Raw genomic sequence first — 255774 nt, 5'->3', positions numbered from 1 at the left:
AGACTTTTAAAAAATCTGGCAGACACTTTGTGCCTTTGGCACCTGGAAAACATTAACAAATCAGCTGGTAAAACTTTTCCCAGCAAGGAGATGCAATAACTGGGGGGAAGGGGGGATTTCTATTGACTTTGTTCAGGGGAGGGACTGTGGCTCAGTGGTAGAGCCTATCCTTCGCATGCAGAAGGTCCCAGGTTCAATCCCGGCATCTCCAGTTAAAGGGAATAAGCTAGAAGGTGATGTGAAAGACCTCTGCCTGAGACCCTGGAGAGCCGCTGCCGGTCAGAATAGACAGGGTCTGATTCAGTATAAAGCAGCTTCATATGTGTTTACTCTGTTGCCATTAGAAGAAAAGAGAACATCAGTCCATAAAGATAATAGCAAGCTTAATTAATTATGATGAATTAAAATAGGAGCACTGAGTCTGCAATGCATACACTTTCCCTTCTTTATTCTCTTGCTAGCTCCTTGGTTCACAATGGCCTAGGGATCTCGCACTCGCCTCCTCTGTGGCCTTGTTTCTGGAAACAAAGCCCTGCAGAATTAATTATATCACCACTCCAACCAGAACAGTCTCTGATGTAGCCCGACTGAAACCTAGCCCCAAAGTGACAGGTCTAAAGGTAAAGGTACAGGTCCCCTGTGCAAGCACCGGGTCATTCCTGACCCATGGGGTGACGTCACATCCCGACGTTTTCTAGGCAGACTTTCGTTTATGGGGTGGTTTGCCAGTGCCTTCCCCAGTCATCTTACCTTTACCCCCAGCAAGCTGGATACTCATTTGACTGACCTCGGAAGGATGGAAGGCTGAGTCAACCTTGAGCCGGCTACCTGAAACCGACTTCCATCAGGATTGAACTCAGGTTGTGAGCAGAGCTTGGACTGCAGTACTGCAACTTACCACTCTGTGCCACGGGGCTCTTCAGGTGCTTAAATTGACATTTAATTAATATTGTCATATATTGTGGGCGTGAGGAGGGAAGGCGGCATGGTATAGCCCGATCTCTTCAGACCTCAGGAGCTAAGCAGAGCCAGTACTTGGAAGAGGAGGAAGACTCTGCAGAGGAAGGCACTGGCAAACTACCTCTGCTTCTCATATGCCTTGAAAGTTTCGGTTCTCTGCTTTTTTTTGCTCTTGGCTCGGTGGATTGTTTGCACCGTGCATGCACATCCTGAATTTATAGGGCATTATCTATGTGCACACAACCTACATCATTTAGAGGTAAAATTGATCCATAATGCATACCGGCTGTTTATCGATGCACAAGTACATCCATTTTTATGGGGGAAATTTGGGGAGAGAAAAAAGGAAATGGGGCAGAAATAAAGAGTCATGGGTTCAGTTACACACAATGCGGAAAGGGAAATGAAAGCAGGGGGGTTTGGGGGTTGAAGCTGCAGGATGCAAAACTCCAAATCATCCCAACTTCCAACCTAGTTCAGGGCCACACTATCAATCCTTCCGCCACGACTTTAACTTCAGGCCAAAGAATCCACCAATCTCCACCCCGCTCACACACAAACACGTAGCAGCACAATCTCTTTGCCAGTTAGATATGCATGAATCATGCATGCTCCTAAAAAAAAAAAAAAGCAGGGGAAACAACGTGCCCTCCTACCTTCTCGCAGCCTCCGGTGGTTTGGGTTCCCCTCCAAGAGAGGCCTACGCCGCGCTACTTAATTGTACTACCAACCGAAGTAGCGTCCCAGTCACCAAGGCGATGACATTGGATCTCTTGGAAGCTATGTGCAAAGTATGGCACAGGCCCACACACACCCCTTTCTGGAACACCAAGCGTGGCGGAGAGGGGAGGAGAGATTGGAGAGCGTTTGCTCGCCGGTTTGACAGCGTCTGCCTCGGACAACTGAAGAGGGTGGCCTCCGAGAGCCAGTCGTTTTCTGCTAGGTGCCAAATTCCAGAGCGGTAGCTGGGCTGGTTGGGTGCAGCAGAAAGAAAGGGAAGGGGGGAACTCGGCCAATAAAGCTGTAGTCCCATAAAGAAGAGCAGATATAGTCCAGCAGAAGTCCACCAAGGCTTCTGCCACAACGGCATTTTTTAAAATTCTGTTATGTCTCGGGGTCCTTGCCTGGAGTCTGAGCAGAAGTTGGCCCTCTGAATGAGTTCAACAGTTGCCCTAGCATCACTTTTAACCATGGTGTAATAGAGATACAATCCTTCACACTTCCAGGAGCAAAAGTGAAACCAAACTCCCAGAAAGTAGGTTGTAGCTGTTTAAGGTGTCGGGCCAAGATTAGAGAGGAGAGGCGGCAAATCCTCGCACAGCCATGAAAATATATGGGGGATTATGGGTCAGTCTCTTTTTCTCTCTCTCCATCTAATCTACCCTACAAGAGTGTTGTGAGGATAAAAAAGTCGCAAACACCTCATGGCAACTCCAGGACCATAGAGTTGCCAGCTCTAGGTTGGGAAATTCCTAGAGATTTGGGAAATGGGCATGTAGGGAGGCCTAGGTTTGTGGAGGGGAAAGAATATAACGCCATAGAGTCCACTTTCCAAAGCAGCTATTTTCTCCAGGGGAACTGATCTCTGTCACCTGGAGATCAGTTGTAATTCCAGATCTCCACCCACTACCTGGAGGCTGGCAACCATGGGATTTTCAAGGCAAGAGATGAGCAGAGGTGGTTTGCCATTGCCTTCCTCTGCATAACAACTCCAGTCTTCCTTGGCGGTCTCCCATACCAAGTACTAACCATAGTCAACCCTGCTTAGCTTCTGAGCTCTGGTGACATGAGGCTAGTCAGGGGAAGAAAAAGAAGAGTGGTTTTTAGACTCCAATTTTTTCTACCTTTAAAGAATCTCAAACCGGTTTACAGTCACCTTCCCTTCCTCTCCCCACAACAGGCACCTTGTGAGGTAGGTGGGGCCAAGAGAGTTCTGAGAGAACTATGATTGTCCCAAGGTCACCCACAGGTTTCATGTGTAGGAATGGGGAAACCAACCCAGTTCACCAGATTAGAGTCTGCTGCTCAACTGGAAGAGTGGGGAATCAAACCCAGTTCTCCAGTTTAGAGTCCGCCGCTCTTAACCACTACACCATGCTGGCTTTCCTGTTAATGCACATCACTGCAGTATCTTGGGCATTTATCATTGCAAGCGGACATTGTTGTTATTAATAGGGGGACCACAAGGAGACATGAGCACCGGGAAGAGAATCAACAACTGATAGATTTCTCTCCCCATCGGTAGTTTCACCCCATTACACATACACATGAACACATGAAGCTTCCTTATACTGGATCAGACCATTGGTCCATCGAAGTCTATTGTCTACTCAGACTGGCAGTGGCTCTCCAGGGTCTTTCATATCACCTACTTGCCTAGTCCCTTTAACTGGAGATGCCGGGGATTGAAAATGGGACCTTCTGCATGCCAAGCAGATGCTCTACCTTGAGCCACGGCCCCTCCAAGGCCAGGTAAGACACCCTGCTCACCCATCCCCAGATTCGAGCCACTTATAGAACCTGTTGTGATTGGCTAATCAACATCCATCTTTTTGTTGATTGGACCCCAAAACTGAGTCAGCCTAACATAAAGAAAGGATCAGCATTCCTTGAACGCAGGTAATTTCCAGATTATGCTTTCTCCCCATTCCCCTGCCGTTATTAGCCAACAAAAATGCATGTTCGTTGGGCTTTCTATACTGTGAAGGTAAACCTACTTTTTTTTTTTAGGCGGGCGTACCTGATCTTGCGCTTTGAGGAGAGCAAACTGTGCAGCCGCAAAAACACAACTTTGCTTCCTCATCGTCAGGCGTAGCCACTAGGCAAACATCAGCGGTGTGTCCGGGGCTACTGGGAGCGTGGAAGCTGTTGAAATGTCAGGACAGTAGAGTCAACAACTTCCATTTCGAAGGCTGATCCGCAAAGGGATGTCAACTCTGAATGAAGCTGTTCTGGGAGATACTTTCCCCCAGTGCCACATCAGGCCATACCAAACCATACCACCTCTCCCTCTCCCTCTTCCACCATCACACCTACCCCTGACGGCCCCATGACAGAGGCAGCCCTCTTGAACAAGCAAACAACCAGTTGCTCTTTACTGAACACTTGCAATTGTTCAAAATTGTGTCACAAATGTTTTGTGTGTACATAGTGTCCCTGTCCACAGTCTGGCCAACACAGCAAGAAGAGAAGAAGAAGAAGAGTTGGTTTTTTATATGCCGACTTTCTCTCCCACTTAAGGAAGAATCAAACTGGCTTACAATCACCTTCCCTTCCCCACAACAGACACCCTATGATGTTGGTGGGGCTGAGAGAGTGTGACTAGCCCAAGGTCACCCAGCTGGCTTCATGTGGAGGAGCGGGGAATCAAACCTGGTTCTCCAGATCAGAGTCCACTGCTCCAAACCACCACTCTTAACCACTACACCACACTGACTTACAAAAGAGATGCTTTCTTTGGTTGTCGCCATCCTGCTAGTGTTCGGGGGGGGGGGGGTGCTACTCTGACTGCCTCTTAGTATTCCAGACTGGCACATTTTGTCTGCCTGAAACTCCAAGCTGAGCATGGTAACATTCACAAGATCACAGATGCGCTGCCTGTTATTGTGCTGACATCTGAAAATTTTGAGCATGCACCAAAAGGGCAAATGCTACTAGGTGGGTAGGTGCAACAGCAGCAGCAGCAGAAGAGTTGGTTTTTATATGCCGACTTTCTCAACCACTTAAGGAAGAATCAAACCGGCTTACAATCCCTTCCTCTCCCCACAACAGACACCCTGTGAGGTAGGTGGGGGCTGAGAGAGTTCAGAGAGAGCTGTGACTAGCCCAAGGTCACCAGCTGGCTTCATGTGGAGGAGCGGGGAAACAAATCCAGTTCACCAGATTAGAACCCGCCATTCATGTGGAGGAGTGGGGAATCAAACCCGGTTCTCCAGATCAGAGTCCACCGCTCCAAACCACCGCTCTTAGCCACTACACCACGCTGGCTCTCTAGACAATAGTTCGAATTTAAACCAGCTGCTTCTTGCATTTTCACGTAACACAGTGTATGAACACAATCCTACTTTAAAAAAAAAAGATGTTAAAGGGCAAAGACCTGCCTCCACGTCTCTTGTGAAGGCAACCTCCGTCTCCGCCATTTTCCCTTTTAACCCAATTAGCAACTTGTTTACCGACGTCTGCTTTGTAATTTGCAGCCTCTCCTTAAAAGCTGGGGGGAAACTTTTCACAAGCTGTTGTGATCCGTTCCTCTCATTACGGCTCCGTCATTAGCCCAGATGCTGGCCGCGATCAGAAATTAAGAAGCAAGAAGCGAGTCGAGACATGCTTCACGTACACGAAAAAGAGAGGAAGAAATATTGTAGAACGCTCTTCTAATTATGAGAGGGTGGGCTTTGGTGGCGTTGCTAGACTTTAGGGAATGGAGGATGGGGTGGGGAAATGGATGGTTAATCACCTGGAGGCGTGCATCCTATGTAATTAAGTGAGACACTGGTTGCCTGCCCTTCTTATATAAAAATATTCAGCTCGGTGTTCCGCTATTGATTGCTGTGAAGTGATCAGACGTTGTTCTTCGGTCGTCAAAGCGACTCCCTGCCTCTCATCTCAACCCTCTCCGTTAAATTCTTGATTCTGCCGCTCGTGTGATCTTCACTGCTCATGTTGTGATGTTGTTTCTCTTCTCTTTCACTCCTTTTCTAGCTCCAGCCTCCTTTTATGCACTGGAACTGGAATGCTTAAACAATGCTTAAGCAATGCTGATTCCTAACCTTAAGCAGATGATGAGAGGGAACGCACTTTGGCCATCTTCTGGGCATGTAGTGGGAATCACTGGGGGTGGAGGTAGTTGTAAATTTCCTGCATTGTGCAGGGGGTTGGACTAGATGACCCTGGTGATCCCTTCCAACTCTATGATTCTATGATCTTGTGCTTACTTGTTAAACCTTCGCTGACTTGTGCGTAATTATGTATAACTTTTCTTTTTCTTTTTTCTTTTGGTCTCTCTTCAAATTTCTTATTGTATTATTCATCAGTGCAGTATAATCATTGCAGTCCTATAGAGAATTACTCCAGTCTGAGTCACTCTACATAGGATTGTAGTGTTAGGCCATTCATGCTTGGTAATTAGCAGCACGTTCCAGGCTGAAGTGCCCCGCATATTTATTTTTTTAATTTTTCATGCTGAACTGTCGTTCAGGAAGTGTCTGCGAAGCCGGCGCACATCCACTTCACATTTCTTAACGCGACATTTAACGCGACCTTTTGTATTTGCTCAATCGCAAACGTGGCTTAGCTATGCAAACGACCATTGTCAATGGCTATGCAAACGAAGAAGCAGGCGAATGGAGGTGGTGGAATTTCTCCTTTTGCATTGGGACCGTGAATAGACATTTTAAAGATCGCATTAAAAAAAAAGAGCTTTGAGCGAGCATCAAAACTGCACAAATGGCCAGAGTCTTTTTGTAAATCAGATAATTGCTACTCCTGGTAGTTAGCTATGGAAACCTGGCCAGATAAAAGGTTACTTTTAAAAGGTCCTGCGCCATATCTTTTTTTTCTGGGCTTTGAATATGCATATTGGATCAGTCCCACAGCCTGGTTACAAGGCTGACAATGGCCTTGGGCATGTGCAGAATATTTCCCTACTGATTATTTGTGGTGATGATGTTAACAACAATAACAATAATAGTGAACCGTCAAGGGCATGGCATTGAAAAGACTTGTAGATTCCCAAGAAGTACACAGTCTAAATTTTGCCATAGGGAAGACCACTAAAGAATGGATGTTCGGGGGCAGGAGGAGGTGGGGAGTTTCACAAGCTTAGACTTTTGTTCCAGTTGGGGAGGGAGAAACTAAGCTGTAATCGAAACGTGAGTTTTGAAGAAGGGATTTGAAAGCAATGAATGAGGTAACATCATGTGCACGTTTTGGGAGGCATTAGGAGCTTTGCAATGCCTTCCTAAGCAACATTACTCCTTTCCAAGTCCATTGAAGTCAGTGGGTGTGGAAGGACGTAACTCTGTTTAGGATTGCATTGTTCGGCTTCCGCGTTGGACAGCTCCAGCTTTGGAGAAGGAGTGAAGCCTGATTGGTTTGCGCTTCAGAAGTCAAGGGCTGTGTGTCTGTCTCTTTTACAAAACTCCCAAGCCGCATTTTAGAGAAACCATTACCATTCCTTTTCCAACATACAAAGAAGTTTTTTTGCAAATTATTTTTTTCTACAAAACAATGGTTATAGTCTCTACGACAAAAGGGTTTCCCCCTTAATAATAACAATAACAATGTAAAAAGTAGAACGTCATCCTAAGAACATAAGAAAGGCCCTGCTGGATCAGACCAAGGCCCATCGAGTCCAGCAGTCTGTTCATACAGCGGGCAACCAGGTGCCTCTAGGAAGCTCACAAGCAAGACCACTGCAGCAGCATTGTCCCGCCTGTGTTCCACAGCACCTAATAGAATAGGCATGCTCTTCTGATACTGGAGAGAATAGGTATGCATCATGACTAGTATTCATTTTGACTAGTAGCACTGCATATCCCTATCCCGAAATCTCATATTTGGATAGTCAATCAGTAGAACGAAATTGCTACAAAGCGGTCAGCGGATTCATGCTTTCCTGATCTTTCGAAGCGAGAAACAGCAGCTCATTTCGTCTCGTGTTGGCCCTGCCGTTTTGAGAAATTTGCTTTGCCAAGGCTGGCGTCGGAGACAGAGCGGCATCCTACAGGACTGATACAGTGGCACGGCGACTCTGAATGTACACACACCTGCCCAATTAGGTAGGAAGGTCTCCACCCACCTCCTGAGAGGGGCTCCTTGGAGAGCCCTGTAACTGCACAGAACAACAGGTGAGCAATTAAGAACCCGCGCAACTGGCAAAGGCAGCACAAGCGAATTGATTCTCCAGCTGGTACCAGGCTGGCAGAGAAGGAGGTGTTCCCTGACATCTCTGGGAGACCGCATTCATTGGCAGCCCTCCTGTTCTATCTTCACAACCACCCTGCGAGGTAACAAGAAGACAAGATGCTCCTCTGCTGGGTCACACCAATCTAGTCCGGCATCTTTCCCCCCCACCACTGTGGCCAATTAAATACTCCCAGAAGGGCTACAAATAGGGCTGAGTTTCCCCCTGTTGTAGCTCGCCCAGTAGTATACATACAGGTATATTGCTCCTAAACATGGAGGTTCAGTTTAGCCATCATCGCTAACAGCCTTGACAGACTGATCCTCTGTGAATGTGTCGAAAAGCCGTCTGAATGGGCATCACTTCCTTCTGTGTCAGGGAGTTCCACAAGCTTTGTTTCCTCGGTCCTGAATCTATTACCCATGAATCTCACTGGGTGCCTCCAAGTTTCACTATTTGGGGAGAGGGGGAATTTTCTCTCTCTTTCTATCCACTTCCTCCACCCTGTACAGAATATAATAAACCTCTTAACACGAACCCTCTCTTAGTCAAACTGAAAAGCCGGAACTCTTTAGCCCTTTCCCAGCAGGAAAGGAACTGCAAAGGGAGAATGACTGTGAAGGATGACCCAGCATTCTTCATGGTCTGGTGAGGATTTGAACACACGTCTCCCTGATCCCACACACTGATTGCTACACCACCGTGACACTTAGCCTAAACCCATTAAACGACACCAAACACACCACCAAAGAGTGATCATTTTCTTTAAGGCAGATTCCCCCGCCCCCCAAAAATGGCTCAAATCTCACTTCATGCTCTGGCCTGGCCTACCTTATAGGGCTGTTGTAAGGGTTTCTGAGCCAATGTATATTACTGTATATTGTACTCTTGTGTAAGCTGCTCTGAGCCCTGCCTAGGCCTGGGAGACCAGGATAGAAATTTAATAAAATAAGAATAATGTATACATGTTGTAGTGCTGGTTCTACCCCAATATGTTAAGCTTTTGTGCGCTTCCAACTTTTTTCTTGCTTTCTTAACCCCCTAAAGGAAATAAAGCAGGTTATTTGGAATCAAGGAATAAGGTCTTAGAGACTTGTGAGCAGAAACTCAGAGATCCTGGAGATTATTCGCAGACTAATTAACTGAGGATTTAAAAGGGTGATATTATTGGAGGCCCTCCTCCAAGCTTGCATTCAGGGGTGGGGGAGAGGCGTGCGGGGGGCGGGGGCGAATGCTCCACCACAAAGTGTAGTCTGAAACAGATGCAAGACCATTGTCCCCTTTGGAAAGTGCTTATTTTCTCCGGGTTCTCCCGGGAGCCGTCCTCAGACTGGCTCTGTTACATTCTGTACCTGTGCCGTATTCCTGGTTGGTTACAATTGCCTCTATGGCAACCGCCATAGAAACCCGGGGCACCATGCAAACAGGGTCACCGGGCTCACTCGGGCGCACGGGCTCCTGTGGGCCGACCCTGGCTGCGACTCTCCCGTCTGGTGTGATCTGGGAAACGCTTGTGCACGTTTCCGTTGCCCCGTCTTTTGCATCGCACACAGTCCTTTAGAATATGAGAGCCAGCGTGGTGTAGTGCTTAAAGGTAGACTGCCTCTGAAAATGGAGGCTCCTTTTCACTGTCATGGCTAACAGACATCGACAGGTGGACAAAGCTTTGTTTAAACCTCTCTTTAAAAGCCATATCTGGTTAGTGTCGTTTCTTTGGGCGGTAAATCCCATGTGAATCATACATTATGTGGAAAGCAGGAGGGGGGTATTTCCCCCCTAAATTTCTACTGCCCATTGATTTCATCGAGAGACCCTGTGGTCCAAGAGGTGACTATCTCAGAAGAGTCCAAGCCAGAGCCAGCAAATCCATCGCGCTGTTTCCAGCCAGCCAGAAGCTGATCCCGAAGATGCCAATGGCAGTCCTACACCTGTTCCAAGCATCCGCTATTCAGAGAGGTAGACTGCCTCTAACCATGATGGATCTATTTCACCACCATGCCTGATAACCAGCCAGAGACATTATCAGCCCATTAATTTCTCCAATACCACCACCCATTTTTTTTAAATGCTACCTATGGAGCACCCCCACACCTAGTGATTAAGAAGCCAGTCAGCGAACCAATGCCTGAAAAATCCATTAATCTGGAGGAACTGAATGGTGACTATTCTATGCATATTCACTTGGAAAGAATGAATTCAGTGGCATTGAATTCTGAGTCGGATGTCGGATTGGGGTGCATAAAAATCCTGGGGTTCCTTCCAGCTTGGAGATGGAGGAAGAAGAGGAGGAAGAAGAAGAGTTCGTTTTTATATGCCGACTTTCTCTACCACTTAAGGAAGAATCCAATTCTGAGTCAAATGTTGGATTGGGGTGCATAAAAATCCTGGGGTTCCTTCCAGCTTGGAGGTGGAGAAGGAAGAGGAAGAAGAAGAGGAATAGGAGGAAGAAGAAGAGGAAGAAGAAGAGTTGGTTTTTATAGGCCGACTTTCTCTACCACTTAAGGAAGAATCCAACCGACTTACAGTTACCTTCCCTTCCTCTGCCTACAACAGACACCCTGTGAGGTAGGTGGGGCTGAGAGAGCTCTAAGAGAACTGTGCCTAGCCCAAGGTCACCCAGCGGGCTTCATGTATAGGAGCGGGGAAACCAACCCAGTTCTCCAGATCAGAGTCCCACGCTCCAACCCCGGCTCTTCACCACCTCTCCAAATAGGCTCCCTTCTCCCCGCTGGAGTTGGTCCCTCCCCAGAGGCTGGCCTGTGGGGCGCCCTGGGCACCTGGGCACCCCCTTCCCTCTCCCCCCTTCCCCTCCCTACCTGGCCGGCTCGGGAGTGCCTGTGCGCGGCTGCCAACGGAGTCGAGGCATGGGTACCCAGTGGCAGGGGCAGCGCAGGGTGGCTGCGCTCTCGGCCCCCCTTCCCCCAGTAAGTTGCCAGGGCTGGGTTAGGAGGAAGGGCAGAGGGATCGCAGCGGCTTCCTCCTTCCCCTCCCCATCCGAAGGCAGGGGCTGCCCCCCCCCTCCCCACACCTCGTGCGATGCCTTTTTTTAACCCTTCCCTGTCGGCTTTGGGAAAAGGCGCCTTTTGGCTGCGAGCGGGCGGGAAAGGGGGGAGGGGGGAGGAACGAATAAGGGGGGGTTTTTCCAGAAGTCCTCCACCCAACCCTCCCCCACGCCAAGCCCCCCTCCAACTAGCGCACCCTGAGCACCCTCCTTACCCCCCCCCACCCCCAGTTTGCAATCCCTTGCCAAACACACACGCGTTTCTCGGGGGGTTTAGGAAGGCGTAACTCCGTTTAGGATGGCGCGGCTGATCCTCCTCGCTAGGCTCCAACGCTAGGCTACTGCAAGAGCATCGGGGTTTTTTTTTGGAGGGGGGGGAAGAGAATTCGGAGCGCTTCAAAAACTCCAAGAATCCAGGTTCCCCCCCCCCCACCCCCAAGTTCCCTATTAGCCTCTCCTCGAACTGAACTCCGTCTTTGCAATTGCTGATTCTACGATTTTAGGCAGATTATGAGAGGGAGGGCATCTTGGCCATCTTCTGGGCACGGAGTAGGGGTCACTGGGGGTGTGGGAGGGGGGTAGTTGGGAATGTCCTGCATTGTGCAGGGGGTTGGACTAGATGACCCTGGGGGTCCCTTCCAACTCTAGGATTCTATGAATTCCGACGTTTCATCCCGACCCGATGCAACACCGCCCCTCCCCCCCACAAAGACCCCTTTCTAGGATTTTTTTAAATTAAAAAACCCCGTTTTCTTAGCAGTTGCGTCAAAACCGACCTTTTATTTTTCCAAAGAACCAGAAAATAAAACAAAACACTAAAATTTCAGGGAGGGAAGGCATTGTCAGCAGGAAAACCCACCCACCTACCCAGGACCCCCAAAGATCAACGCAAATTATGACAATCTATTTAGAGAAGGTCGAGATACCTTCCTTTCTTTCTTTCTTTCTTTCTTTCTTTCTTTCTTTCTTTCTTTCTTTCTTTCTTTCTTTCTTTCTTTCTTTCTTTCTTTCTTTCTAGCACGAAAGGTGAAATTCACTTCGGTCGTCCTGCCTCGCAATTTGGCCGCCTGATGCCGGTTCTTGGCTTTTCCCGTAGGGCTTTTTTCTTTCCTGGGTGCCTGGTGGGGGGTTCCTTTGGTCTTTAACGAACTCTCTTTCCAGGCAGAGGGCAGAGATTTTTTGCCGAACCCCACCGATCCGCCAGCATCCGGACTAATTGGTCTGTCAAATTAAACCCTGAACGGAAGAGCGCAGAAGGAAGTGGTGGGGGGCAAAGAAATAACGGAAGGACCACCGTCATAATAACTAATAATAATGATTACTAATAATCATATTTCTCAATCGCTGTTAGTGCTGGCGATTCGACTGCGCGCTTGCTTTGTAAAAATCAACTGAAAACAAAGCAGCTCAATAAAATCATTCCTCAAGTGATAAGAGCATAAGAAAAACCCTGCTGGATCAGACCAAGGTCCATCAAGTCCAGCAGTCTGTTCCCACAAACCATTTATGCACCGGAGGTTTTGCCTTGGATTTGCTGCTCTCTAGATGCACGTTTTCCCCATCCGAATTCTCACAACTTTGCATGCTTACTGTTGAGTTTTGAGAATTTGGATGGGGGGAAATGTGCATCGAAAGAGTGGCAAATCCAAGGCAAAATCTCCCATGCGTAAATGGCGGCAGTGGCCAGCCAGGTGATGCACCTGTCAGAGGTAAACATGCTCCCTCCGACAACGAATCGCTCCATCTGAATGGAGGGGTAACCCAGATGTAAACAGTGCTCTCAACTCCTGCTGGAATCTGGCAGCCCAAATGTCGTGATCGACCTGCCCCATTCCTCCTTATCTAGAGTTAAAAGGGACACTTGAATCTTGGCTGAGGCCATTCATGCATGGGAGGTTTTGTCTTGGATTTACTGCTCTCTAGATGCACATTTCCCCCATCTGAATGCTCAGAACTGCATGGGGGCCTATTTTTGAGTGTTGAGAATTTGGATGGGGGAAATGTGCATCTAGAGAGAGGCAAATCCGAGGCAAAACCTCCCGGGCATAAATGGCCTTTGTCTCTCTATCTGAATCTAGTCTAACTAAAGATTTGGGAAGAGCATCAGGAAGGAATTGCCTGCCTTGTTTCGGACACGGCCTGTCCTCAAATGGCATCTAGCGCCCCATCACGTTTTCACCGGACACCTCTCCTACACGGGGTGAAGCCATTTAATTTCAATGGAAGCACCAATCCCCTTTAGATTTACAACCGCTTCATTCTGGCCTCTTACAGTTCCATGCATTCACACCGCAATCCTAAACCATTCCTAAACCAAATCTGTTCAAGCCAGTGTGGTGTAGTGGTGAGAGAGTAAGCCTAGGGATCTGGAAGACCCCGGTTTGAATCTCTGCTGTAGAAGCTTGCTCGGTGACCTTAGGCCTATCATACACTCCTACCTTACAGGGTTGTCGTGAGGCTAAAATGGAGGAGAACCATAGAAACAGCTCTGGGTCTACACTGGAGAGAAAGGCGGCATACAAATGAAGTCAAATAATAAATACTCCCATCAATTTGAAGGGGAATATGGTTTGCATTAATTGGAACTCATCTCCCCTCATATCACACAGGCCTGTGAGTCTTGGCGTGTGCAACCGGAGTACATTCTTACCTGTTTCATTTATTTATTTTAAAGGTTTTTATCCAGCTTTTTTCTAAAAAAGGACATCAGAGGGGTTTACTTCAGAACACAAATTAGAGAGGGGGGTTCAGGTGTAGAGCATATGCTTGGAGTGCAGAAGGTCCCAGGTTCAATCCCCAGCATCTCCAGTTAAAGGGACTAGGCAAGTAGGTGATGGGAAAGACCCTGGAGAGCCGCTGCCGGTCTGAGTAGACAATACTGACTTTGATGGACCAAGGGTCTGATTTGGTATAAGGCAGCTTCACACATCCATGTGTGCATGTTATAAATCTCCAGGCAGCAAAAGATGCCTCGCATCCTTAACTCATGTGTCCTCATACAATAAGGGACAGTGTTCTGCTGAAAAGGGGCCAGTAGTGAAAAAAGGCAAATGCAATCTTGGGCTGTATCAACAGAAATATAATGTCCAGATCACACAAAGTGATGGTATCACTTTACTCTGCTCTGGTTAGACCTCACCTAGAATATTGTGTTCAGTTTTGTTCACCGCAATTTAAGAAAGATGTAGACAAGCTGGAATGTGTCCAGAGGAGGGCAACAAAGATGGTGAGGGGTCTGGAGACCAAGTCCTATGAGGAAAGGTTGAAGGAGCTGGGTATGTTTAGCCTGCAGAGGAGAAGACTGAGAGGGGATATACAACCATCTTCAAGTACTTGAAGGGCTGCCATAGAGAGGAGGGTGCCGAGTTGTTTTCTGTGGCCCCAGAAGGTTGGGCTAGAACCAATGGGTTGAAATTAAATCAAAAGAGTTTCCGTCTAGACATTAGGAAGAATTTTCTAACAGAGCGGTTCCTCAGTGGAACAGGCTTCCTTGGGAGGTGGTGAGCTCTCCTTCCCTGGAGGTTTTTGAGCAGAGGCTAGATGGCCATCTGTCAGCAATGCTGATTCTATGACCTTAAGCAGAAAAGTTGAAGGCAGAAGGAAAAGAGGAAGAGCCAACAAGAGATAATCCTTAAAGGAAGCCACAGCCGGCCCTCAGTTTGCAAGATCTGAGCAAGGCTGTTAAGGATAGGACACTCTATAAAGGAAGCCACAACCCTCAATTTGCAAGATCTGAGCAAGGCTGTTAAGGATAGGACACTTTGGAGGGCACTGATTCATAGAGTCGCCATGAGTCGGAAGTGACTTGAGGGCACTTAACACACACACACACACACAAGCAGATGATGAGAGGGAGAGCATCTTGGCCATCTTCTGGGCATGGAGAAGGGATCACTGGGTGTGTGTGTGGGAGGGGGGAGGAGGTAGTTGGGAATTTCCTGCATTGTGCAGGGGGTTGGACTAGATGACCCTGGTGGTCCCTTCCAATTCTACGATTCTATGATTCTGGGAGGACCCAACACGAGATGGACTGGCTCTATAAAGGGAGCCACAGCCCTCCGTTTGCAAGACCTGAGCAAGGCTGTGACTGATAGTGGTGGTGAATGGTTCTTAAAGGCAACGCTCAAGCCTCTGTTCCCCGTAGAAACGCAACCTCCCGCCCCAGCAGCCGGGCGAGAAATTCCCGGGGAAGCGCCCGCCACCTTCCCAGCCATCATCTGGACAGACACACTCGCCCCGCCCACCTACTCCCTTAACCCCTTCATCTCCAGCTAGGAAAACAGATAATTCACAGTGGGTAGCCGTGTTAGTCTGTCTGCAGTAATAGAAAAGTGCAAGAGTCCAGTAGCACCTGAAAGACTAACAAAAATATTTTCTGGTAGGATATGAGCTTTCTGAAGAAGTGAGCTGTGGCTCACGAAAGCTCATACCCTGCCAGAAAATATTTTTGTTAGTCTTTCAGGTGCTACTGGACTCTCGCCCTTTTCTACTTTTCTCCAAGGGAACTGATCTGTGTAGTCTGGAGATATAACTCCAGGGGATCCCCAGGTCCCACCTGGAGGGTGGCATCCCTAGAAGGAAGGGACCTCAGCATGGACCAACATCATAAAGCCCACCCTCCAAAGCATCCCTTTTCTCCAAGGGAACTGATCTGTGTAGTCTGGAGATGAGCTATAACTCCAGGGGATCCCCAGGTCCCACCTGGAGGCTGGCATCCCTAGAAGGAAGGGACCTCCGCATGGACCAACATCATAAAGCCCACCCTCCAAAGCATCCCTTTTCTCCAAGATAATTCACAGTGGGTAGCCGTGTTAGTCTGTCTGCAGTAGTAGAAAAGGGCGAAAGTCCAGTAGCCCCTTAAAGACTAACAAAAATATTTTCTGGTAGGGTATGAGCTTTCGTGAGCCACAGCTCACTTCTTCAGATACCCTACCAGAAAATACCCTACCATACCAAGCTCATACCCTACCAGAAAATATTTTTGTTAGTCTTTAAGGTGCTACTGGACTCTTGCCCTTTTCTGCTACTTGAAAAGAAAATAATGCTAGGGAAAGTGGAAAGCACTGCATGGCTCAGAGGTAGAGCATCTGCTTGGCATGCGGAAGGTCCCAGGTTCGTTCCCCGGCATCTCCAGTTAAAGGGACTGGGCAGGTAGGTGATGTGAAAGATCTCTGCATGAGACCCTGGAGAGCCGCTGCCGGTCTGAGTAGAAAATACTGACTTTGATGGACAAAGGGTCTGATTCAGCACGAGGCAGCTTCACGTGTGTTCGGCCCCCTTATATGATATCAATTTACTAGAGAAACAATATGTATTAAATGAGTGTTAGGGAGAAATGGAGGACTTACAAAATAATTAATTTTTAATGGAAATAATCAAATGCTTTTTATTACACTAATCCATTTATTATTAGTGAGATTTATTATTTCTCTTCTTTTTCCTTTTATTTTTATTTCCTTTTTTCTTTCCTTTATATGATATTACTAACTATTAATCTTTTCTTTTCTTTTTTCTTGAAAAATACAAATGTTAAACACACCAATAAATATTAACAATAGTATTAGGATTAGAATTTTGTGCAAAGGAGATTACTAATTTATCACAAGTTGAAGGGAGGTGTAGGGGAAGTCAATGCTTCTTGATTATATATAGATTTTTTTTAACAATGTTATTTGTTTTTACTTTATATTCTTTATGTTATTGTTAAACTGTGGTTAATAATTTTAAAAAAATAATAAAAAAAATTATTAAAAAAAGAAGAAGAAGAAACCCCGGCCCTCCATCTGCTAAGACCCGAGCGAGGCCGTTAAGGATGTAGGACAATTTGGAGGGCGTTGATTCACAGGGTCGCGACTTCACGGCTCCGGACACATGCTTAGACCAGCTCCTTCCAGGGAACTACATCTCCCAAGATGCCTCCCGGCTCTCCCCCGCCTTTTCCGGCACAGGCGCTTCCGGTCCGGGAAAGAGGCGGTTGATTGGCGGGCGGCTTCGAAGCCGGCGGGAGGGAGGCGGGAGGGAGGCGGCAGCTCGACCCGCCGCTTCTTCCCGCCCGACTGAGGCCTGTTGTGGGGGCTGGGCGGGCCTTCGTTGGCCCTACGGGGGTGGGGAGAGACAGAAAGGGGGCAAATAGCTTCGCTTCACTGGTAAAGGAGGGAAGGGTGGGTCCCAGTCCCCCCCCAATTGGGTCAATTCTCCCCCCAGTTGGGTCAGCTCCCCCCCCCAGTTGGGTCAACCCCTCCAATTGGGTCAGTTCTCCCCATTGGGTTAATCCCGCCCCCAATTGGGTTGATTCCCCTCCCCAGTTGGGTCAGCTCCCCCCCCAGTTGGGTCAACCCTTCCAATTGGGTCAGTTCTCCCCATTGGGTTAGCCCCCTCCCCAATTGGGTTGATTCCCCTCCCCAGTTGGGTCAGCTCCCCCCCCCAGTTGGGTCAACCCTTCCAATTGGGTCAATTCCCCCCATTGGGTTAACCCCCTCCCCGATTGGGTTGATTCCCCTCCCCAGTTGGGTCAGTTCCCCCCCAATTGGGTCAGCTCCCCCCCCCAGTTGGGTCAACCCTTCCAATTGGGTCAATTCCCCCCATTGGGTTAACCCCTTCCCCAATTGGGTTGATTCCCCTCCCCAGTTGGGTCAGCTCCCCCCCCCAGTTGGGTCAGCCCCCCCCGTTGGGTCAGCTCCCCCCATTGGGTTAATCCCCCCCAATTGGGTTGATTCCCCTCCCCAGTTGGGAAAATTCCCCCCCCCCCAATTGGGTCAGCTCCCCCCCAAATTGGGTCAGCTCCCCCCCAATTGGGTCAATTCCCCCCATTGGGTTAATCCCCCCCCAATTGGGTTGATTCCCCTCCCCAGTTGGGTCAATTCTTCCCCCCAATTGGGAAAATTCCCCTCCATTGGGTCTATTCCCCCCCCCCCATTGTGTCAACCCCCCCATTAGACTCCTAGGCCTGTAAGGGGCAGCATCTCATCTTTGGAGGTGGGGGTGTTCAGGCTCTGAAACTGGCTCTCTCCATCCTTCTTAGAACTCCACTTGGTCTTCTGAATATCTTTTTCTTCTAATTGGGGACAGAGTTATACGTTTTCCAAGAAGGGGAGGAATCACTACCCCCCCCTCTTAAAAGTAGTGCACGCAATAAGCTCCCATATATATATATTAATTGGAGGAGGGGTGTTTCTAAAAGTTTCTGGCAGGCTTCTTCCCTTGTGCTTTCTCAGCTGGGTCTTGCTTTTGGGTAGGGTGACTTTGAATGCATCTTGCCACACCTGTTACCTCCTCCCCTACTTGAAAAGTATAAGGTTATGGGCTGGGCAGCAAGAAGACCATGCGCACCTGCATGCTTGTGAGAACGGCTTTGGCCCTGCTGTCTGATTGAACTCGGCAGCCCTGTTACTCTTCTCCCCTACCCCGGTCGTTTGGGCAGCATGAATTTTTCAGAGTGTTTTAAACTCTCCGGCCAGTTGTGCAAGTTTTCTCCTGATGGAAAGTATTTGGTGAGCAATGGCAGGCTGGTTGTTGCAATTTTATATGTGTGTTGGGGGTGGGGAGGATGTACAAGCGGGAAATTAGATAAGAGTTTGTGGTCGAGAGAGGAGTTGAACCTTGATTTTGGCTGTAAAGTATTTTAGCCTTGCGACAGTGACTTCAAAAACCTTTTAAGAGTCCTATGCTGTGTATGGTAGCTGAGGTAGATATGGCTGTGTTGTCTAGAAGTATAATGCAGATTCTGGTTTTTGTTCGGTGTTTTTTGCAGGACTGTTAGCCAAGCAGAACCTCATTTGGTCCCATGGGAGAACAAAATCTGCCAAAAACACGCACAGGCAAACAGCATCTCTTAAGAGGTGGACCTGGTAGTTTTTTAAAACTTTGTTTAAACTTTAAAAGTATTAATCTGTTGCCCCTTTGCATTTTTTAAAAATAGATATTTCTAAATATAGTGGTTTTCATCAGTGATGCGTTTGGTGATGTGAAATCTCTGCCTTGTAATACATAAGAAGAGGCTAGATGGCCATCTGTCAGCAATGCTGATTCTATGACTGTAGGCAGTTCATGAGAGGGAGGGCATCTTCTGGGCATGGAATAGGGGTCACTGGGGTGTGTGTGTGGGGGAGGTAGTTGTTAAATTCCTGCGTTGTGCAGGGGGTTGGACTAGATGACCCTGGTGGTCCCTTCCAATTCTATGATTATTTTAAAGATTTCACCCCAACTGAGTAAACTGATCTCCAAGATAGTTTTACAACAGATTAAAATGGTATCTCTCCCCCAAATCCTTTTATTTGTCGATGGTATATATTTTTGCTTGAAGTTTAGTGTGCAGAATCGTTCTAGTCTATGTAGCTGCTAGTTGGTTCCATCTACATCAATGGAGCTTCGGAGTAAATAAAGTTGGTCCATAGAGCTGATTGTTTATTGGAAGGGAAAAGTTTGTAATGGTTTGCATTTGGATTAGCCGCGCACTGGGAAATGCTGGACAGGGTAATTCTTGGGTCATGACTGATGGTCAGTAAATCTAAACCGCTGAGGTCAGAGACTTAGCATTCAAGTGCACCCCTTCTCCACTGTGGTGGGCTTTTAACCTTCACTCGGCAGGGAGGTCTCTGCCTTGATGCAGGATGAAGGGTGGACTGTTATACAAGAGAGAGTTGGATGAAGGGCCAGTGTGTTGTACTAGAAAAAGTGCTGAGTGGAAGTAGAGGCTATAGAAATACAGGTTCAAATCCTTGCTCCACCACGAAACTTGCTGGGTGACACTGGTCCAGCCCTTGTCTCTCAGCCTAACCTCATGGCAAAGGTTTGTTGATTTGAGGATTAAGAAAAGGGGGAGACTATGTACGCCACCTTGAGCTTCTTGTAGGAAACGCAGGATAAAAACCCATCGTTGTTTACAATGTGTTTATATACGTCTAAAATAATTTCCACTCCACCTTTGTTATATCCATACCTCCATAAAGTAGGCTTCTAAAAATAGTGTGTCTGTCTATAGCATCTTGCAGATGCTGTAACTGCCCCTCATTTTTTTAAAATGTTGTGTTGCTTTATCTGTTTGTGTGCTTATATTAATTATATTTTAATTTTTGTGAAGCCTGATAGGAGCCTGAAGACTGTATCACTGAAAGGTGTGGAAGGAATATTTTAATTAATTAATTCACAGTGGGTAGCCGTGTTAGTCTGTTTGCAGTAGTCAAAAAGGGCAAGAGTCCAGTAGCACCTTAAAGACTAACAAAAATATTTTCTGGTAGGGTATGAGCTTTCGTGAGCCACAGCTCACTTCTTCAGATCATCTGATGTGTGGCTCACGAAAGCTCATACCCTACCAGAAAATATTTTTGTTAGTCTTTAAGGTGCTACTGGACTCTTGCCCTTTTTAATTAATTAGTTTGCCAAAGATCTGTGTATCTTAGGTAAACATCAATAAATTTTACATCTTCGTGTGGAACTTGTTACATACATTTCAAATGATTCCTTTCTGTTCTGTACCATACGTCGTAAGCATAAGCAAGCTGTTAATTTTTTGTTTCGGTACAGGCCTCAGGTGTGCAGTACCGTTTGGTGGTCCGCAGCACAAACACCCTTCAAATTCTGCAGCTCTTCACCTGCCTGGATCAAATCCAGCACATTGAATGGTCTTCAGATTCGCTGTTTATATTATGCGCAATGTACAAACGAGGGATTGTGCAGGTGGGCAACAGTACAGTGTGATTTCTTTCATGGAACTTTTAAGCAACAAGTATTTAGTTCTGTGTTTATTGCTGAGGAAGCTAATGCGTTCATTTGGGCTAGGGTGAAGGAGAAATATGGGGCACATTTCAAAAAACATTGATCTCCCCCTATTCCCTTTGTTACTGCTGCCTGTTCCACTGTGATTTTCGTCCTCAGGAGACCCACAATCTCCAGAAAGGCTATGCTGAAGGTCAGAAGAGACCCCTTTTTTCCTCTAGCATGAGTAGAAATATTAGAAAGGTCCAACCAACAGTATCACTTAACATCAGTCCCTTTACAAGCATACTGTGAAGATATTGCAAGTTTGGTTCCAATAAAGCGAGTCACACAATTTTTGTTTTGTTTCCCAGTGCATGTAAAAGTTTTGTTTATACTGTAGTTTAGTAAATGTTCAGTAACATGTCTAAAAATGTTCTTTTAATAATAATGAAAAAGTTTGAAAAATTGTGAGAATTAATCAGAATGTGACACAGAGACACGAAGTGAGCACATGCGGTTGGGAAAATGGGGCCAATACACTTGCACGAAAACCCAATATCTGTGAAACGCAATAAAGCAAAGCACAATAAAACGAGATATGCATGAATATGTAAGTTGGGAATCCAAGGTCAGCGTTGAGGTCCATCAAAGTAGTAGTTGTAAAGCAGTCTTGAAAACAAGACTGTGGAAGTTACTAGCCCACAGCGCCTACCTCAGTCAATCGTTTTTGGTCCCAAATCATCCTAAAGCTGCTCTGCTGGGTTACCTGGAAGCAGGATTTACGCTCCATAGATAAGAATGCAGCTGTTTAAAAACTTGTTATAAACACCTGTTTTCCAGGTGAGAAAACTGTTGTGTAAATGACTAACAAACCCTTTCAAGTTTCACTTTTAAAGTTCATTAGGGGTTTAGTAAGAAAAGAGCACTGTAGCACCCTTAAAAGGAGCCCCGTGGCGCAGAGTGGTAAGCTGCAGTACTGCAGTCAAAGCTCTGCTCACGACCTGAGTTCGATCCTGACGGAAGTAGGTTTTAGGTAGCCAGCTCAAGGTTGACTCAGCCTTCCATCCTTCCGAGGTCGGTGAAATGAGTCCCCACTTGCTGGGGCAAAGGGAAGAGGACTGGGGAAGGCACTGGCAAACCACCCCATAAACAAAGTCTGCCTAGTAAAAGTCGGGATGTGACGTCATTCCATGGGTCAGGCTAACAAATTAGTTGTGGGCATCAGCTCCTTCCCCCCCACCCTTAGGCCTTCTTTATCTGAGACTTCTGATGAAGGCCTAGGGAAGTTTGTGCCACAGCAAATTGCTTGGCCTTCAAAGGTGCCACAGGACTCCATTGACTTTGCGAAAGCTGAAAGTGGCTTACCGCTGTAAAGGGATCCAGCGCCAGTCTTTCATGGTCTTCGGTGATTTCCTTAGTTTTTTCCCCCCCTGAGCTGCGAAGTGATGCGGGGAGAGGACAGAGGTGGGACTTTTATCAGTTCCATTCTGTGATGTGCGTTCCTTCTATCTTGGCTCAGGTTTGGTCCTTAGAGCAGCCCGGCTGGCACTGCAAGATCGACGAAGGCTCAGCGGGACTGGTGGCTTCTTGCTGGAGTCCGGATGGCCGTCACATTCTCAACACCACTGAATTCCACGTAAGTGTAAAGTTGGGGCTGCTCCTTCAAGATATCAAATGTTACTGTCTGTGCCCTCGTCCCTAAAATAGCCCGAAGCACTCAAAGCTGCAGTGTGGTGTACTTGCGGGGCTTTCTTTCTTTTGTTAATCAGAAACGCTGCATTTGTTATTTCTTTGTAGTTGGTTTTGCAGGTTTTGGTGCAGAAACAGAACTTGGTTTAAACATGGGCATGCAAGTTTAAAGGGAGGCTGATTTTAAGTTAGCAAATTTAGGCAAGCCGCTGTCATTCTCCCCCTCTAGTGTGGGGTTGATCATTCTGATTTACATAAGGGTTATTGAGGCGTGATATATATGATTAGTCCAAAGCACCATATAACATCATGTACACTAGGGAAGGTATCTACCCCTGCCTTGCCAAAAATACAGACTCACCTCCTTCCCTTGTTTGGGGTGGGGGACCTTACCTCCACCAGATATGCAGTCTGTTAGAGAGAGAGCCAGCATGCAGTAGTGGTTAAGAACGGTGGACTCCAATCTGGAGAACCGGGTTAAATTCCTCCACATGAAGCCTGCTGGATGACCTTGGGGCCAGTCACAGTTCTCTCAAACCTCTTCTGAATGCCCCTTGCCTTGAAAACCCTGTGGGGTTGCAATAAGCCAGCTGTGACTTGATGGGGCGCGCAGACACACACACACAGACATTGCAAAGCAGAACTCAGCCATGGCATCTCTTGCACCGCTGCTGTTCGCCTTTCTTGAACTTGGAGAATAAACTTCGGCCACTCGGAACATCTGTCTGTATTGCAAAGTGAGTGGAGCAGCTTCCACATTTCTGTGGCTCGGATGATGCATCCTCTAGAATTCTTCATTCAACTAGTAACAAACCTGTGTGTGTGTAAAGTGCCGTCAAGTCGCAGCCGACTTATGGTGACCCCTTTTTTGGGGTTTTCATGGCAAGAGACTAACAGAGGTGGTTTGCCAGTGCCTTCCTCTGCACAGCAACCCTGGTATTCCTTGATGGTCTCCCATCCAAATACTAACCAGGGCTGACCCTGCTTACCTTCTGAGAGCTGACGAGATCAGGCTAGCCTGGGCCATCCAGGTCAGGGCTAGGTAGAACTATATTTTTGCTGTGAAGATGAGGGCAAACTGTAAACTAGCCTTCTCACTTCTATGGCAGAGAGATTTAGAAAGTAGCCCATTTGATTTAACAGTTGCTGAATAACTGAAATGGTTGAAGGTTTCATGCTTTTTTATAGTGTCAGTTCTGTCTAGCTTCTTATTACCTGAGTTGATCGGTAGTAACTTCCCAGGCTCTCAGACAAAGAAGGGTCTTCATGCCTACAGGCTGTAAAAGGTAAAGGTAGTCCACTGTGCAAGCACCGAGGTGTTACTGACCCATGGGGTGACGTCACAACACGACAATTTTTAGTCAGTGTGTACCAGGTGGTTTGCCATTGCCTTCCCCTGTTGTCTACGCTTGACCCCCACCCTCCTTAAGTTGGGTACTCATTTTACCAACCTAGGAAGGATTGAAGGTTGAGTCTTATACTGCCTTCTACTGAATCAGACCCTAGGTCCATCAAAGTCAGTATTATCTACTCAGACTGGCAGCAGTTCTCCAGGGACCTTCTGCATGGCAAACAGAGGCTCTACCACTGAGCCATAGCCCAACCTTGAGCCGGCTACCTGAACCCGACTTCCATTGGGATCGAACTCAGGTCGTGAGCAGAGCTTGGATTGCAGTACTGCAGCTTAGCGCTCTGCGCCACAGGGCTCCTGGGTAGTTGTAGCAAAGTGAAAACTACTCCCTTTATTCATCCTCATTGTGCTAGTAAAATACCTGCCAGATCACCAGCCCCGATGCAGCTTAAGGAACCGACATGGAGGGCTGCTGCCTCTGTGTACCACGTGCTGCTTCCAAATGGCACATGTACGTGGGGGCGGGAGGATGAGCATTTTTTTACCAGCCGGCAGAACTCCATTTGACCCTTCCGGATTTTCATTAAGCCTTGGCCAAGTTGGCATGTGTGTTTCGGATAGACTTTCTCTCCAGCTGTAAACGGGGTTACTAAATTAACTCGTGGCAGACAGCTGGCCGGGATATTCTGGTGTCTGTTTTGCGTTCGCTCTCAGGTCCTCTAAATCCACCAACTACCAGAGCAGACAGCGGACTGCTGTTTTGGAACAGGCACTTCCAGGATACTTAATATCGCTGCAGTAGGTGCCTCATCCGGTTCAAGGATCGTTTTAAAAAAGGGTTTAAAGATTCTCTCCCAACTCTACACAGATCTAGAAGTTTGACTCTTTACAAAGCACCCCCTAATTATTTCTCATGCTTGTGATCCTGTTGTTGTTGCTTTGCGAATGCTGAAATAGGTTTCTCACTAGCTTTGAGGTGGTGGGAATGGGATGGGCCGCATCCTATGGTTCTGCACTCGTGTGCGAGTTTTGCCATCGAGTCACACAGTATTTATACTGAACAAAACTCAAGACTTTTACTCAATGGAAGACTTACAGACGCTCTCCAGACTGAAAAAGGTACGAGACCAGACTGCCCACTATCCCCTCTATTGTTCAATATTGCCATGGAAGTTTTAGCAAATAAAATAAGAACAGATCCACGTGTCATTGGCGTGAAATACGAGGATCAAGTATACAAGATCAGGATCTATGCAGACAGTGCGGTCCTGATTTGCCAAGATCCATTGAAATCAACCCAAGTCATCAAACTACAGCTTGAGCAACTCAGTTATTACTCTGTGTACCAACTAAACAAGCAGGTGCGACAGCAGCGTGGTTGGAGAACTGGGTGGATTTTTTTTTCATCCGATGCTCTAATCTTTACTAACTGCAAACGTCTATATTGGTTGAGAAATACTTTCTGTCGAGGAATGTGCCTTCGTAATCCTCCGAAATCCCTTGCTGACAGACACAGCTATGCCAGGAGGCCCAGTGACCTAGCCAAGTCTGGGACAAAAGTTGAGAGTCACTTGAGAGGCGAGGTTGCTCAGGCGCGGGGTTTTGCTCGTCACAAAACTGCCAGTCTTGCCATCTGCCCGGGGATGTCAACAAGTTTTGGGGTGAAGTTTCTCAGCTGGGCCCTTCAGACTTGTTGATCACGTTCCTGTCTAAATGCTTTCTTATTTCTCAGCTGTTTGTAGACTATTCCAAAAATGCTCCCGCTTCTGAGTCGCCTCCCGCCCGGCCTCGCACCTCACTGCAAAACAACAGCTGTACGCTCTTTGGTCGGATGTGGGTCTGAATTTTTTTAATTAAGCCAATATCTTGCACTGGGCATCGAGATCTGTTACAGGAAGGTTGGTAGGAAGGAAAGCTCCTGCAGTTGAAAAATATTACTGTGTTTTTATTGTTTCAATCTAAACAAAAACACCTTGCTATGCTCTGTATTATCAACAATTCAAGTGAGTGTGGAGACAATATGTACAACAGAGTGGAATAACAATAACAGTGTACTTTTTTGAGAGAAGATGCAGCCTTGTAGGCCGCCTAGAAGGACAAGAAGCTTATATCTTTATCTCAAGGCTGAAGAAGCAAATTTATTGTGAAAAACGTAATTCCGGAAGGCGTTTTCCTTCTCATTATTCCTGTCGCATTGGGGGACGTTCTTCTCCCCTGCTTACAACTTCAGTTACCACCATTCTATACACACGTGGACCTTTTGGGGGTTTGACTTGTCTCCCCTTCCTTGTGCAACCTAGTGGAAGTCTCTTTAGACATTGAACTAAGTTCTTTTGAACTACATTCCTTGTTATTGTTATTCCACTCTCTGTTGTATATATTGTCTCCACACTCGTTTCTTTCCTTTTCTTGTTACATATTTGATTACTTGAATAATTTTTGCACTTGAGCTGTGTGCTGGTCTTTATTGTGTATGCTCTGTATTATAGCAAACCAACTCACGTCATATGGCCACTCTGTAGTATATAAATCACTCAACTTTAATATTAAAACAACATGTATTCTCCTAACATAAATCACTCTAACATGGAAAGTAAAGCAAAAGCACCCGTGTTTCTCCATACCCAGTGTACTTATATCTGTATAATCTATTAGACCTATTTCAAATTATCAATACAATATTTATACAATGTTAAAAAGACAATATATATATTTTCATAGATGGCTTGTCGCCTATATGGAGTGAAGTCTCATAGATCATTAATGGCTTTTAGCCTATATGGAGTATTGTATATCATCTCATAAATCAGTCTTGTGTGTAGAGTCCAGAACATGCCAACAAGACGGACACTCTCCTCCAGAGGCACATCAGACTGTTTCGTGTGATACACTTCCTCAGTTGTATTCCAAATCCTTGATTTCGTGTTTCAGGCATATACTTTCTTGCCCAGATCTTTTTACAATTCTTTAACAGTAGCTACTGCTTTCAATGTTCTCTGTTTCTGCTGGATAACAGTTTAAACTATTTTTCTTGTCCTCAGTAATACTGTTGCATAAACTGCATACAGCAGTTATTCCTCCTGCTCATTATGGCTGCTGGTTGTTTTTATTGTTTCAGGCAGGTACTTGCGTTGGTCTGCTGTAAAAGAGTGAGATTCGAGCCCGGTACCACCTTGAATACCAACAAGATTTCTAGGGTGTACACATTAACACAGGAAGCTGCCTTGTACTGAATCAGATCCGTGGCCCATCAAAGTCAGCATTGTCTACTCAGACCTGCAGCGGCTCTCCAGGGTCTCAGGCAGAGAGGTCTTTCAAATCACCTACTTGCCTAGTCCCTTTCACTGGAGATGCCGGGGATTGAACCTGGGACCTTCTGCATGCTGAGCAGATTCTCTACCACTGAGCCACGGCCCCTCCCCAGTAAGCTTTTGAGAGCCAACACTCGCTTCATCAGATGCAAGTAGGAATCTTTGACTCTCAAAAATTGTAACCCTGGAAATCTTGTTGGTCTTCAAGGTGCGACTGGACTCGAATCTAGCTCTCTGTGATTTTATTGTAATTCTTTGTGTGAATGTTCTCTTTGTGCACAATCCTAATGGGGCGGGACTTACCCCAAGCTCGGGAACGGCACAGCCATGCCGCCTCCTGAACGGCTTGCTGCCGAGCGCAGCGAGCCAAAAATGCCATTTGAAAGATAACGCCGTGGAAATCTCCGCCGAGTTCCACGGGGCTACACTTGCCTTTCTTGCAGGCGTAACTGGGGTGTTCCCAGGCTGAAAAGTCAGCTCTGTCCCCGGGAACGACTCTTCTGATGCCGGCGCAAGCCCCTGCTCTGGGAAAATGCTCCCGCCCATGAGTGCCCCCGCACCAGCATTAGTGCCACTTTAGCTGGCACTGGGATCATGCTGGCTCCTTTTCTCTCCCCCCCAGTTAAGATTGCTCTGCCCGTCTGCCCGTCCCTTCCTCATGTCTGTAACATGGAACAAAAGTTAACTTAATTTAAATTCCGTGAAGCATTCTCATTTTTTGTTTTACATGTTTAAAAAACAAAGGCCTGATGCCCCATGCTGCTAATGAAGTGGATTTTAGTTTTCTAAAGCTTATGCCACGATGAATCTGCTACTCTCTTATATGCTGCAAGTCTAGATGCCTTGTGGTAGGAGGCGACAAATGCCTAGTAGTGCATCAGTCATTCTGCAGCGCTCATCTAGTGCACTGGAAAATGGAAATGGATTAGTTCACTGCTGAACAGCTAAATAAAATGCTGCCTGCTTTTAGGAGGTGATCTTGGATGCCCCTGAAGTAGCCAGCCTTGTTCCAAAACTGCTTATTTTGATGGACTCTTTTTCCCCCACAGGGAGGAGGTGTTTGAAGCAAAACTTGAGTTGTATTTGAGACTCTGTTGCAACATATATACATTATTTCCAAGGATTTTTATCTTTATCAAAACCATGCCACGTGCAGCCCAGGGGAGTTTCAACTAGGACTCCCACTCCTGCATTTCATCTGCAAAGACAAACAAATGGCTTCCTGTGTCTCTTTTCTCTCTTTCCAACAGCTGCGGATAACTGTCTGGTCCTTGTGTACCAAATCTGTGTCTTATATCAAATATCCGAAGGCCTGTCAGCAGGGTAAGTGGAGCCCCCCAAATTCACGAAGGGAATTTTTTCCCCACTGTTGCCATTTTCTGTGTACGTCGAAGTCCTTTTTAACTGAGGCCTATGCAAAAGGGTCACCGTAGTACAAATCTGATCCAGGGAGTCTTGGTGGGGAAGATGGTAACAAATCCGTCCTGTTCAGTCTCAGTGAGTTCTGTTGTCTGAGATTCAGGCACCTGTCCAAGCGGTAAGTATGTTTAAAATAAAATAAAACTACAGCTCCCGTGATTGCTGGGGAGGGGCTGTGGCTCAGTGGTGGAGCATCTGCTTGGCATGCAGAAGGTCCCAGGTTCAATCCCCGGCATCTCCAGTTAAAGGGACTAGGCCAGTAGGTGACGTGAAAGACCTCCGCCTGGGGCCCTGGAGAGCCGCTGCCGGTCTGCGTAGACAATACTGACTTCGATGGACGAAGGGTCTGATTCAGTATAAGGCCATGTGCCTGTTCAGTTGGTAAATGGAGATACAGGATGTCTTTTGAACCTTACCTCAACCCTGGATTCTGCTGCTGAAAAACACTGTTTCAGGAATATTTCCTATGTATGTTTAAGAACTGTACCTGTTAGTCTGCTTTGCAAAAGATCAGCAAATGTTTAAAAAAATAATAGTATTAATGAGGTAAGTGGTAGAATAGTTTTATTTACTTTGGCATGGTAGTCATCGCTGATATCTGGTTTCACAAAACCAAGTTTCCATACGATGGTGGAAGGTACTGTGTAATAAGCACATTTCTCTGAATCCACTGTTAAGGGTTGCTCTACACACGAACACTTTAAGCTGCCTTATACTGAACCAGACCCTTGGTCCCTCAAAGTCAGTACTGTCTACTCAGACTGGCAGCGGCTCTCCAGAGTCTCCGGCAGAGGTCTTTCACATCACCTACCTGCCTAGTCCCTTTAACTGGAGATGCCGGGGATTGAACCTCTGTGTCCAGAGGAGGGCAACAAAAATGGTGAGGGGTCTGGAGACCAAGTCCTATGAGGAAAGGTTGAAGGAGCTGGGTATGTTTAGCCTGAAGAGGAGAAGACTGAGAGGGGATATGATAACCATCTTCAAGTATTTTAGGGGCTGTCGTATAGAGGATGGTGCTGAGTTGTTTTCTGTTGCCCAAGAAGGCCGGACCAGAACCAACGGGTTGAAATTAAATCAAAGGAGTTTCCGTCTAGACATTAGGAAGAATTTTCTAACAGTTAGAGTGGTTCCTCAGTGGAACAGGTTTCCTTGGGAGGTGGTGGGCTCTCCTTCCCTGGAGGTTTTTAAGAAGAGGCTAGATGGCCATCTGTCAGCAATGCTGATTCTGTGACCTTAGATGATGAGAGGGAGGGCATCTTGGCCATCTTCTGGTCACTAGGGGTGTGGTGGGGGGGAGGTAGTTGTGAATTTCCTGCATTGTGCTTGGGGTTGGACCTGATGACCCTGGTGGTCCCTTTGAACTCTATGATTCTATTCTATGACCTTCTGCATGCCAAACGTGCTCTACCACTGAGCCACGGCCCCTTCCCCTTCTACTTTGAGACAGTTTGGTCCTTGATTTGTAAGTACCTGGATTGGTCAATCAGTAGTACTTCAGCCATGAGCCAATGGGCAATTATTCTCACCTGTAATTTACAAACGGAAACGTCACTGTTTAGGCAGGTGCATCCCCACCCCTCCTCATTGGAAAGGTCTTGCCAGAATGGGAATTAAAACAAAGTTGTGGTTTTTGTGGCCTTCCAAAAAAGCATTTTATACTACTTACCTATGACTAGAGAAGCTGGAAATGGAGTGTCCTGAATCATGGTTTTGTTTTCCTTTCTCACACCCGGGCTTTCTGCTCTTGAAAACTTGACAGGGCTGGAGTTACAATGGTGGCACTTAGAGCCTCGAAGAGTTGGGCAAGCCTCTTGGCTGCCACTTGAGAGCAACCATAGAGGGCTCTTTATGCAAGATCACTCGAGATAAACGCGAGCCAAGGAATAACAAAAACCGTGTTTTGAATGGCACCCAAGAAACAATGTCTTTTTCTGTCCCGGTTTTGTTTTCCTTCTCTTTGCCCTTTTACTGTTTTTCCTTTCCACGAAAAGCTGGGCTCGTGGTATCGGTTGTCCTGCTTTCGCTTCACTTCTCTGAACACTTTCTCCTCTCCCCATTTTTGGCAGCAATAGCGTTCACGAAAGATGGCCGCTACATGGCTTTGGCAGAGCGGAGAGACTGTAAGGATTACGTCAGCCTCTTTGTCTGCAACGACTGGCAGCTTCTGAGGGTAAACAAAAAAAACCCACTCTGAATTTTCTATGCTGGGCTCTGGCGCACCTTTTGCCATAAATTACAGCCAGTGCAAATGTAATACTCCCAGGATATTGGGAGCAGGTGACTGCGAAGGGCCCTCTCTTTCCACCCCACCCCCACCTCTCTCCTTGTATTTTCAGCATTGAGCCTTTAACTCTGGGTAACGCTAACTACGCTTTACTGATTGCCTTCAAACTCCTGGCTGAGCATTAATAAATAATGAAAATATCTTTTTTTTCCTTGTCTTTGTTCTGGCAGCATTTTGACACAGAGACACAGGACATAGCCGGAATTGAATGGGCCCCTAACGGTTGTGTGTTGGCAGTGTGGGACACCTGCCTTGAGGTGAGGGAAATGTATGGGTGAACCTTGTGACCAAACTAGTTACACCTTTTCAAGGACGGATGTATAAAACTGGTGGGGGAAAGTGCCGTCAAGTCACAGCTGACTTATGGTGACCCCAAAGAGTTTTCAAGGCAAGAGATGTTCAGAGGTGGTTTGCCATTGCCTGCCTCTGCACTGAAGAAAAACTGGTTTTTATATGCTGACTTTCTCTCCCTTTTAAGGAGAATCAAACCAGCTTACAATCTCCTTCCTCTCCCCACAACAAACAACCTGTGAGATAGGTGGGGCTGAGAGAGCTCTAAAGAGAACTGTGACTAGCCCAAGGTCACCCAGCTGGCTTCACCTGGAGGAGTGGGGAAACCAACCCTGCTCACCAGATTAGAGTCCGCCGCTCACGTGGAGGAGTGTGGACTCAAACCCGGTTCTCCAGATTAAAGGCCGCCGCTCTTAACCACTGCACCTCTACAACCTTGGCCTTCCTTGGTGGTCTCCCATCCAAGTACTAACCAGGGCCCACCCTGGTGTGATGAGATCGGGCTAGCCTTGGCCATCCAGGTCAGGGCTAAAAATGGGCTTGCCAACTCAAGAACTCTGTTGCTTAAATTTAAATCTCGCTCTGAAAATTTGGGGATGCATTTCTTTGTCCAAAACTTTGCGGAGTGACGAAACGCTTTGGGTTGAGGACAGTCTAAGTGTGTTAATGGTTTCCTGCTTTGTGCCGAGAAATGGAACAGCCTTAAAATCTAAATAATTGTCAGTTGAAAGATTTAAACTTCTGTTTCAGTATAAAATCTTGCTGTATTCCCTCGATGGCCGTCTGCTGTCCACGTACTGTGCCTACGAATGGTCCCTCGGTATTAAATCTGTCTCTTGGAGCCCCAGCAGCCAGTTCTTGGCAATCGGCAGTTATGACGAAAAGGTAAAAACACCGTAATCCTGCACCCTGATGTAAAGGTGAGGGAGGGAGAGAGAAAGAATGGTGTGTGTTTACCATTGGCTTGTTGCTCTTCCCATCAGGTGCGCATTCTGAACCACGTGACTTGGAAAAAAATCTCAGAATTTGAGCACCCTATAACTGTTGCTAGCCCAAAGACAGTAAGTAGAGAGATGGGAAATCTGTCTGTGTGGCTGGGGAACATGTGAGAAGATCAGAGGCTGGTTACGATGCTTGCATTGGTGTATCACTTGGGAATGTACCAAATGCTCCATGAGAGCCAGCTTGGTGTATAATTTTTTATTGTTTTATTGTTTTAAATGGAATGAATTATTGTTATGCCTGTGGGTTGCTTTTAAATGGTGTTTCCTACCCTGAGCCGGGCTTCGGCTGGGGAGGACAGGATATATAAATCTACTAAATAAAAAAAAATAGAATGACTTGCCAGCCAGAGATTAGAAGTGTTTGAAGCAGGCAATGTTACTTCACCCGTTGTGGCTTGCATGGGCCCCGTTTCAAAAATATGGATACCCTGCTCTCTTCACATATGAGTAGTGTGTTTTTGACTGGCGAGTACTATTTCCCTTTAGATCACACAAACTGATTCTGATTTTCTGGTGGGACAATAGGTTAGGGATCTGAAACTCACTCTCCGCCCCCGCCCCCCCAATCGACAGCAGGCTGGCTTAAGTCATAGCCTCTGTCTTCACCAGCCCCTGTTGCTGTCTATAGGTCTGTTTTTATTTCTCTTCACACAACGCATAGTTAAATTGTGGAACTCCCTGCCTTGGATGTGGGGATGGCTGCCAACTTGGAAGGCTTTAAGAGGGGAAATGGACATGTTCATGGAGGAGAGGGCTATCTGTGGCTACTAGTCACGGATAGTCATGATGCATACTAGTCATGAATACTAGTCATGATACATACCTGTTCTCTACCATCTCAGAGGAGCAGGCCTATTAAATTAGGTGCTTTGGAACACAGGCAGGGCAATGCTGCTGCAGTTGTCTTGTTTGTGGGCTTCATAGAAGCACTTGGTTGGCCACTGTGTGAACATACTGCTGGTCTTGGTCTGATCCAGCGTGGCTTTTCTTATGTTCACATCCCCTATCCAGCCTATTAATGCTCTTACATTAAAAGTCTGGCTTGTTTTTTCTTCTCTAGGTTGTCTATAAAGAAACAGAGAAGTCGCCAGTGGTGAAAATGGACAAACTTCCTTTCCCTCCTTCCAAGAAAGCGGCAAGCTCTCTGTTCAGCACAAAGAGTAAATGTAAGTAAAAGCAGCGTGGCAGGGTGCCCACTTTTTCCTTAGGGTATGGTTTAATTCAGTCTGCTAGCGGATCATGAGTTATGCTTTAAGCAGACTGTAGAGCGGGCCTTACTTTTGTTAAATCCAGTTTTCATTGTGAACCAAGTTAGTTTGGGAAGTGACGCTGAACAGAACACAATTCGTGATCTGTTTTTATTGCCCTGTCGCGTTTATGCATCTTTAATCTTTAAACAAACAGGTCCTGCAGCTGTTTCACAGTTCCTAATCGTGCAGGTGTAACTATCCAACTATGTGGAAGTGCAGAGGTGTGACTATTAGGAGAAATACTCCATCTTTTCAGCAGAAGGGATCCTTAAAACACTAACAGCAATATACAAATTTAGATCAGAGCAATGACACAAGACAGCAGCGGTGCAATCCTGTGCAGAATAACCCCATCCTAAAACCATGAGTTTGCCCAGACCTGGATGGCCCAGGCTAGCCTGATCTCGTCAGATTTCAGAAGCCAGCAGCAGCTCTCCAGGGTCTCAGGCAGGGGTCTTTCACATCACCTACCTGCCTGGCCCCTTTAACTGGAGATGCTGGGGACTGAACTTGGGACCTTCTGCATACCAAGCAGATGCTCTGCCACTGAGCCACAACCCCTCCCCAAGTCTTCCCCTTTCAGTCTCTAGATGAAGAGTGTTATATGAAGAAGAGCTGTTTTTAATACCCCACTTTCCCTCTACCATAAGGAGTCTCAGACCGGCTTACAATCTTCTTCCCTTCCTCTCCCTACAGCAGACACCTTGTGAGGTAGGTGGGGCCGAGAGAGTTCAGAGAGAACTATATTACTAGCCCAAGGTCACCCAGCAGGCTTCATGTGGAGTGACTTGTTGATGTTTTAATGCTTATGTTGTCCTATGCCCCTTCATAGGGGTTTTATCAAAAATGTTAGATGGTTTTTGTCTCTAACACTCCTTTTTTATTTTGTTAGTTGCCTCAAGCAGGTCTTCACGGGGGGCAGCCAGAGAATTAACCTAAATAAATAAACCAAGGTGCAAAATTCCTATTTATTGATCGAGAGACTGGAATTGTTCAGTGTTTCAACTGACTACATTTCGCCTCACCCCCTTACATTTTAGATGAAATCGCTGAACTCCCCATTTCTTTGCATCATGTCAAACCTGCAGTTGATCGAGCAAATCCTAGAATTGGAGTCGGAATGTTGGCTTTCAGCTCGGATAACTGTTTCCTGGCAACCAGAAATGGTTAGTTTCTAGGGGCCAGACTAGAGGTGGTTAGGACGGCTTCACGTGTCTCATTCGGGGGGGGGAGCATGCTTATGTTTTTAAAACATCTTGGGGGTGGAGAAATGAAAGGGTTGCAGGATTGGTCCTTTGGCCTCCATCGCTGTGGATTGACGCGGGATACAGAACACTGCCTCATAGCCTACACTTGTTGGGGGGGGGGACGGGACCTAGAGACCAAGCCCTACGAGGCTGAGGGACTTGGGAATGTTTAGTCTGAAGAAGAGGAGGTTGAGGGTGGACCTGATTGCTCTCTTTAAGTATTTGAAGGGCTGTAGCTTAGAGAAGGGCAGGGAGCTGTTCCTGTTGGGATCAGAGGATACGACTCACAATTAAATTGCGGGCAGAAAGGTACCAGCTGGATATCAGGGGAAATGTTTTTACAGTAAGAGTTGTTCAACAGTGGAATCAGCTACCTAGGGAGGTGGTGAGCTCCCCCTCGCAGTCTTCAAGCAGTGGCTGGAAAAACACTTGTCAGGGATGCTCTAGGCTGATCCTGCATTGAGCAGGGGGTTGGACTAGATGGCCTGTATGGCCCCTTCCAACTCTATGATTCTATTACCAAGTTTACGCTTCGAAAGCTGCTTGGGTCCTTCTGTAATTTCCCCCAAAGATGATTAGAATTGTCTGCTTGTAAAAGCTGAGTATATTACTGATTCTCTTAACACACGCACAGGATTGTCTTCTATCAGTTAGGGACCACCTGGTGGAAATAAGAACATCAGAAAAGCCATGCTGGATCAGACCAAGGCCCATCAAGTCCAGCAGTCTGTTCACACAGTGGCCAACCAGGTGCCTCTAGGAAGCCCACAGATAAGATGACTGCAGCAGCATTATCGTGCCTGTGTTCCAAAGCACCTAATATAATAGGCATGCTCCTCTGATACTAGAGAGAATAGTGGAAATGCACAAGGTTTTCGCCGCTGGTGGTGCAGGTCCTCTCTGCCTCAGTGCTGCAGACGGCCTTCTGACTTGGTCCACTTGTATGCTGGGAATCTGAAATGCTCTTGCTGTGTTCCATTTCTAACAGATAACATTCCTAATGCTGTCTGGATCTGGGACATGCAAAAGATGAAACTGTTTGTGGTCTTGGAGCAGCTGTGTCCCGTTCAACTGTTTCAGTGGGATCCCTGTCGGTCCCGACTTGCCGTATGCACTGCAAATAGCAGAATATACCTGTGGTCCCCGGCGGGATGTGTGTCCGTACAGGTACCGGTGGAAGGTAAAGGATCCTGTAGTTGCTGCCGCAGAGTCAGACCTAGTGGCAGTTTGCACAGATAATTGTTTAGCTCTTCTTTTATTATTGGGGGAAATCAACCTGACCTTTTTTTAGTAAAACGTTCCAACGTATGTTGGATCCAAAGGTGCCGTGAGTTGGAGAATGAGTGCTGTTAAGTGCAGCCACAAAAGAAAAGAAGTTCATGCAGTGATACAGGAGGTGGGTTTCCTTAGCAGTTCTCATATTTCCAATCATACAGAAGCACGTTCTATTTGGATTCAATTTTCTATTTGCAAGCAGCACGTTCTATTTGGATTCAGTTTTGCACAGCGGTCTAGCCCAAAGTGTTAAAATAGCCCTTCTGTGACTGAAGATGGCTTGTGCAGAATATTACTTTTGGATTAAAAGCTATGAGTTGGACCCTGTGCACTGGCAGAACGGAACTTTCCCACCTCTGCCTTCCTGCTCTTCTTTTCAAAATACCGTTCTTCGTTCGGGGGAGGTCTCTGAGAATAGCAGGAAGGGGAACTAGTGGAAGCGAGAACTAGTGGAAATCCCATGGGAGCAAAGCAAGGCATAGGATCCAGACCTGTGTCTCGGGAAGACGTCGTAGCACTTGGCCATATGGAGGTATGTTGAAATGACGGCAGGTGTGGGTCAACGTGTGGAGTGATTTCACCGTTCAGAAAGCGGGCATGCTAGTCGGTCCTTATTTGATTCATGATAGCTAGGCACATTCCAGCACATATTGTACCCTCCATACTTTGGATGCTTAAGAAAACATGCAAGTAACCCTAAACTCTATTACGAAAAGAAGCCAACATACATGGTTCTCCTAATTTTAATGCAGTTTAGGAAGAAGCCCTGAATGCCATATGCTTCATATTCCGGTGTATTGTAGAAGTGTCTCTTGTATGAAGATTAAGGGCATAAGGAGATGACTCAGTAGGATTCGGGAGAGTTGTTAATGAAACCGTTTTGTACGTGCAGGTGACTTCCAGGTGGTTTCTCTGTGCTGGCACTCCAGTGGGGATTCGATGGCTCTCATGAGTAAGGAAAACTTCTGCATGTGTTACTTAGAAAGAGAGGCGGAAGAGGTGAAATAGCAGCGCCCGGAGAAAGCTCAAAGCGAAAACGGAAACTCGGCTAATGTTTTCTGCGACATTCTGTGGGGGAAAGCCCCTGCTGGATTTGCAATGAACTCCATTTAGCATGGGGGAAATGGTGTAATTTAAGCCTGTATATAGATGTGGCAGCACTAATCTGTTGCTTGTGTGATAGACTTTCTGTAAATTATATGTGGACCATGACGAATTGATCTTCAGCTTTTTGGCCACTTAGGGTCTATTTTTAACATAGGGTCTATTTTTCGAGTGTGTAAATTATTTAGTTTTCTTGAAACGTCAATAAACAGTTTGATTCTATAAACACCGCTTGTTTGACCCAAAGACCAAAGTGCCGCAACACGAGGTGTTCCTGCTTGCCTGTTTCGCATTCTTTTGAACCTGAGAAGCAGGCACAGTTGCACTCCTGTAGAAACTGCAGAGTGCTAAATTCTGGGGAATGAAGCAAGGTCACTGAGGCGCAAGGCTCTTGAGGCAAGTCGTTTGTGGAGTGCTTTCGCGCCCCAGGCCCTCTTTTCAGTCTTTTCCGTCACAGGATCATGCACACTCTCTAGATCTAGCCTAATAAGCCACGGCTTCTTGCATGGAATAATGAGCACCGTGGCGTAGAGTGGTAAGCTGCAGTACTGCAGTCAAAATCTCTGCTCACAACCTAAGTTTGATCCCGATGACAGTTGGTTTCCGGTAGCCGTTTCAAGGTTGACTCAGCCTTCCATCCTTCCGAGGTTGGGAAAATGAGTTACCCAGCTCGCTGGTGGTAAAGTGTAGACAACTGGGGAAGGCAGTCGAAAACTACCCCGTAAACATAGTCTGCCTAGTAAATGTCGGGATGTGACGTCACCCATGGATCAGTAATGACCCGGTGCTTGCATAGGGGACTATGTTTACCTTTTCTTGCATGGAAGAACTTGGTTTTTGACATGCAAAGCTGCCTGGGTAAAGCACCCCATACACTTGCCATTTAACCCTGAATGTGATTTTTGGGGTGCAGCTACTGCTCAGTGATAGAAAGCGCCTGCTTTTGCACACAGAAGGTCCTACCCCTTGTTTGGGTCTCCAGTGGAACATATCAGGGGAGGTAATGTGAAGGACTTGCGCGTGAAACCCTGTGGAGTCAGAATAGACAATGTAGGTTTGATAAATGGATTGACTCTGTAAGGCAGATTAATGCATTCATCTCAGGTTACAATGATCAAGAGTGTTTTTAACTCTTTTATTGTTTCCACATATATATACGTCACAAAACAATTGTTATGTCTGCAAAGGCAGACTCCGATTACAGGCAGCCTAAAGGAGGTTTGGAATGGTGCTGGTCTTAACTGTAGTAAATGGTGTTTCAGGGATAAAGAGGAAGCAATTCCCTTCCCTTATTCTTGATACACTTTAAAAAGTATGTTTCTTTACACACAGCTGTAGAAAAGGGTGTGTTTAGATCCACCTCCCCTCTGTGTTTGATCATTCTTTAAACACTGAGAGGGAACCAGCAGTTGCGTGGATGGAGGGGGGTTGTGGTCAAAAACTGTAAACTTTCTTGATGTAAATGTCAAATTCCTGTAACAGGTATGTAGAACCATCTACAATGTGAGCCATGAGGGAAATCCATGTTAGCGGTACTATTGCCCATCTCATGTGGCTGGGAAATGGCTATTAGATTTAGTACTGGTTTGATTATTGAGCGTTGCATTGCTTACTGTTACCATTGCCTGCTGCTGTAGGTTTTGCCAGATTCAATCTCTGACTATCACGGGCAGATGTGTTGGGCTGGGCAGGCCACCTTTCTCTTGTCCCCTTAAGCTAAGTCTGGACCACATGCCCTCCAACACTTGTTCATGGACCATTCCAGTGGGCCTATGGAAACAATTGCAACCTGACAGGCCTGGTTGCAAATTAATGTCACTTCTTCCCGGATTTAGAGGTGAGCAGTGGACTTTAGGAACCTTATTCTATCTGGTTGTACTGCACAGGCCAGCCACATCTAAGGCTGGTTTCTTGGCATGTGAACTGTTGGGAGGATGGAACTTGGGAGGTAAGACATTTTCTTCCAGTGGGTCTTTGCCAGCTGTTAAGGGTGAAATTATTAAATTTGGACCCCTTTGCTTCTCCCCCCCAAGTGCTTTTAATTATTTGTTCATTTGACTAGGTCGAAGTCTGCTTTTAATACTGTATTGGGGGGGGAGAATTCTGTTTTTGCGCACTTGCTGATTATGCTGAGGTTTCTGTATGGGTTTTACATTTTCGCTAACTGCCTTGAATACCTGTGGGCAAAAAAGCAACCGAGATGCAAAGACGGAAGAGAACAGGGAAATTTCAGAGATCTGCTTCTGTAGGAAAATGGAAAAATACAAGCGCCAGATGGAATGATGAAATATGCAATGAAGTGACTGTTGTGGGTGCAGAAGGAAAACGGGCAGCTGCAGAAGCAAGACATTATGGGATGGAAAGAACATATGACAGAGAGGCCCAGATACAAAGTATTAAAATCCTTTTCCTTAGTTTCACCTTGAGTGAACATAAAAATCAGCCATGCCTTAAAAACTAATCCCCATTTAAACCAGTAGTCCCTTCCTCACTTTCAAACACACATGAATCAATACAATTTAAGATTCACATTTACTAACGAGTTTAATAAGCTTAAACATACATGGCTTAAAACAACAGGACATGGGATCCATTACATTCCGGCATTATCATTCTGCAGCGTTTCAGAGTCTAACATCATAAAATATGTGTTTACCAGAACCACTGTTAGCAGTATTTCACCATTACACATATTTTCAATAAAGTGACAACCTGATTGTAGAAAGATTTAGCGAGCGGACTCAAGGTACAGGCAGGGATCGAAAGCAACTCATGCAGGCAAAGTGGGAAGATGCGTTCCCCCACCCCCTGGCAGTACCCTGCATGGAATGCTCCCCTAGAGAGGCTCCTAACACTTGCGGCAGGTTTTTGGAGGTTGTGGGAGCTGCTCCTGGCAGGAAGAGCTTGAAAACGCGCGAGCACAAGTCTCATTTGGCCTTGTGTATCCCAGCTATAAAGCGTTCATTTGGTACAGCACACTGTCACTTTATTTACTTCACATTGTTCAACTTTGAGTAACTATATAGGCTCTCCCATGGCCATCTGTTAAGCATGTGCTTTGGTGGTATTAATTTAGGTTAAAAAAAATAAAGCTAATCAAAAATTCCCTTTCCTATAGATAGAAAAACTTGATCCCGTGTGGCAAAAATTCTTACGAAAGCAGACCACGTTGCACATGTGTTTGCAGTGAGTATTTCCAGATGTTGTCCAGTAACGAGAAGCCATAATTAGACGAGTCTGCACTGGACCTGTGTAGAGTACTTAAAGGCAAAATACAATCACTCAACCTCATTTCAATTCACCACAAACATGCAGCGTCAAATTTAAAGGTTAATTTGGATGCAATCAAAATGGGTTGTTTGGCTAAATAGTTCATAACCCTTTCACACTGACCAGAATCATCCCTTTAATTGGAGAGCAGCAATTTACTCTACAAAAAAAAAAAAAAAGATCTCAAATATATAGAAGTGAGACTTGCAATGGCAGTGTCTTCACAGAAGGGGGGAAAAACATCATGAACATGCTTCCAGGCATAAGACATACTTAAGAGGGAAAGATCTTAGCTACAATAGTGTAGGGTGTTGATATCATTCATTGGATTAATGAGAGGGTCGGTGGTGTGCAGCAGGAAAGAAGAGGTCTGGTCATGACATAAAACTGATACACCTGAGAAAGTGACCAACATAATACGTGAATTTTACAACAAGCGAGATTTCTGTCGAGCGAACCTAAAACTAACCAAACCCATCAACGTGCTTCTCCCACGTTTTTCTTCCGAGAAGCTGCTAGGCAGTGACGTCTCCCCTGCTCTTCCTTGGGTGAGCGAGAAGCCTTCTTTATTGTCTGTTAAAATCCGATTTTCCCTCTTGTCATTGAATAGCCGAGTTTGGCCTCGTTGTTGATGAAAGACATCAATCCCAGGTAGGTCTCAATGAGAAGAGGCCGTTCCAGCACCAGGACTCCATTTGCCCTCCCGGGCAGGGGACAGTCCTTGTGGGCCTTCTTCACGGCTTGGATCAGTTGCGTCTTGAAGTTCTCTAACTTTAAGGGGGTGGGGGAGAGAGGGAAAGTTTATACGTACCTGTAAACTATGAGTCACATCAGTTTTTTTAGATTACTGAGCTTAAGTCACTCTGCCTTAGTAAAAGCATCGGCCCAATATTGCCCCCACTGATGGTGAAACTGGTGTTAAATTTAGTTTCATAGCCTTCAGCTGGGGGACGCTGAAAGGAGATTTAAAGAGTCATGCAGCTACCTCCTTGTTACCAAGGGGGCTCAGGCCTAGACTTGTTTGTCCCCCCCCCCCCCACGTTACAAATAATTTTTGCAACAGACCGAGCTTTCAAAAAGTGAGAAATACGTAACTCGGAGGTCTAAGCTGGAGCCCACTGTTGTAAATGAATTCTGGGATGGGTTTGAAGGAACTGTTTATCTTAGAAAGACTTGAGTTTGTACTAAGATGTCTTTCAAAGGACAATTAAAGCCAGGGAAATTTCAACACTGTATGAATGCTTAGGGCTGTACGAAGCTTGTGTAAAAGGAAGTCCTTGATTGGTTCTTGTAGGTTATCCGGGCTGTGTAACCGTGGTCTTGGAATTTTCTTTCCTGACGTTTCGCCAGCAACTGTGGCAGGCATCTTCAGAGTAGTAACACTGAAGGACAGTGTCTCTCAGTGTCAAGGGTGTAGAAAGAGTAATATATAGTCAGAAAGGGGTTGGGTTTCAGCTCAAACCCAACCCCTTTCTGACTATATATTACTCTTTCTACACCCTTGACACTGAGAGACACTGTCCTTCAGTGTTACTACTCTGAAGATGCCTGCCACAGTTGCTGGCGAAACGTCAGGAAAGAAAATTCCAAGACCACGGTTACACAGCCCGGATAACCTACAAGAACCAATGAACTCTGACCGTGAAAGCCTTCGACAATATTTTAAGTCCTTGATTGTGGCTAAAAGTTTTATTTTTTATTTTTACAGAAGTAGAGGATGGAGGCTGGGTGGAAAAGGCTGGGAGATTAATTTAAGACTAGACTTGTTCTACTATATAGTTTCCAGTTTCCTCCTACAATCTTGAGGAGAAAATTGAAGGCTGCTGGATCCTCCCCTACCCCGGTAAAAAATGAAGCATAAAGAGTGATTATGTTTAGGGTGTCTATACATACACACACCCTAAACATAATGTAATAATTTACACATGATTTCCTATCTTGAAATGCCCTGAATTGGCTTTAAAATTCCCTGCATTACCAAGTAAGAAATAGTTCAGCTTCAGCCCAAGCCACCCAAAGATTCTATATACAATGACAACTGACTTGGCAAAGAGAGGCAATCTTCTCATCTGCATCGGCCATTGGATGTTCTGTAAAAGTAGCATATGGCACGTTCGAGGACCACGGGTTCCATCTATTGATGAAGGAAGCACGGCTTTGCTTATCCCACTGAACTCTAATTCCAATGCCTTCCCGCCTAAAAAAGGGAAAGATTTCATGTGGTGCTTGCTCAAACTGGTTGCTTTAAGTTTTACTACTCGACCTGTATGTTGGCAACAGATTTCATGCAGTTTGAAAGTGAAAGTTAGAACAGCCACAATTGTATTATGCAAAACCTTTAGCAAACCGGTAACAGGCAAGTTTCATGTGGCACTATAACTAAAACATAGGTAAGCTGGTGGCAGGAGGCTGAGCTGAACTTGGAAAACACTGGCAATCAGAACTGTAGAAAGCAAACAATTTATATTGTTACTATCCCCTAAAGGGTAGACACGATTGTGTCTCACTATTAAGGATGACAAGTCTTATTCTTTGTCCAAGACGTTCTCTCCCACCCCACCCCAAGAACATACTTATTCAGTGACTTCGGAGGAAACTCAAATTCTCCTATGGAAATCGTGTCAACTGCATTAAGTGATATTCTGGTCACTTGCTGGCACTGCAGGCTGATGAAGTCATATTTACAGATCAGCAGGGACCAATCTGTGATAAGAACCAAACGTTCCTTCTCATTGTTCCAGTGATCAATTCTGAAGAAGAAAAAGAACAGTAAGCCATGACATATTCCTTCTGTCATAATATTGATACAGCAGGTAAATTTGCTGCTACTGGGATAGAAAATTACTTGCTTTAATGAGGTCTGACAATACTACCCACCCCCACCCCAATTTTAGACACACCCTTATTTTGATAATTGCACATTGTCAGCTTTAGGATACGTACATAGTAAACTGTTTGTGGCTCAGTTATAATGCTAAAAAGTTAAGATCCTGAAAAATAATTTAACGAAGGATAAGATTATAATCTGTACCTTACTATTCACTTGCCTCCCTGATCTGGATGGCCCAGGCTAGCCTGATCTCGTCAGATCTCAGAAGCTAAGCAGGGTCAGCCCTGGTTAGTATTTGGATGGGAGACCACCAAGGAATACCAGGGTTGCTGTGCAGAGGAAAGCACTGGCAAACCACCTCTGTTAATCTCTTGCCATGAAAACCCCAAAAGGGGTTGCCATAAGTTGGCTGCGACTTGACGGCACTTTACACACACACACACACACACATTCACTGGCCTGAAGTCATTAAGGGGTGCCCTGTACAAGAACCCTGGAGGAAACAGCTGTTATAGCAGTGCTTGATAAATCTCCAAGGTATTTGAGTCAGCATGAGCAACCCTGCACACCAGTCGTGTAAAAAAATTAAGCACAACAGGGCTAGGACAAACTGGCCACGGTGGCGCTTTGCAGTAAGCAAAAGTGATTTTGTAGGTTGAATCAAAAGTGACCACTGCTGAGCTTGTTCAAACCCCAAACAAGTCGATCTGGTTCTTAAAGTGGCCATTCAACAAAAGCAGAATGCTTACATAGCAACTGTTCACATCTTGCAGACTATGTTTTGATAGATGGGTCAGCTGACACAGAATTTTCTTAGAGTCTCATGACAATTGACAATTCCATGTATGCTTATTAACTATCAATGCACCGCATGCAATTCTGAAATACCAACGTCCTTGTTCTGTTGGGGGTGGGGGGAAACGAAGCAGGGAAAAAAAAACGTGCATGGAATCGGGCCACCAGGTCGGTTACTTACTCAGTCAGTAGCCATACACTTTGCACTTCTCCATCTTCGGTAGGCATTACAACTACGCGGATCTCGTTGACAGCCTGCTCTATTGTCCCTGGCTACATTAAAATGAAAACAAAAGAAATGCATTTCCCAGAATCTTGCTGGGGGTGGGGGAAGAGTGTGGAAATGTGATGAATACTTTTTCAGCTTCATATTTCAAAGATAAGAGACGAGGCAGAAAACTGTAGAGAGAATTAGAGTGCCTAAGTGGAACGGTATTAAAAACCAGCCTCTTTAACAAGGGTAGCATTAACAACCTGAACCTTAAACATTTATTCTTTCTGTGCTGGCTGTGGCAGGCCAACAGGCCTACTTCCTGACATCTGTTCATCTGCTACTGAGTTTGCAATTAAGCTTTCTAAGAATCCTGGGGCCTTCGTGTCAAAAAGCTAGTTCTTAGCTCCCCTCTGTCCTAGAAAGTGAGCAAGCAGGTGTAATTTGGCACGCTCCAAAATTCAGCTTTGGAGGGGCGTTTTTTTTAAAAATAGCACACACAGTGACCCTAAACTAGTTTGCACAGAAGCCTGATATATGCCATCAAGCACCAAAAGCCTGAATGGATCAGAGCATTCGTTGCTCCAGATGCCACCAGCAGCACCCCAAAGAGCAGCACATGAAGATGACGACTCTCTTCTGATATTTCTACCTTATTAGTTGGTATCCTGGGCTAGACTACTATCGACCATGGAAGCTCCACTTAGGCATCTTGGTGACCAGCCAGTGATCGATCCCACAATGGTAAGTGCTCCTTCCCTGGAGGTTTTTAAGCAGAGGCTCAAAGGCCATCTGTCAGCAATGCTGATTCTATGATCTTGGGCAGATGATGAGAGGGAAGGCATGTTGGCCATCTTCTGGGCATGGAGTAGGGGTCACTGGGGGTTTGTGGGGGGGAGGTAGTTGTGAGTTTCCTGCATTGTGCAGGGGGTTGGACTAGATGACCCTGGTGGTCCCTTCCAATTCTATGATCCATAAGGATTTGAAAGCGCTCTGCGGGATCAGGGCTAAATAATCCACCCCCAATCCTTCCCCATAGTGGCCACTCAGATAAGGCACATGAACACATGAAGCTGCCTTATACTGAATCAGACCCTCGGTCCATCAAAGTCAGTATCGTCTACTCAGACTGGCAGCGGCTCTCCAGGGTCTTTCACATCACCTACTTGCCTAGTCCCTTTAACTGGAGATGCCAGAGATTGAGCCTGGGACCACCGGCACGCCAAGCAGGGGCTCTACCACTGAGCCACAGCCCCTCCCTCCCCACAAAAAAGGCCGCACTCCTCCCCTGCCGTTGCCTCTCTCCCAGGTAGAATACCCCCACGCATGGAGGCTTTAGTTCCCTTAGATCCCCTCCAGCTCTCATGCTTGCAAGGCAGGGGTCTTTCTAGAGATGCTGGGGATTGAACCTGGGACCTTCTGCCTGCCAAGCAGATGCTCTGCCGCTGAGCCAGAGGTAGAGTGCCCCCACGCATGGAGGCTCTAGTTCCCTTAGATCCCCTCCGGCTCTCATGCTTGCGCGGAAGGATGTGTTTGCAAGGCAGAGGGTCTTTCCCATCACCTACTTGCCTAGTCCCTTTAACTAGAGATGCCGGGGATTGAACCTGGGACCTTCTGCCTGCCAAGCAGATGCTCTGCCGCTGAGCCACGGCCCCTCCCTCCCCCAAAAAAGGCCGCACTCCCCCCCTGCCGTTGCCTCCCTCCCAGAGGTAGATTGCCCCTGCGCATGGAGGCTCTATCTCCCCGAGATCCCCTCCGGTTCTCATGCTTGCGAGGAAGGGTGTGTTTGCAAGGCAGGGGTAGATTGCCCCTGCGCGTGGAGGCTCTATCTCCCCGAGATCCCCTCCGGCTCTCATGCAAGCGAGGAAGGGTGTGTGTGTTTGGGGGTGGTTGGGGGGTGTCAAGAGCTACCCGGGGGTCTGGTCCGTACCCGGAAGACGAAGTACTCCTTGAGGCGTCCTCCGCGGGTGGGGTTGCGCACGCTGAGGGGCCGCAGGGTCTGCCTGGGCAGGAGGGACGAGGAGGAGGCCCGGTCCCCCGGGGGCGTGAAGGGGACGTCGGCCTCGGCCGCCGGCACCATCAGCGCCGCCTCGCCGGAGCCTTCCACCGAGTCCCGCAGCTGCAGCATCGCGGCCGGGAGACGCGACGACCCCGCCGCCGCCGCCCGGTTTTGTGTCCCCTCCGGCCGGCCCGCCGCCTCGCCAGCCCCGCCCCGCCCCCCGGGCCGCTCTCGCCCCCTCAGCGCTCGCCAGGCCCAGCCTAGGCCGCGCCGACGCCCAACCGTCCCGCCTCGGGGCGGGGCCAGAGGCAGGGGGCGGAGCCCGGGAAGAAGCCGCCCAACAGGGCCGCCTTGAGGGCCGATGACGCAAGCCGGGGGCGGGGCCAGAGGCAGGGGGCGGAGCCCTGGGAAGAAGCCGCCCAACAGGGCCGCCTTGAGGACCGATGACGCAAGCAGGGGCGGGGCCAGAGGCAGGGGGCGGAGCCCTGGGAAGAAGCCGCCCAACAGGGCCGCCTTGAGGGCCGATGACGCAAACAGGGGGAGGGGTCAAGGGAAGGAGCGGGGACGGAAAGCCGGGAAGCAGCCCAACAGGGCCGCCTTGAGGGCCGATGACGCAGAAAGGGGGAGGAGCCTGGGGAAGACACCGCCCCACAGGGCCGCCTTGAGGGCCGATGACGCAAGCAGGGGGAGGAGCCTGGGGAAGGAGGCGGGACGGACAGCCGGGAAGCCGCCCAACAGGGCCGCCTTGAGGGCCGATGACGCAAACAGGGGGAGGAGTCGAGGAAAGGAGGCGGGACAGACAGCCGGGAAGCCGCCCAACAGGGCCGAGTGACGCCGGCAGGGGGCAGGGCCAAAGACGGGGGGAGGGGAGGAGGGAGGGAGTCCTCGCGCGCGGCCCAATGGCTCCTCGTTGAGGGGCGGGGCGAGAGGGAAGGGGCGGAGCAAAAACGGAAGGCGGGGCGGGAACTTGAGGCGGAATGGCGGGAGGGTGTCTGTATACGGCTGTGCTTTGATGCGTGTCTTTAAGGGCCGTCCAATCGCTTCCGACTCGTGGCGACGCAGTGAATGTGACCTCCAATACGTCCTCTCGTAAGCATCTTGCTGACTGAGGGGCGGGGCTTCCTTTGTGGAGCCAATCAAACTCAAGCAGCCTTGTGGCAATTCACGGGTCCCCCCCCCTTCGCTACACATTCCAGTGCAGGTGCGCTTCGTTTTATTGCGCTTCGCAGATATTGCTTTTCCGGGCAAGTCTATTGGCGCCATTTCCCCAGCAGCAAGAGCTCGCTTCGTCTCACGTTTTGGTAATTCTTGCAATATTTGTTACACGACATTTTAAAGATATAATGCTATTGCACATCTAATAAATAGACTGTACGCGCCTCGTTTTATTGCGCTTCGCAGATATTGCGTTTCCGGGCAAGTCAATTGGCGCCATTTCCCCTGCGGCACGTGCTCACTTTGTCTCACGTTTTGGTAATTCTTGCAATATTTCAAACTTTTTCAATATTGTTACAGGACATTTTTAAAGATATAATGCTGTTGCACATTTAATAGACTGTATGCAGAGGCTCCCAAACTGTGCTCCAAGGGGGGGGGGCGTAGTAGTGCTTTTGCTTGGCATGCAGAAGGTCCCAGGTTCAATCCCCGGCATCTCCAGCTAAAGGAACTAGGCAAGTAGGTGGATGTGAAAGACCTCTGCCTGAGACTCTGGAGAGCCGCTGCCGGTCAGAGTAGACAATACTGACCTCGATGGACCAAGGGTCTGATTCAGTAGAAGGCTGCATCATGTGTTCATGGTGCTCCACGTAGTGCTCCGTGACGAATTTCTCTCATGAAAAGTGCTCCATGACTCAGAAAGTTTGGGAAATTTCTGCCAGTTTAGTGTAAACATAACTTTTCTATGCACTGGGCTACCAAAAAATTGCAAGCGAACATTGCAACCTCTCCTAGGCGAGGTGTGCTTGCATAAGCTTTCTTAGCCTCAGGACTTTTTTGTGGTGGTACTGACTTGCACCTCTTTTGAAGGGGGGCTTTCCCAGGTCCTGCGGGGGCAATTGGTGGAAATTGGTGCAGCCATAAATATCACTGACACTTTTTAGAAAACATTTTAAAAAGTCTGGTTAGACTCCAGCCGCCTTCTTCTGGCACTTCAGATGACCATGAAATCCTCTTTGCACTCTGAGCAACCTAAAAAAAGGAAATTAAAGACGTCGGCTGAAGATGGATTAAGATGTGTACCCATGAAAGAAAGCTTGATCTTGGAGACTCTTACAAAGGAAAAACAAGAATATGTTAGTCTATGAATTACATTTGTATAGACTGATTGTTTGGATAGGGAGGCTACACACATTCGACACAAACAATAGCAAAAGACAAAATAAAAACACGTCTTTGCTCAGCTTCCAAATAATCAATAAAAGACTAAAAACAATAAATTGATAAACAAATGGGACAGAGAGACCAGTGGGACTGCATTTATTATAAGAGTTATATCCCACCTTTCCTGCTCGTTGAAAGCCCTGGGGTAGAATAAAAACAATAACTGAAGAAGTCGAAGCATGTAAATTCAGTGGAAGGGCAACAGAAGGAAGGCAGAAAAGACCTTGGCATCTACTGACCCTGCTTCCTTTCCTTTTCCCCTGTTCTACAATTGTCAGAATTCTAACCATAAGATTTCAACATTTCAGGCAAGACAAAAGCTCCATAAAACAACATTTACAGTGTGATCTGAAAGCTGTAGGTGATATCTTGCAGTGCAAACATGTTTAAAACATTGGGGGTAGACATTGGAACTACACGTTTTCAGCCCCAGCATTGTCTTACTGTTTTCCAGGATTATTTGCTGGGGCACACAAATACAGAAAGAGGGTTCTGGGTGGACTTGCTGTTGGGTGAATCAGAGATGGGTGCCCCCTTTAAATCTGGAACATGTTATGCCTCTTTTGATTGACTGTCTGACTATTCTAGATACACAAGAGGGAGCTAGCTGCTAAATAGTTTCATGGAAGGAAGCCGAGGAAACACCTTTGTTCTAGATTTGCACCGTAAGGTAATTTATTTCCCTGATAACTTTTTAAAATTCTTCCACTATCAAAATATTTGTAATTCACAGTGGGTAGCCGTGTTAGTCTGTTTGCAGTAGTCAAAAAGGGCAAGAGTCCAGTAGCACCTTAAAGACTAACAAAAATATTTTCTGGTAGGGTATGAGCTTTCGTGAGCCACAGCTCACTTCTTCAGATACAGCTAGAATGTGAATCCATCAGTCTTTAAGTAGAGGAACAGTATGTAAATGTGAATAGCCGGCTTGATTGGATTAGGTGTGATATGCACTTTTGATATACAAAAAAATATTTGTAGCATTTGTTTAAATGCTGTCATGTTTAAAAGATGCATTGCGTTTCTTTTAGCCTCAAAAGCATACCCATGGGGCCATGGCTAGAAAAGACTGGCATGCTTCTATGTGTCCAGTCACTTCGGGAGTCAAAGTCTGCCTAGTAAACGTTGGGATGTGACGTCACCCCGTGGGTCAGGAATGACCTGGTGCTTGCACAGGGGACCTTTACCTTTAGTGCTGCGTTTAGCTGGCAGAATGGCTAAATGGTATTTCTGTTCGTTCCAGCATTGTCCCTCATAGTCCTTGAGCTGGCTGGCTTTCCGTTGGCTGGAACTGTTTTGAGAACCACGCTGATGATAGCTTCTTATCTTGCACACATGTGTTAGAAGTTGGAGCCATTTTACCCCCCCAAAATGTGGAATACAATGGATTAAAAATGGCTTTTAGCTGGGCAGAAAAGTATTTCCCAAATTTTGTAAGATTACTTTTCAACTACGGTTGCCAACCGCCAGGTAGTAGCTGGAGACCTCCCGCTATTACAACGGATCTCCAGCCGATAGAGATCAGTTCACCTGGAGAAAATAGCCTCTTTGGCAATTGGAATCTATGGCATTGAAGTCCCTCCCCAAACCCCGCCTTCCTCAGGCTCCGCCCCAAAAACCTCCTGCCAGTTACGAAGAGGGACCTGGCAACCCTATTTTCAACAGAGGGCGACTTCCTATCTCTCCCCCCTCCCCCGTTCTTGAAGCATATGTTTTATTACCATGAATTGTTAAAAGACGTAATTGGGATGACGTAACAGAGCAATGGCAGTACAATCAAGGAAAAGTTTTCCCTGCTTCGTTCCTGCTGATTAGATAAATTGGGCCTTCGTTTTGATCATCTGTTACCGGGTTCTTTAGTAAGACTGCAGGAAACTGTTCCCAGAAGAAGAGGCCTCCCTTCCCCAGCAGTGGGCCGAAATGGCTCTTACTCATTTCATAAAGCATTAATCCTCGTTCAGAAACAGATCGGTCCCGCTTTGTACTCGCTCACTTAACAGACGTTGGACGGCCTCGGCTTTTCGTCCCTGGTGTCTTGAATTCTAACGAAAGCCTCTCAATTCCACTTCCTGAACCCGGTGCTCTTTCTTGCAAAAAACGGCTCCAAAGTAAATAAATAAGAACTGCTTATAGCTTTGGCTGCAGTTTCCCCTTTCTAGCCAAACTCTTAATGTCTGTTGCAGGTGGAGAATGTTTTGTGCTTTCCAAGTAAGATTTTTTCTCTCTCGTCTAAGGAGTCATGTTTATGAAGAATTTAGGTAATAAGCACCAGCTTCTACAGAGACAATGGGTGACTATTATTGCTAAATTTACTAATTTGTATCACTCCATCGCTATACTGTAGCACTGCATTGCGAGGGGGGGTGATTTGGGACAACGGGAACGCAAATAATCCGCCTTCAGCATCTTTCCACTGATTGCCGGCTCAGACGAAATTGTTTTTCATTTCCACTCAGCCGTAAACCAAACCATACTTGATTTTCCTTTGATTGGTATCCTTTTTCGTCATTCCTTACCCAAACACGAGCCCTCTTTGCGGTCTTATTCAGCAATCTTTTGTTGAGGCACTTTAGATGTGGATTTATCTACTGCATTATTTCTCACAAGTGCAAATACATATCCACAGGAAATCCTGGGTTTCCAATTGCATATACCGAAGTGGGAAAATAGGCATGTTGACCAATTTGCACAAAGTGGCAACTGCGTACGGAGAGAATCATGTGTAGTGTGCGCACTTGGCATGTGAACACATGAAGCTGCCTTATACTGAATCAGACCCTTGGTCCATCAAAGTCAGTATTTCCTACTCAGACCGGCAGCGGCTCTCCAGGGTCTCAGGCAGGGTTCTTTCCCATCACCTATTTGCCTATTCCCTTTAACTGGAGATGCCGGGGATTGAGCCTGGGACCTTCTGTATGCCAAGCAGATGCTTTACCACTGAGCCACAGTGGTAGGGGAGGGGCTCTAGCTCAGTGGTAGAGCATCTGCTTGGCATGCAGAAGGTCCCAGGTTCAATCCCCGCCATCTCCAGTTAAAAGGACTAGGCAAGGAGGTGATGTGAAAGACCCCCGCCCGAGACCCTGGAGAGCCATGAAGAGGGGCCGTGGCTCAGTGGTAGAGCCTCTGCTTGGCATGCAGAAGGTCCCAGGTTCAAACCCTGGCATCTCTAGTTAAAGGGACTAGGCAAGTAGGTGATGTGAAAGACCGCTGCCTGAAACCCTGGAGAGCTGCTGCCGGTCTGAGTAGGCAATACTGACTTTGATGGACCAAGGGTCTGATTCAGTATAAGGCAGCTTCATGTGTTCACATGCCAAGAGCGCACACTACACATGATTCTCTCTCTCCGTACGCAGAGTTGCCACTTTGTGCGAATTGGTCAACATCCTGCCCTGTGCAAACTACAAAGCCCCTTTCTGTTTCTTGCTGGTCCTTTTCAGGCCGAACTTCTCCTGAGTCCTTTTAAATCAAAACAGCTATAGGCCGCTGACTGAAAAATAGTGTGTCTCTTGCTGCAATATGGCTGTTAAATGGCTGTAAAGCATCCTGCTAGAAAATGCAGAAGACACAAAAGAATGCACCCAAATTCCTCAGCTATCTTAGAAAGGCTAGGATGTATGGTATGTTTTTGCAGCATCTTGGAGAAGTCGCCTTTATTGGGACGGAGGAGACAAAGAGACTCTTCAGGAAACATTTCTTTGAAACTCTCTTACCAAGGATTTATCACCCTGACCTGGATGGCCAGGGCTTAGGGTTGCCAACCTCCAGGTGGTGGCTGGAGATCGCCCACTCTTACAACTGATCTCCAGGCGACAGAAATCAGTTCACCAGGAGAAAATGGCTACTTTGGAAGGTGGACTCTGGCATTACTCCCCATTGAAAACCCTTCTCTCCCCAAACCCTGCCCTCCCCAGGCTCCACCCCCAAAATCTCCAGGTGTTTCCCAAGCCGGAACTGGCAACCCTACCAGGGCTAGCTTTGCCTCATCAGATTCTGGAAGCGAAATAGGACCAGCCCTGGTTAGCACTTACACCAGCAAGGATTCTTAGGCTTTTGATTTTTAGAAGGGGGGCAAAAAAAGGGTTGCCAACCTCCTGGAGATCTCCTGCTATTACAACTGATCTGCTATTACAACTAAGTAGCCCAAAGCTACTTAAACTGTGGGTAACCAAATGTGGGGGTTGTGAAACAAGCACATCCATCTCATTAGTATGCAAACTTGCTTTCGTCTTTAATAAATGGTAAAATTATATGTAAACCAAAGAATTGTTTTAAAATAAATTTCTTTATGATTTATTATCAGTAAATGTTTGATTTGTATACCTATTTTATATACCTACATGCCCGGGGTCATATAAAAATTTCTCGGGTGAAAAGGGGTTGCGAGTGGCAAAAGTTTAAGAAGCCCTGCTCTAGCCATAGAGGCCAGTTCCCCTGGAGAAAATGGCTGCTTTGGCAATTGGACTCTATGGCATTGAAGCCCCTCCCCTCTCCAAACCCTGCCCTCCTCAGGCTCCACCCCCAAAATCACCAGGTATTTCCCAACCTGGAGCTGGCAACCCTAGGCAAAAACCTTTTAAATGTGTCTTTCATAAGGCAAAACTGGCATATTAAAATTAAAAATCCCCCCCCACCATACTTTCATTGTAACTTTTCTATCATCAGCTCTAAAGGTACATATTAGAATTTCTCTTGGGACAGTTTCTGAGTTAACACATGCATAGGATGAAGCTACAAACATTCAGATGAAGCTGGATCTTTTGTCTGAGTCAAATTTCTCCAAACCTGAGAGGTGGTGGAAGGGATTTCTGACTGTCAGCAGGAGAAGAAACGGGAGAGCATGCGAGTGGGAGGAACAGGAGGGAAGTTTTGTCACCGTCCTGAGATTCCAGCTGCTTGGTTGAGAAAGGGTTGGGGAAGCCAGAGAGAGCGCGTGTAAGAGAGAAGATACTCCTGCAGGGTTGTGCAGAGAGAGGGTTAATGGAAACCTCTCCCCATTGTGCAAAGGAGCGGTGGAATTCATTGTGTCCTACTGGAGGTGGGGTTTCCCTTCTGCTGGGAGGGTCCGATGGGCAGCTACCTTGAAAAAGTGGAGCCGAGTTTTGGAGACCCCCAGATGGGGCTGCTTCTGGGACGGAGCCTGCTTTTTGCAAACTGCCGGCCCTCCAGGCGTTCTCGGACCCCCTTGCGAGAGCCAGAGGGGAAAGCTGCTGTGCCAAACGTTGACCTAGTCCTGGCTTGGGGTCCATCTCTGTGACACCCACCCCCATCCCACCTTTTCCACGAACGTGAGAACCCAGAGGGGGATTTGCCTGTACTGAATGCCGGGAGGAAGTATCCCGGAGTGACCAATACTTCTCTCAGCAAGGGGGGAAAACTGTGTGACTTCCAAAATGTGTCCTCTGTAAAGGGAGGGGTGAAAAAAACCCTGGCTGGGTCAAAAAGTAGCGATGAGATTCTTTCCTCTCTCTCTTTCTCTGAAGAGCAACGATTTGCCAGAATAGTCACTTCTTTGGAAAAACAGGGATACTTTGTGGGGGCTTGCAGGCACCACCCTGGGTAGCCCTGGATGCGATGGAGTTCCACATTCTCACCTTATCTTTCATCTTTGCCCTGAAGCTGCCGTTAGCCGCCTATGGGAACAAGCTGCTACCGCACATGTGAGTATTTAAACTTCTCTTTGCTTTGGGATGGTTGTGTTAACTCAGCAGAAGATTCGAGTTGCTCTTTGGGGATGGTAACGGAGAGTTTTACTGGTTAAGAGACCGAGGGGTGGACTCCACAAGTCCTGGATCTAGCCTAGGCTGCAATCTTAAGCACATTTGCTAAAGGTTCCCGCGAATCCAGAGGGACTGTGAGTAGAGGATCGTGTTGTAGGTGGCCTTAGGTAAGGTCAAATCTTGCCCTTGCAGTACCTCGTCCCTGCCCCCAAAACGTGGCGATAATTACAATACTAGCTTCATAGAATCGTAGAGTTGGAAGGGACCACCAGGCACCAGGGCCATCTAGTCCAACCCCCTGCACAATGCAGGAAATTCCAAACTATTTCCCCCCCACATCCCCAGTGACCCATACTCCATGCCCAGAAGATGGCAAAGGTGCCCTTCCTCTCATGATCTGCTTCCCTGACAAGGTTGTTGTAAAAGACCTGGGATAATGTATGTAGGGTGCTTTGATTGTTCTAACATGCGTATGGTGTGTATTGTTCTAACGTGTATTATGTGTATTGTTTATTAATGCCAGTAGCATATCTTCTTGTCATACAGTTAGTAAGATTACAGGAATCTGGGAGGGAGGCAAGGCTGTTCTGCTGACAACATGAAGATAGATCACAATGGGTAGCTGTGTTAGTCCATCACTAGCAGTAGAAAAGAGCAGGAGTCCAGCAGCACCTTAAAGACTAACAAAATTTCTGGCAGGGTCTGAGCAGCTCACTTCTTCAGATACAGCTAGAACGTGATTCCATGTATCCTTAAGTAGAGTCGAGCGAATTAGGCACGCAATGGCAATGTAAATGTAAAAAGCAAGTAAATGACATTAGCAGGCCTGATTGGGTTAGGTGTGATATGCAGAGGGGTAGTAGGCATGGAGAAATCAGCATTGGTAATGAGACAGGAATCCCAGATCTCTATTCAGTCCAGGAGAATGCATCGTCTTGAGCTTCATTATTAGTTGTAATTCAGCAGTCTCTCTAATCTCCCTTGGAAATCCCTTTGTAAGAGAACTGCTACTCTTAAATGAGCAACTGAATGTTGCTGATCACATGTTCCTGTCCTGTTATCTACAAGCAGCTATTTAGCTGATGAAACTTTTCCAAAGGGGGTGGGGGAGAAAAACGGCTCCACCTGGTTTAACATCTGCCACAGACATGGCATCTAGATGGCTAAACGTGCCCACAAGAGCATGGCATCCTTCACCTCGTTCTCCATTTTATCCTCACAACAACCCTGAGAGGTAGGTTAGGCTGAGCGGGCGTGACTAGCCTGAGGCCCCCCAGTAGGCTTCCATGGCAGAGTGGGATTTGAATCTGAGTCTCCCGGATCCTAGTCCAACATTCTAACCACTACACCACTCTGTGTGTGTTAAGTGCCGTCAAGTTGCTTCCAACTCATGGCGACCCTATGAATCAAAGTCCTCCAAAATGTCCTATCGTTGACAGCCTTGCTCAGATCTTGCAAATTGAGGGCTGTGGCTTCCTTTATGGAGTCAATCCATCTCTTATTGGGTCTTCTGTTCCTGTGGCCTTCAACTTTTCCTAGCAGGATTGTCTTTCCAAGTGACTTTTGTCATATAATGTGACCAAAATACAATAGCCTCAGTTTAGTCATTTTAGCTTCTAGTCAGTTCAGGCTTGATTTGATCTATAACCCACTGATTTGGTTTTTTTTTTTTTTTTTGGCAGTCCACAGTAGCTCTCAATATGTGGTTATTGTGATGTTTTAGTTGTCTGTAAGCCGCTTTGAGTGTCTCAGCTGGAAAGTGTGGGTAGAAATTATGAAGGTGCGTAAAAAGTAGTCCCTTTAATTTCCTTTAGATCGGAATGGATTCTTGAAAATCTCTAACAATAACCATTCTGGTGCCTCAGCGTTTCGCCTTTGTTTTGCTGCACCATTCTGTGTTATTGCCATTTGACAGATGGGAAAACTGAGGCTGAGCGTTACATAAGACAATGACCACCTGCTGGCACATTACAAATGCAAACTAGTTTGAAACCCTTTTTGAACTTTCTCAAAGTGTTCTAGAAACAGTTGTTTATAAGGGTGCTGAAAATTCTTTTGTCAAGACGGGCAACATCTCCCAGGGCTGCAGTTCTGCGATTTCCTCAGCTGGAAACAATGAAAGCCAAGTTGCAAACTGGTTTACATTGGTGAGGGAGAAACATGCTGCCAAAAATGGGATTTGAATCCCATTTCTGGTCCAAATTAAACACACTTCCATTGAGAATCAAACCAGGGTAGATGCTGGTAGATTCGGGAATGAATGTCGTTTGTTGTTTTATTGCTAAACATCAGTAGAGGGGCTATAATTCAGACTGGGGAAGAGGAAGGTTTCTAAAAAGCTTTTCCATTGTCATTATCAAATCTCCCCCCCACACACACACACACATGCATGTCTTCTATTAGGTAAAATGTGCAGTCCAACTGAAACCAGGGATATGTCAAAGGAGAAAGAGTTATACCTCACCCCCTACTTGAAGTCCCAATCCAATTCCCCCCTGAGCTTCATGTTTATCACTAAAAAATATCCATGCTGGAGATCTGATCATATCTTATTTGGTTTGACGCTCAATTACACTGAATTATGGGGTATAACATCAGATGTTCTGCTGGCCTAGGGGTAGAATAGGGGTTAATGAAAAAAACAACCTTGAAAATAAATTACACTTGGGGAAAAAACGGAATTATCTTTGCACCTTCTCTTATTCAGCTTGTGACAGAATTTAATGGCCAACATTTCCCCACTGGTCAAGCTCCTGTGCACTTAAAACTTTCCGACCAGCAGAAATTCAGCAGCTAAAACTCTGTGTGTATTTTTTATTTTCCCACATGGAAACAAACAGAGGCGGGAAGCTAGTGACTCTCTAATTGAAAAGACTGTTAATTTTTATGAGAGCTGTATTCACTTCCTGCCTCTTCCTCCTTTTCCTTTTTTCTTGTTAGCTTTAGAAGCGTTTTGTATTGTAATTAAAGGTTATGGGTTTAGCCTGGCATACTGTGCAGATCTTTGGAAGGATTCCGTACAAGTCTTAGTTCCAGCCAAGACAGGCGTCCTCCTCTACTCAGCGATTTTCTTTTTCTGTTTTCTTTTGTAAACCCAACTAGCGTTGAACAGCGCGCTAAATGCAAAACCATCATTTCCATATGTTGTTATGGCAGCCGGGGCATCTGCTCGTGTGGGAGCTTTGAAAAACTCTCCCAGAATTTCCCTGTTCCTGGAAAACTCATTTGCTTTATAAGCCTAGAGGTTTAAGGCGAGGATTGTTTGGAATTGCTGAATCCTAGTATCTTCTGAGAATGCCAAGGGCTGGATGTATGAGTCTTACAACCCAGTCGAAAGCCAGAACGCTTGGTTTGAAGCTTGTTCTGACCTAATGAAATTGACTGGCCAGTGAGACGTGTTCCAGGTTAATGGGATTGTGGAGGGGCGGGGTGGTGCATATAGAAATTGACAATGTCAGTTTCATTCAGGTCCCCCCCCCCCCCCGTCCATTAGCTTTTCTTGGTGTGGGTAGCCCAAAGCCCAAACGTTATGCGAGAACCTCGATCTGATCTCCTAACTTGCATGTAACTTTTTAAAAAGCAGACACCGGAATATGGGAATGGAATTTGGATCGAGGCCACGGTGCTGAAGAGGAGAGGGTTACCCTTCTGGCTATTTCCTTGATAGCACCCCCAGCACACACACACACACAACACTGTTAGGTCAGTCGGGGAAAAAGACAGTCACCCGTATTACACCTATCTTTTTTCCCCTTACTGGATTTAATCGAAGCCCTGAGGATCTGAGAAGAAATGAGTTAATACCCCCCCACGCGCACATATACAGAACTCTGTTAGCTCAGTCTGGGAAAAGACAGTCACCTGTATTTAGTCACCTGTTGCCAGGTCCCTCTTCTCCACCAGCAGGAGGTTTTTGGGGTGGAGCCTGAGGAGGGCGGGGTTTGGGGTGGGGAGGGACTTCACTGCTACAGAGTCCGATTGTCAAAGCAGCCATTTTCTCCAGGGGAACTGATCTCTGTCGGCTGGAGATCAGTTGTAATAGCAGGAGATCTCCAGCTAGTACCTGAGTTACTTGCAGTATCCTGGTGGGAACAGTTGAAATGTTGAATTTGTCTGTACATTCTGTGTATTGATAATGTTGTATCCTGTATTGGAACCTTAATTTGAAAGACCACACACAGCTTGATCTCCTATCAGTTTGAGAAAGAGACTGTATTTAAATTGGATAACCTTATGTGCATATAAGAGAAACTTGAACTAAATGGAACTGATGAAGAATACAGAAACGATCGTCTTCCTAGCAATTTCTATATGAAGAATTCCTTGATGCTTGGCTCTTAAACTAGCATTTTGTACCTTGGACATTGAAAGAGTTTTGTATTATATTGTGTGTTTGTTATATGTTAATTTGTACACTTGATACACTTTGATACACTTTGTCACACTTGTGTGTTGTCCGTTATATCTCAGTAATTCCAGCAATTCCTGCACTTTTCTTCCTTACCTGTGGTATCAGTGCAGTGGTGTTTATTTTGGTTGTTTACTACCTGGAGGTTGGCAACCCTACCCGTATTACACTTGTCTTCCCCACCCCCCTTACTGGGTCTAAAAAAGGTGGGGGATAGAAAACCAAGCACCGGGAGGTGTGACCTAGTGATGAACAAGCCAGAGGTCCAAGCCATGTTGAACGAGAGAGGTGAGGACAGGAAGCACAACTCGAGGGCCAGGGGGCATGTTGTACGAAGGAAAGGGACACAAAGGAACCTTCCCCGTCTTGGAGTCGTCTCGTCTTGCCATTCTGCTGTTCTTCTCTGAATGTGTGCAGAGAAGAGGCAGGAAATAGGGTGGCCTTGCTTATCCCGCACGTGAACCGTCAGCAGGGCTTTCCAAGAAACAGCAAAACGGAGACCATATAGGGGCGGAGGACCCAGTGGGCAGGACTCCGCAAACCCGCTAGAGTCGCCCAACCCAGAGGTCGAAGACCAGGGCAACTGAGAACGAAAGAGATGAAGTTCTCTGCTTCTCCCAGCACAGAAAGACAAAGTCTTTCCTCGTCCAAGATGCTTCTTGTGTCCATTTCTGTAGCACACACATGAAGCTAATAGAAGACTGAAAAATTGTTTAATGCGGGAATAAAAGGAGCTCCCATGTTTTCACCCCCTGACCTGGATAGCTCCAGGCTAGCCTGATCTCGTCAGATCTCAGAAGCTAAGCAGGGTCAGCCCTGGTTAGTATTTGGATGGGAGACCACCAGGGAATACCAGGGTTGCTGTGCAGAGGGAGGCACTGGCAAACAACCTCCGCTAGTCTCTTGCCATGAAAACCCAAAAAATGGGTCGCCATAAGTCGGCTGCGACTTGACCGCACTTTACACACACACACATGTTTTCACCATATTTTCTTCCCCTTGAATATCTGACAATCCAGATTTCAAAATTGTCTTGGCTTTCAGCGGACCTTGATATTCAGCAGAACTCTTCTTTTTTTGGTATGCGCAGATATCAGTTGTTTGGCTCTGTAAATTGAAGAGTTTGTCAGTTGGCGCTAGCCAGGAGCTGTAAATTCCCGTAGACACCCTATCTCTTAAACAAAAAGCTCGGGCAGATGGATGTTCATAATCCACAAACTGTAGCCAATTGTGGATTGTCAAATATACAATTTTTGGAACCGCTCGACAGCGTATCCATTTGGCAGCCCTACGCACCGTCCGTGATCATGCGTGTCTGTGTATCATGGTAAAGAAGAGACGTGTAAGGCCTCAGCTGCCGTACGGGTTTGTTCCAAAACTGCCTTGTGCCCTTTTAATCTGTTAACTTTCATCATCGTCAATTAATGGAGCTGCTTCCTTGACAGACCCTTTGCTTGATTTATTTTGGCACGTCTCGCCTCCGTGACCCCTCCCTTTCCTTACTTTCCAAAGACAATGGATGTCGCCCACCAGACAGGTTTCGCTTAATGAAAAAATTAACTTGACAATAAACAAACAATTCTGTTTTCATGCAGAGGTGCTGTGAGCCAACTTGCCGTCAGACGTGATCAGCGCAACGTTGAGTGTCCTTCGTCTACTCTAGAACATTGTGTAGATCTGAGTGGTGCATCCCAGAATCCTTTGCCACGTGCGCAAAGGGTGTTCGGTGCAACTCCTTAGATTGTGCATGGTGTCATGAACACCCCTAAAAATATAGTGTTACTCTAGCTGGTCAATTGGGCTACTATATTAGGATTGTTACCTTATCAGGGAGCAGGAATCAAAAAGCCATCTGGCCGTTAAAAATACCTATGGGTCAGTTTGCAAAAACTGAGGCTGTTTTCTTCTCCACTGGTACATCATCCAGTTTAATAAATGCCATCATGTGCAAACAGTGGCCTTCTACTATCTACACTGAAGAATTCTTGAGAGAATCAATGAACACAAATCTAGCATAACAAATCTAGCATAAGAAACTCAGAAACCAATAGATGAATGTTTTAATCTTCCTGGACACACTTTTGCATATCTGGAAGGCACTGGTTTACAAACAAGCTTCAAAAGGAAAGGTGTGAAAGTACTAGATTAGAACTCATCATAAAATTGAACACTTTCTGTCATCCTGGCTTAAACTAAAACTTGGCTTCCCTCACTCATTATAATTTCTAATAATCCAACAGGACCATCTTTTTAGAAATGTAGGCCTTTAATGCACGGGTTATTTCCATCACCGTACTTTGGGACCTTGTTTTCATTATGCATGTATTTGGGGCCTTGTTGAAGAAGAAGAAGAAGAAGAAGAGTTGGTTTTTATATGCCGACTTTCTCTACCACTTAAGGGAGACTCAAACCGGCTTACAATCACCTTCCCTTTCCCACAACAGACACCCTATGAGGTAGGTGGGGCTGAGAGAGCTCTAACAGAGCTGTGACTTGCCCAAGGTCACCCAGCTGGCTTTGTGTGTAGGAGCGGGGAAAGAAATCCAGTTCACCAGGCTAGCCTCCGCCACTCATGTGGAGGAGTGGGGAATCAAACCCGGTTCTCCAGATCAGACTCCACTGCTGCAAACCACCACTCTTAACCACTACACCATGCTGTTTTCATTATTCATTTCCCGACCTTTAGAAGTCGCCTCACTCTCCCCTCGCATTTTTACGCATTTTGTGGATGCTGTTTTACCCCAGGTTTAATGTCTGCATAGCAACCCTGGACTTCTTTGGTGGTCTCCCACCCAAGTCCTAATGGACCCTGCTTAGCTTCTAGGGTTGCCGGCTCTGGGATGGAAAATACCCATGTACCCATGTGTTTTCTTTCTTCCAACCCCCTCTTTACAGGCCAAATGTCTGTGCTGAGCAGGAGCTTGCGATGGTGGGACGGTGGCAGCCGCGTGTCCAAGCCTATTCGCGATTGGTCAAAGTGTGGAAGCCGGGATGTGGAGGGCAGCCCTGGTGCGTGGCCTACGAGCGGAGGTAGGTGCTGACGCTTCCATGAATTTGTGATTGATTTAGATCACCAGGTCACCTCGTCCCCAAGGCTCTTGGGGCTGGGAAACTTAGCAAACCTGCTGCAGGCACACCTTGGCCATTTATGCTTGATAATTAGCAGTACGTTCCAGGCTGAAGTGCCCCATGTATTTATTTTTTTTAGTTTTTCACGCTGAACTGTCATTCAGGAAGTGACTGCGAAGCTGGCGCATACCTGCTTCGCATTTCTGAAGAGTCCCTTTAACGTGCCCTTTTGTGTTTGCTCCACCCCTGCCTCGAAGAATCCCCTCAAGGAAGCATGCCAAATCACAGCCGTGAGTTAGCTATGCAAACGGCGGTTGGCTAATGGAAGGAACGAAGGAGCAGGCGAGTGGGGCGGTGGTGAAATTTCTCATTTTGCTTCGGGACTGTGAATAGGCATTTGAAAAGTTACGTTTGAAAAAAGAGCTTTGAGCGAGCATCAAAATTGACCCTGCAAAAATGGCGTAACAGAGGTGTTTTGCCAGTGCCTTTCTCTGCATAGCGACCCTGGTATTCCTTGGTGGTCTCCCATCCAAGTGCTAGCCCCTGCTTAGCTTCTGAGATCTAAAGAGATCGGGCTACACCACGTTGCCTCCCCAGAGTAACTGCAGCTTGTCTAATAGCTCCTTGGCCAGAAGACTCGAAGGCAGGAGCAGATTTACTTCTTCTTAAGGAGTTGTGGGCGGGGAGAGAAACACTGCCTTTGCAAATAAAAGTGCTCCAGACGCTGTTGTTGAGACCCCCGCTGTTGTGGCATTAGTATCTTATATGCGTGTGTTATATAAAATGATTTCCGTTTTATGATCTTATTAGCCTCCTTGAGGGCCTACATTGGCGGAAAGGAAGCTTAGAAGTCCCCTAAAGAAATGACTTATGGTTTTGGAAATCTCTAAGGACGGAGGGTTAATGCCAGATCAGGGTTGGCCACGCTGATGATAGTGCACCGGTCCCTTTTTCTCCAGACCGAGGGGCAGGTCTTTGTCCAAACAACTGAGGTATTGCTGGGGTGAGCAGTGTGGAAGAAGGCAGTAGGCATGGCTTATATGGACTCTGATCTGGAGAACCGGGTTGGATTCCCCACTCCTCCACATGAGCGGCGGAGGCTAATCTGGTGAATTGGATTTGTTTCCCCACTTCTACACATGAAGCCAGTTGCGTGACCTTGGGGTAGTCACAGTTCTCTCAGGACTCTCTCAGCCCCACCTACTTCACAGGGTGTCTGTTGTGGGGAGAAGAAGGTGATTGTAAGCCGGTTTGATTATTCTTTTAAGTGGTAGAAAAAGTTGGCATATAAAAACCAACTCTTGTTCTTGTTGTTGTTCTTCTTGTTGTTGTTCTTCTTCTGCCACCTTGCACTGAATCAGACCCTCGGTCCATCAAAGTCAGTATTGTCTACTCAGATTGGCAGTGGTTCTCCAGGGTCTCAGGCAGAGGTCTTTCCCATCACCTCCTGCCAGATCCCTTAACTGGAGATGCCGGGATTGAACCTGGGACCTTCTGCATGTTAAGCAGATGCTCTGCGTTGAGCCCATGCCTTCCAGATCTGCACAACCACCAGCCAAATCCCTGAGATGCTGCCAGCAGCACTGCTGGAGCTTGGCCTGCTCCAAGCATATTTGGCAGGTGCAACCCTTGCCTCCCTCCCTCCACCGTTTCACTTGCTGGCACGCACCCTCTTTCCAGGTAGGCACTGCATTCTTTGTGGAGGCACTTGGGCCAAAAAAAAAAGATCGCCTATCCCTGTATTTGATAAATCTAGGTCTGCTCTGCACATGACATTTCCTACATGAAAGTAATCTGTGTTTGTGTGTGCGGCTGATGAGGAACGAGCGCATTCTGCCCTCCCCCCCCCCTTCAAACCGTGCTCGGGCCGCGTTTCAGATTAAAGCGGGGTGCTGTCGACAGCCCGACTGCTCGGTTTCAGCGGCCGCTGACTCTCTGATGGGGAGTTTGTTAACAGCAGATACGCTCCAGTGATCTTTTGGGGGCGCCTGGGATCACGGGTGGAGGAGGCGGGCAGTGTGCTGGGTGGTGGATATAAACAGCGAAGCACGATGAATGTAAGAAGATCGTGCCAAAGGTCCACCTAGTCTTCATCTTCCGTTTTTAGCAATAACTGACCAGAGGCTTCTTATGTGTTCCCAGCATATGGTAGTCAGAGGTGTGTTAACCTCTGCACATGGAAAGTCCCTTTAGCTATCGTGGCTTAAAGACTTATCCTAAGAACATAAGAACATAAGAAAGGCCAGGCTGGATCAGATCAACGCCCATCAAGTCCAGCAGTCTGTTCATACAGTGGTCTGATTCAAATTAAGGCAGCTTCATGTGTGTTCATGCATGTGTTTAACAGCATGTACATGCAGGCAGAGTCTGTGCATATGTCCACTGCATGCGCACAGGCCTGCTTGCATGATTAGGTGCTAATTGTGTGCACAAAACCTATGAGCATATAGTTTTGTATCGCCTCTTGTTTACACACACTTTTAAATGAGGAGTGTAGCCTAGCCTAGAAAAGATTCTGAAGTGTAAGGTTGTGTCACTGGCCACCAAGATCAAGTTAATTCATGCCAGCGCATTCCCTATTACTATGTATGGGTGTGAAAGCTGGACATTGAAGAAAGCTGACAGGAAGAAAGTAGATTCCTTTGAAATGTGGTGTTGGAGGAGAGTGTTACGGATACCATGGACGGCCAAAGAACCAAACTAGTGGGTTCTTGATCAAATCAAGCTGAACTGACCCTAGAAGCTAAAATGACTAAACTGAGGCTGTCGTATTTTGGTCACATTATGAGAGTCACTGGAAAAGACAATCGTGCTAGGAAAAGTTGAAGGCAGCAGGAAAAGAGGAAGACCCAACAAGAGATGGATGGACTCTATAAAGGAAGCCACAGCCCTCAGTTTGCAAGATCTTAGCAAGGCTGTCAAAGATAGGAAATTTTGGAGGACTTTGATTCATAAGGTCGCCATGAGTTGGAAGCGACTAGACAACACTACACAGACACACACAGAGAGAGCCTAGTATCTGTTTTCTGAAAGGGTGCCTTGGCCAAGCAGTTAGGGAATCTGCTCCTCTTGTTGGCTACACAATTCTTTAGCTTGGCTTCATTTCAGCCTTAACCTGTCCCAAACTTTGTAAGACAGTCAGGTCTGATTAAAATGGTAAAACGCGGCTTTTAAGTCCAGCCTTGTGTTTAAGGAATCCCGAGCGCCCTGTAATTGTCGACAGTTAGCCTGTCCATGAGCTCTGCCCACCGGTAAGAATCGGTAGCGAACGGGAACCTCTGCTACATGTCAGCATATTTTGTCTTGAAGTCTGGGTCTTTGTCTAGCAGGGGAAGCGCTTTGAAACGTAACGGGCCTCGCCTGCCGTCTCAGGAACTTCAAAGGCTCTGAATTCTCCAGTCGCAAAGGGCTTGTTCAGTTCTCTCTTGCAGTGTGACTTTTCCTTTGTGGGTTGTAAATCAAGGAGCAAAAATGTAACAGTTCTCTTCTCTATTAGGAAGTAGTTGCTCTTTTCCTGTTCAAAAAAGGCTGAATTTTTTTTGTGATAAGAAAATGGGGTTTTTGCACTAAGAGCAGATTATTGTTAAAACTCCCCTTGTGCGCTGGGGTGTCTGTAAGCATCTTCAGACGACTGTACTACCACACTTTCCAAATTCAAACTTTCCAAAAGGCAGCAAGTAAATCTGTTCTTAAATCTTCCCAACCACCTCAATGTAACAAGGTGCTCAGACAGGTCTGTTGTCAAATTCTGGCCAGTTATGCATGGCTGTTTCCTCGTGGTCACCCTGCCAGCGTGGTGTAGTGGTTAAGAGCAGTAGTTTGGAGTGGTGGACTGGAGAACCGGGTTTCATACCCCACTCCTCCACATGAGCGGCGGAGGCTAAGCTGGTGAACTGGATTTGTTTCCCTTCTCCTACACATAAGGCCAGCTGGGTGACCTTGGGCCAGTCACAGCTCTCTTAGAGCTCTCTCAGCCCCACCTACCTCACAGGGTGTCTGGTGTGGGGAAGGGGACAGAAGGTGAATGTAAGCCAGTTTGATTCTCCTTAAAAGGTAGAGAGAATGGGCGTATAAAAACCAACTCTTCTTTTTCTTCTTCTTCATGGGGTCTTTGCTTTGATTATGCTTGCATTTTCTGACCATCAGAGATTGCATTGCTCTCCCCCCCCCACACGTTTCTGTGCATTTTGCTCGTGTTTTCAGGATTTGTGTTTAGCCAGCATCCAGAAAATGTGGGGAAACCTTGGGGAAACACAGGGGGAGAACGAGGCAACCTCTGACGGCCGGAAAATGCAAGCATAATCCAAGCAAAGCCCCCAAGTAGTCGGCGGGGTGACCGCGAGGAAACAGCCATGCATCAACAACCTCTGTGTGAGCCAGCGTGGTGTAGTGGTTAAGAGCGGTGGTTTGGAGCAGTGGAGTCTGATCTGGAGAATCGGGTTTGATTCCCCCACTCCTCCACATGATTCTTATCTGGTGAACTGGATTTCCCCACTCCTACACATGAAGCCAGCTGGATGACCTTGGGCAAGCTACAGCTCTGTTAGAGCTCTCTCAGTCCCACCTACCTCACAGGGTGCACATAACCTGATGGGGCTGGGGGAGCTTTTCTCTGAGAAGTACTGTAGGGTGGATTGTTTTTTTTTCCCGTGGTCAATACCTACAGTTATGTGCTATTTTCAGACTGGCCTTTTCAGCTCAGACCAGAGTAACTAGGGTCACATTAGAACTTGTACAAGACAACCCAGCTGTTCCGTCGTCCCGCACTCCTCTGCTCTCCTTTCTACTCCTCTGGGCCTTGTTAAGCAGGCTATTTTGTCCGGCTTAGTTTTCAGCTTTTGGTACAGATGGAATATTGAGCAGTTTGTCTTTTTATGGGTCATTATTGCAGACCACGGTATAATGAGATCCCCCTCTTCTTTTATACGCTTTTATTGGAAGTCCTATTTGGTGTTAGCGTAGCACGGTAGTTTTCCAACTACTAGACTGCTGTGTCTTGCCACGGAACCTTGCTGCATTGCAGAAGATTTTGGGACATGGTCTGTGGTTAGGGTAGCCAACCTCCAGGTGCTGAATAACGTTAGTTAGGAACAATAAACAGCACCAAAGCTCAGTTTTCATCTTTGGTTTAACATTATTAATAATTCTTTATATTAAAACTGAGCTTTGGTGCTGCTTATTGTTCCTAACCTCCAGGTAGTGGCTAGAGATCTCGCGCTGTTGCACCTGGTCTCCAGGCGACAGAGATCAGTTCCCCTGGAGAAATAGTTGCCAACCGCCAGGAACTAGCTGGAGATCTGCTGTTACAACTGATCTCCAGCCGATAGAGATCAGTTCACCTGGAGAAAATGGCCGCTTTGACAATTGGACTCTATGGCATTGAAGTCCCTCCCATTCCCAAACCCCGCTCTTCTCAGGCTCCGCCCCAAAAACCTCCCGCTGGTGGCGAAGAGGGACCTGGCAACCCTACCTGGAGAAAATGGCCATTTTGGAAGGTAACTCTATGTCATTATACTCAATTGAAGTCCCTCCCCAAACTCCACCCCCAAAATCTCCAGGTATTTCCCAACCGGGAGCTGGCAACTCTGTCCACGATGCACCCATTTCATATGGGCCAGTGGCTCGGATCCTTCAATCTTATTAGAGATATGCAAAATGTATCCTTTTACTTATGCAGGGTTTTCCATTTTCTGACCTGTTACCTCTGAGAGCTGTTGAAATGCCACAGTGGGACCCAGATAACCTTTGTGTTTTAGGAGCAAAGCGATTACCAAGTGGAACCACGGCATTTGGAAACCTCTATCATTTTGTTGTCTTATTCCTGGATTTTGCACAGAGTGGTGTGCGTGTGTAGTTTGCTGCGCGGGGCAGATTGGCCATTATGGCCACAGGGAAGCATCCCAGCTAGGGCTGCCAACCTCCACATACTAGCTGGAGATCTCCTGCTATTACAGCTGATCTCCAGCTGACAGAGATCAGTTCCCCTGGAGAAAATGGCCGCTTTGGCCATTGGACTCTATGGCATTGAAGTCCCTCCCCTCCCCAAACCCTGACCTCAGGCTCCGCCTCAAAAACCTCCCGCCGATGGCAAAGAGGGACCTGGCAACCCTAATCCCAGTGGGCCGATGGCCGGGGGGGAGGGGTTGTGGCTTGGTGGCAGAGCATCTGCTTAGCATGCAGAAGGTCCCAGGTTCAATTCCCAGCATCTCCAGTTAAAGGAACCAGGCAAGTAGGTGATGCGAAAGACCCCTCCCCGAGACCCTGGAGAGCCGCTGCCCGTCTGAGTAGACAAGACTGACTTTGATGGACCGAGGGTCTGATTCAGTAGAAGGCAGCTTCATGTTTTCATGTGTTCATTTGGAGGGGCTGTGTCTCAGTAGTAGAGCATCTGCTTGGCATGCAGAAGGTCTCAGGTTCAATCCCCAGCATCTCCAGTTAAAGGGACTAGGCAGGTAGGTGATGCGAAAGACCCCTGCCTGAGACCCTGGAGAGCCGCTGAAGATCTGAGTAGACAATACTGACTTTGATGGATCAAGGGTCTGATTCAGTAGAAGGCAGCTTCATGTGTTCATGTGTTCATTTGGAGGGGCTGTGTCTCAGTAGTAGAGAGTCTGCTTGGCATGCAGAAGGTCTCAGGTTCAATCCCTGGGATCTCCAGGTAAAGGGACTAGGCAAGCAGGTGATGTGAAAGACCTCAAAATCTCCTGCTGGTGCTGAAGAGGGACCCGGCAACCCTATCCAGGGAAGATTTAAAACAATCAGTTAGGGTTGGGAACTGACTTCCCTGTCCTATGAATATGAGATCCAGTGGGTTGTAGTGGTTAAGAACGGTGGACACTAATCTGGAGAACTGGATTGGATTCTCCACTCCTCCATATGAAGCCTGCTGGGTGACCTTGGGCTAGTCACAGTTCTCTTCAAACTCTCTCAGCCCCACCTATCTCACTAGGTGTCTGTTGTGTAAAGGGGAATGGAAGGTGATTATAAGCCGGTTTGATTCTTCCTTAAGTAGGAGAGAAAGGCGGCATATAAAAACCAACTCTTCTTCTTCTCCTTACTGAGCCATGGAAACTTGCTGGGTGACCTTGAGCCAATCACTCTGTCTCAGCCTGGAGCCTACGGAGTAGTGGTGGGTTATAATAAAATGGAAGTATGTTCTCTTAGAGCTCTCTCAGCCCCACCTACCTCACAAGGGTGCCTGTTGTGGGGAGAGGAAGCTGGTTTGATTCTCCTTAAAAGGTAGAAAAAAATCTGCATATAAAAACCAACCTCCTCCTCCTCCTTCCTCTTTGGCATTACTTTACTTCTGCCTCCCGTGTTCCAAGTGTATCTTGGGATTCACTGCTGCATGCATCTGCACACAGTGAAGGAAGACCGCAGAAAGGTATTAGAGCCTTCTGTCCATTCCTATTGGTCATCTCCAGGCTACCCACCAAATGAGAGTATCAAAGGCAGAAAGTGTGGAAACCAAACATTTGGAGTTCCCTTTGCAACAGGGGGAAGAACGGATCAGATAGCACAGATGTGTTCGATCTAGCCAGCAAACTTTTCCTCTCCGAGGCATCTTTCGGGTTCCTCACATTAACATGCACATTTTAAAGCGGATTCCGTGATGTTAAAAACAGGCTTCGTTGAACTTAGAGCAGAGCGGTGCGGAGGGAGATTTCAACAGCGGGAGATGCAGATGGGTTTTCCCTACTTTACTAGCTGTTTTGCAGTTTGATGACTAGATATTGCTTTTCCAGACGTGTCTTTCTCTCTCTTCATGTTTTAACTGCTTGTAATCAAAAGTGTAAAATACTTCTTATTTTCCGTAGTTGAGACACATCTCTTCTCTTTTTCTTTTCCTTACAAAGGGGCTTGAATGAAACCAAATGATACGTTATCATCCGTTGCCAGGGCTTCATAGATTGATGGAACAGTTCAAACTTTATTTATGGGGGTGCAGTTATCATTGGTGTGGCTGGAAGTTATGTGCACATAATTTGATGGGGCTGGGGGAGCTGCTCTCTGAGAAGTATTGTAGGGTGGATTTTTTTGTGGTCAATAGCTACAGTTAAGCCCAGATGTGTCTGTGACTGAGCTGTGCGCACAACATAATAGTCTGCATGCTTTCTATTTCAGGACGGTGTATTATGTGGAAAACAAGCAAGTGTACAGCATGCAGTACCAGACTGTGTACAGATGTTGTTCGGGATGGTCTCAGCTTGGCGGAGACTCCGGCTGCCGTTACCGTAAGTGACCATGGACAGTTGAAGAGGTTCTTAGCCTTTAAGTAACTCATGTGCTTGTTTACTTGTGTATGAACACGTGAAGCTGCCTTATACTGAATCGGATCCTTGGTCCATCAAAGTCAGTATTGTCTCTCCAGGGTCTCAGGCAGAAGTCTTCCACATCACCTACTTGCCTGGTCCATTTAACTGGAGATGCTGGGGATTGAACCTGGGACCTTCTGCATGCCAAGCAGATGCTCTACAAACTGAGCCACAGCCCCTCCACGGCAAAATCAAATTTATTTTCATGAGTGACTTCGGTTGAAAATTGGGGAGGGGGTGTGGCTCAGTGGTAGAGCATCTGCTTGGCATGCAGAAGGTCCCAGGTTCAATCCCCAGCATCTCCAGTTAAAGGGACTAGGCAAGTAGGAGATGGGAAAGACTTCTGCCTGAGACCCTGGAGAGCCTCTGCCGGTCTGAGTAGACAATACTGACTTTGACGGACCAAGGATCTGATTCATTATAAGGCAGCTTCATGTGTTCATGAGAATACAAAGTCTGGACTCTACAGAACCAGATCAACCCCAGTGGTTTCTTTCAGCTGGCCACAGCTTTCCTGTAAACATCTGATTCTTTTCACTGGAAACGCTAAGGATTAAACCTGAGATCTTCTGCCTGCAAAGCAGGTGCTCTAGTATCAAGCCACTCTCTAGCATCCTTGCTTGTAATGTTCTATTTTTTGCATAAGACCACAGGAAGAGAATAAAAGAGACCTTACGCTGATCAAAATACGACTGCTTTCTCATTCAAATGCCCCTAAAATAAGGAGGCAATCCTATGGAGCTAAAGGAAACTCTTCCTTAGCCGAATGCCGAAAGGGCAATTGGCAGAAAAAGGCCTTCTCTCAACTCAAAAAAACAAATTGACGGCTGTGACAGTTTTCCTGCAGAGGAAGTGCATAATAGCATTCAGGAAAGCTACAGGAGGAGTAGCGAAAGAGCCGGCCTAAAGAAACATCTGAACTGGGTCGTTTGAACCACCAAAGTTGGAAGGAGGAAACGTATCGTTTGTAGAAGGAAAAGCCGTACGCAGATAATTAGTAGGGACACCGATAGGAAAGCGTTCTGTGGACAGCAGCAATTATCTCTGTTCGTGAAAAGAAGGAATTGTATAATTTTGTAGGCAGAACAAAGCTAGGGATGTGCCTGAGAACTGACAGGGGCCAATCGGGATGAGATCCTGTCTCTTTAAGCTTTTACAAACCAGAGTCCTTTGTTTTCCCTACCAGGGCAAAGTATGGCTTCAGGGGAGTGATTTATGTTGGGAAAGGTCACAGGAGGAAGGATTGAATCCTCCCTCTCAGATGAAACTGCTTTTTACTGAGTCAGATTGTTGGTCTGCCCAGTTCAGTATTGGCTGTGGCTTTCCAACAGCCTTTCCCACCACTTGCTGTAGAGTTGCCAACTCCAAGCCGGAAAATTCCTGGAGATCTGGAGCTGATGCCTGAGGAGGGAGGGGTTTGGGGAGGAGAGAGACCTCAGTGGGGTACAATGCCATAAAGTCCACCCTCCAAAGCAGCCATTTTCTCCAGAGGAACTGATCTCTGTTGTCTGGAGATCAGTTGTAATTCTGGGAGACCTCCAGGTACCACCTGAAGATAGGCAATTTGAACCTTCGACCCAATAAACCTTTGTGGGGGGGATTTTCAACCCGGGTCTCCCATATCCTACTCTTAGGCCATTTATGCATGGGAGTTTTACCTGCACCAGCAGTCTCCAAGCTCAAATCAGGAAGTATTTGAATCCCCACCCCTTGAAATGCTGCTTCATAATTGGCTGTAGTGAGAGAAAAGTATCCCCCCAACCCAATTGCCGCATAAAAAAGCATTTTAAGGACATAAAACAGAAAATGGAGCAATCTGAAAAGGTGTGTGTGTGTGTGTGTGTGTGTGTGTGTGTGTGAGAGAGAGAGAGAGAGAGAGAGAGAGAGAGAGAAATCCATGTCTTGGTTTTAATAAGCCTTTATTTTGCTCAGAAAGAGTTCTGAGGAAGCAGGATCCCTGCCTCTTTACACCCTGCTTTGTAACTCTGCAACTGCTTTGTTCTCTGTGAGAGAAAGCAAGCTTCCGTGTCCTGCACTTTGTGCTATGCACGGGGATTTCCCCCGGGCTGAGCTCAGGGGAGAGGGAAGAATCGGGTTAACAGAGGAATGGGAAGTCCCAGGATTTGTGAGGGCTGGGAGCGAGGTCATCTCTAATGGACGGAAAACTCATGCATAACTCCAAGGAGCAACCAAGACAGACTGGGGGCGAACGTGAGTGAAAGTACCATGCATAAGCGACCTTACACTCTTAGCTGCTACACCATACTGTATCTCCTTGGAGGGCCTCCCTCTTCTGCTACAGCAAGAGGGCTCATGCATGACAAATGCTGGAGAAAAAATAAGAGCCTTCCAGAGAGAAGTCTGCTGCAGCAAAAATAAAAAAAGGAGCCTTTTGGCACCCTAAAGACCAAACTGATGCATTATAAGCTAAGCTGTCACCACGCAAGCAGGTATAGCCTGCCACGCTTCTGTCCTAGGCTCGGCTGGACGCTAGATAAGCACATTCACAACGCTGGTGATAAGCAATACATAATCTTTGTTCTGCTTAGCTAATCTACCGGCAATGAATAGGAAGCCATTCTCCTTATTAAGGCCAGATGAGATGGTGCCAAGCTTTCTGGATGGACTCTTATTCAGAAGTTTCCTACGGGAGTCCCTCGGAAACTCTTTTCTTGAGTAATGGTGAATTTCAGCTTAGTGACAGGACGTTCTGGGAGATCATAATGTTCCAGGGATTTCCGAATATTCCCATTTTCATGTCAGTTTGGTGTCTTTTTTGCGAAGACCGAACTGTTTGCCTTACAGTAAGTAAGTAGTGGTGAGGCATTGTTGGTAAATGAAATCATGTATTATGTTGGAGTATAAACAAAGGAATGAAGCCCCCTTGGTGATATTAGGTTCCGTGGTGTTCTTGCCTGAGTAAATATGGGGAGCAGAGATGGCATCTGGGGTATGAGGTCGGGCCTCATTCTTGCTTTTGTTGAACAGCTGTTTTAGATTAGGGGGCAGTTGGTAAGTGGGGGCAGGCCTACCTCTTATGTCCAGAGCAGGGGAAGTTTCCTTGTCCAAGACAGCCAGTGAGCCATCAGTGCTATGTCGGTAGGGTTGCCAGGTCCCTCTTTGCCACTGGCAGGAGGTTTTGGGGGCGGAGCCTGAGGAAGGCGGGGTTTGGGGAGGGACTTCAGTGCCATAGAGTCCAATTGCCAAAGCGGGCATTTTCTCCAGGGGTACTGATCTCTATCGGCTGGAGATCAGTTGTAATAGCAGGAGATATCCAGCTAGTACCTAGAGGTTATGCAAAAATAATCAACACTAGGCTCAGTCCTACACATATATTCAAAAGGAGACAGTCAATACAAAAAAGTAGGGCAAGCAATATCTACAAGTGAGCGATAGTCAAACAAGAGAACATAGTACAACAAGTATCAAAGAACAAAGTACAACAAGTATCAAAGAACAAAGTCAAAGAACATTATATACAAAAAATCTATGTCTAATGTTTCCCTCTGGGTCTTTAAGACTTTCCTGTTATTATATCAGTCTTTGCTGGTCCAGAAAGTGGAAAAGATTCCTGTAGATTTTTTATAGGGTCCGTGTCAGGAATCAGACTCTTTAATCCGTTAGCCGTGTGCTGCGGGAGATTCAAACGAGGACCAAGCTGGCACTTAATGCCAAATGGAAACGTCTTGTTACTTAATGCTACAAAGATAAAAAAGAAGAAGCCATTATTGGTGAAAACGTCTGTTACCTGGAAGACGTTTCCATTTGACATTAAGTGCCAGCTTGGTTCTCGTTTGAATCTCCCGCACACGGCCAGCGGACTAAAGAGTGATTCCTGACACGGACCCTATAAAAAATCTACAGGAATCTATTCCACTTTCTGGACCAGCTCTTACAAAGACTGATATCATAACAGGAAAGTCTTAAAGACCCAGAGGGAAACATTAGACATATATTTTTTTGTATATAATGTTCTTTGACACTTGTAGTACTATGTTCTCTTGTTTGACTATTGCTCACTTGTAGATATTGCTTGCACTACTTTTTGTGTTGACTGTCTCCTTTTGAATATATGTAGAACTGAGCCTAGTGTTGATTATTTTTGCATAGCCAGTTAGCATCGCACTGTGAATTGTTTTGCAGTACCTGGAGGTTGGCAACCCTATATGTTGGCGAGGCTTTAGCTGCAAGTTATATATGACATGATACATGTGAAATTTACAATCCCTTCAGCTGGAAGCTGTAACTGACAAGATACATCTGAAATTTACCATCCCTAATTTGTGCCCAGAAAAGAGCCCCTTGACAGAGTGGTAACTGCAGTACGACAGTCCAACTTCTGCTCACGATCCAAGTTCGATCCCATAAGAACATAAGGAAAGCCCTGCTGGATCAGACCAAGGCCTATCAGGTCCAGAAGTCTGTTCACACAGTGGCCAACTAGGTGCCTCTGGGAAGCCCACAAGCAAGACGACTGCAGCAGCACCATCCTGCCTGTGTTCCACAGCACCGAATATAATAGGGATGCTCCTCTGATTCTGTGATTCTAACCAGTGACCCCACCAGCAGCAAACATCCCTACCTCCCCCTATCCCTGTTAAATGTTACTGATCTCTTTGTGCTGCCAGTGCATTTAGGCGCCGTTAGGTCAGCACCCGTTTTAATGCCCCTTTTGAGAATCACAATACCTTCTGCAAAAGGAAAGCTGGAAAACAAATAGAATAATGTCATGGAAACAAACAGGAAAATGTCAGTGAAGCTACACTGTGGGGAGAGGTCTGTGCACTCAACTCTTCCCCCGGGGATCGGTTAATTGTCTTGTGAAATATTAGACTTCCTAGCGACTCCCCTTCTTTCAAAAGGGGTTGTGTCTGCCACTTTCATAAATGTCCTCCCATGCTGTCAGATCACACTTCATAAACGTTGGGGCCAATTCTTTCGCAGGAAGACTTTGCAGGAAGAAGCCGCAGGGAGAGCGTGCTCGTTGTCCCAGGGAGAGCGTGCTCTGCCCCAGTCTGGTGGGCAGAGAAGTGGGAGCTGGGTTCTTCTTTAAGCTTTTTCCCTTGTGTAAGGGTGACACATGAAGCTGCCTTCTACTGAATCAGACCCTTGGTCCATCAAAGTCAGTATTTACTCAGACGGGCTGCGGCTTTCCAGGGTCTCAGGTAGAGGTCTTTCACATCACCTACTTGCCAAGTCCCTTTAACTGGAGATGCCAGGGATTGAACCTGGGACCTTCTGCATGCCAAGTAGAGGCTCTGCAAACTGAGCCACAGCCCCTTCCCCTCCTGGCCTGGCACCCTTGTGGCCAACGTGTCGTACGTCTACCAGCAATGCATGCTGATACCATCGAATGGATTTTAGATAATGGATTTTAGATAATTATAGAGGGGACCATGACTCAGTGGCAGAGCATCTGCTTGGCATGCAGAAAGTCCCAGGCTCAGTCCCCTGGCATCTCCAGTTAAAAGGTTCAGGTAGTAGGTGATGTGAAAGACCCTGGAGAGTTGCTTCCAGTCTGAATAGACAATACTGAGTGTCACGGACGAATAGTCTGATTAATCATAAAGCAGCACATAAAGCATGCTAGTTAGTCAACTACTTTTTGGTGCTTGATGTGTTTCCAGGGGGCCTGAATCAGTTGTCCTCCTCCTCTTGATAGTATCTTAAATAGAATCCTGAAGGTCCTTTTCAGCACCATCTCATTACCTTGAAGATCTGGGCTGTCCAAGTTGAATGCTACCTTTGTATTCCTAAGCAGCCATTGGTGGAGATGTTTCTTAAGAGACTTAAGCCACAATTTAATATAAAGGCTTAAGGGCCACTGTTTTCACGCTGCAGGTAGCAGTGGGTCCCAGGTAGCAGTGGGTTCAGACTTCGGTCAGAGTAGAATTTAAGTCAGAGATCATGGTGTCCAGAAAAAGAGTTGTGTTCATAGATGGGATGAAGAACAAAAAACTTGGGGGGATGACAAATGGAAGCTTCCTGTTCTTCCAAGAGCAGTATTTTGGGGGGCATTGTAGGATGGCATGGAAGGGGAGCCAAGAAAGGCACTCTATATGGGTGGAAGTCCTTGCACCTATGGAAATGTGGTGTGGGGCCTACCCCATTGTCTCTGCTTTGTAAGGTTTGGAGTATATTGATTAAATTTAGGTATGCCCATTTTTTTATTTTGCAGAAGTCTGTTTGCATAGAAGGTAACAGTGATCCAAAATGTTCCTCCATAAATTATCTTCAGTTGTGGAATTCTACTGCTTTTTAAATTTCTTGGCGCTTTGGGTCTTGTGTAATCATATCTTTAACCTATTCTATGGAATGGTGGTAGTTTTATTGATCACCATCCCATTTTGTGCATTTTGGACACCGTTTTGGTGTCTGCGAAGCAGATGCTACGGCCTTTATAGTTCTTTTTCAAAATTGGCGGACTCTAACGTGGAGAACCGTGCTCAATCCCCCACTCCTCCACATGAAGCCTGTTGGGCGGCCTTGGGCCAGTCACAGTTCTCTCAGAACTCTCTCGGCCCCACCTGGCTCACAAGGTGTTGTGGGGAGGGAAGGCGATTGCAAGCCGCTTTGAGACTTCTTAAAGGTAGAGAAAAACAGGGTATAAAAACCAACTCTTCTTCTACTTTGGCAATGGCACAGCGGGGGCTTTGCTAGGCCTGCTGCCTGCAATCCTTGCAACTGAACACAGAACCTGGACCTTTGTGGATGCAAAGTATGTGTTTCATCTTGTCGGTTTGTCCTCTGTTATGCAGCTGCCTTCTATCGAATCAGACCGTTGGCCCATCCAATCCAGTTGTTGGCTGGGGCTTCATCGGGGGGACCTTTTTGCTACTTGAGATCTTGCTTGTGGACTTCTTAGAGGCACCTGGTTGACCACTGTGTGAACAGACTGCTGGACTTGATGGGCCTTGGTCTGATCCAGCAGGGCCTTTCTTCTGTTCTTATGTTGCTTCCTTTCGATTCTCTACAATATCAGAGGAGCATGCCTATTCTATTAGATGCTGTGGAACACAGGCAGGGGGATGCTGCAGTGGTGTTGTTTGTGGGCTTCCTAGAGGCACCTGGTCAGCCACTGTGTGAACAGACTGCTGGACTTGATGGGCCTTGGTCCGATCCAGCGTGGAGCCAACTCTTCTTCTTAGTTAAATTGTGGAACTCCCTGCCCCAGGATGTGGTGATGGCTGCCAATTTGGAAGGCTTGAAGAGGGGAATGGAGAAGAAGGCAAACCATGGCAACTAGTCAAAATGGATACTGGTCATGAGGCATACCTATTCTCTCCAGTATCAGAGGAGCATAGCTATTATATTAGGTGGCGTGGAAGACAGGCAGGATGCTGCTGCAGTCATCTTGTTTGTAGACTTCCTAGAGGCACCTGGTTGGTCACTGTGTGAACAGACTGCTGGACTTGATGCACCTTGGTCTGATCCAGCATGATTTTTCTTATGTTCTTATGTTCTGATCTAGCATGGCTTTTCTTATGTTCTAATCATGATGCATACCTATTCTCTCCAGGATCAGAGAAGCATGCCTATTATGTCAGGTGCTGTGGAACGCAGGCAGGACAATGCTGCTGCAGTCGCCTTGTTTGGGGGCTTCCTAGAGGCACCTGGTTGGCCACAGTGTGAACAGACTTCTAGACTTGATGGACCTCGGTCTGATCCAGCAGGGCTTTTCTTATGTCCTTATGTTTTAAACTACACCGATTCTGCAAAGCGTGCTTCCACGTCCCAGCTCTGGTTCCTCCCACTTTCTCCCCAAGAGGTGACCGAATGCATTTTGTTCTCAACAGCAGAAAGAGAATTGCAGGAAATTTAGTCATGGTGTTAATGGTCTGTTTTATGACCAGCTCTCACGGGAGCAATGATGTGATAAAGCCCAACAATGAAAGGATTATCGGTACTGCCATTGTGTTTATGCTAAAAGGAACATATCTAACGGTACTCGAAGAATGTCTGGAGCTTTCCTCCGTACCTTTCCAGAATTTCAGACTAAATACTGAACCCGGACCTGTGATCTTGAAGCGTTCGAATGCCTTTTGCAACTTTTCCCTTTTATTGTGCTGTAGAGCCACATCGTAGTGCAGAACAAGAGCTGAATTTTAACTGATGTGGCTACATTCCATAGCACAGGACTACAAAGACCAAATAAGCCTTCAGTGTGCTCTCATTCAAAGGAAACCTGACCCAGGAGCGCTTCCCTTGGAATTTCTCACTATTTGGGGAAGAGGGGGAACTTATAACAATAGAGTTTTACCCAGAAGATTGGATTAAGTTACTATAATAAATGGTAATGCATGGAGATCCAGGGGTGTACGCTGCTGCAGCTTCCCAAGACCTGGAGAATACAGAGCAGATAGTCTTACTCCAAGAAATGAATTGGGGCAAATTTAGGGGAGGGGCTGTGGCTCAGTGGTAGAGCCTCTGCTTGCCATGCAGAAGGTCCCAGGTTCAATCCCTGGCATCTCCAGTTAAAGGAACCAGGCAAGTAGATGATGTGAAAAACCTCTGCCTGAGACCCTGGAGAGCCGCTGCTGGTCTGAGCACACAATACTGACTTTGATGGACCAAGGGTCTGATTCAGTATAAGGCAGCTTCAGGTGTTAATGGGGAGGGGTCATGGCTCAGTAGTAGAGCTTCTGCTTGACATGCAGAAGGTCCCAGGTTCAATCCCTGGCATCTCCAGTTAAAGGGACTAGGCAAGTAGGTGATGGGAAAGACCTCTGCCTGAGACCCTGGAGAGACGCTGCAGGTCTGAGTAGATGATACTGACTTTGATGGACCAAGGGTCTGATTCAGTAGAAGGCAGCTTCATGTGTTCATGTGTATGTGTTATGGGATGTAGTAGTTGGATCTGGGAGATCTGTATTCCAGTTCGCCCTCTGCCGTGAAGCTTATTGGATGACCATGGGGCAGTGACTCTCCCTCAGCAGAACCTACCTAACCTGGTCGTTGTGAGAATAAACTGTGGAGGCACTGTGTATCCTACACATGGAAGGTTTTTAAAAACTGAATCAGTCCATCACAGTCAATATTGTCTGCTTAGATTGGCAGCAGTTCTCCAAGGTCTCAGGCAGAGGTCTTTCACATCACTTCTTGAGAGCCAGTGTGGTGTAGTGCTTAGGAGCAGCAGACTCTAATCTGGAGAACTGGGTTTGATTCCCCTCTCCTTCACATGAGCGGCAGACTGTAATCTGGTGAACCGGGTTGGTTTCCCCACTCCTTCACATGAAGCCCGTTGGGTGACCTTGGGCCAGTCACAGTTCTCTCAGAACTCTCTCAGCCCCATCTACTAGGGGCCGTGGCTCAGTGGTAGAGCCGCTGCTTGGCATGCGGAAGGTCCCAGGTTCAATCCCCGGCATCTCCAGTTAAAGGGACCAGGCAAGTAGGTGATGTGAAAGGCCTGGGACCCTTGAGAGCCACTGCCGGTCTGAGTAGACAATACTGACTTTGATGGACCAAGGGCCTGATTCAATAGAAGGCAGCTTCATGTGTGTACCTCAAAAGGTGTCTGTTGTGTGGAGAGGAAGGGAAGGTGGTTGTAAGCCGGTTTGAGACTCCTTAAAGGTAGAGAAAACGGGGGTATAAAAGCCAACTCTACTTCTTCTTCTTCCTCCTGCTTCTCCTCCTCCCTGGTCCTTTTGAACTGGAGATGCTGGAGATTGACCATGGGACCTTCTGCATGCCGAGCAGATGCTCTTCCATTGAGCCGTAGCCCCTGCCCTGAGCTGCTTGAAAGGAGGGAAAGATGAAGATCTAATGCATAAATCACTTTCACGTACTGTGACCAACCCTGAGGGACTCCTGTAGTGGCTAATATAAAAGCCTATGGAAGGCTTGAACGACGGTATAATTCTGGCCCCCGCTACCCCATGCATCTACATCAATGAGGGCTAAGGCACTGCAAAGGCTGAGCCGCAAAACAACTGTCAAAAAGGCTCCAAGGAAATTGACGCACAATGCAAAACGCAGACGAGTGCTTTGACGTGGGCCTACCTGCACCCTGCCACAGAATTGATTCGGAGTCGGCTGCCAAAATGCTCACCTGAGAAGCAGCTCACCGGGCCGCCTTTCCCTCGCTCTCGTTTATCCCTCTTCTCTGGCTTTTTGTTTTGTGCGGTTTTGTCTCTGGCACTCTAGATCCGAGAGATTCCGCACGTGAATGCCATGTGTTTTGAATCCAGGTACTTGTGGCGCACAAAAGCGCCCTCTCTTCTCCGCTTACTCTTTCTCTGTGCAGAAACATATCTCCGCTTTCGACTCCGGGGCCTTTTGTTCTCCTTGCCTGTCCGTCTTTGGCGACTGGATCGACGCACAAAAATGCTTTGATCTCCTTTACGCTACTGATTGGTTTTTCTAAAGGCCTTTTGTTTTTTAAATCTCCTTGTTACCCTCTTGCCAGCAAGCTAAAAAGTCCCCCAAAGTGATTCCTTGGACCTGGCTGAATGCGTAGGGATGAGTAGATGGGGGTGGTGGTGCAACAAAGTAGATTTTCACAACATCTGGTAGTCTAACGTCTAACTCTCTCTCCCTGCCCCCCTGGCACGGTTTAGACATATTTACAAATCATTGTTTGGCGCTAGGAGAACAAGCCTGGAAGAAACTTTGGTCTTAGATCCTTCCTCCCCTATAATTACTGCTAATTACTTCCTTCATAGGAGCCCCCTGGCGCAGAGTGGTAAGCTGCAGTACTGCAGTCAAAGCTCTGCTCATGACCTGAGTTCAATCCCGACGGAAGTCGGTTTCAGGTAGCCGGCTCAAGGTTGACTCAGCCTCCCATCCTTCTGAAGTTAGTAAAATGAGTAGCCAGCTTGCTGGGGGTCAAGTATAGATGACTGGGGAAGGCAATGACAAACCATCCCGTAAACCAGTGGTTCCCAAACTTTTCGGGCCACTGCCCCCTTTGTTCTACAAACTCAACCCCGGCGCCCCTACCCTATCCTATAGAAAGCATTATTCAAACTAGGGGTTTGCATGACTCACTAAAAAAGATAATAACAATAAGATTTCAAAACAGTAACAATTAATTGCACATCTATTCAAAATCAAATTAAAACTTTTTAGCTGAAATTTATTCAATAAAACTGATGAATTTGATCCAGTGGTACCAGCTCTTCAAAGTCTGAAAAAAAATTCTGATCGTTTCCTCCCGATTTGCCCGCATGGTGCCCTAGCTTGATCTATTGTAAATTAGTGTACAACACTGTTGAAGGGGCCCGCCTCTAGCTTCTCCCTGCTGCCCTCTTGCCTCTTAGTGCCCCCCTAGATAATCCCACCGCGCCCCCAGGGGGTGGTACTGCCCACTTTGGAAACCACTGCCGTAAACAAAGTCTGCCTAGTAAATGTCGGTGTGGCAGATTGATACTGTTGCTTTAAGGACAACTCCCAGAGTAGGTTTGCCAGTCCGTCTTCGCCACCGGCGGGAGATTTTGGGGGCGGAGCCTGAGGAGGGCGGGGTTGGGGAGGGACTTCAATGCCATAGAGTCCAATGGTCATGCATTCAGTTTGTACCGCTCATGCATTCAGTTTGTACCGCTCTCTGTTTTGCATCCTACATCACAAGAGGGAAAGCGGACCCCCGTAACCTTAGCAGGAGTCTTCGATGGGTGTTAATTTACAAGGGTCATAAATGGATGAGAGTAGCCATAAATCACATGAGGGTCACATCCGAGCAGCGGTATGTCAGTTGAGAGTGGTTGCTGAGGGGTGCTTGCAAAATCCAGGGCAGATTTACCTTTGAATCCCTCCTTAATTTTTAATCAATTTTTGAGGGGGTCACCAGTGGGAGATATGTACCTTTCTCCCAAGTTTTTTCCTCCAGGTGGTCATGGAGACTATGGCCTTTTATGCAGGGACGTTTCCCCATGGTCACCCACGCCGACTGCTTCGGGGCTTCCTTTTGATTATGCATGCCTTTTCCAACAGTCAGAGGCTGCCTTGCTCTACCCGCACATTTTGCCCGCATTTTACAGATTCTGGCTAAAACAGCATCTAGAAAAGACGGGCAAAACGCGCAGGGAAAGTGAGGCGACCTCTGACGGAAAAGGCTTGCATAATCAAAAGGAAGCCCCATAGCAGTTGGGAAACGTACCTGCACAAAAGGCCTATGCTCCTTTCCATCTGAGCCAAAATCCATCTCCATTCTCTTGTTTTGATCAGCCCGTGGTGGGTGTTCTGCTTCTTTCTCTGCCCAGCTGAGGACAGTAAGCTCCCTGGGTTGGGTATGCCCTGCAGGAGTTCTGCAAATAACCAGTGGATTTCCTCCTCCTCCTGTTGTTCTGCCCCATAAGGAAACAAGATGTGGCATGGGGTGCCTTGTAGTTTATCCTTGAGTCAACAAGCAGCCGAGACACATTGTTTTCTCTGCCCAAACACCGTGTTTGCTCAGTAAATAGGAACGCCGAGCGCCATTGGTTTGCACTTCGGTCTCGATCAAGGAGTTCACGTTCTGAAATAAACACTGGGTGTTTGCTGGAGGTAAGCAACACATTTTAAGTAAAAGATCTTTTGTGTTTGGAGAAGACCAACTCGGGAGAGGCAAATAATGGGTTGCATATTTCATCTTTGACTTTAAAGAGGGTTGCGAGTTTTCTTTGTTTGATCAGCCAACTTATTTTACGTATATGAAAGCTGCCGCCCAATCCGATAGTCAACTTTGGCTCCGATTGAATGCGTTTCTTTGGTAGATTAATCCATTGATATTTGATCAGTGATGGTTAATCAATGAGGGGCAGTTTTAATTGATGGGGTACTCTTATTTTTTGTAGCTCTCTTGCGTCTGATACCACAGTAAGGATTTGGGTGGGGGTTATATAGCGCTGGTAAGCTGCAGTACTGCAGTCCAAGCTCTGCTTATGACCTGAGTTCGATCCCAACGGAAGTCGGTTTCAGGTAGCCGGCTCAAGTTTGACTCAGCCTTCCATCCTTCTGAGGTCGGTGAAATGAGTACCCAGCTTGCTGGGGGTAAAGGGAAGATGACTGGGGAAGGCACTGGCAAACCACTCCGTAAAAACAAAAGTCTGCCTAGTAAATGTCGGGATGTGACGTCATGGGTCAGGAATGACTCGGTGCTTGCACAGGGGACCTTTACCTTTTTTTACATAGAGCAGGGCTTCTTCAACGTTTCCCACTCACAACCCCTTTTTGCCTGAGAAATTTTTACGCGACCCCAGGTATATAGGTATATAAAATAGGTATACAAATCAAACATTTGCTGATAATAAATCAATTTTTTCGTGAATCACACATTCAGCTGCTTGACCCCATATGGGGCCACAGTTTAAGAAGCTTTGATACAGAGGGACAAATAGAGGAGCACAATCTTTCAATGCATGCATGGTGTTCAGATAGTTGATAGTAAAAGTTAAGTTCCATAAAGTATATAGTACAGTTAACTAATGCCGGCAGACTTGGGTAATTTATGCTTTACAATAAATATATTATTAGATATGAAGGTATATTGAAAAGATAGAATAGGGCAACTCAAAAAGAAGCGAACTATTCAAATGTAAACTTAGATAGTAAGCTCCATATAAATTGTATGAATATGAATGTTTATGTTTTATCGTTATATGTTTGTGTACTGAATTAAAACTTTTAAAACTTAAAAAAAATTATGCAAGGTCATCCAGAAGTTCAGAGATTCATCCTTATTCTCCCACCCCATTGAATTTCTCTTTATGGCTTTTGGTGAAGGGGCTGATTTCAAACGCTTCCATTTGTAGCTGGGAGATTTGGGAACAGCTTGGATGGGGCCCTTACACTGGAGGAGAGTGCTACTTGCTTTCAAGCAATATAATCTTTGAGCTAGCACCCTTGCCGCACCTAGATACCAAAAGGGGAGGGCAGCCTAAAAGGCGTGTGGGGCGGTCTTAGCTGAGTGGTTCTTCCAGCCAGCAAGAGCCAGTGTGGTGTAGTGGTTAAGAGCAGTGGTGTGGAGTGGTAGACTCTGATCTGGAGAACCGGGTTCGATTCCCCAACTCCTCCACATGAGCGGCAGACTCTAATCTGGTGAACTGGATTTGTTTCCACATGAAGCCAGCTGGATGACCTTGAGCTACTCACAGTTTCCTTAGAGCTCTCTCAGCCCCACCTACCTCGCAAGGTGTCTGTTGTGGGGAGGGGAAGGTGATTGTAAGCTGGTTTGATTCTTCCTTAAGTGGTAGAGAAAGTTGGCATATAAAAACCAACTCTTCTTCTTCCTCTTCCCCTTCCTCTTCTTTCTCCTCTCTTCCTCTTCTTCTTCCTCCCAAGATTTTTTGGGTAGTGGTGCTGCATTTATTTGAGAGATTCTGCTTGCTTGAATTTCTTGCATCCGTTTGCCGTTTTGCTAAGAATTCAGGACATTTCCTCCAGATAACTCTGGGAAATTTGCTGTCATTGACTCCAAGTCCAGCACAGCAAGTCTCCGCTGCAGCCAAACCAGGGCCAAAGTCTTCTGCTCTGGACCTCGTCCAGTCAAACAGAGCCCTTGTCAGAGAGCCAGGTTGTATCTTTAGCATTTTCTTTGCAATTGCATCACAGAGCGACAGCTTTGAGCCAAAGATCTTTTTTCTTTGTTTAATGCTCCTTGCGGAATCATACTGCAATATGTCTGTTCTGTCGGCCCTTCTATGTAATATGGGCTGGATGGAAATTAGTAAAGTGATACATGATGCTAATTACCAAAAAGGAGGAAGGAATTGGCCCTCGATTGGGATTGGGGTCAACTGACTATAGAGAAAACAGCTGGGCCTGTTTTTGTGTTTTCAGTAGAGCTGTGACGGACTGGAAAAAAAATCAGAAGGCTGGGGATGGTGCCTCTTCTTTATCTAGGGTTGCCAACTTCCAGGTGGAACCTGGAGATCACCTGCTATTAGAACTGATCTCCAGGCAATCAAGATCAGTTCTCCTGGAGAAAATGGCTGCGTTGGAAGGTGGACTCTATTCATTGAAGCCTCTCCCCTCCCCAAACCCTGCCCTCCCCAGGCTCCACCCCCAAAATCTCCAAGTATTTCCCAACCCAGAGCTGGCAACCCTATCTTTCTCTGAGAAGAAGTGGTCCCTCAGTGGCTACTAGCCATGGTGAATAAAGGAAGTCTCTATATTCAGAAGCAATAGACCTCTGAGTACTAGTGGTAGGAGGCAACTCCAGGGGTAGGCCTTGGCCTCTGTGCTGTATTTATTGGCCCTCCAGAGCAACTGCTTGCCTGCTGTGCGAAATAAGATGCTGGCCTAGATGGACCACTGGTCCTGATCCAGCAGGTCTTACGTTGCTGGGGTTGGATCCTGGCTCCTCCTTTCATTTCCTGTATCCACCTATCAAGTGTCACGGGCCTTTCACAACGTAGAATCATAGAGTTGGAAGGGACCACCAGGGCCATCAAGTCCAACCCCCTGCACAATGCAAGAAATTCACAACTACCTCCCCTAGTGACCAGAAGATGGCCAAGATGCCCTCCCTCTCATCATCTGCCTAAGGTCACAGAATCAGCATTTCTGACAGATGGCCATCTAACCTTAAAAACCTCCAAGGAAGGAGAGCTTACCACCTCCTGAGGAAGCCTGTTCCACTGAGGAACCGCTCTAACTGTTAGAAAATTCTCCCTAATGTCTAGACGGAAACTCTTTTGATTTAATTTCAACCCATTGGTTCTGGTCTGATCTTCTTGAGCAACAGAAATCAACTCGGCACCGTCTTCTATATGACAGCCCTTCAAGTACTTGGTGATGGTTATCGTATCCCCTCTCAGTCTTCTCTCCAGGCTAAACATACCCAGCTCCTTCAACCTTTCCTCATAGGACTTGGTCTCCAGACCTCTCACCATCTTTGTTGCCCTCCTCTGGACACATTCCAGCTTTTCTACATCTTTCTTAAATTGTGGTGCCCAAAACGTGTGTGTGATATCTCATGTGGCGCTGCATATTTTGCTCTTTTTTAGCCGTCTGCAATTTTGGTGTCTGTTTCAATGGTGGGAATTGCGTGGAAGAAGCGCCCCACGTCTGTCACTGCCCTGCGGGTTTCCAAGGTCCCTGCTGCCAATATGGTGAGTATTCTCTTTACATTTTCCCTGTGCTTATTTCTTTTGAACATGAAACTTTTTTTTTTTACTTGATACTGTCCAATGTTCCCCGTCTATCCTACCAAGCCATATCAGCTTTACACCCATTCAATTACCATGGCTCTTCCCCAAGGAATCCTGGAAATTTTAGTTCCGTATGTGTGCATGGAGAATTCGGTCACAGCTAGAAAAAGAAAAAGAGTTGGTTTTAATATGCCAACTTTCTTTAACTTTTTAAGGAGAATCAAACCAGATCACAATCTCCTTCCCTTCCTCTCCCCACAACAGACACCTTGTGAGGTAGGTGGGGCTAAAAGAACTGCAACTAGCCCAAGGTCACCCAACAGGCTTCATATGGAGGTGAACTGAAACCAACCCGGTTCTCCAGATTAGAGTCTGCCGCTCCTAACTACTACACCTCGCTGGCTAGCTGCCCCTGTAAGTGACAAATCAGTTTGTGGTGTAGCCATTCCCTTGACCTTTCGTAACTATTATTGTGTGTACTAGAGGAAGACCCAACAAGAGATGGATGGACTCAATAAAGGAAGCAACAGCCCTCAATTTGCAAGATCTGAGCAAGGCTGTCAAAGATAGGACATTTTGGAGGACTTTCATTCATAGGGTCGCCATGAGTTGGAGGCGACTTGACGGCACTTAACACACACACATTTTGTGTACAATGTACCCCCAAATAAATGCCTGTTCTTTGGTCAGAATAACTTATGGAACTAGAGGACTGCGTATCTCCTTAACGCTGCCTAGCTTCTCCTTCCAAAGTTCATGTCTTTAAACAATTTAAGTTTGGGGAAATGTGTAAGTTTGTGGCATTTTCTCAGTGCAGTCATTGCATCATGACAATATTACCAAACGAGAATATACTTCACCACCTCTTGGGTGAATTTCTGCATCATACAGGTAAGACCTGTGAGCAATGGGGAAAGCAGGAGATTTGTTTTCCTGGAAGGTCTCATATTCTAAAATCCTCTTCAGGGGGAAAAAAGTTCGAGCAATCCCCATTAAAGGAAAACAGAAAGATGGGTCTGCTTCTAGATAGGCCCCAAATATTTCAAGGCAGACAGGAGCAAGGCTGCCTTTTGTCAGATTTAATTGGTTTAGAAATATGTAATTAGCTCTTGACAGCAGAGATTCTCTCTGGAAAGACCTTCGAAGAGCTCCTAGTGTGCTCTACTGCACAGAAACCTTCCTGTTTCCTGGTGCCTGCTCTTCAGAAGCTGGCTACTATATCTGTAGGGACGTTTTGCATATTTAGAGGCATATTTTAAAAAAACCTGTTCCTTAATGTGGTCACTTGGAAGGGAATCACACTTTTGGTGGATCATACTCCGTTGAGTTGAGCTATACAGTTGACAGAACTGTGTAGTTCTCGCTGAACTATGTCACTTCAAGCTGCAGCTGGTAGATTAATCCGTGTGTAAATGTTTTGGGGCGTGTTGGTGGGGAGGAATCCACACACCTGTGGAAGGTCAGCCTCCCAGAGTGAAGGGGTCTAATTCGGCCTTCCTCTGCTTTAAAGTCACTTGATTAAATTACTCCCGGTTGGAGTCGAAATGCATTTAGCAGTCTGTGCATATTGTGTTGACTAATAACTGGCTTAGTTACAGTCATCTGTACCCTGGTCACAACTGAGCTTGATTACTGCACGAATGAAATGTGGGACTGTCCTGGGAAGCTATCTGGAATCATAACCTGATCCAAAACGCTGTGGCGAGAGTTCTAATAGCTGCAATGATCCTATTACTCCTGTCTTGAAAGAGCTGCTTTGGCGGCCAAGTTTATTCCTGGGCACAATTCGAACTTTCTTTCTAAAGCCCTATGTAATATGGGCACAGAATATCTGAAGGACCATATCCGCTAGTTGTAAAAGCACATGGCAATGTCTTCTAGGCCACTGGTTCTCAACCTGGGGGCATATGGCCCCCCCCCCCGGGGACCCCCAGGATATTCCAAGGGGGCCACAGGTGAAAATTGTGTAAATGGGGGGGCCGCGGCATGAGACTAAGGGGTCACAGAGGGAAGTGAGAAGTGAAAAAAAGCAGAGAAGTGACCGAGAAAAGAAAAGAAAAAAGAAAACAGAGAAGTGAAGAAAATAGAAAACAGTGGTAGAAGCTTTGTTCTCCCTTGTATGTGAACACCGTTGTTTATTAGCGTGTTGTATTCCCTTTTTGTGGGGTATTTTTTGTAAATTTCCATTTCCCAATAAGAACTGTATGGGTGTATTTTGTGTGGCTGGTTATGCTTCTTTGTTCCTTGGCTGTTTGCAAACAAAACATTTAAATAGCTACCTTTCTACTGGCAGGACAAGGGGGCCCCGGTCGGAAAAAGATGAGAACCACTGTTCTAGAGCAGTCCTTCTCTGGATGTTCTTGTCTTTTGAGAACCCCAGGCTTTCCTTGATGGTGACACAAGAGCTAAGGAATTCTTTCCCTTTCGGCATTTGTCAGGCGCCTTCTCTTCTTTGTGTCACAGTGCTGGATGAAGGTGTAATTTAGCCAAACTTCGGTTGTTAGGCAATTTTTCCGAGGCGTATAATATTCTTTTATAGACAGACTCAACATCTGCGGTGAAATCTAATGAAAGGTATCAAGGGTGACACCAGACATTTTTTTTTTAAAAAGAGCATGCCGCTTTAAAGATTGTCCTGGGTTAGGGATGCTCAGACACCTGCCGGTTCAGCTTGCTTCCCTGCTGTTGTTATACGGTTATCTTGTTATATTGATCCCCCTGCTATTGTTATACGGTTTTGAGGACGCCAGTGGATTTTTATTAGCTATTGAGAATTTTTAAATTGGAGTAGACGGGATTTTAATTGTTGTTGGAATTTGTTGTGAGCCACCCTGAGCTTGACTTGGTCGGGAAAGGGTGGGATAGAAGTAGAAAGAATAAATAAATAGTTATTTTCTGTTTGCTTGTTGAAAGAGATGATTTTTTTTTACCATTGGTTCGGCCGTTCGTTGACCTCTTTATGGTTCTTTGGCAGGTTGCTTCCCTGTATTCTTTACTAAACGTGCAGTACCGCATAAATGGCTTTTCTCACATGTACATTCTTGCAAAGATCTACTATCTCTCTGCTAGGGTTGCCAAACTCCGGGTAGTAGCTGGAGATCTCCTGCTATCACAACTGAATTTCCAGCTGATAGAGATCAGTTCACCTGGAAAAAATGGCCGCTTTGGCGATTGGACTTGATGGCATTGAAGTTCAGTTGTAAAAGCAGGAGATCTCCAGCCACCTCCTGGAGGTCGGCAACCCTACATGGCAGGCCAAACGGCTACGGAAAGACTTCCTTGAGGGAAGAAAGTTTGCAAAACCACTGACTTAGATAGAAGGTCAGGGCAGGGTTGTTTTTTTTAATGCATGTTCACACCAAGAGTGGGAAAGAGTCAACATCGCCCTTGGACTGGGCTGGAATGTAATAGAGCAACTGATGGCTGAGCCAGAATGCAATATGCTTTCTTGGCTGACGTCCCGCACATCCCGTAGCAATTTACTTAAAACGTGCAGACAGAAATAACTGATTTCCCTCGCTGTTAAAATAAAGAGTTACATCAGTACAGGTGCAGAAGGCTTATTCCAAATGATCTTTAACACGAGGGATTCTCCCTCGGCATTGATCTCGCTGGACCGCTTGTCGAACGTCTGCCCTGTGATATCCCAGTCCTGCAGAATGAGCGTGGGTAGGCGAGGGGGGAGTTCACTTGGGGAAGGAGACAGTCTTGCAGGGATACCCGACTTGTTTAGAAGGAAAGAGCAGTCCTGCCTTTGAGCAGCGTGGGTCACATGACTTTGAAAGAACTCAAACGACCGGGTAACATTAAAAAAAAAAATCACAAAATTGCTGCAATTGTGAGATGAGGCCTTGTGTGGCTTGTGATTGGTGATGACCCAGGCGCTGTGAAACAGGTTTCTGAAGGCTGATACATAGGCCATTTTTGCATGGTCAGTTTTGATGCTCGCTCAAATCTCTTTTTAAAAATGCGACTTTCAAAATGCCTTTTCATGATCCCGACTCAAAAGGAGACGTTCCACTCCCCCCACTCGCCTGCTCCTTTGTCCCTGTTTGCATAGCCATTCACATATGCATAGCTAACGCGCCGCTGTTGTTTTGCATTGTTCCGTGAGGGAGATACTTTGCGGCAAACACCGAGGTCGTGTTAAATGGCCTCTTTGGTAATGCGAAGCAGGTAAGCTCCGGCTTCGCAGTCACTTCCGGAATGACAACAACCATCCTGTGAAGTAGGTGGGGCTGAGAGAGTTTGAAGAGAACCATGACTAGCACGAGGTCACCCAACAGGCTTCATGTGGAGGAGCGGGGAATCAAACCCAGTTCTGCAGATTAGAGTCCGCTGCTCTTAACCCCTACACCACACTTGCTCATAGAATCATAGAATTGGAAGGGACCACAAGGGTCATCTAGTCCAACCCCCTGCACAATGCAGGAAATTCACAACTACCTCCCCCCCTTCCCCAGTGACCCCTACTCCATGCCCAGAAGATGGCCAAGATGCCCTCCCGCTCATCATCTGCTTAAGATCATAGAATCAGCACTGCTGACAGATGGCCATCTAACCTTAAAAACCTCCAACGAAGGAGAGCTCACCACCTCCCAAGGAAGCCTGTTACACTGAGGAACTGCTCTAACTGTTAGAAAATTCTTCCCAATGTCTAGATGGAAACTCTTATGATTTAATCTCAACCCGTTGGCTCACTCATTCCGAACCCATCCCTCTTCCTCCACCCCCTCCCCATATCAGAAAGAATAGGAAGGAAGTTCTTCCCCTGTGTACCGCCCCAGAAGCGGAGCATGCCAACCTAGGTTTTTCTACAAAGAGGGAGTTGCATTTAGACGGGCAGACTCATAAAACGGCATAAATTGAGTAGGCAGTATGATGGACAGGTGATGGGCAGGTGCACAGGTGATTCAAGGAACACCCAAGTTCCCACATTGGAATTTTTGTCTGTTCTTTCTTGGTGCCCTTTCCTCATTTGCATCTCATCTGGCCATCGAGTCCCTCGATTCACTAATGACTTTGTTCCTCCTGTTAATCCCCTCAGACTGTTCAGCTGGAAAAGGCTTTTGCCCTGGTTCTGTCTGGGTCGTTCAGTCAGTAGGAGAGGAGGAAAATCGGTCTCTTTGGGAAGTTGCTGTGAATTTGTCACCGGCAGAGGTGGTCAGAGCACCCTAAAGGATTGCTGGGGGTGGGGTAGGGTGCAGTGGGAACTGCACAGAGACCATATGGCGGTTTAATTTTTGTGATGCACGATTTTTGTGCATGCAAAGTAATGCAAAATTTGGTGTCATGAGTGAGAATTCTATGCAAGAATTGGGTATGTGTCTAATTAAACAGCACGTTGCTCTGCTTATGAACATTACACAAAATTGATGGTGGAGCATTTTTGCACACGTGGCGCAAATACTGCACAATCGCTAAACGGATTGGATATTCTTCTTCCATGATCTTTCTTTTGTTAGCACCGTTCCCACATTGAGTCTCCCAGGGTCTGCTTTCTTATTAATTTTTTAAGACTTTGCCAGGTTGTTTTTATTTTTAAAAGATGACCCAAACACCTCCATTTTATTTCCCAACTATCTGTTTGTCCTTCAGCCAAATATGAGGTATTTGATAGCTGGCAAACAGGTAGTGCCGGACTCTTTGAAGAAGACGGAGGAGGAAATGGAGCCAAATTCTTGCAAGACGTTATTTAGTTCTAAAGGGAAAGTTTGGTGAATGTTTTTAAACAGGGGGAGAGAAGTGCAGTAAAGGCAGGGGGAGTGTTTGGGCGATATCTTCTTGCTCCCCTCCATAAAAAAAACCTATATTTGGGCCAAACTAAGATGCTGAGCAGCAGACAGAGGTCTGAGAATTCAGGTGTGTTTTGCACCAGAGAGCTGTCGAGGAGAAGAATTGTTGACTTTTTATATGCCGACTTTCTCTACCACTTAAGGCAGAATCAAAACGGCTTACAATCACCTTCCCTTCCCCTCCTCACAATAGACATCCTGTGAGGTAGATGGGGCTGAGGGAGCTCGAAGAGAGCTGTGACTAGGCCAAGGTCATCCAGCTGGCTTCATGCGCAGGAGTGAGGAAACAAGTCCAGTTCACCAGATTAGCATCTGCCTCTCATGTGGAGGAGTGGGGAATCAAACCCGGTTCTCCAGATCACAGTCCACTGCTCCAAACCACTGCTCTTTACTACAACACCACACTGACGTGGGAGGGGGGTTAACTTTCTTCCAATTTCTGATTGCAAAACCCTGACTTTTCCCTGGACCAGAGTTGCAGATGTGCATTGTGAGTGGGGGAAAACAGAGGGGAGATGTGCCGGTGAGGGCAGAGGGCGGGGGGGGGGGGGCAAAGTTAAACACCCAGCAAGGTTCCGTGGCAGCATAGAGATTTGAACCTGGGTCTTGGCGCTGGTGCTTTTGGCAGAAACCCCTTCTAGACTTTTGCAAAACTTCCGTCTATATTGAAACTTTTCGTTTTGGCTCCGGCGATCGTTGCGAGAGTATCGTGAGCGCTGAGCTGTCCCGAGGCATCTCCCCTCCCATAAACCATCTGTCAAAGCCGCAGCCTAACTACAGAGGTGAGTCGTGGGCTATTGATTTGAGACGATGCGGTTATTTCCTGAAGCAACAGAATTATGACCCAGGCTGCAAAGTAGGGTCTCCTGGAGCGTTTGTTACTATAATGGGTAATAAAGGAGAATTTGATGCATGAATGCCAAAGGAAGAGAACGCTGAACCTCAATATTAGAAGAAGAAGAATAGTTGGATATATAATAAATATATTATTTTATATTTTATTTTATATTATTTTATTTTATACGCAGATTTTTTCTACCTTTTTTAAGGAGTCTCAACCCAGTTTACAATCGCCTTCCCTTCCTCTCCCCACAGCAGACACCTTGTGAGATAGGTGAGGCTGAGAGAGTTCAAAGAGAACTGTGACTGGCCCAAGGTCACCCAGCAGGCTGCATGTGGAGGAGTGGGGAATCAAACCTGGTTCTCCAGATCAGAGTCTGCTGCTCTTAAGCACTACACCACGCTGGCTTTCTGTGGGATGCTGAATAAGACGGACCCTTGATCACAACAAGCAGGGCTGTGCTTATGCTATGTGCTAGCACGAGAAGCAGCCCTCGCCACGTTAAACGTTCCCCGTTCTAGACTATCTTTGTGCAAAATTTAAGCAGGACTTGACCGTTTCCATTCCTCCGGAACAGATCAGAATTGACCCGAACAGACATACGTTTATCCTCTGAGCTCTGCGGCGTGTCAACTATCCAAATAGTGCGTGCGGACTTTTAATAATTCACAGTCTGACCTCAAAGCCTTTTGACTTAAAAAAAAAATCCTGAAAGGGTTATCTAATTAGAACAACATTCCCATTCCAACATTCAGCAGCTTTCTGTATCAATTCAAGACGCAGAACCATTTTGAGAATCCAGTTCAATTAGTGATTATGGGCGCTCTGGAAAGGACCAAGCGCCCCCCCATGCTTTCGTGAAATAATTAATGAGGGGCGGGTGGAACAGGGAGGACAGCTTTCCTTCCATCCTCAAACAGTTCGAATACTTTGGAAGCCCTCTGCATTCCAGCATCGCTCGAGTTCCTTTGCGGTTGTTGAACTGTGTTTATTCTGGGCAATATCAAGCCAAATTGAGTTCCCCGATAACGGCACTCCTGCTTCGGGGTAAACCGTCCCGCAGCTGGCAGGAGCCACCCAGGGAAGCAGAGGCCTCCCGGCAATTTCTTTCGAATTGCCTGCCCTCGGTTGTGAAAGGCGAGTGATAAATGGCGTCTCGAGACAGAGGGCACCAAGGCATCCCCGCCCTTCCTTCTCCAATGTCAAACTGGAAGCAAGACTGAGGCCTTGGGTTTGCTAGCCGGCATGGTGTAGTGGTTAAGATTGGTGGTTAGGAGTGGTGGACTAATCTGGAGAGCCGGGTTTGATTCCCCACTCCTCCACATGAGTTGCAGTCTCTAATCTGGTGAACCGGCTTGGTTTCCCTCTTGAACCATGAAGCCAGCTGGGTGACCTTGGGTTAGTCACAGCTCTCTTAGAGCTCTCTCATCCCCACCTACCTCACAGGGTGTCTGTTGTGGGGAGGGGAAGGGAAGGAGATTGGAAGCCTTCCCTTCCCCTCACCACAACAGACACCCTGTGAGGTAGGTGGGGCTGAGAGAGTGTGACTAGCCTGAGGTCACCCAGCCGGCTTCATTTGTAGGAGTGGGGAAACCAACCCTGTTCACCAGATTAGTGTCCACCGCTCATGTGGAGGAGTGAGGAATCAAACCCAGCTCTCCAGATCAGAGTCCACTGCTCCAAACCGCCGCTCTTAACCACTGCACCACACTGGCTCCCATTAGGAAGTAATGCAGCAAGCTGCTCTAGTCCATTGAAGCTTATGCGAGGATAAGAACAGTCTTTAAGTTGCCATAAGATTCATTTTCACAAAACTTTATCTGTGGCTTCCTTCCCCCACCCTTCTCCAGATGAGGAAAAATGTTCTATGGGTTGCAGGGAAGGTGCCTCTAGGATGCCTCCTTTCTCTACAGCATTGTTATTTTGAAATGTTGAATTTGCAGAGGTGTTTCTGGTTTCGCTGTCCTACCTGATGCCAAACAAATGGAACTATGGGCTTCTCCTGGCAACAGCTAGGAGTCATCTCTCTTTTCCTGTCCTGGGTTTTTACTGTAGCAGAAGGAGGAGAAGAGTTGGTTTTTATATGCCGACTTTCTCTACCACTTAAGGAAGAATCAAACTAACTTACAATCACCTTCCCTTCCCCTCCCCACAACAGACAGCCATCCTGTGAGGTAGGTGGGGCTGAGAGAGCTCTAAGAGAGCTGTGACTGGCCCAAGGTCACCCAGCTGGCTTTGTGCGTAGGAGTGGGGAAACCAACCCGATTCACCAGATTAGCGTCCGCTGCTCATGTGGAGGAGTGGGGAATCATACCCGGTTCTCCAGATCAGAGTCCACCGCTCTTAACCACTACACCACAATGATACTTGCAAGGTGCAGACCTATCTCTGGAGAGTCTATTAAACTAACCAGCGGTTGGCAGGTGCGATGTGAGCACTTGGGAGGCTTGTATGACTTTGGTCTTTACAGCTTCCTTTTTGTGAAGCTTGTCCAGAGGAGGCCGCGGTAATGAGGGGAACAGGTTGTTGAGGAACTGCTTGGACTTCCCTGGACATCCATCACTCTTGACGTGCCGGAAAAGAGGAAACGGCCTTTCAGCTGCCGTAGAAGTGGCTTTAAGGGAGTGTGGGAGGGGCAGAATCAAGCCTGGAGTTGGTAGTCCGGGTAGGGTTCGGATGTTCCTGGAAGAAGAGTGGGTTTTTGTACCCCGCTTTTCTCTGCCTCTTGCAGTCGCTGCTCCTAGGGTTGGTTGATCTGATTTTTCCTCCCTCCTTAGCGCCTAGATTTCATTTCCTCAAAAAAGGGGCCTCTCAGCAATCTCGAAACTTCTCTGTGTGGAAACATTTTTCATGCTATGCTTAATTGCTCTATCCCTGGCAGATGTTCCTTCTCTGGGGCTTTTTGCAAAACCTGTGGCCAGTAACTCATGCTAAACGACAGGTATTTGCATGCATTCCGTCCCAAGAAAATGGATTCGTCCCAGCACTTTTCATCAGTGGGGTGTAGTGGTTAAGAGCAGTGATTTGGAGCGGTGGACTCTAATCTGGAGAACCAGGTTTGATTCCCCACTCCTCCATATGAGTGGCAGACGCTAATCTGGTGGAAAAGGTTGGTTTCCCCACTCATCCACATGAAGCCAGCTGGGTGACCTTGGACTAGTCACAGCTATCTCAGCCCCACCTACCTCACAGGGTGTCTGTTGTAGGGAGGGGGAGGTGATTGTAAGCCAGTTTGATTCTTCCTTAAGTGATAAAGTCAGCGTATAAAAACCAACTCTTCTCCTCCTCCTCCTCCTCCTTATCATCTCTGTCTCTAGAACTAATGTGTGTGTACCTGTTGCCAACTATTAAAGGGGCAGTAGGGTTCTCTGCAAATCACGCCCTCTCTGATTGCAAAACTGAGCAGGATTGGTCTAGAGTACATGAGTGGATTCAGTTGCTGGTTGGCATCAAAACTGATGCCAAATAGTGCGTACACATTTGTAATAATTCATAGTGACCCATTCCCAGTCTTCTGGCTTGTCTCTTTTCCCCCAGGACTCGAGTTGCTGGGAATGAGCAGACAAAGCCCCACAATTTGAGCACCACAATTTAAGAAAGATGTAGACAAGCTGGAACGTGTCCAGAGGAGGGTAACAAAGATGGTGAGGGGTCTGGAGACCAAGTCCTATGAGGAAAGGTTGAAGGAGCTGGGTATGTTTAGCCTGAAGAGGAGAAGACTGAGAGGGGATACGATAACCATCACCAAGTACTTGAAGAGCTGTCATGTAGAGGATGGTGCCGAGTTGTTTTCTGTTCCCCCAGAAGGTCGGACCAGAACCAACGGGTTGAAATTAAATCAAGAGTTTCCGTCTAGACATTAGGAAGAATTTTCTAGCAGTTAGAGCGGTTCCTCAGTGGAACAGGCTTCCTCGGGAGGTGGTAAGTGCTCCTTCCCTGGAGGTTTTTGAGCAGAGGCTAGATGGCCATCTGTCAGCAATGCTGATTCTATGACCTTAAGCAGATGATGAGAGGGAGGGCATCTTGGCCATTTTCTGGGCATGGAGTAGGGGTCTCTGAGTGTGTGTGTGTGGGAGGTAGTGAATTTCCTACACTGTGCAGGGGGTTGGACTAGATGATCCTGGTGGTCCCTTCCAACTCTATGATTCTATGTTGCTGTGTTTCAAATTTGGAAATAAAACAAAGGGATAATGGAGGATATCTAACGGAGAGAGCTCCATGATGGAAACAAGATGCAAGTAACGCAGAATTCCAAAATGCATGGAATGGGGAGACTGTTGGAGGCTGCTCTAGAAAGCCCACCTGCAGCTCCCTAAAAAGCATTTCTAGACTTCTCTCTCCAGGGTCAGCTTATGCATGCATTGGTGCCGATACCAGAACATCTGTGCAGCTGCTCTGGTTCCTCCAGTTCTGTGGCATTTTACTATTTATTGCTCCGTCTTTCTTGCGCTGATAGTTCCAAAGAAAGGCCAGAGAATCATTCTGTCTCCAGAGAGGGTCATCTTTGTGAACTGCAGTGGTGTAGGCATCCGTCCCATCAGTAATCTTAACTGATAACTACAGCGGGCAATTTACCAGCGTTCCCAAAGAACATCTCTTGGCTTGGAAACAGGTTTAAACTTTAGGTGCGGCTCTTAATTGCTGACCTCCTGCTGCCTAGTGAGAAAGAATATTGTTACATTTTCCCAATGTTATTATAGAGAGAAAGAGAAAGTTTTTAACGGCTTAATTATTTTGTGACCGCCCCATTGGGAATGGCTTCATTTCCTGCCAGTTTTCAATCCGGAGACCCGCCTTTTTCCTCTTTGGAATTGAATGCTGGAACAAAGAAGGAGAGGTGTATATGGCAGCTTTATATATATTTTTTAATCAGCACTGAGTCATATTGAATGAAACATTAAAAGCTCCCGAGCAGATTAAACATGAGAACATAAGAAAGGCCATGCTGGATCAGACCAAGGCCCATCAAGTCCAGCAGTCTGTTCACACAGGGGCCAACCAGGGGCCTCTAGGAAGCCCCCAAACAAGACGACTGCAGCAGCCTTGTCCTGCCTGTGTTCCACAGCACCCAAGATAATAGGCATGCTCCTCTGATCCTGGAGATAATAGGTATGCGTCATGACTAGTATCCATTTTGACTAGAAGCCATGAATAGCCCTCTCCTCCATGAACAAGTCCACTCCCCTCTTCAAGCCTTCCAAGTTGGCAGCCATCACCACATCCTGAGGCAGGGAGTTCCACAATTTAACTAGCTTGATTACGTTGAACTCCATTAGGAGCTTCATCACACAATGCACATTTAACTTGTGGAACTCATTGCCACATGAACTCACTGCCACACACCCTGGTCGCTACTTTTATAAACAATGATGACTTTAAAAGGGGATTAGAGAGATTCATGAAGAGGAGGCTCATCATTGGCCATGTTGATGAAATGCAACTTCCATATTCAGTGGTAGAATGCTTCTGAATACTGTTGGCAATGTGTGTGTAAAGTTCTGTCAAGCTGCAGCTGATTTATGGTGACCCTGTAGGGTTTTCAAGGCAAGAGATGTTCAGAGGTGGATTGCCATTGCCTGCCTCCATGTGGGCTGAGAGAGTTCAGAGAGAAGTGTGACTGGCCCAGCAGGCTTTGTGTGGAGGAGTGGGGAATCAAACCCGGTTCTCCACGTTAGAATCTGCTGCTCATGTGGAGGAGTGGGGCATCGAACCCTGTTCTCCAAATTAGATGGACCTGCTGTGGTATGTTCACATGTGACTTGCCATGTCTTGCCATTGAGTGCCAAGTATGCTTGCGTCAGTCCTAAGTATAAGAAGATCTTGTCATTGGCAGTCTTGGAACTTCTCAGTTCTGGTTAAGAGTGGTGGACTGTAATCTGGCGATCCAGTTTGGATTCCCCACTCCTCCACATGAGCAGCAGACTTTAATCTCATGAAGCCAGCTGGGTGACTTTGGTCTAGTCACTGTTCTCTCTGAACTCTTTCAACCTCACCTACCTCACAAGGTGTCTTTTGTGGGGAGGGGAAGGGTAGGTGATTTTAAGCCAGTTTGATTCTTCCTTAAGTGGTAGAGAAAGTTGGCATAGAAAACCCAACTCCTCCTCCTCCTCTTCTCCTTCTCCTTCTGCTCCTCCTCCTCCTCCTCTCCCCCCCATTTTCAGACCCAGATTGACTTTTTTCCTAACTGTCAAGGTGCTAGCCGCTCTTCCTATTTGGATTTCCATCAATCATTTTTGGGTATGCCATCCACCATTACAAGCGAGGTTTAAAATGCCAGTATGAGGAAGCAGGCAGATGTGAAATAACTCAACTAGCAGCTCATGTGCATCGCACCACCTATTGCATGCAGTTGGCGCATCTCTCGAGGATAGAGCTTGGGGACGTCTCCCAAATCTGTCCTCGGAGGAAGGTCAGAGGGCTTGGAAAAGAACATGAAGGGGAACGGAAAGGAGCGTTTGTGGCTCCAGGGGGATGTCAACTTTATTTGAAGAACGTTTGAGCCGATCTGCCACTTTCAAGCCACCCACTTCTTTCTTCCCCAAAGTGACTGGCCGTGACGGGCTGCTGGAACTTATTAGCATCCCTGGTGGTGGTTTTCAAGTGGATGCCAACCAATAGGAATGAAAGCGGTTGGTACAGCTTACCTATGAAACCAGGGTGGGAGCAGAAGCTGTGGATGCCAGGGGTTTCCTGCCTGCCACCAATGGAGCTTTCTACTTCCTTTCTGTGCCCTCCTGTTGGCGTTTGTTGACTCAGACACAAGAAGAAGAAGGAGAGTTGGTTTTTATACCCTGATTTTCTCTACCTTTAAGGAGACTCAAACTGGCTTACAATTGCCTTCCCTTCCTCTCCCCATAACAGGCACCTTTTGAGGTTGGTGAGGCTGAGAGAGTTCTGAGAGAACTGTAACTAGCCCAAGGTCACCTAGCAGGCTTCATGGTGTAGGAGTGGGGAAACAAACCCAGTTTACCAGATTAGAGTCCACCACTCATGTGGAGGAGCGGGGAATCAAACCCAGTTCTCCAGAGTCCACCATGCTTAACTACTACACCACGGAGTCGTGGCTAACTAACTTGCGCATGTGAAACAGCACTAATTCAATATATGTTTCCACTTAGGCATTGCTGTTTACAAACCGTAGCATGGTATAATGGTAAGAGTGTCTGATTGAGATCTTGGAGGCCCCAGGTTCAAATCCTGACTGAACCATGAGGCTCACTGGGTGACCTGGTGCCAGTCTCCCCGTCTCAGCTTAACTTACCCTGTGGGGTTTTGTGAAGGTAAAATGGAGGGTGCACCACGTGCCCTGAGCTCCTTGGACAAAGGGCAGGATTAAAACTGGACAGATCGCCCTCCCTCCAATCTCATCACTATGGCAAAAATTCTACAGCCGCTCTTGTACCTAGAGAGGGCCCTCTTTGCTTCTGACAGGCAAAAATGTCTAAATAATTTTGTGCAGCTTGTTTTCTGGACACGCTAAGGCTGTTTATGCTTGGTAATTAGCAGCGTGTTCCAGATTGAAGTGCCCTGCATATTTTTTTGAGTTCTTCACGCTGAACCGTCAATCTAGAAGTCACTGTGAAGCCGTCGCATACCTGCTTCACATTTCTTAAGAGCCCCTTTAACGTGACCTTTTTTATTTGCTCTGCCCCCTCCTCGAAGCATCCACTCAAGCAAGCATGAAGAATCACAGCCTCAGGGTTAGCTATGCAAACGACGACCGCTAATGGCTATGCAAACGAAGGAAAGAAGGAGCAGTCGAGTGGGGGGGGGGTGGAATTTGTTTGACTTTCTCCTCTTGCGTCGGGACCGTGAATAGTCATTCTAAAGGTCGGATTTTTAAAAAGTCAGCATTGAGTGAGGAGCAGATTCAACCCTGCATAAATGACCTAAGTATTTGATAGATATCAGTTCCGAGTACAGGAGGCTAAAGGCCTCATGTTGAAAGGTAGGGGAAGCCCCCTCTTCTGTAGCCAAAACGCCACCTTATTTCTCAGATGGGGGGGAGGAGAACCCCTTCCCATTGAAACACCTCTCCTTGTAGGAGCACATGTACCTTGTTTGTACATAATTATGTCATTAGAAACCTGGGGAACCATGTCGCCGTAAGCTTGTCAAGATGAGAAAAAGTCCATTCTTTTAACATTTTTTTAAACCAAAAAAAAATCCCCCTTGCTCCTGACAAAGGCTCTTTTGTGGCTGGCAGAACCTGTAGCCAACATAGATAATTAAATGATTCGGTGAACAGCTGCACCATGCTCTTCCTTAAAAGTAAGACATTCTAGAAAATTACACCGCAGAGCATTTCCTTCAAGGGGCTGTCCAGTACAACCTCCAGCCACGAAAACTGGGATGTTGGTACAAGGGAGAGGGGTGACCAGTAAGGCCGTATATGAAGGGCTGTCATAGAGAGGAGGGTGCCGAGTGGTTTTCTGTTGCCCCAGAAGGTTGGACCAGAACCAATGGGTTAAAATGAAATCAAAAGAGTTTCCGTCTAGACATTAGGAATAATTTTCTAACAGAGCGGTTCCTCAGTGGAACAGGCTTCCTCGGGAGGTGGTAAGCTCTCCTTCCCTGGAGGTTTTTAAGCAGAGGCTATGACCTTAGGCAGTTCATGAGAGGGAGGGCACCTTAGCCATCTTCTGGGCACGGAGTAGGGGTCGCTGGGTGTGTGTGGGGGAGGTAGTTGTGAAATTCCTGCATTGGGCAGGGGGTTGGACTAGATGACCCTAGTTGTCCCTTCTAACTCTACGATTCTATCCCATTCCAAGAAGATTGTGTGTGCATGAGAAAAGGGAGCGCTTTCCTTCCAAAGTGGACTTTCCTCAAAGATCCAAATGCTTTGTGTTTGGGACAGCAAGATGTACATAAAGGGCTGTAGCCATAGGAGTAAAAGGAAAACATCTGCGAGGGCAATTTTATTTATTTATGCTGAATCAGACCCTTGGCCCATCAAGATCAGTATTGTCTACTCTGGCAGCAGTTCTCCAGAGTCTCAGGTAGAGGTCTTTCAAATCACCTACTGCCTGATTCTTTTAGTAGTAGTAGAAGAAGAAGAGTTGCCCTGACCTGGATGGCCCAGGCTAGCCTGACCTCCGGCCCTGGTTAGTATTTGGATGGGAGACCACCAAGGAATACCAGGGTTGCTGTGCAGAGGAAGGCACTGGCAAACCATCTCTGTTAGTCTGTTGCCATGAAAACCCCAAAAAAGGGGTCGCCATAAGTTGGCTGCGACTTGACAGCACTTTACGCACACACAGAAGAAGAGTTGGTTTTATATGCCGATTTTCTCTACCTTTTAAGGAATCTCAAACCGGCTTACAACTGCCTTCCCTTCCCCTCCCCACAACAGGCACCTTGTGAGGTAGGTGGGGCTGAGAGAGTTCGGAGAGAACTGTGACTAGCCCAAGGTCACCCAGCTGGCTTCATGTGTAGGAGTGGGGGAACCAACCGGGTTCTACAGATTAGAGTCCACCTCTCATGTGGAGGAGTGGGGAATCAAACCCAGCTCTCCAGATTAGAGTCCACCGCTCTTAACCACTACACCATGCTGCCTCTCCACACTGGCTGCTTTTGACTGGAGATGCCGGGGATTGAACCTGGGACCTTCTGCTTTCACCGCAAATGTTCTACCGCTGAGCCATGGCCCCTCCCTGAGCTCCACGTTGTCTACTTTGACCGGCAGGAGCTCTCCAGCAGAGGAAGATCATTCCAACACCTGCAACTTGAAATCCCTTAACTGGAAATTCTGGGAATTCCTGCATGCAAATCTTGCGCTCTCCCAGTGAGCAGCTGCTCCTCCCGCAGTAAGAGGAGTATTCGTCTGAGTGCTGAAATGCACAGTGTTGCCCTGGTAAATAACGTTCTTATCCAGTGCTAAAATTCACGACTGCATTCATAAGGGTGATGTGCTAGTAAGCGATGGGGAAACCACATTTCCTTAGCGACAAAATGTGTTTGTTCCATTGACACATTATCTCATGTGCTCTTGGGATGCAGTTTCTGTGAGGACCTGACAGCACGGCGTCTCTCCTCTTTTAATACATAAATTCAATGCCTCTGTGTCTGATATAATGACTTTTTTAATTAAGTGATAGGTATCCCAAGGCTACATTGGCAGTGGCAAAATTTATCTCAGTTATATAGAGGAGGGTGCTGAGTTGTTTTCTGTTGCTGCGGAAGGTCGGATCAGGACCAACGTGTTGAAATAAAATCGAAAGAGTTTCCGTCTAGACATTAGGAAGAACTTTCTAACAGAGCGGTTCCTTGGTGGAACAGGCTTCCTCGGGAGGTGGTGAACGCTCCTTCCCTGGAGGTTTTTAAGAAGAGGCTGGATGGCCATCTGTCAGCAATGCTGATTATGACCTTAGGCAGATCATGAGAGGGAGGGCACCTTGGCCAGCTTCTGGGCATGAAGTATGGGTCACTGAGGGTGTCGGGGGGAGGTAGTTGTGAATTTCCTGCATTGTGCAGGGGATTGGACTAGATGACCCTGGTGGTCCCTTCCAACTCTATGATTCTATGATTCATGTCTCCCGCAGATATTAGATTCAAAACTATGCTGCTCAAGATCGATGGATCAAGGAGCTTCTAAGGGATAAAGGAAAGGAAAATCTGTTTGTTTGTGAGCGTGGACAGTGAAACCTTCTTGCAGTCGACCCTTTTACAACTTTGATAGGGGTGGGGGGAAAGGCTTCCCGACGATTTGTACAGCCGTCGCCTGGAAAGGACCATCTGGAGAGGCCCCGCATCCAAGGAACGGTTCCCCCTCTCTGTGTTTTTTTGCTGCACGGCTGCCAAGCGTAAGTTTTTCTTCCACAAATGTACGATCCCCCCCCCCTTGCTTGGAAACAAAGAGCTCCATTAAGTCTGAAGCCAGCCGTTCCGTTCCGTTTGATGGTGAGTTCCCCGCAGAGCCGTAACGAGCTTATGGGTTTTGCCGCTGGAATTTGGTACCCAGGGCAAATACATCTTCCCGCATTCCATCGTGTGCTCAAGGTGGCTCGGAGTTGACTTCAGAGATATCCCCCTGGGCCGAGGAGAGAATGCCTTCCCGTGTCCTAAGGGGAAAGGTTAATGCCCTCTGCTTTGCTCCTTGCTTTCCCAGGGAAACCAATCTTCGCCTCTCTTTATAAAAAGAATTAGTGCCAGCGCGTGGAGCAGAGGCACCCGCTGGAATAAAGAAGCACATTGGAGCTGCGGCAACAAGCACATCCTGAATAACTTTTTCTGGTCTCCCATTGTAAGCCTTTATCGAGTCAGTTAGGAGGAAAGTTAGTTGCGATCTTTTGTGTTCTTCCTTGGGAGTAAAGTCTGTTGAAATGACAAAATGGATTTTTGCTGTCTCGTCTTGCAAGCGGTTCTCCTACTGCGAAAATGGGTTGCAATCCTGAACGCACAGTCTTGGTGGTTAAATAAAAACATTGACAAGACTGACTTCTCTAATCAAAGGTTGCCTTGTTCTCCCTGTGCGTTTCCACGCATTTTGCCCGCGTTTTCTGGAGGCTGGTTAAACACAAATCTAGAAAACGTGGGGAAATGGGCGGGGAGAGTGAGGTGACCTCTGACGGTTGGCAAATGCAAGCATAATCAAAGCAAAGCCCCGAAGTAGTCAGTGGGGGGACCGCGAGGAAACAGCCATGCATAAATGGCCTTTGTTTACTTACTTGCTTTATTCACAGTCTGTTTCCTTTTGAGACTCAAGACCATTACAAACTTAGAAAGACGACAATGCAATAAAGAACAACAGTAAAAGGCACACCATAAGCAACGGCATAACTAGGTTACAAAAAATAAGAAATCTATGCATTACAAACGAGATGCTGAATATAATAAACAGTGCAATAAACTACAATCTTATCCCCACTAGCCCCAAGAACAATTCTGTTTACTACAAGATTAGGGCTAGGTTAGGCAATTTCCATAGTCAGCTGGCAATTCTCGTTGCCACCAAGGTATCATGACCTTGTTGAGCAAGATGATTAAAATAAAATTAAGGGGAAAGAAGCATATAAGCTATTACATTTGCCCAAAGCTCTTCTGTTCAGAGACAGAAAGGAAGTGTAGGGCTTCCCTTGGTGGTGTTAGTTAAAACTTCAGTCCATGGAAAGGAGCTAAGATTGGGAAACGGCATTCTCTTGTGAACGCGCTCGAATTGTTGAGGTGTTTGGAATGAATGGGATAGATCGGACCCATGTAGGGGGAAAGGAGATGGAGAGGGACCCCCTGATCCAAAGGCTTTTCAGAACCGATCCTTTCCTTTCTACTCCCGGAGAAGTTTGCTACCGAACGGTCAGCCGTGCTCCTTGAAGAAAAGTCTTAAGGATGAGCGGATATTTCTATCCATTTCTTTATTTTTCCGGAATTTTTCTGACTCCTCAGTTCAAGTTTAACTGGGAGAAGACATTGAAGACATGAAGCTGCCTTATACTGAATCAGACCCTTGGGCCATCAAAGTCAGTATTGTCGACTCAGACCGGCAGCGGCTCTCCGGGGTCTCAAGCAGGGGTCTTTCACATCATTTGCCTGGTCCCTTTGACTGCAGATGCCGGGGATTGAACCTGGGACCTTCTGCATGCCAAGCAGATGCTCAACCACTGAGCCACGGCCCCTTCCCCATTTGTACAGTTCTAACATTGCAGTAGGTGCTGCTTGCTGCAGTCTTCGGTAGCTTTATGTCATTTGCATTATCCACCAGCTACAGATACCCACAAGGGCATCGATAAAAGGCTGCCCCCAAACAGCCTTTGTGTGATGATTCATTCTGGTTGCATCGGGGTTATTTTTGTGCGGCGTTTGACGCACACTTGTGCTCCTGTGCAACATGGCTTGCTTCCTTTGGCAAGTGTCCGAGGCGGCAGTCACACAGTTGCATTTTCAAAGAACAGAAGAGGATTTGAAAAAAAAAAGTCATGTTGCTCACGATATGTGTGCTAATGCCATTTTTGCCTCTAATTAACTGGTTTTCGCAGGCTTTTGTGCTGGTTTCAAAAACCAGCCATAGTTTTTTAACTGGAGGCGACAGTGTAGCCAAAACAAAAAGTGCACATTTCTACCATATGCAGTTAGACCCACCGTTGATGTGACCCCTCATTTACATAGAGTCCAATGGAGTAAATGAAGACAAGGAGGTTGGGTTGAGCTGTTACGGTTTGCTTTATTTGGCCAATACGTCAGACCGGGTGATCCCAGAAAGCAGACTAACGAGCTCTGCAGTCCGGTCACACAGGGGGAGGGACAATGCAAGAGGTTATATAGACATTTGACATTCCAATATCATTCGATGCAGCTTGTCACTGCAACGTCATAGTTTCTACAGAGTGGGTGGGCATTGCTACATTACTGAACAGAACTCTATTGTTCCCTTACAGGGGGAACGAAAGTATCAGAAAGGGAGGAATAGGTGGGAGGGAGGCTGTTCCTCCTTATGTGAGAGATAACCTTCCAGCCTTTGGAATGATGTGTGTGTATGCCTGCTTGCTTGATGCTAAAGAGAGGGGGGTTTGGGGGCCTCTGACAAGCAGCTTCTTTGGCTATGCGTGTAGCTTGGGTGTCTGAATGGGGTTCCTCAATCACAACACCGTGAGAAACTAAACGTATCTACTAAACCCATTTGAAGTCTCTTGTTTGGCTCCAGCCGTAAAGAAGAAGAGTTGGCTTTTATACCCCACTTTTCTTTAAGGAGTCTCAAAGTGGCTTAAAATCACTGTCCCCTCCTCTCAACCAACAGCTTGAGAGGGCTGCTCCTCCAAGACAGGAATCCAGGTTGCAGTCAAAGTGCGCACAGTAAGGGCCAAATTATTTTAAAAGCTGGATCCCTGGCATCTGGAATTCCCATCACAGATTACTATTATGAATGTGCCCCACTTATTCTTCCAGAAATGCAAGATCTGGCAGCTTTTCAGAATTCACACTTCTAAAAGGTCGTGTACCTTCCTGAGATGCCTTTTGAGATCTGAGAACTGCCTTAGAAAGCCAAAAGGATACTAGTCATGATGCATACCTATTCTCTCCAGGATTCTATGATCAGATGAGCATGTACATTATATGAGGTGCTTTGGAAAACAGGCAGGGCAATGCTGCTGCAGTCGTCTTGTTTGTGGGCTTCCGAGAGGCACCTGGTTGGCCACTGTGTGAACAGACTGCTGGACTGGATTGGCCTTGGTCTGTTGCAGCAGGGCCTTTCTTATGTTCTTATGCACTATGCCCCTTGAATGAATCTTAAGTTAACTTTGGCCCCATCTTTGGACTGGAGGAATGTAAGAAGAGATTCTTGGCTTTCTAAGGAACTTTCTGTCGCTTCTCTTTCTTTTTCTCTTTTGCTTTCCTGGATTCCCCTGGAATCTGCTTCATCTTTCAATCAGCAAAGCTGGCTGGTTCTGTTTATGGCGTCTCTCCCAGGGAGGTTGATAAGGGACACCCATTGTCCAGGAAACGGGCAAATGCCGGAGGCCAGGAGCCTCTTATTCATAGAGCTTCCTCTCTTCCTTGAGATGCCATAAATTCCTATACAATAGGATTGTCTATTTTTTTTTAGCTCTTTGCCTAAGATAGATGGAGAAGGGACCGGTAGGTGGCCGGAAGGGGGGGGGTTGTTATCGATTTAACCCAGTGGATGCATTTCATGTGGGAATATCAAACCTCTGTAAATAAAGGCACCAGATGTGCCCTGAATGTTCCCCCTTCTCTCCTATGTCCTGAGGTGTACAACCAATTACAGATGTTAGCTATTCATGACGGTGATGAAAAAGGCACCGGATGAAGAACACTGGAGCCTGGTCCCTGTGTGAGCATCACAGGGCCCAGTACTGGTCTCTCGGCCCTTTAAAAATCTGCCTGTCGATTGCTGTAGGTTGCAGAGTTTCAAGACAAGCAGCACAATCGTTGGGTATTCAGTCCCATTCAGTTCAATGGGAGTTACCAGGGGGGGGGCATGGCTTAGTGGTAGAGCCTCTGCTTGGCATGCAAAAGGTCCCAGGTTCAATCCCCAGCATCTCCAGTTAAAAGGACCAGGTTGTAGGTGATGCAAAAGACCACCTGAGACCCTGGAGAGCCGCTGCCTGTCAGAGTAGACAATACTGACTTTGACGGACCAAGGGTCTGATTCAGTATAAGGCAGCTTCATGTGTCCATGTGGTCATGTGAGAAAGAGATAATGTTCAGGGGCAAAGAGGTAGAGTCGGGTGGGCCCTGGAATTAAATCTCAGGGGTTTCCTTCTCCTTCAGTGGTCTCCAGCTGCCCAACCTCTCTGACATCAGGGGGGATTAAGCCAATGGCAGCTGGAGGTGCCATGACACCTCTGCCTTCCTAACTCCATTGTGACATCAGAGCAGATCAACTAATGGCAAGAAGAAAAGACAAGGAGACATTTGGGGGAGTAAATTCTGAACTGGGGCAAAAGTTGCCTGGGTGGTTTTGGATGCATGCTTTATATACTTTCTCTCAACAAGATACAGTGTGCTTGACTGCCTTTGACCTATTTTTAAGAGAGGGATGATGCTTTGCAACCCATGGGAGAGAGGGGAACCGGACGTTTTTCTCAGAGTAAGCACTACGGCCAATTACAAAGCGGCGTTTCAAGGGGTGGGGACTCAGACGCTTCCGGATTTGAGCTTGGTGACTTTGCTGGTGCATAGCAATTTTTGGATTCGCAATAGAAAAGTGTGGGTCGAGAGAGCTTCAAACCCCAGGTAAAACTCTCATGCATAAATGACCTGAGTCTTGCGTTTGACCTTGGAAATCAAGAATGGGTGGAGCCTGTCGGAATAATACTAGGCGACCCATACTTGGTTTCAAAGGTCAGCAGGAAATCTGCCTCTCCCTTTGCTCCCATGTCCCAGTCAAGCGAACGGTATTTCATAATACAATTTCTCGTAAATTCAAGATGGACAAACTTCGGTAAGAATGCTCTTGTCCTTTTAAAAAACCGGCTGGCATGTTTCGCTGGATCAACTGGCTGCAGCAAAAATGCTCAGAACGTCTCTGGCTTGCGCACACTTCTTCCCCGGTATTTCTGATTGCTATTGTGGCCCATGGCGGTGAATCGTATGCGCTCCTCTCTCCTTAGTTGTTGAGCAAACATCGCCAATCATCGCTGTTGTCACGGCTTGCAGAAGAGCCTTTGCGAAAACATCCAACTGTTAAGTTCAAGCCTGAATGGGAGACCTTCTGAACTTTTTTCATGTAAAACGCTGGTGCTTTTTCAGGCTCCAAGCAAAACTTGGGCCGAGAGCAACTGATATGCCGCGGTTGGAGTTGTGAAGAATTAGCGCGGCTTTACTTTGGAAGGTTGCGTTGGCTGGCTCTTCTTGTTCTCGGCGCGGGTCGCTGGAGAAGAATGAAGAACTCCAGACCTTTGCGTGAACTTGAACGGAGTTTCCAAAGTATCAGAAAATAGAAACCCAAGAATCTTTTGGGCGCAATGAACGATTCTGAGGTTCCATGGGAAGGACCACAGATCCAAGATTAGATTCCACTCGGTTAAATCAGTAGGACTTCGATGGGAAACTGTGGCAGAATCGGTTGCAGGGGGTTTGCGGCACGGCTGATGTACAGAACTGATTTGAGCGATCTCAGCGTAGAGCATTTGAACGTTCTCAGAGTATCAAGCTAACTCTTGGCTGTGAGTGTAGCCATTTTTTTAAACGTGTGCTTTGAATTTTGCGCACTGCGTCACGTTAAAAGGGCGGGGGGAGAAACCAGATGAGACACAGGAGATCTGTCAAATGGGTCTGGTAACATTTTAATTGCTACTTAAAGGCTGTTGCTGGGCACTTCCAACTGGATTGGAGCGGCAGTAATGAGGAATGGGGCTAATTCCCCCCCCCCCCGTGTCATTATCCTGATCTCAGTTATCCTGTAATGAGCCCCGTGGCGCAGAGTGGTAAGCTGCAGTACTGCAGTCAAAAGCTCAGCTCATGACCTGAGTTCGATCCCGCCGAAAGTTGGTTTTGGGTAGCAGGTTGGGAGATTCCTGGAGATTATGGGGTGGAAGCTGGAGATGGCAGGTTTGGGAAGGGGAGGGATCTAAGCCCTAGAGCCCATCCTCCAAACCTGTTATCTTCCTCAAGGGAACGGATCTTTGTAGTTTGGAGATCAGGCGTTAATTCCAGGAGATCTGCAGCCCCTACCTTGAGGTTGGCAACCGTCGCTCAGAGGCCCACAGCAACACGTCCTGAGTTTGATCCCGACCGAAGTGGGTTTCGGGTAGCCGGCTCAAGGTTGACTCAGCCTTCCATCCTTCCGAGGTCGGTAAAATGAGTACCCAGCTTGCTAGGAGGGAAGTGTAGACGACTGGGGAAGGCAGTGGCAAACCATCTCGTGGACAAATGTCTGCCTAGTAAATGTCACGATGTGATGTTACCCATGGGTCAGTAATGACCCAGAGATTGCACGGACTACCTTTACCTTTAAATTACCCTCTAAGCCCCACAGCTGAGAAGAATGGGTGGAACTCCCCAGGATGTGGTGATGGCTACTAGTTAAAATGGATACTAGTCATGATGCATACCTATTCTCTCCAGGATCAGAGGAGCATGCCGAATATATTAGGTGCTGTGGAACGCAGGCTGGATGCTGCTGCTGCAGCCGTCTTGTTTGTGGGCTTCCTAGAGGCCCCTGGTTGGCCACTGTGTGAACAGACTGCTGGACTTGATGGACCTTGGTCTGATCCAGCATGGCTTTTCTTATGTTCTTTTGACTTAGGGTTGTGGTGACTGCAACGACTTTCGGATAACAATGAAAGCATTGGGAGATCATCACAGATCTCTGATTTGGTCCTAAGAACGATTCCAATTAAGCAAAGGCTGGTCTCTAAATAATAGTTCCTTTTATTTTTTTTATTTTTTTTTACAAGGTATTGAATCGGGACATTCTGTGAGTGCATGGTAAAAAACCCCTCCCCAGAAAAAACATTCAGAGGGTTTTTTTTTTCTATGGAGCAGTCAAAATGTCTGCTCCGACTGTCTCCCGCACAGCTGTTTTTGGTTAAGCCGCTTTCCAAGCGCTCTCGGTTTGATGGAGTGCCTGTCCTCTGTTGCTTTTTTCACGGCACCTGCACGGTGGTGACAGCTGATTCATGGCTGCTGGACAAAGCCGGAATAAATCTCCCGGCAACATGTGGACTCTGCAGCTTGAGGAGAATGTTAGAGCTGCTTTTGCTAAAAAGAGCCGGTCATGCACAATGAGCAAAGGGGTCCCAATTTTCGTGAAGATCGGGGGGCTTATGCTATAGGCAAGATGCTGCCTGTCTCCATGTATATTTGGGCAGTGCTGATAGAGGGACTCATTACCACCTTGGGATCAAGTCAAGTTTATTGATACGGTCTATTTGACCAGCCAGAAATTAGTATATCAGATTGTCCAACTTGATAAAACTGTAAAAACTATTACAAATTACAAAAATTGATAAAAATCTGGTATTAATAAGATATACAAAATTAGTGCATAACACAAGAGTGGCTTGCCAACTTAAAATTACTAAAAATCAGAAGTATAAAAGAATTTAACAGTTTTTTCCCCACCCTATTTTTTGCATATTTTAATTGCGATGGTGCAGAATTTGGCAGTGGGGAGCAAAAGATGAGTAATTTCCCCCATCAGGAGCTTCTTAGACAGGAACTCAGCCGACTTATCTGGGAATCCACTGATCAGGGGAGCCCATCTTGGGATCATCCACTTGTTCATCCTCCAATGAAATATAGACCATCATGTGTCAACAGTGCGCTTCTGTTTTCCACATGGGACAAACAGGTCAGTCTCTACATAAAGGAATACACAAAACTGGCATTAAACTGCTAGGGCGCCGTTCTTTAAAAAAAAGCTTCAAAGGCAGAGTCCAGCATGAAATGGCTGAATTGGGATTTATTCAGAGGTTGCTCATTATCACCCCATATGTTGAACCAGCAACTTTGGAACAACAAAGAATTCACCACAGAGTACTCGCAAAAGGCAGTGTTGAGTGTGTTCCTTTTTAATGTTCCCGTACATGAAGGTTCTTGCTCTTACCAACCACATTTCACCGTTTCATGTTTCCCTTCATCGCGTTTTCATTAGATTTCCCTCCCCCCTAGCTCCGGATACTCCTATTTCATCCTGCCATTCAGAAGCCCCAGTGCTGAAGCATCACTTTTCCCCGCTCCAGCAACACACCGAAGTAATAAGAATAAGATTAAAGGATTTTTGTGGGAGAACCTGAATGTGGGGTGGGGGAAGAGGAGGGAAGCCCTCTTATTTGATCTTGAAAGCACGTTAAAAGATATGCAATGGAGAGGCATTTTTCCTTGGCCCAGTCTCTGGCGCTGTACGTTCAAATATTTTATTTCTATTCGCTCCAGAAGGAAGGCTGACATTTGTCTGAATCTAACTGCTTTTGACAGGGTCTTTTGCTGGACAAAGTTCTTTGCTAACTCCTAAAACATCAGGTAGTTCTTTAAATGCTTAAGCTTTTCAAAGCCTAGTAAACAGGAAAAAAACCCCAAAGGATTGTATTTCCAAAGGATCCTCCACAAAGTGGCCTTTTCCCTGCATTCCTCACATAAGTAAATAAATCTCAGTTATTGGTGTCTGGATTGAATAACAACTGCATGTTTTATGGCACTCCGAAGAATGAGTTTGCGGAGGATTCTTTTCTGTGTGTGTGTTTGGTGGCTAGGGCTGTTTATGGTATGTGCGTGATTCTGTGTGCAAGAGAGGAAGAAACTGGTAACTGCACAATTGAGGAAGGGCTGTAGCTGAGTGGTAGAGCATCTGCTTGGCATTCAGAAGGTCCCAGGTTCAATTCCCAGCATCTCCACTTAAAGGGACTAGGCAGGTAGGTGATGTGAGACCTCTGCCTGAGACCCTGGAGAGTTGCTGCTGGACTGAGTAGACAATACTGACTGATGGACCAAGGGTCTGATTCAGTAGAAGGCAGCTTCAGGTGTTCGTGTGACAGGGTTGGTCCAGAGAGCATCCAGAGATCCTCTTCCATATGTGGACATTGTGGGCACACTTAAAGAGGGGATGCTCATGTGCAAGAGGATTGCATGAGAAAAATGAACCTCGAGCCAAAATTGTGCAGATCAGTTGATCACGATCTGGCGCAACCATGTGCACAAATGGAAGCACGAGAGCAGCTATCCTGCCTGCCTCTTGTTAGCGCTACAGGAACTCTTGCACAGGATTTTTTTGGGTGGAACGCCATGAATAAGCATTTCCCTTCGGCTTACAGTCTTTTGACGGGCTGGTTTCGGGGCAGTATCATCATGTACCCTTAAGGGGTCACCCCTGGTTCCAACCCCTGGTACTCCTTGGCGCTACTCATTCTGCCTGCCCACCAATCATGGTTTTCATTATTGTGTGTGTGGGCTTAGACGGCCAGCTGGGAGGCGGGCGGGGCCGCACAGAGCCGGCTCGCGCCGTCCCGACGCGCACTTGCCCAGCCGGCTCTGTGCGGCTCTGCCCGCCTCCCAGCTGGCCGTCGGGGCGGGGAACACCGGCTCGCGCAGTCCCGACGTGCACGTGCCCAGCCGGCATTCACTCCATAAGACAAGTTTTTAGAAGAGGAAAACAAGATTTTTTCTTGTTTTCATCCTCTAAAAACTAGGTGCGTCTTATGGTCAGGTGCGTCCTATGGAGCGAAAAATATGGTAGTTCTACACTCAGTGAAATCTCATGGTCCCTCCCCTCCCCTCCTAGAAATCTGAATCATCATTCCTCAAAAAAAAAAAAAAATAGCCCTCAGTTTTTCCCAAAGTACATTTAGAGTGAGCAGTTCTTCCATGAGACACCCAATGCTGGCAGGTTGCTGGAATGATGGATTAAGGGAAATATAAATTTAGGGGAATCATGTGACGGTCTGGCAGATCTTCTGAGGTCTGCAAAGTAAAACACAGCTTTTCGGGGCAGAAGATGTTTCCAGCGGGGGAAAGGGCGCCTTGCATCTTGACAGGCCCGTCAGATCAGTTTTAATGTGGATTAGGAAAGCGGAAGATATTAATTATTGGCTAATCAGAGACTAGGACACGGAGTAATGGATTTAAACTAATGGAAAAGCGATTCCACCTAAACGTTAGGAAGAACTTTCTGATGGTGAGGGCTGTTCGACGGTGGAATGCGCTGCCTCGGAGGGTGGTGGAGTCCCCGTCTTTGGAGGTCTTTAAGCAGAGGCTTGATGGCCATCTGTCGGGAGTACTTTGATTGTGGGATCCTGCATGGCGGTGGGGAGGGTTGGGGTCACTGGGGATGTGGGGGGAGTTAATTGTTAATTTCCTGCATTGTGCAGGGGGGTGGACTAGATGACCCCTTCCAGGGGGTTGGTGGTCCCTTCCAATTCTATGATTCTATGTGTGACCCTCGAGTGAAAGAGAGAGATGGAAATGTGTTCATTCCGAAGCAATACCATTCAGAGTTTGAGAGTCAGTTGCCATTCAGTTCCTTTGGCATTCATTTGTAGGGTTGCCAACCTCCAAGTACTAGCTGGAGACCTCCTGCTATTACAGCTGATCTCCAGCCAATAGAGATCAGTTCACCTTGAGAAAATGGCCATTTTGGCAATAGGACTCAATGGCATTAAAGTACCTCCCCTAACCCTGCCCCCCTCAGGCTCTGCCCCGAAAACCTCCCTCCAGTGGCAAAGAGGGTCCTGGCAACCCTATTCGTTTGCTGTGGGGTTGCCAGTTGTAGCTGACACCCTGCTGGGAGAATTTAGGGGTGGGGACAAGTTTCTTCAGTGTTGGGCCAATGCATAATGTCACTTCTGGTTCTCTCTGGAAGAAATGTCATTGTGCAGTGGCAACTATCACCGCCCCGTTTTGCCAGCTTGCTTCCGCCCGCTGACCAGATGAGCATTGGCGGGCATCGGCCACAATTACCAGGAGTTTGCCTGCCATTAGCGGGTAGCTGGTAAACCTAACCTGGCATCCAGGGGTGATGATTCAGGGCCACATGTAACATTCACCCAATCATTGTTTCTCTGCAGCAAAGTGGCTTTTGGAAGAAACTAGCAGAGAGGCAGAGTGTGCGTGTGTAGGAGGGAGAGGTGAGCCAATCCTATTTGCTGCTTATCTTACTGATTTTCTCTGACCAAGTCAACTTGATCTCGCCCAGGCTAAGCAGATCTGTAGGGTTGCCGACCTCCATATACTACCTGGACATCTCCTGCTATTACAACTGATCTCCAGCCGACAGAGATCAGTTCCCCTGGAGAAAATGGCCGCTTTGGCAATTGGACTCCATGGCATTGAAGGCCCTCTCCTCCCCAAACCCTGCCCTCCTCAGGCTCCACCCCAAAGACCTCCTGCTGGTGGAGAGGGGGGACCTGGCAACCCTACAGATCCGCCCCCTCTCCCCAAGACCGTCTGCTTTCCCAACTAATGTTACCTCCATCTGATATCTGGATTCAGTTCCAGCTTGTTTGCCCTCATCCATGACAACAAGGGGAGGGGCTGTGGCTCAGTGGTAGAACATCTGCTAGGCATGCTGAAGGTCCCAGGTTCAATCCCTGGCATCTCCAGTTAAAGGGACTAGGCAAGTAGGTGATGTGAAAGACCTCTGCCTGGGGCCCTGGAGAGCCGCTGCCGGTCTGAGTAGACAATACTGACTTCGATGGACCAAGGGTCTAATTCAGTAGAAGGCAGATTCATGTGTTCATGTGTTCAACTCTGCTCTCACAGGGCAAAGACCCTCAAGTTCTCAAAGCGTCCACCTTAGTCATACAAAAGCTCTGTGTTTCAAAAGATCTGCCACAAGGGGGCAAGATTTTTCCAAAAACAGGTATGAAAGGCATGTGAATGATAGGTTTGATGCCTGGGTAAACAATTGTAGAGGGGCATGTGTGCCTGGTTCGCTTTGTGGATGTTTATTTGTTTATGTGGGCACATTCAAGGTAGTGAATGTATATGATCATATATCTGTAACTGCTGGCACTGTCTGCTTCGAAAGAGACAGGTACTAGCTAGAGATCTCCTGCTATTACAACTGATGTCCAGTCAATAGAGATCAGTTCACCTGGAGAAAATGGCCGCTTTGGCATTTGGACTCTATGGCATTGAAGTCCCTCCCCTCCCCAAACCCTGCCCTCTTCAGATTCCGCCCCCAAAACTTCCTGCCGATGGCTAAGAGGGACCTGGCAACCCTAGCACTGATTGATTATTTTACTTCAGTTTTATGTTACATCAAATGAGACTGATATTTTTTAGCTTGGTTTTATGGGGCAATTGAAGAATGTTTTTAAATGATCAAGATATGTGTTAGCTATGTTGTGCACCGCCCTGAGCCTGGCTTTGCCAGGGAGGGAGGGATATAAATTTAATAAAATAGATATGGTATGCTATCTTCCAAAGCCCTGACCTGGATGGCCCAAGCTAGACTAATCTCATCAGATCTCGGAAGCTAAGCAGGGTCGACCATGGTTAGGACTTGGATGGGAGACCGCCAAGGAAGTCCAAGGTCGCTATGCAGAGGCAGGCAATGGCAAACCACCTCTGTTCATCTCCTTGAAAACCCCATGAGGGGTTGCCATAAGTCTGCTACAACTCGACAGCCCTTACATTCTTCAAAGCAGATAAAAAAATCCAGGTAGCCTTGTGGATCCATTAAGCAAAAAGAAACAGCCTCAACAGCATTGCTTATGAATGTGGTTTTACTTTATTTGGCTGTAGTAATTTGCATGTCTGAATAACACCCACATAACCTCCTGAGTACGACTCACGTAGACACGCTGCCCTGGATTTTCACCAGTCGCTCATCTGTTTGCATACATTCTTGTCCACGCAATCTCATCCCTTTAGCGGATGAACTTGGCCAGAAAACAGTTTCTCAAGCAAACTCCTCTCATTCAAATTCGCTTGCCAAAATGTAGATTTATATCGTGGTGACATAATGTGGATTTTGAAAGAAAATCCCATCTGGCCCAACAAATCGTTGGGTTTCTGTTATAGAGGGCATCCATCGCAGGCTCCAGACGTGCAAGTGTGAGTCTCTCTGAATTGCGCTGCATCATGGGCTGTGTTGTCCACAGTTGGTAGTGGTCCTCATGTATGCCTGAATATGACATAGTGAAATTGCCTTTAGACCAATGATCTGTTTAGTCCAGCACTATCCAGTCTGGCTGGTAGCAGTTTTCGAAGATTGTGAGCAGAGGCCTTGCTCTGCCCTGCTGCTTGAGATATTTTTACCTGGAGAGGGGAGGGAGAATGAGGTATGGCTCCTGGAACTGCTTGGAGGAAGGGTGGGGATTAATTAGGGTTGGGAAATACCTGGAGATTTTGGGGGTGGAGCCTGAGGATGGCGGGGTTTGAGGAGGGGAGGGACTTCAGTGGGGTATAATGCCATAGAGCCCGCCTTCCCAAGTGGCCATTTTCTCCAGGTGAGATGATCCCTGTTGCCTGGAGATCAGTTGTAATATTGGGAAATCTCCAGCCACCACCTGGAGGTTGGCAACCCTAAGATAAATATGTACTAGAGAGATACATTGGCTACTGAGGTTTTCTTGGTAGTGGTTGCCGGAGCCATCTGGTATATCTCATTTCATGGTGGAGAGGCCTCTGTGGTGTAGTGGTTGAGAGCGGTGGTTTGGAGTGGTGGACTCTGGAGAACTGGGTTTGGTTCCCCGCTCCTCCACATGAGCGGCGGAGGCTAATCTGGTGGACTGGATTTGTTTCCCCACTCCACATGAAGCCAGCTGGGTGACCTTGGGCTAGTCACAGTTCTCTCTGAGCTCTCTCAGCCCCCCCCTTTCTCCTAGGGTGTCTGTTGCAGGGAGGGGAAGGGAAGGTGATTGTAAGCCGGTTTGATTCTTCCTTAAGTGGTAGAGAAAGCCGGCATATAAAAACCAACTCTTCTTCTTCTTCGTTGGACACCTGAACCAGCATGGAGGCTCGCAAGTGCTCCTGACGCACTCCCACGTCTGCTGCAGGGAGTTCATTCCAACCATTGGGGGTCATAACATCTCGAGAGCATATGGGTGCGCACCTCCATCTCTTTCCCCCTCCCCGGCATATTCTGACAACTGAAGTAGTCTGGAGCGCTGTATGTTGTGGCAGCCCCCGGGGCTGGAGGCCAGACTCCTTGTCAACTGCTTCTGATCTCTGCTGTCTTCTCAAGCTGCCCGTGACAGCTCGGATGGAAGAATCCACAGAGCCAAATGTAACGCTTGTTGCTTCGTTTCAAGGCTTTCTGATCTGAGCCGTAGCCTATGCTCTTGGCGAGGGGCTGCAGCATCTTCGTGGTCAAGCAGCGGTCACGGGAAACCAAAGGGGTTGAGCTAAACACTGTCTAATATGGAATCAACTGAGCACATCTTGCTGGAGTGAGCTTTATACAGCTGGAGTGAGCTTTATACACTTGCTGGAGTGAGCTTTTTCCCTGGGAAAGATTCCCAGGGAGATCTAATAAAATCAAAATAAAATTGGTTCTTGTAGGTTATCCGGGCTGTGTGACCGTGGTCTTGGTATTTTCTTTCCTGACGTTTCGCCAGCATCTGTGGCAGGCATCTTCAGAGGAGTCACACTGAAGGACAGTGTCTCTGTCCTTCAGTGTTACTCCCCTGAAGAAGATACCAAGACCACGGTCACACAGCCCGGATAACCTACAAGAACCAAAGAACTCTGACTGTGAAAGCCTTCAACAATATTTCAAAATAAAATCTCTCCTATAGGATAAAAACCATCAAAAGTCACAAAGGGTTGCCAGGTTTTGTGCCCAGGTCTATAACCTCAAAAAAACCTAAGAAGTGCTCTTAATTTAAAGAGCGGTACAGATTTTAAATCTTTGGGGTGATTTTATATTTAGTATTCGTTAAGGAGCGTTAATATGTTAAATACATTACGTTTATCTGTATTCGTGGTTGATGTGTACCATGATTATTTTTAATTGTTCCCAATTTTAATGGTCGTGGACCGTAATAAATACCTTTGACTTTGACTATCTAACATTGCAACCAATAAATCTATTTTGATTATATATCGTGCACAATTGTATTTAAAAACACAGGGCCCAATATACAGGCTTCCTAAAAAGCACAAACATAGCTCTAAATATTACCAACACATAATGTTAGCACATAAAATGACCAAAATCTGACCAGACACGTTTCGGCCTTTTACGGGACTTTCTCAGTGGTCATACATACACAATTTTACAATACACATCCTGGCCTATACATTGTACAAGGTATAAAATATATAAAAGCCTTTTTTTCTGTGCGGCTTTATGTTAAAATAGTTCGTCCGCGTGCCTTAAAACATGGCTCACGGCTCACAACTTGTATATGGAGCCCAGCGTTCCAGGATGGGTATACCATCAACAAACGTGAAGAAAAGAATCAGCGGTCACAACATTGTATTTTTATTTGGAAAATTTCTGTACCGCTTTTCAACAACATAAAAAAAAAGTCACCACGCGTGGTAAGTAATGAGAGCTGAGTAAAACAAGAAATATTCAGTTAGAGTGTTTTTAATCTTTCTTTTCCAGTAGATGTGCCCGAGAAAGTTTACAAGGTAAAAATTTTAGAAGGTGAATCATGAAGTTATCATAAAACCAACCCCATAAACACAATCAATACCATGGAAAAAATGTCAAGAATCAGCAGCAATAAAAGCGTCCGGAGGGCGGTAACATTGGTTCTGATAAAGGTCCGGTAAAATGCAGTTATTTGGAGCGGAAAATGTAAAAGTAGAACTGCCAAGCAGACATTTGTGGGGAGGTGAAGCATTACTACCAAAAAGGATTGTTCCTTCGCGGCACTGCATCTTTTAAGCTGAGATGGATTTCCCCCTTTCTGTCCCTCTGGTTTTCTGGAATTTTGCTTTGTGCTGTGCTGGGTTCTTCTTTTCAGTTCCATGATAACTAGGGAAATCTCTAACGTTCTCAAATTTTGGAATTGGAGCATGTTAAATGTCAGTTCCGCCATGGAGTTCTTCTTTGTCTTCACTTGCAGATGTGAATGAGTGTGAAGCCGGGAACGGAGGCTGTGAATCCCAATGCTGCAACACCATCGGTAGCTTCTACTGCAAGTGTCCTGCGGGGTCAAGACTGAAGGACGATGGGAAATCATGTGAAGGTACCAGCAGTCTCTCGGGCTAATTGCTGGGGCTTTGGGTGCATTTCTGTTGGCTACCTCCATCTGATGGGTTACATGCTGGATCAGACCAAGGCCCATCAAGTCCAGCAGTCTGTTCACGCAGCGGCCAACCAGGTGCCTCTAGGAAGCCCACAAGCAAGACAACTGCAGCAGCATTCTCCTGTGTTTTACAGCACCTAATATAATGGGCATGCTCCTCTGATACTGGAGAGAATAGGTATGCATCATAACTAGTAGCCATTTTGACTAGCAGCCATGGAAAGTCCTCTCCTCCATGAACATGTCCACTCCCCTCTTAAAGCCTTCCAAGTTGGCAGCCATCACCACATCCTGATACAGAGGCTGGTATAAGGGTAGGGATATTAAGCCCTCTGTTTGTTTTCCCCCTGCTAAAAACGCTACTGTAGGAAATCTCCACCTTTTAATCTTTTTTTTTTTTAAAGGAAATATAGCAGCATATTAGAAACCAGTGGAATTTTTCCAGGTGCAGAGCTCAGTGGCGTGCAGAAAACATAGTAAACGGTTGGGTAATGGAGCATGGGTGTGACCTTAGAGCTAATCCTACACACTTAAAAAGACCAGGTGGTACTGCAGCTTAACTGGGATTTAGGTACTGTGACCACTGGGCCACACTCCCTCCCCATTTGAGACGGAAACCTCATTAGAACTCCACCTCCCTAAGAAAAAGCTGGGTTAACAACTCAGACTTCAGTTACTTGTAGGGATTGAAACGCTGGGGTTGCTTCTCTTTTATTGGAAACCGTCAAAAGTTGTATTGGGGCTCAGCTACACAAGACTTTTTAAACGAGTCGTGTCCAGGTATACTATTCTGTGCATGTGCAGCCGCAAAATTATGGGAATATCTCCTGAATAGGGCCACTTCAGTTTGTGAAAATGGTATGGGAGTGGCAGGAGCCAGTGTGGTGTAGTGGTTAAGAGCGGTGGTTTGGAGTGGTGGACTCTGATCTGGAGAACCGGGTTTGATCCCCACTCCTCCACATGAGCGGCGGAGGCTAATCTGGTGAACTGGGTTAGTTTCCCCACTCCTACACGTGAAGCCAGCTGGGTGACCTTGGGCTAGTCACAGCTCTCTTAGAGCTCTCTCAGCCCCACCCACCTCAAGGGTGTCTGTTGTGGGGAGGGGAAGGGAAAGCGATTATAAGCCAGTTTAATTCTTCCTTAAGTGGTAGAGAAAGGCGACATATAAAAACCAATTCTTCTTCCTCCTCTTCCTCTTCTTCTTCCTCCTCCACCTCCTCCTCCACCCCCCATAGGGTTGCCAACTGCCAGGTAGTAGCAGGAGATCTCCTGCTAATTCAACTGATCTCCAGCCGATAGAGATCAGATCACCTGGAGAGAAATGGCCGCTTTGGCAATTGAACTCTATGGCATGGAAGCCCCTCCCCTCCCCAAACCCTGCCCTTTTCAGGCTCTGCCCCAAAAATCTCCCGCCGGTGGTGAAGAGGGACCTGGCAACCCTATCCCCCCCCCCCCATGCCATGGTCTCAAGCAAAACCGGGCCCCCGTAGGCTTTAAAGGTGATATTTCCCACAGCCTGTGTGGAAAGCGACCCATTAAAAATGTCTTGTGTTGTTTGGCCCTACGTTTGGTGAATAACTGAGGACCTCTTAGTGAATCCTTTTCATGTACATGTGTCATTATAACATGCGCCTCTTATCCTTCAATCTAAAGTTCCCCAAGTGCCCTTTTCTGGCTGCCAGTGCAGAGGGGCAACCCTGGTCCTCGTTCGTGCATCTTCCCCACAGGCTCAGATTTTGATATAAAAGTGTACATGGATGACGAGAGCTGGATACCTTCCCTAGTTTTAGGGTTGCCAACTTCCAGGTACTAGCTGGAGACCTCCTGCTCTTACACCTAATCTCCAGCCGATAGAGCTCTGTTCACCTGGAGAAAATGGCCGTTTTGGCAATTGGACTCTATGGCATTGAAGTCCCTCCCCTCCCCAAACCCCACCCTCCTCAGGCTCTGCCCCAAAAACCTCCTACCGGTGGCGAAGAGGGACCTGGCAACCCTACCTAGTTTACCTCCCCACACTAAGTTAGACAAAATTCTCCTAGCACAGCTTTGCGTGTCTTTTTTATATAAAAATCAACCCCACCTACTTTATACATGAACAACAAATGTGTTTCCTCCCACCTTTATGTGTTGTTCTGACCAGTGACTATTGGTTTCTGAGAGCATAGAAAACCTTGAGGACAGTATGTCTGTTATTGCCTGTTTCCTTTCCTTTCTATGTATGAACCGCGCGCACATTTCTCGGTGGTTTTTCTAGAGCTTCCTTTTCTTCTGAAGCTGGACTGCTGGTAAGTCTCTTTCGCCCAGGAAGGCACTGGTTCCCTGTGTGCTGTCCGGGAGACTGAGGCTGTAGTTTGAAAGAGTTTTCTTTGCTGTCCTGGCAACGTTTGGGTACAGGTTTTTCTTTTTAAATCTGCTAAGCTGGATTTAGGTGGATTGTTTTGCACTCTCTGTTTGAGAGCGGAGGGAAATGGGCTGGGGAAGGGCACGTGTGCTCAAAAGGCATAATTTTGTTTCCATGCGTGGCTTTAAAGCAGTGGGCTTCTACCTTGGCAGATTGAGGACATACTGAGTCGCGAGCCTGTGACAGCACATTATGTGCCATTAGCGCCATGTGACGGGAAGCAGGGGACTGCGAGCGGCAGATCTTAAACCTTCCCTTACATCTTGAAAATAACAGCAGTAAGAAAAAGCTGCATTGCTTTTTGCAAATGTATTCCATTTGCTACCCAGTTAGTCAACTAAAGTATGTACAGGTTGAGTATCCCTTATTCAGACTGCTTGGGACCAGAAGTGGTCCATATTTTGGATCTTTTTGTATTTTGGAATATTTGCATTTACATAATGAGGTATCTTAGAACATAAGAAAAGCCATGCTGGATAAGACCAAGGCCCATCAGCAGTCTGTTTACACAGTGGCCAACCAGGTGAACATGAGAACATAAGAAAGGCCTTGCTGCATCAGACCAAGGTCAATCAAGTCCAGCAGTCTGTTCCCACAGTGGCCGACCAGGTGCCTCTAGGAAGCCCACAAGCAAGACAATTGCAGCAGCAACATTATCCTGCCTGTGTTCCACAGCACCTCATATAATAGGCATGCTCCTCTGATCCTGGAGAGATAGATATGCATCATGACTAGTATCCATCTTTACTAATACCCATGAATAGCCCTCTCCTCCATGTCCACTCCCCTCTTCAAGCCTTCCAAGTTGGCAGCCATCACCACATCCTAGGGCAGGGAGTTCCACAATTTAACTACGTGTTGTGGGAAGAAATGGGACCCAAGCCGAAACACGAAATTCATTTATGTTTCATGTATACTTTATACACATAGCCTGAATGTAATTTAATATAATAACATTAATATTAATATAATAATATTAATACAATATATTAATATTTTAATATAATATTAAAATAATTTAATAATATTAAAAACAATGTTTTTAATAATTTTGTGTACACTGAACCATCAGGAAACATACTGGCGTGCTGCTGAGAGCCTGTGAGTAATGCCTGCACGCCGGCTCAAAAAGTCTGGTTTTCGGATCAGTCCGGATATCAAATGTCTGGCTACTCAACCAGTATGAGTAATCGACTTTGATTTCTTTAATTGGGCAGCAGCCCGAAAGAAAAAAAGAAGGATCCTTCTTTTATGCGGTAAAATACCTTTACAACAGTGGCATGCAGAACTAGTCCGGAGAAGTTCTACCCTGTGTCCAGATCACAGGAGGGGCTGTGGCTCAGTTAGTAGAGCACCTGCTTGGCATGCAGAAGGCCCCAGGTTCAGTCCCCAGCATTTCCAGTTACATGGACTAGGCAAGGAGGTGATGTGAAAGACCTCTGCCTGAGACACTGGAGAGCCATGGAAAAGGACCGTGGCTCAGTGGGAGAGCCTCTGCTTGGCATGCAGAAGGTCCCAGGTTCAATCCCCAGCATCTCCAGTTAAAGAGACTAGGCAAGTAGGTGATATGAAAGACCTCTGCCTGAGACCCTGGACAGCTGCTGGCGGCCTGAGTAGACAATACTGACTTGGATGGACTGAGGGTCTGATTCAGTATAAGGCAGCTTCATGTGTTCACGATTCATCATCGACATCTTGAAAAAGCCAGTTAATGTGCATTGTGCCAGGACGTCTTTGAGTCAGAGGGGAAATTCACATGAAGAGTAGTCTTTGGGAAACGCTCTGGTTTTAAATGAATGCAAAATCCCAGCAAGTCTTGGGACGTTTCCAGTGAGGCAGCAGTCTCGGCGGTGCCAAAGGGAGGCGGCCAAGTTCCAGAGGGCCGTCAGGCAGAATTTGCCGTGCCTGCCTCCTCAGAGGTTTGGAGACTGCCGGCTAGGGCCGCGCTGCCTTGGGTGACCTCGCCCCTTCCATTCCTTTGTAGTAAAGCGACGTTTAGGCTTGGCATCCCTTCCGTGAACGAGGGCCGCCAGGAAGCACCCTGGAACCTGGAACAAAATGCGCTTTGAATGCAGGGTCGCCCCCCCAGTCCCCTGTTCTCCTTTGCAGCCCCAGACCTCAACAAAACAGTCTTAAATCAGCCAACACCTTGAGAGCTGTGGTCTGTCACAGGTCTCCGGGCGGCGGTCCCGGTGCCAAAGCAAAGACCTCCACGTGCCAGGCCTGCATAGGTTCTCCTGGAACCACATCCATAGAAAAAATATTAATTTGACAAGAGCCTCTTTTGCACACTGTTTTTCTTTCGTGGCTCGTGGGCTGCTGGGCTCCATTTCGCAAGGGGGGTGGGAGGTTTTCCCGATCTTGCTGGAAGGGCAGGATTCGAGTCCAGGAGCGCCTGAACAACCAACGAGATTTCCAGGAGATAAACTTTCGAGCATCAGATGCAATACGATCTGGTTGAAGAGGTCTGTGGAAATGTGGCTTGAGGATTTCGGTGCAATGGACAAAAATAAAAGGAAATAAGTTGGGGGAAATGTACTCATCCTTATCCCTGGGTGTAGAAAGCCAGTGTGGTGTAGTAGTTAAGGGCAGTGGACTCTAATCATAGAATCATAGAGTTGGAAGGGACTACCAGGGTCGTCTAGTCCAACCCCCTGCACAATGCAGGAAATTCACAACTACCTCCCTCCCACAACCCCAGTGCCCAGAAGATGGCGAAGATGCCCTCCCTTTCATGATCTGCCTAAGTTCATAGAATCAGCTTTGCTGACAGATGGCCGTCTAGCCTCTGCTTAAAAACCTCCAGGGAAGGAGAGCTCACCACCTCCCGAGGAAGCCTGTTCCACCAAGGAACTGCTCTGACTGTTAGAAAACTCTTCCTAATGTCTAGATGGAAACTCTTCTGATTTAATTTTAACTCGTTGGTTCTGGAGAACAGGTTTGATTTCCCACTCCTCCACATGAGCGGCGGACTCTCATCTGGTGAACCGGGTTGGTTTCCCCGCTCCTGCACATGAAGCCAGCTGGGTGACCTTGGGCTAGTCACAGCTCTCTCAGAACTCTCCCAGCCTCACCTACCTCACAAGGCATTTGTTGAGGGGAGAGGAAGGTAAGGTGATTGTAAGCTGTCTTGAGACTCCTTAAAGGTTGAGAAAATCAGCATAAAAAAAACCAACTTCTTCTTCTTATGGGAGAATGCAGAAGCCATTCAGAGGAACGCACATGAAAATCAGCCCGAGAGTAAGAAATTCTCTTTGTGGGTTGGATGTTCAGGAATCTAGACAGTTGTATGTTTTGTATCCTTGGTGCTTCAACGTATGGGCTTGTGTATACATATTGATCATGTTTTATTGGGAGAAAGAAATTGTTTCCAGGCTCCTGACACCATTGAGATGTGCGAAACAAACAGCTTTGCCCATCTCCGAGCCAAGCTAAGCCATTTTTAATTTCCCCATAATTCCCTAGACAAGGATTAGCCTGTTGAATGATTAAAGATTTCTTGGCACTAGGGGGAAACGAACCATCAGTTCTCGCCCTCCCTCAGTCCGAGCCGTGAGTCGCTGTCAGGCAATCTTGACTGGGGAGCAGCTTTGGCTGGCATAATGCCTGACCCCCACATTAGCCCCAAACTCAAACTGACCCATACCTTTGACCCAAACTTACATTCACCCCACTGTCTTTTTTTTTACTTTTCAAATACAGCTGGGAATGGAATGATTAGGTGCTTATAGAAGGGAGACTGTTCTTCTGAAGCTGTCAACGTGGACTTAGCTGGGAGGTGCTCAAAGCCCTGCCTGCTTAATGACATTGTTCCCATTTCAGCATCTCGTGGAAAGAACCATCCTGGAAAAGACCATCGCTTTAGTTCTGGATTACGTTTGCATGGTGGCCCGCCAGATGTCTCCGGGTTTATCCCCTACAACTGGTATTCAGGGATACACTGCATCTCAGCATGGAGATTAGCTACTTCCTTAGCTAACTCTCCTTCATGAATTTGTTTAATCTTAAAAAAAAAAATCTAACACCTGGTCTATGAAGGCAGCAAACTGAGGCTTTACCGCTTCAGCTGACCCCATGGGTCAGGAATGACCTGGTGCTTGCACAGGGGACCTTTACCTTTATGTAAAAAAAAAAAAAACCCTGCAACTTAAAAAACAAAACAAAAACCCAGCATGTCAGAAAGGTGTGTGTGTTACATTGTGAAGATGTAAAGATAGCCAAGCAAAATTTGGATTTTTCTTATTTTGTTCTTCTTTGATACCAACCATGGGTATAACATCCATTCATCAATACCTCCTTCAGGGCCTGAGCTGGAGAACCTGAGTTGGAGAAAGGAGGATTTAGGCAGGCAGAAAAGACAAGAAAGAAGGCGGGATGGTAAGCAGGAAGAAAAGGAAAACGGAACAGAAGGGGGCTGGAGGGAGGCAAGGCTGGGTAGGGCAACTGAAGTTTTACAAGGTTGCTTCCACTTAATCTTCTGGCATGTGAAATCTGGAACATCAAACAGAGAGCTCAGCTAAGCTTTTCTTGCTTGTAATTTTTCATGCGCAGAAGTCAAAACTGCAGTCATCCCTCTGTAAGCTGAAGGGATCACGGAAGGTCTCTTTCCCTTGTGATTTTGCTGAGCATGTCGTTTAGCTACCAGAGATGTAAAAGGGAGGGGGGAAGATGTGGAGAATTTTCTGATTTCCATGTACCTCTCCTCCTTCTCCTCCTCCTCCTCCTCCTCCTCTTCTTCTTCAGAACATGTGAACAAGACCAGGGCAATGACTGTACATGCTCATTTTGTTTGGCCGTGTTAAATTAGAAGCCTCGCTGGACCTTACATACAGACCATCTAGACTTTTCAGAAGGCATGAATGTTATGGTGACATTTGTGATTTGTTTACGTGGGAATGGAAGGTGGGTGGCGTAGAGGTCCAGCGTGGAGGCAGGTTGACGGCTTTGTCGAGGAGACCCTGAGTGTGCAAGTTGTGGGTTCAAAGGCTGCCACTTTGCTCGACTTGATGGATGATCCTTGTCATGGTCCCAATGACGCGGGGCGGCAGAGCTTGCCGGAGACGTCCTGTTTGAAGTTCCTCTTGAACAAACAGGCAGGCTGTCATGGCAGTGGGATGCGGGGGAGCGTTAGCCAGAAACCACTGGGGGGCTGTGTTTTCGTTTCAGGCAGGAAGCTGCAGAAGAACGCTTTCATCTCAACACCCCACGTATTTTTGGTGTGGTTGGTATGTTATGAACTTGTTTGGTTGGTATGTTATGAACTTGTTTGGTATCATTTATTTAGACTCTATGCGTAACACCAAATTGGGAGAATGGAGGTATGTGCTAAGTAAATCTAGGTGGGCTTGACTATTGCCTAAGCTCAGAGAAGAATAATTCATCCCCATATTTCAGTAATTGCAACAGCTCCCTGCAAGTGAGTAGCTGGCAGAGAGGAGGAACAGGAGTAACTTCACACAGAGTTACTCCAGTCTAAGCTCCAGTGTGGTGTAGTGTTTAAGAGCTGTGGACTCTAATCTGGAGAACCGGGTTCGGTTTTCCTCTCCTCCCCATGAGCGTCGGATTCTAAGCTGGTGAACCAGGTTGGTTTCCCCACTCCTACACATGAAGCCAGATGAGTGACCTTGGGCTAGTCACAGTTCTCTGAACTTTCTCAGCCCCACCTACTTTGCAAGGTGTTTGTTGTGGGGAGAGGAAGGGAAGGAGATTGTAAACCGGTTTGATTCTCCTTAAAAGGTAGAGAAAGTCAGCGTATAAAAAACAAGCTCTTCTCCTCCTCCTTCTCCTCTTCCTGCTCCTCCTTCTCCTCCTCTTCCTCCTTCTCCTCCTCCTCCTCCTCCTCTTTCTCCTCCTCTTCCTCCTTGATCTAGGAGACCTGGGTTCAAATCCCTCATTCAGTTATGAAGCTCGCTGGGTGATCTTGAGCCAGTTCTTCTGAGCCTAACCTACTTTAGGTTAGGGCTGTTTAGCTTGGAAAGAAGGCTGCTAAGAAGAGACATGATAGAGATCTATAAAATTATGCATGGTTTGGAGAGGTGGACAGGGAGAAGTTTTTCTCCCTCTCCCATAATACTAGAACACAGGGTCATCTGCTAAAGCTGGAGAGCGAGAGATTCAAAACAGATAAAAGGAAATATTTTTTCACACAACGCATAGTTAAATTGTGGAACTCCCTGCCCCAGGATGTGGTGATGGCTGCCGGCTTGGAGGGCTTTAAGAGGGGAGTGGACATATTCATGGAGGAGAGGGGTATTCATGGCTATTAGTTAGAATGGATACTGGTCATACTGCATACCTATTCTCTCTAGTATCAGAGGAGCAGGCCTACTATCTTAAGTGCTGTCGAACACAGGCAGGATGGTGCTGCTGCAGTCGTCTTGTTTGGGGGCTTCCTAGAGGCACCTGGTTGGCCACTGTGTGAACAGACTGCTGGACTTGATGGGCCTTGGTCTGATCCAGCAGGGCCTTTCTTATGTTCTTATGATCTTATGTTTACAGGGTTGCTATGAGCATAAAATGGAGGGGGAGGGAGAGCCAATCTAGGCTTCTTGGAGGAAGGGTGGTGTGATAGATAGCTCCCTGCTGAATGTAAATTGGGTGTCAAACTAGGTATGCGGCCGTTTCTTAAGAGCCGTTCTAGTTGGTTTCTTTTGAAAAGAGGCTCAAACAGCCCTCGGCAAATATCTTTGGAAGTTTGCCAGTCAAGAGCCTGAAGTGGAAAATGGGCACAATCGCATGCAAGTCCTGTCACTTCTGTGGCTGGCGTCAAGCATCCCGAGATCGGTCTTTGTCATTTGCTCATAGATTTATAAGGGGAAGTTGGTTCTGCTAGTAGGTTGGAGATGGATGACCCAAAAGAACAGAGAGAAGTTGCCAGTTATCCCTCCCCCCACAACCACTCACAACCCTTTATGAACGTTGCAACTGATTGGTGTCGCTCCAGTTAAGGGACATTGCAAAGGGAAGTGCAGATTCCCCAGATGTCTGGAATATTGATAAAGCGGAGAATGGTGTCATTCACTTCTTTGTGTCGTGCAAATCTCCCTTGACAACTCGGGGAGGGAGTGAAACCAACTCATTTTGCTTAGATCTCGCCAAGAGCTGCCTTGTCAGTCCTTTCCCAGTGCTTGGACTATTGTCCAGAGTTGGAAAGCGCACCTACGCACTTGAGATTTATGGCTCCTTGTGCCATAATCGATAAGTCAGTGAAAAAACAAACAACCCCCTGCTGGGTGGAAACCAACACAAGAAAAAGGGGGGACAAACTTGAGTTTCTATCACATTACTCTCCTCTTTTCCTTTGGGAAAGTGTCTTGAACACCATGCCAAATGGGCTCAGCTGACGGTGTCAACTCTTCTTATAAAGGTAAAAGGTAAAGCCAGAGTCCCCTATACCAGGGCTTCTTAAACTTTTTCCACTTGTGATCCCTTTTTGCCCGAGAAATGTTTGCGCGACCCCGGGTATATAAAATAGGTATACAAATCAAACATTGACTGAAGAAATTTATCATAAAGAAATTTATTTTAAAACAATTCTTTGGTATACATCTAATTTTACCATGCATTGCCAAATTTTTCGCGACCCCCACATTCAGTTACACGACCCCATATGGGATCCCAATCCACAGTTTAAGAAGCTTTGTCCTATACATTACTGACCCATTGGCTGACGTCACATCCTGATGTTTACTAGGCAGACTGTGTTGACGGGGTGGTTTGCCCGTGCCTTCCCCAGTCTTCTTCACTTTACCCCCAACAAGCTGGGCAGTCGTTTTACCAACCTCGTAATGGAAGGCTGAGTCGACCTTGAGCCGAACTCAGGTCATGAGCAGAGCTTGGACTGCAGTACTGCAGCTTTCTACTCAGCGCCGCGGGGCTCTGCACTGCTCTTGGAGCTACATGCACAAGGTGCTGGCATGTTGTAATATGTATTGTTGCTGCAGGCCTCTGAAGTAGGGTTGCCAACCTCAAGATAGGGCCTGCAGATCTCCTGGAATTAATGCCTGATCTCCAAACTACAATGATCAGTTCCCTTGAACAAAATGGCAGGTTTGTAGGGTGGACTCCATGGCATTATACCCCACTTAGATCCCTCCCCTCCCCAAACCCATCTCCAGCTTCCACCCCCAAATCTTCAGGAATTTCCCAACCTGGAGAAGGATTGTTCCTCAGTCAAGTGGCAGAGCTTGATCCTACAACCTAGGTGGCCACCTCATGAGTTATTTGGCAAAGCAGGTGATAAGGAAAGAAGGAGCCTGGCTGATGGGTGCCCCACGTTAAGATCCTGCCCCCTCCCAGAAACCATCCCCTTTGTGAGAGCCAGTAAAGTTCTAGGGGGACCTACATGAACAAGAAGCTGCCTTACACCGAATCAGACCCTCGGTCCGTCAAAGTCAGTATTGTCTACTCAGACTGGCAGCAGCTCTCCAGGGTCTCAGGTAAAGGTCTTTCACATCACCTACTTACCTAGTCCCTTTAACTGGAGATGCCAGGGATTGAACCTGGGACCTTCTGCATGCCAAGCAGATGCTCTACCACTGAGCCACAGCCCCTCCCCAAAGAAGGTGAGAAGGTTTGGGGTTGGAATCCCTTTCTGCCGGTCTCATCTTAGAAAGGAAACCAAGAAGGAAGATATCTACACTGCAACTATACACTGACTAACCTACCAAAGGGACTATAGTTCTCGGAAGCTGTTAGGAAATAATTCTTGGCACCCTTGGAAAACTGAAATTCTCAAGTTTCTTCATGTAGGAAGTCCAAATAGTTACACTGGCATCAAACCGGTTTATGTTTACATTATAAATATATTGGTCCAAGCTTGTGTGCTGTGCCCGGGGCCTTTCTATCTGATTGGAGGCAAGAATCTAGTCTCCTCAAGGGCTTGTAATCTGGTAGATAAATGCAATCTGGAGGTATTTATGTACTGGTTTAGGAGGTCAATTTTCAAGACCAACAACCCTTTCAAATTACTTTTCATTTGAAATCATTTTGATTGGCGATTGTCATTCATACGCTGGGATACTTACAAGAATGTTTTAACACCCTGGGAAACGGATTCTTGGGTGGGGGCAAGGGCTCCATTGCAGTTCCTGTAGTATTATAGGCCTCGTCCTCATGAATGTCAACAGGCCCCTAAAACGGTGATTAATGTTCCAGCAACTGCATCCAAGGAGATATAATAATGTCTTGGTGATCGTAATGTATCGCCAGATTGAAACCCACTCGTAGAGCGTTGTCAGCTGAATGAAATTAGTCGACAGGGGAGTCTGCAGCCGGTCCAAGGACAATATAGTTGCATGAGTAACATTCGCTGTGTTTCCAAAAACGCCATGCTCTCAATGGGGTTGTTTTTCCCCAAAAAGCAGATTTGATCCTGTTGGCAAGTCCTGTTTCGTGTGTGTGTGGCTGATCACCGCATTCGAGGAGGCAGCCGGCATCGATGCCCGCTGAGAGACATTCAGTAGACATAGAGTCATCGAGTCGGAAGGGACCTCCAGGGTCATCTAGTCCAACTCCCTGCACAGTGCAGGCAATTCACAACTACCTCCTCCCAGTGACCCCCTACTCCATGCCCAGAAGATGGCAAAAACAAACAAACAAAAAAGACCTTCCAGGATCCCTGGGCAATCTGGCCTGGAGGAAAATTGAAATGAACAACTTGGATTGAACTGCGCAGTTTGCTTTGCAGATTTCTTTTTTTTACTGACACAATTATTCATCTTCTTAAAGAACTGTTTGTCATGAATTAAAACAACAAATAGTGCGACATTGTGATGAACAGGTACAGTTTAAGAGTGGGTTAAGGAGTAATTTTGATTCAGACCAGTCCATGGAAAAAGCCTAGGGGTTCCCAGCCTTCTTTCGTTCAGAAATGTACATCGGATCCCAATAATACCGCTCTTTCCCTCCTGACATCTTCTCCAGTTCCCTGTACCATTTGGAGAGATTCATCACGCTCCAAACCACACGTTTTAATTTGGAATTTTACCACGGCCAAAGATGACCACGAAAATGTCTACAATTTAGAGGGAGATGCTATTTTTTCTTCTGTAACACAATGTTATGAAACATTCCGGACAGCTAATTGTATTTTATGAGTTTTGCTTCTAGGAGGAAAAAAGTCAAAAATTAAATAACCTTTTTTAAAAGTACATTTTCAAGCGGCTGCGGGTTCAAGACACGCGCTCCCAGATAGGCACAGAAGCCTTATGCCGCAAGAGATGTACGGCATCATAAAATTATGGTTGGGGACTAGGTTGGACTCAATAGATCTCCATCATCTAGGAAGGCAATCTTGATATTGCTTTCTCCCTTAAATCCAGCTTGGACAATCATTTCACCTCCTGCAGTCTGAAGATGCTGAGGAACTGGACCTGTGGTTTTCTGTGCGCAAAGCATGAGGGAAGGGCTGTGGCTCAATGGTAGAGCCTCTGCGTGGCATGCAGAAGGTCCCAGGTTCAATCCCCGGCATCTCCAGTTAAAGGGACTAGGCAAGTAGGTGATGGGAAGGACCTCTGCCTGAGACCCCGGAGAGCCGCTGCCGGTCTGAGTAGACAATACTGACTAGGATGGACCAAGGGTCTGATTCGGTATAAGGCATCTTCACGTGTGACAGCTCTGCTTCTGCACTATTGACGCCTTCCAGCTGAACGCACAACCTCATTCCAGCTGGACATACAATCTCATTACACCAGCGTGGTATAGTGGTTAAGAGTGGTGGTTTGGAGAGTTGGACTCTGATCTGGAGAACCGGGTTTCATTTCCCACTCCACATGAAGCCAGCTGGGTGACTTTGGGCTAGTCACAGCTCTCTTAGCGTTCTCTCAGCCTCACCTACCTCACAGGGTCTCTGTTGTGGGGAGGGGAAGGGAAGGTGATTGTAAGCCAGTTTGATTCTTCCTTAAGTGGTAGAGAAAGTCGGCATATAAAAACCAACTCTTCTCCTTCTCCTCCTCCTCCTTTTCCTCCTCCTCACAACCCTGACCAGGCCACAGCCGTCTCGGATGCCCACAGGTATCCCTTTCGGCTTATTCATGGCCTGAATAAATCCATTCATGCTTTTGTGAAGCTTTTTGGATACTCAGGTGACAAATTCCATGGAGGAGCCCTCCAGGTAAATGAATGGATTTAGAGCGTCGGGGAAGCCGAAACTTTCTCTCACTTCGTTCCCTAATAGAGCCGGTCGGAATCGAGATGGAAAAACGGAGGCTTGCTTCGACCCTTATCAATGCATCAGCCTCTCCTTTCTTCAACTGTTGCCCGTCACCAGTTCCGAAATGAATGCAATACAGCTGCATCATCCTAATAACTGACCGATTAGACCATCCACCGAGACGGATAATCTTGTCTTTCAACGGGCCGCTTTTATAGAGGAGTTAAGGCCTCTCTGGCGTGGATCCGCTATATGTATACTGCTCCTTTTAATGCAGAGGAGAACGCCTGTGAGGGATTAGCAGGGAGGCATTTGTCCCAGCAGAATAACATTTGCATTTAATTCTGCGTGCAGGGAACGCAGCGAAAAGTACAGTTGAAATTTCTGCGGGTTTCCCATGCTGGCTCGCTCCCCTGTGCAAATAGTTTACGGCGGGACAAGATGAAATGCAAAGCAAAATTCCACTTTCGCTTTCCAGGGATTCCATTTTCGGTTTCATCAGTGGGCGAGAAAGGGAAAGGTTCTTTCCCCTCCGCTTTTGCCGTCAAGTCACAGTCAAACTCAAGGTGTCCCAGTGGCCATTTATGCAGGGTCAATTCTGATGCTTGCTCAGCGCTGCTTTTTTAAATCCGCCCTTTAAAATGCCTATTCACGGTCCGGATGCAAGAGGAGAAAGTCAAACAAATTCCATCCCCCCCACTCGCCTGTTCCTTCATTTGCATTGCCATTAGCAATGGTCGTTTGCATAGCTAAGCCACGGCTGTCATTTTTCATGGTTCCTTCAGTAAATGCTTCGATGCGGGGGCAGAGCAAATACAAAAGGTCGTGTTAAAAAGGCTCTTAAGAAACACGAAGCAGGTATGCGCCGGCTTTGCAGTGACGGCTGGAATGACGGTTCAGCGTGAAGAAATTAAAAAAAAATATGCGGGGCCCTTCAGCCTGGAACGGGCTGCTAATTACCAAGCATAAACTGCCAGTGAGTGGAGATTCGAACCTGGATCTCCTTGGTCTTAGCTCAACACTCTAATCTGTACAAAGTGCTGGACAATGCATCCACTGGAGCCATCCTGGTCATGGCCCAGGGGCATGCGTGTGTGTGTAAAGTGCACATTCACCAGTGGCTAGGGAAGGTCGGTCATTTGAATTTGCCCGAGCTGCTAAAAACACTGCTGACTATGGGTGCCGCCTGCAGAGCCCAGCCCAGTAGGACTCCCAGAATGAAAAGGGGGACGTACGGCGTCCTCCAGATAGCCAGCGTGGTGTAGTGGTTAAGAGCGGTGGACTCTAATCTGGTGAACCGGGTTCGATTCCCCACTCCTCCTGTCAGGATCAGGCGTCTGTCCCTGGCACCCCATAAGCAAACTCATCCAGACAGGTAGCTCTGAAGCAGTAATACTTTATTAGGAGCAAAGAGACAGACTAAAGAACTGACTACCCACAGGCAGGTAAGGCTGATAATGGTGAACACAGGCAAGTTACATGCTTAAAGGCACTACGGGCTGAAAAGGTAAAAAACTGTACACAGACGTTCACAGGCATGAGAACCAAGGACTCGACGTGTAGCCAAAACCTGGCCTAACTCATGTCAAGAGCCTTTACTCCAGCTAAAAGGCCAAAGGCCTGACACCTCCACATGAAGCCTGGTGGGTGACCTTGGGCTAGTCACAGTTCTCGTACAATTCTCTCAGCCTCACCTTCCTTACAAGGTGCCTGTTGTAGGGGGGGGAGGGAAGGCAATTGTAAACCGCCTAAAGTCAGAGAAAAGCAGGGTAGAAAAACCAACCCCTCCTCCTCCTTCTTCTCCAGAATACTGTGTGGTTGCATTCCCTAGTGGTTACGTTGACCACATTTACGAAATCAGCATTTGTGGTTAATCTGTTCCAGTTTCATAGAGGTCCTTGTGCAAGTATATGCAGGAGTGGGACTGTTCTTTGCTTAATCTTGGATCTAAAAAAATAATAATCCACAGATTTGTGTGCGCTTCGATTCTTCAAGCTCTTACCTGCAAATGATAAAGCATTTCAAAACAAATCACCTTTGTATTAAAGCGACACCTGGCAATATTCAGTGTGTTTCACTGCTCTTTCAACATGTCCTTTCAAAGGCTGGTGGCTGAAAGGGTGAAGGTTTATAAACAGGACCTGGCGCCCTTTGCTAGAGCGCATTTGTGTGAGTGCTTGCGCGTCCAAATATCGTGCGCGTCGTGGGTGATGCGCCCCGCCTCGCCCTTGTGAACTGTTGTGTCCTGAAAGGAACGAAGGCTTTCTTCCCACAAAACAAGCACGGCTTGGGTAACTTATTCAGGCTTGCAAAATGCGACACAAATGTCTTGGCAACGTGCCTTCTCTTTTCTGTCGCCGTTGCCACGCCCCAAAGATGGCAGAAACATGCGGTCAGATGTCCAGTTCTAGGCAGTGAAGCTGAATGAATAGGGTTGCCAGGTCCCTCTTTGCCACCAGCGGGAGGTTTTTGGGGCAGAGCCTGAGGAAGGCGGGTTTTGGGGAGGAGGGGGACTTCAATGCCATAGAGTCCAATAGCCAAAGTGGTTAAAAGAGGTTAAACATATAAATAGGGTTGCCAACCTCCAGGTACTAGCTGGAGATCTCCTGCTATTACAACTGATCTCCAGCTGATAGAGATCAGTTCACCTGGAGAAGATGGCCGCTTTGGCAATTGGACTCTATGGCATTGAAGTCCCCCTCCTCCCCAAACCCTGACCTCCTCAGGCTCCGCCCCACAAACCTCCCGCTGGTGGCAAAGAGGGACCTGGCAACCCTAGCTATAAAACAGCTTTAGTCCAGGAGATTTTTTTAAAAAATCCTGGGAGAGTCAAGCAAAGATGAGGCAGGACAAATAGTAGTCTTTTGAAATTTTATGAGTCAAAGGCTGCAATCCTAAGGGTACTTTCCTGGGAATACGTTCCGTTGAATGACACAGGACTTTACTTCTGAGTAGAGATGCTTCGGATCGCTCCCCGAATGTCCCGTTCGTAATTGCCCCCCAGCCATTGGTCCGCCTGCAGTGATGTCACGGAATTCTCATAAGCATTTACATAACGTAAGAACATAAGAAAGGCCCTGCTGGATCAGACCCAGGCCCATCAAGTCCAGCAGTCTGTTCACACAGTGGACAACCAGGAGCCTCTAGGAAGCCCCCAAAGACGGCTGCAGCAGCACCATCCTGCCTGTGTTCCACAGCACCCAAAATAATAGGCATGCTCCTCTGATCCTGGAGAGAATAGGTATGTAGCATGACTAGTGTGAACTGCTGAGTGGGAGTAGTCAGTTGTGGGATGTTGACAGCATCTGAATCTGCTTATGCATTTATTAGTTTTATACTCCATCCTCACTCCCCGGCCAAAGTCGTGTTGTCCATACCCAGGACCTTCAGCTGGCCCACCGAGCTTCTGCATATGAACACATGAAGCTGCCTTCTACTGAATCAGACCATCAAGGTCCATCGAAGTCAGTATTGTCTACTCAGACCGGCCGCTGCTCTCCGAGGTCTCAGGCAGGGGTCTTTCCCATCACCTACTTGCCTAGTCCCATTAACTGGAGATGCCTGGGATTGAACCTGGGACCTTCGACATGCCAAGCAGATGCTCGACCGCTGAGCCACAGCCCCTCCCCGATATATATCCCATGGAATGCTAGAGGTCACCATGCACACGCTCCAGTCGACAAAGGTTCCTTGTAGTCTAGGCTTAACCGTGTAGCTGGAAAAATATGGAAAATGTATATAAAATCGTCACAACGCTACATTTATTACATTGCAAATGAAACAGGAGATTTACCGTACTAGCCCGTTTAAAAAAAAAAATCTAATAAGGAAGGAAAACAAATGCCCAGACAAGGAAAAAGGCAGTGAATAAGTTGTAGGGTACAGAATCGGTTCTCTGTCATTCAGGGTTAACTGTAGATGCCCTGCACATCACCTGACCTAGTTTTCTGCACTCCCCCCCCCCCCATTGGAGGGTGTCAGCCAGCTGGGAGAGAACTTGAGAACTTGGTTGGCAGGGGGCAGATGAACCAGAATTGCATACGCTTACCAATGCAAATCAGTCTCCGCACCCCTAGGGACGGATTTCTCGGTGGGGATCTTGGATGTCCACATCCGACTGATAGTCCTTGTGGTGGACCTAGACTCAAAGAGGGGATGGTGTATCGTGTGGTTTGACCCAGAGGCTGCAGCAATGTTGCTGGAGCTTCTGGGAATCCTCTTCTTCATTGTGGAGGATAATGGGACCCTCCCCAGCATACATGATGGACAACCATGACTTTGCGGTCTGGTCCCTGATCCTCTTGGCTGGGGGGGATCTGGGCTGTGGCTCAGTGGTAGAGCATCTGCCTGGCATGCAGAAGCTCCCCGGTTCAATCCCCGGCATCTCCAGGCAAGAAGGTGATGTGAAGGACCTCTGCCTGAGACCCTGGAGAGCCGCTGCCGGTCTGAGTAGACAATACTGACTTTGATGGACCAAGGGTCTGATTCAGTAGAAGGCAGCTTCATGTGTTCATGTATTCAATGTCCCCATCCCAGCTGGAAGATCTGGCCATCCTGTTCTAGTTGCATAGAAGAGATACAGCCGAAAGTGGGTGTTTTGGGTTCAAATGTGTGTTCAGCATGAACTGAAGGGAAACTGTTTGGGCGAGCCACTGTTTCTCAGCCTCTACACTCTCTTTGTGGAGAGTTGGTGTGGTATCTCTCGTAGGGCGTCATGGTGGTCCAAACTCAATGGCTGCTAAACTAGATGGACCTTTGGTGTGAACCAGCAGGGCTCCTCTCATATCGTCCTCACACAGATCTAGTCTGTGTCTAATCCCCTTGATTGTGGGAATGCTTTCTCCAGCTTCCGTCGTCACCAGAATTTGTGAATTCCCGGGTTAACCTTTTCCACCTGAGAACAATTGGGGGCGGAGGGGGGGGGAAGCTGTACACATGCACAAAAGGTGTGCCGGTGTGGTGGTGTATCCAAGTGTATGGCCTGTGAACTGGCAAAGCCTAGAGTTCAAATCTCAGCTGAGCTTGCTAGACATGGGGCGTGCCTATAGTCCAGCAGAAAAGCCTCTATTTTGAATGCAGTAAGACTCCGGTTCAATCTCTGGCATCTCCAGTTAAAGGGACTAGGAACGTAGGTGATGTGAAGGACCTCAAATCTGAGACCCTGAACAGCTGCTGGCAGTCTTGAGTAAGCAGTACTGACTTCGATGGACCAATGGTCCGATTCAGTATAAGGCAGCTTCATGTGTGTTCATGTGTGGCATGCCGTTGTTCTCTGGGCTTCAGATCCCTATATTGGATAATCCGGCCAGCCCACTTTACAGGGCTGTTGGAAGGACTGTGGCAGTAACATATAGGAAGCGAGTTCGAGCGCTCCAAATGCACAATATAAACGCTAACAATCGTTACTCATTCGTAGGAAACCGGGTGTGAATTGGCCTTTGGGGTTTTGAAATATGCGTTCTGTTTGTGTAACGTTTTATGATTCCTGAAGGCAAAACCTCCTCGATTTCATTGTGTGCGTCTGGGAGAAAAAGAGAGAAGTGCGCTTTTTGGAACCGAAGCCTCTCCGGCAGGGCTTTCCAAAATGTGGTGTTGATTTAACCCTCCCTCCCCTCCGCCTCCCCCCCCCCACTCTCCTGTTTTCTTTCATTGTTAACATGGCCAATTTTAGAATCCACTTTGGCCCCCAGCCAGGCTCTCAATAATGCCCCAGAGCCCCTCGGCCAGATTGACTACTATCATTACTATTTTCTTTTGAGGGGAGGGGGGAGTCTCTTTCGCTCCTCGCATATAGTTTTGTGCATGTGTGCGTACCCGCGCGCGTGTGTGCATGAGGAATGTAGTGTCACGCCGAATTTTGGCTCAGGGCCGCGCAAACAGAGGCGAGGAAGGAGCCAGAGAGAGAATCTGCGAGCCTGGGGGCGGAGAGGAGAGACCCGTTCCCTGGGCTTGGCCGTTACCTGCAGGGGGCGGACCGAAAGCTGAGAACATTTTTCTTTTTTAAAGTGTGGGAGGGCTGGAGGGGAAAGATCAGCCTCCCGAGGACATGTGTTGCGAGGAAGCGGGAGCCCTTGTCTCCCCGACGGCATGCTGGAGCATCCTCTCCAGACAGCGGTGCCTCTGGACGCCGCTTGAGATGCAGGCGAGCCACTGAGACATCCAGGAGGGAAAGCGGTGGGCAATCCTTGTGGCATTTGGACGTTTCACTCACCGGCACGCCAGACCCTGCAGCTTGGCCTTCCGCCGGGGCCGAGGTCCGGCTCGGCTTTGACTCCCTGACGCCCCCTTTTTAATTCGGTTTTGTCTCAGCGTGATGGGACGGGAGCTGAGGCAGCTGGGGGTAGCCCTCTGGTGGGTTGGCGTTCTGCAGGGCATCTCCGGCGCTTCCGGCCTTCACTACCGCTACCACTGGAGAAACTGCTACCCATGTTACCTGGGGCACCCAGGGTATGACCCCTCGGCGCTGAGGCCAGGTACGTGAAGACGGGTTGATGCGCAACTGCGATGGCGCGGTTGGCTCGCGATATCAGAGAATAATGAGAAGCATTAATAACCGACTCATTTTCTTCCTCTTTTCCAAGCCTCTAAAAGGATAACTTATCCTTCTGGCAAAATGATGCCCCCATCATACTTGCAGGGGTGGGGTAGGTATGCAAATCTTCCAATATCGCACTGTTAATAATCAAAATTCACTCGTCATTTGTAAGTTGTGGCTTCTGTTACTAGTTTTCCAGTGCCCAGTGGCTCTTAGATTGAGTCAGATTAGTTCTCTTTCTCAGCTCTGATGCCTGAGAAGCTTTGATCAAGAAATGCCGGAGGTTTTGAATCTGGGACCTTCTACATGCAAGAGTACATTCTGTCACTGAGGTCTGAGCCTTCCAGGCATGTAATTCCATACAAACCTACCTCTCACTTGACAAAAAAAAAGTTGATTCCCATCTTTCTACCTTGTTTAAAGTTCTCACTTCCTGTCTTGTTGTACCTGGCCAGACATGGTAAGTAGCCTAGCAATTTTTGCTATTTCTAGACACCTTTAGAGTTTTTTTATTATTATTATTGTGATTCATTTTGGATGATTTAACCTCTGTTTCTTATACTTTCTGTGATGAATCAGGAGATGTCGGAATATGTGCTGAAAATATTAGGGTATGTTCAGATATATCATGCAGCCAGGACTGCATATATTCTTCCTGAGGAGTGAGCTAGCTGGCTTTTATGTGGAAAGCATAGCTGTACATGCATGTACATGGGAAGGGGCTGTGGCTCAGTGGTAGAGCATCTGCTTGGCATGCAGAAGGTCCCAGGTTCAATCCCCGGCATCTCCAGTTAAGGGGACTAGGCAAGTAGGTGATGGGAAAGACCTCTGCCTGAGACCCTAGACAGCTGCTGGACAGCTGAGTAGACAATACTGACTTTGATGGACGAGGGGTCTGATTCAGTATAAGGCAGCTTCATGTGTTCACCACTGATCTGACTGGCCCCTTGGATTCCAGCCTTTAAGCTTGCCCTTCTCTGTCTGCGTTCTCAGAATGTGCATCTTTTAAGAAATAAAGACATTTGTTTTGAAATGTTGAAAACTGCTCCAAGGATCGGGGGAGGCGGCTTAGTGACGTCACTGATTTCAGCCAATCGGTGCTATGCGCATCTAGCTTTCCACCGCAGCCACACGGAAATGCATTCTGGGCTCATACCGCAAGAGAGGTACATCCGAACAAAACCACACAAGAGCTGTCCTGCAGCAGGCTTGCCGCTCAGATTGTGTACATCTGCATGCACACTTAATTGTGCTAAGCAGGGCTGTTGGCAAGCCGTGGAGGATGTCGCTTTTTGTGTGCTTTCAGGGTCAGCAAATAGAATGGCTATTCTGCTTTCTTTCCTTGGTGAGCCGGTAGCATTTCTGCTTGAACAGTTAACAGGATGGATGAGGGCCCCCCCCCCCCAAATAATAATCTGGATCTGATCCGATAGTGCCTTTTGTAAGCTGAATTGCGTAAAGAGAGGGGGCTTTTGAGTGGCATAGGATTCTTCTTTAGGGGAGGCAACTTTTCTGGGCTGAACAATTTTGTCTCACCAGTGGGAATTTTGCGTATTCAAGTGAGACTAAGGGACATCATCTACCCTGCACATTTTAATTGTTTTTATACCAGTGTAACCAGTTAGCCCAAAGAATCACGAGAAGTGTAGTTTGGCAAAAAGTGCTGAGAATTCTTAGCAGTGCTGCTCCCAGGTTTCCCTGGGGAAAGAGAATGATTGTTTTACCAGCTTTAAGGGCCAAATAAACATGTTGTTGGAGAGCTGGCATCGCTCTCTCGTGGCAAATACCCATGTGGGACAATTCAGATTGGGACTTTAGGTTTTAACCCTTTCCCTCCCAGTCATTTCTGCCTCCTGTGATCACCCCCATCAAATCTGACGTTTACTTGTGGGGTAGATGTACTGTTTGTCCATGGTCCAAATCCCAGCTCTGGATTGTGTGTGTTGGATTTGAGAAACTGTGCAAAGGGGGGGGGGATGGTCCCAGTCCAAAAACCCCACTCCTGGCCGCTGTTAGCTGTTAAAGAAAAACCCAGAGGTGGTCTAATCCCATAGTAGTACAAAGGGGACCCGTGGTGGAGAGTGGTAATGCTGCAGTACTGCAGTCAAAAGCTCTGCTCACGACCTGAGTTCGATCCCAACGGAAGTCGGTTTCAGGTCACCGGCTCAAGGCTGACTCAGCCTCCCATCCTTCTGAGGTCAGTAAAATGAGGACCCAGCTTGCTGGGGGTCAAGGGAAGACGACTGGGGGAGGCACTGGCAAACCACCCCGTAAACAAAGTCTGCCTAGTAAACGTCTGGATATGACGTCACCCCATGGGTCAGGAATGACCCGGTGCTTGCACGGGGGTCTACCTTTACCTCTACAAAGGGGAAAGATCATTGGCAGATACAGCTTTTTCGTATGCCTTGATGGATTCTGAATCTGGAGAGAGACTTTAGAAGGTGCACAAGTTAGAAAAAAATATTTAAGTAAGTACGGCAGTCGTTCAGAGTCCAGAATTATTTGATGCCTTCTATTTTATTTCGCCCTGACCTGGATGGCCCAGGCTAGCCTGATCTCGTCAGACCTCAGAAGCTAAGCAGGGTCAACCCTGGTTAGTATTTGGATGGGAGACCACTGAGGAATACCAGGGTTGCTGTGCAAAAGAAGGCACTGGCAAATCACCTCTGTTAGTCTCTTGCCATGAAAACCCGCCATAAGTCGGCTACGACTTGACGGCACTTTACACACACACACATTTTATTTAATTTAAATAGATTTCAGAAAGGCCGCGGTAGGGCCTGAGCAGCTGCGACTGAGAAAGTGGGAAAGCATTTTACGTGGGTTAGCGTCTGGAACATCTTTTATTGTTTTCGGCTCCAAAAGAGCCGTAGGAAGGTTGGCAGCTAGTGTTGGGGGGCACGGTGCCAACTGTGCCAACCAGCGAGCCATCCGCTTCCACCACTCCCGTCCAGCTGAGGCGGGGGGGGGGGATTCTTCTCTGGCATAAATGGGCTCCATTCAAGTGGAAACAAATGTTTAAAAAGCAACTATTTAGGATGCATAATCAAATCCCCCCACACATACGACAACGCTCCTAAGTGAATGACAAACAGCCACATATGATTTGGACCGCTTTCCCAAGAAGGAAAAGCTAAAATATTTGAGGCTTTCTTCGTTTAGAAAGAAGGAGCGGGGAGATGATAGAGGTTTATAAGATTATGAATGGTGCGGAGAGAGTGGATGGGAAGATGCCCCCCTCCCATCTCATAACACAAGATTTGGGGTTACCCAGTGAAACTAATTGGCAGTAGATTCGGGACAGATAAAAGAAAGGGTCTTTTTTCCTGCAGTATAATTAACTGATGGGATTTACTGTTGCGACATACAGCGGTGCTCCGGATGGGATTCTTTCCTAAGGTTTGTTTATTTGCAACATTTAAATTCTATCTCTTCTGATATTCGCTTAAGGTGACGGCGTAGCCAAACCCAAAGTACAGATCCCTCCATGGCTGTTAGTAGGGTTGCCAGCCTGCAGGTACTAGCTGGAGATCTCCTGCTATGACAACTGAGCTCCAGCCGATAGAGATCAGTTCACCTGGAGAAAAGTGCCACTTTGGCAATTGGACTCTATGGCGTTGAAGTCCCTCCCCTCCCCAAACCCCGCCGTCCTCAGGCTCGCTTCCCAAAAACCTCCCGCCGGTGGCAAAGAGGGACCTGGCAACCCTAGCTGCTAGCCACAATAGCTAAATAGAACCTGCATATTCAAAGGCAGTGAATCTCTGTATACCAGTTGTAGTGGTGCTGGAAACTAGGGTTGCCAGCTCTGGGTTGGAAATACCAGGAGCTTGGGGAGGGCGGGGTTTGGGGAGGAGAGGGACTTCAATGCCGTAGAGTCCAGTTGCCAAAGTGGCCATTTTCTCCAGGTGAACTGGTCTCTATTGGCTGGAGATCAGTTCACCTGGAGATCTCCAGCTAGTACCTGCAGGTTAAGCAAGGTAATAGTACTTGGCTCTACTATTACCTTGCTTAATCTACTTTATAGTATTGGTGCATTCTTACCAGCGTACCTGGAGGTTGGCAACCACAGTGGGGACATAGAAGGGGACGCCTGTGTCTTCCTCCCTTAGTTCGTGATCTTCCTGGAGATATCTGTCTGATAGATATCTGTCTTTGCCACCGGCGGGAGGTTTTTGGGGCTGAGCCTGAGGAGGGGCGGGGTTTGGACAGGAGAGAGACCTCAATACCATAGGGTCCAATTGCCAAAGCGGCCTTTTTCTCCAGATGAACTGATCTCTATCTGCTGAGATCAGTTGTCATAGCAGGAGATCTCCAGCTAGTACCTGGAGGTTGGCAACCCTAATGATAGAAGATATTGTTCCCTAGAGCAGGGCAGGCCCAGAGGTGTCGCATTGACTGGGTCTAATGGTCCATTCCCTTCTAGGCTTGAGCACATTTTGTCACAACTTCAATTTGCAAGGTTCCCGGTTTGAGCCACTGTCCACCAACAGTGGTTCTAAAGTCACTTTTTTTTGTCTTCAGATCCAGGTGTGGATCCAGTTTTAGACTCAGGCTCATGCCTTCCCCTGATCTTCCTTCTCCCCATATTCCCTGCCCGAACCCCATGGAGGAGGACACGTTCCTCCTTTGGGCCCATGCCAAAGGTGCCATTTCACTGGTCTGCATGGATTGGTTAAGCATCAGATGCGAGGAGGACCAGCACGCCGTCCCCCAGTTCCAGCGCAAGCGAGGGCTACGTGTTCAGCGCTGAAGAAAACATCAGCCGCCAGGGTGTGACCGGGACATTGCAGGGCGAACTTTCTGCATTCGTCAGACAGACACCTTTGTAGGCAGTCTGCAAGCCAAAGAATTTGCACTAAGCCCATTCAGTCAAAGGAGTTGATCAACATGACTAATCTGGTTTAAGGGCATTTTCCGTGCACATGTCTAGGAGAATCGCTTTAATTATCACCTGGCACATCACTGCTGCTCCGGTTCATTCTGATTTCCTCCGTTCAGAAGTCTCAAAACATTCCCATGCTCTCTCAGACAAGTGCTGGTGAGGTCACTCATTTCTCTCCCTCCCTCCCACCCAAATTCTGAATGGTGATAGCTCCATGTGTTTGGAAGGAGGATGAAATGACCAGTAAAACATAGCTGTTCACAGGTTGACCAGGCTCCGTCTTGGGAGGGGGACAGTTCCAGAACCCACCCACTCCCCAGCTGAATGGATATATACAGTTCTGTTGATCATAGTGGCTCTTGATTTCATTTACAATACAGGCATACCTCGTTTTGTTGTGCTTCACTTTATTGCACCTCGCTGATATTGCGTTTGCGAACAAATCTATTGGCTAGGGTTGCCAGGTCCCTCTTCGCTACCGGCGAGAGGTTTTGGGGGCGGAGCCTGAGGAGGGCGGGGTTTGGCGAGAGGAGGGACTTCAATGCCATGGAGTCCAGTGGCCAAAGTGGTGTTGAAGGAGAGTGTTACGGATACCGTGGACTGCCAAAAAAACCAAATTGGTGGGTTATAGATCAAATCAAGCCTGAACTGACCCTAGAAGCGAAAATGACTAAACTAAGGCTGTCGTACTTTGGTCACATTATGAGCAGACAAGAGTTACTGGAAAAGACAATCATGCTAGGAAAAGTTGAAGGCAGCAGGAAAGGAGGAAGACCCAACAAGAGATGGATTGACTCTGTCAAGGAAGCCAGGGCCCTCATTTGCAAGATCTGAGCAAGGCTGTTAAAGATAGGACATTTTGGAGAACATTGATTCACAGGGTCGCCATGAGACGGAAGCGACTTGACGGCACTTCACACACACACGTTCAGCGGCTTGTGTTTTTAGTTGTAAGCCACCTTGTACAGGACTCTGAAGCCGCAACATAAAAATATTCTAAATCAATCAATCAATCAATCAAATAAATGACTACTCTGAAAGGGTGACAGTGTCAGATGATTCTGGAAGTTTCTGTGCACTAAAGCTTGGCGGTTGTGATCTTCTCCCAGCAGGGCCATGGGAAAAGGGGAAGGAGACCTAGTGTTTTTTTAGTTTTTCAGGCGGTGTTTTCCAGTTCCTTTGGCCCTGCGAGTGCACATCCGACCTCATGCAGGGCCCTTGTCAATTGAGGGCAGCAGGACTTGGCCCAAAGCTCACAATGACCCTTCTCATTAGTCACAAGAGCAGTTTTGGGACAGAGAGCGACTTTAGCTTAGCAATGGCCTGGGCGACTCCTGCAAGGAACGTTTTTTGCTCATCGCCAGCTTTCCTCCCGCTGTCGGGAAACGTCTTTTGTCTCACCTCTCTGCCTCCGCCAATCTCCTCGGTGTTTTTCTCTCTGGGCAAGAAGCCAGGTTGACGGAGGACATTTCTGAAGGCGGCAAAACATAAAACTGGGCTCCGGAAAAATAGCACACAAAACACTTTCAGGGCTTTGGAAACTGCTCCGATCTCGTCGTCTCCCATTTCCACACCGCAAAGCTGAAAACAAAACAAAACGGGAACCAAAAAAAAATTGGGGCAGGGGGAAAACCGCAGATCTTTACATTCCAAACTCTACAAGCGGATTGCGTTACAAGTGTCGGGACGCTGCTTTAGAAAGGGTGAGGTTCTCGACCCTTCTCTCATTTTGCTTAAAGGATCTCAAGCCCACTTTTCTGCTAACAATAGTGCTGAAGGTGGCTTACGGGTAAAACGGAGAAGGTGAAACAAAGACCTGCATGCACAGGAAAAACAAGCAGTAGAAAAGAGCAAGAGTTCAGTAGCACCTTAATGATGAACAAAATTTCTGGCAGGGTATGAGCTTTCGTGAGCCGCGGCTCACTTCTTCAGATACCGTCATGATCTAAAAAAATGAGCAGGAAGGCACCAACTATTTACAGGGGATGTCATGAAAAGCACCCGTAAAATCCCAATTGAAGAAGGGTTGGTTTTTATACCTCTACCTTTTAAGGAGTCTCAAAGCGGCTTACAATCGCCTCCCCTTCCTCTTCCCCACAACAGAAACCTTGTGAGGTAGATCACGACGAGTAGCCATGTTATCCTTCTGCACTGGAGATGTCAAGAATTGAACCTGGGACCTTCAGCATGCAAGACACGTGTTCTGCTAAGCCACAGCTTTTTAGGTCTTCCGAACCATGTGTATAGGGCTGCTGAAATGTACATGGCAATCTGTCCCCATTTCTGCAGCCTCCCCCATCTGTCCACACAGCAGACTCGAGGAATTGTGGGCAGCGCGGCAGCAACGGGGCGCACTCCTAGTTCGATGTAAGGTCAAGGACATGACTGTCAAACTTTGCATGGCTTGAACCATACATCAGAGCGTTTTTGTGGGTGGACGGTCCAGGTGCCGAGAGTGACCTTCTTGTCTCTCTCCTTCCACTGCAGACCAAAATGCCCACCAAATGCAGCTCTTGGGGTCAGGGGACCCCCAGGGCCAGTACTTCAGCGGGCGTTTTGGGATGCGGTGGAAGGCGAGAAAGTCATGCTCTGTGGACAGAAATGCCTGGGTGGATCCTTGTAATTTTCTTCTAGTCTGCTCCTCGTGGTTCTATTTTTGTACTTAAACAACCCAACCAGGAAGAATGAAAGCTCCCGCCTGGACACACCCTTGGATGTTCAACGGGATGTAACATGTTGCCAGGAAGTCCTGGGCTGCTCAGTGTTGGAAGTGTTGAAAGGATGATAGCCCCTCGAGGGCACGTGTCAAGACGAAGCTGGCAGGGGATGAGATTTTATTCTGGCCCAAATAATTTCAGAGGCAGGAAGGGAAACACTGGTAAGCTTTGACCACGTGCATTTGACTGTGAAGGGATGCCTTTTTTATTTCCTACTTTGATGTGAAAGGTTTGGCACCAGGGTGATAACATAGCTGAAAAATGGGTATCTGTTTCAGTTCCTTAGACGTTAAAGGTTGCCAGGTCCTAGGGTTGCCGACCTCCAGGTATTAACTGGAGATCTCCTGCTATTACAACTGATGTCCAGCCGATAGAGATCAGTTCACCTGGAGAAAATTGCCACTTTATCAATTGGACTCTATGGCATTGAAGTCCCTCCCCTCCCCAAACCCCTCCCTCCTCAAAATCCACCCCAAAAACTGCCCACCGGTGGCGAAGAGGGATCTGGTGACCCTATCAGGTCCCTCTTTGCCACCAGTGGGAGGTATTTGGGGCGGAGCCTGAGGAGGGCGGGGTTTGGGGAGGGACTTCAATGCCATAGAGTCCAATTGCCAAAGTGGGAGTTTTCTCCTGGTGAACTGATCTCTTTCGGCTGGAGAGCAGTTGTAATAGCAGGAGCTCTCCAGCTAGTACTTGGAGGTTGGCAACCCTGTTAGACCCGGATTTGCATTCTTAAACCTACCTGCCCAAAGAAGCAAAGAAAGAGATTGATACGGATGGCTTGATGTGCCCCCTATCTGCGGATTTAAGTATCCACAGGCACGGGGCATACTTGAGAATTACATATATAGCAGTGTAAAAGATGGCGGTGGAGGAGAGACGTGAGAATAAAATGAGAGGGTTATCATTTATAACTTAAGCTTGGGTTCGTTTGGCAATGGGGGTTAGGGAGTTAGCGTTAAATGCATTAAGCCGAACTGGTGTAGTGTAGAGGCAAATGCAGCGATGCATCCATTTCTCCAAATGCTTTCAGCATCTTCCTCATTCCAATGAAAGTTCATTGCATATACAAAATGGAACTCATTTGGGGGATGTGGTTTAAGTTTTAAAATGTTAAATATACGATTGCCTGTTCTTGTGCTGTCTTGTTGTTATCATTTTGCTGGCTTTGGTGTTATTGCTTATTAGCTTTGGAAACATTCTTTGGCTTTCTCTTCAGTTGGCTGTTTTAATTTTACTAGCGCTGGTCTGAATTATTTTATGAGTTGTTTCATAATTTTTTTTATTGCTGATAGTTATTTTAAGTCTCCTGGTTTTATGGCCGATTGGCTGATACTGTTGTTAGCTGCCTGAGCGGTGTGTTAGTTACCTGCTTTCAGATCCTGGACTTTATTGTGGGGGAGGGGAGCTTTGTCTTTAATGTCCAGCATTTTGGAAACTACAGTTCCCAGAACAGACTGGTGGATAGAAGTGGAGGAGCAAAAATGGCGGTGAACTGGGTGGAGCTCACCCATCTTTAGATGCAGCCTGCATTTGCCCTCCTAACCCCTCAAGCCAGGAATAGCTGAGACCCTGGACTTTCACCCTCACGTCCAGCCCTGCTGGTACCACTACTAGGGTTGCCAACTAGTGGAGTACTAGCGGAGATCTCCTGCTATTACAACTGATCTCCAGCCGATAGAGAGCAGTTCCCCTGGAGAAAAAGCCGCTTTGGCAATTGGACTCTATGGCATTGAAGTCCCTCCCCTCCTCAAACCCCGCCCTCCTCAGGCTCCACCTCCAAAACCTCCCACCCGTGGCGAAGCGGGACCTGGCAACCCTAACCACTACACTGCAAGGACATTTGCTCTGGAGAAGTAGCAAATCAATAAAATGAATTCGGGTCTTTGTTTTGATTATGCATGCCATTTCCCACCACCAGAGGCCGCCTTGCTCTCCCCCTGCGTCTCCCTGTGCTTTGCCTGGGTTTTCATGGACCTGTTTTATCTTAAATTTCAAAACACGAGGAAATGCAGAGGGAGAGCAAGGCGACTTCTGACAGTCGTAAACGACATGCATAATCAACACAAAGACTCGAAGTTGTCAGAGGGGTGACAGTGAGTGAAACAGCCATGCATGAAAGACCTAAGCCTGTTGACTTCATTGGACTTCGAAGGGTGTAACTTTGCTTAGGATGGCTCTATTAATGGGAATTGTGCCTTAGTCCATCTTGAGTGTTTCGACGGCTGATTTGCGCCTGGTGGAGCTCGCACTGGAATCTGCAAAACTGTTTTTCCAGGTTGCTTGCTTAAGGGCGCAAGCCACTCCTGGTGAGGCAGGATGCTTTCCTCGTTGCTCACTGGGTTTGATGAGGAGGGAAGTGGTTATTCAGTTCCCCTCTTGAGTCACGCTTCTGGTGAGGAGCTGGCCAGCAGAAATGCTGAGTTGAGCCTTCTTTCATGCCCACCGCTCCGAATGTTTCCACTTCTCTTCCAGATGTTGACGAGTGCCAAGTTCACAATGGGGGCTGCCAGCACAGATGTGTGAACACTCTGGGGTCCTATTATTGCGAGTGCAAGCCAGGATCGCGCCTTCACACAGACGGCAGGACCTGTCTCGGTAAGCTTGAGCAGAATCTCAACCCTTTCTGACCTCTTGGAGTATCCCAGGCCACACACAGCAGGGAATAGAACACCAACCAGAGGGATCTTACCTGTTCCTGCTGAATATTCTCTGCTGAAGGATGCTGTGAAATCAAGATAGTTGCCTTTGTTTACTAAGGGTTGCCTAGTTATTATAACTCTTCCAGATGGGATATCTATGCATAATAGGTATGCATCATGACTAGTATCCATTTTGACTAGTAGCCATGAACATGTCCACTCCCCTGTTAAAGCCTTTCAGGTTGGCAGCCATCACCACATCCTGGGGCAGGGAGTTCCACAATTTAACTATGTGTTGTGTGATGAAATACTTCCTTTTATCTGTTTTGAATTTCTCACCCTCCAGCTTCAGCAGATGACCCCGCATTCTAGTGTTATGAGAGAGGGAGAAAAGCTTCTCCCTGTCCACTCTCTCCATACTATGCATAATTTTATAGACCTCTATCATGTCTCCCCTTAACCACCTTCTTTCCAAACTAGACAGCCCTAAGCATTTTAACCACTCCTCATAGGGCAGCTGCTCCAGTCCCCTGATCATTTTGGTTGCTCTTTTCTGCACCTTCTTAAGCTCTGAAATATCCTTTTTCAGGTGTGGTGACTAGAACTGTACACAGTATTCCAAGATTGTCTCACCACAGATTTGTACAAGGGCAGCAGTTTTATTCTCTATTCCTCGTCTAAGCACACGCTTCCTGTGATGTTTTCTGGACAGGGGAATGCATATATTTTCCATGCAGCTTTGGCATGCATGAACCAGAACTCTGGAAAATCCAGTAGTCAGTTTGTACATACTGAAACTGGGCATGCATGAAAAAGATGCAAATTCCCTTCTTCAAACAACATGGCAACTATGCATATTGGGAGAATCATGGGTAGTGCAAGCTCTTGGAACATGCTGCTGCTAATGTTATGATATGCATGGGCTTAACATCTGAAAAGGGTTTGTTAGCCTGGGCAATGAAGCATGCTAAACTTGAGACTAGCTCAAAATCAGGTTATATATAAGAAGGTGAGGTGCATCAAAGTGCATTTGATGGCTTTTGGGGAAGGGAACAGGAGGTATTGCCCTTAAGGGATAGCCCTTAAAATGTTCTTGGCTTGATTCAGACATCTTGGCATATTGGTCCATATTCTAACCATAGTTTTGGAACCCAAATCTTGGTTTGACCATCTAAATGTACAACAGGTACATTCTTGTTTAGAGGTTGTTATAGTTTTCCATGCACGAGAAAACCCAGGCATGACATAATTGCATCAGCCAATGCTCTGGAACTTCCTCAGATGTTTGGAGGAAGTCCAGAGCATTGGCCGATGCACTGACATCACATCCAGGGTTTTGTCCTGGCGTAATATTGACCTGTCACACAACATCATTTCCACCCCTTGCTTAGCCCCCAAAGCTCCTTGGGGTGCCAGGCGGCAGCCTGGAAACCTCAGTTTGGAATTATGGTCTGTCAGTTCAGACATTATGTCAAACCATACTTAGCACAGAGCCTGGTCTGCGGTTCCACTGCAAAACCCTGGTTTCTGATTCTCGTTTGCCAGCCTATCACGAACCATGGTTTGTCAATCCAGACCATGGCAAACCACAGTTAAACTTCCTTCACCATGGCTTGACATGCTGTCTAAATTGTACCGCTGACTGAGTGATTAAAACTCTGTCTCTTGTTTATATCAAATTAATTTTAAGTGGACAAGTAGGAATAGCTTTTTCTGCTGGCTTGTTTGTCTGGAATAAAGAGAGGCTTTGGCATGGAGAATCAAATTCTTGGAGGAGAAGACGGAGCGGTGCGCCAAGAAAATATCACAAGGGGCTTTCCAGATGATCATTTTTAGCACAAAAAAGCGCATTCCATTGATGAAGCCATTAGAACAGCGACAGTAGCACAACGCATGTTAGGACCAACCGAAAAGTCACAACGTAGTAAGTCAGTACTTGAGTTCTTCAGGATGGATATGAAGCATTTTTTAAAAGTTAAAAAAGTGGGGTGAAGGAAAGATAAAAACAGTGTTGGGAGCATGATTGAAAAACCCCTGGTCTGCAAGTCGTGAAATGGAGAGACAGCGTGGTGTCGTGGTTAGGGTGTTGGACTAGGGTCTGGGAGACCCACGTTCCCATTCAGGCATGAAGCTCACCAAATGTGTTTGGGCTGGTCACTCCCTCTCTCAGTCTTACTTCCCTCACAGGTGAGGATAAAGTAGGGAAGGGAGAACCATGTAGCCCACCCTGATCTTCTTGGCAGAAGGCGGGGACAAAACAGGGAGAGACAGGTAGATGGAATGGAGAAAGTGTTGCGCTTTGGTTAGGTCAAGCCAAGTTGTTTGGATCATTCTGTGAGAGCCAGCATGGTGTAATGGTTAAGAGCGGTGGACTCTAATTTGGAGAACTGGGGTTTTCCCCACTCCTCCACATGAGCGGCAGACTCTAATCTGGTGAACCGGGTTGGTTTCCCCACTCCTGCACATGAAGCCAGCTGGGTGACCTTGGGCTAGTCACAGTTCTCTTAGAGCTCTCTCAGCCCCACCTATCTCACAAGGTGTCTTGTGGGGAGAGGAAGGGAAGGAGATTGTAAGCCGGTTTGATTCTCCCTTAAAAGGTAAAATCTGCATATAAAAACCAACTCCAACTCCTCCTCCTCCTCCTCCTCCTCCTTCTTCTTCACAAAGCACCTGGGGCACTTGTAAAGGTGTATAGTCACAGGCCAGGTTTTGTGATTCCCGGAAGGGGCTATGGCTGCTGCCAGTCTGAGTAGACAGTACTGAGCTTGGTGGACCAATGGTCAGATTCAGTACAAGGCAGCTTCATGTGTGTTTGTGTGGGGGCCACCGCTCAAATAGTTGTGGAGGTTTTGTGGGGGTGTCTTGGGGTGCTGTTTCCACCTTTGGTAGAGCGCTGAGAAGGCTGTGAGTTGGTGAACTGGGACAGGAGATATATGGCCATTCCGCTGGCCAAGACACTGCTTGCATGGGGCCTTGGTGGCCTGTTAAAATGGTGGGAATTATTGCGCTGGAAAACATGCCAAAACAAGGGGAGCTGTTTTTTCCCCCACCTCCAGAAGAGCTTTGCTTGAGAGCCGTGTAGACTTCTGGGACTAGAAAGTACAGCTCACATTCCGATTGAGTTATCAAATCTTTGGGCAGCACGCGTAGAGTAAAACAGCTCCAAGACAGCAGTCTGTTTGGTCCCGTATCTTTTTTTTTTAATTGGAAGGGAGGGTTTTCTTTTTTCTTTCTACACCTGGAGTTGTAACTTTGCTTCGGGGAGTTCTTCTCCTTACAAACAGTGTGTGTGGGGGGGATATATCTTTGACCCAGAGAAGCCTCCCTCAACCTTATATCACAACTGACAAGGGGCAGGAGAGAAGCCACATGTTTGTCCAGACAAGAGGCCACTTCATACCCGAAGGCTTTCCCAGTTGACCCTGGCTCTTACGAACACTTGGGTTTTGACAAATTTCCTCCTAACCCAGATCGGCTTTCGTTTTATAGGAAGCTGAAGAAGAAAGTTGGGTTTTCAATGGTCAGACGGATGCTAATTTAGTGTGTGTGTGTGGGGTCAGGAATGCACGGAGAATGTCAAGGCCGTGCTTAGACAAAATGAACATCTCCGGGATGATTCATCTCATTGCAAAATAATCTTTTCCTTTATGGTTTGTTTGAAAGCACAGGAGCATGTGGACGCTTCTGTACCCTGAAGAGAATTTTTCAAACCACAGCAAGTAGTTCAGTGACCAAGATTCATTATACCCAGGGATGGTTCCCTAGAAAGGGACACACATGGGAGGGCCTATACACTGGCCAGATGTGCAGCCCTACCATCTGCCATATTAGATGGGAGATTTAAGAAGATCCCCAGGGCGGAGAGACTTTGCCCGTGTCACACAGGGGAGCTGGAAACCTGATAATTTCATCCCTGTCACATCCATCCTCCATTTTGGGTTATGTTTGCTTCTCTCTGAGATGGATTGAAGGGGTCCACGGTCTCTGTTTGTAATAGAAATGAGGGGGAAAGTGTGGTGAACTTGTAAAGCATATGCAGCATGGAATTTATAAAAAGGAAGCTTCCCAAACCAGTAAAAACTTGGCTGTAAAACCAAAAGGGGGGAAAAAAAGCATTTTCATATTTATTTTTCATTTCTGGAAAGTGACCTGTGTCCATTTACACTTGTTAAAGCAGATGCAATATATCGTCGATCCGTGGAGACTTTACCCAAGCGCAGAGCAGACCCTTTTAAAGAGAAGGTAAACGATACTCAGTTGTAGACATTGATTCTACATTTCTCCCAGTCCAGAGGGTCTTGTTGACAAAGTCAAGGATCAGTCTTCCAGGGGGCTCACTAGACGTACTGCGTTTGGGTCCCTTCCAGGGACGTTTTTCAGGACATTTGATTCTCATTATGGTTGGGCCGAAGCCCTTCTGTCTCGATGGTTTCGATTAAAGAAAGCAACATTTTAAGAATGAAACACAGGTTAAATCTGGGCTGAAAACCAGGGACAAGAAGAAAGAGAGCTTCAGTCTCAGATGAGTTATGTCCAAGCTGTGGGAAGGGAATTATCAGTTTATTACCATGGCATGACAACGTTTTTAACACCCTCTTATGAGGTAGTGAATGTACACTCCCTTAAGATATAATGCTGTCGTATATCAAATCGGACTGTGGGTCCATCTTGCTATTCTGATCAGCAGTGAATCTCCAGGGTCTCAGGAGAGAAAGGTCTTTTCCAGCGTTGGCTACCTTTTAACAAGAGACGCCAAGGATTGAACCTGCAACCTTCTACACAGAAGCAGGTGGTCTGCTGCTGAGCCGCATCCCTTCCAGTAATTTTGCAATGCTGATCCATGGCAGTGTCCGGGTTAGACTCCTACTGTGTGCTACATTCAGGGGTTGGTGGGAAGACCTTCTCAGCAGCAGGGGCCATCTCAGTCAATGGGTAACAGGGGCAGCTGCCCCAGGCCCCACACTGCCTACGGATTCCCTGAAGGAGGGGGGGAAAGAAGAATAAGAATAAGGTCCTGCCGCCGATCGCCTCCACAGTGACACTCTAGAAATTTCTCCCAGTCTCTGTGGTCTTTAACATAGAGATCAGGGGAGATTCCTAGCACATCACCTGGAAGTGACATCACATCCTCCTGAGACTCGACCCTCCCTTACTCTCTTGAGTTGCTCCCTCTGGTCTTGGCCATAACTCTGGAAAGTCATAGCTCTTTATCCTCTTGTTCCCGTTTTGTGATTCTGGTGTCAGATGGCTTTCTGTCACTTGCTTGCTGCTCAGTGGGTCCCAGTTAGGGTTGCCAACCTCCAGGTACTAGCTGGAGATCTCCTGCTGTTACAACTGATCTCCAGCTGATAGACATCAGTTCCCCTGGAGAAAATGGCCGCTTTGGCAATTGGACTCTATGGCATTGAAGTCCCTCCCCTCCCCAAACCCCGCCCTCCTCAGGCTCCGCCCCAAAACCTCCTACTGTTAGAGAAGAGGGACCAGGTAACCCTAAGAGGGATGTATATAACATCTGTGTGTTGAACAAAGAACAAAAGATCCCAAGCTTCTTATTTTATTTGGGAGGTGGTAAGCGCTCCTTCCCTGGAGGTTTTTAAGCAGAGGTTAGATGGCCACCTGTCAGCAATGCTGATTCTATGACCTTAGGCAGTTCATGAGAGGGAGGGGCATCTTGGCCATCTTCTGGGCATGGAGTAGGGGTTGCTGGGGGTGTGTGGGGGAGGTAGTTGTGAAATTCCTGCATTGTGCAGGGGGTTGGACTAGATGACCCTTGTGGTCCCTTCCAACGCTATGATTCTATTGGGGGAGTTGATGATATTTCATTCACAGGGCATGAATCAGACAGTGCTTTCTGCAGGGGCTGTGGCAGAGGTTTCTTGTCATGGCACCAATGGATATATTACCCCCATGATGTAGCAAAACCCCTGGGAGATCTGGCAGAGGGAAGGAGGCGGGCCAAGCCAGGAGGGGAGGAGGGGGTCCCTGTGCAACGATCCAGGACCCTCGAACGTGTGTGCAGCTCTATGCCCTGTGTTTTTGCAAGCGCATGAAAGAGTTTCATTCAGCCAGATCCCTGTCTACATAAATATTTACCCTGCGAGAGATGGAGAATTTGCTCTGACTTGATCTTTGAAAATCAAGTGGCTTTCATTAAAAGCGGGGGGGAGGCAGTATTTTTGACAGGTTTTCCAAGGCTCACTTGGGGGGGAATAGAAGGAGGGGCGGTTTTACATCTTCCAAAGTAGGGGTGCAGAGGGAGAAATGCAAGGGGGCTTGTGTCGCAGTTGCTCAGAGGCCCCCATAGCCGTGCATTGAAGTTCTTCAGATTTTGCTTCCAGGTTGTTTATTGGAATAATGACACAAAGAAGACCTAGTTTCATACATTTACTGAGTTTTAAAATTTTTAGTTCTGTGGCAAAATGGGCGAGCTTAAAATGGGGGGTGTTTTTGGGGAAGAGGACAATAGGTAAAGGTATAGGTCCCCTGTGCAAGCACCGGGTCATTCCTGACCCATGGGGTGACGTCACATCCAGACGTTTACTAGGCAGACTTTTGTTTACGGGGTGGTTTGCCAGTGCCTTCCCCAGTATCTTCCCTTTACCCCCAGCAAGCTGGGTGCTCATTTTACTGACCTCGGAAGGATTGAAGACTGAGTCAACCTTGAGTCGGCTACCTGAAACCAATGTCCGTCGGGATCGAACTCAGGTCATGAGCAGAGTTTGGACTGCAGTACTGCACCTTACCACTGCGCCACGGGGCTTGTGTAAGAGGACAATACTTGTGTAAAAACAGGAGGAGAGCTTGGAGGAAGAATGAGGAAGTATATTGAATCCATCACCTCCAGGTGCAGGGTTGCCAACCTCCAGGTAGTAGCTGGAGATCTCCTGCTATTACAGCTGATCTCCAGGTGACAGAGATCAGTTCCAGTAGCTATCAGTGCTTGCTATTTTTCTTCAACCTCCAGGTAGTAGCTGGAGATCTCCTGCTATTGCAGCTGATCTCCAGGTGACAGAGATCAGTTCACCTGGAGAAAATGGCTGCTTTGGCAATTGGACTCTATGGATTTGAAGTCCCTCCCCTCCCCAAACCCCGCCTTCCCCCCAAACCCCGTGGAGCCTGAGGGGGGCAAACCCCATGAAGCCTTTTAAAATAGGACACGGTACCTTTAAGACAACATACACTATGCATTTAGAACTAGTAAAGCAAGTTAAAAGATAACACCTGTGAATAGAAACTTTACTCAGAAAAGCGTAAGCTACCACTACACAGGCAAACTTCAACCACTAGACTACTATGTAGCATTAAGAAAACAACAAGGTAATACAACTTATTTTAATTACCACTGTGTGTTTGGCAATAGAAATTTTACTAATTGTAATTTTAAAACATTGGGCACTCAGGCTGAAGAAGCCATCATTGGTGAAAGCGTCTGTTACCTGGAAGACGTTTCCATTCTACTATAAGTGCCAGCTTGGTCTCCTTTTGAAACACCTGCTGCATATAGCCAGTGGATATAAAAGTCTGATTTCCCACTTCGACTCTTGGAAAATCTGTAGGAATTCTTTCTACTTTCGGGACCAGCTCTTACAAAGACTGAAATTGTGCTGGAAAGTCTTTTAGACTCAAAGAGAAACATTTGACATAGATTTGTTGTATATATTGTTCTTTGACTTGTCTTTTAATATTTGTGTATAATGTTCTCTTGTTTGACTGTTGCTCACCCATAGATATTGCTTGCACTACGTTTAGTATTGACTATCTCCTTTTGAATCTATGTATAGAACTGAGCCTTGTGTGGATTGTTTTTGCATAGTACCTGGAGGTTGGCAAGCCTACTCATACTGGAAGTGGAAATTTGAGGGAAACCTTGAAGTTCCTGTGTGTGTGTAAAGTGCCGTCAAGTTGAAGTTCCTAGCAGACCCCAAAGGCATAATCAATCATGCAGATTCGCTCTGGGAAGCTGTTGGCAAATTTAATGAGCAGAAAGGCAGTGCCAGGAATATTTTGAAGAAAGCGGAGGGTTTTAAAAAAAAAAAACTCTTGTTGCAAAAAATGGAAGTGGGCAAAGTGCCATAGATTGAGATGTTTTGGGGTTGCTGCACAAGCCACAAAATTCATGAACCATTGCTGACTAAAGCGCGGCGTGTCTCCAGAATCGCGCTCTGGGAATTGACTTTGCTTTTGTCCCTGTGGGTACAAAAACTCAAGAAGGGAACTAAAAAAAGCTAGCAGACCGAGCGGAGGACTTGGCTTCCCTCCCTGGATCTTGCACGTCGAACTTTAGTGCTTCAACAAAGAGCGTTTGCGGGCCCTTTAGAGCAGGAAATGGTCTTTTCTGCACACCACAGATGTTTTTAGATGCACAACAAAGATGTCAGCAATGCTAATTCCATGACCTTAGGCAGATCATGAGAGGGAGGGCATCTTGGTCATCTTCTGGGCATAGAGTAGGGGTCACTGGGGGAGTGTGGGGAGGTAGTTGTGAATTTCCTGCATTGTGCAGGGGGTTGGACTAGATGACGGTGGTGGTCCCTTCCAACGCTATGATTCTATATTCTAAGGGTTCTCCTGCCCTCTTAGAGGACTCCACCCATTCCCCCTTGCCCTTCCCACTATAGCTCAGATTTCCGCCTTTGAACAAGCACATGTTCAAAGCTACTACCTGGAGGTTGGCTACCCTAAACCTACCTGACTGCCTGCTAGGAGTGAGAGAATCCCCTACTGGCGCTCCCCATTCCCTACTGGTGCTCAGTCGAGCAGCAGGAAGGCAAATGGGGGGAACGGCATTGCTCAGTGCTGCAACATCACTTCCCGCTAGGAACCAGGACGTGATATTGCCTCGTTGTGCAACTTGCTAGGAATTTTCCCAATCTCTGTGGTTTTTACCATAGAGTTTCAGGGAAATCCTTGAACACTGCATGGTAAAGTGACGTCCACTTCTGGTTATGCAACTGAGGGTGACAATACAGTGTAGTGTAACGCTGTTTGACCAGGTCTCCGTCCTCCCAGTCTCCCACCGGTTGCCAGAGCTGGCTGGCAAACCTTACACCCAAAACAAAATAGAGTTTTAAAAGAAGGGGGTGCGTTGCTCTGAGCTCTGAATTTTGCCATTAAATTCCTCTTTTTTGTCAGCTAGCTCTGGTAAATGGTTGTTCTTCTTTTGACCCTTTTGCAGCCCTTTTTGGGGAATGCCTTGTTGAAATTTTTTCAACTTATTTAATTAGCACGTTTATTTATCCCACCCTTCCTCTCAGAGTGAGCTCAGAGTTTGGGAGTTGTTTATTAAAGTGCAATTCCATGTTACTAGTTTGGTCTTTCCAAGGCCATATATACTCCATATATACACATACAGTGACGCCAAGCCCCCGTATTCCTACATATCTGCGCAGCCATGTGCCTTGCCAGAGGAATGACTGCTGGTTCTTATTACGTGTCCCAAGCTGGAATGTATGCCGCATGGTAAATGCAAACAGAATGCTGTGCAGTTGACATGCACAATGGGGAAATATTTGAGGTTCACGTGGGGTTATTAGTTGTGGGGGAGGAATATTGTCTTGTCACCACACGAGCTAAGTTTTGGGGTGGAAGAACCAAATTGAGTGAGTGAGCAACAGATATCTGATCGATTCATACTTCCCTGGAGGTTTTTAAGAAGAGGTTAGATGACCATATGTCAGCAACCCTGATTCTATGACCTTAAGCAGATGATGAGAAGGAGGGGATCTTGGCCATCTTCTGGGCATGGAGTAGGGGTCACTGGGGGTGTGTGGGGGAGGTAGTTGTGAATTTCCTGCATTGTGCAGGGGGTTGGACTAGATTGACCCTGGCGGTCCCTTCCAACTCTATGATTCTAAGCGCAGAAATGGGGTGGCGTCGAATCTCGCAGCATTTCAGGCATACGTTTCTCGTCCTCATGAGCTCCAATTCTGGGGAGGCCTGGAGCAAGATTTCCTCCAGAGCCCACCCACCCAGTAAGCACACCCTCTCCCTTGGGCATGCACAAACATATGCGCACCCTCCTGGAGGAAGCAGAACAGGATTCTGAGCTACTTCAAGCTCCATGAGTGTTGTCGATGTGGAAGGAAGCATGGAAGAGTCGTGTTCTGGTATCTTTCCCATCAGGAAAGCTCGAGAAAGGGGAGCGTGGCTTTTCTGTATTCCTTTGGGCTTTGCCAATGAAGTTTAGAGGCATATGCATAGAGTTGCCAGCTCTGGGTTGGGAAATACCTGGAGATTTTTCAGGTGGAGCCTGAGGAGGGTGGAGTTGAGGAAGGGGAGGGACTTCAATGCCATAATGTCAAATTGCCAAGGTGGCCATTTTCTCCAGGGGAACTGATCTCTTATCTGCTGGAGATCAGTTGTAATATCAGGGGATCTCCACCTAGTACCTGGAGGTTGGCAACCCTACACATGCAAGAGCCGTGCCCTGCTCCCTCATTACAGGGGTCTCTGAGGGCAATCTGCAATTTCCTGATGGGAGAAGAACTTGGTGGGAGGAGAGGCAGGGAGCCTCTGTGGTCCAGAGGCAGCCAGCTTCTAAATCCTGATGCTAGGAGGCAAACTCAGGGGGAGGCCTTGGCCTCTTGATGATCTGTTTGTTGGTCCTCTGGAGCAACTATCAGCCACTGTGTGAATCCCCTCTCTGCCAGGGAAGCTTGACGGATGGCCAAGGGACAGTCATTCTCAATCTCCCCCTAACCTACAGTTTTTTTATGAGAATAAATTAGAGGAGGGCAGAATGATGCTAGAAGAAGAAGAGGAGTAGGAGTTGGTTTTTATACCCCGATTTTCTCTACCTTTTTAAGGAGACTCAAACTGTCTTACAATCGCCTTCCCTTCCTCTCCCCACAACAGGCACCCTGTGAGGTAGGTGGGGCTGAGAGAGTTCTGAGAGAACTGTGACTATCCCAAGGTCACCCAGCTGGCTTCGTGTGGAGGAGTGGGGAAACCAACCCGGTTCACCAGAGTAGTGTCCGCCGCTCATGTGGAGGAGTGGGGAATCAAACCCAGTTCACCTGATTAGAATCCTCCGCTCTCAACCACTATACCACGCTGTCTCATGCTGCTTTGGATCCCCATTAGGGAGAAAAGTGGGGTATAAATATCTAAAAACCAACAGGAAGCTGAGCTAGCTAGGACACCGGTCTGATCCAGAAGGGCTTTTCTTATGTTCCTACAGTCATTGTTGGCCCTTTTTTTTGGTATTCTGGTTTTAATATTTGCAGTTAAAATATATTCCATTGGCAACTGCCTTGTAGGGCTGTCAGGTCAAAATGCGGTATATTAACCTAAATATGATATATTCCAATGTATTTATATATATATATTCACTTGAATTTTCTGAACCAGAGGAGAGTTAATGCAGCATACTCCATCCAGTGCATGTGGTATTAATTTGTGCGCCTTAATTCTGAGTGCAGACTCTGCATTTCTGTGGTACAGAATTTTGATTTGATGCAACAGGGAGAGCAGAACCCACCCCTTCAGTTGTTTACTTCGCCCGTCAAGAGGAAGTCAACAAATCGCTCCGCAAAATCCACACATCCCAAGCAATTTGCTTTACAAATTGCTCCCCAAAACAAGGGAAACGTGAACTGACAGCCGGGAGACCCACGGAGGCTCCTCGGAAAGAATGTGGAACCGAGGGGGTATTACTCGGTTGCTGCCGTCCCCTCTTCTTCCCTTGGCACCGGCTGCCACGTATAGAAAACCTCCTCAGGCGGCCCTGCTGCCCATGCCAATGAAATGAAGCGAGGCTTGAAATCTGTGTCCAAGCAGGAACATCCCCCCACCATCCCTATCCTATTACAAGGCTGGCCAGTCTTTCAATGGATGGACCATTGATTGTGGAATGTGGAACTAAATTGTGGAACTCCTTGCCCCAGGATGTGGGGATGGCTGCCAACTTGGAAGGCTTTAAGCGGGGAGTGGACACGTTCATGGAGGAGAGGGCTATCCATGGCTACTAGTCAAAATGGCTACTAGTCATGGTGCACACCTATTCTCTACAGTATCAGAGGAGCATGCCCATTATATTAGGCGCTGTGGAACACAGGCAGGACAGTGCTGCTGCAGTCGTCTTGTTTGTGGTCTTCCTAGAGGCACCTGGTTGGCCACTGTGTGAACAGACTGCTGGACTTGGTGGGCCTTGGTCTGATCCATCAGGGCCTTTCTTATGTTCTTATGAACATGACTATTATATTAGGTGCTGTGGAACACGGGCAGGACAATGCTGCTGCAGCTATCTTGTTTGTGGGCTTCCTAGATGCCCCCGGTTGGCCACTGTGTGAACAGACTGCTGGACTTGATGAGCCTTGGTCTGATCCACCATTTCTCTTATGGCTGGCAACTTGGAAGGCTTTAAGGGGAGTGGACATGTTTATGGAGAAGAGGACTATCCATGGCTACTAGTCAAAATGGATATTACCCATGATGCATACCTATTCTCTCCAGGACCAGAGGAGCATGCCCATTATATTAGGTGCCGTGGAACGCAGGAGAATGCTGCTGCAGTCGTCTTGTTTATGGCTTCCTAGAGGCACCTGGTTGGCCACTGTGTGAACAGACTGCTGGACTCGGTGGGCCTTGGTCTGATCCAGCATGGCCTTTCTTATGTTCCTTCCTTCTGATTCTCTACAATATCAGAGGAGCATGCCCATTATATTAGGTGCTGTGGAACACAGGCAGAATAATGCTGCTGCAGTCATCTTGTTTGGGGGCTTCCTAGAGGCACGTGGTTGATCACTGTGTCAACAGACTGCTGGACCTGATGGACCTTGGTCTGATCAAGCATGGCGTTTCTTATGTTCTTGTGTTCTTATTGATCCATCAGTCTAGCTCAGAATTGTCTACTCCAGGGTCCCCAATCATTGAACAACAAATGAAAAAGGAACTTCCAATTCTGTAAACCTATTTTTAAAAACAAATAAAGCTGATTGCATTCTTAAAAACTGCTTTAATAGGAAGAGATTATTTTAAGGCTTCAAATCCCAGTGTGTGGTTTCATAGCAGCTGCAATGATTTTAGATTAAAGATGCTCCCTTATTAAAACCCTTCTGGCTTGTTTACCCTCTCAGATAAGCCAATGCAAAGCCTGCTTCTAGCATCATTTTAACAATGTTTTCAGGAGGAAAGCAAGGACTTCTACAGCATTATTTATAGAAGCTGTGGATGTGTTTTTATTACCCGTTTTAATATATCTGGATTTGTTTTAATGGCTTCCCCCAAAGAACACACATTTTCTGTAACATTCAGCTCTTGCTGGCTGTGTCCAAGTTGATTTTGTTCAAGGCAAAAACAAACAACAACAAAAAACCCGTAGCGCAAAAACCAGATTTCCAGCTCTTTGTGAAACTGTCACCCGGTGAGTTTTTAACCAAATTCGTATCTCCAAGCGTATTGTTTGGTTCACCAGAAGTTTTGTGTTTGCCTGGGCTTGCAAGCGGTCCTTTCAATTGGGAAGGTCACAGATGAGGGTTTCCCAAGGGCTTTTGCGGGTGGGGTGGGGGGGTGGGGGATCGTTTACAGCGAGACGAGTACAAGCGTTGTGGCTTTCTGTCTCGCACGTGAAGCCAAACCTCCGCTCGAGACCGCGGGTGCTATTTGGAGATGGCCGACGGGCCCGTAGGAGCTGAGCTCTCCAAAACAGACCTCGGTCGGCGCGCCGTACAGATTGATCCGGCCGCAACACAGACCCCTTTTGTTCAAAAAGAGTTTACCCAATGCAGGCAGAGTGGAGCAAAAGTGGATTTAATAAAGAAGGGGGAAACCAGGCAGGACCGAGCCGAGAGGGACTGCCTTTCTGGCCGCACAATGCCATCTGCACTTACCTTGTTTTTATACCGGGCCTCAGAAGACACACTGTACTTAGCTTACACGTTACCCAAAAGTCCATTTGAGTAGTGATTAGAGCCGACTTCTTGATCCTCTTTTTCTGCGCGTAATCCCTCGGCCTTCTTTTCCATTTGTTGAAATCTCTCCTGGGTGGATCGCTTAGTGGAGACCGAGGGCTGTGTGCAGAATCAGAGAATCATAGAGTTGGAAGGTACCACCAGGGTCATCTAGTCCAACCCCCCCCCCCGCACAATGCTGGAAATTCACAACTATGTCCCCCCCACCCCCCCAGTGACCCCTACTCCATGCCAGCTACCTCCCCCCCACCCCCAGTGACCCGTACTCTATGCCTCTTTAAGCTATGGCTTGCCCACTCTGCTGTGATCTGGGTCCTTCCAGCCATGGTGTGATTCTGGTTTGATGCCATTGGGCCTCTCCACCACCTCTGCATGTATGTAAAGTGCTGACAAGTCGCAGCCGACTTATGGCCACCCTGTAGGGTTTTCAAGGCAAGAGACGAACAGAGGTGGTTTGCCAGTGCCTTCCTCTGCACAGCAACCTGGGCATTCCTTGGTGGTCTCCCATCCAATTACTAACCAGGGCCGACGCTGCTTAGCTTCTGAGATCTGATGAGACCAGGTTAGAGCTGCCACCACCTTTAGAGTTTTTAAAATTATTTTTAACTGTTCCTCTTCTGTTCCTAAGAGCCTCCTGGCCCTTCACAGAGTCTGTATCTTTCAGGTTATTGGTTACGATTCACAACAGACTTCTGGTGTACGTTCCAGCAGCCATGCTTAAAAAACCAAGGAAGCTTCAAAGCAAAGCCACCGAGAACCTCGCTGCAGTGTGCTTTTTCCAGCAGGAAGAAACCAGAGTATTTTAAGAAGGGAACTCTAGATGAGCTTTGGGAGTCGGAGGGAGGGAGAAAGGGATGCTTTCGTAGGCGTGGCTTTCCAAAGCTGAATGGAGTCGAAAAAAGCAAGAGCCCAGTAGCACCTTAAAGACCAACAAAATTTCTGGCAGGGTATGAACTTTCGTGAGCCACATCTCACTTCTTCAGATACAGTTAGAAGAAGAGGAGTTGGTTTTTATATGCCAACTTTCTCTACCACTTAAGGGAGACACAAACCGGCTTACAATCACCTTCCCCTCCCCACAGCAGACACCTTGTGAGGTAGGTGGGGCTGAGAGAGCTGTGACTAGCCCAAGGTCCCCCAGCTGGCTTCGTGTGTAGGAGTGGGGAAACAAATCCACCAGATTAGCGTCCGCTGCTCATGTGGAGGGGGAATCAAATCCGGTTCTCCAGATCAGAGTCCACCGCTCCAAACCACCACTCTTAACCACTATGCCACGCTGGCTCATACCTTGCCAGAAATGTTGTTTTTACCCCACCCTTCCTCCAAGCTGTGCTCATGGTCTGCCTGCCTTTCTTTTACCCTAACCAGCCGTTCTTTTCTCTTGCTCTAATCATGTCGACCCTGTTCCATTTCCTAGCCATCAACACCTGCTCCATCAACAACGGCGGATGCGAACACGATTGTGTGCAGCTCACCGTCTCCCAGCACCAGTGCCAATGCCGACCCAGCTACCAGCTGAAGGAGGATGGGAAGCACTGTGTCGGTGAGTTCCCCTGGCCTTCGAGGACATGGAACAAAACAGAGAGAGAAGTCCCAGGTGTCGAATTCCTGAATGTCCATCCTCAGCAGTCTAAATTTTTCATCAGAAATGTGCTTTTTTGCAATGGTCTTGTGTTTTTGTGTGGACTGTCACACTCGCTCTGAGCTTCATGGACCGCTGGTTTAGTTTGGCATAAGGAAATTTCATACATCAGGACTTGTTGGCTCGTTTAAAAGCTTTTGCTTTCCCATCTGTTGAGGCGAAGATTCTGGAAGAGGCTAATGATAATACGTTCTGTAGTAAAGTTTCAAGTCATAATACAAGAGATACAATTAGAAGATTAGCAATTAAAAAAAAAAACCTGGCGACCTGAGATCCAGTATTTTTAAAGCTTCAGGAAGGGAAGGGGGACAAAATCAACTAAAAACGGGATAATCAAAAATGTTGGAGCTTAAAGCTCTAAAGACTGGGTACCAGGCAGATAGTTGTAGGGAGGGCTTTCAACATGTAGGCATGCTGAGATAATATAATAACACTGGGTATATTGGCCAGGCCCTGACATGGATTGCCCAGGCTAGCCCAGTCTGGGAAGCTAAGCAGGGTCAGGTCTGGTTAATACTTGGATGGGAGACCACCAAGTAAGTTCAGGGTTGCTACGCAGAGGCAGGCAATGGTAAACCACCTCTGTTCATCGCATGCCTTGAAAACCCACCAGGGGTTGCCATAAGTCAGCTGTGCAGCTGTGACCCAATGGCAGTATATATAAGCCCAATAATCCCAAATTTAGCAGCTCGCTGGCTGGTCAATATATATTTGTCAATATATATATGAAATTAAATCAAAAGAGTTTCCTTCTAGACATTAGGAAGAATTTTCTAACCGTTAGAGTGGTTCCTCAGTGGAACAGGCTTCCTCGGGAGGTGGTGAGCTCTCCTTCCCTGGAGGTTTTTAAGCAGAGGCTAGATGACCATCTGTCAGCAATGCTGATTCTGTGACCTTAGGCAGATGATGAGAGGGAGGGCATCTTGGCCATCTTCTGGTCACTAGGGGTGTGGAGGGGGGAGGTAGTTGTGAATTTACTGCATTGTGCAGGGGGTTGGCCCTGGTGGTCCCTTCCAACTCTATGATTCTGTGATCTCCAGTGATTTGCTAAATTTGTGCTTCCTCCAAAAGTGAATTTTGACACTCTGAAGGAGTAGTCCTAAGCAGGTCTACTCAAAAGTGAGTCCCAGCTTTTGCAGTGGGGCTTACTCTCAGGGAAGCGTTGTTCAGGTTGCACTGTGTTTTCTTAATATGTCCCTCTGAATGGATGGGTGAGGTTTGTTCTTAGAATCCCCGCATATTTTCAGACAGAGAGACGGATGAGTGGTTCAGGAAATGGTTAATCATTCACCACAGTCCCCTGAGGCCAGATGCTCCAGTTGGCTTGCTGACTCGCATTAGAAGTGAACGCCAATTGTACACATTTCTATCCCTTCGGACACCTTCTATGGGATTGTTTTGGCTGTGGAGCATGGAGAGGAGAAACCCAGCCAACCCAAACGAAACTGTATCAGGTTGGGAGGCTCCAGCAGCAGCGAGGCAGCGGCGTTAGAGATATCCAAAGTTATTTTGCTTCTCTTCGCTATCTCAGGTGGGGGGCAGCTGGATCTTCTCGGCTGGGATGGCGGAGATAAGGGAGAGGAAGGGGAGGGCGCTGACGGGGAGACGCTCCCGAGACTGCGGCACTCGGGAGCCGCCAAAGGACGTTTGAAATTGCATCTCTTTTGGCATGAGGGTGGTGGCAGATCTCTCATGTAGAGGTATTTGAAAGGACTTGGCCTTGATCTTCTCCCCTGGATATTCGTATTGGGACGGGGGGATAAACGGCTGCCAGTGTTCTGCCGGGAAGGCTGCTGCATATTCCCTTTTCCAAGAACCCCACACCACATACATAACTTCTTCTTTTTTTGCAAATGAGGCAAAAATCCTCACTCAAGCATCTTGCATCTGCTGCCATCCTCTGCAAAGCAGAGCCTTGCCTACTTTGCCAGAGACACAAAGAGAGCCAGAGTGGTGTAGTGGTTAAGAGCGGTGGTTTGGAGCAGTGGATTTTAACCTGGAGAACCGGGTTTGATTCCCCACTCCTCCACATGAGCGGCAGATGCTAATCTGGTGAACTGGGTTGGTTTCCCCACCCCTACACAGGAAGCCAACTGGGTGACCTTGGGCTAGTCACAGCTCTCTTAGAACTCTCTCAGCCCCAAATACCTCACAAGGTGTCTGTTGTGGGGAGAGGAAGGGAAGGAGATTATACTGAATCAGACCTTTGCTCCACCCAAGTCAGTATTGTCTACTCAGACTGGCAGCAGCTCTCCAGGGTCTCAGGCAGGGGTCTTTCACATCACCTACTCACCTAGTCCCTTTAACTGGAGATGCCGAGGATTGAATCTGGGACCTTCTGCATGACAATCAGAGGCTGTAACACTGAAGACCAGACCTGAAGGCCCTCCCCCCCACCAGCTTTTTGCTGTAACAGACCTATTGTGGCATATTCCGTGGCTTTTGGCTGGATCAAAAATGGAAACCAGACGAAGTCCAGAGGAATCCCCCCATCAAGCAGCTGACATGTTCTCCTTGTCTTTCTAGTAAGAAACCCATGTGCCGACCGGAATGGAGGCTGCATGCACAAATGCCAGAATCGCCGCGGGGTGGCACACTGCGAATGCCACGCTGGATACAGGCTGGGGCATGACCACAAAGGATGTGAAGGTATGGGCCACATTATGATAGCTTTGTGCAAACAAGCCAGAAGTCATCCTAGGGTGTGTGTTTTTTGGGGTGTGTGGGGGAGGAGAATGCCAGGTTAATCTTGGCGGATGTTATAATTAGAGGTTGAGTCTGGTTTTAAAGGATGATAAATGAGCCTTCAGCTGCTCAGGAAGATAACGCTCCCAAAAACACCCCAGTTACTTCCTGTTCCAGCAGTCCGTCCTTGATAACCTATGAATTGTGTGGCGGGACTCTTTAAAATATTTTCTTGACACTTTTTTTTTAAAGTCCCACCCCCACCCCAACTCTGGGCCCAGAAGAAACAATGCAAGAGGGGTTCCAAGATGCTGAAATAGGGTTGTCAGCCTCCAGGTACTAGCTGGAGATCTCCCACTATTACAACTGATAGAGATAAGTTCCCCTGGAGAAAATGGAAGCTTTGGCAATTGGACTCTGGCATTGAAGTCCCTCCCCTCCCCAAACCCCTCCCTCCTAAGGCTCTGCCCCAAAAACCTCCCGCCGGTGGCAAAGAGGGACCTGGCAACCCTACTTGTTGTGCTAGTGTGTGAGTAGGTGGAATGACTCGCTGGAGAAAGAACGGGATGCAGATAAATAACCTTTCCCTGTATTCCCTCCTTCCAGATATAAATGAATGTGTGGCTGGGCTGGCCACGTGCGTACACAATTGCCTGAACACCCGCGGTTCCTTTAAATGCACTTGCAATCCAGGCTACGAGCTCGGGTCGGATGGCAAGCAGTGTTATCGTAAGTATCTGCCCATTTCTGTCCTGTCAAAATATAAGGCTGAGATTGCCATTGTGCCTTACAAATCTGACCATGTGTAATGAGGGGAGGAGCTCCCAGTACTGAGAGCCAGCATGGCGAAGTGGTTAAGAGCGCCGGACAGCTTGAAGGCCAATTGTTTAGCTATGGCACAGGGTTTTGTGAGACAGCGCCCACTTCATGGGATGCAAGAAATGTTGCATTCAGCTGGCAGAGTGATTTATACCCAAAGCTACAAACAGAAGAAGGGCAGGGGTGCGGGGAGTTATTAGGCAGAGAGGGCAGAAAACCCAGACAAAGTGAGTGATACTACACTGCAAAGCACAGGTAGAAACAAGACCCAGTCGGAAGAGTAAGTGATCCTCTCAAAGAGGGTGGGGACTAGGGCTGTTGATTTGGTAAAAACCAAACCGAAAAAATACCGAAACAATGCAAATTCAGTAAAATTCGGGTTCGGGTTTACCGAGTCCGCAAAATCCGGGAGGTTGGGAAAGCTGAATTTGCCATTCCTGAAAAAGCCGGATAAAAAGCCGGCTTTTTCGGGAACGTCTTTCCGCGGCTCCTGAGGGGGGGGGGCATTTTTGCAGGTAGAGGTCCTAGATTTTCAGGGTAGCTAGAAGGGACTCTCCTTGCAAGAACCCCCAAGTTTGGTAAAGATTGCCTAAAGATTTTCTAATATTGCCAATGCTTTTCAATGGAGGAAGATGGGGGCAACCCCTTCCAGACCCCATAACTCCAGACCCCCTGACCCAATCTTTACCAAACTTGGGGGTTCTTACAAGGAGAGTCCCTTCTAGCTACCCTGAAAATGTGGGACCTCTACCTGCAAAAATGCCTCTCAGGAGCCGCGGAAAGCCGCAAAAAGCTCCCATAGGGTTTAAATGGCCAAATTTTTCAGGAAACCCGAATTTAAAGCTGAATTCCTACCTTTACCTGTATAGGAAATTCAGCATTTGGGTTTCCCCCCAAAAAAGGGACAAAAAACCCGAACCCAAATTTTACTGGGTTTTTTTTTCAACAGCCCTAGTGGGAACTACTACCAACAGCTAACGAATTACTGAACTAGGATGAATGTAAAAAAATGCACATACAACTGTAAGGAGGAGACATTCTCAGAGTGTTTTGTTGCCTTTCCAGGAATAGAAATGGAAATTGTGAACAGCTGCGAGACCAACAACGGTGGTTGCTCCCACCTTTGCCGTCACACAAGTTCCGGCCCTGTCTGCGCCTGTAACCTGGGGTATCAACTGGACGAAGACCAGAAAACTTGCATTGGTAATCGAATAACTGAACTGGTAATTAGTTAGATGAAGAACCGATCCCCCTTTACCGAGAAGGCGCATCGAAGTGATGGCTGACGGTGTATCTTTTTCCGTTTTGCTCCCATGTGAACTGTCCCAACAGGGCTGTTCCTGTATTCTCATTTACTGACACGTGGGACAAAGATGTTAATGTACAATGTGCCCAACATAATAGACCACATACATTTTTCAACCAACCATTTGTGCATTCCTCTGCGTTGGGGACCCTATTTGGGTGGAAAAGTGGCATAGAAATATGTTAAATATTTAAATAAGTTCTGATTCCTTTCCCTACATGAGAGCTCAGAAAACATGCTGGAGACTGAACCTTGTGCATACAAAACGTTTGCTCTGCTCCAGAGCTATGAGGACTCCCATGTGTGAACTGACCACACGAAGTTGCTTTGTACTGAGTCAAAGTAGGGGTCCCTATAGCCAGAACCATCTGTTCTCATTAGTAGCAGTTACACATGAAGCTGCCTTATACTGAATCAGACCCTTGGTCCATCAAAGTCAGTATTGTCCACTCAGACTGGTAGCGGCTCTCCAGGGCCTCAGGCAGAGGTCTTTTTACTTGCCTAGTCCCTTTAACTGGAGATGCTGGGGATTGAACCTGGGACCTTCTGCATTCGAGCAGATGCTCCACCACTGAGCCACAGCCCCTCCCTCTCGTGCAAAGGTTTCCCCCCCACACCTCTTTGAATGGGAATTGCCAGGGGTTGAGCCTAGGACCTTCTGAATGCAAAGCAGCAGGACCGTAGCTGGGGGGGGGATGGCGAAGGGGGCAGCCGCCGCCCCTGTGGCATGCAGAGAGGGAGGCAGGACTGCCTCTCCTACCTGGCACAGAGGCTCCTGTAGGAGAGGTGGTTCTGCTGCCCCCTCTGCACGCCACAGGGATGGTGGCTGCCCCCCTCAACCCTTTTAGTTACGTCCCTGCAAAGCAGGTGATCTGTCACTGAGCTATGGGCCTTCCCAGTTTGTCCTGGGGAGAGGCCATGGTTCAGCGGTAGAGCCTCTGCTTGGCATGCAGAAGGTCCCAGGTTCCATCCCCGGCATCTCCACTTAAAGGGACTAGGCAAGTCGGTGATGTGAAAGACCTCTGCCTGAGACCCTGGAGAGCCGCTGCCGGTCTGAGTAGACAATCCTGACTTTGATGGACCGAGGGTCTGATTCAGTATAAGGCAGCTTCGTTCATGTGTCCTGCAAGAGGAGAGGCCAAGAAATGTATCTTCACATGCATCCTTTATGCAGAAATGTATCCACAATGGTACATACATCTGTTAGGTGCTGTCAAGGCACCTGATAAGGCAGCTGACGTAATAGCGATCCCAACAGGGAGCTTTCAAGGCAAGGGAGAAGCAGAGTTTTGCCACTGCCTTATCCACAACGGTACTCCTTCGTTAACAACGCTAGCAGAATGATCGACAATCTCCTGGCCTCCGTCTGTGAGCAAAATTCCAAAACGCAGATCCCCATGTGGTCGTAGGCTGCCTGCCGGACAGAGCCCGTGTGCGGGGAAGTGTGCATGTGTAAACAGCCTGATTGCAAACGTCTGCGTTTAATTTCATACCAGGCCGTACCGAGTCCCGTTCAGGCAATTAACCTAATCAGCAGCTCTCCACAGATCTTTCCAGCCAGGCATTTCCTGCACTGGGAACTGGCTTAGCGAGAGTTTAATTTTTTTTATGCGCTGGATGTATCTCAGCTGCTCATGCCAAGCGCGGGCCTGTGTAAGTCTGTGCCTTGACCGGCTGGGGGAATCTTCAGAGGATCGTTAAACCCAATCCTGTCTGCATCCTTCCTACATTCAAGTTGTAGATTTTGCAAATGAGGTTTCTCAGCTTTCCCCATGTCTGGAGCAATCACTCTGGATATTTTACTGTATCATTCTCTCTATGTATATGGCCAGAAGAGGGAAGTCAGCGCTGTCCCATATTCAGTGCAATTGACTACTTCTATTCCAAGCATTGCAATTCACAGAATGTCTATAGAGATAACCAAAGTTCTGTTCTTTAAAGTTTAAAAAAGTTCCTAGTTGGATCTACCAAAGGTCCCTTTACTCCAGCAGCTTGGTTCCAGTAGCAGACGGTTTCTGGGATGCTCATAATCAGGGCTTGAAGAAAACAGACTCTCACAGCGTTTGGTACTGTGAAGCAGGTTTGAAACTGAGGTTCCATTGAATTGCCATTGCCTTATCCTCCATCAGTAGAAAAGAGCAAGAGTCCAGGAGCGTCTTAAAGATTAACAAAATTTCTGGAAGGATGTGAGCTTTTGTGAGTTACAGCTCACTTCTACAGATCTGGGCCAGACTTCTGTCCCCTCCTTTGTTACAGATATTTAAACCTGGGCTTGGCCAGAAGCACCAGCCTTTTGCCATGAATTGAAGGGCAAAGGTCACAAGGCTCTTGGCCCTTTGCTGGTAGCCCTTGATTTACAACCTGTGGCCCTTTGCTGGTGAGACGGGCCAGTGGATCCAGGACCAGTCCAGGATGTTGGAGTATTGTACTATTTATTTGCAGAAACTCTATTTGGGGGGTTATTTTGTACGCTGCTTTGGGCCCCTTGCTGGAAAGAAGAGCAGGGTTAGAAAGACTGAAATAATAAATAAACGAACTGGTATCCCTTTCTTACGATGCCAGTAGACCCACATATTTTCATTTCCTTGTTTCTCCAGATACAGACGAATGTAGTGCCGGTTCTCACTGCTGCCAGCAGGAATGTTACAATTACCCTGGAGGGTACGAGTGCATTTGCTACGCTGGCTACCGACTGAACACGGATGGCTGCAGCTGTGACGGTAGGAAGGGGGGCCCACGTGGGCTCCAGCTGCTGCCAGAGGGACCACCGTGGGGCTCAGAAACTGAAGCTCGGCATTCTTGCATTCGTTTCGGTTTCTGGTAAATCCACAGCCTAGGGAGCTGTAAACACAATCGGCATCATGTGCTGCCTGTTCTTGGTGTTTGGTACGAGAAGAACACAGCAAGCTGAAGCGGATGAACTTATAAGATGCCGTAGGTGAAGGCTGGGGGTATCTCGGGTTGCCCACCTCCTGGTGGGGCCTGGAGTTTTCCTGGAATTACAACTGATCTCCAGACTACGGGGATCAGTTCCCCTGGAGAAAATGGCAGCATTGGAGGGTGGACTCGATGGCTTTATACCCCGCTGAGGTTTCTCCTCTTCCCAGACTCCAAGATCTCCAGGAATTTCCCACCTATAGTTGGCCACTGTAGGGATACACTTTGGGGTCAGGAATCAGTTTTCCTCCAGGCCAGATTGACCAGGGATCATGGAGGGTTTTTGTTGCCATCTTCTGGGCATGGAACAGGGGTCACTGGGGGTGTGGGGGGAGGTATTTGTGAATTTCCTGCATTGTGCAGGGGGTTGGACTAGATGACCCTGGCGGTCCCTTCCAACGCTATGATTCTATCATTCTATTCTGTTATTCCATGACCTGTCATCCAGGTCAGCTAAGGGCCCTGAAGCACACGGGGGATGGGGGCTGAAAATGGAGATCTCTGAGACATTTTGTTCTAGTCAGAAGGTGGGAAGGGTGTTGTAAAGGATGCTTGTAAAGGGAACAGACTTCCTCAGGAGGTGGTGAGCTCTCCTTCCCTGGAGGTTTTTAAGAAGAGGCTAGATGGCCATCTGTCAGCAATGCTGACTCTATGACCTTAGCAGATCATGAGAGGGATCTTGGCCATCTTCTGGGCATGGAGTAGTGGGAGGTAGTTGTGAATTTCCGGCATTGTGCAGGGGGTTCTATGATTCTAATTCATTTTTCATAGGCTTGATTCTGCAAGCCATGATTAGGAAGCTGTTCCTGGTTCTTTCAGCTAGATGGGATGTTCTATTTGAGGCTTTTTTGGACAGTCCTCAGCAAAAAAAAAACTCAGCATTTTTCCCCCAAGAGTCTTTCAATGCGTAGAAAGACCCAGCTCAAGGGAGTTCCACCAGCATCGCCGGCCACTTCTCTGCCAGCTCCCCTCTTCTTCCCTGCACACACTTTCACAAATTTGTAAAGCTGCAGCGCTCAGGTGAGACAGGGAAATGGCTGCCCGTAGGGCTGCTAGAAAACCTGGGAATTCTCCTACACTTTATGACTTTCTGCAGTGAAAGTTTCCATACATGCTTGGAGTCTCTGTTGCCACCAGGAATTCTCAGAGCTATGTTTTTTCATTCTTCCTGGTCAAACAGAGTTTGGGGGTTTCCAAGGTGGGCCAGCTGATTTCGGAGCCAATGCCTCCATTTTTGAACACATTCTACCCTTACTCCCAAATAGAGGGGGTTACCGCACTTTGTATTCCCAGCGATGTATTAAGAGTTTGAAAATGTTATTAAAAACATCGTTTTAAAAGGGTTTTTGGATACCAGGGCTTATAAATGGTTGGAAGACGTCTTCCCAGCTAAAGGGGCCAATCAAAGTGTGAACAGTATTTTTTGTAACGTTTTCAAACTCTTAATACATCAGTGGGAATACACAGAAAGTGTGAACAGTATTTTTTATAACATTTTCAAACTCTTAATACATCGCTGGGAATACAAGTGCGGTAACCCCCAGAGATGTCGGGGAAATTGCTCTTGTTTTCTGATCCTTTCAGTGGATTTCCAAACCTCCATTCTACAAATTAAGCCAGATGTCCAGGAAGGAAATTTCACATACTCCTTGAGAGCCTTACATGAACACATGAAGCTGCCTTATACTGAATCAGACCCTTGGTCCATCAAAGTCATTATTGTCTACTCAGCCCGACAGCAGCTCTCCAGGGTCTCAGGCAGAGGTCTTTCACATCACCTACTTGCCTAGTCCCTTTAAGTGGAGATGCCGGGGATTGAACCTGGGACCTTCTGCATGCCAAGCAGATGCTCCGCCACTGAGCCACAGCCCCTCCCAGAGAACCTTGCTCTCTTCTTTCTTAGGACTGGTTCACCCATGTTAACCAATGATTTGGCCTTCCTTCAGTTCGTTAGTTGATGACCCTTACTTTAAACGTATGAATGACCTTTAGAGTAGCTAAATATGAAGCTGCCATATTGGTCCATCAAGGGGAGTATTGTCTACTCGGACTGGCAGCAGCTCTCCAGGGTCTGAGGCAGAGATTTTTCACATCTCCTGCTGCCTGGTCCTTTTAACGGGAGGTGCCGGGGATTGAACCTGGGACCTCCTGCATACAAAGCAGAGGCTCTTCCACTGAGCCATAGCCCCTCCCCACATTAGAAGATTAGAAAAAAAAGAGCCAGTTCCCTGATATCTCTATTTGAGATGCAGCCATTTCTCAAGGTTAGAGCGCATGCAGAAAATGCCTGTGATTGATGAACATTAATTTGTTTGGAAACTGTCTTGTTCTTTCTGTTTTCTGGTCCCATACAATTTTGTGTGAGTGTGTGTGTAAAGTGCCGTCAAGTCACAGCCGACTTATGGTGACCCCTTTTGGGGTTTTCATGGCAAGAGACTAACAGAGGTGGTTTGCCAGTGCCTTCCTCTGCACAGCAACCCTGGTGGTCTCCCATCCAAATACTAACCAGGGCTGACCCTGCTTAGCTTCTGAGATCTGACAAGATCAGGCTAGCCTGGGCCATCCAGGTCAGGGCCCCATACATTTTTAGCTGTTTTATATTCCATTTTAGGGCCTGCAGATTTTTTAATGTAATGACCGCTGGGATTTCTCAGGAGTTGGTGACATGCTTTAAAGGGAACCTACCCCAGGACTGGATACTATTTTTTTTAACCTTTTCTTTCCTCCCACGTCAAAGATGTGGACGAATGCTCTTCAAATAATGCCGGCTGTGAACACTCATGCCAGAACTTGGTGGGTTCCTATCAGTGCAGCTGTCAGACTGGATACAAACTGGAAGATGACCGACGGAGCTGTAGTTGTAAGTTTCTGTTCTCCCATATGGACCTGCTGTCCGGTAGAGGTCAAATATGAATAAGCCTACAGTAGTACTTCTCACCAAAAAGTATTATTAAATACAATTGTGGATTTCTGGCAAATCTCTTTAAATTACACAAATCAAAATACTGGTTGTCAATTCACCAGGTCAAGTTCCAAAATGAACGTATACTTACAAAACAGTTTCAACGAGTATTTTTGAATATCAACTTGTAACTTGGATTTGTTGAATTTACCCATAATTTGAACTTGTTGAAATTGTTTTGTAAGCACATGTTCATTTTGGAACTTGGCCTGGTGAATTAACAACCTGTATTTTGATTTGTGTAATTTAAAGAGATTTGCCAGAAATCCATGATTGTATTTAATTGATTTATTTGATGAGAGGTAGGTTTATTCATATTTGATATTTTTAGTACCTTTATTCCCCCTTGGGTTTAGTGTCCAGTAGAGATCGCCAGATCTCAGAGGCCAGATTTTGTACTTAGTTTTTTTTTAAAAATTGCTAATGATTTCCTGGTTCCTGATCTCCAAACCTTGCTGCCTGTCATCCTCCTCTGAGTGGTCTGCTTTAACTGAAAATGGTTTGCTCTTTGCGTAGTGCTTGAAGAATCGGTAGAGGCCCTGGATGGTCGCCGGCCTGTCATTCGGCCCCTCCCCCACGTGGCTATCCTGCGGGAGGAACTCACCCAGCTCTTCGAGGATGAGTACGACGAGGAAGAGGAGGAGGCAGAAGCCAGGGGGGAGCACACCCTGTCTGAGAAATTTAGTAAGCGTTTTGCAGTTGAACAGAGTAACAAATGTCTGCCTTCTTTTTTTTTCTGCCATGGATCTTACATGCGTACAATCACCAAACATCAAGTTATTCTTCTCTGTTTCTTAGGGGGGTGGGGGAAATGCTGTATTATTTTAAAAGCTAAATCTTGGCAGCAGAAGATAAAAACATCACACAGAATTAGTTTTCCCCCCATAAAGCCATGCAAATATTTTTTATTTATTCCAATCGTGACAGTTTCTTGGATGCAAAACTGAAAACTGTTTTAAAATGCATGCAGTTTTCCATGCGAATAACCAGCGTTGTGTTTCCATTGCAGGTCAGTGCCATCACTCGGTTCAGACATAACTTGGTGTATTTGAATTGTGGTTAGTTTGGGAAACCAGGATTCGGCTTGCAGGTGATTGCTCTACTTAAGGACTGACGGACTCACATTCTGTCTGTATCTGAAGAAGTGAGCTGTGGCTCACGAAAGCTCATTCCCTGCCAGAAATTTTGTTAGTCTTTAAGGTGCCACTGGACTGTTGCTCTTTTCTGCTGCTACAGAAAGACTAACACAGCTTCCCATCATGATCTAACTATTCTTAGTCAGGGTTTGTCAAGCCGGAATCTGAAACCATGGTTTCATGTAGCTTTTTTTAAGCACAGTCTTAACTGATTCAGAGTCATTTATTAATACAGCAAATGCCATTAAAATTCATATCAGTTACAGAATTAAAACTGGAGAATATACAGTAGCTAAAACTATGGGGTGTACAAGTCATAGACAGTTTATATAATGTAAACAAACCTCGAATTAATAAAACATTCTCTATTTTAAGTTAAATTGCCAAGCCCCAGCTTTCTCTGGCGGATCTTATATATTGGGGCACAGAATTTTGCTACTTGCTTCACCATCTGGTTTGACCCATCCTATAGGAGACTCCTCAGCCTCCTTTCCTTGGAGCTATCCTTTATGAGATCAAGGAGAGGGGAAATTAGCCTGCATCGGACTTCCTGGTAGAAAGAGCACCTTTCACGCAGCCCAACTAATGCACTTTCAATCCATTTTCAATCCACTTTGAAGGTGGATTTTACTATGAACTGGCAAAATCCTCTTGCAAACGATGGTTACAGTGCAGTGAAAGTGGATTGAAAGTGCATTATTTGGGCTGTGTGAAAGTGCCCATATTTTTAACATGATTGGCAAATGCAGACATTGTGGCTTGTTTTCCGGCCCCGTCTCCCTGGCTATAGAGTGACGATGATGAAACCAGCATTCCTTGAGGCAAACCAGGATTTCGGCTATCGTCTGCAAGCTGAATCCTGGTTTCCCAAACTAACCACCATGCAAATACACCAAGTTATGTCTGAACCAAGTCATGGTATTGACCTGCAACGGAAACACAACGCTGGTTATTCGCATGGAAAACTGCACGCATTTGAAAACCATCCTTCAGGGATTCTCCGTCACGTGCCCTTTAATGTCTTGTAGTCTGCTTGGATGACACTTTTGGCCATGATTGTAGCCTGACCTGCGACGACTGTCAATACGGGGGGATATGCAACGAGGACCGGACCGGCTGTGACTGTGCGGACGGTTGGAGTGGAATCCTCTGCAACCAGAGTGAGTTGAGTTGAACAATCGAGCCCCAGGACCGGGAGGTTCCGTATTTTATAACCTGTTGAAGTATTTCTTTCCAAAAGCCTACCAAAAGAAAGAAGCGTCAAGGGCCCAACCAGCTCAAAATAGCATCGGAGATGCTGACGTGCCTCCATTGGCCCATCGCCCGCCTTCCACCATGTTTTCCTTGGCATGAACCAAGGCGGCAGTTACCAGACAAAATCCCCAATAAAGTCGCGGGGAGGTTGTTACTGTATCTGCCTCGCGGGAATCCGGTGTGCAAGTCCGGATTTCCACGTGTGTGCCGATCTGGCGTTAGATCTGAGGTTTTTGCACTCAGACTGAAGTTATAAGCCTATCGCTGGTGAATTAGAAATACCTCATGCCTAAAAGCTAATGAACTATTTAAGGTACTAATGGGAATCTTTGGGATTCTGTCTTTCAGCTCAATGTCTGGCCCGAAAGCTGTTGGCAGTGAGAGATTTTTTTCCTCTTGGGCCTTTTTGATCTGTGGGCCGAAGTGATTCATGCCCCCTCCTTCCTTTATTAACTGATGTTCCATTTTGGAAAAAAGAGGCTTCTGTTTTCTGAATCCAGCTTTCCTCAAAATATCCTTTACTTTCTTTAAAATCTGCAAATTCGCATTGCTTTAGACTCATGCGGCATTACACTGTGTATTCAGTACTTTTATTCCTTTAGGCCGGCCACTATTTCATTCATTTTTACAAAGGCTGTATCAGGTTGGCCTGTACTATCATATTGCAGGTAATGGCTAGCATAAGGCTCCCTAATGAATTCGTAACAAGGTGAGATTTGGAAAAGGTGGATTTTCTGACTGACAGCTCGTGCATCTGAGGAAGTGGGATCTGTGTGTGTGTGTTAAGTGCCGTCAAGTTGCTTCCGACTCATGGCGACCCTATGAATGAAAGTCCTCCAAAATGTCCTGTCTTTGACAGCCTTGCTCAGATCTTGCAAATTGAGGGCTGTGGCTTCCTTTATTGAGCCAATCCATCTATGGTTGGGTCTTCCTCTTTTCCTGCTGCCCTCAAGGGGGCTCTAACCCATGGAAACTCTTAGTCCTAAACATACTCTGTTAGTCTTAAATATAATCTGTTAGTCCTAAACATAATCTGCTAGTCCTAAACATGTCACAGCTCTGAGGAATAAACCACTTTACTACATATGCCATTATCTAGATATTTAGACAAGACAATATTTTAACGATCACAGACACCAAGGGGAGATCCTACCAATAAGTGTTAGTCATGACAGCCAAGATCATTCAGAGGCGGCATAACTCTATATACTAAGTCCTAATAACAACCCAATGAGCCCCGTGGTGCAGATTGGTAAAGCTGCAGTGCTGCAATCCAAGCTCTGCTCACGACCTGAGTTCGATCCCGACGAAAGTCAGTTTCAGGTAGTCGGCTCCAGGTTGACTCAGCCTTCCATCCTTCCGAGGTCAGTAAAATGAGTACCCAGCTTGCTTGGGGTAAAGGGAAGATGACTGGGGAAGGCACTGGCAAACCACCCCGTAAACACAGTCTGCCTAGCAAACGTCGGGATGTGACGTCAGGAATGACCCAGTGCTTGCACAGGGGACCTTTACCTTTACTTTTTAATGACAACCCAACAAAGGAAAAGTCATCACTCCCCCTCTTGTGATCTTCCTAACTGGCCATGGCTGGAAACAGATGACTGGGCTAACCATGCTCTGATCTCATCCATCAAAGCCTTTCCCCTCTCCTTTGGCTCACAGTAGCTTTCTTGCAGGCCTCGGTGCTCTTCGTCTGTCATGGTTTCCCTTTTTTGCAGCCTGCCCAGAGGGCACGTTTGGCAAGAACTGCAGCTTTACCTGCCTCTGCCAAAATGGAGGCACGTGCGATCCAGTGACGGGGGCCTGCCGTTGCCCACCTGGAGTCAGTGGACAGCTGTGCGAGGATGGTGAGTCCGAGACTTCTGATGTGCTGCTAGCAGTGTGGTGTGTCTCACTTTACCTATCCTCAGAAGGCTGTTTGATTTATAATCTCTTTAGGAGGGCATGATTAGCTCTAATGGTCTTAAGTTACAAGAAGGAAGACTTAGGTTGAATATTAGGAGAAACTTCCCAGTGATGAGATTGGTTTGACAATGGAACCAGCTGCCTTGGGTGGTGGGTGGGAAGTCCTTTGTTTGAGATCTTCAAGCAGGAGCCAAACACCTGTCTGTCAGAGACACTGTTGCTTTGGGATTTCCTGCATGGTGCTAGATTAGGGCTGCCAAACCCTGGTTGGGGCGGGGAATCCCCTGCCCCGAATTCACATTCCCTGCCACCATGTGGAGCAGCAGCAGCAATGGAAATATTAAAAAATTAAAAACTGACCAGTGTTTCCACCACAATGACATAACTTCCAGGGAATACCTGGAAGGGATGGAGATAGCTCTAGGAATCTTCATTTTACTATTGAGCTACCCCGATTAGGCGCCTGCGATGCTGGAGTCCCCGACTCGGTGGATCATATCCTATTGGACTGCTCATTCCACAGCAGATCGCACTATTTAATGTTTAGCCACCTGCCAGATTCTCGAAGCACAAGACCAAGAAGTGATCTAATTCGCTTCCTCCTGGCAGACCAGGACAGGAATCTCACTGCTTCAGTAGCCTCCTTTCTATCTACAGCCCTCATTGAGAGAATCTCCAAAGATCATCCGATTCAAGAGCGCTCAAGCACGCCACAAACTTTTAACTCCAATTGATAAACTATCTTTTTTAATGAATCATAATGATAATGATTTTATCCTATTCTTTTATGCCGGCTGTATGGCGGGTTTTACTATTTTTAAGATGCCAATAAAGGTATTGTATTGTATTGTTGTACTATAGAGCTACTGTTCTACCTGCGATTCCTAGAGCTACTTCCCTTGCTTCTAGGTAAATTTGGTACTGCCGTTGCTTCTGTATAGGGGGTTGGAAGGCCTGGTAAGAATGTTCAGGAAGGTACTATTTGGATAAACAAAAGCAGTGACATCATAATGTGGGCGACGCCCCCCTCCCACACCGTTTTCCAGTCCCCCCCTCCCGCTGATTGCCATACCTGGCAATCCGATGCTAGATGCAGAGTATGGCACATACCTTTCAACCACGGAACTCTGATTCTGTATACTTGCTGTAGAGAACATCAGTGAAACACTCATGTATAAATGCCACATAAAATACAACTTGGCGTTATGTGGAGCCAGCTTTAAAAGTCCAATGATTAGGAACTTCAAAAGTCCAATGATTTGTGGGCTTCCTGGAGGCACCTGGTTGGCCACTGTGTGGACAGACTGCTGGACTTGATGGGCCTTGGTCTGATCCAGCAGGGCTTTCCTTATGTTATTATGGAGGAGTGGGTTACCCATGGCTACTAGTCAAAATGAATACTAGTCATGATGCATACCTATTCTGTCCAGGATCAGAGGCGCATGCCTGTTATATTCAGTGCTGTGGAACACAGTCAGGTCAATGCTGCTGCAGTCGTCTTGTTTGGGGGCTTCCTAGAGGCACCTGGTTGGCCACTGTGTGAACAGACTGCTGGACTTGATGGGCCTTGGTCTGATCCAGCATGGCCTTTCTTATGTTCTTATGTTCTTAATCATGGGCAAATTAGTTTTGTCTGATTCCGCTAATTGTGCTTCCACGACTGAGCAGCCATCTTCACCTAAGCCAATGGGTTCTTTATCTACGGACAATCCCATCGGTACCAAATTTTTGTGCTATGAAATGGCAGTTAGCAACATTTCCCTGCTCCCGCTGTTGGAAGTAACCATGTTTGATGGACGTGGTCCCTGAAACTTCGGAAACGAGAGGTAAATAAACGAAATCCATTGCAGTGACTTCACACGAGTGGTTAGGAACATATGGAACCTATCTGATGGGAAATGCAATTCAAGCAAAGTAAAAAAGGAGTTCAAAAGGCAGTTGAAGTTTCAAAGTTTTGTTTCTTTGCCTTAGGAAGGCATCTGTGTATAGGGGGTCGGAAGGCCTGGTAAAAATGTTCAGGAAGGTACTGTTTGGATAAACAAAATTAAAACCTTGCTCGCTGGCCCAGAAGATCCTTCCTGCTCCCTTCCCCTCTGATGTTCTTATCAGATGGAAGAAGAAGGCTTTGCCTGTTTTGTTTGAGGCAGCTGGCAATGCTCTCTGCTCTTGCCATAGATCTGGCGTGTGCTCCATTGCATAATGTGAGCGCACTGTAATGCGCACTGACTGAGCGGTTCAAATAGCCCTTGTGAGTTGTTGGATGGGGTTATTTATAGAAATGTTGAAAAGCATTCTCCTTTCCCCCCTGCAGATACTTCTGCATTCATGACGTGGACATGGAATTCTGAGGGATAATTCTTGAGAAAAGATTGAGATTTTTTTTCTGTTTAGAAAAGCTTAGTTAAGGGAAAAAACGTGACGGAGGGATGTGACAGAGATTTTTAAAATTATTCACGTTGTGAAGAAAGAAGAAGAGTTGGTTTTTATGTGCCGACTTGTTCTACCTTTTAAGGAGAATCAAACTGGCTTACAATATCCTTCCCTTCCTCTCCCCACAACAGACACATTGTGAGGTAGGTGGGGCTGAGAGAGTTCGGAGAGAACTGTGACTAGCCCAAGGTCACCCAGCTGGCTTCATGTGGAGGAGTGGGGAAACCAACCCAGTTCACCAGATTAGAGTCCGCTGCACATGTGGAAGCGTGGGGAATCAAACTAATCTGGAGTCCACCACTCTTAACCACTACAAAATACTGGTGTAGATGGGCGAGGGGGTGGGAACAATATTTTCCCTTCTCCCGTCATACTAGAACTTGAAGACTTCTCGAAAAATTGATAGGTGGTAGATTCAGGCCAGACAGACAGAAGAAAGTCTTTTACATATGGCGTAATTACTTGCTGCCACAAGGTACAATAAGGGCCACCACAGAAAATGTCTGAGAGAGATTAGAAAAAGAGAGATTAGGTACAATTCATGAAGGGTAGATCAACCAATTTCTATTTGCCATGATATCTAAATGGAACTGCAGTGCACAAAAGTAGTATACCTCTGAGTAGTATACCTCTAAGAACCATCAATCAATAATTTATTTGCAGTCATGGACCATCAAATAAAGCAAATTTGCATAGTTAAATAGTATAGGATAAAAACAAATTCAAAGAGGATTTGCTATTAAAATGGTTAAAAATGGCAAGATTATCAAGATGCATAACTAATTAATATCCAAAAAAATACTAAATGTGGGTAAAATTAAAATGCTTGATAATATCCTAAAATTACAATCTGTAGGATCAAACAGTCTTCATTCTCTATTTCCTTGGCTATTGTAGGTTCTTAAGCGAACTCTGCCTGATTTTAATAGCTAGGCAAGCAAACCTGGCCATGTTTGCAGATAAGTTAGCCATTGTATCCGATAGGAGGAGGGCTAAGTGTCGCTTTCTTAAAGGTCTGGAGTGCTAAGAACAAGCAAAGGTGTTGACCATAGACCTTGAGAGAGAAAAATGAACATTACGAATAGGGTGAATTTCATTTTCCGAGCGCATTATTTACCAAGTCCACAGTACCAGCAGGCCTGGCACGAACTCTACAAGTGGTACCCTTTCTGGTTTTGCCCACCAGTACAGCAAGCCCGCGTGATCTTCTCTTTTTCAGGATGCCCGAAAGGATTTTTTGGGAAGCACTGCAGGAAGAGGTGCAACTGTGCCAACAGGGGGCGCTGCCACCGGGTTTACGGGGCCTGCCTCTGTGACCTCGGCTTGTATGGGCGGTACTGTCATCTAGGTAAGCCCGTTCTGCCATTCATTCTTGGAGGAGGCGTGGGTCCGGGCAACCCTCTTGGCATTCGTGGCTGTCATTTGTTTGTAAAATGTCCTTCTTTTCTTCAGCCCGTTTACTCTTTTTACTGCTTCTCCCCGCTCCCTCCTCCATCTTAGCTTGTCCAAAGTGGGCCTATGGGGCAGGCTGCTCCGAGGAATGCCATTGTGTGCAGCAGAACACCCAGGAGTGTGACAAGAAAGACGGCACCTGCTTGTGTAAAACTGGTTACCATGGTAGAAAGTGCCAGACAAGTAAGTTTCCTCCTCTGAGATACTTGGATTCAAGGGTACCAGTCTTATTTTATTTTATGTGCCACTTTTGGTATTCAAAAATACCATGAATATTCAAAAATACATGAATACCATGTGCATGGTATTCATGCACATTACGTTGCTGCAATCCTTACAGTGCTCCTGTAAGGCAGGCCAGTATTCTTATCCAGAGAGCCAACGTGGTGAAGTGGTTAAGAGCGGTGGTTTGGAGCGGTGGACTCTGATCTGGAGGACCGGGTTTGATTCCCCACTCCTCCACATGAGCGGCGGAGGCTAATCTGGAGAACCGGGTTGGTTTCCCCACTCCTACACACGAAGCCAGCTGGGTAACCTTGGGCTAGTCACCGCTCTCTCGGAGCTCTCTCAGCCCCACCTACCTCCCAGGGTGTCTGTTGTGGGGAGGGGAAGGGAAGGCAGAAGAATGCTGCTGCAGTTGTCTTGTTTCTGGGCTTCCTAGAGGCACCTGGTTGGCCACTGTGTGAACAGACTGCTGGACTTGATGGGCCTTGGTCTGATCCAGCATGGCCTTTCTTATGTTCTTATGTTTCTTGTCATTATTTTCAGAGTGTGATTCAGGCCATTATGGTGCCGGGTGCAGGAACAAATGTGATTGTCCTTCTGGGGCTCCTTGTGACCACGTGAGTGGAGAGTGTCAGACAGAATGTGCGGCGGGCTACCATGGGAAGAACTGCAGTCACGGTAAGGAGCTTATGCAAAGTGGAGAGTGACAAAAGTCTTACTGGCCAGCGTGGCGTAGTGGTTAAGAGCAGTGGTTTGGAGCAGTGGACTCCGATGTGGTGAACCGGGTTGGTTTCCCCACTCCTCCACACGAAGCTAGCTGGGTGACCGTGGGCTAGTCACACTCTCTCAGCCTCACCTATCTCACAGGGTGCCTGTTGTGGGGAGGGGAAGGGAAGGTAATTGTAAGCCAGTTTTATTCTCCCTTAAGTGGTAGAGAAAGTTGGCACATAAAAACCTCCTCCTCCTCCTCTTCTTCTTCCTCTTCCTCTAGAGAGACCAAGTCTTCTTCTTCTTCCTCTAGAGAGACCAAGTCTTCTTTTTCTTTTTCTTCTTGTTCTTCTTGTGTCTTGTTCTTGTTCTTCTTCTTCCTGATTGCCACTCTTTCATGGAGCATCATGCTGGAGCAATTTGGCTAATGGGGGGTGGGGGAGTTGAAGGCATGGAAAAAAGGTGGTGGAGCCTTAAGTCCTCAGGAAAGGCTTGCAGGAAATAATGTACATTTTTATGGCAATATTGGGCTCTGGCCTTCTATACGAAATCTGGAACCGATTAAAAAAAACACTAAGCCGTGCATCTGCCACCAATTAGCTCAAAGGAAAGAATGCACAAAATCGATGCCGCTGTTGCTTTAAATACTAACCGGTGTCCATCTCTTCCCCCCCCCCCTCGGCCTCTATGTCTTTGAAATCCTCGTGTTCTCATCTGTTTGTTTAGAACATCTCGAGTCCAGTTCAAACGTAGCGGCTCATGAGCAGGGGATCTCCCATTTGGATGCCAAGCACCCAGGGAGATGCAGCGACCTCATTATGTCTGAAACTGCTTCATGAGGATAAAGTAATTGGGGAAAGAATGGTACCCAGCTACCACTAGCAAAAATGATGAACCATCATTCTCCAAATCACCCAAATGTCCCCCCGGACCCAGAAATCATAGAATCATAGAGTTGGAAGGGACCACAAGGGGCATCTAGTCCAACCCCCTGCACAATACAGGAAATTCACAACTACCTCCCCCCACACACACCCAGTGACCCCTACTCCATGTCCAGAAGGTGGCCAAGATGCCCTCCCTCTCATAAACTGCCCAAGGTCATAGAATCAGCATTGCTGACAAATGGCCATCTAGCCTCTGCTTAAAAACCTCCGGGGAAGGAGCGCTTACCACCTCCCGAGGAAGCCTGTTCCACTGAGGGTCCGCTCTAACAGTTAGAAAATTCTTCCTAAATAACTAGATGTGTTGCAAAATATCTCGCAATAGTAGTTTCTTTTAAAGTTTCGTTGAAATGATTTTATTGCTGATTATATATGAATTGGATGGGTCTCTGTATTTTCTTATGTGCTAACTGGAGGTATTATCTGTTTTGTTGTTTATATTTGTAATATTACAATGTTTTGATTGTAAGATTTTATCATGTTTTAATGTTGTTTTATCAATTACGTATTCTTCACGCTCAAGATCTTTGGTCCTGTGAGCTTAACGATAAAGGAAAGCAAAAGGTCCCCCCGCTTTTCAGCCTGAAATCAGTGGGGTGAGATCGAGGGGCGGGGGGTGCATTTTAGTTCATGGGAACCCAACCAGATGGAAGGAGGGGAGCGCCACATCTCATCAGTGGAGAATTTGGCTATTGAGCTCAGTTGGGTTAGGCTAACCCAATTGTTCGCTCTCTCCCTCCCCAATTATTTCGCTTTATAGAATGTACCAAAGGGAAATACGGGGTGAACTGTTTGCAGACTTGTTCCTGTAATGGCTCGCCATGTGACCGGTTCACGGGGAAATGCCAGTGTGTGGCTGGGAAGACTGGAGTGGACTGTGGCCAAGGTGAGTCTCCAGACATCTGGCAGTCAGAGCCTGACAGCTGTTTAGCAGACAGAAAGAAATGTAGTTGTCCCCCTCCCCCCGGCTGTTGAGTCCTTTCCGCTGTGCAGCTTTTGAGGTTGAGGATCTCAAACTGTGCGGGTGGATCAGGAGGTTAGGAGGTAGAAGTGGCCATGAAAAAGAACCCATTGCTATATATTGTACTGCGTAGCATCATAGAATCATAGAGTTGGAAGGGACCACCAGGGTCATCTAGTCCAACCCCCTGCACAATGCAGGAAACTCACAACTACCTCCCCCACTCCATGCCCAGAAGATGGCCAAGATGCCCTCCCTCTCATGATCTGCTAAGGTCATAGAGTCAGCATTGCTGACAGATGGCCATCTAACCTCTTCTTAAAAACCTCCAGGGAAGAAGAGCTCACTACCTCCCAAGGAAGTCTGTTCCCTTTACAAGCATCCTTTACAACATCCCTCCCACCTTCTGACTTGAACAAAATGACTCCGAGATCTCCATTTTCAGCCCCCATCCCCCGTGTGCTTCAGGGCCCTTAGCTGACCTGGATGACAGGTCATGGAATAACAGAATAGAATGATAAAATCATAGAGTTGGAAGGGACCGCCAGGATCATCTAGTCCAACCCCCTGCACAATGCAGGAAATTCACAAATACCTCCCCACACACACACCCAGTGACCCCTACCCCACGCCCAGAAGGTGGCCAAGATGCCCTCCTTCTCATGATCCTCCTAAGTGTAGAGTGCTATATATTGTACTGCATAGTGTAGGGGATAGGTTGTTGGACTGGGATCCAGGAGACCCGGGTTTTAATCCCCACTCTGCCATAGAATTTGTTGGGTGACCTTAGGCCGGTCACACCCTTTCAGCCCAGCCTACCTCACAGGGTGGTTGTGAGGATGAAACAGAAGAGGGGAAAACAATGTCTTTGCCTGCTGCTGGAAAATCCAAATGTATGGCCCCAGGGAGAGAAGGAGACTATATCACTCCTGGGGGGGATCACATCCACTGTACAAGCTCTGTGTGAGCTCAGCATCTGCCTTGATGGAACTTGGAAATGCAGATAGCAGTGCTGGAATTACTGGATTGCATGAGTCCCTTTGGCCACTCATTTCCTTCTGCATCCCCATTGCCGCTGCCTTTCCCTGTCCGTGGGCCGGTGGGCCTCTTGTCGGTTTTGGCTTTTTCAGATCTCCATCCCTGGCCAACTTTCTTGACGAGGACATTTTATAGGAGCTAGTTAGTGAGCTGAACACATGAAGCTGCCTTATAATGAATCAGACCCTTGGTGCATCAAAGTCAGTATTATCTACTCAGACCGGCAGCGGCTCTCCAGGGTCTCAGGCAGGGGTCTTTCACATCACCTACCTGCCTAGTCCCTTTAACTGGAGATGCCGGGGATTGAACCTGGGACCTTCTGCATGCCAAGCAGATGCTCTACCACTGAGCCACAGCCCCTCCCATATATGTTGGCTCCATATATCTTTAAGTTGGGTCCAGTTTTATGCTTCTACTTGTGTGTTCTAACGTCGATGTATTTATATGTATCTTTATGATATATTGTCTTCATTGTTGGAAGCTGTCCTGAGTATAAGTTTTATAAATCACCATTATCATCATCAAGGTTCCCCTTCTTTGCCCATCCTCCCCACATAACCTGAGCACTAGCAGGAGGAGAACCAGAAGTCACTGCTGAGCTGGATCTCTAGGACTCTCTCTCTCTCTCTCTGGTTCAGATTGCCCTGAAGGTCACTGGGGACAGGGATGCCAGGAAATCTGCCCAGAGTGTGCCAATAAAGGTCGCTGTGACCCCACCATGGGTGTCTGCAGGTGCCGTCCTGGATACACAGGCAGCCGCTGCCAAGACGGTAAGTCCCTTACGTCACATTTTAAATGGTGAACTCTTTGGGGTAGGGCCTTTTACAGCACCACGCGCAAGGACGGGGGTTGATAATAAATGGCTTCCTGTTTCCAGCGTGGTGTAGTGGTTAAGAGCAGTGGACTCTAATCCGGTGAACCGGGTTTGATTCCCCCACTCCTCCACATGAAGCCAGCTGGGTGACCTTGGGCTAGTCACATTTCTCTGAACTCTCTCAGCTCCACCTACCTCACAAGGTGCCTGTTGTGGGGAGAGGAAGGGAAGGAGATTGAAAGCCGGTTTGATTATCCTTAAAAGGTAGAGAAAATCTGCATATAAAAACCAACTTTTCTTTTTCCTCCTCCCTTTGCAGTGTGTCCCCCTGGCTGGTTTGGGCAGGATTGCCAAATGCCCTGCAACTGCGGGAACAAAGGCTACTGTCACCCAGAGTTGGGGAAGTGCAGCTGTGCTCCGGGATGGACTGGCTACAACTGCCAAAGAGGTAGCGAGCTCTCTCCCTCTGTGTCCTGCAAAGGGCATTCCCCGCTCATCTGAGGTCGCTTTGCTCATCACTTTAATCTGCTCTGGTTAGACCTCACCTAGAGTGTTGTGTTCAGTTTTGGGCACCACAATTTAAGAAGGATGTAGACCAAGCTGGAACGTGTCCAGAGGAGAGCAGCAAAGATGGTGAGGGGTCTGGAGACCAAGTCCTATGAGGAAAGGTTGAAGGAGCTGGGTATGTTTAGCCTGAAGAGGAGAAAACTGAGAGGGGATATGATAACCATCTTCAAGTACTTGAAGGGCTGTCATATAGAGGATGGTGCCGAATTGTTTTCTGCTGCCCCAGAAGGTCGGACCAGAACCAACGGGTTGAAATTAAATCTAAAGCGTTTCAGTCTTGACATTAGGAAGAATTTTGTAACAGTTAGAGCGGTTCCTCGGTGGAACAGGGTTCCTCGGGAGGTGGTGGGCTCTCTTTCCCTGGAGGTTTTTAAGCAGAGGCTAGATGGCCATCTGTCAGCAATGCTGATTCTATGACCTTGGGCAGTTCATGGGAGGGAGGGAATCTTGGCCATCTTCTAGGGGTCACTGGGGGTGTGGGGGGGAGGTAGTTGTGATTGTCCTGCTATGATTCTGTGAGGTCCGCGCCCTGATGCATTGCCGTGACCTCTTGCCAGAGAGGTTTCCCCCCCCCTTTGAGTAATGAAACGTCCCTTCCTCCCAATCTGCTGTTGCAACGCGGTCTCGTTTTCAGCCTGTGACGTTGGCCGCTGGGGTCCTGATTGCGTTCACGCCTGCAACTGCAGCAACAGTGACTGGAGCTGCAACCCTGTGACGGGACAGTGCGTCTGTGAAGCTGGCTACACGGGGGCCCGTTGTGATGAGAGTGAGTGTGGCCTTCGGGTCTTCCCCCCATCGATTGTCTGTCGAGCCTATGGTGCACCAAGGATGCGCTGGCGGAAATGCGGTCATTTCCTGGCCAACAGAGAGGGCGAGGTTGGGATCCCTGCCAGTGTGGTGTAGTGGTTACGAGCGGCGGACTCTAATCTGGAGAACTGGGTTCAATTCCCTTATCCTCCACAGGAAGCCTGCTGGGTGACATTGGGCTAGTCACCGTTCTCTCTGAACTCTCTCAGCCTCACCTACCTCACAAGGTGTCTGTTGTGGGAAGGGGAAATGAAGGAGATTGTAAGCTGCTTTGAAACTTCTTAAAGGTAGAGAAAATCGGGGTATAAAAACCAACTCTTCTTCTTCTACCTCCACCTCCTCCTCCTGAGGAAACAGTTCCCAAACAAGGGAACCAGCACTCCCACAAAAAAAGACATTGCTTCAGAAGAAGAAGAATTGGTTTTTATATGCCGACTTTCTCTACCACTTAAGGAAGAATCCAACCAGCTTACAATCTCCTTCCCTTCCCCTCCTCACAACAGACACCCTGTGAGGTAGGTGGGGTGGAGAGAGCTGTGACTAGCCTAAGGTCACCCAGTTGGCTTCATGTGGAGGAGTCGGGAAACAAATCCAGTTCACCAGATTAGCGTCCTCCGCTCATGTGGAGGAGTGGGGAATCAAACCCAGTTCTCCAGATCAGAGCCCGTAGCTCCAAACCACTGCTCTTAACCACTGCACCATGCTGGCTATCCAGTGTAGGGCCCCGCCCAGATGGCCTTAATGTGCAATAACACAGGGTCAGCATCACCAGCCAGCACTTTGGGTAGCTTCCAAAGGCCCTGGGCCCCAGAACAGGGTGACAATTGTCAGCTGGCAGATACACGACAACCTCCTTATCTGTGCTTGACTTTGGGGCCCGCAGAGGAGCACCTCTTCCCAATTATCTTTCTTTCCCGTCCCTTGTTTTTCTCCCAAGAGTGCACCAAAGGAAGTTTCGGCCCAAACTGCCGGCACCGGTGCCAGTGTGATCACGGAGCCGCCTGCGACCACGTCAGCGGGGCCTGCACCTGCACTCCTGGCTGGAGGGGGACCTTTTGCGAGCGCCGTAAGTCACTCGGACAGGATGCTTTTGTGAGCCGAGGCTTGAAGCCTCTTGTAGGAGCCATTCCGCAGTGGAACAGGCTTCCTCTGGAGGTGGTGGGCTCTCCTTCACAGGGAAGAGCGCACGTCCCCCATTCAAATCTCTCTTCAGCCCTGGGCTTACTGTGAGAATTTCCAAGAGTGATTTTTTTTTTAAAGGGCACAAGATTAATCTATCATTCATAGTAGAGTACAAAATCATACAATCAGTTAAGTGCATAGATAAAGCCAATGATTTTTTATACAAGATTAAAGGCAAACAGTTCAGAAGTCTCCACGAAGGAGTGACTCATCTGTTTCCAATGAGCAAAAGTCCAAAACAATGTAATATATCATTCTCCACGGTTGCAAAGTAATGAATTAATCTCAGATCACACAAATCCCTGATGAACAAACCAGGGCCCCTACAGAGTATACAATACAATTAAGTATAAAATATATAAAATGTACCATATTTTGGGATTAAACAAAGGTTAAAATAAAGGATTAAAATAATCTAGCCATCCAACCAGACTGTGATATAATAAGCAATGATAATCATGATCATTGACCAATCTCTAGAAACCATATCACAGCAGCAACTTGAAATATTAGGCAGGCTTCAAAGATCCCGTCTCAGTAACATTACCAAAATTTTTGCAACTGAGGCAGTTGTTTCAGGCTTGACATCGGACAGTAGAGCAGTTAATATTTGGCTTTTATTATTGACTAAATCAGTATCAAGCAAATCTAACAGACAGTCATTACGAAGGCTCTCACCCAGGTGACATTCCAACATAATATGCATAAGCGAGTCTGGGGATCCTGAACCACAACAGGGGCAGAGTCTCTCCTGATACTGAATGTGATTGAATCTACCTAGTAAGACCTTTGATGGAAAGGCATTCATATGGGTTAAAAAAAAGGCTCTTCTTTGGTCTGGGTCAGCTAAATTATGAAAATAATGAGCCATGGAGCTTGGCTGTTTTCGATCGTGAGAATCTGTATGAGCTGTCTTTTGTACTATCACAAAATCACCTGCACTGTAAAGTAGTTACAAAATGAAAACCAGCACGCAACTCAATTCAAACAATTTCAAAATGTAATCAGTGTACAAAGCAGAACAAGCAAGTGCCATGACAACAGAGAGCAAAACAACAAAAAATGTGGAAGGAACAAAAACTCAAGGAAATAACGTTCCAACAGTATTAAACCCAGTCTAAATAGACTTCCACTAGTTTACTCGCAGGAGGGGAAGACAATGCAGACCCCAAAGTTCATGTGTATGCGAAATGATGGTGGTATGAAGTTGTAAGCAGGGGGGAGAATCACCCTCTGTTCAGCGGGAATAATGAGATGGAAAACGCCTTCCGGAATTACAACGTTTTTCGCAATTAATTTGCTTCTTCAGCCTAGAAGATGATCTTATTATCTCTCTATGCGCTCATGATGCTGCATCTTCTCTCAAAAAGCGCATTGACTGTTTAGATTGGATTTAATACTGTTGGAACGTTATTTCCTTGAGTTTTTGTTCCTTCTACTTTTTGTTGTTTTGCTCTCTGTCTGTTGTATTGTCATTGCACTTGCTTGTTCTGTTTTGTACACTGATTACATTTTGAAATTGTTTGAATTGAGCTGTCTTTTGTACTATGCCTATTAAAGGTTATTGAATTGAATTGAATTAATCTCCACAGTCACAGAAACGGGATCACCGGATGTTTCCTCATTTCGCTGTATAATAAAAGCTTCCTCAGTCTTTCCTATCAATCTTGATGAATATCATTAGTCTCACTGGGTAACGATTCAACAATCTTGTCTTGTGCATGTTGAATCTTTACTTAGTATCTTTACTAATGAAAGATATTCAGCAAGATTGACAGGAAAGACTGAGGAAGCTTTTATTATACAGTGAAACGAGGTAACATCCGATGATCCCGTTTCTGCAGCTGTGGAGATTGATATATTAAATCGTTTTGGACTTTTGCTCTGTTGGAAACAGATGAGTCACTCCTTCATGGAGGCTTCTGAACTGTTTGCCTTTAATCTTGTATAAAAGATCTTTGGCTTTATCATGCACTTAACTGATTGTATGATTTTGTACTCTACTATGAATGATAGATGAATCTTTGGTTTACTAACTTACAGGATAACTGTAAAATTATAACTTACAGACCAATTGCCATCGTGCTGTTTTGTTTATACGGGGTTGTATTTATCAGCATAGCTTTTCTACTGGTTGGCTACAGTAATTTTTTAAAAGGGCTTCAGACAATCTCAAGGGAAACATCTAAATTATATGCCTGGCCTCTCTCCATCAGGAACAGCATTCACACTCCCTTGTGGGGTTCTTTTCCCCCCCTAGCCTGTCCAGACGGGTTTTACGGGGTGGAATGCCGGGAGGCCTGCCAGTGCCTGAACGGAGCCCGCTGTAATCCCGTGACGGGGCGCTGCCTCTGCCCGGCTGGCTGGATTGGCCCCAACTGCAACCAGAGTAAGTGACTTATAGTAAAAACACGCTTCAAGCTAGACTCCTTCTCAGTCCAGCCAACCCTTACAGATGGTGCGGCGAGCTTCAGTATTGCATTCAAGAGCTCCCTCGTCCGCTGTCTGCTTCTCCTGCAGCTTGCCCTCCTCACTGGTACGGGAAGAACTGCAGCCAGGAATGCAGCTGCTTCAACAGTACCACCTGCGACCACATCAGTGGGCAGTGCCTCTGCGCACCTGGATGGACAGGAGCTGCCTGCGAGCAAGGTATCAGTTGCCAGTGCTTTGATCTACCTTTTGTCAAACTGGGCCTCTGGCCTCATTCAGCCAGCATAAAAGGCTGGTCCTCTTGATCCAGGGGGTCCCCAGCGGATTTTCCTGCCTCCCAGCATGGTAGAATCATAGACTCATAGAGTTGGAAGGGCCATAGAGGCCATCTTGTCCAACCCCCTGCTCAATGCATCCCTAGAGCATCCCTGAGAAGTGTTCGTCCAGCCTCTGCTTAAAGACTGCGAGTGAGGGGGAGCTCACCACCTCCCTAGGTAGCTGTTTCCACTGTTGAACAACTCTTACTGTAAAAAACCTTTCCCTAACATCCAGCCGGTACCTTTCTTCTTGTAATTTAAGCCCATTATTGTGAGTCCTATCCTCTGCTGCCAACAGGAACAGCTCCCTGCCCTCCTCTAAGTGACAGCCCTTCAAATACACCGGTCCTGCCTTCTCTGTTGTTGTTACCCCTTATGCCCAGAACTCTCTCCCAGAATGGCTGGCCACTGTGTGAACAGACTGCTGGATTTTATGGACCTTGGTCTGATCCAGCATGGCCTTTCTTAGGTTCTTATGTTCTTAGAATGCTTACAAGGTCTCTTCTCTGTCTCTCTCTTCCATCAAACCGAAGCATAAACCTTAGCTTAAGTCAAACTGGGATTCTGAAAATTCATTCCGGTGTAAAACTTAGGACTCTGTTTGAATCTGATCCGATGGTGGTGTTGGTTTTTCCTCCCCCCCCCCAAGGGTGTCCAGATGGTTTCTACGGGACAAGCTGCCAGCATCAATGTCTGTGTCAAAATGGCGGAACGTGTGATCCTGTAACTGGGCGTTGCAAATGCCCTGAAGGATGGATTGGATTGGCCTGCGAGCTGGGTAAAAATACACCTATTAGCCAATCAACTAGCCTCCCTCTTAGGAGGAGGGGCAGGGCAGATTCGCAAGCTGAACTCTCTGAATCTGTTGGGTTTAATGTTATTTTATGATATTTTTATGTTATTTTAATGTTTTGTATGGTGGATTGTGATGGCCTTCGGCCACAGACAATAAACTTAATCACATTCTGTTATCTGTTAGAATCTGTTGGGCTTTCAAAGAGGAGCAGAAATTTTAAAATGAGTTAAAAAATGGTACCACCTGTTGTCCCCTTTTCAGTATCAGGAATTCAGCTGGTATATTTATGCCTTTGCTTGATTTATTAGCTCGCTCCCAGCAGTGCCGAGTGAATAACATTAACATCCCAATTGAAATGGATCAAACCACCTTTATATCTGCTTATTCTTTCCCTCCAGAACATGACTGGACTCTGGCTTTCTCAAGCAACGCTTGGTTGTTTTTGAGATTTATTATTTTATCATTTTATTTACTTCATTTATAGTCCACCTTTCTCACTGAAACTCAAAATGGATTACGCAGGGTACTTTGATAACAGTCCATACAAAGAGACTCCTAGGTTGGGAGCCAGCGTGGCGGACTCTAAGCTGGAGAACTGGTGGACTCTAAGCTGGAGAGCCTGGTTCTATCCCCTGCTCCTCCACATGAAACCTGCTAGGTGACCTTGGGCCAGGCACAGTTCTCCCCAAACTCTCTCAGCCCACGTGGAGGCAGGCAATGGCAAACCGCCTCCCAACGCCCCTTGCCTTGAAAACCCTGTGGAGTTGCCATAAGTCAGCTGTGACTTGAAGGCACTTTCCACCACCAGGTTGATACAATCCATATGAGAAAACACTGAACGAGCATCTGGGGAAGGGTATATCTGACGAAGGGAGCTTTGACTCTGGAAAGCTCATACCCTGAAAATCTTGTTGGTCTCTAACATGTTACTGGATTCAAATCTAGCTGTTCTACTGCAGACCAGCATGGTTACCCTCTGATACCAAACGAGCAATGTCCTAGGGCTAGGATTTGGCAGCTCGTTGTCTTCTCCTTGCAAGATGAGTGCCAAAAGGCTGTATATACCTTCTCTGAACGCATCTTTTCCCTTAGAATGTGCCCAAGGAAAATACGGGGTGGACTGCAAGCAAAGCTGCAACTGTCTGAACGGAGGGCTGTGCGAGCGACAGTCGGGGCGTTGCCTTTGCCGCACGGGCTGGACAGGAGAGAGGTGCCAAATCCGTAAGTAGAAACATGCTGGGGTTCTCAGGGCCGAATTGCGTGTTATGTAGGAAATCCACAAATGGATTTCCCAATGTGCTTCATTTTCAATTGAAGGCAGCCCCCATATTGGCTTGGAGCATCAGTTCTTCAGGAAGGAGCATTTAAAACCCCACCCTGCATTTTCCTGATCTAAATCCCCCCTAGCCCCGTGCTGGGGAGACAACGAACAACTTGGGGCCAATTTAGATAGGGAAAATGATCCCTGACAAACAAACAAACTACCTTCAAATTGTGTCAAACATACACACATCCATCTGTAAAAATATTTTGAAATGGAAAGTGGAACAGCTTCCTGATGTCTTAGTTCCCTTTGGAAATAAGAACAGGGAAATAAGAACTCCAAAATCCAGAGAGAAATTCAGATCAGGAGACATTGAGAAGCACCTTTAATACGACGGGAAGGAGGGGTTTCTCGTCAATGCAGGCGTAGAACCAGAGAGAGAGAGTATGCACAGGCTCGGATGAAATTGAAATTTTCAGAAAATTTGGTGAAGTGGAAATTATCTACAAAATGGCAGGGGTGGTGCTTCAAGGGCAGATCGTTTGACAGGGGGCTAAAGAAGAACACTCCTGAGTTCAAGTGGTTCCCTGAGCTGAAATCAGAACTCCAAAATCCAGAGAGAAATTCGGTTTGGGAGACATCCTTAATACGACGGGAAGGATGGGTTTCTAACCAATGCAGGCATAGTACCAGAGAGTGAGGGTTCATGCAGACTGCAATGAAATTGAAATTTTCAGAAAATTCAGTGAAATGGAAATGATCTGTGAAACGGCGGGGTTGGTGCAGAACGCTTGACAGGGGACTAAAGAACGAGTTCAAGTGATTCCCTGAGCTGAGATCCATCCAACAGGAGACAGGACCCGAAAGGAGTTCTGGAAACTCCTAAAGTTTGCTGGAATTTTCCAGATGCAAATGACAACTGGCACCTCCCGAGTCTGGTTTCAATTACCCTTCCCTTCACGGAAAGGGCCAGGACTTGAGCTCTCGAAGGCCAGCCGCTCTACCTCTCTTTTACCTTCTCTCGGTGTTTGCCTTGGATGATCGCCCTTGGCTCCTTCTGTCTGAGGCAAGAGCCAGGTAACGAGGCCCGAGTGGACTTGGCATGCCCTGGGGGGGACCTCACGTGCCGCAACACGAGCCACCCTGCTTAGGTTACCCCCCCCCCCCCGCCCCACTTGGGAACTGGCGACTGCTGGGAATTTTGCCAAACCTCCAAGCGAGCCCCAGTTCCCCCCCCACACACACACATTTCAATCCCATCTCGGAGGGCTAAGGACTGGTGCCAAGTTGTCGGAGGTCTTTGGGCAACAGGCCAGCTTTTCACCCAGCAAATGTGCACGGGTTTGAGTTTCTTCCACACTTTTTCCTAAACCTTCTCTGCTGGTCCCCTGAGTGCCGGGAAGGTACATGAGGGGGGGTCAGTCTCGAGGTGCAAACCTTTTTTCACCCATTCTCACAGTTCTTTATCAGACATTTTCAGAGCAGTGAAAGATGGAAGGGTAAGAATTCTGGAGTGGGGCAGTGAAGAGAAAAGCAAGTGCACACACATGTCTCTCTACACATACACACCCCTCTTCTCTTCTCAGAGATTGTTATTGGTGGGCAGCTGCTGAGGCCAACAACTCTCAGAAAGACCCCTGACCCACGGCACCTCAGCAGAGGCAGCCACCAACTCCTCTCCCACTACATGGTGACAGCAGCTGGATCAGACCTTTCTTCGTTTAGATACTGATAGCCCACTTTTCTGGGAGGGAGGGTGGCATGAGGTAGCCCGATCTTGTCAGATCTCGGCACCTGAGCAGGGTCGGTACTTGGAAGGGAGACCACCAAGGAAGGCTCTGCAGAGGAAGGCAATGGCAAACCACCTCTGCTGCTCACTTGCCTGGAAAGCCCCTTGCTGGGGTCATCATAAGTCGGCTGCGACTTGATGTTGCTTTACACACACACACAGCTCTACAGGGCCACTCCCCAGCTGGTGGGATCCACCTGAAGGTCCCAACCAATGGGTTGAAGACCATTTGTAAAGTCTTCTAGCCCAACTTCTTGTTCAAAACAGGAAGGGCTAACTAGAGCATTCCTGGATGATCCTGGAGGTCTCCATGGCCCTTCTCCAACAAGTGACCCCCTTTCTCCCAGATAGTTGGTTTCGTTGTCAAACCGTTCTTACTGTTAGGAAGTTTCTCACAATGTTCAACCAAACCCTCCCTTCTTGTAACTTAAGTCCTCTGGAGCAGCAAGAATCCTCTGATCCTTTGCAACTTTTTGTGGCCGTTGCCAAGGAGCACAGAACAACTGGCCAACAATGCAACTGTTCACGTGCTTAGTTTTACTTAATTAGCAAACAGTTGGCATTAAAATCACGCTGCTTGTATTTGGTAAGCCTGACCCTTACCAAGATGGCTTGATCTGGCTTTGCTACCGCTTCAGACCTCCGCCTCCTTCGGCGAGGACAGAAGCAACAGCAAACTCTCGACTACCGGGGCTCGTCTCGCTAAATACCCTGGATTGTGGTGAGATTGTCCTGGCATCTGAAACCTTCTGACGGTGGCCAGGAATAACACTTCCAATAATGTTTGGCTCCATTCGAGGGAGAGCTTTTCACACCCGAGCGAGTCCAGAGGGAGAGGACTTTTTATGAGAAGCGTGGCGTGATTCGTTGCTTCCTCTCTTTCTTCCCTAGTCAGCACTCCCAATCCCTCAGGATGCCAAAAAAATTTTTTTTGGGACCTTTTCTCTGGCACGGTTTCTGCTGAAAACGCTCTGCTCCTAAGTTTCTGTTGGAGCAAAGGGACCTTTCGTGCTTCCCTTCAGCTTCAGACTTTGGTGGTGGTAAGGAAGAAATGCTGGTGAACAGTGAACAGTAAACACAATCGGAGACACCCCGGCCTTCAGCAAGGGAACGATTCATTGATGAAAACTACCTTGGGAGATCCAGGGGCAATTAAATAACAAAGCACCCATCTCTATCTTGGCCCTTCAGCACAGCTCACTCCTGAGTCCTTGAGATGAACGCAGCAGTTGGCAGTATTTTCAGTGTTTTCTCTCAGCCTCTCGAACCAGCATGGTGTAGTGGTTAACAGCCAGCATGGTGTAGTGGTTAAGAGCGGTGGTTTGGAGCGGTGGAATCTGAGCTGGAGAACCGGGTGACCTTGGGCAAGTCCCAGTTCTCTTAGAGATCTCACAGCCCCACCTACCTCACAGGGTGTCTGTTGTGGGGAAGGGAAGGTGATTGTAGGCCAATTGTAGGCATATACAAACCAACTCTTCTTCTGCTTCTGCTGCTTCTGCTTCTGCTTCTGCTTCTGCTGCTGCTTCTTCTGCTTCTGCTGCTGCTTCTTCTGCTGCTGTTTCTTCTTCTGCTGCTTCTGCTTCTTTTGTTGCTTCTGCTGCTGCTGCTTCTTCTAATTATTATTATTATTATTATACCCCTGGCTGTCATTTGTTTCTCCAACTGTATGATACCAGTTTGATGAATATTTTTGCTAAGAAGGGTCTTAGGGCTATCGTTGTTCCTTAGTCTGTGTTTACTTAAGGGTAGATTTATTGTGCTTCTTGGGAGGGCGAGCCGCTAAATCCTTTCTTCTCTTTGCAGCTTGCCCAGAGGGGACTTATGGGGACCAGTGCAAGAAGCAGTGTGACTGCGAGAATGGCATCTTGTGCCATCACGTCACAGGGGCTTGCGACTGCCCACCAGGGTGGAGAGGGCGTCATTGTGAAAAAGGTGAGAGAGCTGATGACAGTTCTGTTGGGGCCTGGTGATCTGGAGGCGAGCTGAAAAGTAACCAGATTAATAGGTAAGTGAGAATGGGCAGCTTGGGGACACTCTGTCTGTCCAGGAGCAGGTTGTTGCTCACACAGAGGAGTCTAGCCAGATACAGAAGCTTTAGAGGACCAGGGAGAAGTCCTATTGGCTTCCCTTGTGTCACCTGACTAGGGTTGCCAGATGCCAGGTAATGGCAGACAATTTCCTGCCAATTAGGGTTGCCTAACAGCTGGAGACCTGCTATTATAACTGATCTCCAGCCGATAGAGGTCAGTTTACCTGAAGAAAATGGCCGCTTTGGCAATTGGACTCTATGGCATTGAAGTCCCTCCCCTCCCCAAGCCCCAAAATCTCCAGGTATTTCCTAACCCGGAGCTGGCAACTCTACCGCCAATTAAGGGGGCTGCCCACTGCCCCTCAGCAGTCCAGCTGAAGGGGGTGATTAATGTCCAGATAAACCCGGAAGTGACGGGGATGCTCTAAAACATTCCTCCCAAAACTCTATGGAAACCATAAAGAAATAAATAATAACACTGAGTTAGGTCTTCTGCCCAGGAACCTAGGAACATGTACAAATAGGGTTGCCGGGTCCCTATTTGCCACCGGCAGGAGGTTTTGGGGGCAGAGCCTGAGGAGGGCAGGTTTTGGGGAGGGGAGAGATTTCAATGCCGTTGAGTCCATGTGCCAAAGCGGCCATTTTCTCCAGGTGAACAGATCTCTATCGGCTGGAGATCAGTTGTAGTAGCAGGAGATCTCCAGCTACTACCTGGAGGCTGGCAACCCTATGTACAGATCTCTCTTCCCTCCTATCCCCAGCAAGTAGGCCTTTTTTTGGATTTGAATTCAGGATCTCCCACCCCTTAAGTGATAATTAGGCATCTTTAATCACCTCTAACCAGCCCCTTCTGCGTTCCCACGAACACCAGGTTCAATACATTAGGGGCTTCCAGAATCCTGGCTAAGGCCAAATAATGGATCCCTCATAAACTTTACACTGGGGGGTTGGGAGAGAGTAGAGAGTTGGTGTGAAGTGACAGCCAGTTTTTCAGGGCCTGGGCTTTCCAGAGAAAGATGTTGGCTTGTTAGCAGCTTCCCCGTTGGAAGACCACCCAGCTGGGAAGCAAGCAGCTGAGTCCACAGGAAATTAAAGTCCTGCTTCCCCCCACTCCCCCCGAGGCTCCGACAATAACCCACTCTGCCGTTTTTTTAATAACTCCGCCGCTCCGTCGTCCCTGCTCGGGCGATGTCCGCCGCCCCGGCGCTGACTCTGTGTTTTCTGCTCCCCGCAGCCTGCCTGCCCGGTTCGTTCGGGAAAGACTGCGCCTCCAGATGCGACTGCCCTCCGGGACTACCCTGCAACCACATCACGGGCGAGTGCGGCTGCCCCCCGGGGTTCACGGGCCACGGATGTGAGCAAAGTACGTGCAGACCTCCCTGGCCGGGCCTGTGAACCGGGCGGGGCTCCTCAGAACGGCTCCAAAGGCATAAATGAGTAAATAACTCCACGCTTGGCCTGGCCAAATGGCGGATCGGATCCTGGCAGGTGTTGCCTGCTCACATAATCCTAATGTGGACGCGAGTGCCAAATGGGAAACCAGAGCAGTTCGCTCCGTCCAAGAGGATTAGATTAATAAACCCGGAGAGGGAGCCAGGCCTGGCACGGACTGCTGTAGCACAAACAGCTTGCTCAGTGCACATGTGGATTTCGAGGTTCTGTTTCCAAGGTTGGGCCTGTTCATATTCTCCAACTGAATTTACAAGGGATATCCCTCTTTTCAGGTACTTCTCCCTTGTAAATAGCTCTCCCTTTTTTGCTTTGCTTGTAACTTTTGGGGGATATAGGCTTGCCAATTGCCCAGTTGGGGCGGGCAAAAGTCCGCCAATCCGCCGGGCTGCCCGCCGACCAGCTGAGGGTCGGCAGGCAAAAGAGAGCCAAGTAGAGGAAGAGGCAAGCGACGCATGCGGGCACGACCCATGCAACGCGGACGCTCTAGCAATCTCCGCCGAAACTCTATGAAAACCATCGGCACATCGTGTGGGGCACACGCACGTCTTGCAGGGCATGCGCGCTTGTCCCGCGCTCCCAGCCACGCCCCAGCAAAGCTCCCACCAGTGGAGCAAAAGGACCTGGCAACCCTAGGGGGGACACCATGCTCAAACATTGTTGAGTGTGATTTGCTAGCGTTGTCATTCTTCAAAGTTCATCTTCCCTCCCCCTGCTGAGGTTTCTCGAAGTTAACGATTCCGAAGTGGTCAGTCTTTTATCTCACGCACATGGGCAGTCTTTTATCTCACACTCATGTACACTAAAGTCATGCTGAACCCTTGCTGTACTCGCTGAGGTCTATTAGGGCCATTGGAGGGAAGGCAGCATGGTATGGCCCGACCTTGTCAGATCTTGGAAGCTAAGCAGGGTCGGCACTTGGAAGGGAGACCTCCAAAGAAAACTCTGCAGAGGAAGGCCACGGCAAATCGCCCCTTGCCTTGAAAGCCCTTTTCTCGGGTCGCCATAAGCCAGCTGTGACTTGTTGGCACTTTACACACACACATTAGGGCCATTATTTTTTTTTCCTGGTATATTTTTTACCAAACAAAACATGTTTTGGCTTTTCAATCCATAGAGGACTGGCTACTTCTGAGCAAGCCAATAGCAGCATAAAGCAGGTAGAACCCAGCATGAAGCAAGAGGCAAAATTTCCTCTGTGGAATGTTTGAGAAAGGCCCTTGCTGAGGGTGCGTGGGCTACCTCCTCCTTGCCAGCTGACCCCCTCCTGTCCCTTAAACAGCTGTTAGGGCTGCAGAAGACGGCAGGTGATGCTTTTCAGACCACCGAGATGAACGCTGACACTTGCTAATTCCCACCAGTCCATGTACAGTAAGAGGCAGAACCCCCAGTGTTAAAAAAGCTGGCAACCCCAAACCGCACAGGGGATAGAGACCCCGATGGTGCTGCGACTTGACGGCACGTTCCACCACTAACCTTCCACGCATGGAAAATTAGAATGCCCGAGACAGTTCTCGTGTCCCTGACATGGTATCGCTTGATGTTTCAGGAGTATTTTGGGGGTGGGGGTGGTAGTGGTGTTATTTAGTGCAGCCCGAAGATGGAAGATGGTAGCATATAACTTGGCCGCATGTTTTAATCAGCTCAAAATCATTCTAGCAAACCCAATTAGGGAAGATGATGCTAGTCCTCATTGTTTATACCTTTCTCAAAATGTTATATATATGCTGCAGTTTTTCATTTCTTTGTGCCTGCTTCTCCCCTTTACATATGAGTTGGATTAAAACACTGCAAAAAAGCAATCTTGCCGGGGTCCTATATGTATGATTGCATCAAGATTCTTGCAGTGCGGTGTTTAAGCGGTATGCAGGCACACTTGAGCGCATCACTAAAACATGGCACAGAAAGACTCTCATGCAGTCCTCATGTATGATCACATCAGAATTGCTTTTTTGCAGTGTTTGGCCCATGTCTGATTACACATGTCAAGTGGGTATAAAGTTCAGACCAAAGCTAGCTTCAATTCCAGATGTTCTGGAAAAACCACATATGTAGGCTGGCCCGGTGATAGAATCTCTGCCCTGGTTGTTTTGCTCTGAAGTGCATCCAAACCTCCCTCTTTCATAGTAGTTCTTGTCCTGCTGTCCTTTTCTCCCATACAGCCTGTCTGCCAGGGACTTTTGGGCCAAACTGCGGCAGGATTTGCCGGTGCGCAGGAGTGAACCACGACTGCCACCCAGTGACCGGGGAGTGTATCTGCGCGTCGGGATTCTTTGGCAGCAATTGCCGGCAAAGTGAGTTCTCCCCAAACCGTTGCTTTTCTGTGTGGTGTTCACATCCCCCAGTTTTAGCTTCTAAGAAAGGTGATTCCGTAACTTTCCCACGTTGATTGTTCCTTTTTTTGAATTGCTCCGAGAATAGGAAGGGCCCTGAGGATGGAGAAACCCTTCCCACCTGGTTGGCCACTGTGTGAACAGACTGCTGGACTTGATGGGCCTTGGTCTGATCCAGCAGGGCTTTCCTTATGTTCTTATAGAGAAATTGGTCTGCTTTCTACCCTAGGTCCCTCTCCATTTACAGAAAGAAAACTGTTAAATGGCTGATCTTTGGGGATTGCTTAGTGCTGTGTGCTAAAACGACGAGAGTTAGAATCATAGAGTTGGAAGGGACCACCAGGGTCATCTAGTCCAACCCTCTGCACAATGCAAGAAGTTCACAGCTACCTCCCCCACACACCCCAAGTGACCCCTACTCCATGCCCAGAAGATGGCCAAGATGCCCTCTCTCTCATGAACTTCCCAAGGTCACAGAATCAGCATTGCTGACAGATGGCCATCTAGCCTCTGCTTAAAAACTTCCAGGGAAGGAGAACTCACCACCTCCCGAAGAAGCCTGTTCCACCGAGGAACCGCTGTAACTGTTAGAAAATTCTTCCTAATGTCTAGACAGAAACTCTTTTGATTTAATTTCAACCCGTTGGTTCTGGTCCGACCTTCTGGGGCAACAGAAAACAACTCGGCACCCTCCTCTATATGACAGCCCTTCAAGTACTTAAAGATGGTTATATCCCCTCTCAGTCTTGTCCTCTGCAGGCTAAACATCCCCAGCTCCTTCAACCTTTCCTCATGGGACTTGGTCTCCAGACCCCTCACCATCTTTGTTGCCCTCCTCTGGACACGTTCCAGCTTAGTCTATATCCTTCTTAAATTACTTCTCTGTGTACTCTGCCAAAACAAAAAGGTGGAATGAGGGCGGTCATTCCCCCCTCCTCATTTTCCAACAGATTCTCTGAACACCCCATGAGGTCTCCTTGCGCCATCTTGTCTCCTGGGTACAGCTAGTTCTGTTGTGCTTAGGGTTGCCAACCTCCTGGTAGTAGCCGGAGATCTGCTAATACAACTGATCTCCAGTTGATAAAGATCATTTCCCCTGGACAAAATGGCCGCTTTGGCAATTGGACTCTATGGCATTGAAATCCCTCCCCAAACCCCGCCCTCCTCAGGCTCAGCCCCAAAAACTTCCCGGCGGTGGCGAAGGGGGACCCGGCAACCCTGGTTGTGCATGAGGTCCTGCATGGAACTGCTGATCATCTCTGCACGTCTCGGTGGGTTGGTTGGAAGGAAAGAATGTTCCACTTTTGCAAGGAGGAAGAAACCCCCCCCACACACACACACACCACCACCCTCTCCCCATCATGTTCTGCATAATGTCTACAGCAGATGCCTGGACCTCTCAGCAGTTCCAAGGAGTCCTCCCTAGCTGGCAACTCTTAATGCGGTTCTTGCAAACAGGCCATATGGGGAGACTCCTGTTTCCAGCCTCAGAGGGAAATGCCGCATGAAACAAGAGTCGTGCCTCTCCATCCCCTGGGCAGGTTTGCAAAGTCTGTGATCGTTCTGCCAGCTTGGGAAGGCTTTGTTTCAAGGCAGAGGCCTGGGGCTTCCTCCCCTTCGCCCCATTCCATCCCACCTAGTCAGCCAGCTGCTTATTCGAGAGTATTTGGTTGCCCCTGCTCTTTACAAGGATGACTTTTACACCCGCAAGGAAAAGAAGCAGAAGAGGCCAGAATGTAGGGTTGCCAAGCTCCGGGTACTAGCTGGAGATCTCCCGCTATTACAACTGATCTCCGGATGAGAGAGATCAGTTCACCTGGAGAAGATGGCCGCTTGGGCAATTGGGGAGGGACTTCAATGCCACAGAGTCCAATTGCCAAAGTGGTCATTTCCTCCAGGTGAACTGATCTCTGTCATCTGGAGATCGGTTGTAACCCTGCCCTCCTCAGGGTCCGCCCCAAAAACCTCCCGCCGGTGGCAAAGAGGGACCTGGCAACCCTACCAGAATGGGAAGGGCCGTGGCCGTGGTAGAGCATCTGCTCTGCATGCTGTAGGTCCCAGGTTCGATCCCTGGCGTCTCATACAATCACAGGTTCATAGAGCTGGAAGGGGCCATACAGGCCATCTAGTCCAACCCCCTGCTCAATGCAGGATCAGCCTAGAGCGGTGTTTCCCAACCTGGGGTACAAACCAGGACATTTAGGGGTACGTAAAAAAAAATTGTATAGTGGTGGGAAAAGACATATACATCAACAGCATAAGACAAGATACAAGACAAAAGTTGTGAAGTGAATTGAATGTTATGATGGGTGGTGGAGTGGGTTTCCTTTGTTATTTAACCTCGAGAAAAGCCCTGTTCCCGCACTTCGTTTTTTTGCCAGATTATAGTAACAAATGCAATGTATTAATCAATGCAATGTAGTTTATTTTTAGGTCATCTGTGATGTATATACTTGAATTCATTGCATCTTTTGAGTTTTGAGTATAAATATGCCTGTTCCCCTTAGTATTCCATTGCTTTTTAATCCCGTTATTGGGCTCTTTATTTACAGTTACGACATATACATTTGAAATGACAGCAAGTATATTAATTACATTTTGGTCACATCATGAGATGACAAGAGTCACTGGAATAGACAGTCATGCTAGGAAACGTTGAGGGCAGCAGGAAAAGAGGAAGACCCAACAAGAGATGGACTGACTCGATAAAGGAAGCCACAGCCCTCAATTTGCAAGATCTGAGCAAGGCTGTCAAAGACAGGACATTTTGGAGGACTTTCATTCATAGGGTCGCCATGAGTCGGAAGCGACTTGACGGCACTTAACACACACACACACATATTAATTACAAACGTTTTGGTTAATATGAAGGGTACAATTTGTGGCAGTGGGCTGCCAACCACTGGCCTGGAGCATCCCTGACAAGTGTTTGTCCAGCTGTTGCTTGAAGAGTGCCAGTGTGGGGGAGCTCACTACCTCCCCAGGGGGCGTCGGCATTCTGCCACTCTGACCATCCAAAATTCTGCCCTGGATTTTTTTTTAATTGTAATTTCTTCCCCCCACCCCCACCCCCAGGATGCCCTTCCGGGCGCTACGGCCCAAACTGCAACAGGCAATGCAGCTGCAAGAACGGGGGGCGTTGTGAGACCACCACAGGGGTGTGCCTGTGCCCCGCGGGGTACGTGGGGGCTGACTGCAGTACCGGTGAGTGGGCTGGGATTCTGCCACTAATTTGTTGGATTATTGAGGGCTTCATTATGGCCAAATCCTTGTTAAATTAGCAGAGTGCACAAAGGCTATTGTGCACAGAGAAGCTCATCCAAACCTCTGTGCGTGCCAGGAACGAAATTGCTAGGAGCCTTTTGTCTATTTAACTAATATACTGCATTTATTGTAGGAAATCCATTCCTGGATAGGATAGAGTAAAGTATAGTTGCCCATCTATTCTAACTAACTAGGATGGAGGGAGATCCAAGACATGCGTCCTTCCCTCGTGGTGGCAAGATGGAGAAGAGTGCCAGCGTGTGTGAGGAGGTGGGGAAGAAGCAGGAAGGAAGTTTCCCTAAGAGTAGCAGTCTACACATGAAAGTGATAGCTCAGAGCAGTAGAGAAAGGATGCCCCAGTGTCTTGTCCCCTCTAGCTCTCTGATTCACTAGTTTTGTCCCCCTCTGGAGTCTGAAGTTAAGAGACAGCGCAAAGTCCTTCACTTCCAACATGGTTGTCATGCGTAGCACACATACGCACGTGTGGCGCATGAGGAAGAGGACATTAAGCAGTGGTTCGCTTTCCCTGTGATCTAAAGCAGGGGTGTCGCACTCAATTGTTACAAGGGCCAGATATGACATAAACGTCACTTGGTTGGGCTGGGCCATGCCTCATCAGCCCAGATCGAGAGGGGTGTGTGTGGCTGCCTTGAGTGGCTCTTGGAGCGGTGGAGCCTGATCTGGAGAACCGGGTTTGATTCCCCACTCCTCCACATGAGTGGTGGAGGCTAATCTGAGGAACTGGATTTGTTTCCCCACTCCTACACATGAAGCTGGCTGGGTGACCTCGGGCTAGTCACACTCTCAGCCCCACCTACCTCACAGGGTGTCTGTTGTGGGGAGGGGAAGGGAAGGTGATTGTAAGCCGGTTTGATTCTCCCTTAAGTGGCAGAGAAAGTCGGCATATAAAAACCAGCTCTTCTTTGTGGGCCGGATAAGTGCTCTCAAGGGGCCGTATTCAGCCCTCGGGCCTTATGTCTGACACCCCTGATCTAAAGTGACAATGTTTGGAGCTTTTGGGTTTAGAAAGATGATGATTAAAACGCCAAAGAATGAAGTTTATAAAATCATGGCTATAGTTAGGGTTCATTTTTGTGAAATATGGAGATGACTGCTAGTTCAGGTGTTGCTTCTAGCTTTGTTAACATGCACTATGCTTTATGGCATACCAGAAGACACATTTGGTCCCCAGGGGCTTACAGTCAAAAACTAAAAAAAAGGAGAAAGAGAGGAGGCAAAGGGAGGGGAGAGAAGATACATGAAGGAAGAATGTATTAATTTATGTATTAGAACATTTATATCCTGGCTTTCCTTGTGGTTCAAGGCAGACTTTCTTTGTCAATAATGATCATGGCCTTACTTATGGGACTGGTGGTGTGGTGGCGTGGTGTAGTGGATAAGAGCAGTGGTTTGGAGCGGTGGACTCTGATCTGGAGAACCAGGTTTGATTCCCCCACTCCTCCACATGAGCAGCAGAGGCTAATCTGGTGAACTGGATTTGTTTCCCCACTCCTACACACGAAGCCAACTGGGTGACCTTGGGCTAGTCACAGCTTTCTCAGCCCCACCTCCCTCACAGGGTGTCTGTTGTGGGGAGGGGAAGGGAAGGTGATCGTAAGCCAGTTTGAGTCTCCCTTAAATGATAGAGAAAGTCGGCATATGAAAACTAACTCTTCTAATGACTTGAAATGGTTTACAAATGACACTGTTGTAAACAGGGCCTGTTGATTTTTGTTTTTAAAAAATTCCTTAGCTTGCCCAGCTGGTCGTTATGGCACCGACTGTGCACTCGTGTGCCCCTGCGGTGATGGTGCCACCTGTCATCCCGTGACTGGTTCCTGTGCTTGCCCTCCAGGGAGAACTGGCCCCCACTGCGAACACGGTAAATATTTACCTGGTCATGTTGCCTAAAGGAGGGAAGGGAGCGTGGTATAGCCCGACCTTGTCAGATCTCGGAAGCTAAGCAGGGTCAGCCCTGGTTAGTACTAGGATAGGAGATGACCAAGGAAGTTCAGGGTGGTTTGCCAGTGCCTTCCTCTGCAGAGTTTTCTTGGAGTTCTTCCATCCAAGTTCTCACCCTGCTTAGCATCTGAGATCTGACGAGATTGGACTATACCATGCCACCTTCTCTCATGGGATGTGTGATGTACATTTTGATAGGATATTGCAAAAAACGAGAGAGAGAGAGAGAGAAAGATGACCGTATATATGACTGCATTTAAATTGTTTTTGTGCAGTGTTTCCCTGATGTGCATGTTCCCTTGTGAGTATTAACATCATCGAAAAGCACCATTTTACAAAGATTGTGTGCATGTTAAGACTTTTTTGTGTGTGTTGCCCGGGCACAGCTATTATAACCAGATAGGTGTCGTATAAATCCTGCTTATGCCTCTTTCTCTCCTCTCCCAGGCTGTCAGAAGAATCAATACGGGGCTGGCTGCCAGCAGACATGCGCCTGCCGTAACGGGGGGATCTGCCTTTCAACCAATGGCTCCTGCCTGTGCGGACTCGGGTGGACAGGGAGATTTTGCGAACTCGGTAATTCTGCTCTTGGGATTCCCCGTCTTCCTGGCAAACAAGCATGCTACTAGTCCTTACGTCTTGGTCCCATCTCAGGCACTAGCCCACCGGAGTTCCATGGGGCGGGGAGGGTGGGTGGGTGGTCACTGCCAAGCCCAAGACAAAATGTCAGGGCCTGTTCAAACTCACACACAGTGGGATTGCTCTTGGCCTGTCCCACGGCAGGTGGGGGATTGCATCTTTGGATGTCCATTCGCTTCCTGTGCATTTCGGGGAGACAGACTTTAACTGACTTACTTTACTAGCCAGGCACGGAGAGAACAGGGTCTCTAGAAGTATTTCCAGATGGGGGGCACTTATTAGTCTGTGGAAAGAGTAATGGAGCACCTTGGAGACTAGCAGATTTATTGTGGCTTGAGCTAGACTCTAGAGTGAGCCCGGTTCAGATGTTACCCTTGCCAGATGTGTATGTATGGGTCTAGACAAAAATAACAGAAAAAGAAGAAGGGTTGGTTTTTAGACCCCGATTTTATATACCTTTTAAGGAGAATCAAACCGGCTTACAACCTCCTTCCCTTCCTCTCCCCACAACAGACAGCTTGTGGGGGGGGGGACCGTGTGTGTGTGTAAAGTGCCGTCAAGTCGCAGCCGACTTATGGCAACCCCTTTTGGGGGGTTTTCATGGCAAGAGACTAACAGAGGTGGTTTGCCAATGCCTTCCTCTGCACAGCAACCCTGGACTTGCTTGGTGGTCTCCCATCCAAATACTAACCAGGGCTGACCCTGCTTAGCTTCTGAGATCTGATGAGATCAGGCTAGCCTGGGCCATCCAGGTCAGGGGGGGACTGAGAGAGCTCTAAAAGAGCTGTGACTAGCCCAAGGTCACCCAGCAGGCTTCATGTGTAGGAGTGGGAAAACCAAACTGGCTCTCCAGATTAGAGTCCGCCGCCCATGTGTAGGAGTGGGGAATCAAACCCGGTTCTCCAGATCAGAGTCCGCCTCTCTTAACCGCTACACCACGCTGGCTCTAGCAAAGGGTGGGACTGAAAAGCCGTGAAACGGAAGAGTACCTTTCTTTTATGCCCACTGAATTTAATGCCAGCGAGAGAAGAGGTAATCTGGTCAGAGCGTTGTTTGTTTAGCAGAGATGTCAGGGAGTTTCCAGTGAGGAAGGTGCAGTCCTGTTATAAACGAGCAGGGGAAATTTGGAAGCCAGCTGGTTAAGAAACCCGTATCACAGTCCCCAGTTTTCCCTGCTGAGTTTGGAAGAAAACACCCCTTTGTGGGTTTTTGTGATGGCGATAATCTGAGAAGCCGCGTTCCCTACAGGATGCCCCCCAGGGAAGTATGGGGCCGACTGTCAGCTGAGCTGCCCCTGCCGAAATAACATGACCTGCGATCCAGTGACGGGGACATGCCACTGTGACAAAGGATGCTACGGGACCTTGTGCGAACACCGTAAGCCCCAGTAACTTTGTTTGTCCAGGAATACATTGCGGGCCCAGTAGCCGCCTGTTGCCATGCAAGTGGTTGCAGGTATTCTCTTGCCCTGGGCAACGTAAAGCCATGGCAGCTTCTTGTACTACTGCTGCCTGCGCCCTCCTACACCGCCAGTGCTGGGAATGAAGAGTGTTTTGGTGCACTGGAAACTTGTACCACCCCCTCAGCAGTTGGCTTGGCTGGATGGGGAGGGGCTGTGGCTCAGTGGTAGAGCATCTGCTTGGCATGCAGAAGGTCCCAGGTTCAGTCCCCGGCATCTTCAGTTAAAGGGCCTGGGGAAGTAGGTGATGTGAAAGGACCCCTGCCTGAGACCCTGGAGAGCCGCTGCCAGTAGACAATACTGACTGATGGACCAAGGATCTGGTTCAGTATAAGGCAGCCTCCTGTGTTCTCTTGGGGAGAGGCTGTGGCTCAGTGGGAGAGCATCTGCTTGGCACGCAGAAGGTCTCAGGTTCAATCCCCAGCATCTCCAGTTAAAGGGACGAAGCAAATAGGTGATGTGAAAGACCTCAGCCTGAGACCCTGGGGAGTCGCTGTCGGTCTGAGTAGACAATACTGACTTTGATGGACCAAGGGTGTGATTCAGTAGAAGGCAGCTTCAGGTGTTTATGTGACAAATGGCCAAAGAAGGAAATCTGATTCATGTCAGAGCATTTCATTTCCCAGGCTCCACTTCGTATGCACAGTTACCAGTTGCTGCTGAACGGCCTCTGGTGGGGTTCTAGGCGTTTGATCGACAGGGCAGTAATGACACGCCAGAGAGTTGCGTTGGGCTAGATGGTCTTGGGAGGGGCAGGTCTAACTCTGGCCCACCATTCTGTCGGAGGAGAGAGAACCAGGCCCCTCCCATCAGCCTGCCTCCCACTCAGACTCCAGCCATGCCTCGACCCTACGGAGTCATGGCCAAAGCTCAGCGATATCTGAGCCGTGGAGAGGATTTGGAGCGTCTTAAGAGTTCCCTCAAATTTCCTTCAAAAAGTCAAACCATGATAATATCTTTCTGCCGCTTTCCGGCATCTTTTACCCAGCCTGCCCAACTGGTTTCCACGGAGCTGGCTGCCAGGAGGCGTGCGATTGTATGAACGGAGCAACGTGCGACCCGGTGACCGGTGAATGTGTTTGTCCTCCTGGCTTCTACGGTGACCGATGCCAGACAGGTGCGTATCCCTGTTCCCCTCCCCAGGTCCCTTTAGAAATCAAACCGAGGCAAGACATAAAGTCCTAGAGTCGGAAGGGACCTCAGAGGCCATCAAGTCCGACCGCTTGCTTAAGGCAGGAAATCCAAAGCCCAGGTTTGAGTGACGCGGCGCTTTGCGATGCGGCGCTTCCTGGACCAAACCTGCAAGTGACGTAAGCGTGCCGCTCACGGCCGCGCACACGTGTGGCCGCCGCTCCAAGCAGGCTGCCGGATTGGCAGGCAGTTGTCAACCTGGCAACCCGACCAACAAGGCCTCTGACTCGTGGCTTCGGGTCACAGTTGGGTCGCTTGGGATGGCCTCTGGAGGAGCTCGGCTGATCCTGGATTGAGGCATGAAGCCAGTGGCCAGGGTATCAGCATTGAATTTTTCAGCTCTTTGGGGCCAGGTGGAATTACTCCAGTTCAGCCAAGCAGCAGGCAAGAAACACTTGACTTGGCCAAACAGTCCAACCCTTAGCTGGCTTTTTTCCCTTCTTCTGGAGTGTGAGGAGGTTACATCCACATGAGGGCAACAATCAACATTTCAGAACAAAGAGGAGCAGTGGCCCTGGGTAAACCAGCTTGGTGTAGCCAGCGTGATGCAGTGGTTAAGAGTGGTGGTTTGGAGCAGTGGATCTGGGTTTGATTTCCCACTGCTCCGCATGAGCGGTGGAGGCTAATTTGGTGAACTGGATTTGTTTCCCCGCTCTTACACATGAAGCCAGAGGGTGACCTTGAGCAAGTTGCAGCTCTGCTAGAGCTCTCTCAGCCTCACTTACCTCCCAGGGTGTCTGTGGTGGGGAGGGGAAGGGAAGGCGATTGTAAACTGGTTTGAGTCTCCCTTAAGTGGTAGAGAAAGTCGGCATATAAAAACCAACTGTTGTTCTTCCGCTTCTTTTAGCCAAACTGGTTGTTAGCAACTCGTAGGTAGAACTGGTGGTGTGTGTGGCTGCTGGGTGCCTTGGGTTGAAGACATGCTCCAGTGTACTGACACTTCTCTTGTTGGCCGCAGGCTGTGAGGAGGGAAAATTTGGTGATAAATGCCAGCATCGGTGTGACTGCGGAAACGGCACGCCGTGTGAGCCAACCACCGGGACCTGCCTGTGTCCTCCGGGGAAAACCGGCAGCAAGTGTGACGTGGGTGAGAGTGTTGAGGGGGTTATTTGTGATGGGATGGGGGGGAGGGGAAGAGGCTCAGAGGTGGGTTTGCAAGCCTTCTGAAAAAATATACCTTCCTCCTTCACACATGAACACATGAAGCTGCCTTATACTGAATCAGACTCTTGGTCTATCAAAGTCAGTATTGTCTACTCAGACCGGCAGCGGCTCTCCAAGGTCTCAGGCAATGGTCTTCCACATCATCTACTTGCCTAGTCCCTTTAACTGGAGATGCCAGGGATTGAACCTAGGACCTTCTGCATGCCAAGCAGATGCGCTACCACTGAGCCATGACCCCTCCCCACTCAGACTGGCAGAAGCTCTCCAGGGTCTCAGGCAGAGGTCTTTCACATCACCTACCTTCCTAGTCCCTTTAACTGGAGATGCCGAGGATTGAACCTGGGACCTTCTGCATGTCAAGCAGAGGCTCTACAAACTGAGCCACGGCCCCTCCCCCAAATAGTCACATGAACACATGAAGCTGTCTTCTACTGAATCAGGCCCTTGGTCCATCCAAGTCAGTATTGTCTACTCAGACCAGCAGCGGCTCTCCAGGGTCTTAGGCAGGGGTCTTTCACATCACCTACTTGCCTAGTCCCTTAACTGGAGATGCCGGGGATTAAACCTTGGACCTTCTGCATGCTCTAAAAACTGAGCCACAGTCCCTCCCCAAACTGAGCTACAGCCCTTCCTTCACATAAGAGGGAATCACACACTGGTCAGCTGATCAGTTGCTGGCCTACGCTGCTCTTAAAAGGCAGTTAAACAAGGGTGAGCGATGGAACCTCCATGTTCAGAGGCAGTGCACCTCTGAACACCAGGGTGACTTGACTTTCATGCACTGCTTAGAAACCTTTTAGGGGGCCTCTGCACGGCTGCTCTAAGAAAAAAAATAAACATAGGGACACCGCTGTGCCAATTTGCTTTTTAAGAACCTGATTGACTCCCCTTTTTATGTTCCAGATTGCCCGCTGCAGAAATTTGGCCCCGACTGCACTCTGTCCTGCAAGTGCTCCGTGACCAATGCGTATTGCAACACCGGCAACGGACGATGTGTTTGCCTAAACGGATACATAGGGACGATGTGTCGAGAAGGTAAGGCTGCTGCCATGCTCGCCAAAAGAAATGTTTCTCTTTTTAGAGCTTGACTACTCATTCACAACAGTCAAGTGTCGGGTTGCCAACTCCATCCTGGAAAATGCCTGGTAGCACCTGGGGAGGCAGAGTTTGAAGAGAGGAGGAAGCTCAACAGGGATGCGACCCCATAAAGTACACCCTGCAAAGCTGGCGTTTCCGGCAGAAAACGGATCTCTAGTCTAGAGATCAGCCGTGATTCTAAAATAGGGTTGCCAGGTCCCTCTTTGCCGCCAGCGGGAGGTTTTTTTGGGCAGAACCTGAGGAAGGCAGGGTTTGGGGAGGGGCTTCAATGCCATAGAGTCCAATTGCCAAAGCGGCCATTTTCTCCAGGTGAACTGGTCTCTGTCGGCTGGAGATCAGTTGTAATAGCGGGAGATCTCCAGCTAGTACCTGGAGGTTAAGAATTCAAAATAAGGGCACCAGCAAGAATAAACCCACAATAAGGTAACTACAATGCAAAATTGCTTTTTAGAAAAATATATTGAGAATAAATTCTCACTAACACAACCTCAGTTGAGCAGACAAATTTTTTTTACGATTGGTCTAAAGTAGACCCAATATGACGACGCAAAGGCGTTACAGGGAGGTAAATGTAGGCAAAATTGCTCAATTCATTTCAAGTCCATACGTATAAAATGCAACAGTTAGGCAACGGAGACAAGACGTTGTGCAATGGAAATCCGGTATAATTCCATTTCATATGAAACTTTTCCAAGCTCTCAGTCCTTCCGTGCACAATTCATTCAATATATGAAGGAGTGTACCTTCCTTGTATGCATGGACGGCAAAGTAAGACGTCTTCTGTGTCAACACAGAAAATTAGCACCTCAGGGAGAACTAGCGATAACTGTTCTCACTCATGTGCTATTTTTCTAAGTTAGGGTTGCTAACTGTGGTTTTCAAAATTCCTAGCTGTCTTGGGTGGGGGGAGGTGCCTGGGGCAGGCAGTTTGGGGATGAAACCAGAGTGTGGTATAGACCCCCCAATTTGATAGTGGCAAAGCCTAAATGTGGCTTGAGAGGGTTAATATCTCGCTTGTTTCCTAGGAGGGCCACCTCAGCTGCTTACCACCACGAGACAACAGGTGGAACCACGTGAGTGGGGTATCTCTTTCCGTAGTAGTAGTAGTGTTATGTCCTGACCTGGATGGCCCAGGCTAGCCTGATCTCGTCAGATCTCGGAAGCTAAGCAGGGTCAGCCCTGGTTAGTATTTGGATGGGAGACCACCAAGGAAGTCCAGGGTTGCTGCGCAGAGGAAGGCACTGGCAAACCACCTGTTAGTCTCTTGCCATGAAAACCCCCCAAAAGGGGTCGCCATAAGTCGGCTGCGACTTGAAGGCACTTTACACACACAGACACACACACACACACACACAGTAGTAGTGTTAGTAGTAGTAATAATGATGATGATGATGATGATATTAAGGTAGCTGCCATACAGCCTGTGATTTAATGGGGGTCACAAAAATGGGGGGGAGCTGTTTTCAGCCTAGCAATTCACACACACACCCCGCCCAAGAAATAGCATAGGGGACAAGGAATCTGAAGAAGTGAGCTGTGGCTCACAAAAGCTCACACCCTGCCAGAAATTTCGTTAGCCTTTAAGGTGCTACTGGGCTCTTGCTCTTTTCTACTGCATAGGGCACAAGTTCTGCTTCTATCGCTTCTGACTGCAGTTTGGTTATAACCTGTTTCAAAGGCTGAACTTAAAAAAAAAATCTCTGCACTTGAGCCAGGGTTTACTCTTAGCAGGTAGGAACATTGAAACCCCGCCCTGGAGTCTGAAGTGATATGAAGCAGGAAGGACGGTTCCCCCGAGAAATGGCAGGATAAGACTAAACATTAATTTGAAGGGCGTACTTTCTTAGGGTGTGTTCTGTGGAAACGGTGACTCGTCAGCCCGTTTGCTCCACCTGACTTTGCAATACTGAAGAAAGGCAGGGATTACGTTGCGTTTGCCAGCATGATCCCTCTGATCCCTTTTGTTTTGTGTTACACCAGCGTGGCGTAGTGGCTAAGAGCGGCGGGGTCTGATCTGGTGAACCGGGTTTGATTCCCCACTCCTTCACATGAAGCCAGCTGGGTGACCTTGGGCCAGTCACGGTTCTCTTTGAACTCTCTCAGCCCCACCTACCTCACAAGCTGTCTGTTGTGGGGAGAGGAAGGGAAGGAGATTGTAAGCCGGTTTGATTCTCCTTAAAGGGTAGAGAAAGTCGGCATATAAAAACCAACTCTTCTTGTTTTGGTGCTTGGCTTGGCATTCCCTCAGTGATTCCACCCTCCACCCCAATGTTTTACCTGTTGCTTTTCTCTTTTGTTTTTAGTCTAAGCTCCGGGGGGTTTTAACTTGTTTTAATGATGTATTTGCGTGCTGGGTTTTAATGGTTTTTAAGAGAAGATTTTAATCTGTATGTTTTAATTTGTTAGCCATGAGGACAGAAAGGTGGAGTGAAAAATCTTGTTAAATAAATATATAACACATAAATAATAACAGTGGCCACCTAGGTATTTCCCATCCCATCCCATGGAGTGATGCATGGATTCCTCAGATGTTTTCCTTTTGTGCTAGGAGTTTGCTTAGCTGGACGTTCCATTCCTCTCCCGTTTTAATTTCATTACCATTTTAAAGGTAACTCCAGGAATGGACCACGTGACATTGATAGGATCATGGGTGTGATTGATTCCATCTGGAACTATGCAGTGTGCTACAGCTACAATCCTGCACTTTGGTAAAACACAATCTTGTCCCAAAAGTTTTTTTAGGAAGGTATGATCACAGCATGATTTTTTGCCACAGTATTTCAGTCCATGTTCCTGTTTGCATATTAATAAAACCTTGCAAACAGAAAGAAGAGCAATGAACTGGTGCATCAGTAAAACGCCACACTGAAATAACCATGTACAACACAGAATCACAGCAAGCCCCTGCAGCACTATGAACAACAACAAAAAAGAAGTAAAAAGGAATAACCACTAAGAGAATTCTGAAAGCAGCACCCTGCTGTATGAAATGCCTTGTTTGGTTGCAGTGTTATTTGTGCCTATAGATTTCCCCCTCCTGAGCAAAATAGGCTCTCTTCGTCTGAATTTATGTGTGTTTAGTTCTAACAGCAATGCTTTGTACTTCCAGTTGTACCACCTCGAATTTCCTACCGGGCTTCCTCCAGAGTGGCCTTGTCCTCCGTGAAGCATTAAGCCTTGTCCTCTTCCTCTCCGAGGAGAACAGGGTCCCATATGACCGAAGACGGGTCACAAAAGAAAGGTTTGCCAACACCGCTTCCGTCTCTGTGCCAGCTCATGGCCCCAAACTCTCACCAAACTGTAAAACTGAGATCGAGGGGGGTGGGGGTGCATCTTGAGCCAGCACATGTGAAACAGCACATGTCCGTCTCCAGCCCGAAACAGCAAGGGTGACGCTCGCCCTCGCCTCCCCGTGCAAGCTCAGAAGCAATTTGTAAGTACCTGTAACCATTTGCTTATCTGGACCTTGGGAGTGCAGCGTGCTAACTACGTCTCGTTTTCAGTTCTTTTGAAATACCAATAGTTAAATTTTGTATTTATGTAAAGATATTTATGGGCAGATGTATAAATGTTGCGTGTTGTCGCTACTCCGAAAGCCCTATGGGACCGAGTAGCTCTTGAGGAAAACAAAACAAAACAAAAAAGCAACCAGACTTGTGACCCATTCGACTCAGAGCACAACCTGGTAGCCTGGGGAAAAAAGTACTGTTAAAGTTATCACATCTCAGAAGGGAGCCAGATTTGGTCCCTGTAGGCCTAAGAAGTTGAAAGGCGAAACCGAAAGAGTTTTAAGGCTTTGCCCCTTAGCGTGCTGTTTCTGTGACAGAATCTCCATTTAGAATCTCATGCAGCACCCGAGAATCATCGTACCGGAAATGTTGTTTGGGGGCTCGCCGAGGGTTGGAAACCCTTTTGTACCTCATGGGTAGGGGCTTGGCAGCTGCCCCGCCCAGCCAACAGAGCAGCTTTTTACCTAGCCTGAATGATCTGCTGCAATTCAGATGTTTACAGTGGCTCGAAGAAGGGGTGGTTTCTACACCCCGCTTCTCTCTACCGTAAGGAGCCTCAAAGCAGCTTCCAATCGCCTTCCTTTCCCCTCCGCACAACAGACACCTTGAGGCAGGTGAGGCTGAGAGAGCTCTAAGAGAACTGTGACTAGCCCCAGGTCACCCAGCAGGCTGCATGTGGAGGTGTAGGGGCATCAAACCCGGTTCTCCGTCCACCGCTTGTGTGGAGGAGTGGGGAATCGAACCTGGTTTGACTTCTTTTATTGATGCAGGACGTTATTCTGAGTGGAAAACAGCTGGAAGCCAGCAGTCCACCTCGGCCCCACTGGGAAGCTGCTGGTGGTGGTGGTGGGGGTTAACAACCGTCCCACCATCTAGGTGCTATTTGAGACTGCAGGGGGGGCTAGCTTGCAATTGGAAACACACAAAGGCCTCCCATGTTTCCTAAGGCAGCTATAAGGAAAAAAAAACAAGGGAATAGTGGGGGGGGGGAATCTCACAACCCGCGTCCTGGTTTTAGAGCTTTTGGCTTTGTGCTTTCGAGTGCTCCCTGCTGCCGTAAGGACACTTCTTGGCAGGAAGCCTGGCCTTAAAGAGCCAGCCTTCCACAATACTGCGAGTTCTTTGTAAGGTGAAAGTTTTGAGAAGACGAGAACTGGTAGGGAGCTGTCCCAGAGAGATGACCAAGGAGCTGTCCCAGAGAGGTCAGTGTTAGGAGCTTTCGGGGGGGGGGGAACCCCTCCCTATTAACCTCAAAATCTTGCAGAAACTGATTTATTTGCAGGGTGAACCACAGAGAGCTCAGCTGTTGCTCCTGCAGTGATTTTTTGTAAATCACACAAGCCTGTTGAAACGATACACCTTCCAGTCTAAATGACCAGAATTTCCCCCTCTTAACACGAGAGCTGGGATTTGGAGCTCCCTGAATTCAATGTGTGTGTGTGTTAAGTGCCGTCAAGTCGCTTCCGACTCACGGCAACCCTATGAATCAGTGTCCTCCAAAACATCCTGCCTTTAACAGCCTTGCTCAGATCTTGCAAACTGAGGGCCGTGGCTTCCTTCATTGAGTCCATCCATCTCTTGTTGGGTCTTCCTCTTTTCCTGCTGCCCTCCACTTTTCCAGTGACTCTCGTCTTCTCATAATGTGACCAAAATACGACAGCCTCAGTTTAGTCATTTTAGCTTCTAGGGTCAGTCAACTAAGCTGAATTCAATAGCAAAGGCTAAAAAGCAGACGGTACACAGGTCTGGATAAGAGATTGCCCTCTAAAGAAAAATTTAATTCTGACGTGAGATACAGCCCCTCGAGAGGTGCACACAGACCCGTTTCTATTCTTAACCACTCAGCAGGTGGCGCAGGGAAATTATTGCAGGTGGATCAGGCCCCGTTTCCCTATGCAGCATTTGTACCCTCTGTACCTTCCAGCTTCTCCTTTTCATCCTACTGGCACCGGTAAGAGACTTCCCTTCGAGCATCATCAGGAAACGCACCCCCCCCCCCGAAGAGGTTATTTTCTTACTTTGATTGTATGAAAAGGCATTTATACACAACATTATGCTACCGTGTATTCTGTGGAGTCGACAGCAGTATTATGTCCCCAAAAATCAGCGAAATGAAAACTAATGTGTTTTTTTAAAAATAAATAAATAAAGGGGGGAAAGCGTCTATGATTCTGTGATATGCCAGGGATCAAAGAATAAGATTTGGTTTTTATATGTCAACTTTCTCTACCACTTAAGGGAGAATCAAACCAGTTTACAATCGCCTTCCTTTCCCCTCCCCGAAACAGCCACCTTTGTGAGATAGGTTGGGCTGAGAGAGTTCTGAGAGAGCTGTGACTAGCCCAAGGTCACCCAGCTGGCTTCCTGTGGAGGGGTGAGGAAACCAACCTGATTCACCAGAGTCCTCTGCTGTTAACCACTACACCACGCTGGCTAACCGCTACCCTGAGCATTAAATAATGTGGCTAAAAACGAGAATGAATGAAGGGAAAGGGAGCTGCTAGTTAGTATTTTAAAGAGTCACAAAACTAACAGAAGGACTCACAGGCAATCTGGAGGGCACATTGAGGTCCCAGGAAAGAATACCCAATTTGCAATATATAACAAATTAAAGACTTTATTCACTTAAATATTTGACACAATGCAAAATATACAGCAGTATTATCTACACATGCTTTGTTTCCTGGGAAATACCTTACAAAGAGCAGACGTTCTTGGCGCTCGCTTTCCTAGGCATCGATGACGGATCAGAACTCACCACTAAACTCCATCGACTAAACTCCCGCCAAGTCCAGGACGGCAGGCGGCAAACTTATAGTGAGCAGAAATGGTGGCACTGTTTTAAAGAGCCAGACGTCGCCTCGAGAGAGGGCTCGAAACAAAGGAGTCTGCACAGTACAAAAGGCTGGGCGCTATTCTGAACAGCGCCAGGCAAAAATCAGTCAAGTTAAACCCAGAGAACCAAAGAAAACAAGAGGGGTTAATATGAGACACGGGGGGGGGTGGAAATCTGTCAAGAGGGGAGAATTGCTGCACCTCAGTCGCCAGGAGAAATCTTGCAAACTTTGTGTGTGTGTGTGTTGAAATATCTATGTTAAAATCCAACAGGGAAAACTCACCACGAGGTGACATTTCCACATACTCCTTTCCACGCTTGTTCCTTTATATGCAGCCCCCATCTGGTGCTCCAGAGATGCGACAATTGAAAAAGAACCTTTTGTCGTTCCCCACCCCCTCCCAAATGGGCTGTGGCTGGATTTTGGAAAGAACAGGCATGGGGGGGAAGAATTTACAGGAGAGCACACCTGGTGGGTTAAAATCAGATCTACAAACAGTGGAATTGAGGCTCTTTCTTCGGACTGTACCACTTGGAGCAGCAAAGGCCTACGGGGCTGAAGTTGTATGTATGCATGCTCCCCCAGAGAGGGAGACACCCCCACATGGGAACAGCAGTATCTCGGGGGGGAGGGGGTTAGGCTGAGTCCTTTTCCTTATCCATGTTTCTACTTTGATAGGGAGGAGGATTTGGGCTATTGCCCCAACACACACACCCTGGCCTGAACAGGTACAAGTCCAACAAAAGCCTGGTTGTGTTTCAAAGAGCTCACTCGCCGCGAAGAGCTCACAATGGCTGTCCTGCAAACATGGTTTCAATAAAATCAAACATTTTCCCTCCCTGCCCCCCCCCCAATACCTTTTAAACATTCCTCTGGTTCTCTCCTAGCATGTGAAATGGACACACCTGGAACCATTCTGAAGTTACGTTGCCTCAGATGATAAAACACGCACACTTAAACAATCGCCTAAAGACGATGGACCAAAAAAATAAAAAAGAGTCAAGAAAGTAATTCGGACTTGGCACAGAAAAGCAGGAATAGTTCTTACCGTCGGTCTCTTTTCCAGTGGTTTGGCTTCAGAGGATTTCCTGTTTATGCCATTTTTCACTGGAAAAGGCTGGCAGAACCTCTCTTTCCCTCTCACGCCCCAACACACAGTTTACAAAATATTCAACCTCCGGTGGAGAAATTCAGCACAGCACCTGTGTGCTAATTCCCCATAGGATGGGAGGAAAGAAAGATCACCTGGGTTCTTTTAACGTCCTCTCTGGGCGCCTTCTCTTCCACTTGCCTTTGCTGGCTTGGTAGCTGCCCCCTTCCGAACGAGATGGGGCACAGGCTCAACTTTTTGCAAATGCTAGTGGGATTAAAGGACTGTTCCTCTTCCAAGAAGGCATGTTCCTTCTTAAGACAAAACAGCCCCGTTCTTCTGGTCCCACCGCCCACGATCATCCGTCCCAATTCTCTTCTTTGCGTTCCCTTCGCCTCTCCAAACACCCGCAATTTAGTTTGAATGACAAATGGTAAAATCTTAAAACAAAGATTGGCAGCTGAGGAGGGTGTGTGTGGATTTGGCTAAGGGACTCCCAATTTCTTGACCCCTTACTAAACAAGGTGCTTCCGCCAGGCCAAAAGGTTATCTGTCTCTTTGGACGACAGCTCCCTTGCGGACTAGATCCCAAAAAAATGGAAAGAGTGTCCTCTTCCAAACCAGAAGAAAGTTTTACGGCAGGCATCGACCGGTTTGCTGTCTCTGGCCCAGCTGGAGGCTTTGCATCCCAAGTGCTTGAGCGACAAAAAAAAAGGAGTCAGCCTAAACGTCCGTTTCTATGCGCAGCCGTTCCATGCGCTGGACGTTGCGCTGCACGGCACTGCGGTTGGTGATCTCCTGGGCGCAGGCTTGAGGGAACCACCCTCTTTCCCCATCACGTAAACGCTCTCCTAGGTACCAGCCTAGAAGGAGAGAATTAATTCACACGTGGATGGCAGGAATTTTAAGCATGCGCTGAGACACTCTGACAAACACCGGGACCAGAAGGGGAATGGAAAGTGCTGTCAAGTCGCAGCCACTTATGGCGATCCTGTAGGGTTTTCAAGGCAAGAGACAAATAGGTGGTTTGCCATTGCCTGCCTCTCCATAGTGACTCTGGCATTCCTTGGTGGTCTTCCACGCAGGGCTGATCCTGCTTCGCTTCACCAGATCAGATGAGATCAGGCCATCATGGGCCATCCAGCTCAGGGACCACAATAGGGCACGAAAGAGCAAGCTCAAGATGAGTGATGGGTGAAGACAGAGTTTAGGGCCATTATAGTAAGCCTTTCAACAACATGGTAAGGTAGGCCAGTATTAATATGTGCCATACTGGGGATGGAAGGGGCATCACACCCACAGCCCCCTAGTAAGTTTGTGGAAGAGATGAGATTTGAACCTGCAACCGACCACCTAGGGTGTCAGTATGGCAGACCAGTTAAACGGCAGTCGGGGTGACCGGAGGGTCCACCCCAGGTCCTCCCAAGTCAGTTACCCCTCCCTGCAAAGTGACCTTTATGAAGAACACCCACCGTCCTCTCGGAGAAGGACCAGGACAACGTCAGCCTGCTGCAAGGATATCTCGTCCGTCTGCTTGGCCATGTAAGCTCTGGTTATCTCCACCTGCTTGAGATCTTGGAGAGAGGGAGGGTGAAAAACTGAGACAAACCAGCCATCCCCCATCCCCCAGAAGGGGCATCTGTACCGCACCCCCACAAAAATAAACCTTTATAACCAGTTTCATGGTCATACCTCCCCCCACCCACCCGAAAATAAGAGAACAGGATGAAAATTCTTTGCTACAGATCTCTAATCCACAGCCGTACAATGACACTCCCAGGTTATAAGAAAGCAAGCGCAGCCCTCCTGGATCGGACCCAAAGCGCATCCAGTCCAGCATCCTGCTACCCGCAGCGGCCCACCAAATGTCCCCAGAAGACCTACAAGCAGGGCACAGAGCCAAAGCCTCCACCGTTGCTGCCCTCCAGAAGCTGGTATACTGCCTTTGAACATGGAGGTTTCATCGAGCCATCTGTGGCTGGCAGATTGGGGTGGGTTGAAGTGGTTTAAGGAGGAAGAACGCAGTACAGGACGATTCAAATTTATGCACGGGACAGAGAAAAGTGGAGAAACTGAACTTTTTTCTCATTCTCGCATAATACAAGGGCTTTAGCCAATGAGTGTGAATGGCAACAGACTCCAAACAGACAAAAAGTAAACCCTTCTTCACAAATCACTTACAGAACAGTCTGCCACGACCTGTGATAGAAAAGAGCAAGAGTCCAGTGGCATCTTAAAGCCTAACAAAATTTCTGGCAGGGTATGAGCTTTTGTGAGCCACAGCTCACTTCTTCAATCTGAAGAAGAGTTGTTTTTAATGCCAAGTTTCTCTACTACTCAAAGAAGAATCAAACTGGTTTACAATCTCCTTCCCTTCCCCTTCCCATAACAGATACCTTGCGAGGCAGGTGGGGCTGAGAGAGTTCGGAGAGAACTGCGACTGGCCCAAGGTCGCCCAGCAGGCTTCATGTGGAGGAGTGGGGAATCAAACCCGGTTCTCCAGTGCTCTAAACCACTGCTCTTAACCACTACACTATAGTGGCTCTCCAAAGAAAAAAGTGACCTGTGGCACACAAAAGCTCATACCCTGCCAGACATTTTATTAGACTTTAAGGTGCAACTGGATTCTTGCTCTTTTCTGCTGCTGCTGACAGACTAACACGGCTACCCATCGTGATCTACAACCTGTGGTAACAGTCCCTGCCTGAGAAGGCTTTTAAAGGGGACGAGGGACAATTCATTGTGTGTGGGGTGGGAGGATCTATCAATGGTTACTTGCCGGGCTAGCTAAATGGAACCTCCCTTTCCAGAGGCAGTATAACTGAGCACCAGTTGCTAAGGGACAAACAGTGGCAGAGGGACGGTACCTTCTTAACCTGCTCGAGCGCTTCCTGGAAACGTATGGTTGAACCCGGATGCTAGGTTAGACAGGTCTGATCCACTGGGACTCTTCTTACAAACCCACACAGCTCAAAGACTATAGGGAAAGTGCTGCACCTCTAGTTAGTGTGCTGCTTGTTAACAGCACAACAGCCCTGCCAGGGAGAAGGGACAGAAGTGGGTACTCCACCCGTCCACACAGAGGCGACTGGATACCTGTGTGTGAGCTCCTAACGATAGGGCGTAGTGCTCCTGATGACCAGCAGAGGGCAAACTACTATCAAATCTTCCAAACGCTGACTTTTAAATCCAATTATCGCAGAAGAACGAAAACGCCCATTTTGTCCGGATCAAGTAGACTACCGAGCCCACATCGTTTTAGCATGTCCACAAAATAATACTGCACGAAATAAATGTATCCCTCCCTGGATAAAAGGGGAGGGGCTGTGGCTCAGTTTGTAGAGCCTCTGTTTGGCATGCAGAAGGTCCCAGGTTCAATCCCTGGCATCTCCAGTTAAAGGGACTAGGCAGGTAGGTGATGGGAAAGGCCTCTACCTGAGACCCTGGAGAGCCGCTGTCCATCTGAGTAGACAATACTGACTTTGATGGACCTTGACCGTCTGATTCACTATAATTCACAGTGGGTAGCCGTGTTAGTCTGCTTGCAGTAGTCAAAAAGGGCAAGAGTCCAGTAGCACCTTAAAGACTAACAAAAATATTTTCTGGTAGGGTATGAGCTTTTGTGAGCCACAGCTCACTTCTTCAGATATCTTCAGGTATCTGAAGAAGTGAGCTGTGGCTCATGAAAGCTCATACCCTACCAGAAAATATTTTTGTTAGTCTTTAAGGTGCTACTGGACTCTTGCCCTTTTTGACTGATTCACTATAAGGCAGCTTCATGTGTTCAAGTGCGTCATATGTGTTCATCAGCTAAAGACAATTACTGAGAACTGGATACTACGTTATCTGCTGTGACATTTCCACTTTCAATGCACTTTGCAGCTGGATTTTACTGCGTGAAGTGGCAAAATCCACTTGCGAACGATCGCAAAAGTGGATTGAAAGTGCATTATTCAGGATGTGTGAAAGCACCCGCCAGACGAAGGTGTGAATCGGCTGCCCTGGAAAATGTCACGTTTGGGGTGGCAGCAGGGAAGTTCTTATCTGCCATGTCAGAGCAATCAAGCATATAAATTATGGGTTGTAATAGGAATTTTTGCATTTTTTATTACGGCAGCTCCACCCCGAAACTCTCACACCTGTTCATAATGAACAGTGAGGCATATTTCAAGCCGACGCCTGGGTTTTGCACCAGTGGGGTCAGCATAGAATCATAGAATGATAGAATTGGAAGGAGCCACCAGGGTCATCTAGTCCAACCCCCTGCACAATGCAGGAAATGCCAAACTACCTTCCCCCCTCAGTGACCCATACTTCATGCCCAGAAGATGGCCAAGGTGCCCTCCCTCTCATGATCTGCCTAAGCCAAGGTAATAGAATCAGAATTGCTGACAGATGGCCATCTAGCCTCTTCTTTAAAACTGAAAAACCGCTCTAACGGTTAGAAAATTCTTCCTAATGTCTAGACGAAATTCTTCCTAATGTCTCAGACCAAGTGGCTAACAGTGCAGTCCTAAAAAGAATTGTGCTCTTCTAAATCCAGGAGAAGGAGGAATAGTTGGTTTTTATACCCTGCTGTTCTCTACCTTTAAGGAGTCTCAAAGCGTCTTACAAACTCATGAACACATGAAACTGCCTTATACTGAATCAGACCCTTGGTCCATCAAAGTCACTATTGTCTACTCAGACTGGCAGCGGCTCTCCAGGGCCTCAGGCAGGGGTCTTTCACATCACCTGCTTGCCCAGTCCCTTTAACTGGAGATGCCGGGGATTGAACCTGGGACCTTCTGCACGCCAAGCAGATGCTCTACAAACTGAGACAAAGCCCCTCCTTCCCCTCCCCACAATATCTCCTTCCCTTCCCCTCCCCACAACAGGCACCTTGTGAGGCAGGTGGGGCTGAGAGAGCTCTAAGAGAACTGTGACTGGCCCAAGGTCACCCAGCAGGCTTCATGCCATCAAGTCACAGCTGACCTCTGGCAACCATGGAGAACTTTCAAGGCAAGAGATGTGGTTCGCCATTGCCTGCCTTGGCGCAGGCTGAGAGAGTTCTGGGAGAACTGGGACTGGCCCAGGGTCACCCAGCAGGCTTCATGTGGAGGAGCGGGAGAATCGAACCCAGTTCTGCAGATTAGAGTCCGCAGCTCTTAACCACAATGTCACAGAGGCTCTCTTGGGAGCACGTGCATGCACCAAATGAGCCAATTCAAAATTCTCGCTAAAAATCCTCACTTTTTCCATGGTGGAAGAGGAAAGAGGCTATCCCATTGCTACTTGGATTTGGGGGTCTGGCTCATTCACACATGCAAATCACAAACCCATCCACCGACATGACATGCACATGTGAGGCTTTAGACCCACTGCTCAATATTCGGTTCAGATCAGCACAAGCAAATCAGAGCCACAGGCAAGATGAGAGAAAAACACAAGGTTTCCAGGTCAGAAGTTCTACCTCCTTTGTCCGCCGTCACCTTCTCCTTTTCTTCCCGGTGCATCAAAGCCGTGATCCATCGGGCACGATCGCTCCTGCCAAAAGCAAAGAGCAAGTGTGTGTTTATGTCTTTACAAAGTCTATTCCTCAAAGCTCATGCGGACAGCACACATTTAGCTTAGAAAGAAGGTGGTTAAGGGGAGATATAATAGGTAAAAGGTAAAGGTCCCCTGTGCAAGCACCGGGTCATTCCTGATCCATGGGGTGACGTCAAATCCCGACGTTTACTAGGCAGACTTTGCAGGGTGGTTTGCCAGTGCCTTAACCAGTCCTCTTCCCTTTACCCCCAGCAAGCTGGGTCCTCATTTTACCGACCTCGGAAGGATGGAAGGCCGAGTCAACCTTGAGCCGGCGACCTGAAACAGACTTCTGTCAGGATCAAACTCAGGTCGTGAGCAGTACTGCAGTACTGCAGCTTACCACTCAGCACCACGGGGCTCTTAGATATAATAGAGGTCTATAAAATTATGCATAGTATGGAGAAAGTGGACAGGGAGAAGCTTTTCTCCCTTTCTCATAACACTAGAACATGGGGTCATCTGCTGAAGCTGGAGGGTGAGAGATTCAGAACAGATAAAAGGAAGTATTTCTTCACACAATGCATAGTTAAATTGTGGAACTCCCTGCCCCAGGATGTGGTGATGGCTGCCAACTTGGAAGGCTTTAAGAGGGGAGTGGACATGTTCATGGAGGAGAGGGCTATCCATGGCTACTAGTCAAAATCAATACTTGTCATGATGCATACCTATTCTCCCCAGGATCAGAGGAGCATGCCTGTTATATTAGGTGCTGGGGAACACAGGCAGGACAATGCTGCTGCAGTCGTGTTGTTTGTGGGCTTCCTAGAGGCACCTGGTTGGCCCCTGTGTGAACAGACTGTTGGACCTAATGGGCCATGGTCTGATCCAGCAGGGCCTCTCTTATCTTGTTATGTTCTAAATATGTTCTCTTCAAGACTGCTGCCCCACTGCTGGGCTAATCATTTGCACGGCCTTCTGGACTTTCCTGCATGGAGACTAATAGGGAGGGCTGGATACCCACCTGTCGGGGTTAGAATCAGAGGCTCATGATCAGTGTGTTGCTGCCCCTATGTGGTGAACCACCAGGATTATAGGTGGACAAATTCCTCTTGGAAACGGACCAGTTCATGAAGGGACAGATTAAACGGAAAATGATAAAACTGGCTCAGCTTTGTGCTGAAAAGGACGGGGCTCGACTGATTGGCTACGTGCGCGCAACAAGTTTGTGCCCAGCCCTGAAATTAAATTATGCACGTGTAAAATTTGCATGAAACGATTTTGAACCCAAAGCCTTAAAAAGCGACCAGTTGCGCCTGCGCTCCGGGGAACCGGCGGTCAACCCGCGTAATACTCACAGGGATTCCGCGGCCAGCACAATCACCTCCCGCTTGCCTTCGCTGTCCTTGTTCATGATCACGCGAAATAGGTAGCCGCTGCGGAGAACGCCGCTGGACCCCGGCTTGCCGGAAGGAGAAGAGGGATCGTCGGGGTTCTCGATTTTTTCCACCGAGATCTGATCCAGCATGGCATAGTTAAGAACCGCGTAACTCTCCTCGCTGAAAGGAAGAAACAGACAGTAAGACCCTGAAGGGGGGAAAAAACAACCAAGCTGAGCAACAACATCCGTAACAGAATTAAATCACAATTTAACATACAAACTTCTCACTCCCGCGGTGACTTCCATCCATTGCGTTTTTATCCAGCCCTTCCTGCCAAGGAGCTCAAGGGACCTTACGGGTTATCTCCCTCCTCCATTTTAGCCCCCAAACCTTCTTGGGAGATGGGTGTTCCCAGCCTAGCCTGACCCTAGCTCATGAGAGAACCGCACGGCAGAGAAGGAATTCGAACCTCCATGGTTTCATCCCAACACGATAACAACTACACCTTAGTGGTGCTTCTAAGGAACTTTCATTGCCAATGGGATTCTGGGAATTGTAGGGTTTTCCCCCCTGTGTGAATCAGAAGGTTTTTTTTTTTAATTACACTTCCCAGAATACACTTTAGCAATACAAGTTCGGAGCATTTTGTAAGTCAGAAGTCACAGAGAGTGAGGAACAGCTTAAAAAAAAAAACCACACTTTGCTTTTGCTGCGGCTCCGAGGGGCCATTTCATTTATTTAGTTCATTTATTTCCCACCTGAGGGAGGTTAGCCTGAACGCCCCAAGGTCACCCAGCACGTTTCCATGACAGAGCGGGGATTTGAACCCGGGTCTCTCCCAGATCCGATTCCAGAACTCTTAACCACTACACTATGCCGATTCTCACAATTCTCCAAAAAGGCTTGGAAAAACCAAGGCCATTCGGAAACATTTCATTCATTCATCTTTATTACAGCCAAAGGCCAGCATAAAATATACAGGCCATTCTGAATAGAGACGGGTGGATTCTGCCCATCACCAGGCCAAATCTTTCTTATCTGGGATCGTTGGAACTTTTAAGCCTCTTTTCCTTGCTACCAAAAGAGTTAACTGGATCAAAACAAAGAAATGTGACAATCTGGTCGCGACCCCGTGGGATGTTTTACAGTAGGATGTTTAAAAAAGGGATGAAGTCTCCCTGGATGGGAACGGATCTGGCTCCTCAATCCCAACGCCCACGGTAAGCAACACCCTGGGAACAAGCCGGGTCGCCCCCAGAATCTGCTCCGGCGAGCCGTTCCCACACTCCATCCGTCCCTCACCATTCCCTCCTAACTGAGCAACCCGCATGCCAAACTCAGGAGCAAGAATTTTCCCCGAAATGTCACTGAAGCGATGACAGGGCGAGCAGAAGGGGAGAGAAGCTGGGAGGAGAAGCGACTGGGAGTCTCCAGGACGGAGCGAAGGGGGGAAAAATCTGCAACGGCGGGACTCGTTCTCATACTCCAGCCCTCAGCAGTTCCAGAGGAATCCGGCAGCTCGACATTCCAGAGCAAATTCCACGGCTTCCTGCTTATCGCCAGACACGGTTTCTGGAGTGTTTCTGTGGCAGAGGGAAGCCAGAAGTGCTCTTTGCTAGCGCACAGCCTTCTGAAACATGAGACGCGAGAAGCTGCCTCATGCAAAAATCGGACCACTTCCGATTTTTGGCACCGACTTCCCTGCAAAAATCGGACCACTGGTCCAGAGAGCTTGGCACCGACTTCCCTGCCCACCATTTCTAGCAAAGAAGAAGATGGGAGGAGAAGGAGGAGAAGGAGAAGAGTTGGTTTTTATATGCTGATTTTCTCCCCCTTTAAAGGAGAATCAAACCAGCTTACAATCTCCTTTCCTTCCTCTCCACCCAACAGACACCTTGGTCGAAAACGCATGGTCACTTTATCCTCCTTTAATCCCTGTTTCAGCCAGGATCGAACGCATGCGTTTCACCTAATGTGTGTTCGATCCTGGCTAAAACAGAGATTAAAGGAGGATAATGTGACCATGCGTTTTCAACCCTTGTGAGGCAGGTGAGGCTGAGAGAGCTCTAAGAGAACTGTGACTAGCCCAAAGTCACCCAGCTGGCTTCATGTGTAGGAGTGGGGAAACCAACCCGGTTCACCAGATTAGAGTCCGTCGCTCATGTGGAGGAGTGGGGAATCAAACCCGGCTCTCCAGATTAGAGTCCGCCGCTCTTAACCACTACACCCTGCTGGTCCCGAAGCGAGGAAATTCAGGGCAGAATAAACCCAAAGTCGACTTTCTGGGGCAATGGAAGGAAAGCTGTGTGCATTCTCCTTTCCTCAGATGTTTGCAGGAGAAGGCCTGGGAAAGATAACCCAGAGAGATAGAGAGAGCCCAATTTTCTACCCCCCATCATCACAGGGTGTCTGTTGTGGGGAGGGGAAGGTGATTGTAAGCCAGTTTGATTCTTCCTTAAAGTTGGCATATAAAAACCAACTCTTCTTCTCCTCCTCCTCCAGTAGCCGTTTTGTGGTTGGCTCCACCACCGTATCAGAATTTCAAAAAGTGCCCACAGGCTCAAAAAGGTTGGGAATCCTTCCTCGTTCGAACAACTGCACCACCCTGGCTTTCACCTTGCCCAACCTTAACGAAAAACAGGATGCGGCTTACCGTCCGGCGATGTCCGCTCCACCCTGCCCCTTATTCGAGGAGGTAAAAGCTCCCGCGAACCACATGAGGAAAAGACCCCAAAGGCAATCCCCCCCCTGCCCGCCCCCCACCTCTCACCTCTTTTTCTTGGTGATGATCAGGACGTCGTTAAAGACGAAGAGATAGCAGTTCCCGCGCCCGGAACCCTTCCGGAAAATTCCGCCTTCCTCCGCCAAGGGCAGGGCCAGCTCCCCCCTCTTCAGCAGCCAGCGGGAAGCAGAAATCAGGGGGAAGTTCTAGAAGAGAGAAGGCAGGTTAGGCCAGGGGTCTGCAAACTGCGGCTCCCGAGCTGCATGCGGCTCTTTGGCCCGTTGAGCGCGGCTCTCCGAACTTGGTTCGTAGCCCCTGCTCTCGCGCCCGCTCTCAAAAGGGAGCTCTCAATTTGGCTCTCAAAATCGTTGTACTGTTGATATTGGGCTCTTTTGACTAATGAGTTTGCCGACCCCTGGGTTAGGCTAACAGAAACGCCCGGCGGGATGCGGCGACGCCAGGGAAACCTCCACGTTCGCATCCAGCCGCTTCAGTGGCTCATGAATCTATCTTTTAAAAGCCTCTCCATGTCTTGTGGCAGTGAATTCCATAAGCTAGGCATTCATAAACTAAATCCCTCCTCTCAGGTGTCTCCCCCCATCTTCGGGAGAAAACTCAGAATTTGCAACAGGCCTACTTCTCACATGATTTAGAAGAAAAAGTTGGCTTATTTAAGGACAGCTTAAGGCAACAGAAGCAGGCATGGGCTGAAGAAGAAGAGTTGCTTTTTAATTCCCTGATTTCCTCTACCTTTAAGGAGTCTCAAAGCTGCTTACAATCGCCTTCCCTTCCCCTCTCCACAACAGACACCTTGTGAGGTAGGTGGGCTCAGAGAGTTCTGAAAGAACTGCGACTAGCCCAAGGTCACCCAGCAGGCTTCACGTGTAGGAGTGGGGAAACCAACCCGGTTCTCCAGGTTAGAGTCCGCTGCTCTTAACTGCTACACCACGCTGGCTCTTTACTTAAGAGCATAACCAGGCTAAGAAAGCCAGGGTCACGGAGGCTAGAACATTAGTCCCACAACTGTGTTCGAATCACCATCTCGGACACAAAGACAACTCTCTCTCTCAGCCTAACCTAATATCTTGTAAGGATAAATTTTTTTGGGGGGAGAGAAAACCATGCATGTTGCTCCCTGAATGAATGGCAGAGTAAATGACGCAATAAATAAAAATGGAAGGAAACTTCTATGGTTAGCCAAAATGCAGGAAGGCAAGCCTAGAAGATTTTAGTCTTGGAAGGTGGGGAGGATTCTCACCTTGATTTTCCCAAATTCCAGCTGTTTCTGCAGTGTGTACATCTGCTCTGTCCTCTCCATGGTGTGGGCGCCTTCGTTGCACATTTTCACAAGCTGGACACAGGGGGGAAAAAGATAAAAGAGACTTAGGGGCTGTGGCTCAGTGGTAGAGATTTGCTTGGCATGCAGAAGAAGAAGAGTTGGTTTTCATATGCCGACTTTCTCTCCCTTTGAAGGCGTCTCAAAGCGGCTTACAATCTCCTTCCCTCCTCCCTACCACAGGCACCTAGTGAGGTTGGTGGGGCTGAGACAGCTCGAAGAGAGCTGTGACTAGCCCAAGGTCACCCAGCTGGCTTCATGTAGAGGAATGGGGAAACCAACCCAGCATGGAACGTCCATTCAGAAAGGTTGTCAACTTGCGATAGTGATATCCTTGGTGGTGGAAAGTGCCGTCAAGTCACAGCTGACTCACGGCAACCTTGTTTTTGAGGCAAGAGACGTCCAGAGGTGGTTTGCCATTGCCTGCCTCTATCTGCATCATGACCCTGGTATTCCCTGGAGGTCTCCCATCCAAATACCAGCTGGGGTCAGGGCTGAGATTTTGTGTGAGTGGTCCAAGGTCACCCAGCAAGTTTCCATGGCTCAAGTGGAGGTAGTAGTAGTAGTAGTCGTATAATTTATTGCGGTCCTTGACCAGTATTACAAAGTTAAAACATCATTAAATCATCAATAGTTCAATACACCAGAAAAATAGCTACATGAACATTTGAGCTAGTCAGCTTTAATATTGTTTCCCCGTGTCTTCCATATCCCAAGACAGAATCTAGCTACTTGTTTGGATACCCAGTGGTTTCTATCAGACAGCAAATATTCCAGTTTAGCTGCATCAGATTCATCAAGAAATCCAACGAACACTGGCTGGAGATATTTTGATCTGGCCTCCTTGTAGGCTCGTGGAGATGGGAACCTGGGCTTCTCAGGTCCTAATCCGACACCTTAACCATGTCGTCTCTCAGTGCTATCCTTAGTACTTCATAAACGAGGGTTTAATTAGTCTATTCAGCCAATTTACACGTAATCTGCAACACAGATCAAACAAAACCAGGAGCCCGGCGGCATGTTTAGAGAGAAGCAGAATTTATTCCCGCATAAGGACCACGTGAGTCAGAGCTCACTTCATCAAATGCAAGGGAGTGTAAATCCATTATTCACAACAGGATGGGGGAGGATGTTACAAAGAGAGGCCAGTTTAAAAGAAGATTCAGTTAAAAGGGTGATGGGTTTATTCAGAGAGGGTGTGTCCCAAGGGAAAAGGGTGATGGGTTTATTCAGAGAGGGTGTGTCCCAAGGGAAGGCAAAGTAGGATTAACAGAACATCTTGTGCCAGATGAAACAAGATAAGCAGATGCAGTGGGGAATTACAGAGATACAACTGATTTAATTAACATCTACAAGGCGTGGGATCTGCAGGGTATTAGCATCTGCAGAGATTGAGAAATCCTCTGTTGTGAACAGAAAAGCACGGACCTAGGGCACTGCATGCATCTGATGAAGCGAGCTCCGATTCTGGAGCGCTTGTGTGTGTTAAGTGCCGTCAAGTTGCTTCCGACTCATGGTGACCATATGAATCAATGTCCTCCCAAATGTTCCATTGTTAACAGCCTTGCTCAGGTCTTGCAAACTGAGGGCCGTGGCTTCCTTTGTGGAGTCAATCCATCTCATGTTGGGTCTTCCTACAGAGCCAGCGTGGTGTCGTGGTTAAGAGCGGCGGACTCTAATCTGGAGAACTGGGTTTGATTCCCCGCTCCTCCACATGAAGCCGGCTGGGTGTCCTTGGGCTAGACACAGTTCGCTATGAACTCCCTCAGCCCCACCTACCTCACAAGGTGTCTGTTGTGGGGAGAGCAAGGGAAGGAGATTGTAAGTCAGTTTGATTCTCCTTAAAAGGTAGAGAGAGTCAGCATATAAAAACCAACTCTTCACTTTCTTCCTACACATGAAGAAGAGTTGGTTTTTTATGCTGACTACCACTTAAGGGAGACTCAAACTGGCTTACAATCACCTTCCCTTCCCCTCCTCACAACAGACACCCTCTGAGGTAGGTGGGGCTGAGAGAGCTCTAATAGAGCTGTGACTTGCCCAAGGTCACCCACCTGGCTTCACGTGCAGGAGTGGGGAAACAAATCCAGTTCATCAGATTAGCCTCCACCACTCATATGAAGGAGTGGGGAATCAAACCCGGTTCTCCAGATCAGACTCCACTGCTCCAAACCACCGCTTTTAACCACTACACCATGCTGGCTGGGACGTTGGGCTAGTAATGGTTCTCTCTGAACTCTTTCAGCCCCACCTACCTCACGAGGTGTCTGTTACGGGGAGAGGAAGGGAAGGAGATTGTAAGCCGGTTTGACTCTCCTTAAAACGGTAGAGAAAATCAGCATATAAAAACCAACTCTCCTTCTTCCTCCTCTTTCCCAGCTGCCTTCAGCTTTCCCCACCATGACTGTCTTTCCCAGTGACTCTTGTCTTCTCATAAAGCGACCAAAGTACAATAGCCTCAGTTTAGTCATTTTAGCTTCTAGGGACAGTTCACGCTTACAGTTCAGGAGTGCTTACAGTGGAATTAATGTTGATAGACTTTTGGGTGCTGCTGGACTCCTGCTTTCTTTTGCTGCAACAAACTAACACTGCTGTTTATTGGGAGTCATCATGGAAGGCACAAAAAACAGAGCAAATCAGTTTTTCTCCTCCCTGTTTCTTCCCAAAATTGCCCCATGAGCACATTTGCTTCATTCACTTTCTTTTTGTTTTTGTTTTAGAAATGAATTAAAATGATTGACAAATGGCTGGGGTCGCAGTAAATAAGGTAAAGGTCCCCTGGGCAAGCACCGGGTCATTCCTGACCCAGGGGGTGACGTCACATCCCAACGTTTACAAGGCAGACTTTTTTTTGTTTTGCGGGATGGTTTGCCAGTGCCTTCCCCAGTCTGGGTACTCATTTGACCGACCTCGGAAGGATGGAAGGCTGAGTCAACCTTGAGCCGGCGACCTGAAACCAACTTCCGTTGGGATTGAACTCAGGTTGTGAGTGCACACGTGAGATTAATGCTCGAAGCTCCCGTTGGACGCACCTTTCAGCCCCTTGAAAGGACCCGATCCTAGAAAGCCGACCCTGCTGCAGTCCTGCGCACGAGTCAGCCCACTTACCCTGCTTATGGCTTTCAGCGCTCGCGTGGCTGCTTCGTAAGCCGGGCTGCGCGTCCGGGTTTTCTGGCAAACCGTCTGCAATTGAAAAAAGGACACAGCCCCGATGTTAAATGCATCCTGTCAAATCAAAGGTAATTGGATTTATTGCTCACTGCTCTTGGGCAGGAGATCACAGTTGCTACACGGAACGTGGGAGCGGAGTTTAGCTTATCATGGAAACAGCGCTCGTTTAAAAAATTAAACCAAGCTTTTATGGCCATGAGGCTATGCCCGAAATGGCCAACAGGGGGAGTAAGTTTGCCAAGGATTTGGGAGGGAGGGGCTTCAACATCTGCACAGAACCCTGGTCCAGCTAAACAATGTCCGCAAATTAATTAAATCAATAAGGGTGGGGCCACGCTCTATTGACGCTACGCCTATAAAGCTAACGAGAACTGGCATACTATTGGATTTTATAAACGAGATTAATAGCTAGGGTTGCCAGGTCCCTCTTCGCAACCGGCGGGAGATTTTGGGGGCGGAGCCTGAAGAGGGCGTGGTTTGGGGAGGGGAGGGACTTCAATGCCATAGAGTTCAATTGCCAAAGCAGCCATTTTTCTCCAGGTGATCTGATCTCGATCGGCTGGAGATCAGTTGAATTAGCAGGAGATCTCCTGCTACTACCTGGCGGTTGGCAACCCTATCAAAAGCACAGTTTAAGCATTCTTAAAGGTGCTTTCGTTTCAGTACTTGATCTGCCTTTAGGTAGCCGGGAGTCTAGCAAACCAAGGTCTAGGGTAGTGGCTCCCAAACTTTTCGGGCCACCGCCCCCTTGGTTCCACAACCTCAATCCCAGCGCCCCCCTACCCTATCCTATAAAAAGCATTATTCAAAATAGGGATTTGCATGACTCACCAAAGACGGTAATAACAATAAAATTTCAAAAAAACAAACAATTAATTGCATATCTATTCAAAAGCATTTTAAAAAAATTTAAGTTGAAATTTATTCAAAAAAACTGAGGAATTTGATCCAATGGTATTAGCTCTTCAAAGTCTGGAAAAAAATTCTGATAGTTTCCACCAAATTTGCCAGCATGGTGCCAGAGGTTGATCTATTGTAAATTAGTGAACAACACAGTTGAAGGGGCCAACCTCTAGCGTCCCCTGCTGCCCTCTTGCCTCTTAGTGCCCCCTAGGTAATCCCACCGCCCCCCAGGGGGTGGTACTGCCCACTTTGGGAACCACCGGTCTAGTGGTATGGCTTGCTAGTGCATTTTGAAGGGCAAGACAGACAACGAGGGATCCTGGCTGTCCAATAGGTAGGCCAGGCACCTCTCGAACTCCCGTTCACCCCCTAGCTTTTACTCACGTCCATCAGCAGAGGCAAGCGGGTCACCCTCTGCATGGGGAGGATAAGGAAGGAGATCAAGGGCAGGCTGCCGCACTCCGGCTTCCGCTCGATCTGTTTCAATGTGTCTCTGAAGGCCGGGTTGGAGGCCCTGCAAGAGGTCGAGGCAACATCGTGTTCAGTTCTCGCTTCGGCTCCTTTTTGGCCATTTCTACTTGGGCTCAGCTGAGACGCAACAAAGAGTTGGGCTTGTGGAACTCACCACTATGAGACGCGGTGATGGCCTTGGGCTTAGAGGGATTTGATAAGGGTTGGGGCAGATTTATGGGGGACGGTTCTCTCATGGGCCATGAAAGCCAGACAGATGAGGAATATTGGAAGGCACTCACAACAGCTTCTGAAGGGTCCTTTGCTGGTAGACCTCATTGGAACAGTAGATGACGTAGGGGTTGAAATGGTTGGTTGCCCGATCTTCCAGAATGTCACTGATGTCCTTGATCAGGAGATGCTCCTGATGCCTTTTTTCCAAGTCCTCAAAGAAACTAAGACACAAAAGAACCATGACTACCCTTCCTACTACTTTTGATAGTCAAGAGGAGTCTCTTTCAGGCTCTGCTCTGAGCACAAATGAACACATGAAGCTGCCTTATGCTGAATCAGACCCTTGGTCCATCAAAGTCAGTATTGTCTACTCAGACTGGCAGCGGCTCTCCAGGGTCTCAGGCTGAGGTCTTTCCCATCACCTACTTGGCTGGTTCCTTTAACTAGAGATGCCGGGGATTGAACCTGGGACCTTCTGTATGCCAAGCAGATGCTCTACCACTGAGCCATGCCCCCCCCCAAACACATGGAGGGAGCTGACTGGGGTTACTGTTCACAGGCCTCAGCCCCAAACCTCCAGGTATTCAATGATCCCGTTTGCACAGAGCCTACACTTTCATTTTTGAACGTACACCAGGTATTCAATGATCCCGTTTGCACAGAGCCTACACTTTCATTTTTGAACGTACACAAGTCCTTGCGTGCATGAATTGGTACAGACTAGAAAATGGAGGGGGGGAAGACAGGCACAACAAGGCAGCCTGTCTTTCCCCCCAACTGGAATTAAAGCCCCTTCCTGCAAGATCACTGGAACACCCACACAATTCACTCGAACCACAATTTGATTTGGAAGACTTCCTGCATTGTGCAAGTTCAGCCCTTGGTAGAAGAAGAGTTGGTTTTTATACACCGACTTTCTCTACCACTTAAGGAAGAATCAGACCGGCTTACAATCACCTTTCCTTCCCCTCCCCACAACACACACCCTGTGAGGTAGGTGGGGCCGAGAGAGCTGTGACTAGCCCAAGCTCACCCAGCTGGCTTCGTGCGGAGGAGTGGGGAAACCAACTTGGTTCACCAGGTTAGCCTCCGCCGCTCATGTGGAGGAGCAGGGAATCAAACCTGGCTCTCCAGATTAGAGTCTACCGCTCCAAACCACCGTTCTTAACCACTACACCATGCTGGTACCGAAACACAATGGGGGTTTTAGCACTGAAGACACCCAGCCTGTGTATCGAGTACCGTTCAGGCTGCCACAATCGCTAATAACCAAATACATCCCCTAGACCTGCACGCCGACATTGATTGGGCCACACGTGGCCTCCTGCCCTTTACCTCTTGCTGGCCGCCAGGATATCCCCGATGTTGGAGAAGAGGTGATGGTGCTCGGTCTGCGTCATCGTCTCCTTGAGCTCCTCGGACTTCAGGAAGTGGGTCACCAGAATGTCCAGGCTGCGCATGTAGGAAAACTCAGAAGTGATGATCTCAAAAATGGCCTGCATTTAAAAAAGAAAAAGAAAATAAGAGACAAATTTTTCATGAATAGAGAAAAAACAAAAAAATGCACAGGTACAATAAGGGTGGCACGGGGAGGGAGAGGAAGCCGGGTCCCAGATGCATGTCTTTGCCATGAGGCCATAGAAGCTCTAAGTATGAGAGACGTGGGGCAGTTTCTCAGTGGAGAGGGGGAAAGCACTCTTGACACGTTCAATTACTTCATCAGGAAAATTGCGAAGCCGGGGAATGGAATTTCCAGTGTGCCTCGTCTCGATTTCTCAACATTTGCCGGCACTGACTCCTTCCAGCGCTGTTTCCCCACCCGGGGGTGGGGTGGGGGGCTTCACTCACCTCCTGCCTCTTGCGTTCTTCGGGGGAGATGAGCTCCAAGATGCCAGCTTCCTGCACCTGCAGAAGGCAACCTGGAGTGAGTAAGAAAGGCCCACACCTCTGGTTTCAAAGACCACCTTGCTCTGAGCCACCTAATGTGACTAAGCTAGTAAAGTCAAACATAGGGAAGATTATAATATGGGAACAAAATTGGTTATGTTCACCCAGAGAAAGCTTATTATCAGTCTGTTGTAGATTTCAAGTCTGTAGAGTTTATCTATTGTTTATGTTTGTATTATATGTTTAATTATGACATTTGAAAATAAGAAGTTTTTAAAAGTTTTTTTTTCAATTTGAAATTTGAAAATAAAATCTTTTAAAACAAGAAAAGATGATGACCGGCGAGTGGGCGGACGCATGAGGCACATTTAATTACAGATAGTGTGGAAGTTAAAAAAAACACACAAATCTCTCCCTCTGTCAGAGTCACTCAATGAAATTGATGGGCGGTGGATCCAGGACAGGCAAAAATGCAGTATTTTTTCACACCAGGCACCGTTTGCCTTTGAACATCAGGTGGCAATGAGTTCCACAAACTGAGCACCTCTAACTACTGTTTGCTGGGCGCAATGACCAGCGGAGGAATTGGCCTGCATGCTCGGCTTCGAGGGATATTGGGCTGGTCACCCAGAGACCAGATGTTGGACTTCTGATCTTGATCTAACAGGGATGCTCTTAAGAACCGCAGCAGGTACAAAGGTGTGCTCCGGGGAATTTCCACACCAGCCATTGTCTTGCCTGAACTCCGCTGCCAAAGCAAACACAGGTGCCAAGGCGGATTTTGCCAAACCTCTCGAGCAAGTCTGCTCAGGCAGTCTGACTGCAAGGCGGAGCCACTGATTTGGCTTCATGTGTTTAAGCACGTGGTCAGAAAGACCACTCCTAATACGGCAGTTTCATAGGTATGCCCTGCAGTAGGAGGAAAAGTTGGTTTTTATATGCCGACTTTCTCTGCCACTTAAGGGAGAATTAAATTGGCTTACAATCCCCTTCCCTTCCCCTCTCCACAACAGACACCCTGTGAGGTAGGTGTGACTGAGAGAGCTCTAAGAGAGCTGTGACTAGCCCAAGGTCACCCAGCTGGCTTCGTGTGTAGGAGAGGGGAAACAAATCCAGTTCATTAGATTAGCCGCTGCCGCTCCTGTGGAGGAGTGGGGAATCAAATCCGGTTCTTCAGATCAGACTCCACCAGTCCAAACCACCGCTCTTAACCACTACACCACGCTGGCTCTCAGCCACACACAACAGGGCACATGAAAGAAAGTGAATCGAATGTCCCTTTCCTCAAAGGTTTCACCCCTCACGCCCTCTCTTCCCTACCTCGGGGAGTTGGCTCCAGGTGACGTGGGCAGGCCGGTAGTTCTTCACCACGATGACCGAGTCGGCAGCAGGAGGCTCCTCGGGGATGGTTTCCACCTCTAGCAGGTCGTCGTCCGACTCGTGGCTGCTAGAGTTCAAGCCTCTCTCTCGGATCTCTTGATACAAGCGGGGGTCTGGAAGAGAAACGAGGGCAGATAAGGAGATGCTGACCCCTACAAAATTTGACACCTTCGTACTCTGAACCAAGCTTTTCTCCCACTCTCATAATACCAGAACGCAGGGTCATCTGCTGAAGCTGGAGGGTGAGTGATTCAAACAGACAAAAGGAAGTATTTCTTCACACAATGCATAGTTAAGTTGTGGAACTCCCTGCCCCAGGATATGGTGATGGCTGCCAATCTGGAAGGCTTTAAGAAGGGAGTGGACATGTTCATGGAGGAGAGGGGTATTCAGGGCTACTAGTCAAAATGGATACTAGTCATGATGCATACCTACCCTCTCCAGGATCAGAGGAGCATGCCAAATATATAAAGTGCGGTGGAACACAGGCAGGATGGTGCTGCTGCAGCCATCTTGTTTGTGGGCTTCCTAGAGGCACCTGGTTGGCCACTGTGTGAACAGACTGCTGGACCTGATGGCCCTTGGTCTGATCCAGTATGGCTTCTCTTATGTTCTTATGTTATGTTCTCACATTTTTATCCCACAGTTCCTTCCAGGAGCGCGGGTCAGCATATACAGCTCTCTCTGTTTTATCATCACAACACCCCTGCGAGGCAGGCCGGGCTGAGAGAACAGGCAGAAGACCGCCCGATGAGCTTGGTTAGTCGAGTGGGGATTCGAACCTGGGTTGCTCCTGTCCCATTCCGACAGTAACCGCTATACCACACTAGCTCACGCACCCTCTTCTGCCCAGAAACAGCTTGGGCATGCCCTAGAATGCCCCCCCCCCACTGCACACTCACCATCCTTGAAAGATCCCCCATGACGCTGCATCCGATTGCGCCCAAAGGTTCTCTGTCAAAAGCCAGAGAGAGAGAGATTCAGTCAACATGGACATGGACATCTCTGCCAGTCAGAAAACAGAACACTGTTCCCACCCTCCTCCCATCCAGATTCCAGCTACATCTCCCATTATCTCGGTAAAGGTAGTTCCCTGTGCAAGCACCGGGTCATTGCTGACCCATAGGGTGACGTCACATCCTGACATTTACTAGGCAGACTATGCTTATGGAGTGGTTTGCCAGTGCCTTCCCCAGTCGTCTACACTTGACCCCCAGCAAGCTGGGTCCTCATTTGACCGACCTCGGAAGGATGGAAGGCTGAGTCGACCTTGAGCCGGCTCCCTGAAACCGACTTCCGTCGGGATCGAACTCAGGCCTTGAGCAGAGCTTTTGACTGTAGTACTGCAGCTTACCACTCTGCGCCACTGGGCTCTTATCATCTGAGTTAACAACAATTTTAAGACTGGAAACTCTCCATCTTTCACAATGATGTATGAATATGACCTAGACCATCTTCTTCTTCTTTTTTACTTTGCCCAGTGTCACTTCTGTGCCCAATTCATTTATTTTGGAGAAAAGGCCATGGTTCAGTGGTAGAGCATCTGCTCGGCATGCAGGTCCCTGGTTCAATCCCTGGCATCTTCAGCTAAAAGGACCAGGTAGTCTGAGGCATGAAGGACCTCCATCTGAGACTCTGAAGAGCTGCTTCGAGTCAGAGGTAGGGTTGCCAACTCCTGCTTGGGAAATACCTGGACATTTGGGGATAGAACCTGGGGAGGGCATGGTTTGAGGAGGGGGGGAGATGTTGGCAGGGATGTGATGCCATAGAGGCCACCCTCCAAATCAGCCATTTTCTCCAGGGGAACTGATCTCTGTATTCTGGAGATCAGTTGTAATCTTGGGAGATCTCCAGGCCCCCCTGGAGGTTGGCAACCCTAGTCAGAGGAGACACAACTGACTTTCACAGACCAAGGGCTTGACTTAACAAAAGGCAGCTTTATGCACATGTGTTTGGTAGCAATACATGCATATTGTTCTTATGCTATGCTTATGACATTTTAATAGCAATCACTCTATCAAATTCCTTTAAAAGACACACACAAACACATGAAGCTGCCTCATACTGAATCAAAGCCTTGGTCCATCACAGAATAGAATCATAGAGTTGGAAGGGACCACCAGGGTCATCTAGTCCAACGCCTGCACAATGCAGGAAATTCACAACTACCTCCCCACCCCACACCCCCAATGACCCCTACTCCATGGCCAGAAGATGAGGGGGAAACCCTCCAGGATCCCTGGCCAATCTGGCCTGGAGAAAAATTCCTTCCTGACCCCAAAGGGGCGATCAGCATTACCCTGGGCGTGTAAGAAAGGTCCACGAGAGCCAAACACCGCCGCAACCCTTCCTGCCCTCCCTCTCACGATCTGCCTAAGTTCACAGAATCAGCATTGCTGACAGATGGCCATCAACGTCAGTATTGTCTGCTTAGACCACTATCGGCTTTCCAGGGTCTTGGGCAGAGGTCCTTCACATCACCTACTTGAAGTTGAAGACATTGAGCGCCAAGCAGACCTTTCCAGAGTCCCAAATTTTAAATGCCAGCCGAGCATAAAATACATGGTCGCTCCGGCAGCCTACCTCGCCAAAATAGAATCTAACAACGGTAGGAGAGCATTTACTCTGACAAGATGCGCGGCACTTCCTCCTGTTGTGTTGGAAGGGAGATTTTAAAAGATCTCATACTCAGAAAGATTATGCTCATGCTCGTTGGGGGAGGTGGAAACAACTGAGCATATTATTCTGAGATGTCCACGTCACAAGGCGGCCAGATTAAAATATCTTCAGCCTGCGCTTGGTGGCTTTCTGGGCGGATCCGATGAAATTAAATTGGAAAATTTAATGTCTGATAAAAATCCCTGGGCATCCAGACAAGCTGCCAAATTTCGCCTCGGGATACGTAAGACTCGGGGAACGTTAGTAAAGCCGTCGTAAAGGTGTGGACTGTTATTCTTCGGTTGTACAGAACCACTGTTTTAAATCTGGAACTTTTGTTAAATCTTGTGATAACTTTTGTTCTACTGGTCAAAGACCGCAATAAATTTTATGCATAGGAACCACATCACCTACTGCAAGGTTTTTTAACTAACCGTGCCGAGGATTGAACCCGGGACCCTCTGCGTGCCAAGCAGAGGCTCTACCACTGAGTTGTATCCTCAACTGCAGTTACATCTCAAGCAGGGAAAACTCGTATCCAAAACCAGGACTTGCGAATCAAACCAGTGTTTCTCTTTGGAGCGCTCCCAAGGGAACACAAGGGTGACGATTATTTATTAAGCAAGGAACCCGCACAACTTTTCAGGCAACGCTCAGCATTTCCGGTTGTCCTTTCTGGGCTCCCAATTTCAGTTGCGAGGGTGCATTTTTTGTCCCCCTTGTCCCGCGGCTGAAACAAACATGTTTGTGAAGAGCTCGCAGGAGGGAGACACAAATCCGGTCTGAACAGGCCACTTGGTAGCCGGACTTCTTTGCTGCGGCTGCTACTCCTTAATGATTTACCAAGCGTCGCTCCTCCCCGCGGCCGCCTCTGACCCGCGTTCCAACATTGTCATGAGGAGGGAAAGAAAGATCATCCGGATTTGGCCCGAGGAAAACAACAGCCCAGATTACTGAGCGTTATGTTGCAGCAAAAGCCAGTTCACGGCGAGAGGAATTTATTTGGCTAGTTTCCCCACTGAGACGTCGCTCTGGAGAGTCACAGATTTTGGCCAAAGCTGAAAACCCGGAGAGGTATTTGGTTCTGGAGGAGGGGTGTCGAACTCATTTGTTACGAGGGCCGGGTAGGACATAAATGTCACTTGGTCGGGCCGGGCCATGCCTCGCCAGCCCAGATCGGGAGCAGGGGGGCTACTTCGGTTGGCTTGCGGGCCGGATAAGAGCTCTCAGGGGGCCGGATTCGGCCCCTGGGCCGTATGTTTGACACTAGGGTTGCCAGGTCCCTCTTTGCCACCGTTGGGAGGTTTTTGGGGCGAAGTCTGAGGAGGGCGGGATTTGGGGAGGGGAGGGACTTCAATGCCATAGAGTCCAATGGCCAAAGTGGCCATTTTCTCCAGGTGAACTGAGCTATATCGGCTGGAGATCAGGTGTAATAGCAGGAGATCTCCAGCTAGTACCTGGAGGTTAAGCAACCAAAATAAACACCACTGCACTGATACCACAGGTAAGGAAGAAAAGTGCAGGAATTGCTGGAATTACTGAGATATAACGGATAACACACAAGTATGACAAAGTGTATCAAAGTGTACAAATTAACATATAAGCATCTTTTCCTATATAGAAATTGAACTGATGAAGAATACAGAAACGATTGTCTTCCTAGCAACTTCTATATGAAGAATTCCTTAATGCTTGGCTCCTAAACTAGCATTTTGTATCTTGGACTTTGAAAGAGTTTTGTATTATATTGTGTGTTTGTTATATGTTAATTTGTACACTTGATACACTTTGATACACTTTGTCACCCTTGTGTGTTGTCCGTTATATCTCAGTAATTCCAGCAGTACCTGGAGGTTGGCAACTCCATTTGACACCCCGTTCTAGAGACTGAAGGAAAATGTAGAAGAGGCCACTACAGGCTGTTTGACTTATTACACAATAGCAGGGCACATTTCCCCTCCGGGAAGTGATAAGCAGAAATTATCTGTGCAAACATATTTGTGAACATTCGGAAGTATATGAAGCACCTGAGCTTTTGAGCGTCCAACAGGAACGCTCGGCAAAATGAGCGTTGTTTCAGGGTGAGCCCAGAGCTGTTCACCCATCGCTATGCGTCCTCGATAAAATCCTGTCCCCGTGTTTGCGGAGGAGAAGGAGAAGAAGAAGAGTTGGTTTTTATATGCCGACTATCTCTACCACTTAAGGAAGAATCAAACCGGTTGACAATCACCTTCTCTTCCCCTCCCCACAACAGACACCCTGTGAGGTAGGTGGGGCTGAGAGAACTCTAAGAGAGCTGTGACTAGCCCAAGGCCACCCAGCTGGCTTCGTGTGGAGGAGTGGGGAAACCAACCCGGTTCTCCAGATCAGAGTTCGCCACTCCGAACCACCGCTCTTAGCCGCTACCCCACGCCGGCTCTCCTTTTAAAAAGGGTACTAAGATCTTCTATGCATGGCTGTTTCACTCATGGGTAGCTGTTTTAGTGTTTGTAGCCGCAGAAAAGAGCAAGAGTCCAGTAGCACCTTAAAGACTAACAACATTTCTGGCAGGGTAGGAGCTTTTGTGAGTCACAGCTCACAGCTGTACCTGAAGTAGTGAGCTGTGACTCCCGAAAGCTCTTACCCTGCCAGAAATGTCTTTAAGGTGCTACTGGACTCTTGACATTAAAACAGGCAGGCTAGGAATAGCCTAAAACAAACAAGGAAGATGCCTCAGAATCGGACTTTGACCCATCAGTGGTGTTCGAACTAGCAGGGACTCTCCAGTCGGCCCAGGGGAAAGAGGTCTGAGATTTATTTTAAACAGGCGATGCCAGGGATTGAACCCGGGACTTTCTGCATGCAAAGGAGGAGTGGAGACTGTAGTTGGCCCAAGGTCATCTAGAAAGCATTTCTCTCCAATTGGGTTGCCAACCACCAGGAACTAGATGCAGATCTCCTGCTGTTACAACCTGATCTCCAGCCGATAGAGATCAGTTCACCTGGAGAAAATGGCCATTTTGGCAATTGGACTCCATGGCATTGAAATTCCTCCCCGAACCCTGCCCCCCTCAGGCTCTGCCCCAAAAACCTCCCATCGGTGGAGAAGAGGGACCTGGCAGCCCTACTCTCCAGGGACCTGAACCCAGTTTCCCTGCCCATCATAATCGTAAATGTGAGCAAGTGCAGAGTCAAGAAACAAGGAGAGGCAACCTTGAGGGCATGCTTTATGCCGGAAAATTAAAGGAAGCAACGAAGTGATGGAATTAAAGGAGTACGATCCACCCCGGGCTACTTGTTTGTAGACTTTTTCTTTCTTTCTTTGCTGTGTTTCACTTTTGGTTTTCAAGGAGGAAAAGTCCCCCAAGTGACTCAGCTTGACCTTCTGCAGATCTTTATCCCCAAGGGCCTGAAAATTATTGCCCAAGAGGTCCTTTGAGACAGCTGGCACACCTCAACGGGGCACGCAGCCCACGATGTGGCAACCTGCACTCTGTCGACATTGTGTGCGCGAGGGCACTGCTCCTTGGAGTAAAGGCTGGAGGCGACAGGGCGACTTTGCCAACCTATTCGCCTCACATGAAAAGCGCCTGATTCAGCCTTTTTGAAAAAAGGGACCCAAAAGAGGGGGTGAGTGACAAAGAAGCCTGAAGAGGAGAAGACTGAGAGGGGCTCTGATAACCATCTTCAAGTACTTGAAGGGCTGTCACAGAGAGGATGGTGCCGAGTTGTTTTCTGTGGCCCCAGAAGGTCGGACCAGAACCAACGGGTTGAAATTAAATCAATAGAGTTTCCGTCTAGACATTAGGAAAAAAATTCTAACAGTTAGAGGGGTTCCTCAGTGGAACAGGCTTCCTCGGGAGGTGCTAAGCGCTCCTTCCCCGGAGGTTTTTAAGCAGAGGCTAGATGGCCATCTGTCAGCAATGCTGATTCTATGACCTTAGGCAGATCATGAGAGGGAGGGCATCTTGGCCATCTTCTGGCCATGGAGTAGGGGTCATTGGGGGTGTGGGGTGGGGAGGTAGTTGTGAATTTCCTGCACTGTGCAGGGGGTTGGACTAGATGATCTTGGTGGTCCCTTCCAACTCTATGATTCTGTGATTCATTCCCGCATTCAAGAAGCAGCACGTCTCAGCTGTGTGTTCTCTTCCTGGTGGCTCAAAAACAAAAAACCCAAAGCAGCTGCCTCGCGTCTCCTCTCAAGGACAAGGCCCTGAATTCCAGCTCACATTGTCTTTCGTCTCGTTCAACGTTTCCAGGAAAACCCAGTTGCTAGGACTCCGGGGCTCGAAGGGCTTCATCTCTCTGCCTCCCACTCCCTTTCTAAGACACTCAAGGCCCCCCCCCCCGCACATTTACTCAAATCCCAAAGCGATCCTCCAACTGTCCGTTAACTCACTGCTTTCCAAAGACACCCCAGAGCCTACCAGGGGCCTCAATCGCGAACCACTGCCACGGTTTCCTCTTTCCACAGAGTTAAGCTCTGGCGCTCCTGCACAGGCTCGGACCTCTGACCTTCCCCTGGCTGTACATCAGTGCGCAGGCATGCTAATTAAGGCCAGCTGCCCTCCTCTGGCATCCGGCAGCAAGCTGCTCTAGATATCCTAGGAGGGGGATGCAAGTCCGAAGATGTTCACACAACACGGAAGGAAAGGCAAACGGGAAACTCGGACGGACAGGTCTGCCTTTTCCCTGCGCGGGAACATAAAGGGAGAGGCTGGGACAGAACATCTCGTTTGGATGCCGAAGGTCCCAGGTTCCATCTCCAGTTAGAAGGACCAGGCAGGTGACGTGAAAGACCTCAGCCTGAGACCCTGGAGACCCTCTGCCAGACAGAAAATACAGGTTGAGTATCCCTTAACCCAGTGGTTCCCAGACTTTTTGGGCCACCGCCCCCTTGTTTCCACAAACCCAATCCCAGCGCCCCCTACCCTAGCCTATAAAAAGCAATATTCAAAACAGGGGTTTGCATGACTCACTAAAGAAGATAATAACGATAAAATTTCAAAACAGTAACAGTTAATTGCACATCTATTCAAAATCAAATAAAAACTTTTTAGCTGAAATTTATTCAACAAAACTGATGAACTTGATCCAGTGGTACCGGCTCTTCAAAGTTTGGAAAAAATCTCTGATAGTTTCCACCAAATTTGCCACTATGGTGCCCTAGCTTGATCTATTGTAAATTAGTGAACAACACTGTTGAAGGGGCCCACCTCTAGCGTCCCCTGCTGCCCTCTTGCATCTTAGTGCCCCCCTAGGTAATCCTACAGCCCCCCAGGGGGTGGTACTGCCCACTTTGGGAACCACTGCCTTAACTGGACTTCCAAAAACTGGAATGACCCAAAAACCAGACGCTTTGAGCTGACATGTAGGCATTACTCAAAGGCCCTCCGCAGTTTTTCCAATTCATCGTAATGTCAATGGATGACCATGTTTCATCAGCAGAGTTTGTGAACAGAAGCAAATTATTTACAGGCTGGAAAATCCAAAACTAATTGCAAAGAGCTTTTCACACCAAAGATTTCCAAATAGTTCAACAGCTTACAGGAAGAGAAAAGGCCCTTAATCTCCAAACCCTCCAAAAACAAGCATGAATATCGATGTCTAGGTTTTCTGGTCAGACTTCATCTGTAGGGTGGTCATATTTGACTGCTGCAATTTTATCCCTCAGCTTAAGAAAGCCCACCCAAACCGACAAAATCGAACTAATGAAGGCGAGAAACGGTACTCCCTACTGGTAAAGCAACAGCAGCCAACAAAATATAAGCAAGTAGCAAATGCGGAAAGTAGATTCCTTTGAAATGTGGTGTTGGGGGAGTGTGTTGCGGATACTGTGGACTGCCAAAAAAACAAATAAGTGAGTTCTAGATCAAATCGAGTCTGAACTGACCCTAGAAGCTAAAATGACTAAACTGAGGCTGTCGTGCTTTGGTCACATTATGAGAAGACGAGAGTCACTAGAAAAGACAATCAGGCTAGGAATAGTTGAAGGCAGCAGGAAAAGAGGAAGACCCAACAAGAGATGGATTGACTCTATACAGGAAGCCACGGCCATCAGTTTGCAAGACCTGAGCCAGGCTGTTAAGGATAGGATGTTTTGGAGGACGTTGATTCATAGGGTCGCCATGAGTCAGAAACGACTTGACAGCACTTAACACACATACACAGCGAATGCGGCCACCTCACATTAGCAGATCTATTCATGCGCACTGGAGAAACATAGTCTCTCTCTACCTTCCTGGAGAGCTGAGTTTCCTGTACCAACTTTGCTTGGCTCTGCTTGCTTGCTTGCTTGCTTTCCCCTGCCCTCGCTCCCCGGCCAAGGCCGGGCTCAGGGCGGCTAACAAAACTATATATAATAAATACACTAAAATTGCAATACAGAAAGACAGAAACAAGTAAACGGCCCCATAGACATTACAATTCTAAAACATCGGAATAATAAAAATCCATTTAAGTAAACATCCGTTCAAAACAAACCAAGGGTGCTCATTATTGGATCGTAGAGTCCGCCGTAGGGCCTGATAAGCAGTCGCCCCCCCCCACACACACACATTAGTTGGTAGCAAGCAGAAGAAAAAGAGGGTGGGGGAGTAGAAGAAGAAGAAGAGTTGGTTTTTATATGCCGACTTTCTCTACCATGGAAGAATCAAACTAGTTTACAATCTCCTTCCCTTCCCCTCCCCACAACAGACACCCTGTGAGGTAGGTGGGGCTGAGAGAGCTCGAAGAGAGCTGTGACTAGCCCAAGGTCACCCAGCTGGCTTCGTGTGTAGGAGCGGGGAAACCAACCCGGTTCACCAGATTAGCCTCCGCCGCTCATGTGGAGGAGTGGGGAATCAAACCCAGTTCTCCAGATTAGAGTCCACCGCTCCAAACCACCGCTCTTAACCACTACACCACGCAGGAAGGTCATCACTGATGGAAAACCGTAGCTGCCCTCAATTGTAGGCCTGGCAGAATAGCTCTGTTTTACAGGCCCTGCGGACGTCTTTAAGGTCCCGCAGGGCCCTGATCTCACTAGGAAGGCAGTTTCACCAGACCGGGGCCAGGATACCACCAGGAGATTATTATTTGCAGATGGCCCAGGCTAGCCTGATCTCATCAAATCTCACAAGCTAAGTAGGGTCAGCCCTGGTTAGTATTTGGATGGGAGACCACCAAGGAATACCAGGGTTGCTGTGCAGAGGAAAGCACTGGCAAACCACCTCTGTTAGTCTCTTGCCATGAAAACCCCAAAAGGGGTTGCCATAAGTCGGCTGCGACTTGACAGCACTTTACACACACACAACACTCTCTATGGGGCATACCAGGAGAAGCGGTCAGGACTTGGCCTGTTCCAAGAATTTACCTTATTTCGGCCGGGGCTCCGAGCTCTTTGTCCGTTGGCCTCTTCCGAGAGCGGCTTCAAGGTGGCGGTGAACTTGGGCGTCTCTGCCGCGTCGCCGTTCCCAAAGCCCTTCATGGCCGCCCGGTAGGACATGTTGCGGAGGTTGCGCTTCAGCATCCCCCCGCCCAGCTCCTCCTCCATATCCTCGAAAGAAATGCTGGGAGCCGACAGGCGCTTCGGGTCGCACCGGGCGGCCTCTTTGCTCAGCACCACCGCCGAGAAGCTCTGGTGCCGGGCGGGGGGCTTGGCGCGGGGGGACTCGGCCAGGCATTTGGGGATGAGCTGCTGGGTGCCCACCTTCAAAGCAACCGGGCTTTCGGTGCTGAGGACGATCCGGTGTGGCCCGGCGGGAGGCGGTGAGAGGTCGTCCGAAAAGGCAGCGTTATCCAGTGCCGCCATGGCGCGGCGCTTTTCCTGCGGGGTCACGGTGGTGGGGCTGATCTGTAACTCGGAGTTGAGCTGGCGCCCAAGCAGAAGGGCCTCTTCCGCCAAGGGGGTGTCAGAATGCCCCTGGGACATGACGGTGGCACGGAGAGCTTCAGGGAGCCTAGGAAGGGAACAAAGAGAAAGAAGGCATGAAGGACTCTGCTTTTCAACAGGAAAATGGCCCTCTAGGGTAAGACAAGCCAGTATTGTCAAGAAGGTTGCCAGCCTGCAGATGGGGCCTGTTCTCCTCGAATTACAACCGATCTACAGAATACAGAGAAGAAGAAGAAGAGTTGGTTTTCATATGCCGACTTTTTCTACCACTTAAGGAAGAATCAAACCGGCTTACAATCACCTTCCCTTCTCCTCCCACAAGACACCCTGTGAGGTAGGTGAGGCTGAGAGAGTGTGACTAGCCCAAGGTCACCCAGCTGGCTTCATGTGGAGGAGTGAGGAAACCAATCCAGTTCCCCAGATTAGCCTCTGCCGCTCATGTGGAGGAGTGGGGACTCAAACCTGGTTCTCCAGATCAGAGTCCACTGCTCCAGACCACTCTTAACCACTACACCACGCTGGTCCTGAAGGAAATGGCAACTTTGGAGGGAGGACTACAGGGTATTACATCCCTGTGGAGCTCCCTCCCCTCCATATACTTGTCTTCCAGCGCGGTGTAGTGGTTAAGAGCAGTGGTTTGGAGCGGTGGACTCTGATCTGGAGAACCCGGTTTGATTCCCCGCTCCTCCACATGAGCGGCGGAGGCTAATCTGGTGAACTGGATTTGTTTCCCCACTCCTACACATGAAGCCAGCTGGGTGACCTTGGGCTAGTCACGCTCTCTCAGCCCCACCTACCTCACAAGGTGTCTGTTGTGGGGAGGGGAAGGGAAGTTTTTATTTGCAAATTTCAAATAATAACAAAAAACTTTTAAAAACTTTTTATTTTATTTTCAAATTTCATAATTAAGCATATAATACAAACAAAACTACAACACATAAACAATACATAAACACTACAGACTTGAAATCTACAGCAGATTAATAATAAGCTTTATCTGGGGGAACATAACCCATTTTGTTCCCATAGTATAATCTTCCCTATATTTGACTTTACTAGCTTAATCACATGATGTATATACTACTGAGAGCCAGTGTGGTGTAATGGTTAAGAGCAGTGGTTTGGAGCGGTGGAGTCTGATCTGGAAAACCGGGTTTGATTCCCTGCTCCTCCACATGAGCGGCGGAGGCTAATCTGGTGAACAGGGTTGGTTTCCCCACTCCTCTACGTGAAGCCAGCTGGGTGACATAGGGCTAGTCACAGCTCTCTCAGCCCCACCTACCTTACAGGGTGTCTGTTGCGGGGAGGGGAAGTTGATTGTAAGCCAGTTTGATTCTCCCTGAAGTGGTAGGAAAAGTTGGCATATAAAAACCAACTCCTCTTCTTCTTCTTCCCCTGAATCCACCTCCAAATCTCCAGGAATTTCCCAAACCAGAGTTGGCAACCCTAATTAGCAATCACCAGAAACTACAGGTATGAAGAGGCCGAGGATGAGACCGTAGCTTTTCTTAGCTGTCGAGCGAGTGATACATTTAGACACATTTAGACACATTAGACACAATTAGACACATTTAGACACATTTAGACACATTTAGACACATTTAGACACATTTAGACAGATGTTCTGCCTTATAAAACGAAGCTCAGAGAGTAAGCTGCGGAAGACGGCGCAGCTCCCGAGTCGAGGAGGAGAAAAGAAATCAAGAAATCCTCCTCCCTCGGCCTGCTGAGAAGTTAAAGCAAAGGTCACAGCGTTGTTCTCGGTGGAAAAGCAGCCTAACCGGTCAGCCGGCTTTGGAAAGCTCACCGCCTGCTAGAACCGTTCCCTCTGCAGGGAACCCATTCACAGGTTAGTTCTTCCTCAAGAGACCCTACTGCATATGCATATAGAGTTGCTCATCCAGTATCCTTGAGCGGAAATCCTAGATTAAGGTTCTCTGGGATCCCAGGGCAGGAATAATATTTGCGAGCCTTATGGGTGTGAGAATCTTTGCTTGGATGCTTGGTTTCCAATACGTTTACACTGTTATATAAACATAACACAAATTTACATCCGTGGCACAGGGTTGCCAGGTCCCTCTTTGCTACCGGTGGGAGGTTTTTTGGGGTGGAGCCCAAGGAGGGCGGGGTACACACCTAGCCTGAATGTAACTTTAAACAATATTTTAAATAATTTTGTGTAGACTGAACCATCAGAAAGCAAATTGGCGTGCTGCGGAGGGCCTGTGAGTAATGCCTGCATGCCAGCTCGAAAAGTCTGGATTTCAGGTCAGTCCAGGTATCAGATATCCAGATAAGGGATACTCAACCTGTAGCTCTTTTCTCCTTTTCCCCTTTATTTTGGAAAGGGGTGGGATGAATAAGGAGATGTTGAGACTAGCAATGATGATATTATTTTTTGGGGGGGAACAATCCAGTATGGTACTTAAAAGATGTGGGGAGGTCAACTTAACTGCCTCACAGGTCAATTCTTAGGGAGTTTGGAAGATGCCTCTGCGCCTCCCAGGCACAACACTGATATGACCTTGCGGCCTCCCACACTGCAGGCTCCACACCAAGAGTAAGTAAAGCTATGCTTTTGGCTGGTCTGTTTCAGTGATCAAAACACTTCACATACTTTATCTTTACAACAGCCCTGCAAGGTAGGCCAGCAGTACGATTTTTCTCCCCCCTCCCCCAATACTGCAAATTTGGAGAGGGGAGGCTAGGGTTGCCAGGTCCCTCTTCGCCACCGGTGGGAGGTTTTTGGGGGCGGAGCCTGAGGAGGGTGGGGTTTGGGGAGGGAAAGCACTTCAATGCCATAGAGTCCAATGGCCAAAGCAGCCATTTTCTCCAGGGGAACTGATCTCTATCGGCTGGAGATCAGTTGTAATAGCGGGAGATCTCCAGCTAGTACCTGGAGGTTGGCAACCCTAGGGGAGACTAAGGCCAAGAGAGCTTACATGTTTAAGACCAGCTAGTGAGTTAGCGGCAGGTTTTTAAAGGTGCTGGATCTTAGCCACAACTATGCACCCGTTCACCAAAAAACACTCTTGCAAGACAAAATAAAACTAAAAGTTACTCCACAGCTCCCTATAACCAGATTTGAAGGCCCAGCAATGGGCTGAGAAGGATGTAACTGCTCTGCTTTGGATTACACCATAAAAAGTGTTAGTTTTTTTCTGTGTGTGTGTTTTTCCATTTTCATACCTAGAAGGATTAGCCATGCAAGCCTAGGGTAAATACTAAGAACTCAAAACTAAAACCAGCAGGTGGGGATTGTTTCAAACCTGTTGCTTATGAAACACGCTCTCCCCTTCAACCAGTATGGCCAGGGCTGTCCCTATTTGACCTGCCGAAGAAATACCAAACAGTCGTCAAGGCTCTTCAACACATCCGCTTCCTTCCGACAAATGAATAAAGGATATTTTCATCACCAACAGATGCTAATTTAGAGTTAGCATATCGCTGATGAGACATAATGAAGTCAATGTTTCGAAAAACGATAATGAATTATTCTTCTTTCACCATTCTGTGTCCGCCTCCTAGTTTTGCTCCCGCCCCTTCTTCCCTGGTTCACAAACTGGTTCAGAATGGAATTGTAAAAAGGAAAAAGCGTGATAGTACATTCTTGGCTTGACAATTGTCTGATCGTAGGTGAACAATTGAAAATAGTAATGAGTATGCCCTGAGAACCCAGCTTGCTGGGGGTAAAGTGTAGAAGACTGGGGAAGGCAATGGCAAGCCACCCTGTAAACACAGTCTGCCTAGTAAACGTTGGGATGTGACGTCACCCCATGGGTCAAGAATGACCCGGTGCTTGCACAGGGGACTACCTTTACCTTATGCCCTGAACTAGATAGGCCAGGCTAGCCCGATCTTGTCAGATCACAGAAGAAGAAGAAGAGGGCCGTGGCTCAGCGGTAGAGCATCTGCTTGGCATGCAGAAGGTCGCAGGTCCAATCCCCGGCATCTCCAGTTAAAGGGACTAGGCAAGGAGGTAATGTGAAAGACCTCTGCCTGAGACCCTGGAGAGCTGCTGCCGGTCTGAGTAGACAATACCGACTGTGATGGACCAAGGGTCTGATGCAGTTTA

At 47.6% G+C, this 255774-nt stretch overlaps 4 protein-coding genes and 1 non-coding gene across 6 annotated transcripts; 3 read left to right on the top strand and 2 right to left on the bottom strand.

Annotated features, from left to right (window-relative positions):
* Positions 1-18270: 18270 nt before the first annotated feature.
* WRAP73 (WD repeat containing, antisense to TP73) lies at positions 18271-36708 on the top strand. 2 transcript variants are annotated; one of them, XM_056865378.1, is made up of 12 exons: positions 18271-18355; positions 20388-20540; positions 22081-22197; positions 28163-28235; positions 30398-30501; positions 30786-30872; positions 31657-31791; positions 31890-31967; positions 32971-33076; positions 34201-34326; positions 35396-35587; positions 36575-36708. In XM_056865378.1, the coding sequence occupies exons 1-12, from the start codon at positions 18287-18289 to the stop codon at positions 36688-36690; spliced, it is 1356 nt and encodes a 451-aa protein (XP_056721356.1). In that variant the 5' UTR covers positions 18271-18286; the 3' UTR covers positions 36691-36708. The 2 variants fall into 2 exon arrangements, with proteins under 2 accessions (XP_056721356.1, XP_056721358.1); XM_056865380.1 differs by lacking the exon at positions 34201-34326.
* A 3911-nt stretch (positions 36709-40619) lies between these two features.
* On the bottom strand, positions 40620-46023 carry TPRG1L (tumor protein p63 regulated 1 like). The gene is made up of 5 exons (XM_056865382.1): positions 45823-46023; positions 43863-43954; positions 42630-42806; positions 42100-42253; positions 40620-40827 (listed from the first exon to the last, which is right to left on the bottom strand). The coding sequence occupies exons 1-5, from the start codon at positions 46018-46020 to the stop codon at positions 40633-40635; spliced, it is 816 nt and encodes a 271-aa protein (XP_056721360.1). The 5' UTR covers positions 46021-46023; the 3' UTR covers positions 40620-40632.
* Positions 46024-61351: 15328 nt separating this feature from the next.
* Positions 61352-217088, top strand: MEGF6 (multiple EGF like domains 6). The gene is made up of 37 exons (XM_056865531.1): positions 61352-61422; positions 69586-69695; positions 85700-85804; positions 119398-119520; positions 149746-149868; positions 165240-165365; positions 167991-168113; positions 168756-168878; positions 170034-170171; positions 172872-172994; positions 175949-176071; positions 176690-176857; positions 178338-178469; positions 180282-180410; positions 184118-184246; positions 184399-184533; positions 185119-185253; positions 186988-187113; positions 188865-188996; positions 189360-189488; positions 190242-190373; positions 191352-191480; positions 193857-193985; positions 194117-194245; positions 194993-195121; positions 196232-196360; positions 199996-200124; positions 201456-201584; positions 203833-203964; positions 207079-207207; positions 209021-209149; positions 209677-209805; positions 211117-211245; positions 212316-212444; positions 213477-213605; positions 214586-214717; positions 217084-217088. The coding sequence occupies exons 2-37, from the start codon at positions 69623-69625 to the stop codon at positions 217086-217088; spliced, it is 4473 nt and encodes a 1490-aa protein (XP_056721509.1). The 5' UTR covers positions 61352-61422; positions 69586-69622.
* TRNAG-GCC (transfer RNA glycine (anticodon GCC)) lies at positions 78178-78249 on the top strand. Its single transcript has one exon. It is a non-coding gene; the product is annotated as a tRNA-Gly (tRNA).
* Positions 217089-222929: 5841 nt separating the features above from the next.
* Positions 222930-251738, bottom strand: ARHGEF16 (Rho guanine nucleotide exchange factor 16). Its single transcript, XM_056865240.1, has 14 exons — positions 251181-251738; positions 242092-242143; positions 241130-241302; positions 239771-239827; positions 239258-239418; positions 237991-238143; positions 237623-237752; positions 236273-236347; positions 233087-233179; positions 231877-232034; positions 229083-229283; positions 227669-227742; positions 223689-223790; positions 222930-223079 (listed from the first exon to the last, which is right to left on the bottom strand). The coding sequence occupies exons 1-14, from the start codon at positions 251736-251738 to the stop codon at positions 222940-222942; spliced, it is 2127 nt and encodes a 708-aa protein (XP_056721218.1). The 3' UTR covers positions 222930-222939.
* Between the last annotated feature and the right edge of the window lie 4036 nt (positions 251739-255774).

This window comes from Euleptes europaea, chromosome 19, assembly GCF_029931775.1.
Source record: "Euleptes europaea isolate rEulEur1 chromosome 19, rEulEur1.hap1, whole genome shotgun sequence".
Classification (NCBI taxonomy): domain Eukaryota; kingdom Metazoa; phylum Chordata; class Lepidosauria; order Squamata; family Sphaerodactylidae; genus Euleptes; species Euleptes europaea.
The sequence above is the reverse complement of the archived record's forward strand: the minus strand, read 5'-3'. Positions and strand labels throughout refer to the sequence as shown.

What these genes read in the sequence shown, in the direction of transcription:
- WRAP73 (XM_056865378.1), top strand. Translation starts at nt 18,287, where the DNA reads ATGAATTTTTCAGAGTGTTTTAAACTCTCCGGCCAGTTGTGCAAGTTT. An exon ending in TCCGAAGGCCTGTCAGCAGG is followed by an intron (nt 28,236 to 30,397) that starts GTAAGTGGAGCC and finishes CATTTTTGGCAG; the next exon opens with CAATAGCGTTCACGAAAGAT. An exon ending in TCGGCAGTTATGACGAAAAG is followed by an intron (nt 31,792 to 31,889) that starts GTAAAAACACCG and finishes TCTTCCCATCAG; the next exon opens with GTGCGCATTCTGAACCACGT.
- ARHGEF16 (XM_056865240.1), bottom strand. Translation starts at nt 251,738, where the DNA reads ATGTCCCAGGGGCATTCTGACACCCCCTTGGCGGAAGAGGCCCTTCTG. An exon ending in TGGAATTTGGGAAAATCAAG is followed by an intron (nt 232,035 to 233,086) that starts GTGAGAATCCTC and finishes TCTCTCTTCTAG; the next exon opens with AACTTCCCCCTGATTTCTGC. An exon ending in GGTCCTTCTCCGAGAGGACG is followed by an intron (nt 223,080 to 223,688) that starts GTGGGTGTTCTT and finishes CTCTCCTTCTAG; the next exon opens with GCTGGTACCTAGGAGAGCGT.
- TPRG1L (XM_056865382.1), bottom strand. Translation starts at nt 46,020, where the DNA reads ATGCTGCAGCTGCGGGACTCGGTGGAAGGCTCCGGCGAGGCGGCGCTG. An exon ending in AGGAGTACTTCGTCTTCCGG is followed by an intron (nt 43,955 to 45,822) that starts GTACGGACCAGA and finishes ATTTTAATGTAG; the next exon opens with CCAGGGACAATAGAGCAGGC. An exon ending in CCTCCGAAGTCACTGAATAA is followed by an intron (nt 42,254 to 42,629) that starts GTATGTTCTTGG and finishes TCCCTTTTTTAG; the next exon opens with GCGGGAAGGCATTGGAATTA.
- MEGF6 (XM_056865531.1), top strand. Translation starts at nt 69,623, where the DNA reads ATGCAGTACCAGACTGTGTACAGATGTTGTTCGGGATGGTCTCAGCTT. An exon ending in TGGTAGAAAGTGCCAGACAA is followed by an intron (nt 184,534 to 185,118) that starts GTAAGTTTCCTC and finishes CATTATTTTCAG; the next exon opens with AGTGTGATTCAGGCCATTAT. An exon ending in AGGAGCTGCCTGCGAGCAAG is followed by an intron (nt 194,246 to 194,992) that starts GTATCAGTTGCC and finishes CCCCCCCCCAAG; the next exon opens with GGTGTCCAGATGGTTTCTAC.